Raw genomic sequence first — 288,358 nt, 5'->3', positions numbered from 1 at the left:
GCAGACACTGCTTTAAGCAGTGGTGGACAAAGTACTCAACCCCAGTACTTGAGCGAAAGTATTAATACTCATGGTCAAATCATACTCAACTACAAGTTCAACATTTTACTCAAGTTAAAATACTGAAGAACTTACTTTTAAAAATACTTAAGTATTCAAAAGTACAAAATACATTTTCTAATATCAGTACATTGCTGTATTGTTTTCTGAATGCTTTTACAGAACCATGTAACTCTCTGAAACCACTTAATGTAGACTTTTTGCACCACTCTGCTACAAAATAACAACAACAGGGCAGCTCTGAGCTAACAGTGCAATAGTACACGTTCATTCATTCGTTGGTCGTAAAGTATCGGTGAAATAAAGACAGATAATAAACAGATATAAACGGATCTCCAGTGACCTAAATATCTTCCGAAGGACGCCGACTTTCACCAAACTGTTATCGGTGAGTAGATGAACGTATTTTACGCCAGAAATAAGGTCCAGGTTTAAAGAAATGAACTTCTCCTTTAAGAAAGATACTTATTTTATTCAGTTAATTTTGGTACTTTGTAATAAAGTGAATTGCTGGATAATAATTTGTTTCACATGTGTTCATGTCACTCAAAAAATATGCATCTAATTCAATTCAGTTTCGAGTTAAATAGTTAAAAAATCGTTTCACTCAAAAAAAAGGGGCTAAAAAATTCACCAGGCCAGGAAGCATGAAGGCAAACGGGTCGGCCGGCCCTTCTAATGAAGTGTCCCTTATTTATTTTTCAGGGAGTTTCAGAGAACCACCCTACCTACAACCACTGCTTCACAGTGACCTCTTCCATTTCACCCTCTTTTGAGCATTTGAATTTGGCAAAAACATAAATAACACCTTAAAAGGTGTTGAACTTTGATAATGATTTATCAAACAAATTAGTCATCTAAAGTTCTCAAAGATAGAGAATCACAGCCTCCTCTGTCTCAATGGACCTTTTTTTTCTCATTATTACATGTCTTTTGTCGTCATTTTGGTCACTCTTACCTGTACCATTCCTGGATTTCATCCATCCATTTCATGTCACGTCTCAAACACCGCTTCACAAGGGAAACAGTCTGAGTAGTCTGAGTCTCCAGGCCTCCTTGTTTCAAGACACCTCCTTTAGGTCTTTAGGGGAAAGGCAGAGGCGTTACCAAGCCAGAGATATAATATCTCCAGCAAGTTCCAAATCTGCTCCATGGCCTCCTACCAGTAAGATATATCTTAAAAATATCCCATGGGAGGCATCCATAAGATATTCTAACAAGATGACCAAACCACCTAAACCATACCCAAATCCGAATATGTGCCTAAACTTTCACTTTAGCAACGAACATCCTAAAATTTAGTCAGCAACACAGCTGTTGGACCAAAACGAGCAAAATTGGTATTTGTTATTAAAAAACTCTTTCTGCCTTGATTGTAAAGAAAAGACTTCTTCTATCTATTGCAATGGTAAGTACAGCCATGCCTCTTCACCGAGTTATGGCAACTTTTGGAAAATGGTAGCAGGTTGTGTTTTAAATACAGATTCAGTCTGATCATTGTGTAGGACTCTGTTGGCTTTCCATCTTCTTCTTTTGGAATTGCTACCTTTTCCTCACCATTTTTACTTTCAAAGTTACTTTAATGCTCCTCTGCTGTGTATTTTTATACTCACTCAAAATTAAAAGATTAACACATAAACTTAAATAGTTTCTGAGAATATGACACAATGTGATCTTCGCCCACACAAGTCATTAATTTTTTTTTTAATCTTTTACAGATATGTTTGTAAGATTACACAAACATCCATGCATAAGCTCTGTCGTAACCAGAGCTGGGACTGAGCACTGAAAGTGAAACCCAAGCAGCGAATGGAAAAAAATCTGGAAGAAGAGAAGAGCCGGCTCCCATCGAGTGAGAGCCGGCTCTTCTGATTCACTACAAGTACATAGCTTGCATATGCTGTAAATACATTATACATATTTGTCTTTGCCAAACAAATGCAAGTATTTTCCCCCTGTAACTACAAGATTTCTTTAATCTTAGGTAAAAGTCTTTGTTATTGGATTTTCCAGTTACTGTGGTCCTTTTTTTTTAAAAGAAGAAAATTTAAAAAAAGATGCCTGGAACTGATTGAAAGGGTTATTACAACGTGTAAAATTTGCATCTTGTAAGTGAATTACAAATGCAGCAAGTATTTTCATCATGATTCAGATGGTGTATAACCTAGACGGTTGATGAACTGTGTTACTTCATGTTATGATGTAATGTTACAGTCGATATAATTTATTCATGACACAGAACAATACAAATATTTTAGCGGGGTCGCCTCACGAGTCGATTTGTTGTTGTTTTTTGCATGCCACATCTGACAGTCAGATGTTATGAAATTTTCAACACTATTGCCCCTCTTCCACCGCCAAGCTAGCCCTACTTTACTCGGTTCGATATAGCCCGACACTACACCACACGACACGGCACCAGAACCACGACCTCTTCCACCCAAACCGTAACCTGGAAGTGGGCGGAGTCGGCCCGTTCACCACTAACGTGACGTCGGTTTCAGGTGACTACAAAGTGTCACGCCGCGGTTAGTCAAAAGTAAACACAACGATGGAGTGTAATGTGTAATGCAGTTGACAATTCATATTGTTTAGTTAAACCAAGCTCTTTATTAAAAAATACAGTACAAAAGTAAACAGCAGGAGTTGTCTCAGATACAGGCGTCGACGCCAGTGTTGGTGCCGGTGGAATGCAGATAGCAGCTGTTGCCTCAGCTGCAGATTGCGATGCCAGTGTCGGTTCTGAAGCCTGCGGGATTGGAGGATCTTCGCTGACCTCAGCAACCAAACACTCATCGGTTGCACAAACCGAGTCTTGAGGGCAAAAAAAATTAAAAGTGTGAACATACGAAACGCATACACGTAACCGCATAGGTGAGACACTGTGCTAGCCTTCCAAAACAGCGTTGTTTGCTAGCTCACTCAGAACAACTTACATGAGACACCTGTGTAACTTTTTACATAAGTTAAAGACTGAACATGTATTTGTTACGATATAAAACATGCATTTGTTAAGATATAAGCGTTGCACCAAGGGGATAAGAACAACACTTACCATTTTCCATCGCCTCCAACAAAGACGTCGCCGTATCCACTTCACTCTCCCTGCCTCGGTTCGCCGGGCGGTAACCGTAAATGCCGTCCATTTGGTCGAACCACTTCCATGATTTTCTGTTTGACCCACTCCGGCTGTTGTGGTCCTTTACCTGCCGGTAATCACTCTTCAGCTTCTTCAGTTTGTCTCGGCACTGCTGAGAATGACGGCGATAACCGTGGTTAGCCATCAGCTTGGCTATATCCTGGAACACCTTCTCATTTCGTGTCGCTCCGTCCAGTTCCTTCTGTATGCGGTCCTCGGCCACCACACACAGAAAGGTCTGCACCTCGCTCATCGTCCATGGGCTGCCTTTCCTTCTCTGGTCTTCCATATTCGTAGTTCTGTTTACTCTCTGTTGCTCTCACAGTTGTGTTTTCATACATGGCGGGTGATTATTTAAAGCTCCCCGAGCTTCGTTGCGTGTATGACGTAATTTCACCTGACCAATCAGTGGACAGCACTGATCACGTGACGTTTTAGCACCGACTAGTACCGACTAGACCCACCTAAAAATTGTAACGGGTCCCACCTTCAACCCGCGGTGGAAAAGCTCCCAATCAGGGTAGAGTGGTACCGTGTAGAGCTGTACCGGTACAAAAATGTTCGGTGGAAAAGGGGCATTTGTTATGATTGGCCAGCATGGCGACCAGCATGTGGCATTCAGTGAGAATTAAGGATGGGTAAACACAGGGGGGCGGGGCAGACATTTTTTTGTTCATTGTTCCAATAAAAAAGTTTAATTGAGGACATTATTAATATTATCTTGAGTTTGGTTCTGTTCTGTGGATTTGTTTGAAGTTTATTGTTAATTTGTGCAATAAAAAAAGTTCAATTGAAATAAACAAATGTAAGAGGGATTTTGTCACAGAATAAATGCACAGAATTAGGCAATTACAAAGTACCTCATAAAAACACTGAAAGCAAAAGGGTTTTCAACACATAAACCATAATTTTTTTTTGCAAAATTAAGGTAAAATATAGGCTACAAAAGATCCTAAATAAAGAGCCGTTCGGGAGTAGAAAGAGCCGGCTCGTCTTTGGGAGCCGAGACAAAGGAGCCGTCTCTCGGAAAAGAGCCGACCTTCCCATCACTAATGTACCATACATCCATACATTTTATTTGTTGAGAATTTTTCTTCCATATTTTTGGGGATTTGTGTGCTTTAAAAAACAAAGTTATACTCTAATGATGTGATGTCAACTTCTCACACACCTATTTATGATTTAACATGGCAGGGAAATGACAGATGCTGCCATTTTGCTTTGCTGGTACAAAGATGACAACCATCAGGAAATACAGAAAATAAAGTCCTATTGGAATAAAGTCCATTATTATGACGTATTTGAAACATACCCCATAAACTAATGTATTCCACATTTACTTTATCACTTGAGGATAGTGAGCTGGCCACCCTTCTTCAGAACTAAAAAATTGCAAATTAAATGCTGCTAATGTGAAAATGTGACATGAACAGAAACACTTTCCTGGCATCCCGTAGCTATCCCATCTGTGTGTAAGTTTTGGTCCTCTACTGAATATATAGTTTTATAGCTGTGCACCCGTCTTATCAAAGCTTTACAGTTTTATATGATTTCATCTAAGACAATTTATATGTAGATTTAGTCGAGATATTCTCCAAAGCACCATTAACTATCATAACATCCACAGCTACCAATTTTTCACTGAAGCATATAGTGGTATTTGAAAGTTTGTGAACTATTCTGTATTTTTTGTGATCTAAGACATCACCAGATTTTATTCCAGTTTAAATGCATAAATAGAACCAAATCAAAGTTTCTAACTATATAATTACTAATTGTGGGAAATTATTCTATATTAAATGCAGCATGGGTATGTATGTATAAGTATTTATGCTTTGCTTTCAGTATCTGGTGTGATTCAATTGTGCAGCAATAACTGGAAACAACAATTCTGGTAACTGCTGATCAGTCCTACACATTAGCTTTTAGATATTTTAGCTCATACAGAACAATTTTAGCTTAGGGATGTTTGGTGAGTTTTCCCTCACACAAACTGCTTGCTTCATTTCTTTTGAATAAAGCTCAAGACTTTGACTTTCATTTCAAAACATTAAGTTATAATTCTTTACCCGGTTTTTGATAGAACACCTCTAGTGCTTAAGGTGATTATCTTGCTGTATGACCCACTTTCTTTTTAAGTTTAGCTCAAGAAATATGTTCACACATTTTGCTTTTAAATTCAGTGGTATAATTTAGGTTTTGCTATTCCAATTTTACCTAGAGTTTTTCTGATATATACCTATACTGATATAAGATAAGATCGTAAGATCCAAGCACCAAAGGGTTGACACCCCAAAGGGGTGCTTTTGACATTGTTTCAATTAATTTTTGTTATAATTTTTCTTTTTAAGTATCAAATAGAAAATAGCTCCAACGTCTCCGCTCCTCTGATGCCAACCTCCTCACTCCCATCACCAAGACCAAGTACCGCACCCTTGGGGACAGAGCCTTCTCCATCGCTGCCCCTACCCTTTGGAACTAAGTGCCCCCCGCCATCCGGAACTCCGATACACTCCCCTCATTCAAAAGCCAGCTCAAAACCCACCTGTTCAAAATCACCTACAACACCTGATAAAATCTTAATCTCCGCCGCCATCTCTCTCCCCCCCCTTATGTGCCTAATGTCCGTAACAGTGTATTTTGTTTTTTATTTTATTTTGTTCTGTTGTCTTTTTGTTTTAATGTCTCGTTTTTGTCTCTGCTTTCTGTTTGTTCCTTATGTAAAGCGCTATATAAAACGTATATATTATTATTATTATTATTATTAACTACAAAGTTTCAAAGGCTTAGTACAGCTACGTAGATTCACCAATAGTTAAAAAATTTGGTAGACTGATGAAACTTTCATAAAACTACAAAAAACTATGTCTGAATCAAGCACGCAGTTACAAATTACTTGCCCAAAGTACATAAAAGTAGTATATCTTCTGAACTGTGAAGGACCTTAGAAATATTAAAGTTCAGGTTTTGCCTATTTGAAAAAAAAATTGTTTTGACTGCATCCAACTGTTGTGCCAGCAGTCACAAATGTGCTTACCACCTCACTCGTCCCATGAACATACTGCCTTCAAACAGGCACGAGTAACACCACAGACAAGAAAAAGCCTTTCCTTGGACCCATTCTTGTGGAAAACTATCGGCCGGTCTTGCTCCTTGCTTGCCTTTCTAAGACTATCGAAAGGGTGGCCTGCAAAGAGGTCACAGAATTCCTCTCACGGAATGACCTCCTTGATCCATACCAGTCTGGTTTTAAAAGTGGTCACTCCAATGAAACGGCTTTGTTGTCTGTGACGGAAGCCTTAAAAGAAGCCAGAGCTGCAGGTCAATCCTCTGCTAATCCTGCTTCATCTATTGGCAGTGTTTGACATGGTCCACCACCGTATCCTTTTATCTATACTCTTAAACATGGGAATCATGGGCAAAGCACTCTCTTGGTTTGAATCCTACCTCACTGGGTAATCATTTGTCTCGGTTAGGACAAACATTGGCATGTCACAGGGATCCCTTAAGGCTCAGTGGGCACATGTCACCCCTCTGTTCATTGAGCTACACTGGCTACCTGTAGCGATTTGCATCAAATAGAAATGACTAATGCTAGCCTACAAAGTGATTTCTGGGTCTGCTCCCACATACTTAAACACTCTCATACAGACCCGTGTTACCCCTCCTTCATTCCTTCAAGGAACAATATCTGGCACTGCCACCCCCACGAGTTCGGCAGTCTACACTATTCTCATCCTTGGTCCCCTGTTGGAGGAATGACCTACCAAGTGCTACCAGAGCAGGAGCACCCCTCTCTACATTTAAGAAGATCTTGAAAATTCTGTTTTCCCGAGACTACCTCCTCTTATAACAAACTAACTACTAACTTTACTTATCATTCACTTCCTTCTCCTCACAATTAATGCATAAAATATGTGATAACACATGCAACGGGTTACATAAGCAGAACCTAACACACATAAAGAAGGAGATTAAGGAGGCGTTTAGTGAACGCTTGAAGCTACATCCGATTCCAATTTGTCAACAAGAACTAATAAATGTGCCACACGGATTGTTTGGGATGCAACTAGGCTCCCCTAATGACAGTTGCTGCCGATTAAACCTCAGCTAGCTCTGTAATTAACCGGTTGATTTTCAGGTGCTCTGTTTCTGCATCAGTCCAAAGGCTGAGGTTTTCTCTATGTGAGGGTGTAATGAAGGCCTGTGTCTACAGTCAACATGAGCAGGAAAAGTGTTTGTTCTGCACAAATTATCAGCTAGTTCTCTGGTCATTAACCACTCTTTAATAAGCATGTGTCTTGTTTATGATTGTGACTGCAATTAGCTGCAATCTAAATAGTTTGGTGTGTGAGTACTGGTGAGTCACAGAAACAGAAGCTAAAGGTTGCTAAATATGTGGCCTGGCTTTGAGTTATTAGTTGCGGCAGTAGCAATTATTTCAAATTTACATTAAGAAGATGTATAATAATTCATAATAAAGTTTTGAATTAATTTAACCAAAACATTTTAACACGTGGGATGTAAGTCATTACTTAAAGCCTCTGTTGACAGATATGAAAACTTTACATTCAACATCATAGCATGTTACAAGTGAACAAGACGCAGTGAATCATATTGTATTACACTCGTCAGTGTCAGAATTTCATGGTAGTCTGTTGAATAAATATACTCTTAGAGTCGTGTACTTGCTTCCCTAAATCACAAAGCGGCACTGTTCAGGCTGGTAAGGCTCAGTTCCATTTAGCCAAGCACTGATGCCACGTTGTCCCACTTTCATGGTTGGCCTTAATCTCTGCCCTTAGCTGAGGCAGATTAATCTCTACAGTGCTGACATTATCTCCTGTTTTACACTGTGACACTGCACATAGGAGGAACTCCCCTCATTGTCACTTTTCTAAGCTCAAACACCACGTTGGATGTTGCTGGATGTTGATATGGAAACATGGAATAACTCTAAGCATTATTCATTATTGTACATACCTAAGTTCTATTGATACAAATGTAATTGCCCAATATTATTATCTAGGCAAGAAACTATCCACTGTATGTATCATATATGATAAGATGTTTGCACATCACATACTCTTTTAAAACAACATTGCATTTGCTGATATAAACACCATAAATAGTTTAGATAAAAAGACTAAAAGGAATTTATTGTTGAGCCTTGATTTGTGGTCTTTTACTTCTTCTTATTCTGTATTCTGCAGAGTATTCTAACCACAAAGTGCATGTCAAGCTTACTAATTAAAGCTATTGGGTGGTAAATATTTACCACCTCGAGTGATTTGCTCTGGTAGTACTGTAGCTACAAACAGTGGATGTCAGGTTCATGTTGCTCTCTGACAAACATTTTCCATTAATTATCTTCAAAAGTTAAAGCCAGGAACAGTTTGAAAATCAATGACAGATTATAAAAATAATGGTAGAGCACAATGGCCCATAGCGCACAGGAAAATATTTTAATCTTGAGGATGGAAGCTTTCTTCTCTTTTTTTTTTTTCGAAAAGGAAAGTCCTATTGTGGCCAATTGTTCCCATCTCTCTGATGCAAACCAACCAACTGTGAGATAAAAAACACTTTACTACAAAGTGAAAAAAGCATTTAATTACCAAAAAGAATATATATTAAGTATGAATTAATCACCACTGCTTGCAGCTGTATACTTATACTGTTTTTTAAATTTTCCATTTATCTTCAAGTCTAACATTGATGTACAAAATTTTGCACGATATTATGTTTTCTCCTTCTATCTCAGAAAAATATGGATTAAATACTGCAGGTGAGATAATTTGATATTGAGTGACATAGTCTATACATAACATAAAATGTAAAACATATTTTCTATTCAGCCTCTAGAATTCCCAGATTACAAAAGAAATACATGGAAAATCTTTTTCTGGCAAAGAGGAAACCCAGTTGGTTCATCATGGTTAAAGGATAAGACCGGTTTTTTGACATTGGGCCCTTGATTTCACATTATAACATGATGTTCTACTCACCCCTGCTTGTTGTTGAACATTTGGAGCTGTTCCGAAGATATTCGCGAGGCGTCTGGCTGCTCTCTTGAGATATTCGGCCATGAAACGGTTTCCTATGGGCAAGCTTATACAGGCACAAACTATGCTGTTTATAATTTATTAATTACTGTACATTAGCACTGATAACGTGGAGGTGCGTCGCTTACTTAAAAAAATCCGGGTTACTGTAATTTTGATTTTTTTGTCGTAAAGTGGGTGTTACTGACGTCCTCGTCGTGCTACTGCCACAGACAGCCCACAGACCTGCTGCCTATTTATTCATTCGGCTAAAATTCAAAATTAGTAACCCGGATTTTTTTTAAGTAAGCGACGCACCTCCACGTTATCAGTGCTAGTGTACAGTAATTAATAAATTATAAACAGCATAGTTTGTGCCTGTATAAGCTTGCCCATAGGAAACCGTTTCATGGCCGAATATCTCAAGAGAGCAGCCAGACGCCTCGCGAATATCTTCGGAACAGCTCCAAATTACCAACAACAAGCAGGGGTGAGTAGAACATCATGTTATAATGTGAAATCAAGGGCCCAATGTCAAAAAAACGGTCTTATCCTTTAATTAGACATATAGATCTGTTCAGATCCATGGACTTCACAAAGGTAGGGGACTTTTTTTCCCTCAAACTGGAAGAATGAATGCCAGCTCTATGATAAGACCTCACTCTGTTACAGTGTGCTTAAGGTTATTATTTATTGTTGAAATGCTTTTTTTTTAGCTTTGCTAATAAGGTTTAGATTGTGTGGAGAATTTCAAATCTGCTCACCTTCAGCATTAAATGTGAAAAGAGTTTACTTAGTTATTCAGAAAAAATGCCACATCTTACCTTGAATATAATTTGTTGCACAACCATAAAACATCTGGCATGTAGAAAATATTGCGAAAAGTACAGCATCTCTTGTCAACACTGATTATTGGACTTATTTCTCCCTGCAGTATTTCCCATTGATGTTGCAGTTGTGCCTAAATGAGCCATAACTCTGTTTTATCCATTATAAAGATGTGGAGAAACAAAATGTTGCAAGAGTGCATGAGTTGTGTAAACTGAAGTAACTAGCACAAGCTCCCAAAGTTTTCCAAAACATTATTCACATTCAAATCATTTCAACTAAACTTGTAACGACAAACAGCAAGAAATTAGTGTCCTTCGTGCTTACAGATGTCTGTCAAAAATGTATCGTACTATTTAATAGCACTACATATACATTTCACCTCTAAATAGTACTGGTTGCTCGCAAAACCCTTGAGAATAAACCTCTCTTGAAATATTCTTAATGTGGCACCTAATGAAAGCAAATGGCAAAAAGAGAGATGGTCTGCTCTGAGCACCAGCTGCCTTTTTGTCACTCCTTTCACTTTCCTTTCGCTACACTCATAGCCTCTTCACTTTAAGAGCAGCACTGGTTGCTGAGGAAATTTGGTGATGTGAGGATTTTTATTGTACAAGGAGTTACTGCTGCTGAATACAGAAATTTGGCCTCTGTACAAAAACTGTCACTTCCCAAAGTGCTGGTCTGTACCAGTTTGCCAGCTAAGATTGTTAGGTAGTTGCACACAGTGTTTTACAGGACAGTAAAGCTGTTACTGTTCTGAGAATGTATTCCTCTGCACAACATTTAAGGAGGGATTTATTGTCTCAAAGGCCTAAACACAAATATCTATAATTAAAATTTGATTATTTGACTTAGTGCATACATTTATTAAATTTGGCTGAGTGATCTTGGATTCTAAGTTTAACAATAAACTAACTACCAACTCTTTTGGTGCTATGGTTGGGTGTATGCAGTTGTTTAATGACAAACATGAAACCTAATGATTAAGCCACAAGAAAAAGACTATCAGTTACTAACCACATGAGTTTGAACATTTCTCTAAGGATTAGATTGTATCATTGTGAGAGTTATTGTGCTGGTTATGATTTTCCTTTAATTTAGAACAGAAATAAAATCATTTCAAGGAAAATGTAATTTTTTTAGTCGTGAATACTGCAGCAGTTCTTTGACTATCAATGACCACTCATCACTGTGATCAGCAGTAGTGATGACTTTATCTCGTCCATTTATTTAGCATGGATTATGCAGATTTGGAAAACCTCCACTGTAATGAATTAAAACAAAGCAGAGGGTACTTTCGTCAATGAAATCAGAGCTATAAGTCGGAAATCCTCTTAGTCAATCTTATGCAAGATTTTTGCAAGTGAAAAAGCACAGTACAATTATAGACAGTAGGTGGGGATACATATTTTACTATCATCTTTATCATGTTTGCAGTATCCACAATTTCCTTCGGGATCCATAAAGCATTTATATATCTATCTACTACCTCACTAAAATTAGTTGAAGAAAACATTTTCAGACTTTGCACAATGTCTGAAAATGTTTTTGTGGCCTTTAGGCAGGTAAATTGGTCCAAATTAGTGGATGTTTTTTTCCCTATAATTTGCCTTCATTGACTGGTCATGACAAATTGTAATAAACCTTGCAATTCTTTGACTGCAATATAGTCCTCTTATCAAATTATATCTACAATTCAGAGCCAGTCTGGACCACTCTTGTCAAAATTATGATTTTAACAATGTACAGTTAAAGCAGCAAATGTATACTGATTTACATTATAACTGTGTTCAGGGCATTCCCTGCTCTTCCATGAGCAAACGAGGGATGCCTACGGCTGGGAAGAGCAAAAGCAAAAGACCCCCTGGAGTACAAAAGAGCGCAAAGTCAAACGTGACGATGATTATGTAAGTAATGCAGTTTAAATAGAGCAGTCTAAATGATAGTTACCAATTTAATGCATGGAAAGGAAACTGCTGATTGATCAGTTCATGGATGGATACAGTATGTGGGCAGAGCGACACTACGTAACTTGCCTGAACTAATTCTATGTGTAGCTCGAGTGAAGCAGAAATAGATATGCATTTTGAGTTTGTTGCATTACAGTAAATGTGATTCAAACCCAGTAGCATAGAAGGTGTAGAAAATACATTGTAAATTCTAAGATAATGAGCAGCACTGAATGAACCACACTAACAAAACAAACAGGCAAAATAATTTTAAACAAACCAAAATGCACATTGCTACTTTGGTCACGTTCCAGCTGTTTACCAAGTCATCATTAAATTGTGCAGTTTGCACTCCAATATTGTGCAAGATATCCTGAAGACGATGTAGCCGAGCTGTCTGCACTGCGGGAAGGTAAAATCAAGCAAGGTTCAGCTGTTGCAGTGGTGTACACAGTTGTTTAAGTTTTAAATTTGCAAGGTGAAAAATGAGGTGGCTGTTGACACAATCCAAATTCTCTATCATCATGACTCTGCACAAAATAAATTTGGCTCATGATCCACTGACTTTTTAGTCCTCTAATTATATTCTCTGAGTTAGTACATAGCCCCCTAGCCTCAGAAGTGGTAATGTTGACTCTTTACTATATTAATTCTGCATGTATAACTCCAGCAAGTATATGCACATCTAGACCCCTGAGGGCACAGTGTGAGATTGTTAACTTAGGTCTTTAATTCTTCGAGCATAAATCTATGTGCGTTCACGAATGAGGTGGTGGGTTTGATCTGCTGCTGAAACACCTCAACTCTTAGCTGATTCTGCACCTGACTTGATGTAAGTGAATACACATCAATACTGGGCTGAGGGTCCTCTCTCTGATATGTATGAACTACCAAAGAGTAACAGTGATGGATTAATGAGGATCCATTTTCACTCCAAAAAGTCACAGCCAAAATGGGAAAAGGGCCTTTGATGTCCAAAGCTCGTGTGTAGTTCCTCAAACATCCATGTTGCAGAAATTAAACTTTGCTATTCACAAAATATCTTAATATCCCTCTGCAAATTCAAATAGGAAGCCCAAACTCTGCAAATTCTGGCCATGAACTGAGAATTTATTTCTATGTTGAAGGCAGACGAGATAGCTAGTTGTCAACTCCGAGAAAGCAGGGATGGCTAGTCGAGCGAAAAGGCATCTTAGCAAGCCTATCTAGAACGTGGCCCTAACATTACAGTGTTAGGCCACCGCACTACCCAGCCCTGATTTCAAACCTGCTCTTAAAATCATGAACAGGATTTTCTGATACATGGCAATGTCAATTACGTTGTACTTACATATGCCACATTCCAATCCTTAAAAATATCCATCGGAATAAGCAAAAAGAATCACCAGAAAAAATGCCAGCGCTGACATTTATTTATTATAAAAAGGTGTTTACAGAACATATTCCTTTCTAGAGGCTGTCCAGAGTGTGTGCAATTGAATTAAAAATTTTGTGATACCATTTTGGTTAAAGCCAACGAAATAATTTGCAGCTCCTTTGTCTAATTAGAAAGTTAATTGATTGAATTAAAGTTGCAGTAAGCCTTTGGGAAGCAGACATGTGAAAAAAAATATCTCATATATTATTTTTAACATTTAAAAAGTGTCTGGTATTTTCATATTTTAAAATGTGAAGCTTTGAAAAACAGAAAAAAATGGCTGTTGTTCAGTTTAGGCAGAAATTCAACTCAGATATTTTATATCAAATGTTGTTTTTATTCAGTTATTTTGATCATTGGTCATTTAATGTCACTGCAAAGGAATAGGAAACATGTTTTTTGCAACTAAGTACAACAATACCATGTTTTTTTATTCATTTCAGAGGCATAAATTCAGTCATTGAAAGCACACTGGGCCACACATACCATTTTGCATTCACCAGCAGTCACGATGATAAATCTGTTTTTGAGACTAGGCACTATTTGACCATTTGCATTTGCATCACTATTATTGAATCACAGGATTTTGTGGATAACGGGATCACATCGACTAAAAAGCCTATTTTCATGACAGAGAATGGTCTGCAGAATCTGAATGAACTAGAATTGCTTTCACACCTTCCCACGCCGTAGCTTTTGCATCATTTTTTGGATGAGGCACATGCAAACTGTTTTTTTTTCATTTCATTGCTATTGATTATGCATGCAATCCCTGAAAAGCTCAGACACTGAATTTGATTCACAAAATATTCCAAACATTTGTACGTCTATATAAATGCAAGTTACTTTGTCATCAATGTAAAGGGCAAAATATTGAATTTATGATTTATGTCAAAGTTTCTGATTGCAGTTCAACTTTATGGAATTATTTAATTTAATAAGTAGGCAAAGAAGACATTTTTTGCCAACTTTGGTAAAGGAAATTTTCAAACTACTGCCTGATTCTGTTCTTGTCCCCTACATAATATCACTTGACAGAGGGTAATTAGAGTTCAGATCAGCTGTATATATTCTGTCACATCATATTCATTTCAAGAATTTAAGGAAATTACACATAAGGAGAGAAAATATAAATTCCTTAATCAAAATACGTAGCCTTCATACACATATTTTAAAACAACAGCTTGCTGTCATAGGTTCAAACCAGTCACCAATCACAAATTATTCTAAATAAGAATAATAAGAATAAAAATTACAAAACATTTCTGAAGTGTATTTCATAGAAAAGAAAGGAACTTATTATCAGCTTTCACTTATTTTCAGCTAAGAAACATTAAATAATGAACTCTTGATTATGATCAAAAAGCAAATAATATAATGTCCTCTTTTAATTTTAAGGATTTTGAGGATCTTCGCACAATAGCGTTTACATTGGCAGTTGGAGAACTGGCGGGTGATGTTGAGTTTGGACAAGTAGAGGATGATTTTAATAGAAACCAGACAGAACAGAATGCATTTAACAAAACAAGGAAACTGGGCTGGTGAGCTGTGCAAATTTTCGGGTGGCAGGAAAGCAGAGAAGTCCAAGCAAAGAGTTGTTTAATGCAAGGAAATTAACAAAATGAAATACTGACAAGAAAAGATGACTTGAAAAGCAGTTTCACAGATTTTATCAGATTCTGGCAACATAAAATAATACTGGCATAACAGTGTATTTGAAGGGATTGATGACTGTGATATGGTACAGCTGGAGGGGCTCTGCTCCAGCTCCAACACACCTGTGTCCGATCTTGCAATTATCCACATGCAGACAGACAGCATCGTGTGTGTGTGTTTGGGCTTCAGTGATCATTGAGCTCGGCATTCATTGTGATGTCAGCCACACATCTGTAAAGTTTCGTGACTGCATCTTGCACGATCGAGTTACTTGTTTTGCTGAAATCTATACACAGAAAAATCAAACACCCTGTCAGCATCTCTGCTACACTAGTATTGTGTTTGGACTGGCCACTGTCACTCACTCACTTATAATATTAGTAGAGTGGATAAAAGCACAATTTGAGTGGAATTGTGCAAATTATGATACAAGCATGAAATTTTGTGTACTTGTTTTCTGAAGGCTTCTGATCAAATCTACCTGATTGGACATTTGAAAATCCAAGATGGTGGCCATTTTTTCAAGATAGCTGCCAAATTAGCCTCCAAAATCTCCTTTGTTTGATCCTGGTGGCCATTCCTATGTTTTCAAGTATGGTGAGTTGGATTTTGTGACTTCAAATAGGGTAGAACACAGAAAAAATAATTTTGTAAAACATTAATATGAGTACTGGCGGCCTGTCCAGGGTGTACCCTGCCTGGAATCAGCAGGTATAGAAAATGGATGGATTAATATGAGTTTTTTTGCCCAATAAATAAGTATATTCAACTTATGATGTCCATCCAATGTTTAAATATTAAATTAGGTTAGGCTAGGGACCAGGCTTACTCTCTTGCAACCATCAAGCATGCCCTGAAGAAGATTTGTGATATAGTGGCTTTCCTGAACCCAGGGCAGACGCCTGTTGTTGCTGCTGACCAACCTTTGTATGCTCTGGCAAAGCAAATCCAGTGGACGTGGCCTGAATATGGAGAGGACAAGTGTTTGATCATGTTTGGTGGCCTTCATATAGAAATGGCTGCACTCAGATCACTAGGGACACTACTGCAGGACAGTGGTTGGACCAGTTCCATTGTGGAGGCAGGGGTGGCCTCATCTGGAACAGCAGAGTCTTTCCTGTCAGCATCAAGTGTCACTAGAACAAGACAAGCCCATCAGATCACAGCATGCAGCCTGTGCAAACTGATGAAGGAAGCACACCATGACTACTGCTCTGCTGCGTCTGGCCAGTCAGATCTTACCTTTGAAGACTGGTTTCAACAACGGAAGCAAGAGAGTCCACAGTTTCAGTTCTGGAGTCTGGTGCTGGACATGGAGCTCACCATTTTCACCCTGATCCACTCATTCAGAGAAGGAGACTTCCTCTTGTATTGTGAAGCACTGTCAGAACTGGCCCCTTACTTTTTTGCAAACAACAATGTAAATTATGCACGATGGATCCCAATTCATCTCAGAGACATGATGTGCCTTGAGCAACAACATCCAGAATTGGCCAGGGAGTTTCACAAGGGAAACTTTGTTGTTCGCAAATCAAAAAGAGAATTCTCAGGCCTGGCAATTGACCAAGCCCATGAGCAAAATAATTCAGTCATCAAAGGGGATGGAGGAGCCATTGGACTGACAGAAGACCCAGTAGCACTTCGTAGGTGGATGGTAGCTGGACCCAAAGTGAGTCGTCTAGTAGCTGGATATGAGGCTATGTCAGGTATGAAAGACGCAAACAATGACAGGAGATATCACAAGCAGACACTGAGTGCCCAGAAATCTTTCTTTGAGAAGGTGAAAGCACTCTCTGAAGTGTTGCAGGAGATGGGAAACCCATTCCAAGAAGAGTCAGCTGACCTACTAGTACTAGACACCAAGAATGTTGCAGACTCAGCTCTTGCCGAAATGGTTGGTACACATCACCAGCGGGGAAAAGATCAGTTCCAGTCATTCATGAAGGGGCTAAAGAACATAGATGAATGTTCTTTCTATCATCCAATCAAGAAGAATGCAGTTTCTTTCTTTAATCAAAGCAACCTGGGAGCAGTTCTAAGGAGAAAGTGCTGAAAGATGACTGTCAGTTGTTCTTACGACTCTTCATCTCATGCCAGATCAGGGAGTGTGACTTGGAGGAATTCTTGAAGCATGAGAACCAGCCATTTTCTGCATCTCTCAGTGACAGTGGCAAGCTTCATACATGCCAGAAGTCACAGCTGGCTGAAATTCTTCAAGCACAAATGAACATCCCAGACACTGAACCAAGGGGAGACACACTCACCATAGATGGCTCAGCACTGATCAATGCTCTACCTCCACAAACCTCTAAGACATTTGATGACTATGCTAGAGAAGACATAATCCAGAAAGTGGAATCTTATTGTACAAAAGGGTGGATGTGTACAAGACTTCAAGTCTAAAATCTGAAACAAGGTCAAAACAGGGGCAAGGAATGAGAAGAAGTGACAGGAACAAGTAAGACCCCAAATAACTGGAGAAGCTTTCTTCGAGATAAAAGCAACAAGACTGAGCTGTTTCACTTCCTTGCAGACAAGATCTGTGAAGCACAGACAACAAGCACAGTCATTGTAACAAAAGGAGAAGATGCCATTAGCAACACAAGGACGCCCCTTGATACTGTGTCTCCATGCTGTCATGAAGAAGCTGACACAAGAATATTTGTACATTGCTGGGATGCAACAACAGATGGGAGCAAGTCCCTCATTATCAAGGCTAATGACACAGACGTCCTCGTCATAGCATTATCTGTACTGCCATCCTTACAGGAACTTGGCCTTGAGAACATGTGGATTGCCTTTGGCCAAGGAGTCAATATTCGATGGATTCCAGTTCATGACGTAGTTTCTGCAATTGGGCCTGAGAAAGCTAGTGGAATACCATCCTTTCATGCATTCACTGGATATGATGTTGTATCTGCCTTCCGCGGTAGGGGGAAGAAGACAGCATGGCAGACTTGGAACATCTGTGAAGAGGTTTCTGAAACGTTCACCAATCTCAGCCAGCATCCAACATCAGTTAGTGATCTAGATCTGCAACAACTGGAGAGATTTGTTGTCCTAATGTATGATAGATCAAGTGCAGCCACTGGTGTGGATGAAGCAAGACTGGATCTCTTTGCCCGCAAGCAGAGGCCCATCCATCCATCCATCCATCCATCCATCCATTATCTTCCGCTTGTCCGGGGGTCGGGTCGCGGGGGCAGCAGCTTGAGCAGAGAAACCCAGACGTCCCTGTCCCCGGCCACTTCCTCCAGCTCTTCTGGGGGGACCCCGAGGCGTTCCCAGGCCAGCCGAAAAACATAGTCTCTCCAACGTGTCCTGGGTCTTCCCCGGGGCCTCCTCCCAGTGCGACGGGCCCGGAACACTTCACCAGGGAGGTGTAGCAGTCACAGTGCCGTGTGGATGAAGAGTTTTTCAAACTTTGACAAAACCAACATTCCTGTGGGGGATGTTTACGTATGTGGATATAAACCAGATCTTCATTTTCTTTCCACAAAGGAAAAAGAGACAGAAACTGCCTAATTTACGTTAACCTTCTACCCTTTTGAGAGTTTTTGGGGAGTCGAACTCGCAACAGACGCTCTCCATAAATTGGGATAAACTCGAATGAACAAAGAACCTTTCTGTTGGAAATGTTGGAGACTTACTATCTTATCTTCACCATGAATCGCGGTTGACCTTTTAACACCCTCTCCCACCAGAGAAAGAGACCAGATGGCTACACACAAACTGAGAAGACTTCACTAAGACTCACTTTTAGTCGAATCTTAAAACTATATTAAATGTGTTTGACAACCGTATACAATTTCTTTCATGTTTCCAGCTTGATCACAAGACGCATATAGAGACAATTTGTACGATTCTGGCTTAAATATTGACAAAGAACTGATCTCGGTTGAAAATGCCCAACCTGCCTGATGGAACCACATTGCCCCCTAGTGGTCTGCAGTGTTGATTAGTTGAACATTTAAATCCCAGAGGACTCAGTAAAATGGACAAGATATATGCAACTATTAACTTCTAACGATGTCCCTTCGGTATCTATTTGGTATTTGTTTGGTATCCCCATTGTTAACACAGAAAATTAACATTGTGTGGTTCACTATTCATATGTCACGATTTCATAGATATTCATCTGAATTTTGAAAGTCATAATCATCAATTACGTTGTGTGTTATTTTGATGTCTTTATATTGCAAGTCTATGTTATATCTTTAATCTGCATATCTTAACAAGATGTAGTGTTTTCAGAATCACCGAGACAAATGTTCTATGAGACAGAGTAATGGAGAAATAAGAGTTTCTTTGTCTCATCCAGAAATCCCCACGCAAAACAGATCATCTTACACAGTTCAGGCATATCATTGGCTGAAAGAGTAGTGTAAGCTTACATCACGCCTCGCCTCCGAGAGTCAAAACCCGGAGCCCGTGAAAAACACATCCCTCTCGTTCTCTCGCCTCTTGCTTCTAGTTTTTGTTCCAGAAGAGTTCCAACCCAGAGTTTCAGAAGGAGATTTGAGCAGAGAACAGTTGCTCAGAGAGATTTGGAGATGGTTTGAGCAGAAGAGAAGAGCTCACCAGAGTTTGGGAGTTTTCCCATAATCTCAGGAGAGAGCGGAAAGACAGAGGATGAGCGATGCAGAGGACGACCGGAGGAAGCCCTCCAGAACCCAGTGAGACCCCGGAGACGAGAAAGAAAGACCCGAACAAAGATAAGAACAGGATGAAGTTTTCCTACCAAGAAAACCAACTCCAAGCAACCTTTTATTAATCTTCTGTGAACTTAAGTTCACTTCATCAGAGAAGCAACGGACCCACTGACACTCAGAAGATTCGATCATCTAACCACAGCCCTCGGCACCATCGTTCCCGTTTCCCAGTGAAAGAAGCAACTGAGAAATCCGCTAAAGTCAGCCACCACAACCAGGAAGGCCCAGAGAGCGGAAGAGAAATCCCCTCGGACCCCGCATGGCCGCTGCCGTGTTCCGAGCTGACTAAGCAGAACTTCAGCACAGTAAGACCAACCCGTTTTCACCTTAAAGTGGGTTTGATGGATGTCTCGAGGCTTTCACAGAATGATACATTAATCCGAAATGTCAGTATTTAGCGTCAAATAGTCAGCCAACCTAAACTATTTGAATACATCCAGTATCTCCCCATTCCCCATATTTTATTTTCCATTCACTAAGTGTTTTATATAATCACCCATATTCAATGCATCTCCTGTTTGTTTTAAAGGTTCATGTTTTGGTCATATCATTTTAATAAATAGTTCATATATCTATGTATATGTTATAATCACAGATTGTGTCGTATGCTTTCTTTACGTAATGTCTGTCCAACCAAACGAGAACTTCACGAAAGTAGCGAGATATGAGACTGATTATTAATTGATTATTAATTGATTATTAATTGATTATTAACTGATTATTAATTTAACATACCAGGATCGTAATATTTCAACAGTTTTCCTACCTGACTGTCACTTAAAGTAAATTATAGGTAGGTGGTGCCCTTAATTCGAGGTTTAAGATAAATCCTTATATTTGATAACCAATAACGCTACAGAGGCGTCCAGGAGGCATCCTAACCAGATGCCCGAGCCACCTCATCTGACTCCTCTCGATGCGGAGGAGCAGCAGTTCTACCCCTCCCGGATGACCGAGCTTCTCACCCTATCTCTAAGGGAGAGCCCAGACACCCTGTGGAGGAAACTCATGTCGGCCGGTTGAGCGAACTCCCATGCACCCTCCAGGATCCTGCCCTATACCCTCGGCAGGATCCTGGAAGGTGCATGGGAGTTCGCCTAACCGGTCTACATGTGTTTTGTGGACTTGGAGAAGGCGTTCGACCGTGTCCCTCAGGGACTCTTGTGGGGGGTGCTCCGGGAGTATGGAGAGTTTGGTCCGCATTGCCTGCAGTAAGTCGGACATGTTTCCTGTGAGGGTTGGACTCCGTCAGGGCTGCCCTTTGTCACCGATTCTGTTCATAATTTTTATGGACAGAATTTCTAGGCGTTGAGGGGGTCCGTTTTGGCGACCTTATAATCGGGTCTCTGCTTTTTGCGGACGATGTGGTTCTGTTGGCGTCGTCGGGCCATGACCTTCAGCTCTCACTGGAGCGGTTCGCAGCCGAGTGTGAAGCGGCTGGGATGAGAATCAGCACCTCCAAATCTGAGACCATGGTCCTCGGCCGGAAAAAGGTGGAATGCCCTCTCCGGGTCGGGAATGAGATCCTTCCCCAAGTGGAGGAGTTCAAGTATCTCGGGGTCTTGTTCACGAGTGAGGGACGAATGGAGCAGGAGATTGACAGGCAGATCGGTGCGGCTTCCGCAGTGATGCCGGCTCTGCACCGGCCCATCGTGGTGAAGAAGGAGCTGAGCCAGAAGGCGAAGCTCTCAATTTACCGGTCAATCTATGTTTCTACCCTCAACTATGGTCATGAGCTGTGGGTAGTGACCGAAAGAATGAGATTGCGAATACAAGCGGCCAAGCAGAGGCCATACAACTCAATTCCACCAACACAGGCAGCACTCAGAGAACATGCCAAGCATGCTGCTTATCAGGCTGGGATCATCTGGGGCCAGGCTACCATCTCTAAACCAGACACCAGCAGTCCTGCTGAGTGACGATGGACCCAGAGAGGAGAGACATGGCAGATTTGTTGGTCAACAGTACCCCCCATTGCAGCCAGCTGTCAGCAACTGACAAAGTGTTTCTGTGAAAAAGGTTGCAACCGGAGATGCAAGTGCTTCAGATCAGGGCTCCCTTGCACAGCACTCTGCAGCTGCATTTGTGACCAGTAGCAGTGTGTTTTGTGTTACACAGTTATATTGGTGTTTCGTTATCCAATGTTTCGTTCCAATAAAGTTATATATTAATATTTTTTCTCGTTTTCCATTAATAATGTTATCTATGTGTATATATACAAATACAATAAAGTGCATCTTAAAGAAAAATGTACACTTATGTCATTCAAATATATCAACTACACACATTTCTATGAAAAATGGAACTTCGGGAGGCTAATTTGGCAGCCATCTTGAAAAATGGCCACCATCTTGGATTTTCACATGTCCAATCGGACAGATTTCATCAATAGGCCCAAGAGAACAACCAAAACCAATTTCATGCTTGTATCATAATCTCCACAATTTTTCTGTTATCTGCTCCACTAATATCCAATTTGTGTGTCCTGTCAAAAATCCTTGAATCACTGATTTGTGAGCAACTAAAAGACTTTTTATACACAAACAACCTTCTCTCAAGACTGCAGTCAGGTTTTAGGAAAAAGCACAGTACTATCACTGCTGCCACAAAAGTAGTCAATGACATACTTTTTGCCCTTGACAAAAAAACAGTACTGTGCAGCACTTTTCATTGACCTGTCAAAGGCATTTGACACCGTGGACCACACAGTTCTCAGGGAAAGACTTTCTAGTTTTGGTCTCTCAGATCATGTAGTTTCTTGGTTCACAAATTATTTAAGTGGTAGGACCCAGTGTATTAAGCATGATGACTTGTACTCAGAATTTGTGCGTGTCCACAAGGGGGTGCCACAAGGTTCAGTTTTAGGCCCCCTCTTATTCACTATGTACATAAATGATGTGGGACGAAATGTGTCTGACGCTAATATGCATTTTTATGCCGATGACACAATCATTTACTGCTTTGGGTCATCCCCTGCCAATGCTGTTGAATCACTGCAGAAGGCTTTCGATGTGATCCAGCACACATTTCTACAGCTAAAATTACTACTTAATGCTGATAAGACTAAGTAAATTTTGTTTTCAAAGCCAAGGAAAAGACTGTTGAATATCCCCACAATATTCACCCTTGAGGGAAATGAAATTGAGGTGGTACATTTGTATAAATATCTTGGTATCTTGCTTGATGACACGCTGACATTCAAAGCCCACATTGAAAACCTTGTAAAGAAACTTAAACTAAAACTAGGTTTTTTATTTAGAAATAAGTTCTGCTTTTCCTTTGATGTTAAGAAGAGCCTTGTCTCTGCAACTTTTGTATCCATTTTAGACTATGCAGACCTCCTGTATATGAACGCTTCAGTTCAATGCCTGAGTAAGATTGACTCTGTCTATCAGGCTCCCCTGAGGTTCATCTTTAACTGTAGGGCTCTAACCCATCACTGTGAGCTACATGCCAGAGTACAATGGCCTGCACTGGCTACCAGGAGACTCACTCACTGGTACACTTTTATATACAAGGCAATACTCGGACTACTGCCACCCTACATCTGCAGCCTAATCACAGTAAGGAACATTGGCTCTTATGGTCTGCGTTCCAATGACCATTTGCAACTCTCTGTCCCCTGTTTTTGTACAGAACAGGGAAAAAGGGCCTTTTTTTTTCTGCTCCTACCGCATGGAACAATTTACAAAAGGATTTAAAATTAACGGAACTGATTCCATTGAGCGATTTTAATTCCAAGATGAGAACACTTCTGTAATTGTTTTAATTGATTTGTTATTGTTTTACTTGATTTGTTATTTTAATGCAACGGAAATTTTAATTTTGTAACTTGTGCTGCCACTTGGCCAGGACGCCCTTGTAAAAGAGATTTTTAATCTCAACGGGTCTATTTTCCTGGTAAAATAAAGGTTAAAAAAAAAAATAAATAATAATAATAATAATAATAATATTCTATGTATAAAAAACTGTAGAGCAGTGGTTCCCAAACGGTGTGCCGTGGGAACACCGTGAGGTAAGTCCGGGTGTGCTGTGGGATACAACTGCACAAAAATAAGATTTTTTTAATTCACTGTAGCAGTACTTTGTATGCACTCATTTCATAATACAGAGGCAAACTATACCTAAAAACAATAATTTAAAAAAATATAAATAAATAAGAGCGTCTTATTTATTTATATAAATGTCCTTCAGCCTTTGACACATCAAAGGCTGAAGGACAACATTTAAACAGAGAAACACTCAAGCGGGAAAATGGAGTGCTTTCTTGTGCGGAGCAAACGACCAACCAACAGTCAGACTGCCGACAGCCCACCACCACAGGAAAAAAAAAAGAAAACTGTCAGCTGACAGTATAATGAAAGCTACCTGTCTTATGGTTTCAGTTGGACCGGGGATGTTAACCATCCTCAGGCCGAGTGCGTCCTCTGTCGGGCGAAGTTAGCTAATGCTAACATGGTTCCAAGCAAGCTGAAGAGGCACTTGTAAACCAAACATCCCTTCCATGTTGAGAGAAACTTGGCTTACTTCAAAAGAGCGCGGGATCTGTACCAGAGGCAGCAAGGCCGTTTGTTGGATTGTGTGAAAGTGTCTGAAAAGGCAATGGAGGCTAGTCAGATACTTGCGGAGCTCATTGCAAAACCTCACACAATAGCGGAGACACTCATCCTCCCCGCTTGCAAAAAAATTGCAGGTGTCATGCTGGGTCCAGATGCCGCAAATGAGCTATCCAAAGTGCCGTCGTCTGATAATACAATCAAAAGAAGGATCGACGACGACATGTCAGAAGACATTGAGCAACATTTGACAGAGAAACTACAGGCGAGCGGCAGATTTTCCCTACAAGTAGACGTATCTACTGACATAAGTGGGGTTGCCCAACTTCTGGCATTTAATCATTATTAACTATCAATTTATAATATCCTGAAGCCACTTCTGAGGAGACATTTGAGAATTTATTGTGTTCAGGCATTGTGAGGGATTAAGGAAATCACAATAACGAGTTTCAGATGTTAGGGCTGGCATTGTCCGTTGGCTTCATATTGCTACTTTGTGAAAAATTTATATAAATGTGTTTATAATAGATGAAAAGTTACAGCTGACATTTCTAAGATCAGAACAATATAGGTTACTATAGTTAATTGGTTAATTTGTGGTTAATTTAAATACAGCCATGGTGTCTTAAGGACCACATGATCCCATGATGAAACAAACACAGACTCACAGGGTGAAAACAGTACTAACCACATCATCATGGCTGGAGATAACAGGGGGTGCGAGAGATAGGGTAACAGGAGTGTGTTGATTAAACCTGAACTGGATTTTGGAAGGAAGTCATTGGAGGGAAATACCTATTCAACACTTAAAATATACAATTTGTTAAAAATAAGGCAAATTACAAATTCAGTCAGTTATGGTAAACATGTGACTTATTGTGATGGTTCTCATGGACGTTTCATTGTATTCTGTTTAAGTTTGAAAGTCTTATATTTACAATATACTGATGAAGATTCAGAGTCATCTCGGTCATGGTAATTCTAACACCTTAAATATGGGCAACTCAATCTCTTCTTGGATCTTGAAGACGTTTCATCTCTCATCTGAAAGACTTTTTCAGTTCTAAACTAGATGGAATATCAGCTGATAAGCAAAGAGGGTTGTTACAGTCACATGTGTCACTGAACCCCTTGCCCAGTGTGCATGTTGTTTGAGTCATTATCGCCTATGAATTGTCTACCTGCCTGAAGGGACACGTTTTGGTCATAAGATCCAAGGTGTGAGTGGTTGCGAAACTGCCTGGGGAGGAAACACAATACTGCTTTGTAAGTGCTCGGAAGCTAATACCTGAGACCACCTCCTCTGTTCAAAGAGTTGTTCCAGTTTAACACTGATGGCTTCCTTGACTTCTCTCTCAAACCATTTGTCTTCTCTGTCCATTAACTGCACATCACTGTCCATAAATGAGTGTCCCTTCTCCTTGAGTTGAGGTGAACTGCTGAGTCTTGACCAGAGGTGTCAAGTAACGAAGTACAAATACTTCGTTACTGTACTTAAGTACACTTTTTAGGTATCTGTACTTTACTCCATTACTTATTTTTCTGCCTACTTCTGACTTCTACTTATTACAGTTTAACACAAGTATCTGTACTTTCTATTCCTTACATTTTCAAAACAAACAGCCTCGTTACTCTTGGCTTCAGTTTAATGTTTATGTATTTCACGTCATGTGCGCCATCCAATACAGATCAGTGGCGTCATCCACACCTAGTGAGAACGAGTGTAATTGGATGAATCATATAACGCAACCACTCATTGGTTAGGCTATTCATCAAATTTGTGCTGACACACAAGGAAATCGTCATTCGTCAGAAGCAAGCAGGTGTTCTACAAACTGCGAACGCGAAGCTGCGAGAAGTGTGTGCCACGCCACAATGTGGGATTCAGAAAAAGATGGCGAAATGTCTGAAAGGTCGGACACAGGAACACACAGGACACAGCGTATCGGGAGATGGAGACGGACACCAACAAGACCTTCCTCATCCTTGGCCCCATCTCAAAGAATTTTTCGAAATAGTCGGGTGCAAAAATGACTCGTGGAAAATGCAATGCAAACTCTGCACACCCAAGACCCACGTGTAGAACTAATCAGTTTTCAAATTAAGCTTACAATTCATATAGTGGCATCTACCTTTTTGTGTGGGTTTTAAATAAAAATAAAAATATTTTTTTTATTTAAAAGGTTACTTTATACTTTTATACTTTAAGTAGGTTTTGGAGCGCATACTTTTTCACTTTTACTTGAGTAAAGAGGTCAAGTTGATACTTCAACTTTTACCAGAGTATTTTTAAACTGCAGTATCTATACTTCTACTTAAGTAACAAATGTGTGTACTTTTGACACCACTGGTCTTGACCTGAACAGCTAGCTCACCTATGTAGCACCATGTACTTGTGAAGCTATTGTTCGGTCTCTCCTAGAGGTCTGCACACTCCTGTCTGAGGGTATTCTTGGGTTTGAAGTGCACTGGAATGTCATGTTTGGAGAAGATCCTTCTAAGTTTCTCAGAGACTTCTGTCGCATATGGAATTACTACATGTTTGTGCCTGTTCTTCTTAGCTTCTGTAACACTTTTGTTTGGTCAAGATTTCTTTGCTCATTTGACAAAGGGCCAGTTGGAAAATCAACAAGTTTGAAGAGCTTTCTTGGAGTGTCTATGTTCCTTTTGTCTCCCTCAGCCTAAGTAGGTACACTCTCAGCCTGATGATGTAGTGTTATAATTAAAGCCAGTTTGTGTTCCAATGGATGATGTGTGTCAAAAAGCAGGTACTGGTTGATATGTGTGAGTTTCTTGTTAAGGTTGGAATTTACCCAGTCCATACTTGAGTGTCCATTACACTTGGGAAATTTCTGGCAATGGACTTGTCAACATTTGTTGTTACCAGATGGTTACCAACTGTACAACCCTGTGCACTAATGGCAATAACATGGAATGTGTCCTGGGTGACCTAGTCCCAAGGGGTTCAGTCTAAGTAAAGAGTGTGATTGCACTCAAAATAAACTGACTTCTAACTGCAGACACCAAATTTCGAGAGGGTTGTGCGGGTTTCTTGCATCTGGACTTCACAATACGAATTATATCCAATTACAAGTGGACATTTGGCCCCCATGTGGAAACAGTGTAGCTGCAGGCATTTCTTATGTTCAGGAATTACAATAAGGGAGAAGGACATATTCTCTTTTTCATATCTATCCATTGAGCTTTACATAAGAGACCATTTTAAACCATTTAAATCTTTAAACCATTCCTCACCAGTGGCGGGCTCAAAAAGACTAATTCCCCGAAGAGCTTCCATCTTTTTTGTTCTATGTACGAGTGAATCACAAATACAGCTGAAGGACACATCTCCATTTAGTCCCAGCCACAAGACCATTGCTGTCACTGGGATGAGAGATAACTGGCTGACTTAACCTGTCCTTAATGTGAATGTCATAGTGTTCACAGAGGAGCCATGACATACCAGCATGAGTCAATGTAGTCTGCAACAACACTCCCTCAACTGCTTCAGAATAGGAATAAGTGGTGCTTAAATGTCTTGCCTCTCTAATTATTGTATCACAGCCAGCGTACATGTATAGGAGAGGAGAACAAAAAAGAGATGTCTTGCTGTATAGGAAACAAGTTCAGCATTCTTTTCTCAATTCAATTATCATACAAACATGTTTATTCCTAGTCATACTTCCTGGAATTTTTAAGCACTTCATCTTCCGCTCCAGACGGTGCAGTAAGAGACCAACACACTCATCTTTCACAGCTCTTTGCATGTTAGGATTGGGTTGTTGATGTGGACTCAGATTGCACTTAGGGCAGTGGCATTGTATGTATCATCTTCATCTAAATTCCTCTGCAAAGCCGAGTCAGTCACCATCTACTGTAGTTAGACTTCAGTGGATGAAATGAATTGCTAAACCTCTGCAAAACCAGCTGCCAATAAATTATACGAGATAAGGTACCATATACATAAGGTTCATATCACCAAAGATAAGTCTGTCATACTTAATGAGACAGCTCAGTGGAATTGACATTTATGTGGAAAGAAAATGTAATCTCAATGCATTACCAAAGATGTAGCAATAATTTTACTCCCTTTTGTGAAAGTATCTTTACATTAGCTCCAACAGAAGACACTATGAAATTGTTTGTAATTTGACTACTAGTATAGCTGTGTTCACTCATATTCTATTTTTTTCTCAAAGGATAAAGTAACCGAAGAAATAAAAAAATATCTCATTCTACTTTCTTTGAATGTTCTAGATGAAGGCAGTTTCAGCCATGTTTCAATTCATTTTGTGAGAAAGGATTCAAGCCTAATCTTTGCCACTTTAAAAGCCACAGCTGACTAACAATCCTTCAAGTGAAGAAAATAAATAAATAAGTAAGCCACAGGCCTTACCCGATATCTGTATTCAGGCTGACAGCATGCTGTGGGGATTAATGGCAATGTAAATGGGAGCACCCACACTTCAGTGCAGCGGGTTCACATCATCGTTCAGCTTTAACTCAAGCTCCTACTCACAGTCATTTCATCAGTTTTGAAGGCATCTGTGGTTTGAATGAGCTGAAATGATTGTCAAGCAAGTGAGTGGAGGGAGACACAAAGATTATGGTATGTATTTTATTGAAAGTCATTCAGAAGAGGCAGATTTTATTCATGGAAAGTCAAACTGTAAAATCCCCTGACTTTAGCTGACCTCTATGTCTGGCACTACATAATTTAGGATGTGGTTCCTTTGGGTCATTTCTAAAGTATGTATGAATTAATATTCCATGTGACAGTGTTATAAAACACCACATTGAGTAAGTTCATTGTCAAAGAATCAAATGTAACTAAATAATTTGTGTTTAAAAGTAAATTATCTTTCTCTTTATTTGATTTCCCGTGTATCCATAAGAAAATATAAACGCACATGTAAACACAAATACCACAGTACACACCTGTCCTGTGTGTACTTAAGCATACGCAATTTACAAATACCTTACTTTTAACAGAGGATATTATTGAAGGCAGGAAACCTAGGTGGTAACACAAACCCATGGCAAAAGTCATCTTTCATTTTCAGAGCCCACCTTGAAGTAATCCCATTTAAGGGTTTAGCTACACTGTGCACGGCAATATTCACTCAAACTAATCCTACCACACCCACATACATTTGCACAGCTTGTGTGAAAATACAGACCCTCATGGATGCTGTCACACCTATCTGTAAAATCCTTTGATTATGTCAGTAACTAACACTCACGTGCAAGTTGTCTTATGTAACCACAACTCAAAAACCAACTCCCATGTATATACTGTAAAGAATGTCCATTTTTTTCATTCATTCATTTAATTTCAGTTTGAAATTTGTCAGTTTCTACAGTGAATATTTAGTAATGAGACACACACTTTTCTCACAAGGTTCTCTCCTCTGTACATAATAACAATACCAAATGTGAACAAGGATTCATTCTGTCGTCTCAGCCCAGTCTTACAGAAAAAACATGAAATACTCACATAACAGAAAACATCATTATACTGATTCCTGCTTCTTTGCAAGCCATCCAGTACAACATTCAAAGCAACGTTTTTCATTAAGGAGTCTGTTGTGTGTGTCCAGCAACAATATTTTTTTGTTGCAAAATGTTATTACAGGAGCTATTTTAATGTATGCTTTGATGTTTTTCTAACATTAAACATCTCATCTTTAAACACTTAACTTTATCCAAGTAGTTTTTTTGTAAAAACACCAATTGAAAACACAAAGAAACAGCTGTAAAAATCTTTGAAAATAACTAGAAGGCACTCAGTGTGGTCAATGTTAGACATACTTGGATGTGTGGCTCCATTCTCGACCCTCTTCCACCTCTGAATTAAATGTGAAACAACAGTCAGTATCTGACCGTTTCATAAAATGCTGTTACAAAAAATACTCCGACTCTTTTTATCGTTTTCAGTTTAATGAAAAAAAAAAGATGTCTGGACACAAATTAATAGATTAGATTTATGTGAGGCCATTACATTTTCCTGTGAGACTGGATTGGCCCTGTTTCTATTTTCCTTACATGACTATTCAGCAGATGAGAATTAGATGTGTCTTCTCCAAGTGTGAACAGGGGAAGATAGGAATCTGTACATGAAACACAAATGAATGGAAAAAGTAGCATGTCAGTCTCTGGGGTGCAATACCCCACCTTCAGCTTTAGCATGGCCTCGGGGTAAAATGGATGAGAACTGCAGACTTACGGCGTGCAAAGGAATCTAAGAGGCACTAAGTAAATCCTTAAGATTATTTTCTTCTCACTTTTTAAACATATATTTCATTTTCATATAGAGTGGGAACTGATGAAAACTTTTTTCTGATCACTATTATAGTTGTGTTTTACAACAGCATTATTAACATATACATATGGGCATAATCTGCATAAATTCAGAATAAGTATGTTTGTAATTATAGGATTAACAGTTAAAAAAATATGAAAGGAAAAATATATATACAGATGCAAAAAAGGGTTTTTCTCAGTAATGTCACAACAGGCTGTCCACAGTTGGAGGGGGGAAATCTGGAGGCAAATTATGCTTATTGTCACACTGGCAGTCATCAAAGAGAGCAGATAAATAATTTAGCAAAATTCACGACTTCACATTTATCTGCACTTTCTTCACTTTCTCTACTTTCAAATGAATTCTTGTAATGGCACATTGAATGTTACTGAAAAGGCACTAAGTGTGCAATGAAATGCCTTTAATGTCGAGATGGATCAGCCAATTAGCCATTGTATCTCACAGTGTGCTATTCAAATTCACTTGAGTGAAATCAAAATGGAGTATGTCAGAAAAGCACCTTCATTTATTGCTGCACTCAACCCCACTTTCCGCCATAGTGGTAAATCCATCTACAGTTTAGGTATGACCAGATATACTCAGACATTATGAAGGCAAATTGGAGGTTATCAATGGATGTTAGAAATTTATGAAGTTGTCAGATTTAAATGTCTTACCGTTCAGGATCATCTTTGTCTCTTAGGCTTCCTCCACACCCATGTGTGTCCATGACAACCTGCATGTGGTCACTGACAGTTTCATGACATGAAATCATTAAATTCTATCTTTAAAGCTTACAGTGGGCAAGCAACATCATAGTCACTTTTTGGATGTGCTTACCGGACCAATACTTCACAGGGCTTTCTCCACTAAGCATGAGCTTCAAATTTTAATGGTTAAAAACTAAAATGAAAAATATTCAGTGACTATGAAGTAAACCACTCAAATGATCTCGACTCTTCATAATAGACTATTAGCATCATCTGTTCATCTGCATGTTCTATTGAAACCTTCTTTGGCTATGCCCTCTCTTCTCATCAAGGAGCTTCAGGGCTTGGCATTTGAACATGGATTCTAGAAGACAGTGACTAATTAGTTCCTGAGGAAAGAGCAATCCATCTTCCTGTGGGAAGTAATGTGTCCACTGCTGTTGCTGTGGTCAGTGCTGTTTGAATTAAAATGTTTAAAATCAAGAGAGTAAAAAAAAAAGCCAAAAGACTGAAGATTTGTGTCCAAGCAGAGTGTGTGCATTAAAACTACAAGAATTTGTTGACCTAAATTTGCACCTGAAGCCATACCACATGCATAAATTGTTACATTTTGGGCAAAGTAAATATAATGAAAATGTAACCTTGCTAGGACATTGGGGTCTTTTAATCTTTTGAAGTTTGGAAGATGAAATGCTTATAAGCCCTCGTAAAAATCTTTAAGTTATCAAAGATTTCATTGATCGAGTCATAACTGTAGCTTATTCAAATTTCGTACTGATTCATTTGTTTTCATACAGTTGAATAGCCTGGCTGACGCGTCCACAATCTCGATGAGATGGTGGTCTGGGAACTAGGTGTGCATTTTCTCGTATTTGAGGTGTGGTTTACGAATGCCTAGAGCCGTTTATTAGGCGCTACGAATGTCTATCAAATGGCGTCTGGTTCTTCCCATGCTGCTTTGCGCACGATTCATAGCCAATTGTATCACTTATACCAGATGACGACAGAAATTCGACGAGGAACAAGAAGAAAGAAATAGTAAAATAAAAGTAAACTTGCGTTCTAATCTACTTTAAACACTTTCTAAGGCTGCATCGAACGGTAAAAATAAGGGCGGTGGTTTCCAGGCTGCCTTTGCAGTGAAAATGGCATTGCGCGCAAAGTAGCATGGGAATTCCCAGGCTAACAGTTGAACATAAAAAATAATAATGATTCAGATCTTGTTGGTGACGTCGACAGTTGAAATATAACGTGTTTTAAAGGGGCACTAGGTAGCATTTTCACCTAAAATTATAGCCTTCAGGAGTTTAACAAAGGTTAAACAAGTCAATGGTAAGCGAATGAAGCCTGTCTCGCTCCCAACAGGGGTCTGTATGCTGAAAATCCCATATGTAACTTCGGCAGGAGCGACCCGCTTCTGAAGTGTCGTGATGCGCGAGAAGAGTCGTTTGTGTTTACGGCACTTAGCTAGGTACTGTATGCTAGCTGTAGTTGTAGGCTATGTGTTCGCTTGCGTTGAAGAGCCAACACCAAGCGTTTCATATTCTGCCTTTCACAGACTGAATATGAAACGTTCGATGTTGGCACTTCCCATCTTTGTGAAATTTCTCCAAGCGTGATCTTGTTCATCTACCATAGTGATCTGCGTTTTAGATCGCAAAGAGACAGGTGATGATGGTGCTCTAATTCCTCCTGAGTTCGAGACGTAGCCTAGCTTCAGAAATACACGGACTGACCTGATTAGAATAAGAATAGCGTTTTGATCCGAACAAGAATTGTTATCTACAAATGAAAATTGATTAATTTGTGATTGTAATCGGAATAGTGTAGAGCTAGTCTGCGTTTATTGCGGCGTGTATGTTGGTAGTGCTTGCGCGCATCTGTCTAAGATGTAACTTTTGTAAGTGTCTGCTAATACAAAGGAATCACTCCACGAATACACCATGATGAGGGAAGAATCCCATTCAAGATCAGCAACAGTCCATCCATACATCCATTATCTGCCGCTTGTCCGGGGATCGGGTCGCGGGGGCAGCAGCCTGAGCAGAGAAACCCAGACGTCCCTGTCCCCGGCCACTTCCTCCAGCAACAGGATTATAGCATATTATCTTGAGTTCTCTCTACAGAAAATCTCTGATTATAGTATCTTACGTGGGCAGTCTACACTTGTGAATCAGATGACCTAACTGCACTGACTAAATAACACAATGGCAGCATTCGCCACGATGGTTAGTGGGTGTGTACAGGTGGGCATTTTTACGACAGTGTAGAATTTCAGTTTGACCAATAGAGATCGCTATACTGCCGCTAAACTACCTTGTATCCCTTTAATATAAATGCAAAGTTGTTGTTTTTTTAATTTTTAATCATTATTAGTTTTTTTCATCCTCCCCGTGAGCTGTCACCTTACCGTGGTGGGGGGGTTTGCGTGCCCCAATGAGTCTGGGAGCTATGTTGTCTGGGGCTTTAAGCCCCTGGTAGGGTCACCCATGGCAAACAGATCCTAGATGAGGGACCAGACAAAGAACAGCTCACAAAACCCCTATGATGAACACTATGTTTGGACACCGTGTTCCCTTGCCCGGACGCGGGTCACCGGGGCCTGTGCCCGTGGGGCTCGGTCGGGCACAGCCCGAAGAAATGACACGGATCCCCCTTCCGACAGGCTCACCACCCGTGGGAGGGGCCATGGGGGTCGGGTGCAGTGTGAGCTGGGCGGCAGCCGAAGGCGGGGACCTTGGCGGTCTGATCCTCGGCTACTGAAGCTGGCTCTTGGGACGTGGAACGTCACCTCTCTGCTAGGGAAGGAGCCTGAGCGGTTCCGGCTAGATATAGTCGGACTCACCTCGACGCATGGCTTGGGCTCCGGAACCAGCCTCCTCGAGAGGGGTTGGACTCTCTTCCACTCTGGAGTTGCCCGCGGTGAGAGGCGTAGAGCAGGTGTGGGCATACTTATTGCCCCCCGGCTGTGCGCCTGTACATTGGGGTTCACCCCGGTAGACGAGAGGGTAGCCTCCCTCCGCCTTAGGGTGGCGGGACGGGTCCTGACTGTTGTTTGTGCCTATGCACCGAACGGCAGTTCAGAGTACCCACCCTTTTTGGAGTCCCTGGAGGAGGCACTGGAGAGTGCTCCTCCGGGAGACTCCCTCGTCCTGCTGGGGGACTTCAATGCTCACGTGGGCAATGACAGTGAGACCTGGAGGGGCGTGATTGGGAGGAACGGCCCCCCCGATCTGAATCAGAGTGGTGTTTTGTTGTTGGACTTCTGTGCTCGTCACGGACTGTCCATAACGAACACCATGTTCAGGCATAAGGGTGTCCATATGTGCACTTGGCACCAGGACACCCTAGGCCGCAGCTCGATGATCGACTTTGTGGTTGTATCGTCGGACTTGCGGCCGTATGTCCTGGACACTCGGGTGAAGAGAGGGGCGGAGCTGTCAACTGATCACCACCTGGTGGTGAGTTGGCTCCGCTGGTGGGGGAGGAAGCCGGTCAGACCTGGCAGGCCCAAACGTATTGTGAGGGTCTGTTGGGAACGGCTGGCGGAATCCCCTGTAAGGAGGAGTTTCAACTCCCTCCTCCGGCAGAGCTTCAACCATGTCCCGGGGGAGGTGGGGGACATTGAGCCCGAATGGGCCATGTTCCGTGCCTCCATTGTTGAGGCGGCCGACCGGAGCTGTGGCCGTAAGGTGGTCGGTGCCTGTCGTGGCGGCAATCCCCGAACCCGCTGGTGGACACCAGCGGTGAGGGAAGCCGTCAAGCTGAAGAAGGAGTCCTATCGGGCCTTTTTGGCCAGTGGGACTCTGGAAGCAGCTGATGGGTACCGACAGGCCAAGCGGAACGCGGCCTCGGCGGTTGCTGAGGCAAAAACTCGGGCTTGGGAGGAGTTCGGGGAGGCCATGGAGAACGACTTCCGGACGGCCTCGAGGAGATTCTGGTCCACCATCCGGCGGCTCAGGGGGGGAAAGCGGTGCACCGTCAACACCGTGTATGGTGGGGGTGGGGCTCTGCTGACCTCAACTAGGGACGTCATGAGTCGGTGGGGGGAGTACTTCGAGGGCCTCCTCAATCCTACTGACACGCCTTCCGATGAGGAAGCAGAGTTGGGGAGCTCGGACGTGGGACCTCCCATCTCTGGGGCTGAGGTCGCCGAGGTGGTCAAAAAACTCCTCGGTGGCAAGGCCCCGGGGGTGGATGAGGTCCGTCCTGAGTTCCTCAAGGCTCTGGATGTTGTGGGGCTGTCTTGGTTGACACGCCTCTGCAGCATCGCGTGGACATCGGGGACAGTGCCTCTGGACTGGCAGATCGGGGTGGTGGTCCCCCTCTTTAAAAAGGGGGACCGGAGGGTGTGTTCCAACTATAGGGGGATCACAATCCTCAGACTCCCTGGTAAGGTCTTTTCGGGGGTACTGGAGAGGAGGATCCGACGGATAGTCGAATCTCGGATTCAGGAGGTGCAGTGTGGTTTTTGTCCTGGCCGTGGAACAGTGGACCAGCTCTATACCCTCCGCAGGATCCTGGAGGGAGCATGGGAGTTCGCCCAACCGGTCTACATGTGTTTTGTGGACTTGGAGAAGGCGTTCGACCGTGTCCCTCGGGGACTCTTGTGGGGGGTGCTCCGGGAGTATGGAGTGCCGGACTCCTTGATATGGGCTGTTCGGTCTCTGTATGACCGGTGTCAAAGTTTGGTCCGCATTGCCGACATGTTTCCTGTGAGGGTTGGACTCCGTCAGGGCTGCCCTCTGTCACTGATTCTGTTCATAATTTTTATGGACAGAATTTCTAGGCGCAGCCAGGGCGTTGAGGGGGTCCGGTTTGGCGACCTCAGAATCGGGTCTCTGCTTTTTGCGGACGATTTGGTTCTGTTGGCGTCCTCAGGCCGGGACCTTCAGCTCTCACTGGAGCGGTTTGCAGCCGAGTGTGAAGCGGCTGGGATGAGAATCAGCACCTCCAAATCCGAGACCATGGTCTTCGGCCGGAAAAGGGTGGAATGCTCTCTACGGGTCGGGAATGAGATCCTTCCCCAAGTGGAGGAGTTCAAGTATCTCGGGGTCTTGTTCACGAGTGAGGGACGAATGGAGCAGGAGATTGACAGACGGATCGGTGCGGCGTCTGCAGTGATGCGGGCTCTGCACCGGCCCGTCGTGGTGAAGAAGGAGCTGAGCCAGAAGGCGAAGCTCTCGATTTACCGGTCAATCTATGTTCCTATCCTCACCTATGGTAACGAGCTGTGGGTAGTGACCGAAAGAACGAGATCGTGAATACAAGCGGCCGAAATGAGTTTCCTCCGCAGGGTGTCTGGGCTCTCCCTTAGAGATAGGGTGAGAAGCTCGGTCATCCGGGAGGGGCTCGGAGTAGAACCGCTGCTCCTCCGCATCGAGAGGAGTCAGATGAGGTGGCTCGGGCATCTGGTGAGAATGCCTCCTGGACGCCTCCCCGGTGAGGTGTTCCGGGCCCGTCCCACTGGGAGGAGGCCCCGGGGAAGACCCAGGACACGTTGGAGAGACTATGTTTCTCGGCTGGCCTGGGAACGCCTCGGGGTCCCCCCAGAAGAGCTGGAGGAAGTGGCCAGGGACAGGGACGTCTGGGTCTCTTTGCTCAAGCTGCTGCCCCCGCGACCCGATCCCCGGACCAGCGGAAGATGATGGATGGATGGATGGATAGTTTTTTCATTCTGATTGGCTTGTAAAATATAAATAGACCATGACTAGACTAGTATATTATGAATGTTCTTTCTTAGTCATTAAACAGTTGGTAAAAAATTCATAATTCAACTTTTTTTTCTATTTTTACTTTTTCAGCCACGTTGAAAAAAGCTAGTGATCTCTTGACTGAAAGTTGTACAAAAATTGATGAGCAACTGGTATGACTCTTCCTACAAAAACTCAAATTAATAAAAGCTGGCCTGCTTGCAGGTTATTCTTTTACACTTTCAAAGATGTACACTGAGTTTTGAAATAATTGCCTTATGACTAATGCATGGAAAATGTATAAATTAAATTTACTTAAGGTCATGTCAATCTAAATAATCTAAATCTTCCACAACTAAAAAACACAGTTGGCGAGTACAATGAGCTTGAGATTGATCATCAATTCACATTCAGATTGATCTGATTAGCAAGCATGCTTTACTATGTTTAGTTTTTAAAACAGCAGTTTTCACCGGGTATAAGAAATTTCCAAACAGCTTTTACATCTTGGAGCTCTTGTAGAGTCCTTCAATTGCTGGACCAAAAAGAACGGTTTGCTCCTGAACACTACCAAGTTAAAGAGCTGGTGGTGGACTTCAGGAGATCTAAAACTCCATGCCAGTCAGTCTGCATTGACGGAGGGGAGATAGAAACTGTTCAGACCTGCAAATATCTGGGGGTGGTGCTGGATAATAAACTGGAGTGGTCTGCCAACATGGAAGGAGTGTACAGGAGGGCCCAAGTTTGTGCTTATTCACAGTTCTGTGACAATTATTCATTCCAGAGACAAAGGGAGTTAAAGAGAAAGCTAGTAAACTTATAGCAAAGTGAAACTGTCAGTTGTCCCATCATTATGCTCTTGCTTTTGTCTCTTGCTGTCCAGACTGTCGGGGAATATTAGTATCAAAATCTAGATGAAATCCTAATCCTGACAATATCATTCAGATTGCACAGTGACAGTGATTTAGCCTTGGTTGGATTTAGCTGTGATTGCTTTATCAAAAAGACTTATTTATAATATTTCCTTGAGTAAATGTTGCATATTATACAGTGTTTGGTCGAAGATGCATGAAGGTTTTGTGTCCCTATGTTCAACACACATTTTTTGTTATTCCACTAAACAGTAATGATCACATTAGTATGGTTGTATGTTAAGTGTATAATTGAGTTTTATTTATACTTGTATAAATAATGTATTACACCACAGCATGATCACAGTATGTATCCATTTAGTATGGAAATATGCTTTATCCTTATGATGTATGACTAGATATTGCATTATCTAATTATCAAAAGACAAAATGTCTTATTTTTCTCTTCTTTACAATAGGTGACATATTAAAGACATTGTACCTCTAAGGTTGTGTTATTTCCATACATTAATTATGATGAAATACTCTTTAGGTTGCCAAATTTTGGTCTGGGATGCTACCCTTGAGCACAGGATGAGACAAAATGGCCCATCTGCAGTGAAGATCTGAGATAGAGGCAAGCAATCAAATCTGACTAAAGGCATTACCACGTAATGAGTCTGTGGGTGGGGGATCTTCCCCCATCTAGAGTTATTGGATCCGAGCTGTTTGTGTAACTTCTAATCCTCAAAGTGGGAATTTATTGAGGAGAAAATAAGTTTACCATAGAGAAACTATAAGCTTGTATCTCAAGCATGAACTTAGATTACTTTTAAATTTAGAGAGGGGCATCTTGTTGGTGTTCACTTTGAATTCAGCAATAAGATTTACTGCAAAGTTATTTTTACTGTCTTAGATAGTATACTCAATCTAAAGGTAGAGATTTATGCATAAAGCAAATAAAGTACAATAACTGGCAGTGTGGCCTCTCAGTGTGGCTGTGTAGCTTTCCTCCAGTAATTTAAGAGATGATTGTAAGGAAAATTGGTGATTCTAAATTTAACATGGGTATTGACTGTTAGTGAGCATAATTGTCTTTCTTTGTGTGTTTGCCATGTGAAGGACTGGAAGCCTGTCCCCATCTTTCATTCAGCTGAAACAGGCTCCTGTCCCCTGTGACCCTGAAAAGAACAAAGTATGATCACAGGTCACTTCTGTGATCACAGATGCGCTCCTGGGTACTCAGCCTAATCTCAGATAAAGCATAAAATGGCCAAAAGTACTTTATACAGTATGGGATGATGATGCAATAGATTCTCTTTACCAAGTCATCAAATGCTACTGGTTGGTCAAGAACTCCTTGAATCAGTTTTCGACACACGGAGTGCTCCTTTTTTTGCTCTGGGTAACTGCTGTTAAGCTGCATTTTGCCAGTAATCCTTCTGCGGCAGTAAATGGCACACTGGCTGCACCTTTGGTAAATGGTGATAACAACATAAACATAAAAGTGGGTTATCACCAACTACCACAAGGATAGGGATAGACACAGATGACTCGTGTTCAAGTCCAACCTTGTAAATGTTCATTTTCACTTACTTTTTTTTTTCTCTTTACCTTCCCTTCTACTCCTGATTTTGTCTTCTTTTGCTTTTCACTGTACTATTTCAGTACACACTAAGATACCTTTTTCACGGTAAACTACATGCTTTAAAGCTAACACTTTAAGTGTTTGGTAAAGATTTGCTTAGAAAAGTATGGTTGAGGTAAGGAAAACAATCATGGTTAGATGTAGTAACAGGTTACATTTCACCCTCAGTTTCTGGTTTAGGGACAACGGGTTTAGGGACTGGTGTGTTACTAATTTTCGAAACCTTGAAGGTCCAAAAATGAAGCAGTCTCGGCATTGAAAATCAACACTGAAAGTTCCTGATCAAACGTCCGTATGTGACGAGTTGAGAGTGAGAACAGCATGGTTGATGACATAATTTCTTCAGAGGAAATGTTGGGCATGGACTTTATTTACCCCGCCTCTCGCACAATGACCGCTGGGATAGGCTCCAGGCCCCCGCAATCCTACAGTTGGAATAAGTGGGAACATGTCATGTCATGACATGACATGACATTTTGCTTTGTATTGACGTGGCGTGGCATGAATGGTGAAAGGATCTCACAATGAATTTGAGAAACCAGAGAGACTAAATACTGAGGGAACTGATGAATGACTGGATGCAGCTGAGAAAAATCGACAGGTGAAGTGAATGAAATAATGTCCTGAACATGGGGACTGAGGAACCAGAAACTGAGGGGAAAACAATGGCGAGACTAAAACATGGCAAAACTTAAGAACTAAACATGAACTTAAAAACTAAAACATGACATAAACTAAAACGTGATAAAACAAAAAACACGGGGAAAACCCCATGGACGTGACAGGATGGATGGACTTTATTCATTCAACTGCAAAAATAAAATGGTGCTGTCCTTTTTCTAGAAAGGTCAACCTAACCGCACAGCAGTTTGAAAGCATTGTGACAAAAGTAACAATAAAACAGTGTGTTGTTCGTTTTTAAAAGCTACAAGCATGAACATGCTTCTGTTTTGAAATTTGATTTTGAGGTACCATTTTGCACAATAGCAATTAAATCATTGTTCAGCATTTGTATTAAAAACACAGCTGTAAATGTTTAAAGCAAAAAACTGCAGTCCTCCATGGTCTAAGCAGTAACAATTTTTATCTAATGCATGTCTCTGTTGTAGCTGAAAATGTGCACCTCATGTAGGCAGACAAGAATGTGATTACACTTTCACTTTTTACAGAATTCAATATTTTTAACCTCACTGGGTATTCTTGTTCACAGTTTTGTGAAGCCAGCATCGTTTGATTTTTTTTAAATATCAACAATTTATTTTTTTTAAATAAAGAATGTGCTACTGTAAAACATTTACTAGGATACAATAGATCAAACTAGCGGCCTGTCCAGGGTGTACCCCGCCTCTCGCTGGGATAGGCTCCAGCCCCCCCGCGACCCAACCGACGGATTCAGCGGGTATAGAAAATGGATGGATGGATGGACAATGTATCAAGATAAAGAATAAAATAAAAAAAGTACTTTTCATTGGTATTTTACTGCAGTTCTTTAAGTGAGATAGAAAAATAACTGGTGCTGCTGACTGACATCCCCCAGTTCCACTAGAACTTAAAGGGACAGTTTAGGTTTTTTGAAGTGGGCTTGTGTGATGTCCTTAAGAGTTAGTACCTTACGTGCAGTAGGAAGCAGTCGGAGCACTCTGGAGAAGCAGGATGCAATTCACATGGGGATTCATGAGAGCTAAGTAACTGAGAGCAGTAACAAAAGAAGTGCAACAACTGAAACCTCATCCTTTCATAATGGTTCAGTGAACGCTACATTGTAGATTTTTTTTTTCTACAATGCATCATTATTTCATTAGACTGTTGCTTACTACTCATAAGTACACTTCAAAAAGCTGAACCACTGCTCTCCAGTTGAACTGGTCAGAGAGCACTGATGGCTTACTAACCAGCATGCACAGGCAGTGAAAGTAACATGATCATTTAATCCAGATGTATTACTATGCTGTCTTTGCTGTTACTGTGATCTGCCCTGTAGTTTGCTTTGTATCCTGTGTTGTTCACTTTGAGATAATGTTTTACTGCTAGTTAACACAACTGAATAACTGCTTCACATGTTGTGAACATGATCATTGAAATGATCATATGACATTTTGAAAGTGATCTGACGACTTGAGGCAATTCATTCAATTGTCAGATTATCAGTATAACCGTAATTAGTATTAAAACAAATGTCTAAAGAAGAAGGGATATATTTAATGTAAATACAGACATGAAAAAAATCATTGCTGATTTTTAATTTTTTTTCTTAAGCTGCCAACAAAAGAACACACATTGTTTCAGCATGATTGCTGGAAGTTTTTACTTTCAGAGACAGCTGTGCAGATGGTATTTAGGACATGTTAACCAGGCGAAACCACAGGTGCAGTTTAAACCTCAGCTGCTGAGGACAGGGCAGTGGGATTTAAATAATCGTGTGATTTTTTTTTTAATCCAAACAGCACATAAAAAGAAGCATTTCTCTGGCAAGTACAGATTATTTCTGCTGCAGTCTCCTCATTGAATCTTTTAAAGAGGAATTCATTTCTGGCAAACATGACACAAAAACAAAATAATAAAAAACAAAATACAATTGCATATCCATTAAAGAGCTGTTTTCCATAATCTTTTCATGTTCATTTAGTGATGTGCAAATGCACATGGTCTTTTCAAATATTTCATTTTTCCTTTTTTATATGTCATGAAACAAATGAAACGTCGATGCTATATGTACATAAGATGAAGAAATTAACAGTCTAACTACAGAATGTGAAATAACTTTCATTTAACAAGGAAAAACAGTAATTTCACCACAAAAGTGAAAAAAAAGAACAAGTAAAGTGACATTTATTAAGGCTCTGCTTGTTACAAACATATGCTCGCCTTTGAATATCGTAATGTGACCATGCTTTGCATTGCATAAAATTGTCACAAAAATCATATCTGCCACTTTTAGCATTCACAAAAACACCTCTAAGGAGTCCATCCACCCCAACATTTTATTAGGTTCTTTCTCTTTTCCTACTTTACACTTTCAGTTATGTAGTTTTAAGTATTCTAATACAGATATTGTGTTTTATAATGATACATTGCCAATACATGTGTAAAAAGTATATGTTCATTGATGATGTGGTAAATGAAACTGTAATATAATTATCAGGAAATTCAATTAGATACTGCTGTAAATACAATTTATATTAACTGCGAAATTACATTACATTTGCTGTGTATTGTTTGCTCAAGATTGATTTCCAACCTTCAGCTGATGATAATCTGCCCCAGTTCAGTCTTGTTCGAGTACATCTTCCAACACCTTGTATACAGTTCATGGTTTGTGTCTCTCTGCTGAGATCCTGGTGTCTGACCAGAATGGATTGACCCTTTTCAAAATGGGCTCAAGTCTTCATACCCTGCCCCCTCCGGCACATAAACACTAGCCTCTGACTACAACGACCAACTGCCACAATGTCTTATATTTCACAGATGTTGACTTGAAATGCTGTTATGAGATAATCAGGTTATCTGTGTGGAATCATAATGTTTTAGCTAAAACTGAGATTAACTGGTTGCTATAAAATGACTGAGGCTTTTAGACTTTACATCTATCAATGTTAAGATAACTATTTATGTAAAAAGAGGACACACTGAAACTAGTTTTATTGTACTGGTACAATTGCATAATTTAGGATGTCTCTAGTGCAAACGTCATGAAGTGTGTTTGTCAAACTTGGATTCCTTCCCATAGCGCAGGAAAAAACAAATGAGTAAATTTATAATGATTTTCTTTTCTTTTTTTCTTTCGTTAGATGGCACATCTCTGTGAGCAGTAGCCTATTGTAAAAACTAACTTCAGCCCGGACCACAGAAGCTCTGTTTTTCACCAGACCTCTATGAATTTCAGAAAAAAAGAAAGGAATATTTTCACGAAAATGGAAGTCTAAAACTAAACTCATCATCTGACTTTACTACAGACTTCTGTATTTATGATGTAACTGCCAATTCAAGCAGGCTTTGGATTTGGAATTCAAATTCTTCCCTCGCATTTTTTTTCAGAAAGACCCATCATAAAATATGAACTTAACTGTAAGATATTTTACCTCTACTTCGAATTGAGAGTAGATTTATTTCATACTATTGTATTTGTACGAGGAAAAAACAAAAGAAAAATGTGAAATATTATTTGAGTTTCACATACAATGTTTAATTCATGTTTTGTGTTCAGGAATAAAAATGAGAATATATACTAATTATATTGTCTGTTTAAAATGTAAACATTGAACCTATTTTGCATGACTCAACCCATTTTTTCTCGAGTGTGCACTCTGCTTTGTGTGTACTGTTTGGCATTACTGTGTTAATAGCCAGAAGTATTCTGTAAAGCCACTACAGGCTATCACTCTTTTCAGTGAGTCATGTGAGGCCAATCGCTCCAGGATATACTGGTAACTGACATAGATGTTTTATTTTTCTCTATCTACGTGAGTTGCAAATAAAGTGAAATTGTGCAGCTAAAGCACGTATATAGCTGGTTCCAACCTGGTCAACCCTGCAAGCCTACTTTTGTCCCATTTTAAGAAGTCACCCCTAATCTCTGGTGATGGTTCAGGCACACTGCAGTGTGTTCCCCACTGGCAGACTTCTGAGTCGTCCCCCATGTATAATATCCATGCAATTCTGCTTCTGACAGATATGTGTTGTAATCTCTTTGAAAATGAGCATTTGCAACATGTAAGAGCCTCAAAGCTGCGGGTCTGAGAAGTGTGTGTGGGGGGGGGGGGGTTGGATGATGACAAAACTGTAGTTTCAAAAAAAAAAATAAAAATCCCTGCCTCAAGTGTGGCCTTTAACTATCTTGGCATGCAGAGTTTGGTATTTACTTCTTTGAAAACCACTGCTATTGTATATTCATTATTCTTTCTTTTTTCTCTTAATAATCAGGGTTGTGTTAATAGTGGTCATTTAACAATCTTTGGACATAATATTTTATTATGACATGGTAGACTTCTATAAAACAGTTAGGCTGTTTTGTTAAAATTCAGAGGTAAACAAACAAACAAAATAATAAAAAAAAAATAAAAGGTTATAGGCAATGTGAAATGAAGTCCATCCATCCATCCTTTTTGTTTACCCACTTAATCCAACTCAGGGTGAGGGGGGCTGGAGCCTAGCCCAGCTGTCACTGGGTAAGAGGCAGGGTACACCCTGGACAGTTCGCCAGTTCATCACAAGGCCACACAGAGACAAAAAGCCATGCACGCTCACACTCACTTCTGGGGTCAACTTAGAGACACCAGTTAAGCTAACATCCATGTTTTTTTCGACTCTGGGGACCCACGCATACACATGTAAACTCCATACAGAAAAGCCCCAGCTGCGATTTGAACCAGTAACCCTCTTGCTGTTAGTTGACAGTTTTTACCACCACACCACCGTACATCCCCTACATTTATTTATTAAGCTTAGTGTAAAGCTAACTGGTCACTTACATTGATGATTAGTTAGCATTTGGGTCAAGGTATCATAGGCTAAGAGGGAATTATTTACCAAAATCATTTTCTGAGTAATATATAGACGACTGAACTACATGGCATCATTAAGCTGTGTGTTCTGATTTACATCTATTGGCACAGTGTCCTTAAAAGAATCGCTCCAGAGATTATTGATGTAGACATCCTATGAGGAAATATATCAAAGCTACACAAGTCTGTAGTCCTGAAATCTGTCTAATCTGTTAAGGCCTTCACACACCAATCTCAACACTCAATGGACATAAATCATGTCAAAATTAGTATCAATATTTGAGACAGCCTTTTAGGCAGGATACTTTATTATGATCTCACCATAGTTTTGAATTGCTGTGAATAGGCAAGGACGAAATGGATTCAACATAACCACAAAAGGAGACTGTTGAGCAGGAAGTCCAGAAACTCAAGCAACTCTAAACAACAAACTAAAGACTGAGAACAAGGAAGTAATGAGACAGAACACATATTGTGGTGGAAGACAATGAGAGGATGTAAGAGCTATAAATACTCTGAGGGTTGATGAGTAGAGTGACAGCAGATGAGTGTTTAACTAAAGACACTGGGGCAAGACCAAGACAACTGAGGACAACTAGCTTTAAAGACAAGACTAGGGGAACTAAACTAAACAAACGACTGAGAGTAACTAACCTAACAGAATATATATATGGAATACAAGGTCAAGAGAAACATAAACATGAATACAGACGGAGTTAAACACATGAGGACAATAAACTTGGGACTTGGGAAACAAAAGCTAGAAACAAAACCGGTCACAAACAGAAAAGAAAATCTTCTGACAAAGCAACAGTACAACAGAATCTAACACATTGGACTTAGGACTAAAACAGTAGTCAAAAAGTAAAGCTCCAAAACTCAGAACAGAGACTAACCAAGGTATGATGAATAAACTAAACCAAGGACTGAAAGTAACTAGAAACTAAACAGAAACCAAGAGACTTAAACCTGAAGAATAAACCAGACTACTAAAAAAAAAACAAAAAAAAAAAGACAAATTCTGTTCTGTTATATACAAAATGCTCTCATATGTGCAATAAGGAGTTTGCCAAGTGCTTGGTGTGTTTTCTTTTGGTCCTTATATTTCCTCCTACAATTTTGCACACATAGCCTCTTGACAGCTTAATGCTTAGAAGTGAGGTAGTCTTGTGTAGCATTAGTCTCCTCACACATTCCCACATGATTGCACCACTACTGTTTGCAGGTGTCTGACAGAGAAACAAACACTGAGGTCACATCAATGGTTTGTGTGCACAACATGCACAATTGATTCATGTCATCTTGTTAGATGGTCCCAATGACAGACCAATTCAAGCCTTGTATGCAGTTCCACACAGCAAACATTACTGCCACATGAAGAAAAAGAAGTGAATGAGACGCTCTGAATCCACACCACAGTGCACATTTTTCAAAGATGTTTAGAAAAACCAGCCTGTCTTTCACATGAAAAATAGTTTCCAACAGATGGCAAAGCACCGTGCCACATTTTGATTTTATTTTAGGTTTTCCCAATCAACTGCAAGCGGAAGGTTGTTTATGAATTAATAAAAAAAATTCATGACAATATTTTTTTAAAGCATTGTCACTTCACTGTCAGTTATGAGGTGCCACCAGGGACATAAATCAAAATTAACTTCCATATACACATATGAAATTAAACTCTTCCACATACTATACTCAAAACCTTGCTCAAACACTAGTGAAAAGCTCTCACATAAACTAGTGAAAACATTTACCTCTTATATAACCTACTCAAAAGCTCTCATACACACTACTGAAAAGCTTTCATATATACTAGTGAAAAGCTTTACCTTTCATATATACTAGTAAAAACCTCTCATACACATATGTCAAACCTCTCGTACACATATGTCAAATATTTGTGCATTTCTGTTGAAACGGAAGGCATTTCAGAAAAACAGGAAGGTGTTTTATTAAACCGGGAGTTGTAGTTTTAAACAGAAGTCATTCTGGTTAGCTTCGTGCATTTTGTGCAATCTCCTGCCGGTATTTTATGAAATAAAATAAACGACAATTGCTCAGCCACCCGCTGAATACCTCACACAAACAGCGGCATTACTCAACTTTATTTTGGCTTCAACGGAGACCCTGCAGCTGGCAAAGGCATGCTGCGCTGGCAGGACGGAAAAAGAGATGCTAAGCGGCTATCCACCGAGTCCGGAGCTGGAGTTGAAGTGATCGGTTGCTGCCTAAGCCTTGTAGCATTTGACAGGGTCCTGATCGTCTTCGTTGTAGCATTTGACAGGGTCCTGATCGTCTTCGTTGTAGCATTTGACAGGGTCCTGATCGTCTTCGTTGTAGCATTAGACAGGGTCCTGATCGTCTTCGTTGTAGCATTTGGCAGGGTCCTGATCGTCTCCGTTGAAGCTAAAATATTGTTGAGTAATGACACTGCTTGTGTGAGGTGTTCAGCGGACTGCGGTCACGCCATCTGCGCTTCGGAAAGGCACTGTCGCGCTACACTTGAAAATCGAGCGCGCGTCTACAGTATTTTAGCTTCAACGGAGACGATCAGGACCCTGTCAAATGCTACAAGGCTTGGGCAGCAACTGATCACTTCAACTCCAGCTCCGGACTCGGTGGATAGCCGCTTAGCATCTCTTTTTCCGTCCTGCCAGCGCAGCATGTCTTTGCCAGCTGCAGGGTCTCCGTTGAAGCCAAAATAAAGTTGAGTAATGCCGCTGTTTGTGTGAGGTATTCAGCGGGTGGCTGAGCAATTGTCGTTTATTTTATTTCATAAAATACCGGCAGGAGATTGCACAAAATGCACGAAGCTAACCAGAATGACTTCTGTTTAAAACTACAACTCCCGGTTTAATAAAACACCTTCCTGTTTCAACTGAAATGCCTTCCGTTTCAACAGAAACACCTTCCGTTTCAACTGAAATCCACAAATATTTGACATATGTGTATGAGAGGTTTGACATATGTATATGAGAGGTTTGAGATATGTATATGAGAGGTTTGACATGTATATGAGAGGTTTGACATATGTGTATGAGAGGTTTGACATATATATATGAGAGGTTTGACATATGTGTATGAGAGGTTTGACATGTGTGTATGAGAGGTTTGACATATGTATATGAGAGGTTAGACATGTGTATATGAGAGGTTTGAAATATGTGTATGAGGTTTGACATGTGTGTATGAGAGGTTTGACATATGTGTATGAGAGGTTTGGACCAAATGTACATGAGAGGTTTGAAATATGTGTAAGAGAGGTTGTGGTGTGGGGTTGTGTGGGGTTGACATGTGTGTATGAGAGGTTTGACATATATGTATATGAGAGGTTAGACATGTGTATGAGAGGTTTGAATATATGCGGTTAATGAGGTTTGACATATGTACATGAGAGGTTTGAAATATGTATATGAGAGGTTAGACATGTGTATATGAGAGGTTTGAAATATGTGTATGAGAGGTTTGACATGTGTGTATGAGAGGTTTGACATGTGTGTATGAGAGGTTTGACATATGTGTATGAGAGGTTTGAAATATGTATATGAGAGGTTTGACATATGTGTATGAGAGGTTTGACATATGTACATGAGAGGTTTGAAATATGTATATGAGAGGTTTGACATATGTGTATGAGAGGTTTGACATATGTACATGAGAGGTTTGAAATATGTATATGAGAGGTTTGACATATGTGTATGAGAGGTTTGACATATGTGTATGAGAGGTTAGACATGTGTATATGAGAGGTTTGACATATGTGTATGAGAGGTTAGACATGTGTATATGAGAGGTTTGACATATGTATATGAGAGGTTTGACATATGTATATGAGAGGTTTTTACTAGTATATATGAAAGGTAAAGCTTTTCACTAGTATATATGAAAGCTTTTCAGTAGTGTGTATGAGAGCTTTTGAGTAGGTTATATAAGAGGTAAATGTTTTCACTAGTTTATGTGAGAGCTTTTCACTAGTGTTTGAGCAAGGTTTTGAGTATGGTATGTGGAAGAGTTTAATTTCATATGTGCATATGGAAGTTAATTTTGATTTATGTCCCTGGTGGCACCTCATAGTCAGTGCCCGAAACTCCTGCACAACTCCTGCTAACTCCGCTGCTCTTCTATAATAAGGTAAAATATTACGGCCAAGTGTTTAAAAAAGACATAAATGACAACGTACCTTTTGACTTTCTTCTCTTTCATTGATATGGTAGATCTCCCAAAGTCGATCCCCTATCCCACAGGTCGAGACCGCCTAGTGGCTTGGCAAACTTCCATTGTGTTTTGAAGTTTGCAGCAGGTTTTTTCTTGCATGTGTTTTGATATTTGCAGCGCGTTTTTTTCTTGCATGTGTTTTGATATTTGCAACGCGTTTTTTTCTGGCATGTGTTTTGAAGTTTGCAACGCGTTTTTTTCTGGCATGTGTTTTGAAGTTTGCAGCGCGTTTTTTTCTTGCATGTGTTTTGAAGTTTGCAGCACGTTTTTTTCTGGCATGTGTTTTGAAGTTTGCAGCACGTTTTTTTCTGGCATGTGTTTTGATATTTGCAGCGCGTTTTTTTCTTGCATGTGTTTTGATATTTGCTGCGCGTTTTTTTCTTGCATGTGTTTTGATATTTGCAACGCGTTTTTTTCTGGCATGTGTTTTGAAGTTTGCAACGCGTTTTTTTCTGGCATGTGTTTTGAAGTTTGCAGCGCGTTTTTTTCTTGCATGTGTTTTGAAGTTTGCAGCGCGTTTTTTTCTTGCATGTGTTTTGAAAATTGCAGCGTTTCTCTCTTGCATGTGTTTTGAAAATTGCAGCGTTTCTCTCTTGCATGTGTTTTGGGGTTTGCAGCGTGTGTGCTCCGGTCGTTTTTGTTATTGCCGCATTTTTCTCTTGCAGCATTTTACTGTTGGATTTGTTTCGGCGTTTGCAGCAAGTTTGCATGTTTTCGGCCATGTTTTATATGAAACAACACACTGTTGCACATTGTAGATTTGCTCCTTTATAAGAACGAGGTGAGGTTGATATCATTTGTCTTTCCTTGCTATTATATTTTTCTGTAAATAGTAAATGTTTTGGGACAAGAGTTAAAAGTCTTTGGTTAAGTTAAGAATTAAAATGCATAGTTAGTGCTCAGATGCCTTAATATTCATGCTGCTATAGTAATATCACATCGGCACTTGGCCGTGGACGCGCTCCTAAACCAAACAAGTGTTTTCTTGTCAGACTTTGCTTACAATTTCACCACTCTAAAGCCCCATACACACACGTCGCTGCTATTTACTCGCTACTCGCTCACTCGCCTACTCGCCACTCGCTTGGGTGCTTTTGCTGACTTGGTGTGTAGAAGTTGGGTGGCCACTGTTTGGAGAACACTGGGGGAACGTCACCTGTCAATAATCTGTATTCTGCATTTTAATTGGCTACTCGCTTTTACTCGCTTACTCGCGTCGCTCGAAGTTGAAATATGTTCTTCTCGGAATCCGCCCACATCGCATCGCTTGTACTCGCTTGTACTCTCCTCGCCTACTCGCCTCCTCGCCTCGCGTGAACACATAGACATTCTATTGACTTCACTCGCTGAGCGAGTAAATAGCAGCGACGTGTGTGTATGGGGCTTAAAAGGCAAGTCCTGACCACTGTCCAGGGTGCTGATTCTGGGACTGACAGTGACTGCAATCAATGAAGGAAACAAGCTCAGCTGAGCTAATGATACTGCAACACACTCATGAAGAATGCAATTAGGAAAAGTGACTGTTGTTTTACATCTCCAGGTAACAAATGCAACTGTTTTTATGCAGGCACATTTTTCATCAAATGGAACTCAAGAGGAAGCCTTTTAAGCCAGACAAGGTTGAAAACTTGTTCTCTTGTATTCACACTGAGTGAATTTCTAGTGCAGTAGAAAAAAAGCTTTAAGCTGCAAAAAGCATCCAATTCTTTTATTGAGTCGCCATCTTGTCTAAAATGGAGCATCTGGCACAAAAAGCCTGTTTGAGCTCCTTCACTTGCTTGGACAGTTGGCAGTATTGCTAGGGGCAAACATAAAATTGCCAGTGTTGGCTCAGACAGAGAGTGGATTTCCCAGGCACTACATCTGGCCTGCCATGTTTTCAGTGACTTCAGCTGAGGTCAAATCTACATACCACAATGATATGCAGTGGGGGCTACCATGATTACTGACTGATCAACAGCTTTCAAAGCTGGTAGACAGATGCTCCTGTCTGATTCTCTCCGACAGAATAGATCAGGTGGTAGGTGGGAAAGCATGCATCAACTATCCTATATAACGTTCCATACTACTGTAATATCATCAATATAATATTGTCTGATATTTTCGTGTCTGCAAAAATTGACTTGGTAGAACGAAAGGCTAATATATATATATATATATATATATATATATATATATATATATATACATATATATCAAACTTATTTAACTGATGGATTGATGGAAGTAGGAATCAATGCAGAGTTAAGAACACTTGAAATGTAAAATAAATTGGTGTCGCATCTCACATGCCACAAAGCTGAATTCACTTTAATTCAAATCAGTTTCACAAAAAAAGCACCAAATCCCAACAACTATCATCTCAAGGCACTTTGAAGATACAGTCCAAATTAAGCCAATTATAATCTCATTAAATTAAATCATTTAAAATACAAACATGTCCAATTCATAAAATGCCATTTAAAAAAAAGTTGTCTTGCCAGGGAAACCAATAGATTGCATCAATCCATTCAATCCCCTTTTCTAAGCTTGCATGAGAAGACAGTGGATGGGAAAATTCCCTTTTTCAGTCATATCTTTAAGAAAGTTTGGTCATTATGAGAGGAGAAGAATTTTGAATTATTTTCTGGATTTAACAAGCAGCCAATGAAGAAGCTAAAATTCATTGTGTATGATCCATTTTGTTAGTTATCATCAACAACTCTAGCTGAAGCTTTTTGAATCAGCTGAAGGTGTTTCGGAGATTTTTTGCGGACGGTCCAAAAGTTTTTAAGCATCAATCCGAAAAAAGATAATATCTAATTTTGGTAATCTTACAAACCTAGAAACCTGTTTTATATGCGAGTCTTTAGACAGATATAACAAAAATAACTGGTTTCTAGTAGTACTGGAAGCCAAGGTAATGCCATCTAGAGTAACTTCATAGCTAGATAGTGACTCTCTGAAGCACTCAAGTTGAAAGACACCTTTGGTTTAGTCTGGATTTGGAAGCAGAAAATTCTGAACAGTCCTTTTGTGTCTTTAAGACTTAGTCGAACCAACTGATTTGTTTTATCAGACTTCATGGATAGGTATTGCTGAATATCATCTGCATAGCAATTGAAATGTGTGACCTGCTGTATCATAATATCACCTAATGGAAGCATGTACAAAGTGAAAAGCATTGGCCCGAGCACAGAGATGATGAGTAAATCTGGAATGTGAGGAAGTTTCATTTACAAGAAGTTCTTTTAATACTAATAACATCTTCAAGCCTTTGTTATAAAATTATCGCTTGCAACATTGAGATCCAACTGGACAAACAAAGTCCACCATCAGAGGCCAAGATGAGATCATTGTTAACTTTCACCAAAGCCGTTTTAGAGCTATGATTCCTCTCAATCCTGAATGAAACTCTGCAAAGAGATTATTTATGTGCAAATTATCACAAAGTTGAGCTGCAACAATTTTTTTCAAGAACTTTACATCTAAAAGAAAATGTTTTTAAAGGGGACTGGCGACCTGTCCAGGGTGTACCCCGCCTCTCGCCCGATGACCGCTGGGATAGGCTCCTGCCCCCCCGCGACCTGACCGACGGATTAAGCGGGTATAGAAAATGGATGGATGTTTTTAAAGGTCTTAGCTGAGAAATACTCAATGTAGTGCTGATTATGCCTGCAGCTGAATTCCTCAATGTAAGGTTTTTGTTTGCCTCCAGATACTCTAGTGTAGAATTTGTCAAATAATGAGTCAGTGGTGAAGTGAAGAAAGTGAATCACTGATTACGATATGTAATTTCCTTGCTGTTCTGTTTCACTTTGTTCCAATTTGAATATTCATCTAGCTGTTGGGGTTCAAACAGGCTGGTAGATTTGGATCGTTGGTCAGAAAAAAACAACTTAACCTCTGAAAGGTTATTTGGTATCTTTTAATTGTTTCTGTATTCATTTTTTGTCAACTAACTCATTAATCAAAATAGGTCATGAACTATAAGTCACCGAGGAATTAACGATAATTTATTTCAAAGAACTTTTCTGCTTTTTAAATTTCACACAAAAGGGGATATGTCATCCAATCTCTCACATCATCTTCAAATTTCCAAATTAAAATTCATAGCCCCAATATCACACTTAAAAAATGTTTTGATGAGTTTTGTTTTTCAGTTCTAGGTCCTAAAGAAACTACAACTTAGACTGCATCAAAGCATCCCTCATCATTCATTCAGCTTCAAAAGAGGTTTTTCAAAGGAAGCACAGAATAGTCTTATTTAACTCCTCGTGGGAAAAAAGAAGAAGACCATTGAGCTGAATGTTACCTGCATTTGTATGTTCTCAGCTTTGCATTTAGTGTCTCATAGGGTTGGCTGAACTTTATCTACATAGAAATGTGAAATTAGACAAGCTGCCGGTAAGCAAATTTATATGCATATGGGAAAAAATAGCCCACAAAGAATCTATAATTAGGTATACGGAGACATAACCTATACTCCTTGTCCACACTATTGCTAAACATTTTCATCTAGTCCAAATTACTTAAGGTTATCTGTTTAGAGGCCTTATTTCAACAATGTTATTAACTTAAACTCAGGCAATGTTCTTATATTTCATTGGAGAGCATTACAGTGGAATCTGCTTCTAATGTGTTTATTTTTGTAAATAGGGTTTACAAAACAGTGGAAATATCTCTCATTAGAGTGGTGTACCTCTGCAACTTTCAATTAATGGCAAGCAGTATAAAATAAATTGAACTGACAGTCAAAGTTGAACATTGAAATCTTTATTTAGGTGGGATTAATGACTGTATTTCTCAATTTCACTACATAACATGTTAAAGATATACCACATCAAATGGCCACATAATGTATTCCTTATCTGATTCCAGTAGGCATTCAGTAACACTCTACGTGTTGACAAGATTGTGAATGTGGAGATGATTCAGGTAAGGTAACTGAGAGCAACAAATCCTTAATGATAACTGGGATAGGGACTGGGATAGAAAAGGGAAGGGAGGGAATAGTGTAACCCTCACATATAGAATTGAGTCTCTCTGTATGTCAGGTTTCTTTTTCCTCTCAGTTCCTCAGGCTTTAATTAAAAATCTAAAAAAAAAACTGTTATAGGCTGATCTATTTGTATGGTGCATAGAGGAAAGTAAGTTAATGATTTGGACTTTCAAAAGACAGGCTCCTCTTTGTTAATGGGTTAGATGCCGCTTGGACAGCAACACGTTCAGCTCTGTTACCCTAATAAATTGTTGTTGACACTGCCCTCTAGAGATTTGTGATAGTGCATAAGTGATGCAGACCTTAAACAAAAAAGCAGCCTCTCTACACTGTCAGCAGTGAAGAGCATTATTCTGGGAGAATCAGTGGCACTGCATGTACATTATGTTAGAAGCTTGAGTTTATAAATGGGGAGCACCCTTTCCTATTCATGTTACGAAGAACAACTCGTTCAAGTCATTATTCGGTTTGCTGTTGTTACACCTCATTGAAAAGGGTTTAAAAAGGAGTGAATGGACTACCAAACCTTTGTCTTCAAGCAAACAGCTTCCCTGTGGTTCCTGTGAGGTCTTCCTGCTTCAGTGCTGCACAAATCAATACACGTATATGATCTTGATATATTGTGTTGGCTTTGCAGAAAATGGGAAACCAATGGGTTTATTCAATATAATTTATATTTTTGGAGAATAAATGTGGCATGCTGGTGGCTGTCTATTGCCTGGACTTTGACAGTATACTCAGAGGACCATTTCACAAAAGGTTTAAGGTTGCACAAATCCTTTTTAGAGTAAAATAGAGTAGAAAACCAACGCTGGCCTTGTTAAGGTGATGCTTATGGGGACGACATAGCCTCAAGCACCTGTCAAACTTTGACAAGTCTTAGACAGAATGAAATGTCTTTGGTCTCCTCTCTTGTATACTTTTTAAATTATTTTTGGAAATGACAGAAAAAAAGATACACAATAATATTCAAGTATTTACCATAATCAAATAAAACTAGTTTATCTTCATGAGACATAAGATATGCCAAGTGGATGTGTTTGGGGAATGTCACTGTTCTATTTAAACATAAATGTAGGGCATAAGAGTGCAACTGACATTTACAGATAAGTTCTCCTATTTGGTATTTAGCTCTATACCATGAGTGGGACTGAAACATTATCAGAATCCTAAAGTGTGGTGACCATCACAGAAAACATCAGTTTAATGACATATACTTTTACACAACTATAATTCTATCTATAGTCAGTCAGTACAGAGACCCTCTAAGGAAAGAAAAACTAAGTTTCTTTGGTCGAACAAGATTAAACTGGAAACTGCTTTTGAAATGCAGTTGTGTGTGACGCAAGTTGACAAGTGTGACAGGCAGTTAAGAAGGAAGGGAGATGCCCACATGCATGTGAGGTTCTCCATCTGTTTAGATTTTATTTTCAATATTGGAAAAAAAATATTTCATAAACAGGATGATTTTCATACTGTGGTATGCTGTGGAACTGGTTTATTGCTTAGTATGATAGATGCTTTAATGAAAGAAATGATTGCAGCAGGTTTGAACTGAAAGCCTAACCTTAAACAACATAATCTGGTCCATTAAACAGACAGCCTAAATATGAAGTTCAAATTAGTTCTAATGGCTTTAATATTGTTGGAATAAAATCATATCATAAATCTCTCTCTCTCTCTCTCTCTCTCTCTCTCTCAGTCTCTCTCTCTCTCTCTCTCTCTCTCTCTCTATATATATATATATCTATTATATAGATACATCTATATTTATATATATCTATAGATATATATAGAATAGCATATATGTATTTATATCCATAGATATATGTTATTCTTATCTGATTGCTTTGATTACGAGAACCTAAAGTGGACATTAATATGAAACAATTGACAGTGTATCAGATGTATTGATTCACAGTGAGAAGTCAAGGAATTCTGAGTTGAATCACCTTTTCATTTGCAAAATAGACCACATGTTTTTCACGGTTACCAAATCTAGGTTAGATAATCAACCTTAAAATTGATCTGAGAGTAATGATTGATCTAGTTACTGCAAAGCTGGGAACTGTTTTTTTTTTTATGGAATTTTATCCACACAAGTTATGTGTACACAAGGGATATGGTTGTCGTATGCAAACATGTAAGGATAGTTATCGTTTCTTAAAAGAAAAATAAAATCCTACGAAAATAAATCGGTTTAATGGGAGAATTAGAAGGGTCTGAATCCACGGGAGGATTAAGAAAAATTGTGTGAAATAAAAGAGCGGGTGATCAGGAATGACTGTGCGCCTGTCTGGAGGGCGGGAGGAGAGAGAGAGGAGAGAGAAAGGGAAACACGTTTTCATCCAAACCTCTCCGTTTTTCCCAGAGCCTCTCGCTTTGCGGCTCTGTGTTGCTCCCTGTTGTTTAAACTGCGAGACAAAAAGGAAAGAATCACTCTGCTTGTTCTGTAAGCGTATCCCAGTGAGTCTTTTTTTAAATTTGATAGTCGATTTTAGCTGCTCTGAATGCTGCATTCATTGTCAACTTCTCCGATTTCTCCACTTAAGACTTCAGCTGCATCATGAATAGTTTGGAGATTCCTTTCAGTCGTATACCTCTGGAATGGTGGGGATTACACAGCCAAAACCCAGGGAGCATGTAAACGCAGATGGAGTTTGGGAATTATTGCGAAATAAGGGAAAGATGACCGTCTTCTCATTGTGCTTGCTCCTGTGCGCAGATCTGCTGGATTTAGCCGTCGGTAAGTCTGATCCTGTCATGTCATTTTCACGCTGCGAGAACCTCTCGCGGTCCTCCCACCTATACCTGAAATCTAACAAAAGCCAAACTATCAATGAGTTTGGGGATTGATTCATGATAGTGAAACGGGGCTACCAACTGGCCATAAACAGGACAGCCGGGTGGAGGCGATCGGTGCCATGCTTGCTTCATGCCAACTTTCCCCCTCCGCGAAGTCGTGAAGAAGCGAAATCAGTGAATAGTGGTAGGATTCTGTTTAGATTACAAGATATCTGGTGTCGTTGAGCCTAAAAAAATGCAAGAAAGAGTCGTAGCAGCAGGCCTGGTTATGTATTAAGTCTTAATACATCCGCACCGAGTATCACGACCAGTACGCATGACAGCACCTACTTCTGAGCACCACACAACTACACCTACAGATGCTGAGGCGCACGCAGTGATGTTGTCTTTTGCACACCAGAAAGCGGTTATGCCCAATAGATATTAAAGTTGTTGACTTGAAAAACATTAGGCGTGTTGCCTCTTATGCAGATTTCTGTCGGCACGGTCTGCACGGAACAGCGGTGGCATCAGTGTGGCGTGTTTCTTTTTTATCCTCCGTGTCCTACGTGTATAGATACGGGATGAAAACACAATATTTATCTTTTTTCATCAAGCCAAATCCTCAATTTCCTCCTACACATAAGGGGTGTATTGTAAAGAATTATAAAAGCTATGTTTTTCAGCGTTGTCTGATCTAACATTGGGAGTGATTGTGACTGGATTGAGTATGCTGAAGCGCAGTTCAGAGGAAAGCATGTTAAACCTGTTCAAATGATGGCAGGAATTCACACGTTCCACATTTTTGCATTTTCGCACCAAGAGGTTTGGCAAGGACGCTTTCGTTCAGCATGATGATATTTATCATTAAGAGGCTGAATTTCAAGTCAGCCTTTACAAATACTACATTTTCTCTCAAGAAAGCCAAAGGCTCCCTCTCATTCTGCTCGAGCTCACACACAGTGAACTGTGTGTTCGCTCTGTGATGTTTGAAGGACTTCTGAGTTCACCCCTTTCCAAAACATCCGAGCAGTTTACCATGCAAACTAACCTGTTAACCTGTGCTGTAGCCAAGTATGTTTTTGTTTTTCGTGTCTTTATGACCTTCGCTGACAGGATATCATAATGTCAGCTGGGCTCAACATAATGTTAAGCATAAAATGCCTCAGGGACTTTCTACCTTAGAAGATGACCATTCTCAAGAACAAATAGCCTCTATGCTTTGGTTTTATTGCATGTAACAATAAGGTTAAAATGCCGGTGTTAATATTAATTACAATGCAAACAAGCTGTGGAATTTATTATTATATATGATTGTTTCAGCAAGATTTAAGCTGAGGATTAACCCCAAAATTTCACCTTTAATTTTTTGCTTCTACTGGCTTTATTTTGTTACTAAGTACAACACCATCACATATGTGAGCACAGTGGAATGCTGGCAGTTCATGCTTTTTAAATGTTTGAGAAGAGCTGTTGACAATTACACCACTTTCATGTCTATCTTGAACTGTCATACATTTTTCCCCCATCAACTTATGTTTGTATTGTGTCTCATTTTAGACTGAGACTTAGACTGAGTGTAAAATTCTGTAAAATTCTCCTTCTTTAAATTTTTTTTTACTGTTAGTAATTTCTTTTTCAGGAGCATTCTACATATTCACTAGCGTATGCTTTTGTTCTATGTAAGTGGGAAACTTCATCTACATCAGACTTTCTGTGAGTCCAAAAATAGGTAAACCATTCTTCTGCCTTTCAATACACCAAATATTGACTCAGAGGATGCAGCCTCTACCATTAAATTGATCCAGTATACAAGTGGAAAATGGAGAGAGCTCTTCTTGATGAGTCACTTTCATGTATCTGGAATAGGATATCATACCTGAGAAGACTTCTTGAGTTTGTAGTTTGCCGACTCAGACCGGAAACAGCTGGTGAGTCATATCATTTGTCAGGGTAGATCCGATTTAAAAAGTTATTTCCACGCCCTGTATAAAGTGATATGTAAGTGAGCAATACACCTCATGTGAGTGCATGATGTCTTTTGAATTTTAGTTTTTTCATGTTGGTGAAATTTTTTCCAACTTTTACCAATTCCATTCATGTTTTTACTCTTCACATCTTCTTATAACATATCAAACTCGGCAAATTTGTTTTCCTGTCTAATGCAAAAGCAACACAGTGTAAAAATCAAAATTGAATTTGTTATTCTGAATAATGAAACAAAATCTCCCTCAGATAAAATTGGAAAGCATGGATTTGTGACAATGTCTGCCCAGTTCATACTGTTTTTTTATTAGTCTCAAAGATTTTGCCAGTTTAAGCCATTTTTTAATGAATAACCATACCGTGTTTGATCTCATAGTGTAGGATAAGTTCTCTGAGATGACATTGTAAAAAGAAAATCATTTCTACGTCACATACACTGGTGTACTACAAAATATTTAAGTGTTTTGCTGTATACCAGACTGGAAATATGGCAGCTTGCCCTGCTCTGTATGAGGATTGCAAAATCTTGCTGAAATCTGTGGTTGCCTGGCAACTTCACAGTGAGACTAAGATTTTTTTAAATTTGGCAGCTGCTGTCAGTTAGGAATAAAAAACGGATATGCTAAGCCATTTACTAGATGTAGCAATGCAAGAAAGAAAGCAGGAAGACCATTTACATTTGGAACTTTTAACTATAAAAAAGTGAAAAAAGGTGTGGAGAGGGACAAATGTTTTCTGTAGTGTCTCACAGAACGTGCCAGAAAATCACTTGTTTTATCCTCCGTCAAAATTGATATTTTTCGTTTATTCAAGTCCTCACTATAAGATCAGTGTCCTCTGAACAAAGCTCCCAACATGAGCTTTCTTTAAACCATTCTGACATATTAGTTATATTAGCAAAGGAAGGTAATGTTGCAGGATTTGTTTAAAAAATTATGATCGGACCAGTTGTGGTCCAGGTTAATTTCGACCAACCAATCACAATTGGTCACTTCTAATATCAATATATACTTTACTTTTTCATAAGCAGCTCCTCTTTTTTAGAGATTAATTATTATAGCCAACACCGCAGAACCTGGGAAAGAAGAATCATTCATTTGAGTATCAGCTCACACAGATGGGCTGCTTTTCTTTGTGCTTCTGTTTGGCATTCTGTATATTGCATGTGTTTAAATTCAAGGGGTGTGCAGAGTATTTTAATGAATGTATTTTTTTAGATCCCACGTTACTGATCTCAATGAAATTAAATTAGATAAAATGAATTTGTTTCCTATAGGTTGGCACAAGGGAGTATTCGCGTCTGATTTGCGGCACTTGCGTTACAGAGCGTCAGCGATTTCTTTATGAGATAAAAACCTCAAATGAAAGTGTTTAGAAATTGGTATAGATAATTTCCTTTTAAAATCAGCACCTCTCATCCTAAAACACATTTATTTTACCTATTAGGCCAATAACAAAGTTTATTTCATGCTTTTTGGCAATTTCCTGTCAAATCAATTATGGTGCTTATTTTAGATGTTAATGCATGTATTTTTTTCAATGCATTCCCAGTTAGAGTTTTAGTGAATAAAAAAAAAAAAGAATTAAAGACCTGTTTTAATGCCCAGTTCTTGTATAATACAAGCTAAATGGAAATGTGATGTAAACTGCTTAAAAAGCTGCTTGTTCGTTAAAAGAGCTGTGCATGAAAGTACAATGCGCTGATATCAGAAAATGGGACAGGAAGGCTCTAGACGTTAGCTACCAGTATAATCTGGTATATTACAGGGATAAGAAGAAGAAGAATCAGCAGCCTTGTGTTCCCCAGTTGTCAGAGACATGCTAGAGATTATTATAAAATGACTGAGATGGCATTGTCCAGCACACTGTTATTGTAGTTAGAAACACAGAAATTGAGTAAAGGTAGAAACATAACAATTATATCACTGCTACAGGTGGTTGGCTGTAAAATTATGGAGCGAGAATTAAACAAAATGTGACATGAGATAGACTTCCTATCTGAGCCAAGTTAATCTGTTTTTCATTGAATGTGCAAGTTCATTTTAAATCCATCTGTTAAAGGATCAAAATAAAATGTTTTTCCTCACACCGCTGCACTGTAAGTTGGTTTGCAGATGGCATATTATAGCAGTGTTGATAGATTAAACAGGCACCAGATCTGGGTTAGATTTCCAGTACTGTGTGGCTCTCTGCTATTGATAGTTGGTCGTTGACTCACCGGATGTAAGAAGAGTTATGTGCCGGAATATGGGTTATGGTTATGCCACAGTCTAATAATAATCAGGATTTGCAACACAGTGGAGTTCTCAGCAGTTACATAAAGTGATTTTCTGCAGATTTAGAAGCAGATTTTTATTGTTTTGTATTGTGACTGATTGAATTTATACACATTTTTTATTTAAGCAAACAAAAAATACTCTTAGAAGTGTACTTTATTTTGATATAGTTGCAAGTAAAAAAACACTGTTTGATTTTATGTATTGACGTTGTTGCAAGTTACTTGTACAACAAATTCAGACTGCTTTGAAGCAGAGACCATCCCATTTGTTAATAGGCTCTATTCTTTATTCTGCAGACATCTCTGATGCAATAGTGAGTCTGCTATTTCAAACAAAATGAAGTCATTGCAGTCTGTTGAGCAATACAACATTAATTGCTTTCACTTTGCGGCTTAATCAAAAAATACAAGTGCAGGTCACTGCTTTGAATCTCAGGTTGACCTATTTCACTTGCTGAGTGTACTGTGACTGAAGTCAGAGGAATCCTACAATTAAAAGTGGGCTGTAATGTATTGAAAAGCTCCATTGAAAGAAAACAATAATCTGTAATGCAGATCCCATTTACACACTGTAAATAAAATGTGTGTGAGACTACCAATTGTCTCCTTCAGTGATCATCCGCAATTATAACCAAATTTTTTTAGACGCTCCCCTTTAAGTCTGGATCTTTTTTTTCTTTTACCTTGAAATCCCATTTGCTGTAATAAAAGAGCCTTATTAAAACTTGAATGAAGTTGGTGACCTAGAAATGACCGCTTTTGTTGAAGTGCCTCTGCCAGCTTTGTGCATGCGGACTCTGGTACTTAAAATCAAATAGCTTTCACTGAAAAATCCAACTAACCTGAGATTGTCCTTTTGGTTTAATTTGGTCACTGCAAGGCTACATATTTAAAGTTTATTTTCTGATTATTATTACAAGTTTCTCGGGATCTCGCAAAACTTTCTCTGGATTTAAAAAAAAACAAAATTTTTCCTCGTGTCCCCTAGGGGTCTCCGTACTGTACACGATGTATGCAGGTGTAAAATAATAAAATCTTCTGTATTTTGATGTTTGAGAGACTAAAAAAAGGGGGGGGCAGATGAATAATCTAGGATGACTGGACTGCTAAGAAGGTGGCATGGCAAAAAGAGTGCATCGCAAAACAAACCTGTGGACGACTTCAAGCCTCAACCTGACCATACCTGCCTTTTTGTTAGATCAGAAGGAAAGCAGCCGAGATACTGATTATTTGATAAATCAAAGTGGACACTTCAGAGAATGTAAATGCTGCTTTCACTTTAGTGCTGTTAGACCTTAAGGGGTTAGTTTCAAATCCCAAAATTAACCAGTTTATCTAGCATGATGTATAGCTTTGGGTTTTCTAGAGAGGTTCCAAAATCTGCATCTTTAGCCCAGTCTCACCGGAAATTTTGTATTACGCCCATTTGTCCACATGTTGTAGTAACACAATTTGAAGAATGTAACATATCCAGAAGCTGTTGCTATGTAGGGCAGCGTTCATGTGACATGATGGTATTCGTGATGCATAAATAAAGAATGTGAAAGCTGTAATAATACAATATTTTCATAATTGTTTAAAGGAGAACTACGGTATTTTCAACATTAAGCCTCATTTATGAGTCGTCTGCAATGTTTTAGAACCCCCCTCACCGCTTTTGATGTTTACTGCTGTCTCCGGTATTTGCCTAATTTTCATTCTTCTCAACCTGCTTCATAATGGCAAGCATGGTGCGTGTCCAAAAAGGTCCGTAAAAGCACCATAAACGTCCGTTTTCAAAATCATCAACTCACCGGAGTGGTTACTGGTGTGCACTGGTAATCCATATCAAATTTCGTTGCGAAAAGTTGCTTCTGTCGTGTTTTATTTGGCAGCTCGTTCATGCTCGCACTATTTTCTTAGCTGTGGCGGAGTAATATCAACGAACATCCAGTACAAAATGTCAAATAAAACACGACAGAAGCAACTTTTCGCAACGAAATTTGATATGGATTACCAGTGCACACCTGTAACCACAACGGTGAGTTGATTATTTTGAAAACGGACGTTTATGGTGCTTTTACGGACCTTTTTGGACATGCACCATGCTTGCCTTTCTGAAGCAGGTTGAGAAGAAGCAAAATTAGGCAAATACCGGAGACAGCAGTAAACATCAAAAAAGCGGTGAGAGGGGTTCTAAAACATTGCAGACGACTCATAAATAATGAGGCTTAATGTTGAAAATACCGCAGTTCTCCTTTAACTATGTATTTCTTAACGTGTAAAACCAACAATGTACTTTAATTCTAATCCCTGGGCATACTTTAACACCATACCCAAGTGAAGTGAGAGTGTGGTAGAAAAGTAAGGAATCGTTAGTGAGAGGGAAGTAGAAAAGTTCTGTTTAAGACTGTTTAAAACATTGTGCAGGATGAGTCTCTTGCACAAAGACCCATAATTATCACTTTCTCCCATCCCCTCCGACCATCTTAAGTGTTTGTGGGGAACTAAATGCTTGCAAGACATGGAAAGTGGACAGCACCACGGACGGACAGCAGAGAAGGGAAACATAGTCATTGTCCAATTTTAGATCCGCGATCTGTCTTGAGATTGCATCGGCAGCACTGAGGTTTCTGTCAATATATTGTGGTAACTTTTAGGGTTTAGGGCCACTTTGATCAAGGAAGTGTATCCTTTCAGCAAGGATATTGATATTTCTGCATCTCACAGAAATATATTCAGCATGAATACACACACACACGCACATACATGCAGAGTTTGGGTTGTCCTCAGATGAACTGTAGACGGGCAGAACAAGGGCCGCTCTGACTTTTTAAGTTCCAGTAAACAGGTGATCTCTAGTCTTCTCTCGTCTTCATCTCTTCTGTTGTTGTCTGGACAGAAATTGACCTTGTGAGACCCAAATCTTTTAGACTTATTCTGTATCAGCGCCCTTTTTTTTAAAACAGAAAACCATGACAATATAAGTATAGTAAATGCGAATAAACGATTATAGAGAAGGTAGAGAAAACTTGAAATTATGTTCTTATATAGAGGTATTATTATTATTATTTTTACCAGCACATTGTCTGATTTTGGTGGTCTTTGAGAGCATTATTTTTCTTTAGAACTGTTTTTTTTTTAAAGTCACATTATGCTGTTTCACAGGTTTGTATAAACCCATAACACTGTAATCCAACAAAAGCCTTTATGCTTCAAGTTTTTCTGCTGCCTGACTGACATGACTTTTCACTTCCCAGTTATACATGCATTTTGTTGTCATGCTGAGGTTCGGGTGTTGTTGAAAGAAATGCTGGCCTTTAGTTTCTTCAAAGGCAGCTGTCCCAAAAGCGTGGTGCGTGGAAATGTCTTAGAGAGTGATAAGCCACATGTGAGAGAATAGCACATTTCAAAAATCAACATACATGCCAGCTATCTGCTCTTTGTGTAAAAACAAATCATCTTTTTGACATTTTGGATGAGCTTAAGTCTTGTTTTTGCTGTGAACCGTACACAGAAAAAAAAGCCACTTACATCACAATTAGTATCCTCAACTATGCAGTTTGAGTCCAGCATGACTTGTTGCCTTGTAGCCTGAGGGGTTGACCACAGGGTGGATGTCTACCACATTACAAATAATACAAGTGAACTGGTAACCATCATGACAAATCTGTCCTCCCTCAGTGTCACCTCAACACCCTCCGGCATCAAAAATGGTTATGGGCACAATCAAGGAAAATGGGCTGGAAAAATGAACCTTTCTTTGCCTGTGCGGTTCAAATACATTCACATTCTCAAGCATTGGTATTCTAAATGATAAAGCCTGTGATGAAAGAGGCAACTGAATGCTTGAGGCAAGTGAGTTGAATCAGCACAGTAAATTTCCTAACCACCTTTGTGGACCTTCATACTGGGATGTAGCTTGGGTTGTGAGGCTTGCGTGGGAGTTTGAAGCAACTAACGCTGGTTCCCTCAACAGCTTGTGGTTCTCAGAGATAGAAAATAAGAGTAGAGAAGCTACGCTTGGTTCTTGAGACATCTTCATAAAGAATGTATACCTTCATTTGTTGTGCTCAACTGTGAGAAAAATATATTGTCAATTCATGTAAATGTTCCCTTACCAAAAGAAAATTACCAAACTTTTTGTCAAATCTTGTTTTAATACTCAAAATTATTTCTTAAATTAGCAGCCAGCATAACAAGCACAACTTGAAAAGCTTTATGAGAAGTTTTGTCATATTTCCACAATTTCTTTCATGCTCATAAGGATTATGTGATTTTGCTTTTCCTGTTCTAATATGGCTGCTGAGTAATAACAATTGCTACTGTGTCAAAACATAAGTCTAGTAATGAAAAAAAGTTTGAACTGCCTTGTACCTAACATTTACCTCTGCAGTAATAGTTAAATACGAGAGAGATGAAACCTCTAAGATAAAACACTGCTGTGTACAGAGGATTTTTCACATTGTTACATTTTCATTCCTGGAAGTTTTTCTTTTGGCTATAGAAATGAGTATTTTTGGAGGAGCACAAAGATGTGAAATTACTCAAAGTCACTCTGACCTCGTCTTGAATAGAATCCGGGCAAATGGAAATAATCTTGGCAAAGTGTGTGTGTGTAATTTATATATAAATTATATATTATTTTCCTTAATATATATATATATATGTATATATATATATATATATATATATATATATACATATACACATATATATTATTTTTCTTTATATCTGACTAAGGCCCATAATTGAATTTCATATATGTAAGCTTTCACCTTCAACAAATATATAAATGTTTTTTTTTACAGGAAAACTTGTATTCACAAAAAAGATTTTCACAAAAAGATGGTAAAGGAAGGGGGAAAGGCTCTAATCTGTACATTGATGTCACTCTGGATGGGCTGATGCTATGCAGATGGGAGTAAGGATGGATTCTGTGGGCTATGTGTTTTATGACAACAGATTATTTTCTTTTATGCATCTGGCATCCTTTACATGAGCCTCAGAAAGACTCTTTTTCTATCTCCCTGAGGAAACCATGCCTAGATTTTATATAAAAAGACTAGTAAAGTCATTAATCTGCAGTCACAGGAGCAGATATTAGTGAAGTTTCACAAAGTCCGTTTGTGATAGGACAAGTGTCACTGTTCATCCGATAACATCTGTCGTTCATGATATCATTTGTCCACAAACGTTTGATCCGCTGCATAACGTCTCATGCGAGTTCAGAGAATTAATCTCCTGAACATGACATGAATTGCACAATAAAAGTAACTGTGGTTGCATATGCATCATAGTCAGGCTTTAAGGGTAATTACTCAAATGTTTTGGTTTCTTGCTCCATCATTCTGAATTTTAATTCAAAGGAAAAATTATCTAATTTATTCTTGCTTTATAAAACTGTCAATTTTAATTTAGCTTTAGTTGAAAGTGTGGCGTATGCCGGCTACCTGGTAACTCTTACTCTCAGGAAGGTGGAATAAAATACTCTGTGGGAGCAGCTGTAATGACTTGCCACTTTTGGTTTCTTGTGCTGCTGTTATACTTGATAGAATTAACATATATAAAATTACTTAATATAAAGTGTAGCTTTTTCTGCTTGCTATCAGTTGAGGGATGTCAGCATGAAACCCTAAGCTGTTTGCATTTCTAAGCACTGGTGCTTTTCCTTCACCCCGTTATCTTTGCAGAGTCATTGATTGTTTCAGGTTTTCTTTTACTTTCTTATGGCCATTACTCAGTAAGTTACTTGAAACCCAAGTTCCCACTATATTTATTCTTACAAAGCTTTCCTCTGATGAAAAAAGATAATTTTCAACTGAAGTGTGACTGCTAGTAAGTGGAGGGCTCCTTTTGTGTTGCAAAAAGTGCAAGGCACTATTTTTTTCTTTGTAAAACATAAAAAACGAAAACATTAGATTCTGCTGTGCTTGCAGTGTTATGGGGCATAGATAGGGAGAATATCTAGTTGTGCAACTTTTACCTTGAACAGGGATTTCAGAGCAGTATCAGAGCTCACAAATTGTAACCACAAATGCATTATAGCCCATAATGTTGTTTTATACTGCAAAAGGAGGGAGTGTGTATAAGAAGATTTACTATTATGCAAAAAAGAAAGTTCACCCTCTTTCAGTTATAAGGTTTTAGGTATTAAGACATGAAAAAAAATAAAGAAATCTCGGAATGAGATGTATTCATCCTCAGATTAACAGCAGATAATATATTACAAACTGTCATTACTTATTTACAAAAATTGGGTCAAAATGCAGAAACAGCATGTAGAAAACTAAGTACACCCTTACTGCTTTCATGGGAATTAAGAGGGAAAGAAGCAGCCAGGTGCTGCTAATCAAATGTACTTGATTGACTGATCATCTGCAAATGTGAGCGCCTCAAGTGAAACAGAAGTTTTGTCAGTTTATTGGACTGGAGCATCCAGGTGTATGTTAACACAATGTTATGGGGGGGAGACATAAGCAATTGTTGTGCCCTTCAATGTAGGAAGGGTCATATGGTCATTACCAAACAATTTTGAGTCTATCAAACTACGGTGAGAAAGATTATTCAAAAGTGGAAAACATTTAAGACATTTGCCAGTCTTCCCAGGAGTTTATATCGCAGCAAGTTCACTCCAAGGTCAGAACATATAAAAGCAAAAGCAAAGCAAAAAACAGGTATGGCTTGTTTGGAGGGGTTGCCAGGAAAAAGCCCAAAGGTTTGTAAAATTGCACAAAACTTTTAGATAGTTTTCCTCAGAGCAGACAAGAACAAAGTGTTTGGCCATAACACACAGCTTGGTGTGTATTTGGTGTAAAGCAAACACACACTGACAGTTGTAGTGGAGGGCTGATGGTCTGTAGCCTACACTTTGTTGTCATTGAGTTCACCATGAACTCCTCTGTATACCAAAGTATTCTAGAGTCAAATGTGGAAACATCTGTCAAACAGATAAGGCTTTGCTGAAACTGGGTCATCAACAGGACAATGATCCCGAGCACGGCATCAAATCTACAACATAAAGGCTGAAAAAGAAATTAATCAAAGTGTTGCAATGCTCCAGTCAAAGTTCAGCCCTCAACCTGATTGAAATGCTGTGCTGAGACCTTAAGGTGTATAAATAAATGTTTTCAAACATCAAGGAAACAAGAACATGAAGAAGAGAGAAGCAAAGTTTCTCTGCAGCAGGGCCGGGGTGGGCCATTTTCTCAGTCCAGGAATTTAATTCAAATTCAGGCCACTCTGATATGGAGGAGGAATTTGAGTCCATGAAAAAAGATAAAACAAACAAAAAACATTCGTGTTCAGTCCGAAATGGATAGAAATCAACAAGAAAACAGATTCTTCCTTTCACATCAAAGCGTCGTGCCCGCGCGGTGTCCGGATAAGTGCTCATTGCAACTTGAAAATAGAACAGTCTATTCCCTGCACGGGCTAGAGCGGGCTCAGCTCACATTATAATAAATGGGAGGGGAAGGCTTGAACATGAAACATGATGCTGATTCCCGCGGATAGAACGCGCGTGCAGACTCTCCAGTAATTAAAAAAGGCAACTAAACACCCCAACGTGTTCGCGCTGCCCCTTTCCTGCCATACTGCCCCTGTCCCTGCGCACGCGAACCATGTACAATATTTGCATACAGCCCTTCTAAATAATTATATTTATTTTAATTGCATGTTTGAGATGCATTTAATAACAAATATCAAACAACAAATGTGATCGCCCCTATTTAATATTGCGTTAGTAACCACATGTGCGCGCCTGTGGGAATGCAGGCTACAGTTGATGAGGAGATAAAGCGTGATAAAGCGTTAATTGTTCATTAGAACTGGAATGTAAAGAAAGTGTTCGGATCTTCTTTGAATATAGGAATACACTTCTAAATCATATAAATTGTGAGATTTTACATATTTAACAACAAAAGCTGTCAGATGACAGTTGAGTTGACATTGCAAAACGTTTGCCACGTTATAGCCTATTTGATCAAATTCACAACCAGGCCTATTATCCATATCTCTCAGTAACCTACCAGCTTGTCTTGAGAAGATATCTGTCAATTTGGCTGCCACCTCCTGTCTTTTTTTGAGCTTAGCCCTCTCTGTTCCACCTGGCCTCTTTTTACCCTCCATCACTGACGCGCTCTGTGTCGCGCCATTGTTATTTAAAAGACGAGCCATGGGCCAAACCATCTGAAACATTTGGGAGGAGAGAATTCCCTTACATGGTAAAACCTATTTAATCTGCTGTGATGCAGCAGGCGGCTGCGCTGCAATGGTGAATTTATGCAGACTACAGTTGAATTGATATTAATGCAAGAATAAGATAAGAGACAAAAATTAGTTACAACTATTTTCCCCATGGGCCAAGCAGCCTAGGTCGATGGTTTGGGCCGGGATAGGTCCCGGATAATACCAATGCCAAACCGGCATTGCTCTGCAGTGATGTGAGAGACTGTCAAAGTCACACAAAAGGGAACTGTTTCAGGTTGTTGTTGCACAATGCTTCTCAATTTTGACTTTTTTTTGGTTAGAAAAATAATGACAGTGTAGTATGAGACGAGTTAAGGATGCTGCAGGGATATCAGGAAGGCATAATTATTATTTTCACCAAGACATGGCTGCAGAAACAACTCTTAACACCTCTCTACCCAGCTTTAGGACTACATGAGCAGACAAACACTGCAGACACAGAGGTAGCAGGGAAGGAGGATTGCGCTGCTTGTCAACAACAGATGGTGTAATCCTGAACATGTCAAGGAGCGTGTCTGCACCCAGGTTGTTGAGCTGTGGGCTATGAGTTCCTGTCCATATTGTGTACTGAGGGAGTTCCCTTTGTTACCTGCTGATGCCGTGTGCACTCCTCGGCTAAGTTGCTGCCAAGCTACAAAATCAACACCCCACTTTATTCATGGAGATCTCCGGAGATTTCAACCACACATCCCTCTGCTGTACTTCAACTTTTTAATTATGTGTCTGCTGATTTTTATGTTATTTGACGTTATTATTTTTTAAAATCTATATATAACACGGGTATATTTTATAATTACACAGCATACATATAATTTCCATTTTTCCCTATGGGCATTAATTAAGCATGATTGAATTGAACTGAACTAAATGTGTGTATATGTATATATATATATATATATATATATATATATATATATATATATATATATATATCCCTAAGGTTTTGTTCTTTACAAACATCACTGTGTGGAGAAACATCTGTCTCTAATAACTGAGATTCCCATTACATGCAGCCATGGCTTGGAGACATTGAGGTAACATGTATCCCTGTTTTCTAGAAAAATGTAAAATGCAAAAGTATTGCTCTTGTGACTTTCATCCGTTACATCAATGCCTTTCCCAAAACAGCCGAGGTTTACAGCTAAAATGGCATGATTACCTTAACTTCTCGTCTTGATGCCACTGAATTTACAGACATTCGGTACAATTCAGACTGCAATTTGGTAAAAGTGTAAATTTGATCAAATTTAGATCAATTATATATACTAGTGGGTTGATGTACTCCATTATTCCAGTTATTGAGTAGTTAATAAATTGATAGCATTCTAGCAGTCACATCTGTGTGATCTTGTGTCATTTAAACATTTTGTTTATTACTATTTTATCATTAATGTTAATATTTTACTGAGGCTTACTACCTTGGCAGTCATCTACTGCATTAGTGTGATTTAAAAAAAAAAGGAAATATGCCGCTTTGGAGGCATCTTTCATAAAAAAGTTGTCCAATACCATTGATTTTTGTCTTGGATAAAAGTTGTGATTCAAATAATTTAGTTTCCCTTGTGCTGACTGTCCTTAAGCTATGGGTAGAAAAGCTCAACAGGCTTGGGAAGTAATTTGTTTTATTAGGTCTGAACTTCTGTGCATTACGTGTAATGGAATTTTGGAATATTAGATGGAAATAGATGGAAAGGAAAAATTTTGGCTTTGATGCTGCACAGTAAAGTCAGCCCTCGGCCATGGATCAAGTTTGTGCTAAAATGCCCCCACTGGACTGTGTTTCATTAAACTTGGAGAGGAGCTTGGGGAAGTGATAGTAAAAGGAAAATTAGTTTTTTTTTCTTGGCATTCATGCAGTTAACTTGTCAAGTTTGTATGATAGTTTTACATTATGCATTAAATGTTAGTTAAACACCTATTTGTCAAAAACATCAGCAAAGTCGAATTGCTTTCCTGTCATTCCAGCAGTTTGATTTACGGACCCACTCAGCTGCTCGTTTTCCTTATATGGCTGCCTCTTCCAAGGGGAGTCGAATATAAGAGAAAGCTCACATTAGCTCTCGTCACAGCCGACTGAACATTATGCTACATTCTGCAGGATAGTGAGACCTCTATCATGTCATAGTAACACTCTGGGATAGAAAATGCCAGTGTCAGGATGCTCTGAGATTGTAGATTCAATAGTCTATTATCAGTTTTGTTTGCCATTTTTTCCAATCCGAAATCCAATAAATATTTATGAATGGCCACAAGAAGTCAAAGTGTGTAAAATTCCCCACCAAACTGAATATCACAAAAACGTCTTGATGATCAGATGTTGGACACCTGATGCCACAAAACAAAACAGATGTTATGTAATTAAAAGTAACCCTCTGTTTCATCATTTTTATTATCTAAAAACAATGTAGTAAGTGCAGGGTGTAGCTGGCACGTAATGATACAGTATGTTGAACAGCAGAACAGAAATCACTTCCAGATTATCCTATTAGACTGACAACCTCCCCTGCTGTCAGTGTAAGAGAACACTTTACACTGCTTTATATTCCTGTTTCAACAGCCAGCACAATTTACATTAGTGTGAAAATAAGTAGCAGAAAATAAAAATCATCTCCCTCTGACATTCTACATTCTGTGAGATTGGGAGATTTCCTCCTCTATCTGGAATTAAACGGTATTGTTAGATCAACATCTGTCACCACAGACGTCAAGCAATGTATGTTTCATCCCTTTCCAACCATTCTTGCTGTTGGGACCACCATGACACTATCTGTGTTTAGGATATTAATCCCAGAGTTGCAGACTCTGACAGACAGACAAATTATATCAGTGGTGGGTTTGGGCTATTCATAACATATTCTTTAATCATTCCATCCAAGGCCCCAAAGGGGTTAATGTTAATCCTGTTGTTTAAACTACTCCACCCATGAGAGAAGGTACCAGCTGACAAAAAGAAAGAAAATCAAGGGTTTTTAAGGCCAGAATACATTCCTTTTGCAACATCACCTTCATGGACACCATTTTCCTGATTGCAATGAAGCATTGTCACTTTCTGGTTGAGTTTAGGTAATAAAATCACTTGATTAGGGTTAAGAAATAATCATAGGGCTAAAATGTTCTAACACCATTTTTACAGTCCACATGCAGTTACAGTCAAGACCACTTAAGGCTGCATATTCATTGTACATATTGAACACAATAATCTTTTATTCAATCATATCTGTAAGGGTAAAATCTCCACGTGTGACAGAAAAGTATGCATATCTATATATACATAAATCACGGGTATTCTGTTATAATATTTTAGTTCATGAAGTAAACATTAGTGCCAGTGTATACTGATTTTGTTCAATTAATTCTTAAAGGGAGTTTTTGATACATATTTTGTTTTCATTAGCTGTCAAAATGGCTCTCATTAACTGTCTGTTATTTTCTTTTAAAATCAAAATACTGCTTATGTTTTCTATGCTTGATATTGTGTCGAAAGTGACATTCCAATTAAAATCAGCAATACATGATTTTACAGCAGAAGGTATTGTCATGGAAGTATAGCAAAGAGAAGCAATGATAAGAGATGGACAGGGACAGGATTACAACATGTGACCGAAACGTATATTCACAGCTCACTAAAGATGGATAAATCCTCCAGCAGATTAAAAACTGAGAGGTTGTCAAGGACATAAGTGATGAAATAAAAATAGATAAGTGGCTGTAATTTTGAAAGGAATAGTGAAGGCTCTAACCTCATCTCCACTCTTCTGTTTTAATGAATCAGAGGTAGCTTTGTGAGTCTGAGACTCTGATTATTGCTCCAGAGCAAAAAATTCCCCTGGTCCTGAATCACCTCGGTTCTCTGGGCTCGTCCGTTCAGTCGAGCATCAGGAATCTTGGTGTTTGGTTTGGTCAGTCTTTGTCTCTTGACTGCCATTCGAGACACTTAGTAAAAAACTGCTTTTATCATTTAAGAAATATTGCAAAGTTAAGGCCAATCCTGTCCAACTCTGACCTAGAAATTGTGATTCACGCTTTTATCTCTTCACGTTTGGATTATTGCAATTCTCTTTTTATTTGTTTTAAGAAATCTGTTTTAAATCGTCTTCAAATGGTCCAAAATGCAGCAGCTCGACTTTTAACAGGATCAAGCAGACAGACTCATATTACGCCAATTTTATCTTCCTTGCATTGGCTGCCGATCAAATTTCGTATAGATTTTAAAATTTTAGTGTTGACTTTTAGAGCCCTTCACGGGCAGACCCCCACCTATGTCTATGATCTGCTGTGTCCCTACAGCTCCGGCCGCTCCCTTCGGTCCTCAGGCCAGAACCTCCTCATGGTCCCAAGGACTTCCTTTAAAACTAGAGGAGACGTGTCTTTCCAGGCTTTTGCTCCAAAAGTATGGAACAAGCTGCCTGTGTCCCTTCGTGAGCTGGAGTCTGTGGATTATTTTAAAAAGCAGCTGAAGACATTCTTTTTTAGACAGGCTTTTAGTTGATTGGCTTGATGTCACTTTTATTGTGTATCCATATCTTGGTGGTTTTCTTTTACTGTGTAAAGGACTTTGTGATTTTTATCTGTGAAGGGTGCTATATAAATAAAAGTTCTTCTTCTTCTTCTTTGTGAGTCTTTGAGACTCAACTACACTGCCAGTTTGTCCAAAGCATGGTGATTTGGCACTGAAGTCAATGTGTCGTCGTATTGTACCTACTGTATAACTAAATACAAAAAAGGCTTGTTGGACGTTATATTTGGATCAAAATAAGAAGCCAAATGATTAAACATTTAGCAGTTATTTCTGTTTAATCAAATTATATGAATGTGAATAATAATTTCTTATTATATTGTCAGTTTTAGTCTGCATTTATAGAATTGTAATGTTTTTTCAGTTCAGTCAGAACATAAAGAAATTAGACATTTAATCAGAGGTGTGGACAGGGTCATAATTTTAATGACTTCTGACTTGACTTGATAGAATGATAAAGGACTTTGAACTTGACTCTGACTTTAACATCAATGACTTGTGACTTCACTGAGTCTTTTGACTTGAAAATACTTGATATTTCACAGCAAACAAAAAGCTTTATGTGTGTGTGGTTTTTTTTTAAGTTTGTAATACCTTATTCAAATCATCCATCCATCCATTTTCTACGGTGGCCGACACGTGCAAACGCGCTGCAAACGGCGAAACAAATCCAACAGTAAAACGCTGCAAGAGAAAAATGCGGCAATCACAAAAACGACTGGAGCACAAGCGCTGCAAACCCCAAAACACATGCAAGAGAGAAACGCTGCAAACTTCAAAACACATGCAAGAGAGAAACGCTGCAAACTTCAAAACACACGCAAGAGAGAAACGCTGCAAACTTCAAAACACATGCAAGAGAGAAACGCTGCAAACTTCAAAACACAATGGAAGTTTGCCAGGCCACTAGGGGGTCTCGACCTGTCGGATAGGGGATCGACTTTGGGAGATCTACCATATTAATGAAAGAGAAGAAAGTCAAAAGGTACGTTGTCATTTATGTCTTTTTTAAACACTTGGCCGTAATATTTTACCTTATTATACAAGAGCAGCGGAGTTATGTTGCTATAATAAGGTAAAATATTACGGCCAAGTGTTTAAAAAAGACATAAATGACAACGTACCTTTTGACTTTCTTCTCTTTCATTAATATGGTAGGTCGAGACCCCCTAGTGGCCTGGCGAACTTCCGTTGTGTTTTGAAGTTTGCAGTAGAGGCCTGCACGGGACTGCCTGCCCGCTCCCGCATTGTGCACTCCCGCTCCCGCAAAAAGATAGGATTTTTAGTCCCGCTCCCGCCCGCACTTGTCATATTTTGTCCCGCTCCCGCCCGCAATTCCCGCATGATCCAAACGTTCGCGTTACTTCTCACGGAAGTTCTTGTCATTGGCTTGAGGAAAGAAACATGATCTTAGCTGCGCACACCACTGTCCGATCCAGTGTTGTTTTTGACAACCATCTTATATTTAGTCTTAGTCTTAGTCTTTTGGACTAAAATGCTTATTAGTTTTAGTCACATTTTAGTCACTTCTATATGTGATAGTTTTAGTCCAGTTTTAGTCGACGAAAACTCAAAAGGGTTTTAGTCTAGTTTTAGTCGACGAAAAGTCAAAAAGGTTTTAGTCTAGTTTTAGTCAAAAAAAAAAAAGAAAAAATAAGTATAGTCTACCGTGTTAAGAAAATAGTATGGTCTTAACTATCAAACAAGCAGAACAAAAATACATAGCTTATTAACTGACCCTGTACTAAAGCTTTCTGATTTTTCATTCTGTACTGTGCGTGTGTCCCAACTTTACTGTAAGCGCACTAAACGCACAGGTCCTGGTTAGGGCTGCACAACGTCACTTGTGGCTTTTAGGCTAAAGCTAGCAGACTCTACGTATAACAGTAACTCGACCTGTTTAACATATCAAGTTACGTGCTGACAGAATGTACACACAAAGAGATAACCACACCGTCACTGAATGTAAACATGGCTAAACATGCTGCTAAAGTAACACACACATAATGAATTGACGTTAGCGTAACAAAAGCTAACTTTAGCCTGAAGTTAGCAGCCCATTTGCGCCAGGAGTATGTGGAAAACGTACTAATGTATTAGCTTACTATGAAATTTATCGATTATGTTAACAGCATTTGTAACTTACCTTCGAAAAAATATCCCTGTGGCGAGCCTTAAGGTGCCGCATCAGATACTTTTTAGGTTTTAATTGACACACACAATAAGCAGAAATGTCATGCATTTTAAACGTCTGACAGATCACCCACTAACATTTTCGTCCATTCTCGTCTCGTCAACGAAAACTCACACACGTCTCGTCAACGAAAACTCACACACGTCTCATCATGTTTTCGTCATCAGAGAGCTATGTTTATCTCGTCACCGTCTCGTTATCGTCATGAAAAAAAGTGGCGTCAACGAAATGATTTCGTTATCGTCATCGTTGACGAAAACAACACGGGTCCGATCCTTCACGTGGGGCACATAGTGCAGGAGCGCATTAGATGGCACAAGCAGCTGAGGCTTTACAGCAATAAGCCTACCCAACATACCTACCAAAATCTACCGCAAATATTAAGAATAATACATTGTACATAATGTTATATGCCACTCCTCACATTTCCATTCTTGGAAGTAAAAGTATATATTTTTAGTTAATATGATTTTAAACACAGCGTGATGGAGCCCCGCTCCCTACTTTGAGTGGATTTGAGCATAAATATCTAAGCCTACAGCTCACGTTACATTGATTTAAATGCAAACAAGTGGAATGAAAACAATATGTGTTATTAATTACCCTACCTTTTCTAAACCCAGAATGTTGAAAATGTAACATGTAATCCAATTATTATTTAAGTAGGTTAACCATGCCCTGTCCCTCGTCGTTGTGCAATGCGCATAATCCTGAATAAAAGGAGAGATGGATCGCGCTTTTTAACTCATTTTAGTTAGGCTTTAATTCTTCTCAGTTGTTTTCAGCAGCAGGAGATCATTATAGCTTTTATATTAAACACGTTTTTAGTTAGCGGGACTGCAGCTTATCACCGCTCCCGTCCGCTCCCGCACTGGGCACTCCCCCTCCCGCCCGCGCCCGCAATGAGCTTTCAAAATATGTCCAGCGCTGCACTGCTTTGCATTGGGTCCCGCGGGAGTGCAGGGCTCTGGTTTGCAGCGCATTTTTCTCTTGCATGTGTTTTGATGTTTGCAGCGCGTTTCTCTCTTGCATGTGTTTTGATGTTTGCAGCGCGTTTCTCTCTTGCATGTGTTTTGATGTTTGCAGCGCGTTTCTCTCTTGCATGTGTTTGATGTTTGCAGCGCGTTTCTCTCTTGCATGTGTTTTGATGTTTGCAGCGCATTTTTCTCTTGCATGTGTTTTGGGGTTTGCAGCGCGTGTGCTTCGGTCGTTTTTGTGATTGCCGCATTTTTCTCTTGCAGCATTTTATTGTTGGATTTGTTTCGCCGTTTGCAGCGAGTTTGCACGTGTCGGCCACCGTAATTTTCTATACCTGCTGAATCCGTCAGTCGGGTCACGGGGGGGCTGGAGCCTATCCCAGCAGTCATCAGGCGAGAGGCGGGGTACACCCTGAACAGGCCACCAGTCCATCACAGGGCCACACAGAGACAAACAACCACACACACGCTCACACTCACTCCTAAGGACAATTTTAGAGACACCAATTAACCGGAGAGAACCCACACATACACAGGGAGAACATGCAAACATGCAAACTCCACACAGAAAGGCCCCAGCCGGGAGTTGAACCTGGAACCCTCTTGCTGTGAGGTGATGGTGCTAACCACCACTTCACCGTGCAGCCCCTTATTCAAATCAACCAACTCAAAATTCAAATCAATTAACTTCATTAATTAATTAATTAGTTAATACAACATGCAGTGAAGTCACAGAAAAGCTGTATGAAGATATACCGTGATGTTACTGGGTTACAGGAAGCGAACTGCAGTCTACAAAATGTGCGAGTTGAAAATTTTGGATGGGAACATCGTTTGAAGCTACATAAAGAACGGTGAGTCAAGTCAAAGCACAGAAACAAATATTTTTTGTAGTCCTTGGTTATTATTTGTAACTACACCTTTTAAGAAGCAGTTATTATTTCTAGAAATCATTTATTATTCTGCATTTAAATATTTGATCAGATGACCCGATAAGGACTCGAAAATTCAAAGTTTAAGACTTGGACCTGACCATGGACTTCCACGGCTGGACTTTGGACTCAACTTGGAACTCACATGTCTTTACTTGGGACTTGACGCGACACTTGATTGGAAAGACTTGAGACTTACTTGTGACTTGTTCCCACCTTGACGAACAAAAGATGTATCCTCAGACTATCCCCCAGAGTATATTTAGATGTTGGGAATGTACAACCTTTGTTAAATGTTACAGTCAGGTGGATTTTGGTTTCCTGTTATAATGTGTGCACGTCATCAATGGTCAGAAACCAATATATCTCTACAATGCAATTTCTCTGCTCTGTCAATTTCTTTTGTTATTAATTATTTATTGATTATGCCACATAAGATATTTTATGTATAAACAGCCTATAAACAGGACAGAAATGACATATGCTGGAGCTGGATCCATGAAGTTAGAGAAGCTTCGGCAAACATGTTTTGGATTTTATTAGCAGGTAGATTGTTGAATGAGATGGCCCAGTCACAGACACAGAAGAACTGAATAGAATGGAGAAACATTGAAGGAGTGTAATTTTACAAATCAAGAATAAAATCAATAATAGTGCTACACTTTAATGTATTAACTGCAACACATGAAGACAGCCTACAAGTGTAGGTGTGCAGGTCTGGATTCAGAGGAGAGGGCCATTCTGGTAGACTGACAAGTACACAGTTGTCTGAGGTTCAGCTTGGCTTGTAGTTAGTGAACTGTGCATCCCTCCGTCTTTATACATGCCAGAAGGTGTGATGAACTTGGCCGATTATGCACACACTTTGCATGGAACATTTTTAATCTGTCAGATCTCAAGAGAGGGTGTATCAAATTAACACTGGGATGTATTTAATGTTATTGTAGTAAAATAAACTTTACTGAATTTTTCATTAATATTAAGCTCATGAACAAGGTGTAAATTAGATTAAAACAAACAACAGGTCTTTCCAATAAAAGCTAACAAATTATTGCAATTTTTGTTAATTCCCTGCCAACAAAGAGGGAATTTAAACTACTTGCTTGCTTTCTGTTGTTTTTTTTTAAAGACAAAAAAATAATAACCATTAAGTTCACTTTTGGTATGGTTTCTGTCTTTTTTAAAACAAAAACAAATTACATTTTGTTTTTATTATTTTCTCCTTGATCATTTTTTAAGTCATTCCATTAGATTCTTTTTGATATGCATGTTACCTCTTGAATCAGTCAATGCGAGTGGCACACAGCTGGACTTTGCTCTAGCCCTTTGGTCATGTTAAGTTATTCCTAACAATTAAGCAGAAATAATCTGTCAAAACCCACTCCTGTTTCATCTTAGCCTCTTTTAAAGATACACAGTTCAAGCAGCATGATGCAAACAACATACTGGTTTATTGACTGTAAATCGTACATGCTCGGCTGACAGAAGGAATGCTGACAAATGGTCCTATCAGGAAAATATAGGATATGATCTAATTATATAAATGTTTTTGTTGTGTTTATTTCACACAACTTTCAACAGAAAAAAACGTGTCATGCTAATGTAATTATTTGCCCTTAAAATTAGGATCAACAGCTTAATGGTCCTGTGTACGATGTAAATATAAGCAGAATTAAATCATTAATGACTTATATAAAACCAATATTTAGTTGAACATAACACAAGGACAAAATATCAAATGATGAAACAAACTTTTTTTGTTTTTTCAGAAACATTGGGACGTGAGCATGTTTACCACTGTGTTGCATCACCATTTCTTTTAACAACTGTCTGGGAGAGTTCAGGATCTTAGGACATTAATTGTTGTAGTTTTCAAAGTGGATTCTTGATATGGAATTTCAGGTGCTCAATATGTCAGCGCCTTCTTTGTTACTTCTTTGTTTCATGGTGATCAAGTGTTTTCAGGGTAATATGAAGGCAGACCAGTTTAGCACCCAGTGGAGCCATGCTGTTGTGTTACATGAATGGTGTAGTTTAGAATATCTTTGCTGAAATAAATAAAAAATACTTTTCCTGAAATAGAAGTCATTTGGATGGCAGCATATGTTGCTCCAAAACCTGGATATGTTGTTCAGCATTAATAGTTCCTTTGCATATGCCTAAGTTACCCTTGCCATGAGCACTAATGAAGCCCCATACCATCACAGATGAGGGCTTTCAGCTCTGTGCTGATAACAATAGTCCATGTCCCTTTTAGCCCTTAGAGCATTGCATCAGTAATTTAAAAAAAAAAAAAAAAAGATTTAGAATTGTAAAACTATACCATCTTTAATTGGATTGGACCAAGACAATATTTCTGAATCTCTTTTTTCTTTGACTTTCTTTCATGGATGCAGCATGAAACTGTGTACAATGACAAAGGCTTTCAGAATTGTTCCTTGGATAGTGATTTCCACTACAGAGTCTGTTTATATTGCAGTGCTGCCTGAGAACCCAAAGATACCAATTGTTTCTCATAAAACACCTTTTCCGTTTCAAAATTTGACATGTTGTTATTGCACTTTTTTATAGGTAAATATACGGTCAAAACATTATGTGTTTGTTTGCACATCATGTTTGTTAAGTAAAGTGAAATTAAAAAAAGAGTGGATTTTTGCTGTCAGTTGCATCTGAATGTAGGAAAATAGTTTCCCCAACAGTGCAGTGTAGTGACAATACAGTCAGAGATTGTAAAACTGTAATCTCATAGAACACTGTGATGTATGAAGTTGCTGGCAGAGAAAAGTGCATGTGATGAAGCCATAGCCTATTTGATATTCAGAGGGCTGGTGTTCTTCAGACTGACCTGAGTGAGTAGGAAACGCCCTTGCAGTTCAGTCACCAAGGGACCAGTATAAGATGAAAAACTACTTAGAGTTACGTCTGAATTATCTGATGATTTATTCACTGAGAACTAATAGTTACCTCTTCACCACCTTGATGTGTATTAGATTCTGTCAATTTAAAATATTCAAAAATATATGAGAGTGATTTTACAGCTTTAAATTGCAGATTTCCATTTGCTTATTTTAACCGGATTGTAACTAACCTTGTTTGGATCTTTTATCGTAGTACATATTATGTTTCATCATTGAATACTAACTAAAGTTGTGGTTCAATCAGAGAAAAAGAGAGAAATTCCTGTTTTTAATCTGAAAAGCAGATTTACCTCTTTGAAAATTATACATGTTCTCACTGTTGCATGTTCTTAAGGGAACAGGAAAGGCCCGCTAGGAATGATGTGCTCTGAGCACAGAAAACTCTACACTCTTGTGCCAAAACACGCCTGTTAGGCTTTGTAGTCTGTCCTCACCGCAAAAGGCCATCTTGGAACTCCCCCAAAACTCTCCTCCATCATAAGATGTATTTCTGCTTTGAACAGTGCCCAGACAAAATCTACCTCTTGCCAAGTGCTCTGCTGTCAAGAGTCAGCAATGGGTAATCAATAGAGATTTACAGCAGAACTTTTCCCAGCTATCAGTGCGTGACATCTTTACTGTCACTTGACTGTACAAATATTGAACTTCAGCTACAGGACAACAATTAACTGTTTCTCTTGAGGTCATACAGCTTAACTGAGCAACACAGTGAGACATCACTCTAGCTTCATATCAGGTTTGTTAGCAAAACTATATTAACTCATTGGCTGCCAGCCAATTTCAGTTCAGAGCCACCCATACTGCCAAGTGTTTTTCAGTATTTTGACTGATTTTCCAAGACCCACAGAAAAGTGTGTCTTATGACTATGTACACACCGAAATTACCAAAAGAAAGAGTAGACTCTCTTCTTTGATCAGGAAAAAAAAGTTTGTTTCTACCATTTTCAGTCTTTTAGTAATAGACAGTAGAACATAGGTTGGTTTCACCAAAATCAGCTGTTTGACCCAAAAAACGGAGAAAACACGCTTTTTCTTTTTTTGTGCATAGTGGCACTGCTGCCACCTTGCGGGTAATTTTGCCAGTATATTCTCTGTTTAGTGTTTACAAGCCTAAGATTTAGTGACGAACTCCGCTAGATTGTCCCCCAGCCCGCTCCGTTAAAAAACGCAATTGACGTCTATAGACGTCTTTGGCAGTGAACGTTTTTTTTTAAATTGACGTCTATAGACGTCAATGGCACCGAAAGAGTTAAAGATTAATGTACTGTAATTGCTTTTTTTAGAACAAATAATTTTTTTTTTGTTTCTTTCATGCTTATGTTTTGTTCTCACAAAATACTTTAATAAAATGTTTGTGTTTCATCATCATTATGGTGTGTTGCTAAAGGGAAATGCAAGATGAATTATACTGCTACTTAAAGCACCTTTTATGTGAATTAATGTTGAAATGTTTTACCAATGTTTTTGCTTAGGAGATTCACAGGACTAGAACATTAGGCTGATAGAAAAGAGATTTCTACGAGGTCTATGTTGTGAATCCAGTAAATGTTTCTTTAAAGTCGAAGCAGAGGAGAGTGGCAGCATAATTAGAAAGCATGAAAAAGTAATCTTATGTCATGTTATGTTATATATCATTTTATTATCATTCACCCCTTAACCGCACATATGTATATTAAACATATATAAAATATGTAGTATATTACCACCCCAACATGCAGGATAGACATGGATTTAAGCAAATATGTGCATCAAAGAGAAAAGGGAAATGTATTTTAGAAAATAATATGGCCTATATACATCTGTGAAGCCATTTGAGGTATGTTTTGTCCATCAATGCCCAAGAAAATGTGGCCTTTGATCTGGTGTATAGTCCTACAGGCTTAAAATCAACTGATGGTCTCTCACATTCTGCTATGTTACAAAGATACCACCTTTTGAGGGTCAACTTTTTCACTGTCAGGAGCACATCATGTGGATAGTCAGTACATATACAGCATCAGTACATTTTAATGTACTGATTATTTTACATGGCTTTTGTTTACCTAATGATTATTGATTATTTGTTACTGCATAGCTTGGCTATCTTGTGATGTGAAGTTTTAAACTTTGACTGTCATGAACACTTTCACAAAAATTATGTTGACTAAAGGCATCCATACAGGCACAGAATTAAAAGTGAAGATTAAACTGAAGAATTTCCTGAAAATTGGTGTTTAATTTGTCCTGACCTCAGACAGCCACTTCTGCTGTGCATCACGGTGCAGATGTGCACTTTCAGTATTCCCATCTGAGGCAGGGCAAACCTGCCAACAACAAAATGCGACACTCAGAGTTTTTATTTTGCTCTTTACACGATGACACAAGTGCTCTGAACCAAGTTGTTAATGCTGTACACGTCAGGTTGTGTCTAAAAGGCATATAGAAAATAATAAAGGGTGTTTAAAATACATTTTATTACACAAGTACAACATAGAAAAATATGCAAATAAACGTCATGTTCCCAATATTTTTAGTATATTTTGTATATTTTCATTGTGAAATTTGAGAAACTGATAACATGCATTTCAGTTAAAGTCCACTAAGATGATGAAACTGTGAGATCTCTGGGGAAAAGATGTGATGTTTCTCACCACAACTTTACAGCATGATCATTGCTGAGAAAGCAGTATGGCTTTTCATCAACTGCAAAATACATCATAGAGTGGATCCTGTCTTGCAATAAAACATGAAATGTGACAAAAACCTTCCTAATTCATACAGTGACGATTTCCCCTGAATTCATTTTGAAAAAACACTTTGAAAAGCAGTGAATTGCAATGGAGGTTTGATTTCCAATCTCCCCATTTTCACAGTTGCTGGCTTGTTCCTGTCAGTTCTAGATGTTATTTTTTACATTTTGCTCAGAGCAACCTGCTGTAATCAGAGCCATCTAGCTTCACTCTCATGGAGACTCTTTGCAGAATCATTAGCTCTCATTATGCTATCTTAAGCAATTCTATGGAAGGAAGTGAAATTTGATGAGCTGTGCTTCCCCTTGTGCAGCTAAACCAGTGAGAAATTATTTACCAAATTGATATGCTACCCAAGTTTTGAGTCGTCAAATGCTGTTATTACATAAATAAAGAGATTGCAGATTCTATTCCTTTGCTTATATTTTATTTCGTATTAATGCTTCATTGTTCAATCAAGGCAGCTTTATCATTTAAAATCACAAATCAACCCCAAAAAGTATGGATTGTATCGAAATTGCAAAAAACAATGTTATTCATTCACTATGGACTTCTGTTTATCTCATCAGCTTAATTCAATCTGTTATCATACTCTCTATTTTGAATGTTATGCCTGAAACATTCCAAAAATTGTTCAGGTGGCCAAGCTTTTCCCACTTTGTAATGTTGCAATACTTCTCACAACACTTTGAAGGCATTGTAGCATTGATGATACCAGGTGATGAAGTGTTTTAGGCGTTATTCCTGCAAACACTTATAAAGCACAACAGTTTGTGCCAGTCCAGCACCTGTACCCTGTTTTGCAGTTATGCCTTTGTAGTGTGTGCTTAGATCAGAAAAGACTCCCCAATCGTCTACTTTCATTAAAAAAAATGTTTTTTTTAAAAACTAAATCAAATCAAATTTATTTTTATAGTACATTTCATGTACAAACAATTCAAAGTGCTTCACATAAAATAAAAGCATTGCAGCAGGGAGTGGAAGAAGCATTAAAATACGTAAAATAATATAAAGAGAAACAAATAAAATAATTTAAATGAATTTAAAAACAAGCAACAGTCCAGATAAGTTAAAAGATACCGTGCAGATTTCATGCATAGACACATGAGAACAGAAATGTCTTTAACCTGGATTTAAAAATGTCTACATTTGGTGAAAGTTTAATCTCCACTGGCAGTTTGTTCCACTTGTTTGCAGCATAACAGCTAAATGCTGCTTCTCCATGTTTAGTCTGGACTCTGGACTGGACCAGCTGACCTGAGTCCTTGGATCTAAGAGCTCTGCTGGGTTTATATTCTCTGAACATATCACAGATGTATTTTGGCCCTAAACCGTTCTGGGATTTGTAAACCATCAGCAGCTTTTAAAATCTATTCTGTGACTGACTGGAAGCCAGTGTAAAGATTTTAAAACTGGTGTGATGTGTTCAGATCTCTTAGTCCGGGTTAAAACTCTAGCACAGGGGTGGCCAACCGGTCAGAGACTAAGAGCCGCATTTTTTACTGTGTTACCACAAAGAGCCACATTATTTTTGAAAAATGACCAAATTCTCTCCGTTCCATCCGTCTGTTCTTGACTCGCTCTCGTCTCGGTCACGTGACGCATCAACGCTGATATTAAACCCACGAACCGAGCAAAATGAGTCAAAAACAGGCGTGTTTGGAAAGCTTCTTTCCAGCGAGGAGACAGAAGAAGAGGCTGTGACCACTAAGAAAAAGAAAGCTGCATTTTGAAGGCATGTTTAAGCGTTACCATAGTGACCAGAAATCGTTAGGAGGCAGAGCGGATGTTACGTCAGGAGGACGCTGCTAATAAAGTTACATACAAGTACACAGTGGATTCAAGTTTATTATTATATTTACTAAATACCACAGAGTCTGTGTTAGTTGTATTATTTTATTTTGTAGTATTTATCCGCCACACCTGAAAGGCCAGTTGTCTGACATTAAACCGGTCCATGGAGCAAAAAAGGTTGGAGACTGCTGCCGTACTGAACTCAAACGAAGCGGAAAAAAAAAATAATAATTTTGATATGAACGTAAGAGCCGCATGAAACCAGACAAAGAGCCGCATGCGGCTCGGGAGCCGCAGGTTGGCCACCCCTGCTCTAGCAGCAGCGTTCTGGATGAGCTGCAGATGTTTAATGCTCTTTTTGGGAAGTCCAGTTAAAAGAGCATTACAGTAATCGAGTCTACTGGAGATGAATGCATGGATGAGTTTCTCCTGGTCTTTTTCTACCTTCTTCAATGTAATAGTACTTTACTTATTAGTTTACCTACATTAAAATTTGTTATTGTCTTCTATGGTTAATGATCTGAAATTATGCGAGTAAGTAAGATTCATTAAATTCTAACATGTTGTCAAATAACAGCCAATGAGAAGGAACACCATTTGGACTTTTCTCCCAGCCCGCTATCACTGCAGCCTTCTTGCCAACCTTGGGATATCGTAAACCAGTATTAGTCCAGAAAATGAAAACCTGTGAAGATAAACCAGCACATGTGTCACGGGTTCCGAGTTATTTTGGAATGTGATATTACCATGCACTCAGATAACGCAGTAGGAAATGTGGACGATGACTTCCCCGTTACCCAAGTTTTGTAGAGACAATTGAAACATACAAACATACGATGAAGAGCTGCAAAAATTTGGCACAGAAGGTATTGCTGATTCTTTTTAGTCAGAGATTCCACTTCATCTTGTATTTCCTGCAGCCAGTTGTTCATAAAGGGGCTTGGCAGTGAATTAAACATTAAAAAGTTTGAATTTTCACAAATAAAAAAATTAATTAACAAAAGATTTAATCATAAAGTAACAAGAGCTAGAGACAGTTCTTTCATCGCGCATGATGAGTTGACACAGTACAAGAATATGGTCCCTGTAGAAGATGATTCAATTAACATTGAAGCTGAGTATGAATCCTTACCTCCTGATTAACCTTTTAAAACTTGGTTTTCATTTGTTTAATCTTTGTCCGTCTTCCTTGGTGGATAGGTTTAGAATTCTATCTGATCCCATACGTTGGTGTAAAATAAGAGATAATAAGAACAATCTCAGAATATCTTTGGGCCAAGATAGAGATGGATTTCTCTGAAACACAATGTTTAATGACTCATTATTGCAGTCAGCCACTGAAAATAGATGAGATAGACATTTTATCCTGATTAACGCTCCTAATGGGTTTGCCCATAAAACCAAACTGTTCCTTCAGTGATGCATGCTGAGGCTGTCTCTCTCTGTCATATTTTCAGGTCGATAATGCATACACTAATCCATCAAGATTGACAGTGATCATTAAAATAATAAGGAGAGCACATTTTTGATATGAACTGTCTTGCTGGCTGTTGCCGTTAAAAAAAAAAATGTCTGAGACAAACTGGCAACCTTGACAGGAGAAGCCAATAGCTTGGTGAAATTCATCGTTCATATCCTAAAAGTTAATCCCCAAAATAAACTTTTCCATTTGGAAATATAGATTTTTTTCTCCCTGTGAATCTGGCAAAGAGGCAGACACTGTCTGTGGTCCCGACCCTTGTGCCTCAGTAAACGGATAGACACAGCTGAGACTCTAAAACGCACTACCCACGAACAATCCTTATTTACAGAAGTGTTATCAACCCAGTGCTGAAGGCATAAACATAATTTGTAATGCAAGCTGCTGCAAGGGTAAGGTGTGTGTGACTGAGTTTGTGTAAATGTTGCTTATTTATGGGAATTTAAGTTTTCAGGTGAGAGGATTTGTAAACAAATATGCGTGTGGCTCAGAATTATGTGCTGAACAGAGCTAACGAATGTTTATCTCTAAGCAAGATTTAATCTTTTACCTTATGAGGTATTTGCTTGTTGTGTTATGAATGTTAACCTGAAAACCTCAGGTAATTGTGTGATTAAGTATTTTAAAAAGAATCCAAGCAAACATATTGGTTGAGAAGACGTATTCAGTTCAGTACATGGTATAATTTAAAATAATTCAGTACCCATAGTGAAATAGAGCACCCGTCTTCATCATGTGGAAGTTCAGCACTTGATGCATTTGTAGTAAAATGGAAGTAATGAAACCAGAAGCCACCCATCTCTCAAGTACTGCTCCTTGTATGAGCAAATGAAGCTTATCATGATCCTCATACATTAATGAGCTACTTGAGCTCAGAGGAATACTTTTCAGACGGGTTGTTGAGAATGAAGAGGTAAAGACTCACTAAGAAGTAAGGCATTCATATATTTCAAACAAACGATATAACTGTCTCTAATGACCATGTTAAAATCTGCACTCTCACTATCCCAACTGTAATGTATCAGTTACACTGTAAAGCACACATATCAGACCTGTACAGCTGAAATCACCGTAACTGTTAACAAATGTTACTATATCAACCTACATGCACTGAGTGCATGTTTAGAAATGTCTGCAATTATATTTGTAATAATTATGATAACCTCAGGGTTCATCAATCTTAGTCTTCAAAATACTCTGAAGTTTATTCTACATCCATGGTTCAAATGCTCTAAAAGATGTCAAACCACAAAGTTATTTCTCTATCCTGAGGAAACTCATGAAATCACAAACACCTTCATAGCTTTGACGTTTAAAATTTCAAGAATAATGTAGACAACATCACTGCTGTACATGAACAAAACATTTTTTTTTCACTAAGGGATACATTTATGAATATTCTTTCTGTTAAGTTGATAAAGTGCATTAGAACTTCTTTCTGATGGCGCTTGATGTCAATATGTTGTTTTATAAATGATGCTTTAAATGAGTGTAATGTCATGTTAAAGAGGTCATTAAGTACCAGGCCACACAGTGATATTGCATTTTTGAGGGTATAATCTAAATGCAAAAATGAATTAGCACAATACTCAATTTTCATGTTACAATAAAATTCTAAGATTCTTTCAAAATACCCTCATAGTATTTCATGTAGCATAAAGATATACATGTTTCACTCATTTACAATTATTTCTTTCTGCTGACATTGATACAACATTGCAACTAGTAGCATCTTCAGATGGAGGAGATTAATAGTTGAAAAACAAAATAAGCAAAAAACAAAACAATGTTGTTTGAAAAGCGCAGTTTTAATATGATTCTTACCAATCACTTGGATTGGTATAGTAAATAGTAATATAAAATTAATAAAGGGTGTTCTCAGAAACATCCTTGAAAAAGAAGGATTCATTCCTCAATCTGTGCAATGAATCTGTGCAATCTGTGCATGTTCTGTGCAAATACACCAAAAGTAAGCAATTCATATATTCATAGTATTTGTCTGGTGGCTGAAGACCTTTTCTATGTTGGTAGGCTACAGGACAGGAATATATGGAAATTGAAAAACACTTCAGAGGTACATCTGCAGCTTTGGAAATATTTTGCTTTGAATTATTACTTCTCTTTATTTACAAGTTACAAATTGGCCATTCTGTGTTCTGTCAGTTCAGTATTTGACAATTTTGTTGAAGAAAGCGACCAGAAACAATACTTTTTTTCAAACAACAATGAGAAGAACCAGACTGTTATCCAGCTGGAAAAAAAAGAGGGAAGAAGCTGTCAGGGAATATATGGTTGTCAGTGTCTGCTTACAGTGTCCCAGTGATTGAAGTTACAATTCAGTGAAGCAAAAATGGGAAGGGATAGCTGAAACTGTTAATTCTGTTACGTGATCTTTATTCAGCGTTAATCGGTTGAAGAAAATGTGTCGGTGGACCGTTTTTCTTTATTTTGTAATGTGAATTCTGGTATAAAAAATCATTTAATATAATAGTTTTCATTAACAAAGTTAATACTGCTCCAAAACCTCATTGAGGGGAACTGACTTGGAAATGTCAGCACTCAAAAAATGCCAGAAAAGGCCATGCATTCCACTGTTGTCACTTTTTGCAGAATGTGTCAGATGCTGGTGTTGAGGCTCCTCATTATAGCAAATAAGTAGAGTGGCTGTCACGGCTGACATAGGTAGGAAGTGCACATGAGGGCAGAATTTGTGTTTGTGCTGGCACCCTGTCTTCGCTTTGACTGCCACCCAATCTGGATTGTCATTGCTTGTGGTTGTAAGGCGTATAAGCACGGTACTGACCCTTAGGAATTATCACATCTTCTCTGTGGCCTGTCTGCCACATCGAGACACGTCAACGTCTGTATAGTATGAAACATGCCCATGTAGGACATAGAGCCTGCAAGAGGATGCAGTCTGATTGATTGGCTGCTGTTTATGTGTGGTCCCACACCACTAACTCCCACTAACCACAGCCTATTAACTTTAGTTAAGAGTGATTTCCTTAGAGACTGGGTGACAAAGCAGTTTTTGGCAAGTGAGCAGACATGTCAAATGACTCACTTAATCAATTTCAGTGCCAAATTGACAGCATTTAAAGTATATTGTTTTATCTTACCTTTCCTGCTGTTTCTAATTACATTTACTTACACACATTGAAATGCATCTTGAATCCCAATTATAGGGAGAAGTGTGCATACACTAAGGGTCCTAGCAGTAGTCCAGAGTGCTAGCTGTATTTTCTGTGCCATACAATACAGGTTATCACAATAGACCTCTGGATGCGTGTTGAAAAAGCCATTGGTTTTGCAATGAATTCTGACTGGTTTCGTAATTGTTTCCAATTGACCGATCAGCAAACATGGAATCTGCATATGCTGTTTTGGATAGTGGCTGTTAGTGAGCTGAGCTTCAATGATCTGTTATTCTTTTATTACATTCATTTGTCTGTTTAATGTAAACTTTGTGCACACCAGTGCAGGCATGATAGCATTTTAAACTAAGCAAAAAGGGAAATTGTATCAGTTTTAACTGTTCCAAATGGTCCCTCTATGAACCCATTCTGACATTGTGAGCAGGACACTACTTGATCAGCATATATTACTTTGATATTTGCAGGGTATAAATTGAAAATACTCACTTCCAAAATATATGTGATAAAGTAGATTACGAAATATTTCTTGACCATTTTCTTTGTGGGTACATCACTACAACGTATAATATGTTGGATAAATTATTTTGCCAAAGTGACTTGCTATATTAGTAATTTTTCAGTATGCAATAGTAACACACTCTGGACTGTTGGCTTAATGATGAATACTCCATGTGAATCATGAGTAGCATCAGACAGCTTAATCCATCACTGAGCTCAAGCAACCACTCGCTTCTTCTAGTTTCTGCTGGTCTTAAATCTATGGCATCTCTTCAACATAATTGTAAATGCATATATATGTCTATGTATGTGCGTGTATATGTATATATTACTCTTTACATAATATTTTTTAATCAACTACACAAATAAAATATTTGTCAATCTTCAGTTTGAAAGTCTCAAACGAGTACTCATCCTTATTTAGAAAGGCACATGCTATAAGTAAGCTTATAAGCATGCTCTATCCACTCTATATACCATCCACTTTTTGGTAGGGAAAAAAAAAAAAGTTAATTTCAAATTTTGGAATGACACACTGCCCCGTTTTTTGATTTTTAGATTAAACTTTTATCACTGTTATTGGTTAGCAGTCTAACTAACAGTGTGTCCAAACTGTAAAACAGTCCAGTCACCATTTAAGTTGACGAAAAAAATCTAAAGTGCTTATGCAAATGAGTGGAAAAATGGGAATTGCCCCTGTTCTATCTCTGAACAAAGTAAGTGTTTTTACAGAGGAGGAAAGTATGGAAAGAAAGAAGGGAGATCAACATCAGACCAAGTGAAATGTGGAACCACGTTTTGAGGAAAACTGCTACAATTCAAAAAGTCTCAGATGGCACTCCCTGACTAATTATGTAAAATTAGCAATATTATGACATACCTTTTGCATAATATTACAAACTAACTAAATATTTTAGCTGCGAGAGGTGTGTCACTCATGTATACTCTTGAATTGAATACTCTAAAATATCTTATGAACGGAAGTGCTTGTAACATTATATTTTAGCTACAGAGTCATCTCCTTGTATATGTAACCTGTTTGTGTTTTATTGGCCAAACAGCTATTCAGGAGCTTTTATTCCAACACGATCATTTGTTCATACCTCTTAATACGGCTTATAATGGCGTTCAATTGAGTATTGCTCTTACAAGCGGTATAACGGAAATATGACTCATAAGCCTTTCCACATCACTGCAGATGCCACTCTGAAGTCTTTCATATTAGAAGCCACAAAGTTCTCACAAGAAGGAAAAGGATTTAGTGCTGCACTTTAAACAATGCACTATTGCGTAAAGTGAGATCAATGCCAACATCCTACGTAAGTATTGTATCGATATTTCATATCAATAATTTACTAAGAGACTTTTGTCACCTCCTAGTTGGGTTTAGGCAATAACATTACTTGGTTAGGGTTTGAAAAAACTCTTCTTTTCTTTTTTACAATGTAAAAAAGCTTTTCTTTTTTACATTGCGACATTTTTACCTTTAAAATGTGGTTTTTGTCATGACCACTTGAAAGCCCATATTCTTAATAATTTTATTCTTATAATGTAATTATTTGGTCATATCTGACTGCATGAACAAACTCCATATGAGCATATTTTGTGTCAAAGAAAACTCTTATTCAAGGTCAGACATAATCCTCTACCTTTGTTATCTCTTTCTTTATTGAGGCTTTCACCCAAACAAAATATATATCAATGACAACAGCTTTGTGATTATTACTTGAATCATGTAATTAGGACCTATTATGGTCTGTTTGGTCCTGAAGGACTCACCAGGATGCCCTCTTTTTTTGAGCATAGGGACAGAGACACTATGTCTGCATCAAGTAGAGGGGTGTTAAGTAGCCTCTTGCATCTATTCATCTTACCCACCACTCAGAGGCTTTTTCCTGCTCATTAGAGCTTCACTTACCCTCTAATGAGGAAACAGGAGGGGTGTTGGCCATAGGGTGGAGACATACAGCGGTCATTTTATTTTTGTTTGAAGGTGACCACAGCATTTAATGGAGGTGCACCACTTACTACATGTGACCTTTCTCCTATGAGTTGTTAAACTCTTCATCACTTTGTCTCTTTAAATTAATTGTTTTTATGTCTCTGGTCTTTGACTCTGTCTGGGCCTCCTTTTTTCTATGTCTTTCATCCTCTCATTGTCATTCCTTTACTGGTGCTCTTTTTAGCTCCTTTGTCTCCTCCACCCAAGTGGAGGCGCATGTTGGAGCTCTTCCTGTCATGAATAACTCGCATCAACTGCAGAGGTCAAATGGAATGGGTTTTGCGAGATAATGACTGGAGTGATGGTACCTGGGTGCCACCAGATTGTGGCATGTCTGAGCCTGTCATAAAACGACAGGGGAGAATGCTGGATGCTCACTGTGTCCTTTAAGCATTATGAATGTCAGAAAAAGCTAAAATGGTCCTGTTTGCAAACAACCGCTCTCCACCTCCATGCACTTCTCTATCCAACACTAACAATTCATGTATTATTTTCTTCTTCATCCAAGCGGAAAAAGCCATCAGTTCATTCATAGATCACACCCTCATGAACAACATTTACAAACTAAATCTGCAACTGAGTGACAGCCGTATCGGACAGCTCTGTCTCATCATCTGCACAGAGCTAATATTTATTGCAACTGTCTTTTTGTCATTGAATGACTTTGATGCCTCTCTCCTGCCTAGCAAAGACGAGTTTGCTAGCTCTTGATGTTGATCCCCTTGCTGTCCTCTAGAGATTTACAACTGCTTTGAGTGTTTTCCTTTTTCACCTCTGACCGCTCAATTTCAAACCTAAGGAAACATCACACGTTAACACAATTGAGGGCATCACTGTGCTGTTTTCCTCCACATTGCTGTTCTAAAGAAGGAATATCCGTTTAAATTGTATTCCATTAAAAGTCAATGAGCCGTTGTCACATTATAACAAGCCCTTGACCTGACAGCTCACAAACTAATCTGTTCAAGCTCACAAGTTACTGGGATGTGTTTGTACCTTTTAAGCAACAATAAGGTTGATATTTTGGAGAAGGGATACCACCTGTCATTGGGAAAGTGAGCCATCAATGAAAGATAATCACAGGAAAAATCAAAGGAATGAGAAAAATGATGTGACTTGAACATGTTGAACCATTTCTTTTATTCAGACAGATCTGTGTGAACAACAACAGACAGAAGAACAAGGGAAAGAAACATTTTCAGAAGAAAATTGTCCTCTCATCATAGCAACAGTCTTGCCAATCTTTACTTGGTTGCATAGTTTTTAAACCTTATTTACATTTCTGCAATGATGTTTCCATCCTGGTTAAAATACGAGGAGGAATTGAAGCTAGAGAATTGTTGAAATAAAATGATTGAAATGCCATCTTGGTTATCATCTGCAAACTTTTCTGCTTAAATCATTGATCTTACTATTGAATGTAGACATAGTTGTTCAGCACTTTTACTTGCTGAACATGTGACCAAACTTACTTGGGAAAAATGCATTTTTAAAAGTTTCACTCATGGCATGGAGCGACTAGCAGATTAAAGAGCATGTTAAACACAGGTCTATTAAATACAGCTGCACACACCACTTTTGCATGGGTAGAGGTTGCTATGGTCTTCATTTTTCAGTCCCATTCACAGCACAGCAGCCAATAATGACCTGTTGCTACAATACACATTGAAAATGAAAATGAAAGAGAAAGCAAACAAACACCAGCACTCTGGCAGCCCACCATTTGCTGCCAATAACACAAACTCTGACATGTCAAGGGAACATTTCTACTATTTAGCTAGTTCTTAAAACTTGTTTATCCTCCGAATAGTAATGATGAAAAATGGAATGTATAGGATTAAAAAAAAAAGGATACATTATGATTACAGTTGCACTTTCACTTTCAATTGCAATCGTACGTGAGAATACATATTGCTAGTGTATGGATTTATTTTTCAGTAAAAGTCCGTATTTTAAAATATTTCTACAAATCAGTTTATCAGCCTATACCCGTGGACTCAGCCTGTTTTACACAACAGGACCATTTTCAAAATGGTACAGTGTGAAAACAGAACCTTTATTTGTTGTGATTAATGCATGTTTTTGTGACTTGCCGGTGTAAATATTGCCCTTTACGCTGGGGAAAATATTATACTTTCACTTGAACTGACAAAATTATCATAGAATTGTGTGCCCTAGCATTGTCAAGCATTGCTCTTGCTTTTGAGGCCTTATCTCCAGTGTCTTTGAAGTAGAGATTTTCTATTGTATAGATGCACCTGATCGCGCCAGACCCCGATGGTAACCCTAGGCCTGGATGATCTTGTGAGCAGGTTCATGGTTTTGTCAAGGATGTTCCTGATGTTCCTTATTTAGACTGCTTCACTAAAGTGGGAAGCTGAGACAGATGAGCACCCTGAGTGAAGATGTTGCAGGGACACTGGGTGACAGCAGGGATTTCCATCATTTAGCTTTATGCCTTCACTACTCTGCCTCCCCAACACCCATGCTTCCCACCCCTGCTGGCTTGTGATTAAACAGTCACACTTACTGTGAATCTAAGATTTACTGTGAAAATGCCTCTGCAGTAAATATACACATACAGCATAGACACACAGTATAATACAGACATTAACTGATCTTCCAGCATTGTATAGCGCAACATGACAGTAAGAATTAAGACACAAGCCATAAAATAGTTGTGCCATCCATGAACATGCAATTGTGGCGCAAGGTAATATTTAAAATATCCCCTGTTTAGAGTATACTGAACTTTCTCAGTCATGTCCACAGTAGTGTGTTGAAAGTTTAAGTTATATGAATAATAAGTTGAAGATATTGTGCATTGTTGCACCTCCTGGTGATCACAAGCATAATATCTGACTGTCACAAGGGTTAATGACAGACACGTATGGCTCTGGTGCCATCTGACCTACCTTGCCGAGAGTATGGCCGCTTGTGCACTTGTCAGTGGTTATTGCTTCTTATTCTCAAGCTGTTATACTTATACAGTTTGAAATAAATTCAATTATTTTCTAGGCATGAGAAAAAAAATCTACATCTTCAATCTTCTGCGTGCACGAACAAAAAACAAATAAAATAGTGAGAGTATAAACAAAACAAGTATCCAAGCGTTCAGCAGTTTCTGTCTAGGTGACACGTGTACCTGTCTTCTGCGGCTGAAATTCTCTCATCGCACTCGCTACACACAATTATTGCCTTCTCAGAAGCGTGAAAGGGGCTGTCACAAATAATATTGTCTTTTGAAGTCGTTGTTAAGAAAACTTTTAAGCCATTTTGTATTGACCAGTTTATAGCTATTTTGCCCAACTATGGGACAGTTGCATCTGAGCTGTCCAGACTGTGACAGTTTTCATTTTTATCACACCATCACACAATTATTGAATCCAAATTGCACTGTCTGAGTTCTGAAAGCCACTAGGCAATTGTCCATATTTTGTGTTTTGAAATTACTGAATGAATAGTCATTTTGAACAACCAGGCCCAGTTATCCTTGTATGTATGTATTGGGACAATGGTACAATGTCATGATACATTGGTAATGAAAGTTTTTGTTGTTGTTGTTTATTTTTTTTTTTACGTCATTACTGTTTAATTCCCAATGGATGCTCCATTTTGTTGAGGACAAACATGGCACAAACAAGGCTTAACCTTTATAGAACAGACTCTTTATTTGTTAGAATTATTAAGCCACTTTCTTTAAACAGAGCAGTCCAATTACTAAATTGAAAATATGAAATTTAAATTGGACTGTAGCACGTAAAAGTTAATTGACAAATACTGTTCAACATAGCAGTGAGTGTGAATTTGTAAGACTGATTGGTTACCACTTTTGTCATAAAAGTATAGAAAAATATAACTTTGCTTTGTGCCAACATAATCTCAGTGTGAATGTGTGTGTGTGCACAGTGAGAGGAAGCACATCACAAATAATAACATCATAATGTTACAGTTGTGTCTAATGTTTTTGTGGCTCCAGAAGAGTTGGAATTTGGCCTATATGTGACTTATTTTATTGAAGGACTCTATCTTGACATTTCTGAGGATCACTTTGCATGTCTTCCACAATAGAAAAAAGAAATCTCTAACAATGAACGTTTAGATCGGTGCACACAGCCCAACTCAAGTCCCAAACGAGACTCCACTCATTGTGTCAAATATTACATGTTTATGTAAATAGATATACGGTAATCAGAGCTGCAAATAGGGTACCACCATTTTTGAACATGTTTAAGACCCATTAAGTTTTGTGAATATATGTTGCAACAGTACCTCCTTGAAAAGTACCTCCTGGCCAAAATACACAAAATTGCCTTTGTGGTAGGTCTGCTACAGTTCGTCACCTGGAGCCATTTTACCATGATGATACACACATCCAGACAGGGACTCACAAGATGAAAAGAAAAAAAAAGGAAATAAGATACACAACATTTTAAATTCATTGTGGCTGTTAAAACTAACTCATGTGTTTATCTCCACTGAGAGCTGGGATTTATTAACCTGACTCACGTCATCTGGCTGCGTTCACCAACTACACGCGGGGGCGTTCCCTTTCCTCACACAACCATCTGAGGAGCCTGGGAGTCATATGTGTTTCGTCCGATTAGAAAATAATCAGAGCCAATCATTAATCGCTGGGTGGGACTTTTGGATGAATGGGCGGCGTTATGGCCGCCCATTCATGCTCCAGAGGGCGGGAGTCAGGTAAGGTCTGAGCTACGTCACGGGTTGAGTCATTGGGAGTGGCTGAAGTGGCGTGTCAGTCAAGATGACGGACAGATTCTTCATCCAATCACATGCACGAGTTTTAGAAAAAATAGCCCCATTTGAAATCATGTCGGTTGTGGGCTCGTCCCAGATGGTATGCGAATACCAGAGGGCGGGAGTCAGGTAAGGGATTTATTGCATCTTCAGAACAAGTGATTATCTTCATTTTCAACACCTTTTGACAACCAGAATGAACGCTGTCAAACCACTTGTCAATGTGCAGCAACACCAGACATAAACTTAAACTCTATGTTCACCATTTGCACCAGATTGGGGCTGCCTTTCAAACCACTCCCACATTACTGGTATCCATGTACTTGGAGGGCATGCCGTGTAGAGGACTAGTCAGAACACAACATTGGATCATCACTCACACAGTAAGACTGTTAATCTAACAGTACTTATTCATGCACAACTAATACAGTGAGGATGTCAATCCCTACAATATAAACCCAAACACACTTCTCATCAAAATCCTCTTTCTTGATGCAGAACTAGGTAGCTCTTCTCACAGAGATTTCTGTCTTAAGATTCCTCAATTATTTGAGACTGTGTGCTTTGTTTGAGTTTAATCTCATGTTCAGCGTGCAGTATAATCACTTTAATTCTTAAGTTGAATTCTTTATTTGTTTGTCATTAAAAGAAAGACAAACGAAAATAAGTGATCTAATAGACAAACATCTTTCATGTCAGGAGAGAGACGTAGCTTGAGCCTAAAATAAAAATAAAAATAAAAAAACAGCACAATATTTCCAGTTCTACTTAAAAAAACTCAATTATTGTAAACGATCCAAGTTTGACATAGATAATAACATTTACAATCTTCACTTTTTGTTTGATTAAGTTTGCCCATATCCATAGCTCTGACTGAGTAGAGCACTTTACCGAGTTTAGCTTATGTACACAGGAAATAAAGTGGCACAGATAGACGCACTCTACATCTTTGATCGCATAAACCTGACAGATGTGATCCATCTATCCCTGTTTACAGCCATGCATTAATTTCCCCTCCACTCCCTAACACAGTTAGGCACAATTAACACAGTAGCTCTTTTACAAACAGGGTGAGGGGGAGATGTGCATGTGTTGGAGCTGCAGTTGCTGCAGCCAAGAAACAAACGAGACCCAAAATGGAGGGACAGCTGTGAATACCAATGCTTCGTACTTCCACTCAGTCAAGACAAGTGATAGTGATCTCTATCTGTGTTCCTCTTACTTTGCTTTCTACAGTCTGCAGTGTTTCTTTTCCCTTTAACTCCACCATTGAAATGCATCAGCTGAAAGGAGATGAGAGAAAACAACCCATTACTGCATCCAGGAGAGCACAATTAGTTAAATAATTGAGACGCCTAAATGGAAGATGGAGGAAGTTAGATTAGATGAAGTGGTGTAACTCTGAAAAATAACTTTTTCCTTTCAGCCTTGTGCTCTTTCAGAGAAAGTTCAGTCATTTCAGTTTATGGCTGTGTTTTCACAGCATAAGCCACACGGTTAGGCAAAAGTTCTTCTAACTACTTGACGTGAGAGCAACAGCAACAGGAAATATTAATAATCAGAGTTGTGTGTCGATGGGCTTAGATATAGCCTTGTTTGTCATCAGAATGAATGGATGGAATCACACTGATTTTGTGTTACTTTTAACATTTCACTTAGTTCCATAAGAATCAGCAATGTGTCTATGATCGGTATTCATCTCACAGCTAGTGCTCTCCTGACTTTATGACTCGCTTTTTCCCTGAAAGATCTGAATATGACTGAGGGGTAATAGCCGCAGGTTTGACCAAGGGGGTTCTGTGGCTGTCCTATACCTGCTACTAGCCACCAGTGGGACAGAACACATGGTGGGTAAAATGACAAGAAAAATGATACTGGTACCATAGCTAATAAAGAGTTATTAATGCTTGGTGTAACTGTAGCCACAGGGAAACAGTGCTGAAAGATGATCAAACCAGTGTCAGTCTAATCAGTAAAAATGCCCTTGGTTTGTGGATTGACACAAACACACACGCACACAAAAAAAAACACTGATGAAAAGGTAAAGTACAGGATTAGCACTGCGGAACAGTTCTAAAATCATTACATGGGCTTCACAAAGCCCTGTTCAGTGTATCTGTTATGTGTAGTGCCTTTGAGGTTGATGCTTGCATGATAGAATGCTTTAAGAGCAACTACTCTAATAACCATACTAATAGAGTAGCTCTGTGAAGTACCCAAACGCACTTCTGCAGGCTCTTTGTTGGGGCTTCGAAAACGCATGTCTATGTGTTATAGTGTTTTGCTGCTTCTTGCGGCCGGTATAGAAAAATATGTGAAACAACCTAAACTGTGAGCTGGCTAGGTTGGTGTTGTTATTGGTGCTTTAGCTGTGCTTTGATATGGAAAAGATGGAAGTCAAAGTGGATGAAGATCCGCTTCGTGATATGAATGTTAGATAATGAAGATTGTCCGGTGCAGTTGTTGTCTGTGCTTTTCAAATGTCTTTTTTTGCTATTAATTGTTTTTGCTGCTTTGTCGTCCTTGTTATGAAATAGTTTTTTTTTAGCTTCTCCTGACTTGAGCTAACTTTAAGCCTATCAGCTTTCAATCAGTGCATTGCGTAATCGCTGTAGACTGTAGACATTTTTTATATTTATGTATATTCTCTAGTTTGAAAATAAATAAATTCAGAACATCAGAAACATGTTAGTGTTAGCACAATGTAACTTTTGCCACCATAAATATTTACAGTTAGTTTAGTAATTTTTGATATGCTATGAATTCCTAACGAGTACCGACAATACAAACTATTTAGGAGACTTAGTCATAAAGCAAAGCACTTAAAGCAATACTATGTAACATTTCTACCTTAAAATAACAGCTCGAAAAAAATTGTGCGGCTAGAATGAGTTTTAATATTACGATTGGCCTGTCTCCTATGCCCTTCGGGGGTCTGAGTTGGAAAAACTGCGCTATGTAACTTTGCTGGACCGGCCCGGGAGCTGAGCGGAAGTACTTCGGCTTGCTTTCTGGCACACCTACCGCAAAAACAAATAGACCCCTCTCACGCTCCCAGGTACATTTGATTACTCTTACCTTCTCGGTCGACATAGCTTGCACCTTCTGACTCCTCGCCGGTTCGTCAACAAACGTGAAACGTGAAAGCGGAAGGGTGTTGTATTTACGACAGTGTAACCGTACATTACCTCCAAGCCTGTAGGGGGAGCTCCATAATGGGCTTTTTGAGAAGTTACATTGTATTGCTTTAATTTATGACTTAATTTTGATTTGAAACTAGGCTATGAATGTCTGTCATGTTGAATGACAATACCTTCTAACAACTGGCTGAAACCATCATTCAACCTGATATTTACACAACATGGCATGTATTTATTGTTTGAAAACCAAACTAATGGTCAAGAAAAATAAGTATGGCATGAAGATGGTCGACTATCAAATAAGATGTGTGTGTGTTCTAAAAGTACATATTTCACCAGATATGGGTATCATCAGACTCAAATATTACTAAACTCACCACCTAAATATAAGAGTCTTGGTTTAATTTCAAATCAAGTGTGCAGGAATTAAAAAAACAAGACAGCCAAATTTAGAAATATTTCTGAAAGTTTTTACACTTTCAGACATTTATTCGGCTGGTCATATAATCCTAATATGGTGACATTTTTGCTGGATTTATAACTATTACCTTAATGTTTGCTGTGGTGCACCTGTATACAGGACAGGAACTCAATGTGAAGGTTATCCTTTTGGCCAGCAGGACATTATATTCCCCCAAACAGAAAGGAGACGAGCTGCAGTAGCAGCCTCTAATCCTCTTTAATTTGTTTTCAGATGAGGCTTTGGAATACCAGCCTGCTTCCTAAGCAGAGATCACATAAGAACGTGGGATGGGACAGCTGTCTCCTCTTCTGGCAGTTTTTAATACAGGTCTGGCCCCCACTCCACCCTCCCCGCAGTGAATAATTCTAATGTTTAGCCGAGTGGTTACTTTACGAAAATTTTCATACAAAAGTTGTATGGCATTCCATTGTACAAAAGCACAGTTGTGACAAATAGTTTTTGAAAATTAGAAAGGTACAAAATGAAGGGAAATGAGAGTGGGTGGGGATGGAGATGAAGGTTTTTTAAATTTTTTTATTTCTTTATCAGCAGTCATGTGACCTACGCCTCCTCAGCCCTCTACACAAGACAAAGGTTGTACTATAATTGGGTTTGGGTGTGTCCCGTGTCTCCTTTGTGTGACAGGAAAGGGTGAATTGCAAAAGAAGACTTAGAACTGTATGGAGGAGTGTAGTATCAATGAATTTTCTGTCCATTTTTAGAATTATGTTGGTCAGATAAAGGCACGATTCTCTTAAAGTGATGAAGTACATCTTGAGAGACAGAGGGGGTTTAAAAGCTGCTGAGACAAACCATGCCGGCAGTAGGCTGGTTGTGCAGGCAGGGACTGGCAGTCCTTTAATCCTCACTACAGTACTGATAAACCAGCATGTGAGCTTCATTTTTATCCCCCTAACCAGTTTGCTTGGCTCTTCAGTGATGAACAAACCCCAGCTCGCCTTTGAGGCCTTTTGATGTAATATCCAACTATGGATTACGCCCTCTGCACCGGCCAGATTGGTGCTTAGTCAGTGGGCTAACAGGTGAGCGGTTTCAGAGTATGGCTAAATTTCCAGCAAACAGACATAGTAGTGAGATTACTGATAAGAGGACAGAGTATAGTAAGAAAGCTTTAATGATGCTATGTATTTAACTAATTCTATACTAACAAATGTACTACAGCCAATGAAAAATTGGCAGTACTTGAACTTAAGCCTGATAAATCAAAGAATATTAAATGTGCCAATAAACCCCAACTACTCAGATTTTTGTACGCTGCACGTTTAGTCACAATTACATATTTTTCTATGGGAATTTTATTCCTTAAACAGCATAGAACTTTTGATCATCTCTGTCAGTGTTGCAATATCCTTGTATTATGACACAATGAAGATGATGTGACCCAATTTTCTTATTGCACCATGTGCACTCTGAATCCTTTGACCTTGAATAAAGCTTACTGGATGACAAGAACTGTTTTTTATCTGCATTACATGTCATTGTGGGATTGGAAGAGGAAAAATGTATTTAACCATAAATAGAAAATAGGAGGATACAATAACAGGAGAACACATTGTGAGGGCCACTAGAGTTAATAGAAATGTATAATGCAAAACCAGAAATCAGCCATGGCCCAAGTAGACCCCTGCGGGATGTGTTTGTCAGGCAAACGTAAAACACTCAATCATAGATATCCTCATTGAGGTCACTTTGAAGTCTGTCTTCATGCTTTTTATTTCCTTTCGGACATCAAGACCACTGCCTGTGGAAGACTGTGTTTGAGAAGTGGTTGAGTGAGGCTTCAGTGTGGAGAAAACAAGAACAAAATCTAATAGAGATGTCAAGAATAGTCGCTTAAACAACATGAAGTGGTCCTCTTTCAACAGCTTAAATTCTCCTATGATAAACTGAGTCTGCTGTTTATGTTCCCTGGTTTCTGGACGTGTGCCTTAGATCTACCCGTTTCACATTCAGAACAGTCATTTCTGCACATTGCCCCCATCCCAACCCTCATTTCCTGCTATTGCTCATGACCTGTGGAGATGCAGGGGTCTGCGGTTTGAATGTACAAACAGCGACGGGTGCCGTTCCTGGGTTACCAGGACAACTTGCTTCCTTGGTAACAACATCAAGACTTCCTTTAGGCCTTTATTAATATGGCAACCAAGTCCTGTTTGCCTGATTAAAAACAGATTTTAATGTCTATTTGTGAGGTCCTGTGACATTCCTTTTCTCTTATCTCTGGAATTGTTTGTTGTATTTACAGCAAAATATGGGGAAAAAATACAAATAGATAGATAGATAGATAGATAGATAGATAGATAGATAGATAGATAGATAGATGTCCAGAAGCTCACAAATATACATATTCACAAATATACATATTCAACCCCAATACAATAAACACATAAGGTATTAGATAAAAAAAATAGGTATTGCACACCGTCCGAATTGTTTGTGTTAAGGCACTACAAATTGGGTACACATTTTCTGTTTCTTTTTGGTTTCTGCTACTGGTGTCCACCTCATTTTTCACATAATACAAACACTTGAAAGCCTAAAAAAAGACACTTTAGCTATGTACTGCTGCATCTATTTTATAAACAATAGGTCCACCAAGTACAGCAACAGGACAATAAAATACCCCAAGTTTGCAGATCCACACCTCAATGTGTTACCCTCAGTTAGAATTCCCTGTTTACTCGTACTTTTTCATACACCATCAAGAAACTTTTGATTTAAAAGTGCAAGAAAGGCTATTGTTCTCAAGATGAATTCTTCATGTTTACCATGACAGTTTAGTAAAGGATTAAGATGCAGCTATGGTATAATGTTTTGGGACATGCAGAGCATGTGGCTGACAATATAATCTTGCCTCATGAGTGTATTACTTGTTTTCACCAAAAAAAAAACTCTTCCCCTCAGGGCAAAGAGTGGCTAAGAAATTGAGTGGGAAAACTTTTTCTAAAAGCTTCTTATCGTGTCCTCACACATTTTTACCACCTCACTGAATAACATCTTTCACATTATGGTAGATGCATGAGCATTTGAGTGCATCTATTAAAAAAAAGAAAAGAAAAAACTGTGTTACAGCTTTCCCCAAACAGAAATTAGTTGGTTTACCCATAAATTATTGAGATTGGCAGCAACAGAATAATGATAACGAATAATCTTTGCAGCTGCAATAATGACGCTCGAAGGCAGATGGATCTATATTTAGCTATTTGCAGAGATGCACATTCATATTATCCTCTTGGAGATTAAAATTCATTTTATTCTATTTAAGTGTCAGAAGGCTGACTCCATCTCTATCAAATTTACCATTATATATGCCATTATTGTCATTATAATGAATCACTTTAGTCAGATGAATATTACTTGAAGCATAGCACCATTTACAGCATTAGTAGGCCTATGTGCATTGATCCCAAGTATGAAAGCATGTAGGTGTAATTGTGAAGGCTCTTAAAATATATGAAAATATCAAGTTAACAATAACTGCAGTTTATGTGTTTTTTATAAAGTTTTTTGGGCTATTTTTAGGTCATTTTATCTGCATATTTTTTACCATTTTTTCATGTGCTGCTCTTCAGACTTGCAAATACACAAGGTCATGGCAAATTCCTCAGCCTTTTTAAATCTACAGCAAAAACAAACAAGCTAATGGCACATTTGTCCCTGCACATATATGTTCCCATCTGGATAATATATGCTATTTTTTCTGATCTAATGGCCATCGGTCATCTGGTACTCCAACTATTCCAGAGTGGCCATTTGCATACTTCAGCAGTGGTCATCCCCTGTGTTTATCATGCAAGCCTTCTGTGACTGCTGTTCAGCAAACACCTAGTACGTTCCAGGAAAATGCTTCTAAGCCTCATTAAAGCCACTTGGCCAGTAAAGCATCAGATGAAATAGAAAAAGTAAAAAGTAGAGGCTTGTTTTGATGTTGTCCATTACATAGCTAATGTACAACACAAGTAACGAGATAGGAAAGAAAAAGGGAGATATTAAGGGGTCACTTCTAACTACCCAGCTAAAATTGATACAACTACTGCATCTGACGAAGCCATGTGGGAGGATTGGCTGCATTTCCTTTCTGGCTCCAATTCTTCTCACCAATGACATGATAATTCCACATGCCTAAGGCCCTTCAAAATGAGAACCCACTGATAGGGTTCCTTGTGATTGCTATCCACTATAGCAGTATGCGCTTGTGAGTGGGTGCTGGATTACAAAGGACGGCTGCTGACACTCTTGAAGCTGAAGCATGTCATTAAACAGTAAATCACTCTGATTGAAAAACACATCAGCTCCCAGATTTCTGTTTACAAAGGAGGACCTTCTCCACAGGCACAGATTGTGCTCTTGGCCAGAATAAATCAACAACCAGTCATCCAGATTCTCCTGCCACGTAATGCTTCAGGAGCTCAGTTTACAGTTACAAATCACTACCTGAGGTGTGTTGACTGTGGTGTAAAGTCTTTACTTCACTGCAGTTTGTATTATCAGTTGTGGTTGCAAACACTGCTGGTACTTGAAAGGTCTAGAATTACAACTCTTGTTTATTTTAGCACGGTTACTGAAATTAGAGGCTGATTTATTTCAGCACTATTAATCGGGTGAGAAATTATGGGAAAAACTAACAGTGTCTTTGTAGGGGGATTGGCCATCATGTGTCACCAGAGCAGCCTGATGCACCAGGACATTGTTTGTGCAAGCCTTGTGAACTCTACTTAAAGGGATAGTTCGGGATATTTGACATGGATCTGTATGGCATCACCATAACCAGTGTCGTGCATTCAAACTGACTTACCCCCGACAGTGTCCTGTGAGCCGAGTTTTTGTCCAGTGTTGGTCAAGGCGAAAGTAGTCCGGCTTGTTTGCTGGGGTCAAGAAATTAGCGCGTTTTTCTTCCCAAAACAGTACGTGTGCTAAAGAGTGATTTATTTCATCACAAAAACCGAAGCCGGCAAAAGTCACTCCTCGTTATCACTTGGGCCCTATACTGTCTCTCATTGTGTATCAGTGCGCACGTCATTCTGACCGCGAGCTGTGCGCACGAGTTCACTTTGTTTACTGCTGGGGAAGATGTCTGACAACGAGAGCGACGAGGAACATATTGACTTCCGTTCAGAGCCAAGGGGGTATCTTTATGAACCCGTTTATACTGAGGAGGAAGTTTGCCAAATGGACTTAGATCGGGCAGAAAGAGAGAGGGTGGACAGAGAAGTGATGGAAACAGAAGCTGGAGCCACTGCTGGAGCTGCGATACCCAGGGTGGCCGACAAATCCTGGTGCACTTGTTTGAAGTGCGAAGTAATGCAGACAGAGGTGGAATGTTACTGCTGCCACGAGTGGGATTTAGTTATGCCCCAGATACAAAACCTTTCCATAGATGAGGATGTCGGCGGCCGCGGGACAGCTGCTGCCTGCATCACAAATAACGGTGACTTCCCTGCACTCCTGAATGCAGGCGTCTTGAGAACTTTTTTCCATGTTCCCAAGATCAACTGGAAGAGGCGTCCCAGACCAGCTGGACCCGATGGCCAGTTGTCTGCAGAGTAAGTGTTGAGCACTGCCAAAGAACAGAAAGACTCGTGCGCACAATGACGTGCGCACTGATACACAATGAGACAGTATAGGGCCCAAGTGATAACGAGGAGTGACTTTTGCCGGCTTCGGTTTTTGTGATGAAATAAATCACTCTTTAGCACACGTACTGTTTTGGGAAGAAAAACGCGCTAATTTCTTGACCCCAGCAAACAAGCCGGACTACTTTCGCCTTGACCAACACTGGACAAGAACTCGGCTCACAGGACACTGTCGGGGGTAAGTCAGTTTGAATGCACGACACTGGTTATGGTGATGCCATACAGATTCATGTCAAATATCCCGAACTATCCCTTTAAGAGATGGAAAACCATTCTTCCAAAAAATATTCCTATGGAGACATTGATCCAACCCAATAATTCAATATCCCTGACATGTAGTATTTGAGATCTTACTATGCAAAGTTGTGCAAATGATTCACTTTCATCCATTTTCATATTCATTAAATCATTTGGTGACATCCGGTGCCCTGTAGATAAGGGTACGGTCATCCTGGTAAACACATCAGAACAGAAATCATTGATTTACAGTGACCTATAGGGACCCTTGGGTCTAATCAATGCCCAGAAAATACCCCCTTATAGCCTAGAATAGGAAATGGATTCCCTGGATATTCCTCCACAACTACTGTATATGTTCTTCATTTTACTTGTCTCTGGTCTCAATAAACACTTATTCTGAAAAGATTGAATAATGCACAGCACTTTGAGATTGTGTTGTATTCACTGAATTGTAGACATCAGTGATTGTTGTTCTCTGGTTAAAAATGTAAAAAGATTGAAAAAAAAATTAACACAATGAAAAATTACAAATTGTTATTTTGGATTAAATTGCCCTTACACAGTATTTCTTTTTTTTTATTACACATAATGTGAATGTAGTATTTTATATGCTCTATTCCTATCATCTATGGCCCTATTTGCCTTAGGCTTTGGACATTTTTCACAAGGGACCTACAGGGCATTGACTTAATGGACATCTTATAAATGGCGAGGTTATCACTGCCAAAGCAATTTAAAGCATTAACATGTCGGCCATGTCTTTCTCAAAGAGCCTCCCATCTTAACAGCATGCCACTGCTCACATGCCTTAAGACACAGACGTCTACCACATACAGTTTTGAAAGAGCTTTTAGTAAATATCATTGTTTATTCTCTTGAAGGGCAAATTGAATTGTTTGATTTTAGTAGCAAACAATTTATAAGATGACACGAGAAAATAAACCAACACAACAGTGGCCCAAGTAAAACCATTTCAATATAAGGTTAAAGACTTATCCTTTTGCTCAGTTTTTGACACAAAAAGTTCGAAAAACCCTTCTCTTTGTTGAAAGTGATAATGCTTAAATGTGTTTTATACTCTTCAAGTCAGCTCTGTTTGTTTACACCGCTTCAAGGCACAGATGAGGAGGAGAACTGAGAAACTCTCCATTCATTTTTCTCAAACATTTAGTTGCACTGACATCTAAGCAAAGGTAGGCCATTGCCATAAATCACAGAGCACAATAACAGGCACATTTTGAGCCGGTCCATCATTGGCTGTGTTTGTTTGCTCATTGCATCTTGGCAAATTGCTGTTATTAATGGGAGAAAGCATAGTTTGCAGCCCTCATTAGATGTTGTTCCAACAGCGCCTCTGATGGATTAAGACAAGCTGGAGGCCTTGTCTGCCTCTACATCCGGCTAATATGAGCCAATTAAATGCCATACACTCTCCGACCACTCCGCAGTTGCTTATATGCTCTTTCAGTCATGTCCAGTAATTCAGCTATATGGCCAAATAGACTTTAAAATAGATTTATCTTAAGGATTTTCTAAACAGTTACCTATGACAACTTACTTCTCTTTAAAGCTGGTAGTTATTCTAGTTATCCTCTATATCCTTTGATTAAGTATGTTTAAATCTCCATCCATATTTCTTCAATGTTTTTTAATATAGTTTGAGCCTTCTAGTTTTCAAGGTAATACATCTACCAAGAGGAATGTTTGATTCATGCAGGTTAAGCTTATCCATGGATGTCTGTTACTGCTATTACTTGTTTATGTGGGACTTCCATTGGAACTGGGCTAAATGATACAAGAATGATAAATAATCTGCAACACTTAAACAAAACTGAATCCAACTGTCTTTGTCTTTTGACTCAATGCTTAGTTAAAATAATATATAAACCACACTGCACACACTTTAGGAAACTGGAGTTTTTTTTAAGTGAACTATATATTCTGCTGTATGAATGATCTATTTTCCATCTATTATCGAGAACAATCCTTAACTATCATTCCCCTTATGTGTTTAAATAGTTTTGATACTAGCTTTTGTATATTGTAAAAGTTCCAATGTAATAACAAAGTGATACCCAGCAGAGGAACTGTGCTGTGTGTTTGACATATGACATATATAAGAGAATATCTCTGTTAAGTAAATAGCAATCTACCAAATCTCTTGAGAGGCTTCCTGCTAGATTAAATGTTTGTTGAATGTTTCTTTGTTTTTCATGAAACTTGTGTACCCATTCATTTTTGACAAGGCTCTAGGACAGTTTTCTCAACCGTCTCAACAGTTAAACCATCTTATGTAAACACTTTCACAGTGTTGATATTTATGCTAAGTGAATTAACACTGGATACATTGTTGTGTGAAAATTGCCCATACCAACCCATGATTTAACAAGAGCATCAAGCATAACACGACATATTGCTCTGCTTTTATTGGCAAATAAAATGTGTCTAATTTCTGAAGTCATTTGGATGGCATTCGATTGATACTGGATTGCGTGGGAATTATGCCCTCATGCTTTGGTATGAGCAGACTGAAACTGCTCCAGTTTATCATGCGGACTCTTTGAAATGTGAACTTCCCTGGCATGAGTTCATAACCCATGTAATGTGCTCTTTTGAAAAATTCCTCATCCCTCCCCACAAGCTCTGGAGCATTTTTCTGTCTTTGGCTATGCTACATTTTACGCTGTGCCACTTCACTTAATTGTTCACAATTAATCCCTGCAACCATAGAGGAAGACCACCATCTTGAATGTCTAGTAAATGTTTTACCACTTTTCACTTCATACTCATCCCCTCCTGACTAAGTAACTGTACTCCGCAGAGACGGATGACTTTTTTTTATAACATGTATTTCCATCACCTCTGTGGACAACTCACAGAGAGACATTTACAAGGAAAGATTGTGCCTCTTGTGGGCTCATAGTAAGTAGTGAGGATTTTCTAAAAGAGCATCAGCTCTGTGTTAATGACATGAGGTCTCCAGGTTTATCCATTCAATTTAACTCTGGAGAGACGATCTCTTCAGCCTGCTGATTAAATTAAGATTTTCTAATAAGCATATCTTGGTGCACTGACATGAGAGACTGATCTGGGTTTAGTTTTCCAATGCAGGCACCCAAGACCTGCTTTGAAGGGAAGTAATTTCTTCAGCGACTCTGTCTCAGCTTATGTATTTTGAATTATTCAAAATGAATAGTTTTACCCCAAACTATCTCATTAAGTGCTGTATTTTAGATCCTTTCTGTGGGACAGAACAGTTTATGTTAAGTTTATGTTTTTGTTCCAGAGATTAGCACATGAACTATGACTTTTTCTTCATGAGACTTAAATATCTTGTTTTTTTTAATAATTTAGGATTATATCCATTACTTAGTTAGAACATTGCTCTTGATGTTATACTTCAAGGTGAATCACCGACAGTTGATAGTAACAGAACTATTTATTGTAAAGTTTACATGTACACTCTTTCAACCTCTTTTGTGGTCTTCTAAATGTGATTTATGGTAATTAATCTCATATTGAAACCTTTTATTATTAAACAGTAAAAGCTGACACATTTTGTTTTCTTTTGAATACATATGAAGTACATGTGGGTGCTGTGAGGATAAATTATATAGCGTTAACGTCATATCAAACATACAATAGAGATTGTTAAGCAGAAGGAAGAATTACAATTTTCACGCCTATAACTATTTTGTCTGTGTGTGGTACTTCTTTTTCATGAAAAAGGTCATTTAAGAAAAAAAACGGAGCTCAAACTGTTATTTCTAACTCCTTAAAATAGATATACAGTAAAAAATAAATCACCTATTTATAGTTTTGCCTTGGAAACTTTCGATGTAATTTAAGATACCATGCACCTCCTGAACAATACATTACATTATTTTTGAGAGAGATACTATTTCTTTAAATTTTACAAGTAAAATAAAGCCACTCAGGGATAATAACACCCTACTAATCCTGTGTGCATGCCATGTTGTCCATAAGAAAAAAGAAAGAGCGAGCTAGAGAGAGAATAGATGACTAATTTAACTTATTTTAAAAGAAAACCTGGTGAAGTAAACAAACTCCATCCATCCATCCATCCATTATCTATACCGCTGAATCCGTCGGTCGGGTCGCGGGGGGCTGGAGCCTATCCCAGCGTAAACAGACTCAACAGTAAAAAAAAAGGAATTATTTGGGTGAAAACATGTCTTACTTTGGATTTAAGCATTTAAGCTCAATGCTACGGTTTCTTTTTTTCAGTTCCTCATTACACAACACTGATGCTAGGTTACATGACTGCACATTATGTGATTGTTTTTCTTGTGATCTAATCTATTCTGACATTTGAATCTTACAACTCATATTTCTACTCTTTGTCAGCTTTTCAGTTTTTTAGATCATTTTGATCTAATTATATCTATACAGTTTAGTCATTATTAACAAATAAATGCAAGAAAAAAATGTCTTCCTAGCTTTGTAATAGCTATTGAACTCTTGTTCTGTGGGGGGCATTTTGCTAGTTTGGTTTGGGCTACTTGTTTTATTACAAACAGTTATTTCCTGATGGAAGTGGAAATAACTGTTTGTTATTTGGAAGTTTCCTTTCTATATGACAGTGCCTCCACCCATAGGATATAAGAATATTGTTTGACTATATTCTTTACATGTGAGCGAAAATGGTGTGAATCATATCTATTAACTGTTCATCAAATCTCTACCCAATTGAATTTTTATGAGAGAACTTCGTACAGATATTATAGACAGCCATCCCCCACCAACATCACCAACACACCATAGCAAAGAATATCCTTTGGAGAAATGGTGTTATAGCCCTCCAATAGAGTTAAAGATACGTAAAATCAGTGCTAAGGCACATAGCTCTTCTGGTGACTATTCTGGCGGACCACTTTATAATCACTTTATAAGGACACTTTATGCTATTTTTGAATCTTTTACTTTTGTCCCCTTCTTTTAATTAGTCATCTGTCTCTATAGAGCACAGATATAGGCCATGAGTTTCCATTTTATCCTACCATATTTTTTCTACAATCCATCTGTTTCACAAGATATAAAGTTCTCAGATACTGAATATGTTTGAAAGGACGAAACACTTGCTCATTTTGGTAAATCAATACATCAACTAGATTTTCAAATAGATGAATGGATACATTTTTTGTTCCACACTGGACTCCCTGATTTTAGGTTATGAATATACTTTGCTTGAATTTATCCTTCCTTCAGTCTTCAGGGTTCAGATGGCCCACTCAAGGTTTTGAACATATTTCTTTTTATTCTCCAAGGTTCTTCCTATTATTACAAACCAATTGCCTTTTTACTCCCCTGCTTTAATTTTGGACATATAATCTTATAGCTTTTGTAATATGCTGAGTGTATGGAATAGTGAAAATACATCTTAAATTCAGTGTGAAGCATTGTGTAAAAGGTTGCAAAGGGGTGATGATCTGACAATAAAGCATCCATCACAGAAGCGTTTGCCTCTGTATCTTCTTATGGGGTGCACTGTGGTGCGGTGATTAGCAAGGTCGCAAGAGGTTCCAGTCTCAGCTGCGACCTTTCTATTTGCAGTTTGCATGTTCTCCCCTGCATACGTAGGCACTCCCGCTTCCCCACCCAGTCTAATAATGTGCATTTTAGGTTCTCTTTTAATTGAATATTCAAAATTGACTAAAGGAGTGAGTGTGAGTGTACATGGTTGTTTGCCTCTGTGTTCACCATGTGATGGACTGACTGTTTGTCCAGGTGTAATCCTGCCTCTTGCCAAATGGAAATGACATAAAGTGTGTATAGAAAAGGGATGGATGGTTTTCACAAATTAGTGCACATAAATTAAGTTTCTTTATGTGTGTTGGACTTGTTTGTTTATGGCTAATATCTAACTTTTATTACCTCATTTAAGTTTCAGGATGTATACTGCATAGCACTTTTTCTTTTATTTTGTGAGAAAAAACTGTTAATACAGACTGTGACTAAATAGCTGCCATAAGCTGCAGATAAAAGATCCTTATAGCTAATGTGCTATTACTGACTGGTTGGTGAACTATGCCATTATCCGAAGTGACTTACACATGTGCCAACTATCTCAAATGTCAATAAATCGCATCACAGCTGGCTGTAGAAGGATACCTAGGTGTTAAACTCAAGATTAGACTTAACTGAAATCATCACTGTAAATTTCTAGCTTGTTGTGTACTTAAATGCATGGGTTTTTACAGCACTGTGCAATTTCTGATAAGAAGCTTTATTTTAGTGTGTGAAGGTAATTTTTGGGTCATTCAGCTGCTCTCCACTTCTGCTTGTACTCAAATCAACAGTGGGCGTGGGCCATTCATAGCATATATCCCTAGGTAGAAAGAGTTGGTGTTTCTGCCTCTACAGTAAATGATCCAGTCATCTACAAATAGTGGACTTTGCGTGCCAACACATTGTCACTCCCAGTCGAGAGTGAAAAGCTTAGTAAATATGGAACATTTTAAGATCCTCTTTTGACTTGCTTCTTTGTATTAATTTACTGTAGTTTTAGAGGTACGTTTCAAAGTTTGTACTCTATATCCAAACTGAAATATGAAATTGTGGAAATTCACTGAAAACGTAGTTTTGTTTTCCCTCTCAAGTAAATATCACTTAAGTGTTGTTCAACAAGCAATTTGAAACCCATGTGTGAGAGTGCCTGTGGAGTGCTTGTTGAGCATTGGTATTTTCACAATGGAAATTAAGTCTCAGTAAATCTAATAATTCACGTAATTCATGGTAATTCATGGTAATTCATTTACTGTTTCATGGCTGCTATTTTCATAGTCTAATATTCACTATTCTTTGAGATAAGTGATTCAAAAAGTAGGCTTGTTTAAGAAACATGTTTTAATTGTCTGTTTTGCTGATAAACTTTTTTCTATCATTTTTTTTTTTCAAGGATATTTGACAGTTACCATAGAGCCCCTGCCTCCTGTCGTTGTGGGTGAGACTGTCACTCTCAAGTGTAACTTCAAAACTGATGGAAGACTGCGAGAAATTGTTTGGTACAGGGTAAGTACATTTTTTAAAAAAGCCGTTAAGCTTTAAATGCTTTTGAGACCATCCATATCGGTTATTTCTAGCCATTCTAGCCAGTCAATAGCCATATCACTTGTTTATGGTTGTATTAGAAGAACAGCCATGCACTGTCAAACTGCAGTTGTTAGAAGACAAGCTGTTATTCACAGCAGCTGTGGGAGGCATTGCTGGCTGTTGCTTGGGAATTTGATTTTTCAATCTGCTGGTCATCACCATCATTTCTTAATAGTTCACAGCTGGTGACTCAACAGTCATTAAAATCCCAAGTGCTAAGTGCTGCTAATAATTAAATTGGTGTTGAAGGGGAATAGAAAACTTCACATGGCTAAGATGCAGTTTGGATAATAACATATACATTTTTTTTAAGGTTTAAATGGATGTAAGGATTCTGGAAGAGATCTGCAAAATATTACTATTTGCAGAGAAAAATGTTGTTTTACTTTAAGAGAGTCACTGTTAAGCACCTGAATTGGAAAGCAGCGCCAGACCCTGCTGCCACATCGTTGCCGAAACTATTTCTTTTTGCCAAAAACTCTCCTGTCATTCTTGAGACATTGTTTTGTCTGCCTTTACTTGTTAGAGTTACTAGATAGTGGTGGATAATTCTAGGTAGATACAGACAAATTGTAGACCTTGAAATGTTATCATATGACCTTCGTGTTTTCCAGAAAATTCACGCTTGTTGTGTATTACATCATTTATGTAGCTAAGATGTATTCTACTGAGTGATTGGCTTCCAAAACAAGCACTGGGAACATGACTTTGCTGATGATGGCATTCTTGTTTGTCATCCATTTTGGATGAAGTATTTGTAGTTCTAACTTCCACCTCATTGGATTTTGCTGTTTAGAGCATTTTATTGGCTTTACTCAAGAGGTTCAGTCAACTCTGACACAAAGGTTTCTTTTTGGCAATGATTAATCATTTTCCACTTTACAGCCCATGAAAACAATTGCACAGAACATGGACTTGAGTTGCATTTCTTTCTTCCCTATTCATCCCCAACATACGCACGGAGTTGTGTGCTGGAAATGAGTAAATTACTAAAATGTGCTACACTGTATTCAGTCAACTGAACAAACCTATTAGGCCCGCGAGTTTCAAAGGAATGACAAAACTATAAAATGGCAATTCATAAATTAGGCTTTGTGGATCTGCAACACTCATTATTTTCATGTTCGTCCCCTCATCTGAGCAGTCAGTTGCCCTACATACATTTTGCAAGTGTGGAATCCTTACTGATAAACTGTGCATTTCACTTTGTAATTTTTAAAACACCATTTGATAATTACAAATGTACAGTTCAACACTATGGTGACGATTGCATTGGTTTCACCTTGCAACCTTAATTGAACACTATAAATTAATGAGCAGCATTTTATTGCTTAGACAGGAACTCTGTCATTACACTTGCCTCTGCTTTCTCACTTTTATTGTTGTGAAATAAAACATCGTCTCTGGACTCATCTTTGCAAATGCTGACCTTTCAAGGTAGGACATAAAGAGATTTATGGCACTTTGCACATTAGCCTTAGCATCATAGATCACTTTCATTCCTGTGACAATTTCATTTAATCAAGCTGGGTTTATATTTTAGGGCACTGTTTCCTTATCTTCTGTCAGATTTCTGTATTGCCCAATGATATTAGTAGTTTTTTTTAAAAAGCACTAATAACAAAGCTGCCTTTATTAAGTATTCTCATAAGAAAAGTCAAGAGGCTGTAACAGAAATCTGCCCTATGTCTCAGGTGGCCTGAGCACAGCTGCTGATGAATTATAAATCAATTACCTGCATTTAGCTACCAAAGTTTCTTTAATCTCTGCCTTTTATTTGACTAAATACTGTTGACTCCTCATTTCATCTTCTGTTCTAATGAAAATGCGGTTGATACCCACCTAGGGAATCCTTGTATCTGATAGAAGCTCGGCCAATCACGTGAAGAGTTGAATAAACTGAATATTTGAACAAGTGCTCATTTGTGGTGTGAGATGTTGATATATTCTGTTTGAGACTGGTCAGAATTAACATGTCTTAAAATCTAGTTAAGATAAAGCTGATTCACTTAGATTGCCTTTCAAACCACAAATTCTCTTCAGTGTGTTGAAAACCAGAGAGGAAAAAAAATATTTGATACAAGTTTCCACATAGTTTGTATGATATTCAAGTATTTTGTTTTTTTTCCCTTTACTCATGAGTAAGTTATTTTATAGGGATATGACTAAGCTCATGTTTGAGAGTAGGTCCTAATTAGAAGACATACTGTCCACTTAGATCCTCACATTTAGAAAAATATTAAAACAATAATCCTAATCTTTGCCACCAACTGATTTTACACATTTAATTAGAAAAAGGTTAAACATGTCTAAAACATTATTATTATGTAAAATAGGGGAATATATGATACATTTCAAATGAGATAATTCCACTTCAAAGCTTTGAAAACAATGTAGTTTGTCACACCCAGAGAAATGCAGGACACAGGAGCAGGTGATGTTAATCCGAAGCTTTATTAGGAGGAACAGGGTTGTCCAAAAACTCTCCAAGAGAGAACAGAAAGGACTATATAAGTTATCAATAATAATAATAATCACTCCACTTGAGGAGGAAAAAACAAAAAACCTCTCCTGTAAAAATAGGAGGGACTAGAGTATGAAACCTTATTTGAAACAAAAGATCACTCCACTCGGAGGAAAAAGCAAAAATGCTATCAAACTTAAACTATTCTTTCTCAAGACCATCTTTACAAAAGTTATCCAAAAACAAAACTCTCTTAGCGAGGAAATGGTCAAAACTATGGCTTGGCACATGGACTATGGTTTTACGAAGGCGAGAGTGAAGCACGTTGGGGACAGATACGACACACTGGCACAAGACAAGGGGAGACGTCAACTCTTATACACACAGGGTTAACGGGGAACAGATGGAATCATTCATGCGACAATCAGACTGGAACACAAGAGTAAGGGCAAGTGACCTGAAACGAGAAGGGAGTTAATCTTTCAAAATAAAACAGGAAGTGACGAGACATGACATGGAGACGAGACAAAAAACCCACTCACCGCGGTGTGACAGAGCCCCCCCTTCTAGGACCGACTCCTGACGGTCCAGGTAGCTCAGGGTGGTCTCTGTAGAAGTCTGTGATGAGGGAGGGGTCGGCTATGTAGCTCCTTGGAACCCACTGTCTTTCTTCGGGGCCATAACCCTCCCAGTCCACTAAAAATTGCTTGCCCCTGCCTCTGTTGCGTACTGCTAGTAATTTCTTGACTTTATAAAAAAGTCCCCCGTCGGCCGACTCCAGCGGCGGCGGGGGCTTGGTGGTCGGGACCATGTGGTTTTCCTTGGCAGGTTTTATTTGGCTGACATGGAACGTGGGATGAACTCTGAGGGAGCGGGGCAAGCGTAGACGGACGGCGGCTGGGTTGATGACCTTGGATCTGGAGAAGGGTCCCACAAACCGCGGTGCCAGTTTTTTTACTGGGGACCTTGAGGTGGAGGTCACGGGCCGAGAGCCAAACCCTCTGTCCGGGTTGGTATGGTGGTGCAGGACGGCGTTTGCGGTCGGTGGCCTTCTTGACCCGGTCCCCCTGGCAGACAAGAACTTGCCGTGCAGCAGCCCAGATGCGTTGACAACGGCGAACCAGAGCGTGGGCGGAGGGAACTGTGACCTCACGTTCCGCATCCGGAAACACGGGAGGCTGGTACCCATAGACGCACTTGAAGGGGGAGAAACCTGTGGCGGAGGTGGGCAGAGAATTTTGTGCAAATTCCACCCAGACCAGGTGGCTGCTCCACGATGTCGGGTTCTGTGACACCAAGCACCGGAGGCCGGTTTCCAGCTGCTGGTTCAGGCGCTCTGTCTGGCCGTTGGCCTTCGGGTGGTATCCTGAGGTCAGGTTGACAGAAGCACCAATGAGCTGGCAGAACTCCCTCCAGACCCGGGAGATGAACTGGGGCCCCCGGTCAGAAACGATATCTTTGGGGAAACCATGGATTCTAAAAACATGCTGCATCATAATGCTAGCCGTTTCTTTGGCGGAGGGTAATTTAGACAGAGCAATGAAGTGAGTCATTTTCGAAAACCGATCTGAGTTACCTTCTGAGACCGGGATCACCGTGACGAAATCCATCGAGATATTAGACCACCGTCTGGAGGGAATCGGTAGCGGGTGCAGCAGTCCCCTGCGTGACCCGGAGGATGTCTTGTTACGGGCGCAGACTGAGCAAGCCTCAATGTACTCCCGGACCTCCGGCTCCATGGATGGCCATCTGAACCGCTGGGAGATGGTGAACATGGTTCTCCGAACTCCCGGATGGCAGGTGAGCAGCGAGGTGTGGGCCCAATGGATCACCTGTTGGCGCAGATTAACCGGGACAAATAGACAATTATCTGGGCAACCACTAGGTGGAGGGGTCTCACCGTTCGCTTGCTTCACCTCCTTTTCTATTTTCCAGGTAACCGCTCCAACCACACAGTTCATTGGGAGGATGGGTTCAGGTTCCTTGGCAGCAGGCGCAGGGTCGTAGATGCGAGATAGGGCGTCAGGCTTAACTTTCCGGGACCCTGGCCTGTAAGACAACGTGAAGCAGAAACGGTTAAATAATAAAGTCCACCTGGCCTGGCGTGAATTTCTTATGCATGTTTTTGTGGTCGGTCCAGACAATAAACGGGTGAAGTGACCCCTCCAGCCAGTGTCTCCACTCCTCCAAGGCGACCTTGACCGCCAGCAACTCCCGGTTACCTACATCATAGTTCCTCTCCGCCGGGCTCAGCCGTCGTGAAAGGAAGGCGCACGGGTGCATTTTGCCGTCTGTCTCGGATCGCTGGGAGAGAACACCCCCGATGCCCTCACTGGATGCGTCGACTTCCACGACGAATTGGCGCTGGGGTCCGGCAAGGAGAGGATGGGTGCAGAAGTAAAGAGTTGTTTGAGGCACTGGAACGCCTCTTCTTCCTTCGGCCCCCAGTGAAACCGAACCTGTGGTGAGGTGAGGGTGTGAAGAGGGGGAGCAATGGCGCTGAAGCCTCTGATGAAGCTTCTATAAAAGTTCGCAAAAGCCCAGAAATTGTTGGACCTTCTTACGGCTGTCTGGTGTTGGCCACTCGGCCACAGCGCTGGTCTTAGCTGGGTCCATCTGGACTTTGCCAGGAGCTATGATGAACCCTAGGAAGGAAGTGGTGTTAACATGAAACTCGCTTTTTTCCGCTTTAACATACAGGTGATTTTCTAATAGACGTTGGAGTACTTGGTTTACATGGTGTTTATGAGTTTTTAAAATCAGGCGAGTAAATTAAAATATCATCAAGATACACAAAGAGATCAAGAAAATCCCTGAGAACATCGTTTATCATGGCTTTGAACACAGCAGGAGCATTAGTAAGTCCGAAGGGCATGACGAGATACTCGTAATGGCCGCTAGGGGTGTTAGAGCCGATCTTCCATTCATCCCCCTCTCTAATGCGAACGAGGTGGTATGCATTACGTAAGTCCAACTTGGTGAATATGGCGGCCTGTTGAAGCTGGAAGCGGGTAGCGATTCTTCACTGTGATGTCATTCAGAGGACTATAGTCTATACAGGGTCTTAGTGATCCATCTTTTTTGTCCACAAAAAAGAACCCTGCTCCGGCAGGTGATAAGGAAGGAAGGATGAGACCCGCCTTTAATGATGTCTGCATGTAGTCCTTCATGGCTAGTTGTTCGGGTCTTGATAGAGAATACAAGCGCCCCTTGGGAATGGTGGATCCAGGAATGAGCTCGATGGCGCAGTCGTAGGGGCGGTGCGGGGGGAGAGACATGGCCTTGTCTTTGTTAAAAACGTCCTTGAGGTGGTGATAACAGGTGGGAACCGACGTCAGGTCTGGAGACTGGACCTGTGACAGGAGTAGAAACAGTGTTTAACGTCGCTAGAACCGACCTGCCAGCCTTGGTTCGCAGGCACCTGTCCTCAGTCTCTTCCCCACCCCAGAATCTTGCCCGAAGGCCAGTCAATGTGAGGATTGTGTTTAGTGAGCCATGGATGTCCCAAAACCAGGGTGTGAGTGGGTGAATGGAACAGAAAAAATTAAATTTTTTCGATATGTCGCTCTGTGACCAGGGTTACGGGTTTTGTTACAGGGGTGATGGAAAAAAGGGAGCTGCCATTCAAGGCGCTGGCTTTAATCGGCTGTGATAGAGTCTCGGTTTTTAGCCCCAGTTTTTTGGCTATTCCCCAGTCCATGAGACTTTCGTCCGCACCCGAGTCAATAAGAGCCTCCAGGTCTAGGGTGGTGTTTTTGTGTTTTACCTGGGCATAGAATCGTTTGTGTGGCGTGGAACTTGAAGTGATGTGATCTGTTTTCACCTGAGAGGGCCTCACCGGGCATGAAGAGACGCGATGTCCGATTTCCCCACAATAGAAACATCGTCCCTCCCTGAAGCGGCGTCGTCTCTCCGCCTGCGTGAGTTGGGCTCTGCCCAGTTGCATGGGTTCCTCTCCTCCAGCAGGAGGGGAAGCGTGAGAACGAGGGGGCGACAGAGGTCTGCGTGTGGCTGTCCACGGAGATGGATAAGGCGGTGGAGGATATTCCGATGACAGTTGGTGCCCTCCCTGCTGCGTCTTGAACTCCCGGAGTTGGTTGTCCGTCCGGACAGCGAGTGCGATGAGAGAGTCCAGGTCAGCAGGAAGGTCCAGAGGGAGCAACAGCTCCTGAATGGAGGCGGCCAGCCCTTTCAGGAAAACGTCATAAAGGGCTCTGTCATTCCAACCACTAACCACGGCAAGGGTCCGGAAGCGAATGGTGAAATCGCACACTGATTCCCGGCCCTGTTTAAGTCCGCTCAGCTCTCTCGCCTTCTGTCGCTCCGAAGAAACTGGTTCGAAGACTCTGCGCAGCCCCTCTTTAAAACCCTGGAGGGAGCTGCAAAGCGATGAGCCTCTTTCCCACTCGGCCCTGGCCCACGCTCTCGCCCTTCCAGACAGATGGGTAATCATGTAGGCGATCTTGGCCTGATCTGTGACAAACTGGTAGGGGTTTAATTCAAAGTGCATTTCACAATCAATGATAAAAGATCTGCTCTGACCAACCTCTCCTGAAAAGCGCTCCGGAGAGGCTAGTCGGGTTCCGACGACAATATGGGGGAGAGCGGGTCGAGGCGTGGGATCCAGAGGGGCAGATGCAGTGACGCCCTGATCAAGGCGCCCCAGAAGTCGCTGCATCTGGTCCGTGAGTTTGCCCATGTGATCCGAGACGCTGTCCTGGAAATTCCTCTGGCTCTGGCGAGGTTTTCGACCCCTTGGCCGAGGGTAGCCATCTGCTCCTCCTGTTGGGAGAGTCGATCTCCCTGGGAAGCGAGAGCTGCGCTCAAAAGCTCTGAGCCTGCTGCGTCCATTCTGACCAGTGTGTACTGTCACACCAAGAGAAATGCAGGACACAGGAGCAGGTGATGTTAATCCGAAGCTTCTTTAGGAGGAACAGGGTTTTCCAAAATCTCTCCAAGAGAGAACAGAAAGGACTATATAAGTTATCAATAATAATAATATACTTCTCCCAAAATGAGAGAAGTATATCTATGAAAATTGATCAAAATAATAATCACTCCACTTGAGGAGGAAAAAACAAAGACTTTGAAACTTTTAACTTTAAAATAATAATCATTCATGTGACAATCAGACTGGAACACAAGAGGAAGGGCAAGTGACCTGAAACGAGAGGGGAGTTAATCTTTCAAAATAAAACAGGAAGTGACGAGACATGACATGGAGACGAGACAAAAAACCCACTTGACCTCACCGCGGTGTGACAGTAGTTACTATTTTGAGCTGTTGCAAAGGCCCTGAGGACTCCAAACAAAACAGAGTTACAGGTCCACTGTGTATGATGTAGTGATAATGGTGATGTACTAATGGCATAATTGTAGATAACATACAAATGCTCCAAGCCAAAGGAAACAGTTTTTTCATCCACCTACTAATCCCCTATAGGTTAAATAATGAAACATCCATGAATTGCAAAAAACAACTAGGAAACTTGAGAAGCAACGTGACTCTCCTATATGTAAAAGCATCATTAAAGTTTGTCTGTACCAGAAAAATAAAAGTTGAAAATGAATGCAGATGCAAATGCAGCTTCAACCAACAGAAAAGCTAAATAAAGCATTTGCAGGTCGTTATCTTTTTGTGCCACCTACCAGTCCTCAGATAATAATTGTACATGGATAGAAGCTTTTATAATGCTCTCTTTTTATTTCGCTCAAGTTGACAGACGTAAACAGGAAGTGAAAGAGAGAGAATGAGAGTAGTCAACAGTAATGGATGTTGTATAGCCCTGCAGCTAATGCTTCAAGAGCAAATAAATGAGGGCCTCTCAAGTGTGTATGATATTGCACTACAGACCACATGACTGTTTTTAGTGAGTGGTGAGTACTGGCAGGCTGTGGATTAGGCACTGCGGATATGTAATACCATCAAGCTGTCTTCTATGCTTTAACAGCATGCCAAATAGTAATGATGGATCATTTGATATGGTGGTACTAATGTGCTGCATCCGTGGGTATGAGTTTTAGTATGGCTGTGCAACATGTTGCTCAGACATAGCTCCTTATAGACATGTCAGCTCATCTCATGGTCGCTTTAATCGGTGATTCTAATGAATATGTACATATAAGACTTCTCCCAGTGGGCTCCCAGGTATGTCATGCTAATGGTGGTGGAGCAAGTTGTGTTTGTTAACTTGCCTGTTGAGTGCCGCTCTGCACTGTGTTTAATGTTAATCACAGCCCCATCGTCTCTGCTCTCCTGTCCATACACCCCACCCACTCTGCCCATTACAGAATTCCTCTATTCTCCCCTGCATTACTCCTCTGGGATCTTCTCCCTCTCCAACACACGTATCTTTCCTGAGACACTTTCTTGTTTTACCATTGTCTTGTCTGCTCATGTTTCATTATTTATCCGTGTCTATCTATGTCCATTACATTAAAATAATTCAGACACACCTGTATTTATAATCCTGCTCTCTGCTGAATTGGATCGCTCTCAGTGTTTCATCTGCTGCACACATTTATGTCCTAACAAGGTTATATTTAATATTACAAACTCAATAAAAATATGAATAACGTCCCAGTGAGGTTTTGTTTGATTCATGTTAAAGAAAATTGCACGCTAATCTGAATGGGTTATAATGAGATATACAAAAGATCACCATCCAGTCTGAACATTTTCAACTTTCACAAGATACAATTTTATCAAGATTTTTTTTTCTTAAAGTAGAAATGTAGTCAAGAGTAAAATGTACATTGAGTGTATTTCATTGTGGAATTTCTCATTCATATCTCAAGAGAAGTGTAACTGTTATAAAAGTGGTGGATGGCTTAAAATGTTCCAGTTATGTCAGTTCTTTTCAGCTTCTCTCTAAATGATATATTTATACATTCTCTACTTATTTGTATCAAATTGTGAACTTGTACATATTGTACCATATGAAACATTCCTATTCTTTGGGTTAGGGTTATGAGTTATGAATTTAAGCATCCAAAGGTGAATGTTAAATGTGTTTTCCTACAGTGAACTGGTAATAGTCTGATTGGCCATAAACATTTTAAATTGCCACATAAATATCAAATATTTGTTTCAAGTATTATGCGAGACATTACGAACAATTATTCCACGCCTGCTACTGGGTGCTTCACAAACTATTTCATGACAATAGTTGTTGCTCTTTACATTGTGGGGGTTGAGGTAGAACAAGTTTTGATTGTTATCTTGCCATTACTATGAAAGTGGGTAAAGTGGGATTTAATTGCTTGACGTATGAGAAGTTTGGAGTTTATGCTGGAGCTGTAATAAATCAATAGTTTCAAATGTGTAGTACGGATGATAACCAAAGACACTCCAAGACACGCTCATCACTTGTCAAGTTTTAATGAAGCCACCTGCCTCCAGAGATTTTTTTTAGAACATCACATGTCAGCCTAAGCTAGTATTTTACATCACTGGGATATAAAATCCAACTATATGAAACAAAAATAAATTTGAAAACAAACACTTTTTTAGTTCACCAGTTCTTCTTAAAGTTTGAATTTTGAAAATGTTCTTAAGCACCTACTGATGTAACATCGTTTTAATTGTGTACGTTGTATCTCATAATTTCAGGGATGAGGACCTCTGCTACTTACTTTGTTGCTTTGGCAATTTGTTAGGTTGAACTATTTTTCCTATCACCACAGTGCCAATGCCTCAAAACAGTTTCTGTAGTACCCCCACACAGTGACCCTACTCCCAACTGTCAAACTTTCCAAAGTACCTCATTGACATCAGGAACAATTTTATGTTGTTATTTTAGAATAAGTATAAATTCCATAAGATGTGGAGCACTACAAGAACTAAAGTGAAATGCTCTTGACCTAGTCTTCCATTTTTGCACAAAGTTATGGCTCAGTTCTTTTCCAGAAATGGTAAGGTATCATTTATTTATGTTATTTGTTTGCTTGGCTAACCTTTGTTTTGGTGAAACAGCTTAAGGTAGTATAAATTGTCCATGACTGAGTACCAAACGAGTAGGGAATGGGATTTTATTAAAGCAAAGTTCACATTAAGTTGTAATGCGATGACCAAAATTTAGAGACTGACGGTTTGAACCCCAAATCATTGCAATAGTTTAAGTCATAATCTTTACATTTTTACATTATCTCAAGCTAAAGGCTTTTTCTTCATCCGTTTTTTCTTTTTTTCTTTATATAAACGAATCCAAATTTTGAAGCCGCTGACACTGAAACTATTTTGTTATCTAAGCGATTTGTTGATACAAGACTCCATGGAAACATGGATAGTTTCTTTTCCCTTCTTACATTCTTACAGAAGTTCCAAAATCATGGGACTTGGTATTCTGACACCTCCTAAATATATTCTAAAAGCTTTTTCTGGATCAAGATAATAAAGGATCCGTTGCCCTTATTCAAGATTGTAGGATCATTAGGATTATCATGACGTCAATGACTGAGAATCTACATTGACATATTCCTTGTACATAGATATACACGGGAACACACACATACACACACACACACATATCTATATACACACTACCTATATTTGACCTCAGTTAGAGTTTTTATGTTCAAATATTCCATGCACAGTTCTTTCTTGTTGACAATAAACATTTTCTTGGCAGCACAGAAGTGGTGTACACTTAAACATGAGCCAACTGTGTTTGGACACAGGCCAACTGCCTCAGCTTAATATCTTCAAGGAGACGATGATGTTTATATTTGGAAGTATGAAAATAGTTCCATATTTGAAACTGACTATGGCTGCTCACCCCAAATCACAGCAAGAAATGACTTGCCAGGAACACTTATTGCACCCTTTCTTATTCTTGTACCCCTAATTCTCATAAAGGTGCTGTGTTTTCAGATTTACTTGTGGCCCATATTTGGTGCTGACAGTATCATAGCACTATATAATAGCTATGTAAATTACTTATCTCTCGTCATAGTCTGCCAAGAAATATAGAAGTAAATTACCTGAGGGTAATGTGTCAATGGATTTAATGCTGGCTTTTCCTGTCACATGTCACTTCCAAATTCAATGGCAAAGATATGTTATTGGATCCTCGCCTGAAAAGTGGAGTGTTTTTCTAGCCAGTAATCCCGTTGCTTGACTGCAGAGAGACACGGGAGGCGTCGTATGTTAAATCCGAGTTCAAAATCTTCAAGACAGTGTTGCCAGGGCAACGGGAATTTGTGAGTTCAGAGGAGAGCTTACTGAGTGACTACGCACAGAACCCTCCTTTGGGGTTTTTGGTTGTCTAACTTACTGTTTAATTCCCAGGTGTAATTGTCTAGATTTAAAAAATTCCCCATCCCACAAATTTTCCACTATGGTGTATAGTCATACATGAACAATTTATCTTTTTATATCACTGTCTATATGTCTTTCAAGTTCAAAGTATATTACTATTAAGACATGTACAGATCAGCATAATTGACTGTTGTGCTGCTTGGTCTCTGTCCATGGTGCTGATCAGACTCTGACTCCCAGTGCAAGTAACATTACTTTTATCATCTGACTAAATTTCCATAGGAAATAATCTCATATAGGGCCCTCTGATAGGCTAACAACCCATCCTGGTTGTAAACTGCCTTTCGCAAAATGGCAGCAGGGATAGGCTCTGCACCCCTCTGTCCTTGAATTTGATAACTGAATGGATGGTTGTGTTGATAATTAAACATAGGCAGAAGACATCTTCTTGTTAAATGACATCATCCTTTGATACACTACCTATTTCCCTGATACTTGAAGTTGTCAGAAATTAGCTTGCTGTATCTTATGAACAGCAAAATTTATCTCCAAGTCTACCTGCTTAATTTGTGCACATTTATTTAAGAACGTTTAACAGAACAGTTTAGTTTTTCTTTTGTCTGTTAAAAGGGATAAATTAGTTATCTAATGAGTGTGTCCTGTTTAGCAGTTGATGTTTTTGCTTTTCTCTTTTAACTGCTTGTTTGACTGTATAATATCATTAAAATGAGCGAGTGAGCATTACTCTACCTTCATCTTGCCCCTATGGTTGGGCTCAAGCTGTGATCAGAAGTCTATCAGAAGGAGCAACTTTACATTTATGTTTATTCACACAGATATGATGTTTTATTCATATTGGTAGCAGAACAAACTGTGTTTTGAATAGGCCCACCAAAGCCATATGCAGTGTAATGATAAAATATTTTCCAATCAGTAGTGCAAGTAATTACTTGACACCCAATTTGGATACATTAAAGCATTTTCCACAATGCTATTTAGGGTTATTAGGTTCCTAATGTAGTCTTTGACTTATCTAGTTTTGTGGCCTCAACCAAATCTAATTTGCTGAGAGCAGACATGAGCACTTTACTTGTTATATTAATAGTATTAATAGAATTTCAAGGGTTACATTCAGATGTGATGAAGCTGTAAGACTTATTTATTTCTACATGTGAAACACTTTAAGAGTCTGACTGACATTCCTGTGTTCAAGGAAAACAACTAATGAACCATCTGAAAAAACATGAAAAAAAATCACATTTCGCTTGTAGGTTAAAATGAAAAAATAGATAACAAAAAAGGTGATATGCCCCCTTATTCTGTGGTACAAACCTCTGCCATCTTTATTAGCCTGCTGCTCTGTGCTGAATACTGTACCCCCAGGGGAATGAGAGATAAGGTGATATGGATCACTGCACCGCAACCTTCCCCTTTGAGGTTGTCACTGAGGCAAATAAGCAGCCTGTTATACATGGAATGATAATTACACACTTCATGTCAGCAAACTACAGGATGAGTCCCTTTTGTTATTCACAAATACTAATAGCAACAAAGGGACTGATCATTGCTATGCCTGTCTGGGAGCTTTTCCTTCTAGCAACAGTGATGACAATGGGATATTTAGTTTCAGTGCTGCTAACAGAGTATAATACCTTCTTTTTGTCAGCATCTCCCAGAGCTCCTTAGCAATCTATCAAAAGCATAGTCTGTATCCAATTAATTAGGTAACTCAACAAATGATTGTATGAAAAAACTCGCCAAGAGGTCATTTATTTTCTTTTGCTGACTAATTTTTTCTCTGCATGACAATATAATTAATTACATTCTACGGTTCAATAGTAAAATCACACATATCATCTGGAGCACATGGTAAATGTATGGATCAAAGTAATGCATTTCATAGACAGATTACAGAATAAACAAAAAAGAAGCTTTCTTAATTGTAAATCAAACCAAAAACAGGGTGTAATATCAATGCTTACAATGGAACCAATGAAGAAACAACATCATAGTTGATGAAAGACTATTTAGGTAACAGTGAATGACTGAATTTTAATTTAGACTGTGAAAACCTGGCCTCTGCTTCTGCCTTTGTCAAGCTTCCTATTGTTCTTCAAATTTTCAACATGTCTAGAACATTCATAATCCTTCAACCAGATTGTTTAAATCCATTCTTACCATCACAGAATGATCAAACAAGAAAATGATTACTTAGCGATTAGGAGTGGATCAGAGACTCTTTGTGGCATTTGCATTGGAGGGGGAAGTCATTTTCATGCCAGAGGAGTCTTAGCTGTGGCCTCTACTTTGCCTCAACAACACACTGTGAGGTCCTTTGGGGTCAGGAGTGAAGCGAAACAATTACTCATTTTGTTTATTTACTCCATTACTTCCTTGCTTGTTTATTTGTATACATTTTTTCAGATGTACTTTCAAATGGGGGAAAACACCCACACGCAAACAAATCAATATCACTGAGGAGACTATTTTGGTTTTCCCTGCATGATACTCAGCATCTGGTTTTCCCATTCTTCCTCGATATGGGTTATCTACTGCTCATTTATATTCTGTGATAGCTTTTGTCGTGAATGTTGTTTCATAATAAATCAAATATGCCCTGTGATGGACTAGCCACCTGTCCAGGGTGTATACTGTCTCTCAACCAATGGCAGCTGGGATAGGCTGTAGCATACAATAATGAACTAATTCATTAAATGCAAAAATAAGAAATACTTTAATTATCCCAAAGGGAAAGTATATAAATGTAAATAACCTTCTCTGTTTGTGAAACACCTTCTAGAAATTAAATTAGAATTAATAGTGCTTTGTTTGCTGTTTTATTGCAACACAACATCTTACAATTATGACGTAAATTGCAGAAGGCTCCTTTCTTAGATATATTCGATTAATGTTATTTGTTGATCCCTTCAAACAATATCAGAAAACCATGGTAATAATCTTATTTAAAGTGCCGATGTTTGTGTAAATGTCTGCTGCAGATCATTTCAATTTGTGGTAGATGTTACTTATGGCAGATGTGCGCTGATTGTGTTGTCTGCAAAGTTAACGCTGCAGTGCCAACATTGGGGATCAACCCACTTTCCTCCTCCTGCTATAGATCACTTTTCAGCAGGGATATTTTGTAGAAGGACTTTGAGACACAGCAGTAAAATAAATTCTCTGTCATTTGTCTCTGTGATATAATTTCTGGTACTGTTGTGGGTTTACAGCTGGTGAGTTAGACCCATGGGTTTGTATTTTGGCTTTGTAAAGCAGCAATCAAGTGATTTCAACTCACACCCAGAAAGGATCCCCCCATATCTATCTGTCTGTTTTCAATCAGTTTATAAATTTTCAACTAAGGAGCTTTAGGTTCTTTACCTTTCATCATGTTTGCCAGAGGTGTACCCATACTTCACAAAAAGCTCAACAGTCAATTTGGAGGTCACCAAATTCACACACCCAAAGAAACAGAATCTGCCCAGTCATGATAACTTCTCGTGCCATCTAAAACTGGAATAAAGACTAAAATCATGAGTGGCCATCCTAACACAAAGGCCATTGTATTAATGAATCTCTTACATTCTCTGTTTGGGTTGAATTGTATCGATTCGTAATTAAGTCATTTAACTAGATGAAAAGGTTGCTTTTCAAAAGTTTGTGAAATTAGGTAATTATTTTTCACATTCCTGTTACATAGCAAATATGCTATGGGTTGTTCCAATTATCAGCAACATTTGTTCCTTAGATTGCAGTAGGTAGATGATGGCTGCATGTGCTCTAATGTGTTGGTAAAAGTGAAATGGTTTCAGTAATACACAGTTCATTTTCAGAGTCAAAAGCAGACTGTACCCATTATGTAAAAAGGACACGGATAATGTGTATATGATGGATGGAAACGACCCAGTCACTCATTAGAGAAATAATATAGACTTGGTCCGGTCCGAGGCCAGTCTAACCATACCAACTCAACAGCTAAGGAAAAACAATTAGAGAAAAGCTTCTTTTCCCCGGTAGGTCAAATACAGTGGAGGGAGATAGGTTTTGTAATAGATTTTTGTCCGTGTAAAATGAGATGCTGACCTCTAAGTTCAAGACTCTCAAAGACATCAGAAAAGTGTTACAGCACACTCCCACTGGGGATAAAAGATATTCATGCAGGACATCATTCTTGTGCTTCATGTGAGTCACACTACCAGCCGTGACATCTGCTTCGCGAGATGGTTATCGCCAGAGAGTCTCTGAGGGTTTTAAAATAGGAGATTGCGTCTTTGTAATCAAGTTCTTTTTAAAATACCATAACTACACAGCATATCACACAGTTTTTTCTCCTTTTTTAGGAGTTGAGTTGGCATTAAACATGTTATCTTTGTGGGTGATTGAAAAGGGAGGTTTTTTAAGATGGTGGTTGTTTTGAAAAACAAAACATTTTTCTTTGTTTTTTGTGTGATTACATAGTAGTTTTACCTCTTCCAACCATCTATCTATCTGTCAAGAATATATTATGTTATAGATTATAACTTAGCCAAAACTACTTTGAAACAGCCAAATGTGAGACTTCCATTTCATCTTCAGCAGTGTCCCCAATATGATCATTTCAATTTCCTGTCCTCACATTAACTCTGATCTCCTTGTTCTCCTTAGGCAGTTAATGACATGGTGTATTCTAATGAACCATTATATTTCTCCTTAGTGTCAGAATTACATTATGCAATACCTAACTGTAAGAACAACTCTGGGTTTCTATTCTTGCTATTAAAGCTTAGCTTTTTGTCTTCAGAGCTTTCAGAATTTTCATTTTTATGAACTTCACAAATAGATTTTTAGATTTTATACTAAAATTTGGAATTGAATCTTGTTATTGTTCATTATCTTTAGTTACTGATTTAATCAGGCCACTCATTTTAGACAAAACATTGAATTAAGATAAGCTTTAATACAGTGCAAGTTATTTTAAACTTTCTGGGTTATCTGCAGTAATGTGATTACTGGCATAGTAAACAAGACATTATGTAAATATTGTGCCTTGTTTACAGAGTTTAGAGAACAAACAATTTTCTCATTTACATCTTGCACATTTATACATTCCCACTGACATTAATCAAGTGCAGCTCATTTACTGCAGCCGCCCACACGCACATTATGATTTATTTCAGTATTTAAACCAAGCATCTTTCCTCAAACCCTCTGCTCCTCAAAAATCAAATTCTTATTTAGAATATCTTACTTACTGGTCAGACATGTGTGCTCATATGCCTAACTTTAGCCCCTTTCATACATGAATTGCTCTCCTTTAATCTTTTGCCATCTGAATGTGTTGGTGTCATTATTATTATACCCTCTTGATGCTTTTCGGTAAAATGTTTGAGGCAGAAATCTGACTAGGTCAGACCTAGTAACAAATATACAGTATGTCACTTTCAACACTGCACAAGTGTGAGCTGCTGCAGTCACATTAACAGACATGCACAGCAGTGGTAAGTTAGGTTGACATGATCAGCTCTTCAGAAGAATCTGAGTTGTGATATTTAATAAATAAATGAGAGTTCTAATTTTCCTCCACCATGGTTTCATCTACAGTAATTAGTTGCAAAAAAAATGTTTGAACTCTCTTTAGCTGAACCTTCGGCTCTCTGACCGACTATATAGCATCCTTTTGACTGTTGCCATACACTGCTGCTTTGTTTAACACAATGCTCTATGTTTGTTAGCTCGATATGAACTTCTATGAAAAAGAAACGAAAAAACAAATAGTTACATAGCTTTGGGTACAGTTTCTCCTCCTAAAAGTATCAGTGATAGTGGACATGATGTTCCCAGGTATACATCATCTTAACCATGAGCTTATAACTATGCAGTTGCTGTAGTGCAATTAAACCAACACAGGAAAAAACTGTCTGTTCATCAATATTAAACATCTAAAAAGATAATGTTGTCTGCTGCTTCCATCAACCGCAGCTATGTTTTACACAACTTCTGCACAGTAGGCTTCCTAATATGAATTGTTACGGTGATCGGGCCTGTTGTGAGAAAAATGTGACTCTGGTTATATTATGCTGCACTTTATGCACTATCCAGTCATGTGCAAATTGTGAACATTGTTCAAGCACTGTGGACCTTTTTATCATTTTTACAGGCATGTCTGAATGCTTTATTTGCATTAAAAGGATACAGCAGTTTGTGTAGGATGTCATGGAGGCTGCTGCACAACCCTTTCATTTTTATCTTGAAACAGTTAATCTTCATTTAACTTAGTGTAAAAAGAGCACAGTTTTTATTCTGAAATTCTACTGGCTGTATCATGCATTAAACTGCTGCTCGGGGGTAGTAATGTAAAATATGATATATCAGCATATTTGAGTCTTTATATGACACATAGCGCATTTTAGGGTTTTATCAGCCAAGGCACACTCAAGCAACTTTGAGCCTGGCTGGATCATCCCACCCTTTTTACACCCTTTTTGCTCCAGCACTTCCTAATTTACAAATTGCACACCTTATTTAATCCTTCTTTATCCTGATGTGAGCCAACCATTTAGAAACTAAATCCTACAGAGATATATTTGTAATTTAGGCTTTCATGGTCTGTGTTTCCCCTGCTGATTCAGCACATTATGTGTTGTACCCTGATCGATCAGCCACAGAGACAAATGTTATGTCAGTGGTCCCAAAATGAAGTATTGACTGAGGCATTCACATATTTTCCATATAAAGACCTGCATTAATGCATGGATGTTTTGTATAAACTTTGAGTTTTAGGCTCATTGGACAGATGGGTAAAGGGATAAATATAGTTGAAAACAATTTTTAACCTCCTTTGCAAAGTTTTCAGATCAAACAGGCCTTATTTGAAGGGAGAAAAGCGTGATGCTGAACAATACAAAATAGAGCAGTTTTCAGTAATTAAAAAAAAAATCTAACCTTGTCTTATCATCTATCAGAACGCTCAAATATCCATGCTTCTCAACTGTTCTATGTGTCAACAGATATTGAACAGCTGAGTGATTATCATCTAGTTCAAAGCAATATAAAACTCTCAATGTAGATATAAAGTATATGTATTTTTCCTGTACTCTTGAGTCAAAGCTTTGTTGATATAAGACAACATTTTTGCAGTTAGTTTTAAGTGAGACCACTAGCTGCACCTCACACATAAAGCAAACATGTTCACAAGCTTGATGTAATATATCACAGTTAAATTCACATTTCATGCAACACCATAAACTTAGTATAACACATCTCTTGAGTTTTCATGGCATGAAAAAATGAAAGTGCTTGGGCTTTTTTTGTTTGTTTGTTTTTTAGTTTTTTCTAAGTTTACAAATTTATCTGCAGCAAACAACTGTAAAATACAGTCCTGGTAAATGCCAGGACTGTAACCTAATCCTCTTTAGCGTTGCATACTTTTTTAAAAATTTTTTTTAGAACATTGCCAACTGATGCATTTTATCAAGTTAATGAACTTGTCTGGGTCTGAATAATGCACGCAGGATAAAAATGTCTCACATGACAGCCAGTCATATGCCAAATGTAGATTTTCTAAAACACTCAAATATCAAGCATACTTACAGAAACAGTATTAAGGTGGCCTACATATTGAATCTATAAGGTGAATAATTATTTTATTTATAGTGTTTGAGATTAACTTTTTGTGAAGGCATAAAAGCTCCTGCTTTCTTTTTGATGATTTTCGTTTTGGGCATTGTGCCACATTCACAGTTTATCCTAACAGCAGCCAACCAAAGGCTTTCACATCCTATTCTCTTTTGAATTCAAAAGGTATTGCCTTTGAAAAGGGAGTTCTTGCTAAAAGACCAAGAACTCCTTTTCATCTACAGTTTTCCTCATAATTGTTGAGAAAGCTGTGATACAGGACTGTACTTGGAGGCCTTCATCTCAGCTGGGATTTTGAATGGTCAGGGTAAACCCTTTTCCTCACCAAGCTGATGACTGAGGCATTCTGAGACAGGCAGCATCATGCAAAATTAAATCCATCATTTGTCCCTTTTTCTACCCTAAAATAATCTCTGTGTGCCAAACATGTTTACACTTTATTTGCATATTGTTTTAGCCAAGTCCTAATTTGTTAACAAAAAAGATTACTGAAGCTCATCATTGTTGACCAAGTCACAGCAGAGTGAGCACTGCCATGGAAGAGCAAAAAGCAGAGAAATCACAGGCAAATATTTTTACTGACCAGATGTCTCCATATTAACAATCTATATACATTGTGCACTAAATTCTTAGAATACCTCTCAAATCCTTTCAAGTCAACTAGAAACCTTTCAAAATCCAACTTAAGCATTTTGGTATAAAACAAGATGTGCAGATAGTTCGACACGTCGAATCAGCTGCCTGTTTCACTGTAACGGATATTTCTTTATCTCACTGAAATAATCAGTGGAGACACATTGAAGTTTATGCAAGGTTTATGAGGGGAAAATTGCGAGGCGTGTAAAAGAATGGCATCACAGAAATACTCTCAATTAAAAGCTACATGTTCTAATCTTGTTTGATGCTGTCCTGACGTAGCCGTCCTGACATGTACACTCGAGCGGTAAATCGGTAACAGACTTTCATAACTCTATGGGACAGGCTTCAGTTTACTGTCAGTGCTACAAGGCAACATTATTCCAAAAATTGAAAAATAAAATAAATAATTAATAGATAAATAAATACCAATTACACTGATGGAAACACTTATCTTATGTATGTAAAGTTTACTTTGGGGCAAAAAAAAACGTTACACTTAAGTTGATGATGGTGATGAGGGGGCGCAGTTCACAATGCTCTAAGCTGCTATTTTATTACAGCAAATTTGAGGTAATTCATTTTATACAAGTTTGTACTTCTTGGTTCAGCATCTACCTTCAAGTTTTACTGAAGGCTTTTCTTGATTGAAATATTGTTTTCGTTCTTCACCTGACTGGCTTTGCTTTGATGTAGGAACAGATACATGGATGGAGGAAACTGATGGTAAATCCTATAATCTGCTGGGAATAGTTTTGAAAGTGCTTTCTACTGACGACTTCCTAAATAACTGTAAAAGTAAAAAACAATCTAAACAGGTTATTCAATATGTAGTCTCAACCTTTTTTAAGAAAAAAGAATCATTACAAAGCCTTGCAACAAACCAAATTTCTTGATGTTTCTTGCTGATAAGTGTTAATGCATAAATTGCTAAATGCACGTTACGTCACCTCCAATGATCTCTACCTCCATTTCTACCCTGAAATGTGCTGCAGTGGCCTGACTTCTGGAGTGTCAGCGTGGTGCCTATCATGTATGAGGAAAGCAACTCTCAGCAAAATAGACAAGAAAAGAAACACATCATGCCGTTTCATATTGGTCTTACCACACCTTTTACCAAAGTAGTGTGTCAGCAACATGTCTGACATTAAAAATACAGCTTACCTGTTATGATTGATGATGATAATAATCAAAGATTATTCTGTTCATTTCAGCAACTGTATGTGATTTTTCTCAGGTTTATACTAGACATCGCTCATGCCTTCCATTTTTTAGTTATATCAACTACAGATTACACAAAGCTGTGCATTTGTGGCCATTACCAGAAGCATTCCTTTAAAGAGGATTGTGCAGGCTGTTGCTGTACCACAAGAGAGAGGTCAGTGGAGTGAATACCCACATCCAGCACAGCAGTTCAGTTCCTGGTGTGGAGCTAGTGTAAGTGCAATGTGAGTTCATCAATTTAAGTTAGGTCTATTTACCATCTTGTGTATTGAAAATGAAAATAAGTTTTCATGAGGCATTTCTTATAATTCCATAGACTTGATTGCCTCAACCCTCCTGTACAACCTTATGTAATTCCAACTCATATGTTATTCTGTTATTATCTAAGTATTGTTAAGTTTACTGTAATCACTCAGTCAAGTTAAAAAAAATTTACGAGGCAGTAAGTTTGGATGTTTGGATATTAAGTAAGCCCTACTTGTTAGATTTTACAGTGAGTGCAAATCAACCCATACTGTATTTAATATTACCTAGTGACAATTTGAATCACTGGCAAGTCTCTTGCCAGCACAGATCAGGTATTTAAAATGTCTTGTTGTTTACTGATTCAATTACACCGTTCAAATGAGCACATAAAAGACATACATTAAAAAAACAGAATTAACAGCATTAGATAAATCTGCCCGATGGTTTCTTTATGTATCTTTTGAAAGCAGTTAAGCTATCATTGAAGCAAGCCATTTTCCTCCCACTATCTGAAACAGGAACTGAATGTACAGCTCAAACAAAGTCGCTGATGAATTCAGTCGAGAACAGCGATGCAGAGATAAACTGGATTGTAAAGCAGCTGTGATGCCTTGATAGAGTGCTTTGACGCCAGCGGTCTTTTGCAAACATCTCCACTGGGACACTTTTTAAAGGAGAAAACCAGCTGATTAGTCCATCAATTGGACTTAACTGCAAACTCAATCTCCATCTCTTCTTTTCCAGTAGATATTTGTGTGTTTTGAAAATGTGTTGCCATGTCAGTTTCAGTCCTGTAGTTCATATTATGTATATGTCGAGTACTGTGCCGGATGAACAAACCTCCCCTGCTCAGCAAAATTAACTGACTGTGGGAGCACTTCCACACACGTATCCCCTGCAACCCTGTCTTTGTTTCAGATTTGCTCATCAACTCATAACATCTGAGTTGCTGGCAAAGAAATGCATTACCTCCATTACCTCACAACACCGTGGGTTCTGAATAGATATATGGGAATATAATCATAAAATGATCCATCTTGCCAGGCTTTAAGCAATGCATGTGTGGTCCAGGTGTAGTAGTTGGGTTGAAAGCATCAATTATATCTACAATAAATAGTATTTCTTTACTGTAAATATAACAAAGAATGCAACGCAACTGTCAATGTTAGAGGCTGCCATTTCATATTTCATATTTCATATTTCGTAAGGTCATTGTTTGTCAGCTAAAAGAGACTGGTGCCCTTCCCTCCTTATCTTATGACATATTTGGGTGACGGAATTAGTTGTTAAAGCAGTTGCCCACTAGGTGAATGGTGGGTGAGGGATCCCAGCTTCCTTAATCTACATATCAAAGTGTCCTTGCAAGATACTAAATCCTTGCATTACCTGTGGGGCATTATGTTAGGGATTTGTGCTCAATGTATGAATCAAAGAAGCATAGTCTGAGTGAATGTGGCTTGTACATGAACGCACCTAGAGTGGATAACAAAACTAAACGAAAAGAAATGCATAGAATTTTATTTAATAGGAACTTGCATTGTATTTTTTTTAATAACCCTATACACTTGTGAAAAAGAGCACAAAAAAACACTCTGGAGTCAAACCTTACAAACAAAGATCTTCTGACTTATTTCTCCAAATGCTGGCTTGTTTGCTCTTAGATAAGACAGGCACTTGTGCATGTTGCCAGGATGTTTTTTGAGAAAACTGAGGTTATACATATCCATGTTTTTTTTAAGCATAAAATGGAAACATTTGGCTTAGGTCACTGGGTTTTTCTCGAATGAAATTATGTTTTTGTTCTTCACCCGGCTGGCTTTGCTTTGATGTAGGAACGGATACATGGATGGTGAAAAAAAGATGGCAGATCCAATAATCTTCTGTGGATAGTTTTCAACGTGCTTGCCCTTTTCTAAAACTTTCCAGCGATGACTTCCTAAATGACTCTAAAAGTAACAAACAATCTCATCGTGTTATCCATTATGTACTCTCATATTTTATAAGAAAAAAAAAATATAATATGAGATACCTTAAAAAACAGACCTTTATTCTCCGCTTTTTTTCCATCACATCGTAGATTGCAAAGGAGTGTTCTGTGTTTGCTTTCTTATACTTAATTCACGAGTGTAAGCCGTGTACTCACAGATATCTTGACAGGCTCACAGTAACTGCATAAAAAGTTTAAAGACCTATGAAAGCTTTTCATGACATTTTTTTCATGGCCCAACTATGACAGACACTACAGAATGCTTTTAGCCACATTTCAAGTGGCTTGTATTTCAGTATGATCAACAAACTGCAAAATGTTCCTGACATGCTATGGGATCCATTATGTCCTATAAAATCCTTTTCTCTGCATAAAAGGGTCCCCCATACAATTAATGCTGATCTACACAAAAGAAGCATACATCATTTGGACTTTAGCTCCCAGCCCCTATAGAGATAACTGACAAATCCTTCTTAGATTAGTTTTTCCCTGTTGCCACGCATAGGTTTTTACAGCAGCAGTTTGTGATCTCACTGTACAGTAAATTATTTTCTCAAGGCCTCTCGGTAAGGAAACAATAGCTTTTTTTATGCATGCATTTGACAACCCTTGCTTGGAGCAGACTTGAAGCGATGTGTGGAACACAAGGAAACAAACTAATGAGAGGAGATTTGTGGAAGCGGGAGAGGGAAAGGAAGAAGAGACAGATTCTTCTCTGCTGCACCCGGGCCCCTTTTTGTCTTGTTGTTGTTGTCTGCTGCTTCATTAGCCAGTGTCGCTTCATCACGCCACTGTAAAATCCTGAGGCCTTACCAGATGACCAAAACCTCCATAAAACATGCTTTGTACTGCTTCACTCCCCAGATGATAACAAGGTCTCAATGGCATCTTTCCTCCTTTTGTGTAGTTTTGCTGTGGTTTCTTATTCCATTGCTACAAGTAAGAAAACATTCATGCCTTGACATGCTCACTTATTTTTCTTTTTTCCCCTTAGTGTTTGTGCTCTAATTGGAAACCATTGTCTTTGGTCACCCTAAAGACCAGTTCCCCTTTTGATGAACTGTGCTTACAAATGCACTGGCTTGGAGCACAGATTTTAGTAGGGCAACCAGTCCAAACACTTGATGGGAGTGATCTTGTGAGGGATGCTCTACCTTACAAAGGGCTTTGTGCAGTGCTGCTGGGCTGAGATGTATCTTGTCCTTGTCATTAGCGCAGCTGCTGGTTCATCGCAAGAAGAATGTGCCCAGGAGGAAAAGGACAGAGATCAAATGAACGGCTAGTCTCTCAAGTCATGTCTGATTAGTCGCTCTGTCCAGACACCTCTCACTGTGGGGCGCACTGGGTCGGACTTCTGTGTCCATTTCACCAGTAGGCCTATCAGCAGTAACAATGATGCTAGGTAAAGACATGCATTATGACATGTATTTTTCAAATCTTCTGATTTAGTTTGGGTCATATTGGTTTACTTGTTTATTTATTTATTTTTTTTGCGTGGTTAGCATCTCTATGTTCTGTATGCTTGTTCTATTTTAAAGAGAAGTTGATATTGCTTTTTGCCACTCTCACTCACCTGAGCCTTGTTCATTAATTACCACTTGTGCATTGTGTTAGTCATCATCCTCTGGCAGTATATAAAAACAACAGGGTTTCTTTTGTTCCTTTGCCAGAGCCTCGTCTTTCTTGGTTGGTTTGTTTCTCATATCAAGTCAATTGATAGGCTCAGCTCCATTCCTTTGGACGGATTCATAGAAAGAAATTAAACACAAAATTATCTTTATGTTACTCTAAAACCTTTCTGTTGAGATAAAAAGGGGAATGAGACCACTTTTTAGTTTATATGCTCATAATAAGAGATGAGCTATTTTTTTACAGTTTGTGATGATGGGACATTCTAAAATGTTGCTTTGTTTCATATTTATATTGTATTTATATTGTTCACTCCAGAATTAACCTTTTTAAATGTTCCTGCGTTAGATAGTCTCCCTCAGACTATCGTACTGAATCATCCACGAGCCAGGCAAGAGGCTTGTTTTATTTCTTCCCTTTTTTCAAGAAGGTCAGATTTCTCACCCTTGAAGCATTTGTGCTGTTTGACACCTCACCAGGGAAATGCGGAACCAATGTACTGCACCGGAAAATGAACTTTCCCTTTCGAAACCCTTTCATGTCAACAGTGCTGGTGTCAATTTTCCCACTGGGCCATGATTTTATATTATAATTATTACTGTTAATATTATTCTTATGAGCAATAATTCAAATGTCTTGAGGGAGATTCATCTCAGACTATTGTGTGTGTTGCTAGTTTGTATGTATTGGTGGTTATATATTGACGTAGCACAGATTCATTTATACTACTTAAGCAAATAATTGGCTTCTGCTGTGAATGCATGATGTCCCTGCTAATAGACATATTATGTATAATTTCCTGTTTTACTCTTCCATTTGACCTTCTGTTTACATTGAGGTGACGCTGCGATTGGATTTCCTCTCCTCCACTAAATGTTTTGTTTTTGCATGGAAAGACACTTTTACCACTTCTTAAAAAGCATCTTTAACATAGCTGTATCATATTAAACCTTGAGAAATAAACATGTATTAGTGGCATGGGGTGAAAAGATTTATTTTGATGACATTACTACTTCACTATAACTTCTTCAGCCAAAAAAAAATAGAATAATGTTTTCCTGTGTGTAGGCAGGCCTACAGTATTTTGAATTGAGCACTATCAAGTCAGATAGTCCCTCTTCTCTTTAGTCTGAAGAATGTAGCTTCCATCATATTCATGCTGAATATGGCTTATATTTCAATGATCATAATGAGCTTTAACCTGCATTTGTGAGTGGGACAGTGAACTGTGTCCACAGACAATGATTTACAGAAGTGTTCCTGAGCCCATGCAGTTAATCCACGATATAATTGTACTGTTTTTTAGTGCTGTGCCACCCTTAAATATCACAAGCACTCAATACAGATTTTTGACCGAGTCTATTATTCACAGAGATCTCTCTACATTCTATATATTTTGAAGATATCATATAGTCAGTTATCAATTTTAATTTGAGAAATTGCTCCATAATTTTGTCATAGTTTTTTGCAGATTGCTGAATTTCTGCCCGTCTTTGCTTCTGAAAGACTCTGCCTCTCGAAGGTGCTCTTTTTATCTGCATTCATGTTATTGACCTGCCAATTCTTCAGAGCAAAAGAGGTAGAAATCGAATTAACTATATGGAAAGAGGCCAAAAAACCATGACAGTTCATCCAGGACAGCATCAGGGTTTAAAGTATGAGGACCGGCAACAGATGAACACATAGCCTGTGTGTTGGGTCATACAGCCATTTGTGGAAAAGATCAGTAGAGAGACTCAACTGTACAGATGGCACATGGTATGTTGGCTGATTTATGAAAAAGCGCTTGAAAGCCTAAAGTGGTACATTAGGCAACTATCAGATTGTGCCAGTATATCAAAACAATCTCTAGACATCTCTTCTCATCTAAAAGTCGCATTAACAAATTCTTCCAACAGCATCAGAGCAGTCATTCTTATTCATGGCTGTTACTACAGTGCTGCAGTTAGATATAGCACTCACAATTGAAGTATTTTTATTAAGAAGGAAAAAAACAACGATGAACAAAATCAGAAAAACATCCCCTATCATACTGCCCTTTATCTCCCCACTTTCTCTTCACCATATGAGGCCTAAATTGCTCTTAAACATGTGTGGTCTGAGGAATCTGTTAGGTTTGCATATCCTCACCGCTTTGATGCTTCCTTTAAGAATACCAGTTTGTGTGTAGGAAGGGTGTACACATTATTGTTGTGTGTATGCTTTGTTTATTAATATGGCCCTAGTATCTTGCTAGTTTTGAGTTTCTGTGCTTTTGATCTCTTCTCTAATTAGAGGGATTGAATTTTGAGAATATACAAGATTAAACAGACAAAGTTAGTAGATGTTTTAATTTTATGCAACAATATTAGCCGTGCTTTTAGTGCCTAATCTTTGTGGTACAATCATATTTAAGTAAGGATAGTTATTAAGAGTCTCAGTATCTCACTATAGTCAAATCCTGTCTGTGCTTTAGACACATCAATGCAAGAAGATAAAGGAGTGGAACATGAGATTAGTAGTGAAGAGAAAATAAGGAAATAGGGCGTTTAATTCTGAATTAAATGTTTTGTTCTTTTCTACTTTATTCAGTTAAAAGAGGAGACAAAGTCACCCTGGAAAGAAGCATTCAGAGTAAATAATATGAGCCAGTGTCTGCCTCATGAATTTAACTCAAGCATGTCCTATTAAAAATGGAAAAAGGGCCCATGCCACATTGAGGATTAGAAATTTTTATTAAAGCATGAAATGAGCCCAATGCTGTACAATGTATGGGTGAATTAATGTTTTATCCCAACTCAAATAAATACACTGTGGACATGCATGAAACATAGCATCGAACCGTTTCATATAACATACTGTAATCCCCCATAACATGTTTAGCACTTCATCATCTAAATGCATAAATAAATAAAGAGTGCTTAAACTCACTGACTATGGTACTGACATTAACTATGTGAAATTCACAGTTTTTGTAATTGAAATAGATAATTTTGTGGGATCTTGCTTTAACCTTTTAAATATGTGCTACACATGTGAATTTCTGCTTTCAAGCAATTTCTGTCAAAGGACTGTTCTAGTGATAAATTCGCTCACAGTATCAAGGCAAAAAATGCTTTATCATAAAAAAAACGTTCATGAAATTTTCTCACAAAAACAAAAACCTTTTGTCTATTTTAGCGTTCTTCCAAATTCAGCATTCAGTTGTGTGCTCACAACCTGCTTTATGATTTATGTGTTGAACAACTCTCCATATATCGATCAACCAGCAAATGCAGATGATGGCTACAGTAATCTGTATGATAAAATACAAATTAGATAAATAAATGATAGGAAAGGCAGGAAGAAAACTGTGAAGTTGGAAACATATGTGGACTAGATTATTATTATTATTATTATTAATTAATTATTAATTAATTGAATTCCAATTGGCTTGAATTGGACTTACTATCTAAGTGCCTTGAGATGACATTTGTTGTATTTGGCGCTATATAAATAAAAATGAATTGAAATGAATTGAATTGAATAGATATGTCCAAAGTGGCCTTGATGCCTTCCGTGACGAACTGTCTTCCAACTTGACAAAAAATGTCAAAAATAGATTGTTATATTAAAGTTCAAATTAATAAGGATAAACATTTTTCTTAAAAAAACTATTAGGAGTCACAGCTACAGTGTACTGACTTGGGATTTTAGCATGGCCAAATAGCATGGCAGCATCTTTTAATGAGCTTGTTACCCAGTTACTGACCACAGAAAAAAAACTGTGGGAGTGTGGTCAGAAAAGTTACACACTCACAGTCCTCAGCTGCACACGACTGTCGAACTAACTGATGAGCCATGAGAAGTTCCACTCAGCAATTATTATGTGATGCACAGCTGCACGTCAGTGTAAATGAGTAAGTTTTGCTTTGTGCGTTCCTCTTTTTTAAACTACCTCCCCTAGCCACACACATACAAACTTCCATAACTCGCATATGGAACAACTGAATTACATGCTTCATGCATTCAGCATTTCAAGATTAAAAGATGGACTTTGACACGATACATTATCAGTGTAGTCATCCTCTCTTCTTGCAATAATGTAATTTACAGATCAAGCAACGTGCACATGCTGTAACAGGGACGAAGTGGCTCCTGGTGATATATATATATGCAGAGGTCTGAAGATCAGATGGGGCCTAGAGCGCTTGTTTTCATATCATTGGATCATTAGCTATGGGGGTGGGGTAAAGAAAGGGAAACGTAATGAATTTTTACTGAATAATACAAAAGAAAAAAGAAGAGAAGTATTTTTTATTATACAAACAGTGGCAAACAGTGAATATGACTATTAAAAATTACCATAAAAGTCTTAAGAACTCTTATTGATATCACTCACTATAAGTCTTTAAGCAAACATGTAAAAAGTATATTTTACTATGCATGAATTAGGAGATTTTCAGCCAAAATCTTTGGCATGTTGCTGATTATGTCAGACTCCAAATTCCACTGTTTGAGCCATAAAATTACTCAGTCAGGAGTACAAAACGACCACTGCTAGGACTAAAAACATTATTTTTTACAACACAACCATAACTCCTGCTTCCTGGTTAGGTTTAAGAAATAAATACATTTCTTATGGTCACAAAAAGGTAATGGTTAAAGCAAAAATACATTCTTTTTGCAATGTGACTATCACCCATGACCTTCATTCTCAAAATGCAATTTTCCCACAATCATGGCCCAACTATGACAGAGAGGTTCTTTGAGTACCGTTCTTGGTTGTTTTAGCATGCATGAGCAAACGACCGATTAGGTAGTTTTCTGGTGGAGCACAGTCTGACGAGACAATTACCATGTAGGCAATGATGGGAGCGACATTGTTGTTCTTCAGTTGAGAAAATAATGGCAAAGAAAATAAGTCAACACAAAAGTGCTGCAAAGTGATCTGATAATCGCTATAACATTTGATTGAATTGATGTAAAAATTTGGAGGTTTGGGTTGTTTTAGCTGGAGAAAGTTTGTTCTTCTGTGGCCCCTTTTTCTCCAAACTGAGAACCCCGTGACAGCTACTTGTAAGAAAACCCTGACAACTTATTGGTGTTTCACTTCAAATCAATCTGAAAATCCCCTTAAGTTGCCATTTTACTCCTTTATTTTCACATTTGAATTTGTGATTACGGCAACTTAAAAGACAGAACAGATAAATGCTAGTTGTCTTTACATAAACATCACATGAACTCATCTGCAGATTTAGCATTAGTATGAAGCAGAAGCACAGTCTGCATTGGGAGATTTAAGTGTGATTGAGACATGACAGGATACAGGACACAATCTTCTCATTGATGAGACCGGGGTATAAAAAATTATTAGGATTAGGTTTCAGAAAATATCTCTATTTTTGCTAAAATAAACCATTTATGGAAAAAATGCCTCCTCTTCCATTTTCTTGGTTACAAGATAAACTATTCCCATCAACAAAGACAACTGCATTCAGGCCGCTGATATTTCGCATGCACTTACTCACATGACTACAGCATGCTGCCTTTAATAAACATTGGTCATTTTAACCCCTGTAGCCAATTTTTCAAACCTTTTCCTCCAACTTGGCCTCAAAGAACTACTTGGCCTCTTTAACTTCATATTACGTGGGGAGACATAATGTTCTGAAATTACATGCTGGCACCACAGAAATATTGCCAATAGAAAGTTAATTAGCAGATTTGTCATGGTGGACACACAAATACTCTCAGGCCCTGGTGGGCACACAACTTGTTATGCTGCACACACAGTTTCCCTCGCTCAATTAAGGAAAGTAGAATCAGAATATCCATTTGTGGGGAAGTGAGGTCATGGAGGAAGTATGGAGGAAATGTAAAACTTTCTTCAAGGCCTTGACTCTTTTCACATGTCAGTTTTATAATCATTTGAACCTTCAATCTTGTGATCCAAATATTTCACATGCTGGTCAGTCAGGTAAACCACTTGCAGATGAAAGAGACGTGGGTGAGTGATGCTCATGTGACCTCAGCAACTATCAAAGTGTGAATAGCTTTTAAGCCTTAACTTCCCACCAGTCAGAACTGAAGATGAGAGTTTAAATGCCGTCAAAAAAGAAATCCTCTAGCTTTCTATTCAAGAATTTAGGATTACTTAAACACAGGAGACCCTGAGTAAATTCTTCAGGGGTAACATTTGTTTATTTTTTCTATTCTTTAGTGTTTTTAGGCTTAATTTTACTGGTTACTGATCCATTTAGATTTAGGTAAAAATCTTCTTAAGTTTAGGAACCATAATCTGTGTTTAATTATGTACAGTTGGTCAGATCAGATCAATATATGGAAACGATACCAAGGGTTGAACAGCCCAATGACTGAGCACACTGATGTGACAGACAGGCACATAATGAGCAAGATTTCCTGCCATGCTAGTAAGTGGGGTGGAATCTTGTCATTTTCTGTGTATCTGTGAACTATCACAGATACTTCAACCCACTCTCAAGACACAATGTGACATACAGTAGTTACGTAAATTCAATATCCAAATTTGTGTCCATAGACCCAAGTTTCTTTTTTTTTTATCTTTTCATTCCATGTTTGCACATCATAATGTTATGTTCATTTGGATTAATGTAATGACTGTCACATTACATTTTATAAGCAAAGAAGTCCGTAATTTTTTTACGGTATATAAAGACTTGCACACAGAAGTGAAAGTTTTTATGTTCTGCAGTATCTTTCTTATCCATACAAGTTTACCTTCACCTCTTCTTTTGTGCCATATGGTTATTCCTCAGTCTCTTAAAACTCGTCAGGTGACTCATAAAGACATTGTCAGAATGTCAAACATTTAGTACTTAATGAATATTGATCCAACAGATTAAGGACAAGTGTCCACAATGAGTCCATAATGATAGGTTTTCCTCAAGTGTTATTACCTGTTGTCCTTGGTGACATTATGTGATACATGATATTACATAATATTCCACTGATTGCTGAAGTTATGCAATCCCCCATTTTATTTCTACCGGCAAAGCTTGCAGTCTATAGATACTTTATTCAGTTATAGGTTTTATATCATATTTCTGGTATGTGGTAAGGAGAAATTATAGCCTATCATGCATTTTTCAACATGCAAATGTGTTTATGAATTTAGGGGTGATTGCAAACAAGTTTTTTTTTTAAGAAAATTGGCTTTTTTCAACTATTTTCTATGTTTAAGGCATATAGCTTGATATTTAATAGCTAGAATGACCACACTTCTCTATTGTTCTCTCATCAGTTTCACTGAGCAATTTTGTTGAAAGTATTTTGCCTATTGCCATCTCAGTGGTAACTGCTGAGTTACAAGATATGCTTTTTCAAACTCTAGAACCACTACAGTTTCATTCGTTGTCAATCTTTCCACCATTTTACAAACTCAATCTTTTCAAATGTATTTATTTGTATATATATATAAATATACATAGTGTACTGAAATAGCTCATGGAATGTTGCTCTGCTTTATACATTAGCTATGTGATAACCGATATGCTGCAGATCAGCAGGCCCCAAGAAGTCTGACCTAGTTTGATCTCATCACCTCCTCTGTCAGCCCACGGGAAGCCTGTCGTCCACCAAATGACAGCTATAATCACCATCTCTGTATAGCATTGTTTCAGATGGTTTTAGATGACATGCTTGCATCACGTTTGTCCGCCTGAATTTTACCCTGGCCTTGGCTGACCCTCAACCTGCTACCTCCAGGGTGCAGTCGAGTGCAGCTGATCTATTCCTGTTGGTGCCACAGTTTTCATGAGGTTCAGCTCTAATCCGTGTATGTAATCTGGCAGTTCCTGCAGCAGCCAATCACAACCTGCACTCCGTAATGTTGGAATCAAAATGCTTGACAGCAGAGTAACATTGATAACAGTCCAGAGAAACTACTATAATCGTGCAGCCTTTCTTTGCTGCGTGTGTGCACTCTGGCAATGGTAAAAACTACTCTGAAAACCTCCTGATTTATAAGGATTGTTTTAGAAGATACTGACAAATACTCTGAATATATCAAGTTATATTTTTGCTTATACTATTATAAAGGAGCCTCTCGAAGATCCATTTGCCATAATAAATGTTAGAATTGAAGAAGAAAGGAAGAGGGAACAAAATAAGTTATGATGGCACTGCCATTACTGCTGACAAGTATCTCTCTCAGTCTTCAAAAAAATACACTGAACATGCTAAAGCCTCTAGAATTCTTGTCACAACTTTTGAACTATTTTTTTCTTATCCAAGATTCGCTAAACTCTCTTTTACAGCAAAATCAGCAACTGTTTAAATTTGCGTGGCACTGGATGATGAGACCCTCTGAGCATCAAAGGTAGTGTATACGTGTGTATCATCAGTTATCGCCTGGCCTGAATTAGTTGTGCTTCCCCACAGAGAGACGTGACAGACAGAGGGGGGAGAGGAAGCTGTCATTTGAAGCATGAAATCTCTTTAACCACATCCTCTGTCACTAAGCAGCCAGTAGGGCAGCACAGAAAGCAGATCTGTAAACTCACAGGTTAAGGACCAGGATCACTGCTGCTGCTAGCCGAATCTGCTTACAGGATAAGGATAGAAGAACTATATAAATGCCTACAAATGTAGCCATCACTTACGGACCACCTCAGTCAGCACGCTTACCATATCAACACCTCAGCGTTCCCCTTACTTACTTTTGGCAGATCTAAGTGCCGCAGACTAATAAAGTTAATACATGATGCTCTTTTATCCCATTGCATAGTAAATTGGTTGGTTTATTACACTTTCTTTAGGCTCACCACTTTCTTGTGTACTGCCACAGTACATCATGCTTTGTACTTAATAAAAACAATAACACTGAATTGCATCTGTTACCTCACAGGGGGATGGTGCATTATTGTTGTACCTTAATACACACACTACATACTTCTCAGTGTGCAGCGCTATTGTCCTCCTTTTTGTGACAGTACCTCAAAGGTACAGTGAAAACACAAAATAGAAAGGCCCTGTGCTTTCCACCAAATTTCTCACGTCTTTGAGTTCATGTTTCTAATATTTTCTTTGCTTTTCGTTTGATTCCACGTGTGCAGATAAAGCATAGATTGTATTCTCTACACACCCCTGCATCTGGGTTTGGACAAACTTCTCAGCAGTTTCGATAAATTCAAGTGAAAAATATTTGATGCAAAAGTAAATCGTTTTCTTAGATGATAAAATGCAAGGACTTACTCTGGGAAAGAAGGTTTGAATTTGTTTTGGGTTTTTTTCTTGCATACAACCATGAAACATATTTTACATGTGTCCCCCAGTATCCCCCAATGCTCAGATCCATGTTTCAAAAAGACTCTTTGGGAGATAATAACATTAAGAAAATTAGCATGGATCTGAAGGAACGTGCCGAGCTGGCTCTTGACAATGCTCTGATCATCTTTTGTTGCTGGCTGGCTAAGTCTTTAAATGAGGGACTTGAATGGGAATAAATCTTATTAAGACATTATTTTGGAGTCATGCTGCTGTCCAATTGGATTGGAAGACTTTGTTCACAAAGAGATGCTTGACAAATTTAAATAATAAGCATTATTATCTACTTACGTGACGCCATGAGAAGGGCATACAGTTATTACTTTTAATTACTTGTTTTTTTGTATGGTGTCAAATGTATACAGAAATCTCCACACACAGAGACTAAATTACACACAGACCATTTTAGTCTCTCCTATTAACCAGTTAAATGATGCTATAAAAAACTTGGTTTTGTGCTTCTCCTGCTGTTGCCTGAAATCATTGAACAGGATTCAGGTTGAATCTCTCATAGTTGGCCTGCACTGTGCAAGCTGAATTTCCTCCAGCAGCTGCTGATGCAGCTGTAACCTATAAATAGGTCCAGCCCAGACAGGCAGAGGGAAGAGGGCTCTGGTTAACCCCTGAGACCCAGTCCTAATCTGACCCCAATAATAGGAGGCATCATTAGAAGGCCAGTTCAGCTGGATTGCCAGGCAGGAGACAGGATACACTTTTACAGAGATCCTTGCACTATCACATCTCAAGAGAAACGTGGTACCCTGTTTTGACCCCGTTGTCAACTACCTGTCATGGTCTCTACTTTCACCTGCTGGCTATCCCCTCGGTTAATATCCACTATCTGCCACATTGTTGACAAGATAGGAGTAGCTTACTCTCTACCATCCATGCTTGTCTTTTCATATCTCCAGATGGCAGAGTGTTGGGGAGGTTTGGTGCCTATGTGCCTCATATGTGTTACATGGCCTGGATTCGACAAAGCAGTTGTAGCAAAGCTTTGCTTCCCAACGGTGCTTTCTGCAATCAAAGAGTATTCATCTCCCTCTTGTAAAGCCATTTTGGCACAGTTTGGGTCTCTTTTTTCTCCCCACCCACTCTCTCCCTTTTCACTGTTCTATTCCTTTCAAAGTCAGTTCTTTATACTCAAACCAGGTCCCCTTGTGGAGATATCCACTGATGTTCAGATTCTGTCAGATTTATTACACAAGGATTTTCAGGGCACTCTTCATTAAGAGGTGGAATCATTAAATAGAGCTAGATAAAGAGAGTTTCTAATGGAGCAGATTTTTCGGAGGCCAAAATATTCTTTCTGGTCTTTGGGGATTCAAGACAGCCAGAAACCTGACACCTGCATCATCCACCAGGTTTTTCAGGGGTATGACAGATGCAATTGTGATGCTTGTTGGATTAGACTGACTGTGAAAATGGAAAGAAATAGAAAATGTGTCCAACTCTGCTCAGTGCTTCAGGGAAGATCATATTTGCAGATCATATTTGCATCAATTTGTGTGCAGTGTAGTTCACATGCATGTTTTATTTGAAAAGTGAGCTGTTTTCAAAAACATTTCTTTAAGTAGCTACATCTCTGTAGATGGGCATAGGGATATGTTTCCCTTGTTGCCAAAGGCCAAAAGTTAAATAGATTACATGAATGTCACATGCAGCCTTGAATAATAACTAAACTACTAAAATCTTTTAAGAATAATTTTAAGTATATTAATACCTTTAGAAAAGTAACAATACATCAGCAGTATACCATTTTAATAGATTTGTCACAAGTTTGTCTATCATTTCCAGTGTGGTAATGAGATTTTAGTTTTTAGCAATGTCTTTTCCATCGTCGTCCAAGTTTGTTTTACTCAAGCCTACATAAAGTACATGTACATTCAAGAGGTTGGTCTAATAAAGGACTGTATTACCTCCTTTTTCGACCACCAATAGATTTTCAACTACCGTCTGGCTGTCATAATAATGTCAACTTAGAGATACAGATCAAACAGAAGTCATGCAGTTGAAGTGCAGTTCTCAGAGGAATTGGCTTTTCGTTGCGACTGCAAACTGTGAGATATGCAAACTTGGGATTTCAAGAGGTGGCAAGGACATCGCTAATATCATTGATGAGAACAGGAATAGGCTGAAACCTGACAAGGTAGAGATGTTGGTTTTTATCAAGAAAAACGTACATTTCCTTCTGTGAAGCCAGAGGAGGAGAGTAAGAATTAGGAGTGCAGTTCTGAAAAGCACATTACTGGTGTTACTGTATGACACTGTGGCGCTTTTATTTGCTTATTTTTTTACATGCCTGCCAGGTATTTCAAGTTGAGCTGCTGCTCGTTTTTATTTTAGTCATTGTTGCATTAAACTACAATGTGAAGTATTTGTTTATTACTTGATTACTTTTTTTGTTCAAGCTACCTCACAGAAGTGCTCTGTTTATTAGTGTTAAATGATAAAATAAGGTGAATAAAAAAAAAAAATCAGGGACATCCTGGATCTGTTCTTCATTTTTTTCATTTACTGTAGAAGTATTCGATCGGGACTCTGTATTGGCAGATATTCAAAATCAAATGACTCTGACTCGGGACATTCCTAATATCAACCATGACGATTATATACAACAAAGTGAGCAGGCTAAATACTACTCTGGGTTTCAAATGTGCGACCCAGCATTTTGCCAGAAGACTGAACACTTAGGTGCTTTAGATACCTGTACAATTAGTAAGAACATTTACATAACACCTGAATAATAATAATTATTATAGTTATTTTGGCCAAATTAAAACTGTACTTTTTAAAATGCATCCAAATGTGTTAGTTCGACCCAAATTGTAGAAAAAGTTATCTCCCAAAACCTGACCAACACACCCAAATAATGTGATTAAGGTCTGAATCACTCCTGCATTACTCAACAAGACTCAAATGAATCTAAGCACTCCTCACATGCCCCAAAGTTCTATCTCTTTATCACCACTAAAGTTGCCATCATTTACATATTTTGTCATTCACTATGTCCTTTGTCAGCTGGCTAAACATGTATTGCTGTAAATACAGAACTGGGAAGGGTTTGGGTGGCTGGGAAGAACATTTTTCAAACACGGCTTTGCTTTTTTATGCTGATTTTTACTCGTTGTTTCTCCTCATCTGTTGCTAAAAAAGAGAAGCCACAACATGGTTAGTGGTTTACACCCAGTATACAGATCCAACAATAACAAGCGGTTACACTCAGCTGTCTCAGGGTGTCGTATCTTTTCTTAACCAAATGGTGTAGCAACAACAAAACTAATCACACGAGTGCAATACTTCAAACCACTACAGATTAGCTAAACATATCTCAAATCTTTAAAATGAATAAAAATCCTCCAACTATAGATTACAAAGTTGACATTAAATCAGTAGGAGCTTATGTGTTACAAGTGTCAAATGCAATTAAATTTTAAACACTTGCTGCTGGTTGTTTTAGCATTGTCAACTTCCTGTGTAGTACTACTTAGCAAACTAAGCCTAAGGCAAGAGGTTATGAGTTACCCTATATTGTCATGGAACAATCACTTGCTCACATAAATGTAATTTAGCTTTTGTCTCTTCATGTGGTAATGTGCACATTATAGCCTGCATTCTATGGACTAATCCTGATATAGTTTGACATTGTTTACCTGCTGAAGGGATTGGATTGGATCAAAACGACAACATCACTGGCAAATGAAGGAAGGATCCCCCAACAATTTTCATCTTCAAAGCAGCATTAGTGGCTCCATTAAAATCCTGTCACCCATTTCCCTTTATAGATGTTGGTGGCTTCTGAAGAGAAGAGAAATCACAGTCATTCAAATGCTAAGTGACTGATACTCCTGTGAATATTAGAATGGAAAGAACTACTCAATCATATACCATGCCGTGAAGAAGAAAAAAAAATTGATGAGACCAGTGTTTTGAATATCCTATCCCATTACCTTTGTAGTATCGCGTCACATGCCATTACATCTGCAAAAAGCGGTCTGCTCGGCACATAAAGAACACTGCACTGTGTCAGTCCTCATTAAGATTTAACCATGTGCCTGAACACAGACCCAAAGGCACCTGAGAGACTGTCTCTGCAATGTTATCATGTCAGCAAGTTTTAAATCCTGTGCTTTAGTCTTTATTGGGAATGAGTTTATCATGAATCAATAAGGTAATTGAAGGTAGGAGTGCAATTTACACTCCAGGCTATGGGGCAGTAAATGGTAGGTGTAGCTCAAGGGGCAGAAAGGTGGGGCCTGTCCGGTCCATCATGAGAGGAATTGCCTTACTAATGCCTCCCTTTTTCTTTTCAGGTCACGGATGGAGGTACCATCAAACAGAAAATCTTCACCTATGATGCAATGTTTAATACAAATTACTCTCATATGGAGGACTACCGCAGACGTGAAGACCTTGTGTACCAATCAACTGTCCGGTAAGCCTCAAATCAATATTCAAACAAGACTACTTCTCATTTAACTCCTCTCACACTACCTGTTAAACTAACTGTTTATTCAAGCATCATCCCGATGATGTGATTGTAAATACACCAAGGTAAACTCCACAGTGTTAAAACAGAGCTTCATTCTCGTCCATCTGCTGTTCATCACACAAGGTCATACTGAAGTGACAGGGCTAGGGGCTCAGTGCATTACTCAATCAGGACAGGGAGCAGTAGAAAACTCTAATCAGCAACTCATCTCAGGATAAAGAATTCAGTGTTTTAGATTAAATTCAAGATTCAGCTAACAGCTGGCCAGGCTGCTCCTTATTTCAGAGTGGTGTACATAACCCAGATAGTGCTGCCCATCTCTGCCACATTATCATGGAGAGAAACATGTGCCAAACTCATCTCTGAAGCCTCCATAATTCACTTCATGCATAGCATTAATGGGTTGTGGAGAGAGCAAAAGAGGGAGAGATGGGGAGAAGCAGTATTAGTAGTGGTAGGTGGAGTCATTGGGCACTTGTTGGCTTGATTACATGTTCAGTGCACCCTGGGGAGAGCCCTCTTTTACCCAAGGGCTCACCAATATGGCTGGCAACCTATAGTCGTCATTTCTCTCACATTCTGTTTTGGCTTCTCTCCTACTGCAGATGTCGTGATCTGAATGCTCAGCAATACAAATGATGTGCACCTACAGTATATCAAAACTAGAATCTTTCACACTTTTCATTTTCTCTAATAATCCAACTTTCATTATTCCTTTTAATCTCATCTTCATTTAGTTTCTTTTTTTTTAATTGATGAATTCAGCTCATGTGCTTGCTGTGTGTATTTTTTCCTTTCCATCTCCCTATTTTCGTGTGGTGTGGTTGCCCAGCTGAAGATGATTTATCAGGACAATCCTACTATCCCTTTGGGAGAGTGGGAAACATTATTATGGAAAAGTGTCCTCACTTAGATACACACAAACATGGAAACGTGAATGCACACATGAACATAACCCCCCACACATTGACACACATACAGTGAAGTGAGAAAAAAACATGCAGATCAGTTGGATGATGGCCACGTCTGTATCAGAATACTTGGACTGAGTTAAGCAACCAGAGAGAAATGTGGGTTCACCGCTACAATCACAGCATTGTTCTCAACAAGAAATACTTGTACAGAATCACTTTCATGGTGTATCACAGATGATCACAACTACTAAGATATCCATAAAGCTGATTTTCTTCTCACTATAATGTCCCATTGTCACATAGAAATAATGAATCTTCTGCGCAAAGCATTAGCAGTCTGACAGATCCTGTTTTACAAAGAAAAAGCAATGTCTCAATATAATGTTTTGACATTTTATTTACAAGAATGTTGCATATTTTCCTTTTCCACATGTGCTGCCTTTCAATTTTTAAATGTTTTGAGATGTTACATTGATTTCGACGTCAACAGAGATTGCCTTGTCTTATTCGTCCTTGTAAGATAAAAAAAAAAGGATGTTGGAGTTTGAAGGACCTGAGGTGACTTGAGCTCAAATTGATGTTTTATTTTATTTTTTTTTAAAAGATGCTTAAAATGTTCAGAATGTAAAAGATGAATGCGCCATATCAAGGACATGTGTGGGTTTAGTTTAACCTACGATGAAGGCGTTTTTAAAAGATGTAACCATTGTCTGCGTTGTGTTGCGTTTTTATAAGAAGGACCGACACTCTTTCAGCTTCAGGACTGGACTTTTATTGCCTGAATAACGATATGGAAACTGACTGGTCAGCTGACGGTCAAGCACAGCACTCAGTCGACACAGCTTCATGAGTGAAAGTTAGCAAGTTTAGCTTAGCCTTCGAGCCAAGATCGCTAACAAACATTATATTAACATTACAAAATAAAACCTTTCCAACACATTCAGTCAAATGCAATGCTGTCGCCATCTTACTGAGCATAATATATAATAATAATCCTGCTAACTGTATTATTACATTACATACACTTTCAGTATAACGCTGTGCTTTGTGTAACAAACCTAACATAGACTCTAACCTCGTGTACTGGCGCTGCGCCAACATCACAGCCCATATTTATGTGCTGGAGAGCCCTGCCAACCAGTGAGCGTCACAGATACACGAATAAAGGTAAATATGATTGGCAGTCACTGTGGAAGTGGAATCAACAGCCAACCCGTTACATATAGTTAAGTACGTGTGGGTGGAGTGGCATAGTCTTACTGATTTGGATGGTGAAACTGTGTTTCTCATCCTGTCTCTTAACAATATAATAACAATATTCCTGAACCACCACGATTTACTTTTTCCAACTACATACAGTAGAAGTTATATGCTTAAGTAACTTTTTTATTGATTAACCAATAATTTTTCTGTTTGTTTGTTTTCTCCTAATCCTTTTGTTGATTGTCGAATCTTAATTCAATTCAGTTTATTTATATAGCGCCAAATCACAACAAATGTAATCTCAAGGCACTTCAGTGATACACCTGGAAAAAATCTAAAACTTACCAAGTGTATTTGTCTCATTTCTCATCAAAATATCTCATTACACTTAATATAAGACACAACTGCCTAACAAGTACTATTTCAGCAAGATATAGGGACTTGTTTGAAGACAATACATCTTGAATATCTTGTTAAATGAAAAAGTCTTGAAAACAAATTGTTTTGAGTCACATATCATATGAAACCGGAAAAGGGTGGAATGCCCTCTCCGGGTCGGGAATGAGATCTTTCCCCAAGTGGAGGAGTTCAAGTATCTCGGGGTCTTGTTCACGAGTGAGGGACGAATGGAGCAGGAGATTGACAGACGGATCGGTGCGGTGTCTGCAGTGATGTGGGCTCTGCACCGGCCCGTCGTGGTGAAGAAGGAGCTGAGCCAGAAGGCGAAGCTCTCGATTTACCGGTCAATCTATGTTCCTACCCTCACCTATGGTCACGAGCTGTGGGTAGTGACCGAAAGAACGAGATCGCGAATACAAGCGGCCGAAATGAGTTTCCTCCGCAGGGTGTCTGGGCTCTCCCTTAGAGATAGGGTGAGAAGCTCGGTCATCAAGGAGGGGCTCGGAGTAGAACCGCTGCTCCTCCGCATCGAGAGGAGTCAGATGAGGTGAATCGGGCATCTGGTTAGGATGCCTCCTGGACGCCTCCCTGGTGAGGTGTTCCGGGCCCGTCCCACTGGGAGGAGGCCCCGGGGAAGACCCGGACACGTTGGAGAGACTATGTTTCTCGGCTGGCCTGGGAATGCCTCGGGGTCCCCCCAGAAGAGCTGGAGGAAGTGGCCAGGGACAGGGACGTCTGGGTTTCTCTGCTCAAGCTGCTGCCCCAGCGACCCGACCCCCGGACAAGCGGAAGATGATGGACGGATGGATCATATAAAACAAGCTTTTTTTGACATTTGAAGAGGTTTTTAAGCTAATTTCAAGATCACTTTTATCTCAAAAGTCCTAAATATCACATATTAATTCAAGAAATCTTGACAAGCCGATTTTCACTAGTTCCATTGGAAGATTTATTTTGCTTATTTGATGCAAAAACGTCTTGTGTTTGTTTACTTATTTTTGGAGGGGCATTTTTCCCAGTGTACAGTCCAATTCAAGCCAATTAGAGTCCAATTCATTGTAATCAAATTCCAATCAAATCCAATTAATTGAATTAAAAGTTAGTCCAATTTCTACGTAAAAAGCCAATTCAAAAACAATTTTCTATCTAAGGAAACCAACTGAGCATGCATGAGGCGACTGTGGAGAGGAACGACTCCCTTTTAACAGGAAGAAACCACTGGCAAAACCACACTCAGGAAGGGTGGCCATCCGCCTTGACCAGCTGGGGTTTCTTAAATATCTGCATAAAACCCTTTTATTATCAATGGAACATACTCCTCCTTAACCAACTGTTTAGGCAAAGTGAAAATAGTTCAAGTTATTTGAATGCACTTAAATCAACATCTTAGAAGCAAAATGGGATTTCACAGTTTAACTATACTGTTTTGTAGACTGGTTACATTGAAATTTTAAATAAGAACTAATTAATTCCTGAACAAAGACACCAGTCCTACACACTTAAAAGAAACAGTCTGGAAGTTGCATTGGTAAAGGAGCAGTGTGTAGCATGTAGTGACATCTAGTGGCAAAGTTGCAGATTGCACCTAAATAAGATGTTATCAGAGAGAACAAGGAAGAGTTATGTGGAGAGAAAATTTGAGGCAACACCCATTTAAAGAAAATAGTTATCATTGCTTTGGAGGTGTGATAGTCAATACCAATGCCAAATCAATCAAAATGAAATACAAAGTTTGGCACAGCTGCATCACTGTAGTGTAGGATTTCCCTCCGAATAAATAGTGGCAGCATTCTTGGAATTCCATACATTTTCTTTTTATTCAATTGACATGATAAGGTGTCACAGGACCTTTATATGCCAAATATGCTTTAAAGACTTCTTTAAAGGTCATAAGCCTCATCTCATCCATCATATATCCTCCAAGTGCATTTTGGAAATTGAGATATCCTTTAGGATGTTTTGTTGAGATTGATTTCAAGGTCAGAGGCTGTAGAACAGATAATCACATCTTGGGCTTGTGACCTCTTATGACATTACCAGACTCATAAGATTTCAATTGCTAATGCATTAAGTTTAAAAATGCATAATTGTGTTTTGGAGAAAGTTTTTGAGATTTGCTGCAAGAACTGTGAATTTTGTTCTGAAGATGAGTCTACTGGAAGAACACGTAAAACTGGAAACAAGGCTAAGGGAGTGGTCCAAGTGGGTAGAGAGGCAGAGAGGCAGAGAGGCAGGCTGAGTGATCCATGGAGATGGAAAACAGCTTGGTAGCGAGTAGGGGACTCTTTAAATAATCAAACACACCAGAAACAATGTCAGCAAGATTAAAAAAAAAAAAAACACACAAACTAGCAAGTGCATGTTAGACTGATAACTTTTCTACATTTTCCACTTGATCTGGAAAAGGCTAGGAGGAAAATTCATAAGTTCCCATGGTATTGTACTGAAAATCTTGCTTATGGTACAAAAATTTCAAACATTAATGCATTTTCAGGATTCAAACACAGGTGCAATATGGATTTTAGACACACACATTACTCTGTCAAAAAAAAAGGAGCATGCAGTGGGAAAATATTGTAGCAAACAGTTTCACAATAAACTAAAATGAATCCAAACCAGGTTTAAAGCCATTTAATGATTATCTTACCAGTGTTATTTTTTTGAGAAAAGGAAAAGTATTTGAACAAGTCTTGTAAGAAATATCCATGGGATGTGATAGATCAAGTCTTCAAGCTTTAAACTGGAAATAAATAATGAGTAATTCATAATCCATTTAATGTGCAATGCATAGGACTTTTAAGGTACTATAACCAGCAGAAAGCCTTCTTTTATGTGTGGTTTCTTTGTTGGTCCTTATTATTCTTTCTTGAATACCTCCATCCTTTTTTCTTTTTCACCACTGCTGTTCTGCATTTGTGCGCATTGGAATTCATGAACGTAGTTATAGCAAACAACAGAATTGCAGCTTTGTTGATAAGAACAGAGAGATGAGCTACATCAGCACATACCATAATGCAAGCTGTGTGCACAAAGCCAATCACATTTCCGTTGGCACTCACAGAATGACAGCATTATCCTTGTCATTTTGTTTCATGCTCATTTCGTAAGGAAACATGGGTGATTACACACATCACTTCTATCTGATTCACAAGGCAATTTGTCTCTGCTTTTCATCGAGTGCAGAGTGACTTGCAACCGCCAGTCCTAACCCATTCACCCAAAATGCTCCAAGCCAGAGAGAGTATCTGACAATGTGCTAGTTAATTTGATGCAGAGTTTGACTGGATGAGCTATCAGAAGCTCCTCTGTCAAGACTGCGCTTTTTCACTCTCCATTTAGGCAGTGGCATTTGTTGCATTTGCAGGCAGGAGGAGTTTTGAAGGAAGGCCTACATAACAGGAAAGAGCTTTCAGATGCATCTCCGAGGGGACAATCGATCTCTCTTTGCGGTATGCTGTTTTTGCTGTACCTCCGTGGGGGCCCATTAGTATTGATCCCAACTCTGTATGGCTGTTTTTGGTGTACATATAAGGGTTTTGTAGTGGGTCTAATCTTGTTTGATGGGAATTGTTCATTTTCTTTATATAGTGTATCATATCTAAGGTGCGCTGATATCAACTTTTTGTTTACAAGATTGTGGGGGTAAAAAAAAGGTTGTGAGTCATTGCTAATGTGCTTTATTTTTTGCAAGTTATTGTAATCTATCATTTTACCACAAAATAAAGGACAGACTGATTTAGAAATTGCCTGAAAACAATAGGATATGTAAAATGTTACAATATTAAAAGAGGCCACAATGACACAGTGAGAGGAAAGGATCAGAATGAAGAGTAGAGGATGGATTGGTCTATTTTTATAGTAAATCATGAACAGGAAATGTGGTAAAATGTTTTCTTAAATGCTCCTTAAACTCTCATTTACTGGAGTAATTTTGCATGCTTATAACTGCGTGGTACAGTTGATGCTACTGCTGATTTACCGAGGAAATCGTAGCAAGTATAATGAGCAAAATCGTGGACACAATTTCAAATTAAACGTTGAATCTATTCTAATAAAGATTTCAAACACCAGCATTAGTAGTGAAAAAGTATGAGTCAAACGTTCCATTTCTCTGAAAAAAATGGGCTGGCACCTCTGAAAGGCTTGACATCAAAGATTAGAGACAGAAGTCTCAGTGTTAGGCGTACCACCTTTCCTCTCTCCCCCCTCACAGTTGTGATAAATGAGTCTTGGTGTCAAACTAAGAAATGTTGTGAATTGGGATTTCTTATTGGAACCGTCCCCCATTTTCCGGATGTACTTTTAAGCCTCAAATGATCTTTCTTCTTTTTTAATGTTGTTGCACTTGGTTTGCTCTTTTCTGTGCCTTGATTTGAATCCATGAATGCTGCAGTCAGGATTGTGGATAAGTGAGCCACGTCTTTGTTTGTAAAAACAAAGCAATGGGCTACATCAGCATTAACCAAGACAAAAGCAATTACCTCATCCCCACCCACTAGCACAGAGTCAGATTCGCTGTGCTATTCTCATCATTTTCACTCTGTGGTGAGGGAAAAAAAAGATCTGTTTGTTTAATGCTTATCCCTGAAGGAAGCACTGCTGGTTGAAAACCCCTCTGTATATCTCGAGGTGCTAACCCTTCTTTATATATGCTTAGCTTTTTTAAACATTTGCTTGTGACTGGAATTTTCTGAAAAACTCAGTTTTATTAGGTTTTTATTAGGTTTTACAAATTCTTTTATTTATTATTAATTTTTCAAAAGACTGTTAAGGAAAAATGGCAACTAAGATTATTTGTACATTTAAAAAAAGGTTCAGCAGTGCAAAAATCTTTAATGTGATATTTTGTATGCACCTATTCCATTGTTTATCCTAACATGGTTAAAGATCCTATGGCATGAAAATAAATGGAGGCTTTTATATATTTTTAGAGGCTTTAGTGGTCCCCTTATACTGTATTATACTGTATATAGGCAACATTCTGCCTTGGTGCAGAATTACAGCCAGTCCCAAAATGAGTTTTTCTTAGGATCATCAGAATGAGCCGTTTAGGGCCTGCAGCTTTAAATGCAAATTAGGAGGAGAAAGACGGGGCAAAGCGGAGGGTGGGGGTGTGGCCTTACTTCCGCCCTTGGTACCATGTGCAAATGCGTTGTGAATCGCTATGGCACGTAGAACAGCAGTCGTTCAAGCTTTTCAATTTGATGGCGTTGCGCAGACTTTCAACTGATTTTACAATGAGCTGGCCAAAGAGCTGTGGGCGGGGAAAGGCAGTTTATTGGCTCTGGGTGGAAACAACCTCCACGTCATAAGCGGGCATACGTCATAAGCGGCTTTCTCGATCAGGCCTTCTGCATGGTCACATTTCCAAAGGCAGAGAATAATTTCCAGTGCATGGTTTAGGTCTATCGTCATTTTTAGACACTGGGGGACCGCAGGCAGGCTAGAGGAACTCATATTAATGTTAAACAACCTTAAAAAGTGAAAATTTCATGCCATGGGACCTTTAAGAACCTCATTATTATTAAATATCCAATGGGAAAGGTAATGTTAGAAGTGCCAATCAGGAGTTTTGAGTGCATTCTCCAAGGATATAGAGATAAAAAGCATTTAAAAAAAAGAGAAATTAGACAGTATAAAGATCTGAGGAGGGATTTAAAAGTTATTGTTTAGAAACAAAAGGTGTTGAAACTAGCATATATTTCTACAGGACAAAGGTGCAACAAACTGAATACTCAAGGTAAATTAAGATGTAAAAATGACTCTAGATAATTACCTTGGAACATCATGTTGTCAGTGTGTTGCCATGCAAAGTCACAGAATTATCTTTAATCAGTCTTTGAGCAGGGGATAATACAGTCCCTTACTGAGACTGATCATGACCCTAAAATTAGTAATTAGGATAGAACAAGTTGCAAGTATAAACAATTTATGTCAATATAAATGATTATACTTTAGTAGAGAGCACATACAAAGAAGACACACAGATGGATTCTACATTAACTTTGTGTGTTTCAGAGGCTTCTGATATTCACACCGTACCGTAAATTCAAAGAAAAAAAAATCAGTTAAGGACATATTTGGCAGATTGGTAAATTACAATTTAAAATAGCACATGTTGATAAGGTGAATTTGGAACCCAGAAAGTGCGGTAATTGCACAATTTTTAAAGATTTATTAGTGAAACTGCCACATTTGGAGTTGTGAACCAACTTTATTGTTATATATTCTGGAATGAGAGTGCATTGACATATTATATGTATGGTGGGGGTTCAGATTTTACTGTGCTCCAGAGGAGTGAGTTCCACTCTTTCAGACAAACTCACACACACACACACACACACACACACACACACACACATGCGCGCGCACCGCTGAACCCATTAAAGCATGACTGCTGTGAGCACCCTCGCTCTGTTCCAACAGAGGTCCCCGTCTGAAATAGCCAGGCTACAAGGACAATCCTTCCTATTTTGTGGGAATAAATCACAGGAGCTCAAAGTGACTGGTGGTGTCTCACTTTGATTATCGCTGTTGACATAGGAGTCGGGCATGGAATTCAGTGTCCTCTCAAAGTGTTGCTTTTAAAGAATGACTCTTTGGTGTCTCTGACTGAATAATTCTTCGCTGTTGTGTCTTTGCATAAAAAGTATATTTAAAAATCCTTCTTTAGTTTCACACGTTACACCTTTTTCAGAAATACAAATGTTGCTAATACAATATAGCATCTTCACACGCAGAGCTGAAGCAATAAAACAAAAAGTTTTGTATGCATTTCTGTAAAACACAAGGAGGTGAGGACAGAGAACTGTGCAAAAGTCCTCTTTAGTAGTACAGTGTCTGCCGCCAAAGGCTATTCGTGCAACTTAAACAGCTGTACTTTAGGACAAAAGTATATACTCCTTATAAAGAACATTAAATGTTGGCTTTGACTTCTCTCAGTGGCGTCTACAGGATGTTACTGTGTAAAAAGGCATTGAGAGATGATAACAATGAAAATGCCTTAGAAAAGCAACATGTTAACGTTGCATTATTTGACAGTTAAGGTTCTCTTTTGGAAGATATATAGTTTATTTTGTAAATTTTGTAGCTTTTGGTATGTTTTTGACTTGTTTGTGGCCAGCGCAGTTTATCCTACATGTTTGGAAAGAGAGGGTGAGGTGGAGGGATAATTTCTTCATAAATGTGACTTCCTCAAAGAAGGAATTTCAGGAGAAATAGATTCGACTGCACTGAGTGTGAAGATGAATGACCTAAATTTGGTTTCTTTTCACGGGGCATTTTTCCATTATAATGCAGACAAGATTTTACTTCCTTTCTGAGAATATTTCATCTGCATAAGCAAGCTCATAAGTATAATGTTTTCTTTCTCCACTTATTTTTGCATGAGTGCAATAATTGGTACCATCTCACCAAATAATCTTTGTACTTTACAGGCTCCCGGAGGTACGGATCTCAGACAACGGGCCTTATGAATGCCATGTGGGCATTTATGACCGGGCAACGAGGGAGAAGGTTGTCCTGGCTTCAGGGAATGTTTTTCTCACGGTTATGTGTGAGTACCATCAATTCACCTAAGCCAACAAAACATATTTCTTGTGGCCGCTTGCTTGGAACAGTGAATGTATACATACACACGCACACACACACATATATATATATAAAAAATGTATATATATATATATGTATATATATATATATATATACATATATATATATACATATGTCTGGGTGGGACATGGGTGCATGGAGGGGTATTGTTCAAAGTCAGCAGGTTTGAAAGTGTGACCAAGATTGAAAACCTGTTTGCAGTGAAGACCTGCAGGCAGGAGAAAAACCTCTTGATCACTCAAAATGTGTGAGGTTTCAAGTTTTATGTGAGGTGCCGGAAGGTGGAGAAACTGTCACTGCTGGGCAGAAATGCTGTTCTTCAGGAAGAAAGCAAGAATTTTAACAGAAAAAAACAAAAACATGTCTGCATATAATAACACAATCACTGCATAGTCTCACCTGAAAACACGTAGAAAATGTATTTGCCCTCTTACCTAGAGTAATTATGAATTGTTAGATGATGATAACATATCCCTGTTTTTTGTGTAAAAGTGTACAAAGCCATAACCAGCAGTCTTTTGCACATAGATTTGTCAAATGTTCATAGATTAATGCCTTCCACCATCCTACTGTCATTGCATGAAAGTGGACGTTATAAAGGGAAACGTTTGGAGAAGGTGCAGATAAATCTACCTGAAAGAAAATCAAAACTTAAGCTGCATCTCTGAAGGAACAGAATAAGGAAAGCAACTAACTTTGTTGTGAAACTGCAACATTTTGTGTTGTTGACTGTTTAATGTTGTAAATAACTTCATTGTCTGTAGCTATATTAACTGACCAAAACATAAGAACTAGGCATCATCTACAGCTGGTGGTACTATGTGTTACACTCTTAACCAAGCAAGTGGTCTGACTGAAAGATGTAAAATGAGCACAACCTTTGAACAGTGTAATCAGAGGAGAAGCCTTCCACTTCCCATGATACCAGTAAATCAATTTCAAATATCATGTGCAGTGGGGTGTTCAGTCATGCTCACTTAACATTTTTTCTGTGTAAACAGCCTGTTTTATCAATAGTTGGCCTTTAAGACATTCAAGGACCTACACACAAGTATCATGACATCAAGAAATCCAAGCAATATACAATGATAAGTTTATATAAAACTGCTATTTTCCTTTCTGCTGTTGTGACTGTATGACACCAAGAATTAATGAATATTGTATTGAGAGGTCCTTGGGCTTAAGAAAAATAGCCGGAATTTGAGCGGTGATCTTGATCTATAATGTCTAACAGTCAGATGGTGACTGCTTCCTTTTGCTATAAACCTAACAGAAATGGACTGCATGACAAATTCAGAGGGTGGATTATTCTGAGTCAAAAAGTCGATCCAACTGAATCTAAATTGATAGGAATAATATCTACCGTAGAAACAAGAGCTCAGCACTGGTTGAGGTTTGTGCTGTCTCAGCACTCCAGGATCCACATATTTAAACAAACCTTTTGTATATCTATAGATCCTGCTGCTTTAATATTGACATACCTTTGCTTTATTCCATATATTCCACATATTTTGCATTTGTCTCATAATTAGATTTGCCATTATTTAGTTTGCATTATTCAGTTAGAAGAGGGGATTGTGTGCCCCTTGTCTAATTTTCTGCTGTGGCTGTAATATACTTATGGTTCCCTAACATTCCTGATGTGGCCTGTGGCTTATTAGCAAACAGGACATTTTTCAGTGGATCATTTGAGAGAAACAGAAGAAACAACACACAAAATCACCTCCACATCATATTCGTGACCTTGAAAATTGTCTATTGGTTTGTTTTTTTTGACCAATCCCATGCCTTTGTTTTAGCACGTCCCCATGATCAGTGAGTAGGGATTTACTCAGTTAACTGTTTCTTGTTTTAGTGCTGGTTGAGCAGAAGAGAATTTTATGATCCTGAGATAGTTAGAGCCCCTTTACTCAGCTGGGTCTTAAATCCCCACTCGACTAGAGAGAAAAACGGATGGCCTCTGGCATTGTGGCTAATTGCCATCTAAACTGAAACAGAATTATTCATAACCTATTAGTGTGTCAAGTTCAGTGGGAAGTAAAGAAAAAAGTAGAGAGGAGAAAGAAAGAAAATAAGAGGAAAAAAGTTAATTAACAGGAAGCAGTACATGGTGAGTATCTTAATTTTTTAAAGGGCTTCATAAATAAGAATTATAATTTGAATGAATTCCCTGCCAAGAAATTCAATCATTTAAAAGGCTAAACATTACCTCTTACCTCAGCTACTGTCCTTCACTGTCTGGAAAGTTTTGCCTTACATTTATTATCGCACAATATGAACATATGTTGGCTGTATCAAGCCTGATGTAATAAAGGCTCACTCACTCAAATGCCTTCTTTAGCTCCAGAATGCACAGTGATGTTTTCAATTAATTGAATGAATCATTGTTAATCACCGATTACTGGCGTTTGAGTAAGAGTTCAGTCTTTTTAACATTTAACAAAAACACGCAGTTACTGTCAATTCTGGCTTACTATAAATCTGAACAACTGCACCAAAAAGCTTTTATTGCAGTAAGGAAACTTTAAAGCGATGCAATACCATGATATACACAGCTTGGCATTTAATCATCTATAGTGTTAGCTCAGTCTAACCTGAAAAACCCGTTATGTTGCTGTGTGCCTGTAAATGTAACTTCTGATGCACTGTTGTATGACGATTTATGATGAAGCTGGCCTTTGATTTCTAAGTTCAAAATGAAGATTTGAACTGAAAGGTGAGGGATGAGAAGCTCAATGTAAGAAAATGCTTAAACAAATTGATGGACAGAATTTTTATTAGACTATTGAATTTACTGTCAAATAGCTCTCAGTTCCAGTCTGCAGAGGTTACATTCAACAAGATGGAAACATTGGGTAGAGAAATTACAAAGCGTGGCAGTTTGGCTCTTTGAACTCCTGCATTTTTGCAGTTGTTGTTTGGAAGATTCAGCTGAATTCAGACAAAACATTCAGTTTAAACCTGAAACTTTAGTGAGATAAAAAGAAAGAAGAAAAACTTGAGTCTTTCTTTATTTTGAAAACATCATTCCTTATGTGTGATGTTATTCATGTGCTCTTGGTTGTATGTCACCAAAGTAGCACATAAGGCTAGAACTTTTATCCTGGTTAAGAATAATACAGATGCATAGTAGAAGTTATTGTGTATAAATTTCCACCAGCTTTGACCGTATAAAGCTCGAACACTGATCAAAAAACCTCAGTAAAAAAAACTGATATGTAGCTTTTGTTATCAGTGGAAACGATTGCGATTGGCATTCTTTGCACTGCAGGAATGATGGGTATTTATCTGCTCCAGATGAAACATGACACCAGGGTTGACCTGCTAATCATTCATTCATTTTTCAATACTTTTCAATAAGTTGTTGTGGCAGCAAAGTTAGTTTCTTCTGTCTGCATCTTTGACAGCCCATCTTTGCCACAAATTTTAGCCAAGTCTAGTCAGCACTGATGTTGAAGAAACTGACGCAAACAATATTTGTAAAAGTAAAGCCACACACATGTATGTGCTTATGTTGGTGTAAAAACGATGAAACTGGGTTGCATGGGATTTTTGGATTATCCACATCACAAAACTTACAATGTTCTCTTCTTTCTTCACCTTAGCAGGAGAGTTCGAAAAGATCTGTTAAGTTATGCAAGTAATCCAGAAATTCTCTTTCAAAAAATTTACATCTTTGCTAAAAAGAACTGTGTAACTGCCTCACACATTAGCTGCAGAGGTTTGATTGAACTATGTTTATGCATTTAGCAGACGCTTTTATCCAAAGCGACTTACAATTGAAAAAATATATAACATAACAGCTAACATCAAAGTTATAATAAGCTACATAGAAGGAAACCACAAGTCAGACTCTGTCAGAGGTGACACGGGGGACAGTGTGGAGATAGAGTGCAGGCATACAGGGAGGTACAGAAAGATAAAGTGCAGTAGAAGGGGTAGGGAAGTACAGGGTCATAGGAGATGCTCTCTGAAGAGCTACTATGTGTCAATAAGCCCTTGATAATTAGTCAAAGATTTTCATTGTCTGCAATCTTAAATTGATTGTAGATTGTTGTAGAAGACGATAATGATAATAATCACTGTTAGCCAGCAGTTAAACCTATGGGACACTTATTTATCCCTCAAGTTATTAGCAAAGAAATACACTTGAAATTACTTTCGAATTTTTGAGAAATACATTGATATATAGCCCCTCGACCTTTGACCGCTGGGATAGGCTCCAGCCCCCCCGCGAATTGACCGATGGATTAAGCGGGTTTATAAAATGGATGGATGGCATTTATATGTACATGAGTTGAAAAAGGCAGTATTTAGAGATGTTTCAATTCACTGTTTTTTTGTCCTTAACACTTCAAAGAATTGAATTTAGACCTTTAAACAGTTGCAAAAAAAGAAAAATATATTTCATTCTGTAAACGGTGACATATCTGTCCCCATAAAGCTAAGGTCATTACTTCAGTGTTTGTTGGGTGGAAAGAAATCGATACCTCTTTTCCAATGGTCAAAGATATGGTCATTATTTGTTATTATCCAAAGTGATTCCTATACGACATTCCAAAGATAAAGAGGACAGGTTATTTGTCCCCTCAGAACAGAGCCTGACCTTGAGAAGCCAGTGCTGGGTTGATGTGCGTACTGTCTGGGGCACCTAAGCCTGCTGTGTTGTTGTCTGCATTATGACAGTTTGGTTGTGAATTCTCAGCTTGATGAAGAGCACCTTAATAGCCCTGTGCTTAAACATCTTGTCACGTAGTTCTAGAAATCCTTTCATCTAACCTTTTGTGAAGCATGAGGATGTAATTTAAAGGATACCCTTCATGAGGTGGCAGGGTTGTTATTTATAACCTTAAGAATCAGAGATGAGCACTAAGGTGTAGAGAGACTTAATTACTTTCTCATCCCATATAACTTGGATTTGCCTCAGTAATGGACACACAACTTTAATTAAGCACTCTGTACATTTAGATGCCCATTTAGAAATGGCTGGTACTAGTGGCATACAAGCAAAGCACCTTAGACAACAACGTCTGAAAACGCAGCAGTTTTATGTGATTTTAGCAGGAGTTTAGGAACTGTGTACCAATCTATTCTTTGCCAGTGTATGTGTTCATATGCAGATGGGTTTGTTTGGGTGGTAGTTTGAAGGATTGTAAGTGAAAATTGTTTACTCTGGACTCTTTGTGGAAGTAAAGAAAGCATCTTGGTCAAAACTGGCTCAAATACAAAGGCTGAAGTCTTATCTTCCAGAAAGGATGCCAGTTTTGTCCAACTCATCAGCTGTGATCAGAAGTGCTTGCTGTATATTGTCAGTTACTGAGCCTCACCACAGGGGATTTTTCAAGGTCCTTTTTATGATGTTACATTTATCTCTTAATTTACCCTTTTTGTCACCTTACAGCTTATTTCATCTTGCGTCACAACAGAAAATACTTGATAGATTTAGTACAAAAATATCACATACAGATGACAAAAAACATGTTTTTTACAGAATAATGCATCAACTGGCTTTTTGTATTTTGTTTGTTATAAAGCCGAGTCTCCTCTGAGAAATAACATCAGAGAGTCTTAGTATTCTCTACAAAAATTTAACTTTACTGACTGGAAGCAGTTTAAAGCGCCAATAAGTTATTTTATCTCAGGCTAACTGGAGGGGAAAAAAAAGAATTTTATCAATTCAAAGAACAGATTAATTATTAAATATCTGTGTTTGAGTTAAATCCTTGGCTGATAATTGAGGCAAAAACAAATAACCCATGGGCTTCCTCAAGGATATCCAACATTGACCTGGTAGAAAAATGGTTTTGATTTCGTTTTTGGATGGGATTTTTTTGTGCTGTTACCATTTTGTCAGAAAAAAATCTGTTTTTTTTTTTTCCTTTTTACTCAATGCTCCTTTTTCTGAAGCATGACATCTTTCATTAATGTAGCAGAACTTTAAACCTTCATCTGTCAAACTGTTTAGTCTACTCTTGCCATCTTACCTCTAATTAGCTTTAACTGGGTTGTGTCATAAACTTGAAATCACATTCAGAATCGTACTGTATCTCATTTGGGGTCGTATTAACAACAAGCCATTTCTACCCTCTGGCTCATTTAGTGCATCATTCAGCTGACATTCACCAGGCGCTCATCAGCAGGGTAGCAGACACATGCCAAGGCTGTAAGCGTCATGAGTAACGCTGTTTTCATACCCCGAAATTTTACACAGCAAGCAAATGAAAAAGTAGTAAATATATACCGCATCTGATGATTGCATCATCATATGCTCAAATTATGTCCACTGGAAGTATTTAGGAAGAAATGTATTGGGTCGAACACACTGTTTTTCACATGTACTTTTAGTTCACATGTACAAAGTCTAATTCAGTTTTTTATTTAGATGCATTTCAGCCTTAATGTTTGGTTAATATATTTGCATCTGTTACACTAGTAGAACACCTTTGCTAAGCCTACATCTATTTTTCATCTGCCCTGTACACATAACGGCATGAGATTCTTTTAGCACATTAAAAAGTTGGCTCCTCATTTTAGATATAGGAATTTCCTAAATAAGCCCTGCTTCTATTACAATGCAGCCAGCATTGTTAAAAACACATTTTATGATTGGGCTAAGTATATTAGACTGTTCCAATGAAATAAATACCATGTTATTCTGTATGACATCAAGGGACGTTGATTAAATCTCGTAAGGCCTGCCTGTCACGCATTTATCATCTCTGAATGCCCTTCCCCTGATGCATAATCCCAGTGAGGGCAGAGCAGTGTTGGAGGACATCATGCCAGCATTATATCCTGTTCACTACAACACATACTGCTTCTCTTTGAAGTCAATGAGCTGTATCAAATAATCGTCAGGTCAAGGTTGCAGAAGCTCAAAATTGTCAAGCTGTCAGTTAAACTGAGATGGTTTTTTGACAAGAATAAACTTTCGGCATATAAGCGTCATTTTTTTTCAAAGCAAGGCACTAAAACATAGAGGTATACATCTTCAAATGGTTCCGAGAGTCTTTAAACCATCGCTTTAAAATAATTCTTTGATGTCTTTCACGATGCAGCCCTTTCTTGTTTTCTTGAGTAGCATTCCTGCATCAATGTGTATGTCTGATACTGAACACAGTTTTCCCCCGTAGTCTCCTTGTGGTTGTCTGAAAGCTGTGAAGTGTGAGCTTCATTCCCTTCGCTCCCCCTCACTAAAAATGTCTTCATCACTTGCTGTGCTCTGCTCCCCACCAAGGTCCCTCCTTTTGAGTATGGATGACAGAGGAGGCGCAGAGGAGAAACAGCTTTGTATCCCGAGAGAGAGAGAGACACTTGTACTAAAGAATGAGAAAGTCTCTTTATCTTTTTTTACCTTAAGATCACCTTCCTTGAAAACTCTCCTTTCCGAGACTTTTAGAACAGTTTCTGGTTACACAAGATTTGTATTAACAAGTTTGACTAAGGTTATCAGTCTTTTCCCTTTCTCAATTTAAAAAAAAGTGTGAAATGAAGGTTATGAAAGGTGAAACAGGTCATTTTTTCTAGAAATGAAAAGAACATGTGAAAATGTGAGATCGCCTGTGGGTTTGATGTCCTTTCATCACATCTAGTTAGCACTGAAGTTCCTTACAGTATTGTAAGGTCTTAGTCTTTATATCCACTGTTCTGTCTTCATATTTCTATTTGACTATATGATGCATTCAGCCCCAGAAGTTATCGCTTCATTTTCTATAGACACAATAGCATAATTAAGACAATGCTGACACTTGCTTTTCAAAGATTGCATCTATGCTATATGGAAGTTAAATTCAATACACATTGCAGCTTAAAACCATCGTACAAAATACTTGTCTTCTTAAAAATGGAGTGAGTAGTTAATTTGCCATTGGAAATGTGTAAATCTTAGAATGCTCCCCTATTTCTTTGTAATCCCTCACATTACAATAATGCATGTGATGCCTCGAAATTTTTTTTTCTTTTCTGAAATTAATTTTTGTACCAATGAAAAATCTTGCTATTTCATTTTAACAGAGTGAAACTTTGTAACATTCGGAAAAGCCACTTTCTAGTTGAGATTTGTCAATCTCATGTATTCAAGTTGATCTTTCCATGGTGCTGATGCCTTCACCGCAGTCTTAGCTATTTAAGAGTTGACATTCATCTGTTCCACGGCACAAAAGACTGTGAGACAGGCGATAAATTTATTGGGGAAAAATGAAATACAGGCTTAGGAGCCCCTCAAAGCAGCCCCTGGGTATGGATCAAATGGATTTCTTCTCAGTGTACCCATTTTCTAAAAACTTGAATGGGAATCAGAGCAGGGGGAACTGAAGTGAAAATTGAAAGTGGAAACTCATATTATACTGGGCCTCCTAGTATGACTCCTAGAAATTTATCTCATCAGGGGTAGAGTGGCCTATATTATTTGTGCAAATGCTATTTCATCTAAAATTGTCCTTGTCAGAGTGAGGTTTGTTGTAACATATCCTTAGGAATACAAGTTAATTTCAGATGTTTACTAGATGCCACAGTTGGCATTAACCTGTAACATAGAATTCATACGGAAAACAAATAAATGATGATTCAAATTATTCCTTACATAATTCCTAAACACTATCGCTCATTGCACTGGACGTTCACGTTTCACAGCAGAAAACTTTAATCACATGTTGTTTTTGCACTGCAGGTTGAAAATTTGTCACAGTCCTTCAGCTGAGTGTGAATCAGTGAGAGCTGCGGTATCTGATGAGGTGATAAAAGTTTTTGCAAATGAAATCTTCAAATAGGTGCAAGTTTGTCCCAAATGGACCATTTCATTCTTGAGGTCATATGAGCTTAATTCCTAATTTGCAAAAGCAATATAAAAATATTAAAATGAAGAAATTTGCATATTCAAAAAAACAAACAAACAGGCAAAAACAAACATTTGTCTGATAGGTAAAAATAGAGATGAAAGCGATTGCATATGAAATATGAAAGTTTTAGAAGCACCTGCTTGATGATTTTTTGAAGGAATTAACCACTAATTGGCACACTAATTAACTCCACTTTCTGTCTCTCTGTCTTCTTATTATTTCACTAGGAGAACTTGTACCATTGGGAGCTGTTTTACAAACATTAGGCCTCATCTGTTGAAAACTATATACCAAAGGATCTCGCAAAACCTTCCTGTGTGGGATATGTTTGCTTCAACTTAAACGATTGAAGTTACATTAGCAAATCAAGCTCAAATGAGTTAAATAGGTTCACATCATGTTGCTGTATAATGCTACTTTGACCTTGACAACAGAATAACAACCCAAAATCTGAAAGAGTTTTGATGATATGAAAAATCCACAAATATTCCTACGTTAAGTTTGACTGTAATTTCATGTCAGAGCATATGATTCTAATATATGCCTTGTTTTATCCTCATTTGAACTTTTTTAGCCTTTTTGTATTTGTTAGCATTAATCCTATTTTGCCAGTTCAGCTGCACATACCAAAAAAGTTGGATCAAGAGCAATTTAGGGTAGTAATGAGGTAAAAACAGATTTTTCAAAGAAGTGACATCAAAAGATAATTATGATCATGATTTGGTATTAAAAGTAGAATCCATTTAAGACTAAGGCTTTGTGAGGATCTCCAGTTTGTAAACAAACATATTAGAAATTAGTAGTCTCTCCACCCTGCATAATATCATTAAAAGATTCAAGAGAAATAGTGGAATTAATGTTCCTAATGGGTTTGGATGCAATCCTAAACTAGACACCCACAATCTCTGATCACTGAGGCAGCACTGAACTGTCATTTATCAATAGGTGATATAACCATATAAGCAATGGTTTGTTTTTGGAAACCTTTGTCAGGCATTACAATATGAAGTTACATTCCCAAATGCTACTTTATTGCATATGTGAAGTAACACTTAACTGGTTTCACTCGAGGATTAATTAAAAAACAAATAAAACAAATATTATTTGGGAAAACAAATTCACATCATGTGCTCTTGAGCAGAGACAAAATGTGTGTATCAGCTTTCTCTTTGAGTGGAAGTGAAATTAGGTCTGTAACCTTTTTGATACTTTTGCACCAAGAAACTGCCAGTGCTATTACAACTGATGCAAAGTTGTGACTTTTACCAGTGCAACAAATATATAAAAATCCTAAATCAAATCAAATGACAGCCCTTTACCTTAAAGACAACATCTATTTGATAAGTAGCCACAATTGCACAGTTTTCAGGGTACTTCAGGGCACATTTCACTCAGAAGTCAGTTGCTTCTGTCTCTTTATGCAATCTCAGAATGACTTGATGACATTCAAGGCTCTTCGGATCCCATACCATCTGCTGCTGGACTCTTTTGTCTCCCATTGTTGTCACTAAAGATAATTCCTTGTGACTATGGAACCATTTTGTTGTAGCGTATTGCAAAGAGATCTTGGGACTTATCAAACTTGCTCTTGATAGATGTGCATGATACATTTTTCAGCACTAGGACAGTGCTGTGTGCTCTTTACATTTGCTTTTAAATACAGGAAAAATTAATTATGGCTTAAATTCTGAAGCTTTGCTTGAAAGAGGACTTCATGGTCACACAGCCCAGAATACATTATAATTTCCTCTCATATTTATAATGCCGATATGGTGGGTATGGCCACAAGCAAGATATACTCTGTGAAAACCAAACATAATTGACTTTCTCAACCTCAAAATGCAATACAACACACCAGGGAGTATTTTAATTGGGGGGAAATCAAAAGCTAATTTGAAAAATGAACTTCTATATACACTTTTTGTGTATATGCACAAATATACGCAGATAACTCAAAAGAGTCTTCTCCATGGAGAAGCTTTGTGTTCATAGAGAACCAAGATTACAAAAGCTCAGGTGCCAAAGTTTCCAGTGGAGCTGACACAACACCTGCCAATTTTTAGCCCATATTTGGCAGCTTGGTCAATGTTCATTTCGAGCCCTGCTGGCACAACATTTGCTCTGGCATGGGCGGCAGTGGACAGGTGCTGACTGCGTGGGAACATAAAGATCTCAACTGTTGTTCTGAAATGAGATTTCTGGCCTAAGAACAGAAATAATAATAATAATTTAAGATGACGGACTACGTAAGGGGAAAAATATTGCCTCTAAAAAAGATCGAAATGGAAAGAAATGTAGTGGGACGTAAATCAAAACTGATTTGATATGTAGATTCTGTTGTTGATTCTGTTAAGAAATTAATGTAATGGGATCTACAAAAAGTATTAAAAACGTTTAATGATGTGTACTGGCACCAGATCTGAAAAAGTGTTTTTTTTTTTTTTTTTATTCTGTCATAAGATCAATGAAAAGGTCAAAGCAAGTCCATGTATTGGACTGATGGAAAGGATACAAGGATGTTCCAAATCTATCTGAAGACCCACTGGAAAGAAGTCTTAACAACAGAGACAGTGTGGGTGCTGTTTTTGTTGTTCTAATTTAAATTTCTGCTTGCGTTTAGGGAAATGTTGAGCCTTAAGAAGTGCATTACTTGGAATGGCCGGTGTTTGACAGGTTTGAGAAATACAGTCACAACACACCCCCCACAGCCAGCCGTAGACCATTCATTAAGAAATTAATAAGAGCTTTTTACATATTTCCATGAGGCACACAACTTTGGCAGACATACAGTCCATTATTGTGACTTGAAATTTACTGAATGTGCATTTCCCTGCATTCTTCTGTCCAGAGTTCCAGCATTAGCAGTTTTTTCCACAGCATGTATAAGAAATACAAGGTAGCGAGACTCTAATTCGTTAATTGAATTAATGAAGCAAAATCAAACAACAATAACACGTTTCCACCACACACACACACACACATTTGTTTGGTTTGTCTCTATGTTGGCCCTACGATGGACTGCCAACCTGTCTCGCTCGGGTGGCACCTGGGATGAGCAAACGGAAGGAATTAGCAGTGGTTTAAAGACTGAGGTAGCTTAAGTCTATATTCTGATCTTGAATAATTCAATCTTTTACAAAATAATTTTTAGTGCCCATCAGCCAAAAGCAGAGTTAAGTTGAAAGCTGATATAAAATATTTATGTGGACATGTGAATAGGGGAAAACTGCCATGTAAAATCCAACAAACTAGACAGCAGATTTTTCCGTGCAGCCGCCTTTTGCTTCAACTGTTCTAAAGTCATTTCAGAGAATTTCTTGAATAATGTATGGGGGAGAGTAACAAACTGTAGCATGATCTCATTGTCTGAGCAATGATGATGCCAGAATCAAAAAGCATAGTCCATAACACTCTTTGAAGACTTGGCATTTTAATGATTAGTTTGTTGTGAACATAGTAAGCATCCTACATTTAATGAGCAGCCCCAAAGGAAACGTTTCTGCAAAGCTGAGTCTCGACCTAAATCAAATTATGCACTGATGGGAAGTAGGTGCAGAGATATCAGCAACCTTATGTGTGCCAAAGTCACTGTGTTTGTCAGATTGCCCCTGAACAGAGTAACAAAGCTCCATAAACGATTCCTTGTTCAACATAATGAAGACTTTTTAAGCTGCGTTTTGCTGCTGGCTTTGACTTTGCCTGTAAGGCTGTTCTTTCTTATTGTGACTGAGTGGCTGCAGAATAGAAAACGGCTCACAACCTGACTTACAATTATAGTTTGGCTATTTCTGTCAAGCCACAAGAGGTTGTCTCTGCCCCCAGGTTTCTGCTCTGCTGATATGAAAATACCCAATGCCAGATTAGTTAACTTTGTTAAAATAATGTTTTTCCTCGCAAGTTGTTATACTGGAGTCATAATAGGAGCTTAGTACCCACAGTTAGCACCTTACTGTAGGTTAAGACTAGAAGATTATAGAATATATGCACAGATATCACTTTTGTATAGATTGAGAGAAAGGCAAAAGATAGAGAAAAATCATCTTGTGGCTGTTTTATTGCAAACAGTTTATTAATTTTTTTGCACAGACTCTCACTGAGAATAGTGATGTTTGTTTAAATGGAATGTTTGTTCAAAGAACAAATCTCAGCAATCTCATGAAAGATTATGTAATACCTATGATGGCCCACTGCACCAATTTTTACACTCCCACTTCTACAAGATAACATTAATGCTCATGGCATAATTATATCGACACCGTTGACTAGAACAACAATACCTAATACGGGGGCAGGGGGGACTAGTCAGATGGTGAAAAACCCATATTCAAAAATGTACTTTATTTATCTCAAAGGGAAATTATATTGTGGCAGTACTTTTTTTTTCTTAAAGCTGCCGTCGGCAACTTTTTTTTAGTCATATTAGCTTGAACTGTCATGAGATTCTGGACGAAGAATATTAAATTGGCTGTTTAGGAAAAATCCCGAATTCTGTAGCTCCCTCTAAAGCCTGTAATCGTGCCTGCAAAAATCGAGCGCTCCCGGCTGTTTTTAACCAATCACGTTAGGTTTATTATTTATCTATTATCTGAGCAGAACAGTCACCAACCATGCTGAGCGTGAGTCTGGCCCCAGCTTGTGTGCGCGCACACTGGTGTGAACTCACGTGCACAACCTCGTCCACAGAGGGGGAGGGGTTTGGGGGGCGGTTTGGAGCTTGGTAGAGGTTGGGAGAGGGACCTGAAAGTTGTATCAGTTCGAATTTTCCGACTTTAGACTCGGAATTTTGAAAACTTGCCGACGGCAGCTTTAAAGTTTACAACCTTTCATTATAAACAGCTGTTGCTCCTGGCAGGATGAACTCTACTGTATCGTTATATTTTGCAGAGCAGCTGAAGAAGCCCTAAAGTGATTACACTCTGTTTCAACATAATTTTATGAAGAGGATGGTCATTGTCGTTCTTTATGCTAACCAACTTGTGCAGCATTTTTCTTTGAATAATCAGCTCCAGTGGCTCCAGAGCAGTCCTCAACACAGAGCCAGCCTTCTTAATCAGTCTGTTTAGTTTTTTTGCTCTGATGTTGGTGCCCCAACAGATGGTTACAAAGCAGACTGCACTTTGCACAACAGACTTATAGAACATATATGCAACATGTTGGTGCAAACACTGATGGACCTTAGCTTCCTCAAAAAGTACAGCCTGTTATGTCCTTTCTTGTAGACAGCTTCAGTCTAGAGTGCTATCCAGGTAAACCTCCAGGTTATATGTATTCCTCAACCACCTCCACCTCTTCACCTAGGATGGAGACAGTGTTTGGCTTACTCCTTACTCCTAAAATTGTTCTCACACCATGCTACAAAGTGATTGACCAGTTACCTGTCCTCAGCCTCTGGTCCATCACTGATGCACCCAAGTACTGCAGTCTTCTGAGTATTTTTGTAGATGACAGGTTCAAGTTGTACTGGAAATCTGAGGTGTATAGTGAAGAAAAACATTGAGAGTAGAGTCCCCTGTGGTGCTTACCATCTTCTCAGGCACAACCCTTTAGTCTCACAAACTGCTGTCTGTTTGTCAGGTAGTCAGTAATCCAGGTTTTGGAGGCATCAACCTTTATTTTCTAGAGCTTCTTATATAACAGTACAGGCTGAATTTTGTTAAAAGCACTGGAGAAATCAAATAACATGATCCTCACCATGCTGCCTGCTTTGTCCAGATGAGAATGGGCTTGCTGAAACAGGTAAATGACAGCATCTTTAACACCAACCCCAGGACAATAGCCAAACTGTATGGGACCTGAAAGGTTTTCACCTGCTTATTTAGGAGAGCCAATATCAGTCTCTTCAGAACTTTCATGATATGGGATGTTAGGGCGACTGGTCACTGAGGACAGATGCATGAGATTTGGTTAGGTACAGGAACAAGGCAGGATGTCTTCCACAATACTGGAACTTTCTCCTGAGTTAGGCTAAAGTTGAAGAGGTGTTGTAGAATTCCACATAGCTGTTCTGCACAGGTCTGAAGCCCAATTTATGGTCGGTGACGCAAGACGCAACGCAAGACGCAACGCAAGCCCTTGCGCGGCTGCGTGTGTCACCTCAATTTTCTAAACTTCACGCAAGACGCAAGTCACGAGCGCAAGCCACTATCTACATCACATCCGGCGACGAGTTCATCTTGCGGTTTCATCCCCGAATAAAAGACTGTTTTCAAACGCCAAGGTAGAAAGCGAAGAAGAAGAAGAAGCATGAATCCACTCGAAGAGAGATTTACCTTCTTCACCTGACTGCTAAGGACACATAGGCTAAAGGGAGAGGCAGATGATGTTTCAGTTTCTTTATTTTGGGGAGATGTTGATGAGGCTGTGTTAAGAGCCATGACTGAGGTGAATGGTGAGAACATAGAGTACAGGTAGGGTATGAGGTCTCTATTGCTGGAGGCAGGGGAGGAGCATGCTGAGTGTTGATCTGAGCTGAACCTATTCAACTGTACATTCAGCTCATTGGCTCTGTCCAGGCTTCCACCAGTCTGATCCTCTTTTACCTTAAAGCTTGTGATCTTTTTCATCACTGACCACGCAGCTCTCTTTATTTTGCTAGAGCTTTCTTTCCAGTTTTTTTTCTGTACACCTCCTAGCACTCTGTTGTCTTCTTTTTCAATAGTTTTTTAACAGTCCTCAAAAACTGCTTAGTTGTTGAACTACATTGTTTACTATGTTACCACCTGCAAATGGTTAGCTTTAAAGTACATGGATGAGATTATAATATTTCTAGTAAGACTGAGCTGTCACTATTTTTAAAAGGGATTTGGGGAAAAAATCAGATTCTCATATTTTCAGCCAAGGTTAAGTTGAACCTTTTTTCCTTTTTATTACAGCTGAGGTATCCATCTGTCCATAAATAATGAGACAGTATGATTCTGAATGATAAATTAAAACACAGCTGGTTGTATTTTCTGAGGATTTTCTTGTAACTCAGTGTTAAATCACCTACTACCTGTGAAGTCAAAAGCTAACTCTGAAGCAATTAATTTACATTCCATTTCTTCTTGAACACCAAAAAGTAATTGGTATGTAAGCCTGAAGAGATTTATGCCAAGGCAACTTTGCAAAACTGAAAATGTGTCTTTTATAAAAATCTACTTGCTCATTTGTGAAAAGATTCTGAATCTTAGAGAGTAAAAATTGTAATACTTATGGGAATCTATCAATAAAGAAATTAGACAGCAATTTGGATGAGACTTCTATGAGTATACATTCCATGAATCCAATACTGTTTTGACTGTGTTCTATGGGGGTGTCTATTCATGCAATATTAGGGTAAAAATGTGAAATGCATAATTACACAGCACTTTGTAATGCCTATTATACTGAAAAAGCCACCATTGATGGTTTGATGAGTGAGTCTGTCATCGTTCAGTTTAATACTGTAGCCTTTCAAATGTACTTTGAATTTCAGACATTGTTAAAGTGTATTGTGGCTCTCACGAAAAAGAGGAATAGATGCTTGTTTATCAGTTTTGCAGTTCGCTGCAATGTGTTGTGCCTTCTCAGAACTGGCCGGAATTGCAAATAAATCATATTCATATTAGCAAAGCACTCAGTTTTTAATGGCCAAAGATATTATAGAAATGTGTGTGCTTTGCATATACACATTTGTTTAGAAAGTGGTGAGGCTTGAGTTTTTTCTGGGAGGTATTGCAGTGGCATCAGAACAGGCGTTTTTATGCACTGATTAGCACATGTCACTGCTGTTGAAATTCAGTTTGTCTTGAACAAAAATCACCACAATCCCCTAAAGATGACCGGGACTCACATGAGGACGGTTTTCACATGTAAAATCACCCATTTAAAAAGAAAAATGTGGATTATTTTGCCAGTAGCAAACATACCTCCTCATCTGAGCTTTATTTAAGAATCATAGACCACAGACAAGAGAGTATTCATTATTCCTCTATACAAGAAAATGCTGCTACTTTCACTTGCTCTCTGTCAAAGCAGGAGCTGAGGCAGAGGTATGTCATTATTGCTGTTTGTGATTGTTTGACTGTCTGTGTGTTTGTCAGCAGGATTGCACAAGAACAACTAAACAAATATTCTTTTAGGAGAGTTGAAGTATGGGCTTTGGAAGGGTGCCCTCCTAAAAAAATGATGGAATATTGAGAATGTACTGTGTATGAAATGTACCATTTTAATAGATTTTACTTCTCATGAAATTCACTGATGATGGAGCTACTGGCATTCATTTATTGAAGCATCTTTGTTATGCGATGCTGACCTTCTTTAGAAACCCTACAGAGTATGAAAATAGTCTTCACAAAGTTTAATTTATTGTCCTCTGTATTTTTTACAGCTATTTCTTACAGAATAATACAGAGAATAAAAAATACAACAAAAAGCTCAGTTAAGGACGTTTTATAGATTCACAATAATGACAAGAAGATTCACAATAATTGTTCACAATTATTGTGCGATTGCTTATACGACCATTGTCAGAGCTATATCTTGGCAAAACATACAAATAAGGTTCTACAGTTAGTCTACAAAAATGTTGAACAGAAAATATAATGATATCTAAATTCACATTTGTATCAACATAAAAAATCTTATTGTTATTGTTATTGTCTGTTGATTAAAGATAAAGATTCCTTTATTGTCGCTATATGTAGGCATCGTACAGTGAAAGTGGAGCAGAGCTTTCGTTTCAGCGGACTAGCGTACATGCAAGCTGTTTCTTAGCCTGGTTGTCCTGCTTTTTAAACACCTGTACCTCACCTCCTGCCAGAGGAAATGAGGCTGAACAGGTGCTGTCCTGGGTGAGATGGGTCGGAAGCAATTTTCTTTGATCTCTTGAGCCACTGTGTACTGGCGATGTTCTCCAGAGAGGGTATGGGACAGCTGATGATCTTTTGTGCTGTCTTATTTACCTTCTACAGGTTTTTCCTGTCTGCCACTGAGCAGTTGGCATACCTGGCCATAATGCAGTAGGTGTGGACGCTCTCTATGGTGCTGTGGTAGAAAGCCACCAACAGTTTCTTCTCCAGATGCTTCCGCCTCAGCATCCTAAGGAAGTGGATTTTTTGTTGGACTTTTTTATCCACCATGTTGGTGTTGGTGGTCAATGAGAGGGCCTCAGCTATGAGTCCCCAGGAACTTGAAGGACTTGAACAAGGTCCCTATTGACGTGAAGAGGAGCGAGTTCCCCTCTGCGCCTGCTGAAGTCGAGCATCATCTCCTTAGTTTTAATGATGTTGAGCAGAAGGTTGTGTTCAGTGCACCATCCTGACAGTTTTTTAACCTCCCTGTACGCGGTCTCGTCCCCTTCGCTGATGAGACCAATGACTATAGTGTCATCAGCAAATTTAATGATGGTGTTGGAGGGGTAGGTGGGTGTACAGCAGCCTTGAAAGTAAGCCGGTGCGAGGCGGTGCTGCGTTCCTGTAAAAGATTTCGGGGCGGTGCGGCGCACCGGTAAGATTTGATAAGGGTTTATTATGCTGAATTTAAAAAAAAACAAAAAAAAAACACAAAAAATGCAGTAACGCTCGCCTTTTAACAAGAAAACATATCTAGGCTACCCACAATATGTCATTTTTGACCAGCTCCAATGAAGATAACAGCTTGGCTTGCTTAAAATAGTCAAAGGATCTCCGGCGTGCACAAGCTTCCAAATGCATCGACTGACGCTTTCAAATCCACCCCTATTCAGACCCCAACAAAAAATATTTCGAAATAATGGTACTAAATTTTACTAATGGGAAAGCCATCCCGTAGCCTATGGTAATCAGTTTTCAAAACGTCTGCAAATATCCCATATATTTTGGTCTTTCTGTTGATGCCTTTCTGGAGCTTGCGTTCCGTTTGTTTCCATCTCCTGCCCGCGCTTGCTCCGCAGTTAGTTCTAGTGAATGAAGTCGTCTCGACTCTCGTCTTTAAAACTGTGTCAGCGAAATGTTAAATCGGCTTTTCAAAAACTGTATGTTTTTGTGATTGGGTGGCATACTGAGACATGTCTTCTACTCGGACAAATAATAAATTACTCTTCTTCAAATAGGCTGTTCACGCTGTTTGTAACGGGGGCACAGCTGAGCATAGAGCGTAGGCCTATGTCCGCTTTAGTCGGCTACAGGACCGTAATGGCCCTGTCACACTGTTGCGTATGAGAGAAGCGTATGAGTTGCGTATGAAAATTAATAATATAATTTTCATACGCACGAAAAGTCCTTGAAAATAAAGAATTGTGCGTATACTTACCGTATTGAACCTATGAGTAGCGTATGAGTAGCTTATGGTCAGCGTATTGACAGCGTATGTCAGCGTATGGCCAGCGTATGTCAGCGTATGAACAACGTATAACCAGCGTACTCTGCGTATGACTAGCGTATGAGTAGCATATGAACTGCGCATGCCCAGCGTACGTTTCAACGCGCCTATATCAGCAGCCTTTCCACATTGCTTCATTATTGCTGTAGACGACACACTATCAACATCTCTCTAGACATTCATCTCGATCATGCCTCCCAAGAAGCAATCGTCGTTTGCCCGGCCCCGGGCCGAGGCCGAGGTCGAGGAAAAGGCAAAAACACAAGAATCATTCTCACCCAAACCTGCTGAAATGCCTGATGCACCTGCGGCTGATGAGTTACATGCTTCTGAGCGATCAAGATCCCCAACTCCTCCTCCTGACCGCTCCCGTGAATCGTCGGTTGCCTTAGATATGTCAGTTGCCGCCTCCATCTCCGCCCGTCTGGCAGAGATGGAGGCGGCAGACGGGCGGAGGCTATAAATATGCTAGCTGTACGGTACACCTTCATGCCAATGTATGGCAACTTATGTCCAGCGTTCTCGACCTATCAGTAACGTACCTATATCGTACCTCTAGCGTATTCAGCGTATGCCAAGCGTATGCTTAGCGTATTAACCATACACACAAATGTTTTGAGCATGTTCAAAAATTTATTTCTGCCTCAGCGTATGCCAACGTATGCCAGCGTGCTTGAAACGTATACAACCTATGCCTAACGTTCCCCTAGCGTATGTCAGCGTATACCAGCGTATGAGTGATAATTTTCATACGCTAGTGCCATACGCAACAGTGTGACAGGGCCATAAGCTTGTGATTTAAATGTGAGTATGCTTTGTAAAGTAAGCACGCGTTTTCCTGACACCCTAAAAAGTATTCATTCACTCCCTGTAATATTTACATCATCACGTGTTTTCATGTGGCATGGCTCACCAGCACCCTGAAGAAGACAATTAGGCCTACTTTGATTTTTTAAAATATATTTTTTGTTTTTTTCCATCATTTTGCATTTTTCAGTCTAGTTCCAAATGCACTGAAAATAAAGTACTCACAGTAAAATATTTACAAACTGAAATATTTTGTAATGTCATTTTTTCACATAGAACACTTAGGTAGGACCACAAGAATGTGAAGTAGTTAAGAATATTAAAAAGTCATGAAATTGGTGTGAATCGCCTCTGAACAACCCCCCCCCCCCCCCCCCCCCCCCGGGTAAAACGGAGTTAAAAAATAATACAGTGAGTGACACACCGGACATTGTAGCACCGGTAAGAAATGAAAACTACTTTCACCCCTGGTGTACAGTCATAAGTCCACAGGGTGTACAGGAGAGGGCTCAGTACACCGCCTTAGGGGGAGCCCGTGCTGAGGGTCAGGGTGGAGGAGCAGGCGGTGCCCATTTTAACCACCTGTGTGCGGTTGGACAGAAAATCCCTGATCCAAGCACTGCTGGAGGGGGGTAGACTGATGCTAAGCAGCATGTCGGCAGGGATTCCAGGAATGATGGCGTTGAACGCTGAACTGTAATCTATGAAAAGCATTCTGATGTAGTTTCCTGGCTGGTAGTCGTGTCTTTGCCCTGTAGGCAAACTGATGAGAGTCCAGGTTCTGTGGGAGGCCGACCTTTATGTGCTGCAGGATGAGCCTCTTGAAGCATTTCATGACTACAGACATTAGTCAAATGGGTCTGTGGTTGTTAAGACAATTTGGGGCGGATGACTTTGGCTCAGGAATGATGGCTGTTGTCTTCAGGCATAGGGGGACGGTGGCTTGTGACAGTGAGAGGTTGAACATCCTGATCAAGACTCCTACTCGCTGTCAGCACAGGCTCAAAGTACTTTACCAAGTGCTCCGTCCGGGCCGCAGCTTTCCTGTTGTTCACAGGTTTCAGCACCTGCCTCACCTGGTGTTCCTGGAGGATGAGAGAGGTGTGGCTGGTGGACTGAGGAGACAGCTCAGTTGTGTCAGGCTGTTTGCTCCAAAGCAAGAGAAGCAGTTATTTAATTCTTCTGCCAGCGAGCTATCAGCAGATGTGGTGAAGGCTATGGACCCTCTGTAGTTGGGGATGCTCTGTAGTCCGTGCCACACCAGCCACGGGTTTGTTTTGGTGAGGTTCCTTTTGTGAGCCTCTTTTGCAGCCTTGATAGCTCTACACAGCTCTGCCCTTGCCTCACTGTATTGAGCTTTGTCCCCTGAATTTAGGGCTGAGTTCTGTTTCTTCATGAGAGTCCGTACATCTGAGGTGATCCAAGGTTTTTCATTTGGATAGATGTCTAAGCTATAATTTTACTCAGTCTTTGAGATCAAGTGGTAAGTTAAAATGAATCACAGTCTCCAAAATCTCCTTAATCAAAACCATATGAATGCTGTTTATTCCATAAAATAAGGAACAATTTCAGATCCTGAGATCACTGAATAGCACGATTGTTTGGATGAGACCCACAGCACTTATTTTCCCTTCATTTAGAGCAATCTGGTCATCCTAATTATGGCATGCTGTATGGGTAACTGGTGTGGCATTTGAAGAAAACTGTAATCAAGACCTCAGGCAGCAGGGTGCAATGATGAAGTGGCTATCTGCATCTGCACAAAATATTAAGGCATGAAATTACAAATTCATCCCTCGAATGCAGCATGCACCAGCCATGGGGTCAGCCCTAGTCTTTATCTGTCGTCATGCCCTCTCATACTTGCCCATAGGCATATCAAGAACTGGATCATCATTTAATGAATCTGATGTGGCAGGTACAGTACAGCATGGCACAGTTGCTTTAACAAAGGTCACAACAAACAGCAGACCATGGCTTCGTAGTGTATCTTACTTTGGTGCTTTGAATTGAAATAATATATGGCTGAATAGAATATTTTTTAGAATTGTGCTAATGCAGAGACAATGCTGACATACAAAAGACATACACTGACTCTTAAAAAATCTTATTTTATCATCGTTATACCATTATTATACCATCTCATCTTTCAGTACTGTAGTGCAAGTCAACTAACTGTCAACTGTTTTTTCAAACTTGTTTTGCAGTTAAAGGTACCCTTGAAACCAGGCCAGGCCTTGCTTGTAAAGAGGACTTTGTTCTTAATGAGTTGCCTGGGTAAATAAAGGTTACATAAAATAGAATGAGAAGAACGGACAAAAATCCTTTTGTCTTTAAGCAAATACTTTAGATTTAATAGAGAATGTTTGCCGTTCGCTGAGTGCAAAGTAACTCAAGTAGAAAATGGAATTTTTGGCTGCAGTTTTTTGACAGCTGTCATTATGACAGATTCACTGAACTGCCATAATCAAAGATTCAATTGTCAAAGTACAAAATATGAGAAATAAGGGTAGGGAATTCATCAGTATCATGAAAGATGTTGAAAGATATGGTGTAAATAACCGGCACTGGCCATTGAATGAGCATATAGAAGTGTTAAAGTACACACTGAATTAAAGATCAAAAGACTTGAAGTAGGAAGTTGTAAACAAGGTTTCTTTATGGCTTAGGAGGAGGTCAGTATCACCAGGATATTAGTCATCACATCTAGTTTTAAAAGGGCTGCCTCATCATAAGAGTATGATTTATTTTGAAAATGAAAGTTATTTCCAGTGCTCCCATAGTTAAAGTATTTTCCACAGCCAAAATCAAAACCATTGAATTCATGAATATTTTGACTCTAGTTATGAAATATGCTACCATGAGGAAATCACATGTCATTTTATTGCTTATAATAATGAATTTACACTTGCATCACATGTAAAAAATACTAGATCTCAGGAAGTTGAGCATTCAATAATTCAGATCATGCCAACTTGGTCTTCTTTTGATTATATATTTGATTCTCTTTGTGATAGATTTTAGACGTGAAAAAATATGCATATAGTTCTTGTTCTTACTTAAAAAAAATAACTTTTAGCTATGAAGGAAAAATGGTTATATCTTGGACTGTTTTTAAAATCTCTTCTGGAGCATAACACATTTCAAATAGTGTATATTTATCTTGTGTCTCTGATTTGAATCATCATAGCACTTTATGTAATTGTCTCCGAAGCAGACAAACAAACCAAGAGAAAAGATAAGCAAAACCATCGTAAAAGAAGTCAAAGCAGAAGAAAGTGCTTGGATCAACAGGATCTGCTCAGTCCTTTGAGAAATGATGTCAAATATGGCTTTTAGATATTAGATTTTTGTGAGAAAGACTGAATGCCACTTTTTTTTATAGTTTGACACTGTAAATATTGATAAATGTTCTACAATACTGCAAAAAAGAAAACGGGTACATAAAGTACACGGTAGGCCTCTTTCAGTGGCCATAAAACAGCCCCATTCCATCTTTTCATTCTATACCCAGCTGTAAATATTTCTAAATTGCCTTAACACTGAATAAATGTATCTTAATTTTTTATTTCTTTGTGATTATGTACTTTCTGATAAAATGGTTTGAGAGCAACTTGCTGTTATGTCAGCAGAAATGCAAAGAAAAAAGTGAGAACTGTTCTAACTTTGCTTTCAGGTTTTTATGGCAAACATTGTCAATACAGATGCATATCTGATACACATATCAGGTTGCTAGCTTCTACCTGCTTGGGTAGTCTCCAATCCTATTCATAAGGATTTTTTTTTAGTAAACATAAGTTATTAATTGCTAATTATTGTTGAGTGGAACTGGCCACACTCTCAAAGTGTTGCAATGTCTTGATTGTCTTGATTATAATCAAGAATTTACCCTGTAATTTGGCTGCAATCTGAATCATCACAAAGCTTCCAAAATTCTTTCTACTGCAGGGAGCAACATGTATTGAGAGTTCTACATTATGCCCTCAATTTAGCATTTGTTACCACAATGCAAGAAAAGTCAGCTTTATTAATAGCTTTACTATGCTGCAAATCTTAATGGACATTGTTCTAGAATGCCCAGGGTTATACAATATGTTTCCATTGTTCTCAGAGTGAATTACTTACCAGGAAGAATACATCAGTCAAATGCAACACAAAGGACATTATTCACGCTTGATGAACCTTTTAATCCATCCAATGTGTGAAGGTAGACATTTTAAACTTTTCTTTCTGCCCCTGCCCCTGAGCAATGAACTGGCACGGTTAGGCTACAAACTGCATGGTAATATGGTTTTCTTCTTCATCTTAATAATTCCAGAAGGGTACATACTTTTGACTAATTACTGGCATAGGTTCCGTACCATTTACTTGTAAATGAAGCCAACTTTACTCTGTCTTTACTTGTTGTCAGCACAGAGAATATATCCACTTTATTACATAATGTAAGAGTGACCAAGCAAGGCATCTTGGGTTCAAACTAACTGGCATGAATGAAAATAACAGGTCTCAAAGGTGTTAATCAAACTGAAAATGGGATATTTACTGTATAATAGGATGCTCTATCATGTATACACAGGGGTAGAAGTCAATACCCTCTTTTTTCGCTTGTCAATTGAAATAAAGTTTCATGTGTATTGGTGCTTGTCAGAGCTGGTGATCAATAACAACATTTACCTTGCATTATATACTACTGGTTATCTGGCAATATAGTAATTTCTGTTAATCATATTTTCCGTTATTGTTACATTTCTAACATTGTATATGTACGCAAAATACTGTTTCGGCACCTTAGTTCATTTTACCAGAATCAATAATGAACATTTCTGTATTGGCAGTTTGTCTCTGGTTTTCTATTGAGTTATTTCTGACTTTCTGAAAAACAAGAGTGGCATTAAACATTATCGTATTTGTTTGGGTTAAATATATATGGCATGTCCATTACACTATCTAATTACTGAGAATTACTTAGTGCTTTTCCAATGAAAGTTTTCATCCAGTTTCCAAAGTTTTAGCATGTCAAGGTAATGAAAGCCATTCTGTTGTGTTTTTTTTTTCCCATTTCACAAAAAGAAACTGTTATCCACGGCCACCCATTTATCTTGGTCATAACTGCCCCATCAACAACGCTTATATGTCAACTTGAAATATGAATTGTCCTCCCTGTCCCTGAATGTTGTGTGTATTTCGATATTTGTGGAGCTTGTGGCCATTCAGCCTTGGGCATTTGATGTAGATTTTCTGAAAGAGTTCTTTGGGGATTGTTCCTGTGGTTTGGGGATTAGAACTGAGTGATGGATATTTCTCAACCTTAAAATCTCTATTTTGTCGTCATATAGTTTCACAGTTTTATTTTTTACCCCTTGGGCCATAAATTAGGTGACATTTAGAATATATAGAGTATATCCCAACTATACCTCACTGACACACTTGTCAAGAAATCTGTCTGGCACTGGAGATCTTAAAGGTGAATCCATGTCAGTGCCTTGTGAATTACCAGGCTGCCATGGGTGAGGCTGGAGAGGGCCACTGGTAAAGAGACCAAATTGAAACAGATTGCCAACGTAAACCTCTGCCCTTAAGCTAAAAACAAAAAGATGGACTTTAGGGATGAGGATGCCAGTCACTGCATAATTGATGCTGGGTTGGGAACAGTGTAAGTCCCATCTGCCACTGTCTACTTTGTGGGAGACAAAAAAAAAAAAGCTTTCCCTTTTGCCGTCTCAACCAAGTCTTCAAACTATGCTGGAAAAATCCTCTCTCCTGTCCCCCTTGTCCTCATTATAAGCACAAAGCTGTAAGTCCAAGCCTGGTTTGCCCTCAGAGAATGCCAGCCTGGGAAGAGACGAGGAGAGCCATATACAGCAATGACATATCATATTTTCTATCATATGGGAACAAAGCAAGAGGGAAAAACTATCACTGTACCCGTGCTCCCAAGTCATTTTTTTTCTTTGTGGTGGATATATTTTGTACATGATTTTCCACACATTTTCAGTAGCAACTCTGTGAACCCTTGAGATGTTTTTTTATTCTTTTTTTTTTTTTTTTTTTTACATAGATGGCTCTGATTGTTACTGTATACATGTTGCACATATCTCAAAGACATACCAAAACTGCATGTCCACTTGAGAGAATGCTACCTAAAAGACACCTGCCATCACTAATTGCATTAATTAAACCATATTTCTGCAGAGAAAAACGCTGAATTAGATTTTGCCTTCTCCAAAACACACAGACCACTCCAAGCATATTGCTGCTTTTTGAACATCAGTATGATTAATGGGTTTCGAAACTGGGGAACTTGTTCAATGTGACACAAGCTTTTGTCTCTGTCTGTCATCCTTCCTCTTCCTGACAGCCACCAGAGCCTCCCTCTCTTTGCAGCCAGCTACAATGCCAGCAGGTTGGCTGAGCGGGAGGATCCGATGTGAGCTGACAGCCAGTAATAACCCATGCAAATTAACAGGGGTGGGGTATAAATGCAAATGCTTAAAAGCACAAAGGAGAATGTAATTAAATAGCGCCGTAGTGTCTCTCTTACCTTCCCTTGCTGCTCATGCTGGAGAACGGAGGTTTAAAAGAAGCAAACTCAGGTATAGGGAAATCTTGCCAGGCATTTCAGTTTTTTAGCTTGTCCTTTCTTTTTCCTCCTCTTGAGAGTAGTAAAGTGTGATTATTTTTCAGGCTGCCCTTTATCTCCCCGACTGCCACAATCATAGCCAATCCAACTGTGTGACTTCTCAAAATAAGGAATATGAGCAATTTTCAGTGTTTTAAGTTTCACTCAATTTTACTGAGTTTAAATTGCATGTGCCTCTTCCCCTTGCAGTCACATACACATGCATTTGAAAAGTGGCGTTTCCCTTTCATGTGTATGTGAGCATGTCTACACAAGTATGAATTTGCATACGTATCTCTGCTCGGAGCAATCTTAGAGCAATAATATAGCAGCAGGGTGCCATGCTGTACTGTATGACTGTGCACTGTTAGGAGCTGGCAATATAAAACGTGTTTTCACATTTTTTTTAAATATGCTAAAACCAAGCTTTTAAGTATTGTTCTCTTTTACAAATGTAGAATAAATTAGAATGTTCCAAGACTGATTTATATCCTCATCTTTAGCTACTAATGGATACATGCTCTCTCTTAAATGATCATTTGCGCATAAAAATGTGGTATGGGCCACAAGTTAAATGGCAATGGCAGCATGATCACTTTGATCAGATTTTGACATCAGAAACAGAGGTAAAGTTACTGAATGAAAGTTTCTGAGCCAATACAAACGTTATGGGTTCAGTGGAAGCAACCTTCTTAGTGGTAAAATCAAAATGGCTGCACTAAACCACAAATGCAAGGTCTTCCAATACAAGAGTAATATGGGATTTTGGAGCTCTTGAGTGGAAGTAGAAAATCACAATCAACCTTTAAACATAATTTAATACAGGACGAGTAACGGTCATACACAGGGAGGCAATCCGCGGGGCAAAAGTACAGGCAGGGGTGGGCAAAGGCAGAGTCAAAAAACAGTCCAAGTCAAAAAACCACTGGCAAAGGTATCAAACTGGGCAAGACAAGAGCAGGGTAAAAAAAAACACAGGAAAAAGGTCAAACACGAGTATACATACACTTTGAGACCGCTAGAGAGCTTGGAACCTAGACAATCTGGCAAGGTAGGTCTGCAATGCTCGGAGTATAAATAGTACTGAGTCAATGATTAGTGATGGCCACCAGGTGTGGCTGAGACTGGTGGGAACCTTAACAGGAAGTGAAATAAGGATGACACAGAGGTTATCAAAATAAAACAGGAAATGAATCGAGTCCAGAAAATGTCTATAATCTGTGAGCATGACAGTTTCTTTCTCATCTCCTTCCTTTTTTTATCTTTGGATTTCTTTACAGATCTGAGTACCCAGTGTGATAATGTCACTGTGGTTTTAAGAGGGTAGAAGTACTTTCTAGATGTTCTTTGGGGCCCACTTGTGTCTCTTTTAGCATCTGCTATTATTTCTCAGCTCGACTCTTAATACTCTCAGACAAGATCCTTTATAAAGATTTATATAAATGCTGATTGTAATTCATGTTTGAGAACTTTACTGAAAGTAGTTTCCTGCAATGGTGCTTTTCAAACCAATGCTCTTTTGGACCTGAACGATATACATTCACAGATTCATGCATCAAAGCTCATATGCAAAGAACATGTTAAAGTTATGTTGAGCTATCTGAGCTTGATAGAAATATTTGAACTATATAAAGTTTAAAGATATGTTTTTTAGATTGAACTAATTATAATTCTGTCTTTAGATTTATTTAAATTGAATGTTCTACAGCTGAGTAGGTATTATGTTCATATCTTCCACTTGCAGAGACAACAGATTTTTTAAGCATTTTAAAGCTATAGCTGAAACTGCAGTATGCTTGCATTGTCCAAAAACCATGTAGTAGCAGCTAATTGTTCAGAACTCATCCTCAGTTGATTATCATACACAGTGAAGCAAAATTGCTTGCTCTGTTTTTGTGCTTTATAAAACTATTCAAAATTCACATTCATTTCTTTAGAATATTTGGGCTCACAATACATGTTTAATCAAATATTTATCACTTAATTATTGTCAGTGTAAAACTGACGGTGCCATAGATGACCCTTGCACCTATCCTGTTATCAGTACTCCAAACACATACCACCTTTCTCAACTATAAACAAACCTGCAGAGATGTTGACTCGAGGCAGATTGCTGAGTACAAAAAGATGTTGGGAGTGTTTTTTTTGTAAGTCCACTTGTCCCTAGAGCTCTAAATCCCTTAAATCATTAGGCCAGGGAAAGCATTAAACATGCTCCTGTTTTACTCACTCACCAATCCATTTACAGTTTCTTTGCTTCTTTGCCATAGCAGAGTAATGGTGCTTGAGGATATGGAACAAAGAGGAGGTAGTAAACGAGAGATGGAAGGAGAGATCATTATTGGTGTGACTAGCTTAGTGGTGCTACCAAGGACAAAAGGAATATACAGTAATACTGCTTTCAGTACCATGAATGCTACGGTGTGCAATTGTGTTTTTTGAAAAAGAATTTATACTCTGTGGTACTGTAGACATCACATTTCATAGCTTTGGTAAATGTATTTATATTGTGGAGCGTTGTCAATAATTTATGCAGCATTTTTTGTAGACTAAGCAAAGATACTTAATGTGTGTTTTTTCTTTTGTCAGGTGAAAACTGTAGGTTTCAGAAAGTTTCTGCTTCAAATAACCTTAGAAAGACTTTCGAGCCCATACACTGGAGAAAATACACTCCCTCAAGGAGAAAGTGTCATTCATATTATTTCAACATTTTAAAAACTGGACACTGCACAACAAGCATTATATATCTTATACTTCCAGTTGATTCTCATGGAAAATTGTGAAATAGGCATGAGAAAAAAATCAATATGATCGCACTGATGGAAACAAACTGTGTACTTTTTTTAGTTTCAATCAGTGTGTCTTTAAAGTAACATGTATCAGTGAGAGGTTTTTTTTTATGCCAGCACAGTGCTTTGTGTCTTTTTGCAGATGGGGCTGAACTCCTCACCCCAGTAAGTTAAGAAATAAAGATTTCAAATGTGTGATGAATGATGTCAGCGAATATTTTAGATTTATGGTTTATTTATATTCATTTTAAATGGTTAAGCCTAACCAATTAGCAAGTAAAAGCAAAGGTAAACAGCAAGTGAAAAGAAATTAAGTGTAAAAAGAAATACAATTTTAAAACTAGGGATCAGCTTGGGTCTCCTAGACACCAGTTCTGGGTTTCAGTTCCCAAATCTGACATTTTAGTTCCACAAAACCATCTGAGAAGTCCTGTGTGTAAACCATTTAGAAAGCATGGACACTTTGAAAAAAACATAGCAGGTAGTGGGATGAAGCATTGGTTTATCAAAATCACTGGAGAATGTCAACCAATCAGAAAAGTTGATGGGCCAATCATTTTGTCAAAGCTGCCATCGCTGATTGTCATATCTAAAACTTGACCGTATCTATCAGTATGCGATGCTGATTGGTCCAAACCTTGTGTTTCAGCCACTAATGAAAGCTTGGAGCCGAATGGATGTTGTGAATCACTCAAGAATCCAACAATATTGGATGCAATGCAATCATTCCCCTGCACTTCTACCTCCAGAAAATCTTTTTTTTGCATCTCAAAAGCTAAAATTTCCCACAGGAATAGTTGTTGTCCATAGAGGCAAAATAAAATTAAATAGATATATTCATCCTGTGCACATGCAAAGAAATAGTGTCCAAGTATACCAATTAATCTATTTCATATAGTGATAGTTTTAGAAATTGCTTTGAAATATGATGGTTTAATTTAAAAAAGTCTTGATCCAAAAGTTAGACTTCCAGGTGTGCAAAACAGAATGATTATGCCCTCAATCTTTGTGAAGTGTTTTTTTTAAATTCATGGAAAGGGGGAGTTTGTGCTGAAACACTTTTCATTTGAAACTCTTGGGTCCTTACAGCACTTTGGTCAACTGAGGTTGTTGTAAAGTGCTTTATAAATAAAATTGGATTGGATTGGATTGGATGTTCAGAAGTATATCAAAGACGATTATCCTTTTTTCTTTTTTCCTGTTTGTTTTGCTTTGTGAGGCCTATCCTGGCATCAGTCATTGTGTAAGATTCTACCCGAGTCAAGAAAAAGTTTAATTATTTATCTGTTATTTTTGATATGCACATCTCAGTAAAAAGCAAGAACTCAATTACAAATGAAGAAAAGATTTAGCTGAACCTTTTAATAAGCAGGGAAGTGGGATCTGCAATTTAATGAAGTATGAAAGGTTTGGACTTCATCATCGCAGAAAACCATCTTAATCCTGTTGTGTTTGCAAATACTTGCTGAGCACAGTAGGTCTTCGTATTAATCGTGTCAAATATTTCACGAAGGCTCATTGCTGTCTCAAGCTTACACTCCTATTAGGTGACCTGCCACCCACAGGGGAGAAAACAACAAAGCAATGTGACCAATGTGCACGTCGTTATCTAACTTAACCAGAGTGCTTAATTATTCATCTCACATGTACTAGGTGATTTTATTCTAACTTATTAAACCATCTCACTACTACTGCCTGGAAAATCTCTTGTCAAGAGATTATCAGTCTTTATCAGTCAAGTGGAAACAAGCAATTTAATCTGCTACTCTGCAGATTAGACATTACTAAATCTTTTTTTTTTAATGTGTTAAACCTCTATAGAAACCTGCAAACTCTCTTGATCTTTTACATGCCTGGCTGTTGATATTGTGAAAATTAATCAGAATTTCCACCTTCATACTCTGGCATCGCTGAAAGCCCTTTGCCAACAAAAAAATGAATAAATAGAAAAAGTGTGAAGTCTCAATCTGCAGGACTCCATAAAATAGAAAACAACTGTCTTTTTATGGAGTAAAGTCATTTATATCAAATCTATAAAGTTAATTGTATCTTTTTATTGTCATATTTTATGTTCAGTTTATTGGTGTGGCTTCACCATACCAGATGCACTTCACATGCAGTGCAACCGCATTGAATGCTTTCACATGATTGGTCAGAAGCAGACACCTCTGACAGCTAATCTTATACCAGGTTGAGACAGGCTTGTCAGTAAACTAATGAAGTGTTCTAAGGTTAATTTACAACCATATGAATTCCATCAATAAGCAATTAAGAGGTGTGGAAACAGTGAGGCACTTAGGCCAGCAGCTAAATCCCCACACAAACCCCTACCTACCTTCAATCAATTAATTGCTCAGGCATGTCTGTTTAAAAGCATTTGATAGATTTGCTCATAAAACTGCCACGTAAAAAAGGCTCTGCTCCCAGTGTGACCCTTTTTTGTTGCCTTATGTGCCTCCTCAATTCAAAATTTGGAACTTCAGAAGAGATTTTTCTCTCACCTCATGACTTCCTGAAAAGATTGCTCAAATTCTTATTCTGATGAGAGCTTTTGCCTTGCGAAGTATTCATAAAACCTCCCGCTGTCAAATCCGGGGGGGAAATAATATGCTAGGCAACTGTTAAATGCCTATGCAGGGTAGAAGATGAAAGCCTCATGAAGAAAAGTCTTGTAGAAATTCAGAACAAAAAAACTCGGCATCTTCAGCTAATGTTTTGAAAAGTGCCTTTGACACTCAGCAGTCCTCATCAAAATTCAAAAAGGTCCTTGTGCAGCTGCCCATCATTGACTGCAGTGTCATCGGGTGAAACTTGCTTAGTGATATTTCCTTTAAACTGCTACAATACGAAGTATTCACATCTATACCAAAGCTAGCATACAAGGACCAAAGCACAGCATGCTGAACTTCGGATTTTCTGGCGGATGTTGAAGATTTCCATTCATTACATCCTTCTCCTCCCAGTGCTGCTCTGTGATGCTGTGAAGTCTTGCTCACGTGTTTTCCCTTTTCACTACCGTGACATACTTGCTGGGATCCCTGGAGAGATTCAGATAGTGGGTTTATGATATGATATGTATGCAATCTTATAACTTATCAGCCCCATCCAACTCACATGAGCCCTGGGGAGTTCTGAACACATTGTTCCAGTCATTCGCTTACCATTTTAGAAGGAGATTCTCTCAGCAGGTTTTTGCTTTCTTTTGAAAAGTGATGCAGAAGGCAGATAAAGCAGGTCCATAACACAGAATTGTTTTAGTCTTCCTCCGCTCCATCTTTTTTACTCTTACTCTGCTGTCAGTATCGCATGCACAGTCTCCACCTACATGTATAACCTTAAGTTGATGTTCCATTATAAAATAAGTGCTTAGATGCTCTGAGAGAGTAAAAACTGATGTTTTCCAACTGCTAAGGGATGTCTTAGGTTGCATTTTGTGTCTATCCAATGTATTAAGCTGTTCATAAAGCTTCCCTCTCGTCCTTCACAGCCCCTCCAAACAACATATCAGTGGTGGCAGAGAACACTCCAGCCCCCTTCAGTCGATACCAAGCCCAGAATTTCACTCTGGTCTGCACTGCAAAGGGAGGGAAACCAGCTCCATCGGTGAGTTCGAGATGTGACATGTTGCTCCTGGGAACCTACTCTTACAGCTGTTGTGTACAGAAGAAAAAGGAAATGTTTCATGTTGCAAACAGTTTTCTAAAACTTTTATTTAGATTTTCAGTGCCCGTCTGGTGTATAAGTGTTTAATCTTCTTCTAAAAACAGTCTTCAAATTAGATTTGCATTTTGATCTCACAGCTTGTCTCAAGTATCCAACAGTACTCGATGAATACATTCTGATGTCATTACAGGTGATTACAGATAACAGACTGGCCTGTGACTGATTACTGAATAAGTCTTCCATGTATGGTTGTCATGAAAAAAAAAGGTCAATCAGATTTAGGAAACAGACACATTAGTGTAATTAATCTAATTAAAACGACATGAACATCCTCTCCCATGCACATTTGGAGACACTCCAATGTACACATGCATGTAGTCAGTGGCATATAAGTGCACACTTTGTTTTTTCCTCAACCTTTTGTCTTACTTTTGAAGATCAAGACAAGGTCTTGTAAATAGGCTCAGATGTTTGGTGGCATATATGAGCTTATGGATGCTGCTTGAGAGGGTCCACTCACTGTTAGTTCACAATGGGCCATTAATCATCATCCATGGGTGTATTGTAATGGACAGCAGACCCTGAGCACACATATCTGCTGCAATTATGAGCTCAGTGAGAGGTGAAAACAAGGTGAATAGGATTTCCGTACTTCCTGCTTGATGGTATGATAAGTGAGGTTCTCCCCTGTTGTGATTTCACATGGAGCCTTAAGCCATTAAAGCTCAGATCTTTTTTCTGAGGCATAATCTAGAAAAAGAGATATGGCTGGGTCCCGCTGGTCAGCAAGCAAGTTTCTGTGGATGAGTCACTTTGCTTATAATTTGCTTTGTCAGTCACACAGCAAGCAAATTGTGACTAAAATTAAAAATATCATGGGTTTTCTTGGTGAATCCACCATTTTAATAGCAGATTGCAGAAAAAACATCGTCAATGTACGATACAGTCAGATATTTTCTATAACGTTGTTGAATGCATAAAAGGTTTTACTGCAATAGCAGCTTACAGATCAAAAGTTTACAGATATTAAGCCAGCAGTTAAAGTGGAAATTATTCATCTTGTAGTGCTGACTAAACCATGAATCCCATTTGAAAGTATGTTAGGTTTATTGATTTGTATCAATGATGGGTGTAGCCACCTAGTTTGAAATGTGAAGCCAATGTGGTAGTTCCTTAACATGCCATACCACTGACAGCCACTAGTAGCTGGCTCATTTTCACACCCTCCTATGACTCCTATTACGTGTTTTGTTAAACTTTTCACATGAAAATATGAATAATTATTTTCTATGATTTACTATCATTTCAAATCAGCATTTTTTTAAGCAAACTCTTCTCTAGCTCCTCCCTTTTATCCAAAACCAAAGATGACAAAAGGACAAATGTTAGATGTCTTATTGAAGGCTTTAGAATGGATTTAATTATAAATATATAGTGATGTAGGTTGTCATTGTATTGAACATAAAGGAACTGATCTTGTGAACTTTTGTCACAGATATCAGGCTGCCTCTAAGATTATTCATAACTATTTCAAGGAAAAAAATAATTACTACGGCTAAGCAGCGATCATAGAGAAACTACAGAACCCAGAATATTTCTAAAATTTCCCACCCACACAGGTCAGGTTCTGAGTCATTCAGTCGTTCAGCTGGGTAAATCAGCAATCTGCTGGAGGATTACAGTAGTAACTAAACTCAATTATCATTATTTCATAATATGACGGTAAAATTTGAATTGAAAACAAATGGATAAAACAAACCTAACAAGATAGTCTGGTGTTAATCAAGCAGTTTTTGCTCCCCCCCTCTGCCTTGAGAATATGTTTAATTATCCAGTACAAGGGAAAACACCTGCATCAAAAACCATGAGTGTGAGGGCTCTTAAAGATTCCTAGTTCTCTCTGAGCATGGAATTAGTTTGGATAAGATGAAATATGTGTGTCACTGTGTGTCCCACTAAGCCCCTGGAGAGAATTTACTGCTACATCTAGCAAAGAATGTCTTAACGAAATCTTACTTCACTTTCAATCATTAGCTGTAAATCAAACGGTCAAACAGATGCAGTGTATACACCGGAGTAATACGAGATGTAAAGTCAAGTCTGCCAATCCAGAACATGTGAAAGAAATCATTTAATCTTGTGAATTTACACTGGTTCTGATTGTGGCTCGTCCAAGTGACCTTGTAAACAACTGCGGACAGGTATCGAGAAAAGGTTTTCAAAGGAGAGTCGCCTCAAGGTCATTTGAAGTCTTAACCATGGTCCTTAAACAAAACAAAAATGTTTACTTGCAGCATAAGGTTGCATCAGTAAATGGCACACAAAGTAGAAGATGTCTTGAAGCAATCAAAACTAAACATACAGTAGCTGCTAGTTTATGCCAGATTGCAACAAGAACGCTGACAATGCAAAAGGTAATAATTGTGGCATCATTCATATTTTATATATTGCTTGTATAGTATTACAGATAAGACATAAGCATAAATATTACATTTAAACTGTCTCTATTTGTTCTATTTATGCTATTGTCTTCAGTCATGCTGCATATAAAAGCTCATTATTAGGTTTGTAAGTATTTGCTTGAGTGTTGCTGCTTTGGCCCTGTTATGTAACTTCAACTTCAAACGGCTCCCTTTGCTTTTTGATGAAACTCATTTAGTCTCTGTTCATGAAGCTGCCTGAGGGCTTGTTGAAAAATGAGCTGTATCATTGCAAGCATGTCTCAATCACAACTTGCAAAGAAAGTGGACCAAGTGATCGAGGCTGCATCTAGTAGCAAATGTTCCGCGTGGCCTTTCTCTGATATTTCTTAGTCTTACTTCATCTCTGCACAATACTGTCATGGGCTGCAGGGTTTTGTGGTGGCATTTCTGTTCTGAGTTTGCATATTCTCCCCGTGCATGCGTGAGTTCTCTCTGGGTACTCCGATCTCCTCCAACCGTCCAAAAAAGTGCACGTTAGATGCAGAGAATGGATGGATGGATGGGTTTTTTTTCAGTGTAAAGTAAACAAGGTTACTAAACTCAGGGATTTTTGATGATATGATTTTAAATTCTTTGAGCCTGAAAATGTTGCTATTATGGTTTTTTTATTTAAACATATATTATTTTTTTTTATCCTGTGTAGAAATATGATACAAGGAATGTATTTCTACTATAGTCATAAAAAGCCTAAAAAAGTATTGTTATTTATTTTGTGTCATTAATGACAGAGCCACCTTTTTTTTTTTACCATCATAACTGTTGCTCTTTTGTTTAACAAATCAATCAGTTAGATGTCTTCAGTTTTTCTCTCGTCTTGTCAATCACCTCCTATTTGTTCCAAATGAACTCACCTGTTTCCAATTACCTAACCACCCTGAGCAGTATTTAAAACAGTTTTGCTTCTGCTTCTTGTTTGATTATCTTTTATCTACTCAGTCCTACTTCATGCTGCTGACAACTGGTTTACTTTTAGTTTTGGAGTCATTTATAACCTTCTGGAGGCACCCGTTCCCCGCACTGTGCAGCCTTGATGTGATGTTACATTTGGGTAATGTTGTGAACAGCACCTTAGAGTACGCATATTCATGCCGCAGTTTACTTCTTCATATAAATCGAATGTTTTCAATGTAATTTTTTCTTTCTTATGCTGTGGCTTCTCTCCACTTTTAGGAGACTCCCACAAAGCCAACTTCCTGAAGTAAAGCTTTGAAAGGGCTTAAAATGAAGGGCTGCGTTTGTGGAAAGTATCTGCCATTATGTTTCAAGATCTGTCAGCATCTGATGTCACTGAGCAAGCTGGTGACATATCAATAATAGCTTCCCAGTGCCACTATTAGAACGTCCTCAGAGCACAAGCAAGTACTGATTGAAAAGAGGAAAGATAATGACAGTTAATAATAAGCGGGGAAACTGATTAACTCATGGCCATGATCTCTCTTACTGCCTCGCTCTTCTGTCTATCCTCTTTTCTTTTGCCTCTGCTCTCTCATTGAATGATCCTGTCACTATGAAAATTACCGCCTTGTCCTTTTGACACCACCGCGATTAATTGCAGCAACATAAAGGTGAATATGAACCAATGTATGATTGTTACATTTTAAAAAGGTTTGGGATTTTAAATGTTTGTGAGGTGGTAGCAGCTTGGCAGTGTGCAAAGTGCAGGTGTTTTCATCATCATCTATTCACAGAGAAATGCAAAACCCTTTTCAAACTATCCCAGCGCACTGTCTTGGCATTGTGTATGGGCTCCTGCTTAGAAATACATCTTTTTCTCTCTCGCTCTGCCGGTGCTAATTCATTTCAGAATGAAGAGGTTTGTGTACGCTTTCATTGTCTGCGCATATTGGACTATGAAGTATTTGGGGATTTATAACAGAGCTGTGATTGATAATCGCTTTATTCCGTGCAGTAACACAGTATGAAGACAATACAACTGCAATGCCAAAAACAATCAAAATTTTTCTTACATGGAAATGAGCATTACTTTTCAAGTCCCTGGACAGCCACGTGTTTGACCAAACAAGCTAGTGTGTTTAGATTAGATACTAACCTCTTTGTTCTATGATTGACAATCAAAGAATTTACCATTTCATAATTTACTTTGAATAATGTATTTTTAATTTTCATCAGCAGCAGTATTTCTAGTCATCTAAAAGGACAGATTGAGCAGACTGAAACTGCTGCTCAGTTACTTTTAAACACACACACACACCCTCAGATATATACATTATGTGTATGTATATATGTATGTATTAAATCATTTATTTAGTTTCAACATACAGTGTCTTAGTAGCTAACTTTTACTATACAAGGCCATTTTAAAGAGGTTTCTGTAGCCTTTTTATTCCTTTAAATGTTTTGAAGTCAATCAGATTTTGGCCTTGCCGAGCTAAATTCCACTCCGATTGCTTTAAATTCTAACTCATATTAATTAACTGGGGTCTTAACTTAAATTGCCTTTTTTAAACTTGACACAAATAATGGTGCAGTAAAAGTTCTTACATTGGCTTTATTGAAAGCCAAAACACTGTGTTAATATGGTTTCCACTTAACATAATTCCTTTGAATATTTCAGCAGTTTTGATGCATGAATGTGTGAAATACTGATAATTATGGTGCATCGAGACCAGGAGCAAAGCTAGTCTGAAGTCATGATCATGGCATCATGTTTGAAATTCTTTAGATGGAATTTAGATTTAATTTAAATTCTCGATCCACTTTCTACATATGTATACTTTAGATTTATATCTACAATACTGTATTTTCATTTCCACATCGTAGCTGTGATCTTCTGGTGATGGTAGAACTGAGAGGAGCAGGATTATGACACAGAAATAACACTTCTCACTCCCTGCAGCGACATGTCTGTCATTTATTTCATTCATGTATCTGAAGCATTCATTCAATCCTTTTTTCTTAAACTCCAAGCAGACAGGTGGCAAATGTAGATATGTCATGGTAGAAGAATCATTATGGTTGACTACAGTGGTGTAGTCTACCTTTTTGAGGTGGCTATACTGTATAGTTGGCCAGTCATTGGCCCGTGGTACCAAACTAGGGGTTGGGACTCGGGACCCCTCGGAACCAATAGTAGCCCCTTAATGCACGCCATACCTCCAGTGGCGCGCTGTAATAGTCATTGAAAAGTAATAAGTACCATAGTACTACAATACTATGACATAACACAGTTCAGATGAAAAGCCCTCTAAAAGCTATGACAAAAAATAGGCCAATGTAAAGTTTAATTTTTTAGCATTTTCATCTATGACAATCGAAAATGTTACTATCAAGTAGGCCTACAGCAAGTCAAGCCCAAACAAAATGAAATTAACTGATTTTTAAATGTAGGCCTTTAGAAATATAGCCTGTTTTGTAAACTCATCACATGCACTAAAGGTTTTTGCATCTGACATTATATCGCAGTAACAGTGTAGTAGATAATGTAATTACCATTGTTTAAGTACAGATACATCTCCCCATCCATGCATACCATGGAGATAGCATGGTTCTGGCTAGTAAATAAAGTTTAGTTTATGATAGATAAATTACTTAATCCAGACAGCCACTGTACATATCATCATGTAGACCATATACAGACAGGTATGGCGATTAGGAGTTATTCCCAAAGAAGAATCCCAGATAAACAAACGTCTAGAATTTTAAACTAAGTAAGCAAACGTGGATCAGAGTAGCTAGCTTGCTAGTATTGAGAGAAGAACGAAAGCTAGACTACAGCATGACTAGCCTGTGTTATTGCCGTGTTATGTCCACAAATTAAACAACCTAGAAGGGTAACTTGGTAGCAATACTAGTCTCATAAAAAGCGTGAATTATGTTTTTGACTCAACTTACTTTCGGAAACGTCAGGTCGGGCAACCTTATTAAAAAAGTTCCTAAGGTCTTGCTGTCCCTTGCGCCTGGCCATGATCCTCGTCGTCCCCAACTAAAAACCTGGAACGCTGCTGCTTTGTTTAACCTGGCAGCTCGCGGTCGGCTACCTAGCGAAATTCACTGGCATGTTTTCATCACGCATTGAGGCTTTTCAAATAATAATGATCATCATCATAATAATAATATATTGTAACGACCCAGAATAAGGGTAAAAGCACACGGACTGGCTTGTTTCCTCCTCTCCCTGTCAATCACTGGACCGCAGGTCATGTCACTCAGGTGTGGGCTGGTGATTGGGGGAGAGGAGTGGGCGTGGGCCAGTCTGTGTGCAGGTCTGGTGTTCTCCTGGGGCTGGTTGCGGAGCAGGACTGAGAGTCACCCGTGTTCTGCGATTGTACTGCTTGTAATAACTTAATAAAGAGCCGTTCGGCAACCGCCGGTCTCAGAGCCTCCGTGAAGTCACTATAATATGTTCACGAAAGTTAGACAACGTGTTAATAAATCACTACCATACCTGTCAACAGCCATGGAAAAGTGTGCCCTGGAAATGCAAACTCTCGGGTTGAGAGGATGAGATGATAATTCCATAATCTGATCAGAATGGTGAGAACATGGAGAACATATCGTATCAGCCCATTCCAGATGTACAATGACTTTTCGTAGAAGCCTCGACTTTACAAAGTCCTTTCCTTAGCCACTAAGCACCTACGTACGCACCCCATGATAGATTTTTGTTTTGGCTGACAGCGAGACATAAAAAACGCGTCTGATTGGTTGGAGATTGACTGACTGCCGCAATTTCCGAATGAATGCAATTCTGAAGTGTTGTCGTTGTATTGTTAAATTATAACAAGGCTTCCATGAAAAGTGGTAGTTGATGAAACGTGGCTGTACTATTCTAAATATTGAAAAACGAATTTTAGGTGGGTATACTGAGCATTTTAGGTGGGTATACGGAAATCCCCCCAAAAAAGAGGTGGGTATACGCCGTATACCTGCGTTCAACGTAGACTACACCACTGGTTGACTAAACCGATGCTTGATATTTTGCTGGAGGTAACACATCCTCTGTTGAATTATGTTTGCGTGTACTGTGTCTTAATCAATCTACATATGTGTATATGTGTGTGTATATATGTATTATGCCTATTAATTAGCTTGTCAATGTCTATGAAACTGGACCTCAAGGCTAATTGAGGTATTTTTACATCATACCAGTATATATCCAAACACAGGTGTAATGTGTATCCACACCATTTTTGTCCAACAAAAGCTACAGAACAGGTGCTTGGAACCATCTAATCCACACTGCTCTCCCTCCACCTGCTGTGATAATTAATGAGGTGGTTCAGTGCACAGTGAAGAGTCAGAATTGCTAGCAGATGCAGTGAGGTCACTGCGGAAAAGGTTCATGTTTATTCGTCCCTTTGTGCTATTGGACTTTTAAGTTGTGGTTAAGCACATGAGATAAACACAGATGGAGATGATGAATATTTGGAAAAAAAAAATGAAGATGGGTGCTGGTTGTTAATACTTAAATCATAAAATAAATTAGCATTACACTCTGGGCCTATAAATAGATTTGATATATTAGGAACAGTTTACTACCAAGTGGACTTTAAGTAAGTAGAAATGAATGCAACATATAAAAAAAAGTAAGAGTAAGATGCAAGGATTTGGCTTTAGTTCATCGAGTCACAAGGTGGATTTCCAGACAAGTCAAAGCATAAGAAAAAAAAAACAAAAGCTGACACTCATAGTGGCAATTATTGTCAAACGTGTAAGTGCTGCAGGTGTCGTGAAACACCTGCTGGGAAATTCTTAAAAAGATCTTGTATGTGTACTGTGTAAGTGCATAACAAAAAAAAACAGAAACTGTAGATCCGAGAGTTAAAGATAAAGGACTGCTGTATATCAATTCATACAGTCGGAATCTAAAATAGCAAACTTAGAAAAACGCTGCTGAAGTTTAAATGGAAATGCTGTTTAAACGTCACCCTGTGCTTTAAGCATTATGCAGGTAGATGGGGCTGCAGACCAAATGAAACACAATAGGTTAGACCAACACGTTGGTTAGAAGAAGAGATGGTTGGAGATATTATTATTGGTGGCTCTGATAACCAGCTTTGCTGAATGGCTTTGAGCAAGGATACATACCCTTATTTGAATGTCCCTGCCTGCTCTGACAGACTGTTAGAGTTTTTAGTTTGCTATAAATACTAAGATCCAACCCAGTAGCACAACTGAGCCTCTCATGTTGTGAGTCCTGGAAAACATAACCTCAGCAACAAAAGGGCAAACAGAGGCAGCCCCCATTTGAAGTTGCTAAAATAAAGGTTAAAGCAAATGAGACTCCGCAGGGTATGTCTATTTAAAAGTAAACATGTTCATTTGGAGCATGTCTGTGTCAATGTCAGTGTCCTTCTGTTCTGAATTCTGAAGAATTTGCAAAGTCTGTCTTTACAGTTTATTTGTATGAGCTTGTCATCAAGTGTTGTGGAAAAAACATGGAGAGAGCCATGTATTTTTAAGCTCTTCTTTGGTTCAGGGTATTTATTGCAAATCTAGCCTGGGGACATCAGACCATGAGATGGCATTTTAGAGCTATGTTTGAACAATCTCCTCTCAAAAATCCTATATACTTTACAGTGAAATGCAATGCTTCTAACAATTCTTTAAACTTCAGAAAATTGAATTCGGATGACCAACTGTCCCAAAAGAGCTCTGGATGACTTGTCCTGCCTTCAACAACACAAAAAGGCACATTGTTTCCGAAATAGCGTTACCACAGGCAATGACTATACAACCTTATTCCAATGTTAATAAATACAGGCTATGTCCCAAAATGGGAGCAATAGTTCCCTGGCAGGAGATTAGGCAGCTAGACATGTTAAACTCATGAAATACTGATGGAAATCACCAATATTACTGTTTCTACTGTTAAAACCAGTTCCTGGCAGAGCATTCAGCATTTTTAGGGGGTTTTTTTTGTTAGTTTTTGTTTGTGGGGGGGTGAAGTACTGTAACTTTCAGCACAAGAAAGCTATTCCCAATTAACAAGACCGAATATCCTTTATGAACCTTCTGTAAACACTATAAGTATTGTCTTATGTAGAATAAGATCTATCAGAATATTGTCAGTTTAAACATTGCCATTGTTGGAATTTTTACGAAGGCCTGAAATATTGCATTTACATAAGTATTCGAACCCTTCACTTAGAGCTTAGTTATAGCACCTTTTGGCAGCCACAAGTCATCTCGATAGTGGATAAACTTGCCACTCCTCCATGTTTTACCCATTCCTCTTAGTAGTAACTTTCAATTGCATCTTGGAATTTCTTATGTTTGCTTTTTAATATCTTTCCAGAGATGAGTTTAGACTCTAGCTCGCTCATTCCATTCATTGTGAGTTTTTCCGAAGCCGCACATGTTTTCTTTGTGGTTTGCTTAGAGTAGTTGTTTTGTTAAAATGTAGATTTTTCACAGAACTGCTCTTTGCATTTTTTTTGTTAGTCTTTACCTTCCCAGCCCATTTCATGGAAAAACATGAAACAAAGCTAAATAATACTTCCACCTCCATGTTTAACGATGAAATGGTACCAATGAAGGGATGTCAGGGTATCAGTGCCTGGTCTCCTGCATAAATGCTGTTGGGAATGTGGCAAGAGTTCAAAATACTTTTAATGAAGGTATGTTTAATCAAATTAGAAAATATCACCTCATGGTCTGAATCATTCAGACTTACAATAAGCATAGTGATGAATGCCTGACCACTCTGACTCTACCTGGTTGGTGGAGTACTGCACTACTAGTTTATCTTTTTCCACCATTGGCTTGTTGGTTTCCTGTCTGATCAAAGCCTTTTCCCTCTAAGGTACTCAGTACTCAGTTTAGCTGGGCGGCTATATCCTCCTTCAGATCTGTGCCTTGACACAATTATGTCTCGTAGACCTATAGACGGTTGACCCGTAGACAGACCTTCTTATGTGGTGCAGGGCTGGAAACCTAAGTCGTGAACTGCGCTAACTCAGCCCATGGGCGCTCAAGTGTGGTCCTATCATTAAAGGCATAAAAAGCCAAAAAAATAAATAAATAAAAATAAATAAATAAAATAAAAAATCGATACTTGGCGTCAAGAATCGATGCAGTAGATCGCGAAAATTAGAATCGCGATGCATCGTCATGACGATTATTTTGCACACCCCTAGTTTGAAGGTACAATAAATATATCCAGTGTTGCTTTAGCTTGTCAAAATTACAATTTACTAAAGTTAATTTTTAAGTTGTTTATTTTGTTCTTATAAAGAACTAAATTACTAACATTTGTATTCCTTTTTTGTCTCCTCCATCTTCTCCTTTTCAATACTACTAAGGTGTACTTTAAGCGTGATGGCGAGCTAATAGAGGTAATTTCCTACACTCAACCCTCTGCTAACGAGCAAGGAGGAGGCTCAGCCGGGGTAAAAGGAGCCAGGCCACTTATAAGCAGGGACCTTGATGAAACTAAACTGCAGCGGTCCCTCTCCCTTCTCGATCCGGAAGGGCGGTCGGCTCGCCTGTACACAGAGAGCCCTAAGCGTGTCCACACTCAGGGCCAGCAGGCCTACGAGCCAAGCCCTGCAACGGAGGTCATCCCAGAGACAGTGGTGAGCCGCGAGTTCCCCCGCTGGGTGCACAGTACTGACCCTCTGTACTACTTCAGCCACACGCACATCCCCCAGAGTGACGGCTCTGTTGTGGTGCAGGCCAGACTCACCTGGACCCTCAACCCGCAGCTGGATAATGACGCCCTATTCAGCTGTGAAGTCAAGCACCCAGCGCTGTCAATGCCCATGCAGACAGAGGTCACTCTTGGTGAGTAGGATGCCGTCTGTCTTGCATGTTGTTCTTATTTGTCTCCCACATTGTGCTCATCTGTGCTTTATTTTTCCTCCCAACACACCCACGCACACCCACACACACCTTTTTTCTTATTTGTTTTCTTGTTTTATCTAAATCTCCTGCTGCCTCCGTGTTGCACTTGGAAACCAACTGAGCCCCATTACATCTCCCTTGCAAATGTACACAGAACGACACTGATTTTTATTTGACGCTGCTTAATTGTGTTACAGCTGAGCAGATTGCGAGTTTAGCGGCAAATGCACAACTCCAAATGACTGACAGGGCAATTCATCGAGCTGTCTGTTGCTAGATTGAGTTAACTTAGGACTGTTATTGAAAAAGTCAGCCTGAATTAGAGAAGTCAAATGAGAATGTGGACACACTGACCAATGTTATATAATTGGAAAAAACTATCTCAGAAATACTGTCCTTGATCAAACTTCAATGAACATTATGCCTCTAAGTTTTTATTTTTTATTTTAAAGAGGTGAAAAATCTGTCACCGTAATGATTTGACCCTCTGCAAACTTACAGGTGAAGAAATTGTGATGCAGCTAGTGATTTCAGAGAATAGGAGTCATATCTTATGGGAAAAGTTACCAAGAGGTATGTGTGTGTGTCTGTATCGCATGATCAAGACAACAAATACTGACTATATATATTTTTTTAGATAAGTTTTCTTAAAAAACAAAGATGGCTCACAGCTCATCCAATTAACACTTCAAAGGCAATATGTTGGCATAGTACTCCTGGAGAACAGCCATGCTATCCTTACATGATAAACAGAGACAATATCACAAGATGCAAGCAATGGTTGAAGGCGGCAAGACTGAGACTGTGGTCGTTCCATGTTTGCTTTATGCATTGTCTCACTGGCAGTATTTTATCTCACATCACCAGCTTCAATCTAATTAAAAAATAATTTTATGCTGTTTATGAGCTGTAGACAATCTGCATGAATCTCTATAAATCTCTCTGCCATAATCATTTAAAAGTGGAAAGTCCTTAATTCCTTTACAAGGTAAAATAGGCATTAGAAATCTCTCGAGGCACACTGCAACCTCTTCTTTGTTTTGTTGTCCATGGATATCTGGGGAGATTTGATGATTTGACAAACCTTCTGAGGGTATCCTGGAGTGTCTTCTACCTAGCAGATTATTGTGTTGTAACAAAGTAAGCCTTGTTACTCACTTTACCTGTCAGTGATTTTGCCATTGCTGTGTATTGCTGTTGCCATTTTGTGTACTGTTGTGTTGTACTTTCATCCTACAGCAAGAAGAGGCTCTTACCCATTTGCCATTTTGGCCTTTGTACAGTGTGGGGTTCTGTATTTTCCCTGTTTGCTGTTTTTATTTTACAATGTTCAAGTTTTCCTCTGACAATCCAAAGACATATTTATTGGATTCATTGGTAAATTTAAATTGTCTTTAGGACTAATGTATAGAGTTTTGTATGTCTGTTTGAGATTGGAATATCCACTTATTCACTGTAGTCCACGTTTGTATTGAATCAACCATTTTGTGGCACTGTTCTAATTCTCAATTGAAAATTTTGTACATGAAAGTGTGCTTCAAAATATTGCAAATTGACTAATTGAGGGCAGAATCTACAGTAAACTACATGGAATGTCATTGACCATCATATATTGTGGCCTATCTCTACACATTTTCTAAAACGACACCATACGCATAGATGTTAGGCATACGCTAATGTGGTTTTCTTTTTCACTGAGAGCACCTGGTGAATGTAAAAAAAACTCCAGACTGCTATGGCATGTCTCACCATCTGCCTGAGCTGCAGGATTTTAAGCAGGATGATAAGAATTGCTTCTGGAACCATATTTGAGACTTTTATCCTCAATCAAACCTGTAAATACAAGAGCAATACATTGAGTACTTTGCTTATAGTATGGATGTGTAGTGTAATCAATGTGATTACAGTTTCAGTCCCAATCTTGTTTGTGTAGGTGAATACACTACAACCAAAGTCTGTTTTTAATGAATAATTTGAATGTGCACAGATTTATTTAAATGTTTTTGGGAAGATGCCGAATGCAATGAATAGGCTGCAACTGATCCAAAAGTAGAAATACCACACAAACTCAGCGTGGAAGAAGTGGTGCTCAATCTCTGGGACACCTATTACCAGTCCTGTTTGGGATTTGTTGAATGAAACTCACCAGTTTGAACAGAAGTTGGGACTTCACCAGACATGGAAGACTTAAAACATCCCTTCACTTTAAATTGGCCTTTGTTTCTCTGAGATGATTAGAATGTTACCCTATTCATCAGACTTTCCCTCCCTGCCATAAACCTTCACTTGAAGAACATTAACACCCTGCTGCTAAGCAGACCAACAGACTTTAAAATTAGAACGTATCAGCTGAAACATACAAAAGACAATGAAATGTAGAGGAGGACGTCTGAGCCAAACACTGACCAGATGCTCTCTCCCATGTAAAAAAAAAAAAATTGCATAATGCAGATCCCCATACCAAGACCTCTACCTCCTGCCAGCGTAAAACACTAGTTGCTAGCCTTGTTCTACATATTACTAATGTACTTTTCAGACCTCGCTAAACAAACATGTTTTTAGACAAGAGAATTTAGAAATGGAGGGCATTTTAATCACAAATCTTGACACTAGAATTAAACTTTTAACCAGATCTGTATGCCCCAGACAAAGGCCAAAAATGTGCCAGTCATCTCATTGGCTGAAATATAAGCCTAAGACCAGCTAACACTCAGCTTCACACCCCGCCTGCATGAATCCAAACCCTTGTGCTGAAAAGAAAAAAAAAAAAGAATTTCTGAAGGAGAAATGGAATTATAACAAAGATTTTGGATGTGTTTTTCATTTTTGTTTGTCTGGCGCCCATCTTTTTGTTTTTGTCTTTTTGTTTACATGTTCTTTGTTTTCGTTGCACGTTCTAAAGTCCACTGCTGTATTGGATGTTACATAGTAACCTTGGTGATTTTTGCTCCATACAAAGTATTTTTCCTGCAAAGAGCCAGTGCAATTTTTGTTAAAATTTTTCCATTTTGATCTTTGTATGAATTGAATTTAAGTCACAAGAGTTGGTCTATTTTACCCACCAAATCTACTCCAAACTCAAAAGACACAGGTGAACGCAGCTATAGTTTTTCTTTTTGACGCAACATCTTGCGACATCAGTTGAAGCGCAGAGAGATAGGTAGGTTGTTGGTCCTCTCTGACACACTGAAGTTCCCGCAGAAGCTGACTAGCAGATGGACCACCGCCTAATCAAGGAGTCGGACAGCTGAGGCAGAGGATGAAGCTCCTTGTACCTGCTTCATCAGCAGCCAGTGGTACCCAGACAAGCTATTCAGCAAGGGCACATGTGCAGGACAACAACAATGGCCACCAAAAGTAGGACCCATCCTCTCCCCTCTTTGTTATGGTTGGTGCCTTGAGCTGCAGTGTTAGAACCGTTAATTACTTCAAAGTTGCGAGTCGTTGACTTGAATTAGGACCCACCCAATATAACTCAGCTCTGGGATCTTTTCCCATTCTCTTGCTCTTTTGAAGCATTTCTGTAACTCAATATCAACATGGTTAAATATTGTGACTCACTATACATAGTAGGGGTGGGCGATATGTATCGTTTGCGAAATTATCGTGAATGTTGTTTTGACGATGAGTAATTTTGCAATATCGAGATATAGGCAAAAAATTTTTTTATTTATTTATTTTTTTTTCCCATCGCCAAAAAGTGCGGCGCCAGTGGTCCTCTGCCCTTACCACAGCGCCACGCCACGCCCTGCTTTGAACGCTCTATTTTTTTCAAAGTAAACGCTTCGGACCCCGCGGGACACTCAGCTAAGAGCATCGAGGGGGCGCCGAGAGGCCGGGGCTGGGACAGCGAGAGGCAGGGGCTGGGACAGACGGTAGCTCGCCTCGCGGCGGACCGTCAGCTCGATCCCGAGATCCAACTACGAGCTTTTTAACTGCAGCAACTTTAAGATGCGCTATTGGAGCTGGAATTACCGCGGCTGCTGGCACCAGACTTGCCCTTCAATTGATCCTCGTTAAAGAATTGAAAGAGTCCTGTATTGTTATTTTTCGTCACTACCTCCCCGAGTCGGGAGTGGGTAATTTGCGCGCCTGCTGCCTTCCTTGGATGTGGTAGCCGTTTCTCAGGCTCCCTCTCCGGAGGGAGAAGTAGCCTGAGAAACGGCTCGAGGTTATCAGTCACCAAAGCGGCCGGGGCACCTCGAGAGGCACCCCGCATGGGTTTTGGGTCTAATAAATGCACGCATCCCCGAAGGTCAGCGCTCGTTTTGCATGTATTAGCTCTAGAATTTCCACAGTTATCCAAGTAACGGTAGAGCGATCAAAGGAATCATAACTGATTTAATGAGCCATTCGCAGTTTCACTGTACCGGCCGTGTGTGCTTAGACTTGCATGCTTGTGTTCATTTTATTGTGATCTTAACCCAAGTTTTAATTTTTTTTTTTTAAATATCGTCAAAATATCTTTTTCGTGAAAATCCTAAAAAATATCGAGATATTTTTTTTTGCCCATATCGCCCACCCCTAATACATAGTCACAAGTTGTTTCCTACCTTACAATACAAATCCCATGTGCAATTAGGTTCTCATAACACATAAACTTCTCCTGCTTGTAATTAAAGGTTAATGTTTTGGTTTAAGATTTCAATTAGTATTTACCATTTATTTGAATGAGTCGTTGTTGGGCTTTTCCTTGGGTAAAACTTTGGTCAATTCAAGCTACAACTACTGTGTGGCCCTGTGAGACTAATTAAGATTAATCATGTTCCTTCTGTTGAAGGTGGTGTCCCTTCTTCTTGAGGTATTTCTTTGATTTTCTTAACTTGATAGTGAGAATGCTACGGCATATATGTAGCAGAGCTGCATCCAAATATTGTCCAAAGTGTAGTTGTTGACATTTATCTATTATTCTTCTGTCAGCACTGTGTCTGCATATTCCTGACATCATCATGTCATGTTTTTTCTTAATTCATAATAAATCTTTTTTGTATTTTTTGATGATTTGTTTCTAATTGTGTTATCTGAAAAGAGGGGAAAAAAGCTATATTTCACATAAGTTTAAGATGTATGGGACTTCTACTAAATTCACATGCAACATTATTGCTCCAAGTCTGAAGAGGCAGTGTAAAGCCCCAATATAGTTTTATTCTTCAACTCAGACCAGCGCATAACCAATGCCACAGCTTCCTCACAGTCTGACATACATTCCCCAGAAGTGTAACTGCATGTTGCAACAACTGTAAGGGGGGTGCTTGGCATCTATTTACACAGCCTCTGCTTTGCTAAAATATAATGCCCCTATGACACACTCTAACTAGATCAGGTATCAACATCATGAATCACAATAACCAATTCTGCTTTATATTTTTCTAATTCTAAAATGAACACTCAGAGAGGAATTTACAACCAGTAACTAATGTTCCATCAGCGATAAACCATCCTGTAAACTAGGGATGCGAATTCTTTCTGTAAACTGATGCAAACATACAATCTGTAGGCTCCAAATCCAAACTAAATTTGAAGCAAGCTTAAATTGACTATTGGGATACAGCCCATGAGAACCCGTCCCGGTATATTCTGTCTTTCACCCATTGTTGGGCAGGTAAGACTCCAGCATATTGACACCATCTATAGGATTAAATGTGTATGATTGATGAAATGCCAGATGTAACACTGACTTTAAAATAATGGGTTTTCAAAAGAATCACTATCCTTTTGAACATTTTAGTTGTGCCTTATTGGCTACAAAAAAAAAAAAATTGTTAACCCTCTGCCTCTTCTTTGGTGCTTAACATACCAAACAGAGGCATCTGAACCCAGCTTCATTGTATGCTTATACATATAAAGCGCCACTGGTTAGAGTGGTGGGTTCTGCACTGGTTCCACAATGCCAGCTGGCCTTTACACACATAGCTTTTTTTTCCATTACTACTTTATTAGCTTAGAGGCATATCAACAGCAGACTTCAGCCCCCTAACATCTCTCACCCCCTTTGTAGTTTGACACTTGACTTTGATGGGATGGTAGGATGATGAACAAAAAGAAGTCCAAAAACACATCGCTTTTCTTTTTTTTAAAGAAAGTAAAAGAAATTGTTGGAAAAACAAAACAAACAAACAAAAAAGAATAGGTGTCTCTGCTCTAGACAAATTTCAATGATATGTTCTTGTATGCTTTTGAACTTGTCATTAATAAGCAGAATGATGTATGTAGGATGGATTCAAAATAATTACAGTGATAATGAAAGCTGATTTCACTAGGATAATAAAGAAAGTCTGATATACAAAGAAAAAGTCATACTAGGCTCTGCCACAATGTTTGTGGGGATGATTAGTTTAATGTGTGGGGGTTGGGATTTCTACATCATTTCTGGAAATCCAATGTTGAAAAAAAGCACTTCAGGCCTTATGTAAAACCAATTGTTGTAATTGCTAATGTCACTTTATCAAATTGGAATATTTCATACCAGAATATTGTTTTAAAAATGTCATAACTGTCATCTTCATGTACCAATGGAATATAAATATTGTACAGACCATATAACAGGGGGAGACAGCAGCATCATTTGAAGGTATAATGGCTTAAACTGTCATCTCAAGACAGTGTTGCAGTAAAACCTCCTTTTTTGCTCCCATGATGTTGATTAAACACAAAGTGCACAAAGGGAAGTTGGTCCTGTCAAGCTCTTGCTAAATGTCAAAGTTGGTAATATGATAAATGATAATATTTCCTGTGATCTCATTAATTTATTAATACCTTTGTTCCTTTAAAGAGATGGTAGATTCACGAGGCACGTTGTTTTTTTTCACTAAAAGAAGAACAGAAAAAGTACATTTTGTTCATTGTAATTTTGTAGATTTGTTGATTCTAGAGCACACGTGAAATTCAAAGGATTTACTGACCTGCTTTGGGCTTGCTCCTTGTTGGATGGAGTAGTATTTTTTTTCCATTTATTTCTTAAATCTATAATGGTTTTGATTCAGTACTGAGGGTACATTGTGTTGCCTTACTGACAAAATATCTCAATCTTTATTTCAGCAAGTGTAACTCTGACTATACATATTGAATGGCCCACCTAAGGATTCCCATAATTTCCATGTCCTATTCATTCATATCATGCAGCTGTAACTGTATTATTGCACTTATACACACACCCTCTTGGTTCTCTCAGGTGTGTGTGTCTGTGGTCAGGAAATGAATGGGGGATCTTTTCAGAGCTCATAAGTCATAAATCTTTCAGAGATGTAATATTGCCACAGGAGACAGTGCGACAGTCTGACAATTGACCAATGTTGTAGCACACTTCATGCATATTCATGACAGGCTCTGTGCTCACCATACAAATGTTACTGAGGCTGGTGGTGGGTGTCAGGAATCTAAAAATTCATGAAAATCACATCATTCACGAACAGTGCATTTTAATTACTATATTAAAAAAAAAACGTTCTTTGTTCCAGTCAGGTTCACATATCAGTTTTTGCTTTGCCAGAAAGTCAAAGAGAGATGTTTAGTTTGAGGAAATGTGTGTGTGTGTGTGTGTGTGAATATATTTCTAACTAAATGTCTCTATTGATGACTGTTTGACAGGGTGCATATAGCCTTGTGACATATGTTGCAAATTCACCGGTAGCTTAGTAAATCACAGGCATCAGTCTTCCTTATCTCTTTGCTTTGGGTCACTAAGAATAACATGTTTGTTCAGTGGATGACAGGCGTTACACTGGGCTTGATTCATGACAATAGAATAATCCACCAGTCAGGCCTTTTTTTGAATTTGGCTGCTTTCCTGTGTAGTTTCCCTTTTTCAAGAGAACCATTCACCCAGCTAATGTGACAGTTTTCCTTAAGTCTGTGAAACAGCTGCACAAACCTGTTGATGTCTTGGCTTGGTTTTGAAGCACACCTGATATAGGATGAGCTGCTGTTTATTCTCTGAACTCTCCTTATGTGAAAACAGGTCTTTCTTTCAGAGTGAAGAAGTTGAGGAGGTGGTCTCATTGGACCGTGGCCTATTTCCCCTGTGACACCCTCTCGCCAGACAGGCTGTGTCATGTCCATCACACTGCGTGCTGCCGCAATCAAAGGTGGTGACGTAGTATGCCAACTGTCACTGCTGGAGCAAATCCCAGAAATCGGCCATCGTCTCCCAGCCATATGCCTTGCACACTCCATGACATGAGAATTTAAAAATACTTTCTGTTTGTGTGACAGAAGAGGAAAGAGGAGTGCTTCACATTGCTGCTATGCCAGCCTTTGCCTGTGAAATGCCATCCATCTTGGGCAGGAGATGGAACACTTAGCTAAGTCTTTGTCTGCATGAGGTCTTTGGTTTGGGTGCCATGTGAATATTTTCCATGAATTTTTATTCTCTGGGACATTGCTCCAATTTGTACTGCTTTGTCTAAGATTCCATGGACAAATTCATTAGTTTAAAAAGAATTGCAGAAACACTAGTGTTGCTGAAGTCTTTCAGCGAGTATGAATATCTCCTGTTTCCTCCTCATGTATCATCTGGATTCCCTTTATAATCAAATCAAATCAAATTTATTTGTATAGCACATTTCATGTACAAACAGTTCAAAGTGCTTTACATAAAATAAAAGCATTGCAGCAGGGAGTGCAAGAAGCATTAAAAATACATAAAATAATATAAAGAGAAACAAATAAAATCATTTAAATTAATTTAAATGATTTTATTAAGAGAGTAGAAAAGTTTCTGGAGAGGAGTCATGACTTTGGGCACTAGAGTGGTACTTTGTTCAGCTGAGGGAGGGGGAAGAAAAGGATAAAAACATTGGGCATGAGGAGGGTATTCTGGAAATTTGGGCAAATCTTGCGTCTGTTCAACTGCTGCAGAGAAGAGATGAGAAGGCAATGGGTTCAAGAGATTGGCATCAGGCAGGGGGTAAACAGGTGGCATAACCGGAAGAACTTGAGGCTCCGGTGGGGGCAGGTGAACCTGAGGGGTCTGGGGTGGGACGTGAGCTGTCACCTTACCGTGGTGGGGGGGGTTGCGTGCCCCAATGAGTCTGGGAGCTATGTTGTCTGGGGCTTTAAGCCCCTGGTAGGGTCACCCATGGCAAACAGATCCTAGATGAGTGACCAGACAAAGAACAGCTCACAAAACCCCTATGATGAGTAATATTTTTGGATACCGTGTTCCTTCGCCCGGACGCGGGTCACCGGGGCCCCCCCCTGGAGCCAGGCCCAGGGGTGGGGCCCGCCGGCGAGCGCCTGGTGGCCGGGTATGTGCCCGTGGGGCTCGGTCGGGCACAGCCCGAAGAAACGGCACGGGTCCCCCTTCCTACGGGCTCACCACCCGTGGGAGGGGCCATGGGGGTCGGGTGCAGTGTGAGCTGGGCGGCAGGCGAAGGCGGGGACCTTGGCGGTCTGATCCTCGGCTACTGAAGCTGGCTCTTGGGACGTGGAACGTCACCTCTCTGCTGGGGAAGGAGCCTGAGCTGGTGCGCGAGGCTGAGCGGTTCCGGCTAGATATAGTCGGACTCACCTCGACACATGGCTTGGGCTCCGGAACCAGCCTCCTCGAGAGGGGGTGGACTCTCTTCCACTCTGGAGTTGCCCGCGGTGAGAGGCGTAGAGCAGGTGTGGGCATACTTATTGCCCCCCGGCTGTGCGCCTGTACATTGGGGTTCACCCCGGTAGACGAGAGGGTAGCCTCCCTCCGCCTTAGGGTGGGGGGACGGGTCCTGACTGTTGTTTGTGCTTATGCACCGAACGGCAGTTCAGAATACCCACCCTTTTTGGAGTCCCTGGAGGAGGCACTGGAGAGTGCTCCTCCGGGAGACTCCCTCGTCCTGCTGGGAGACTTCAATGCTCACGTGGGCAATGACAGTGAGACCTGGAGGGGCGTGATTGGGAGGAACGGCCCCCCCGATCTGAATCAGAGTGGTGTTTTGTTGTTGGACTTCTGTGCTCGTCACGGACTGTCCATAACGAACACCATGTTCAGGCATAAGGGTGTCCATATGTGCACTTGGCACCAGGACACCCTAGGCCGCAGCTCGATGATCGACTTTGTGGTTGTATCGTCGGACTTGCGGCCGTATGTCCTGGACACTCGGGTGAAGAGAGGGGCGGAGCTGTCAACTGATCACCACCTGGTGGTGAGTTGGCTCCGCTGGTGGGGGAGGAAGCCGGTCAGACCTGGCAGGCCCAAACGTATTGTGAGGGTCTGTTGGGAACGGCTGGCGGAATCCCCTGTAAGGAGAAGTTTCAACTCCCACCTCCGGCAGAGCTTCAACCATGTCCCGAGGGAGGTGGGGGACATTGAGCCCGAATGGGCCATGTTCCGTGCCTCCATTGTTGAGGCGGCCGACCGGAGCTGTGGCCGTAAGGTGGTCGGTGCCTGTCGTGGCGGCAATCCCCGAACCCGCTGGTGGACACCAGCGGTGAGGGAAGCCGTCAAGCTGAAGAAGGAGTCCTATCGGGCCTTTTTGGCCAGTGGGACTCTGGAAGCAGCTGATGGGTACCGACAGGCCAAGCGGAACGCAGCCTCGGCGGTTGCTGAGGCAAAAACTCGGGCTTGGGAGGAGTTCGGGGAGGCCATGGAGAACGACTTCCGGACGGCCTCGAGGAGATTCTGGTCCGCCATCCGGCGGCTCAGGGGGGGGAAGCGGTGCACCGTCAACACCGTGTATGGTGAGGGCGGGGCTCTGCTGACTTCTACTAGGGACGTCGTGAGTCGGTGGGGGGAATACTTCGAGGGCCTCCTCAATCCTACCGACACGCCTTCCGATGAGGAAGCAGAGTTGGGGAGCTCGGACGTGGGACCTCCCATCTCTGGGGCTGAGGTCGCCGAGGTGGTCAAAAAACTCCTCGGTGGCGAGGCCCCGGGGGTGGATGAGGTCCGTCCTGAGTTCCTCAAGGCTCTGGATGTTGTGGGGCAGTGCCTCTGGACTGGCAGATTGGGGTGGTGGTCCCCCTCTTTAAAAAGGGGGACCGGAGGGTGTGTTCCAACTATAGGGGGATCACACTCCTCAGCCTCCCTGGTAAGGTCTATTCGGGGGTACTGGAGAGGAGGATCCAACGGATAGTCGAATCTCGGATTCAGGAGGTGCAGTGTGGTTTTCGTCCTGGCCGTGGAACAGTGGACCAGCTCTATACCATCCGCAGGATCCTGGAGGGTGCATGGGAGTTCGCCCAACCGGTCTACATGTGTTTTGTGGACTTGGAGAAGGCGTTCGACCGTGTCCCTCGGGGACTCTTGTGGGGGGTGCTCCGGGAGTATGGAGTGCCGGACTCTTTGATACAGGCTGTTCGGTCCCTGTATGACCGGTGTCAGAGTTTGGTCCGCATTGCCGGCAGTAAGTCGGACATGTTTCCTGTGAGGGTTGGACTCCGTCAGGGCTGCCCTTTGTCACCGATTCTGTTCATAATTTTTATGGACAGAATTTCTAGGCGCAGCCAGGGCGTTGAGGGGGTCCGGTTTGGCGACCTCAGAATCGGGTCTCTGCTTTTTGCGGACGATTTGGTTCTGTTGGCGTCCTCAGGCCGGGACCTTCAGCTCTCACTGGAGCGGTTCGCAGCCGAGTGTGAAGCGGCTGGGATGAGAATCAGCACCTCCAAATCCGAGACCATGGTCCTCGGCCGGAAAAGGGTGGAATGCCCTCTCCGGGTCGGGAATGAGATCCTTCCCCAAGTGGAGGAGTTCAAGTATCTCGGGGTCTTGTTCACGAGTGAGGGACGAATGGAGCAGGAGATTGACAGACGGATCGGTGCGGCGTCTGCAGTGATGCGGGCTCTGCACCGGCCCGTCTTGGTGAAGAAGGAGCTGAGCCAGAAGGCGAAGCTCTCGTTTTACCGGTCAATCTATGTTCCTATCCTCACCTATGGTCACGAGCTGTGGGTAGTGACCGAAAGAACGAGATCGCGAATACAAGCGGCCGAAATGAGTTTCCTCCGCAGGGTGTCTGGGCTCTCCCTTAGAGATAGGGTGAGAAGCTCGGTCATCCGGGAGGGGCTCGGAGTAGAACCGCTGCTCCTCCGCATCGAGAGGAGTCAGATGAGGTGGCTCTGGCATCTAGTGAGAATGCCTCCTGGACGCCTCCCCGGTGAGGTGTTCCGGGCCCGTCCCACTGGGAGGAGGCCCCGGGGAAGACCCAGGACACGTTGGAGAGACTATGTCTCTCGGCTGGCCTGGGAACGCCTCGGGGTCCCCCCAGAAGAGCTGGAGGAAGTGGCCGGGGACAGGGACGTCTGGGTCTCTTTGCTCAAGCTGCTGCCCCTGCGACCCGATCCCCGGACCAGCGGAAGATGATGGATGGATGGATGGATTAATTTAAAATCAGGCAACAGTCTAGATAAGTTAAAAGATATTTCATGCATAGACACATGAGAAAAGAAATGTTTTTAACCTGGATTTAAAAATGTCTACATTTGGTGAAAGTTTAATCTCCAGTGGCAGTTTGTTCCACTTATTTGCAGCATAACAGCTAAATGCTGCTTCTCCATGTTTAGTTTGGACTCTGGACTGGACCAGCTGACCTGAGTCCTTGGATCTAAGAGCTCTGCTGGCTTTATATTCTCTGAACATATCACAGATGTATTTTGGGCCTAAACCATTCTGGGATTTGTAAACCATCAGCAGGCTTTTAAAATCTATTCTGTGACTGACTGGAAGCCAGTGTAAAGATTTTAAAACTGGTGTGATGTGTTCAGATCTCTTAGTCCGGGTTAAAACTCTAGCAGCAGCGTTCTGGATGAGCTGCAGATGTTTAATGCTCTTTTTGGGAAGTCCAGTTAAAAGAGCATTACAGTAATCGAGTCTACTGGAGATGAATGCATGGATGAGTTTCTCCTGGTCTTTTTGGGAGAGGAAACCTTTAATTCTGTTGATATTTCTGAGGTGGTAAAAAGCTGCCTTGGTGACAGCTTTGATGTGGCTGCTGAAAGTCAGATCTGAGTCTATCAACACTCCGAGGTTACGAACTTGGTCAGTGATTGTAAGGGTCATTCAGTCTCAAGATATTTACCAACGCTGACCCTCTTCTCTTTGCTACCAAACAGAATGATCTCAGTTTTGTCTTCATTTAATTGTAGAAAATTCTCTCTCATCCAGGTGTTTACTTCCTCCAGACACTGACACAGAACGTCAGCTGGGCTGCAGTCGTCCGGTGACAGAGACACATAAAGTTGTGTATCGTCTGCATAACTGTGATAATTGATGTTAAAATTCTGCAATATCTGACCCAAAGGGAGCATATACAAGTTAAACAGAAGAGGTCCAAGAATTGACCCCTGGGGGACTCCACAAGTCATGGCCACTCGCTCAGATTCATAGCTGCCAATAGTAACAAAATAACTCCGGCCTTCTAAGTAGGACCTGAACCAGTTAAGGACCGCTCCAGAAATTCCAACCCAGTTTTCCAGCCTGTGCAACAGGATTCTGTGATCTACAGTATCAAACGCAGCGCTGAGGTCCAACAGGACCAGGACTGAAACATTACCAGAATCAGTATTCAACCTAATGTCGTTTAACACTTTGACCAGAGCTGTTTCAGTGCTGTGATGACGTCTGAAGTCGTTGAGCTGGTTAAATACAACTTTCTCAATAATCTTGGATATAAAAGAGAGGTTAGAGACAGGTCTGTAGTTGTTCATCATAGAGGCATCTAGAGTTCTCTTCTTTAGGAGTGGCTTAATGGCAGCTGTCTTCAGTGACTTGGGAAAAATGCCTGATGCCAGTGAGCTGTTAACTATTCGTAGGAGATCACTTTCTACTGAGGTAAAAACAGTTTTTAAAAAGTCAGATGGTATTATGTCCAGAGAACAAGTTGTTGATTTCAGCTGCCGAACTGTTTCCTCTAGGATTTTTAAATTAACAATATTAAATTGTGACATAACGTCAGAGTTATTTCTAGGTTTTAGACACAGATTAGTTTTCTTGTTTTTCTGTGTTGCGTTAATATTTTGTCTAATTGTTTTGATTTTTTTGGCTAAAAAAGTTGGCAAATTCGTTGCATTTCTCAGTGGAGAGGAGGTCTGGGTTTGACTGTGTAGGAGGATTTGTGAGTTTTTCAACCATAGCAAACAGAGTTCGAGAATTGTTGACATTCTTATTAATCATTTCAGATAAATGCAGCTGTCTGGCCTTGCACAGCACATTGTTATAACTACGCAGGCTTTCTTTGTATAGCTCATAGTGAATCTGAAGCTTTGTTTTCCTCCATTTACGTTCAGCTTTCCTGCATTCTCTTTTCAGATTTTTGACCGTAGTGGTGTTTCTCCATGGGGTTTTCTGTTTGATCAAGGTGCTCTTGATTCTTATCGGTGCAACAGCTTCCATTACATTAAAAATGTTCAAGTTAAAATGATCCAGCATTCCTTCAACCGACTCTGCGCTCATTGTTGGTAACATAACTATGGCCTCCCTAAACTGAGCACTTGTTTTCTCATTGATATACCTCTTCTTAACTGAGAAGCTGGTTGTTTGAACATTCTGAGTAATATGTAAATCAAATAAAATACAAAAATGGTCAGACAAGGCCAAATCAGTAACAACAACAGAAGAAATATCAACACCTTTAGAAATGACCAGGTCCAGAATGTGACCTCGAAGTTGGGTAGGTTCTGTTACATGCTGCCACAAACCAAACATGTCCAGCACATAAGAAAATTCTTTGGCAGTACCATCCGTCATATTATCCATGTGAATGTTAAAATCCCCGGTCAAGATAAAATGGTTAAAATCAGTCGAAATAACAGACAATAATTCAGAAAAATCATCAATAAAACTTGCACAGTATCCTGGAGATCTGTAAATGATTAAGAACAGGATTTTAGGAACACCCTTTAAAATAAAACTCAGATATTCAAAAGAAGTGAAATCACCAAATGATATCTCTTTACACTGGAATGTATCTTTAAATAAGGCAGCCTCCCCCCCACCTTTCCTCCCATTTCGGCATTTATCCATAAAACTAAAGTTTGGGGGAGCTGCTTCATTAAGAACAGTAGCACTTGTGCTCTCTGTTAACCATGTTTCTGTCAGAAAAAGAAAATCTAAATTGTGTGAAATTATGAAGTCATTAACTAACAGTGACTTATTGGACAGAGATCTAATATTAAGTAAGGCTAGCTTTGTGGAGTTTACAGTGGTCTCTGTTGTATTCTGAGTTGTACGTGGTACCGATAACAGATTAGATAAATTCACCCAGCAGGTTGACTGTTTTCGATTCCTTCTTTTACTAACTAATACACTAATAAACTGTTTCATGCAGTTTAAATGCTATTGTTTCTAGTTTTATATCAGCATAAGCAGATAGGATATTGTTTCTGGGCAGTGCCACATGCTCCATCCTGCTCAGATTTGATAGTGTGAGTTTTAAACATTAGTCTTATATGAGCTTGTATTAGACATTTAGTCACTGACTGTGAAAATTTTGTCACCAGACAAATGGCTAAAGACTCAGACCATTTGTCTGTCTTCTGTTTATCCTTTACTTTTACTCATCGATAAGAACAACCAGACAGTGTGATTCATATTAAGACTTCAAAATAAATTAACAGCAGAACTGGATTTGCAGACATTACTGATTGGATGCCCTTTGCTTGATTCTCATTGCATGTGTTGTTCAGTCCATTGGTTTAACATATGGAACTACGCTCCGTATGAAGCAGTTATTTTTAGAATTGTTAATCATCACAAATTGTGCGGAACCTGCTTATAATGGCCTAATGTCATGTTCTTTGCAATTTAGTGGTAATGAAATTACTTACCTTTTTATAGCATATTGCAAATCACTCATTTTATCTCAACAGCTCATACACAAGACAGTCACTGGTCCCACACAATTTCATAATATTGGAATCTGCCTGTTTCCTCTCCCACTGTGCCCTATTGTTTTAGGTGCTGGAAATGAAAGCCATCTGGGGGCTGCTGTCCACACCAAGACAGGGGAATTAGCTCTCTGAGTGTCCCTTATCTGACAACATCCACACACCACCCGTTGCACTCCCATTCTTCTCCAGTAATGAGTATAGCTACCCAATTTAGTTCCTTTACTCTCCAAAGGGAAATAAATCCAGGACAGTCCTTTGAATGAAAGAACCTGCAGGTCCCTCGCCTCTCGCCCTGTGACCTTAATTGACAGGAAATTGTATTTGTCTTTCTCCGAAACAGGTGTCCAGCAGGATTTGCTCTCCATGCTCAGTATAATGACCTTTTGCCCTTTGTCTTTTTTTTCTCTCATTTCAGCTGCTCCTAAGGGTCCTAAACTCTTTATGACCCCTAGTAGGGCAATAGTAGGGGACACAGTACGCATCACTGTGCAAGGATTCCAGGTAGGATCGCCTGGGGTAAGTGCATGGGGTTTAAAAAAATGAGATGTAAAGTGTGTAAAATTTAATTTTGCACATGAAAGCATGAACTGTTTAGTTTTCCTCTGTTACTTTTCTACTCTGTTGAGCAGATATTTATTTTTATCCATTTATTGATGCATATGACATACTTAGTTTAACTAAATTACTATACAAATTTTACTTTTTTTGTCATTTTGCTGAAGCCAAAGTAACAGTCTATTTGAAGTTTCATTATTTCTGCTGGCCAGCAGGTCTTGGTCAGATGGCTAATAGTCTAAGAGACTACTTGATTTACAGCATGATGATCGTATCGTCTAATTTAGTGTAAAATACAGCAGTGTATGTGTAGTGTAGAACTACTTTTTGAATAAAATGATGGTGTCCTCTGAGTTTGCGTTGGTTTCGTTTTGTCAGTCAGATCCACACCTTGTTTGTCACATGCAACTTAAGAAAAAGAACACAACGATGACAGTAGGGATGGGAATTGTTAAGAATTTTGCAATTCCAGTTCCATTATCAATATCGCTTATCGATTCAGTTCCTTATCAATTCTCTTATCGGTTCTCTTATCGGTTCTCGTCCAGTTATGTTGTACAAATATAGTACAAATGGCTTTGGTTGCAGTAACACCTTAATTTCAAGTATGCACCAACATTTGATCTATTTTCACCTCTGTCATTTCACTTTTCCCTGCCTCGATGAACCTGCCTCACTCTTGCAGTCCTCCTCAACTAAATGTTAATATCAGATGGAAATTATGCATACAGTATGTCGCTAACATTATTACAATCAACAGGACCTGGAAGTTTTATGTTACAGGGCTCTCAAGTTTTGAATGCAGGCAAGAGTATTGTCCTTTTTGGTGAAATATAACCAAACTTTGGAGTGCTTCTGCCTCGCCGGAACCCAGAGCTATAGAGTAATACATGTATTAAACTCTATAGCTTTGGCAGAACCTATAAGTGGGATCATTAGGCAGGTGGATTAACGATTCCACGGAATCAAACTATTGGGAGCCGGTTCTCGATTCCCATCCCTAGATGACAGCCAAAACTGCTAAACTCAAGGCTTCAAATAAGTTTAACCAGTTTGTGGTTTTCACATTGGTCGTGTTAAACTTAATTTTTTACTCAATAAAACTTTAGGTAATAAGACTCGAAACTGAATAAACCAAAATACTTTTTTTTGACTTTCAGTAGTCTGTCCAGTGTCCTAACCATTAACACGACATTTTGCCAACTTGACACGATTTTTGCTGCTTTTTGCTCTACACTTGTCTTTATATCACTATCATTACCTGCTAAAAAAATCTATGTCTGTGGTGTGAATGACCCGCAGACCGTGATGGTCTGTTTGATAGTAATGACACATCGAAACCAGGCAGCTTGAGTCAGTCAGGTGAAGAGAATAGGACTAATCCTGATATAGAACACACTAATAGCCCACAGCACAAATCTCCTTTGTGACTTTACAGACGCTGCTCAGGAATCCAGGCAAGATTTCATGTTTGATTTTATTTCATTTTATGAGAACAAATTAATATTTTGTATTGTTGTTGGTTTAGGGCACTGAGCTATTGACTGCACATGTGTTTGTGTTTGCGCAGCAACCTTGGGATTCTCTTAAATCTTCTCTTTGAGCAGGGTTAAGATTGGTTATTACAAGCAGGCTTCACTGTGGCATACAGGCAGTCGGGCCCTTCAGCAGCTTGGGCATCAGTGCGTGCAGACTGATCAAAAAGCAAATTTCCCTTATCCTTCACTGGACCTGGGCTTTAGGGTTTCACAAGTAGATAAGATTGTGTGCCAAGACTGAAAATTCTCGCTTCCGCTTTTCTGATTCAACAATATTCGCCTCCAGATGTTACAACTTTTTTTTCCCCTCCATGTATTTCCTTTTTTTAAATTCTTAAAAAAAAATGCAAACTCTCTTGAATTAAATTTCAACATTATTTAAGGATAGGCAACTTCCATCTTGTATGAACACAAAACATTTGTGTAGTAGGATGTCTGTCATGATATCAAAGTTTCACCACACAATAATCATGGCCAAAAGCATCCGTAATATTATTGTGATATCATTGGAAAACTTTAGGGAAACAAATATTGCTTTCAACTTATTCATCTTTTTCTTTTACGTCTTTTGTCTCTAATTCTTTTTGTAATTAAGGTATTAAGGTTAAGCATGATGGTATTATCGGGACCTCCCTGATGTGCAGTGCTTTGTTTGAACTATGAAGTGGCTTCTGGTCATGTGAGAATTAGAATTTTCGGTGCAGGTCATCGAAAAGCAAGAACACAAACACCACCAACTCTGCTTGCTTTAACGATTTCAGAGTGCACTGACATCGTATTGCGTGCTCTGCTTTGAAATAAAAAGTCTTTAGAATTTGCCAAAGAGCCAAGCTCTTTGAGTTCACACCCTCACTGAAATGAGCTAAACTGACTTCTAACTTTTTTAATACAGTTAGTCATAGGACATAGGCTTGGGAAAACTGTTATAAAGTGAATTGTTGATTATTAATGTATGTTTTTAACTTTGCATCTCATTAGGGGGGGAATTGGAGCTTGTTTTATTCATGCATGCTTTTCTCTTAATCTCTTGGCTGAGACTTGGACTTTCTCTGAGCCGCCTTTACACCCCCTTCTCTTTTTCCCCTTTCTTTATGTCTCTCTCCATTCCATCCTGGTGTTGATAGAATGAGGTTTTCCCTGAGCCGCTCTTCACCTGGACGCGGGTGGGGGGCCGCCTGTTGGATGGCAGCACTGAGCGAGAGGGGAGAGAGCTGATTCTTGAGAGAGTGCCAGCAGAGCTTAACGGCTCCATGTATCGCTGCACAGCCCAGAATCCTTTGGGTTCCACAGATACGCACACTCGCCTCATAGTCTTTGGTATGTATGCTTACCTCTTCAACATGCTTTTGCATTTCAGACCAGTGGCCTGAAGTTGTTACTACACCAAAGGTAAACTGTAATCATAATTCATTTTGATTGATATTTATTATCTTCTAAATGATTAAACTTGTTTTAGTGTCATTACACAACTTTTCTCTACATTAGTTTTTTGGAATACTCTTACAATTACTGAGTTAAATGTCACAGAAAACTGCATGTTTCTAAAGAAAATAATTGCATACATTTACAGTGTATGAAAAAGAAATATTCTTAATGTGATCACTCATTGATGCAACTAAGTGTGTGATTAATAAGAGATTGTACCCTCAATTGGTTCGAGAATACTCACTTATTTAAGGCACCACATAGAAATAGTCTCTCTTCTCTAATGGATTAAGTGACTATGTCATTAATAGCATATATAATGTTGCTCTATGGTATGAGCCAAAAACCAACCATGGCATCAAAGGCCAGTAATTAAATCAAAGGATCTTTATTGTCAACTGTGTTGGAAAAGCACTTTACTCAGACTAGGCTAAGGTACATGTTAATTATAATTTGGATGTGTTTGATGTACCGATACTGATATGGGACCTGGATCACTTACAGGCTCTATTAAATCTATGTGTCCTGCTCATCTGGCTGCGTTTAAACTGGATAGACTCATTGAAAAACTAGTACCTGCAGTTTGAGCTTCTTCATAAAGAGAGTTTCAATTTAACACGTTCTATTAAAAACAGATTTCAAATAAAATAAATGTGACATGTCTTAGACCTATTGAACCTATATTGTTCTAACTTACTCTTTCTTAAAAGTTACAATGACAATCACATCCAGTCTGAATCCAGTTTGATTTAAATTACTTCACAATCAGATAGAAATGCTAAACCTTAGTGTTAAGGAGAGCTCTTTCAGTCAGAGTCATTGTGAATGTAAAAGAGGCTCATGTCACCACAAAATACTTTGTGTAGCCTGTTGGAGAACTGTAAACATTTGTATTGTATTCCATCAACGTCCCCTAACATTACTATAGTAAGGCAAGGGAAGGCAAGGCAACTTTATTTGTATAGCAGAATTCAACAACAACGTGATTCAAAGTGCTTTACAGATACATTAAAACAGTAGAAATAAAAAGCACAATTTAAATTTTAAACAAAAAAGAAAGAAATAAGAACAATAGATAAAATCAGTAGTTAAAATGTGATTAAGTTTTGAAACTCAAGCTTCAGATTTGGAGCTTTATTCAAATGCAGCTGAAAATAGGTGTGTCTTCAACCTGGACTTAAATACACTGAGTGTTTCAGCTGATCTGAGGCTTTCTGGGAGTTTGTTCCAGACATGTGGAGTGGAGCATAGAAGCTGAATGCAGCTTCTCCATGTCTGGTTCTGACTCTGGGAACTGATAGAAGACCGGATCCAGATGACCTGAGGGGTCTGGAAGGTTCATACTGGGTCAGGAGGTCACTGATGTATTTTGGTCCTAGACCATTCAGAGCTTTATAGACCAGCATCAGAACTTTAAAGTCTATCCTCTGATGGACAGGCAGCCAGTGTAAAGACCTCAGAGCTGGGCTGATGTGGTCCACTTTTTTGGTCTTAGTGAGGACTCGAGCAGCAGAGTTCTGAATAAGCTGCAGTTGTCTAACTGACTTTTTAGGTAGACCTGTAAAGATGCTGTTACAGTAATCAAGCCTACTAAAGATGAATGCATGGACTAGTTTTTCCAGGTCCTGCTGAGACATCAGATCTTTTAACCTTGATATATTTTTAAGGTGATAGTAGGCTGACTTTGTTATTGCCTTATTGTGTTTTTCCAAATTTAGGTCTGAGTCCATCACTACACCCAGATTTCTGGCCTGGTTGGTAGTTTTTAGGTGCATATATTGAAGCTCTGTGGTGACCTGTAATCGTTTCTCTTCTGCTCCAAAGACAATTACCTCAGTTTTGTTTTTTGTTTAGCTGGAGAAAGTTGTGGCACATCCAGTCATTAATCTCCTCAATGCATTTACCAAGAGCCTGTATAGGGCCTCGGTCTCCTGGTGACATTGTAATGTATATCTGCGTGTCATCTGCATAGCGATGGTAGTTTATTTTGTTGTTTTTTATAATCTGTGCCAGTGGGAACATGTAGATGTTAAACAGAAGAGGTCCCAGGATGGAACCTTGGGGAACTCCACATGTGACTCTTGTGTGCTCAGATGTAAAATTACCTATTGACACAAAGTACTTCCTGTTCTCTAAGTATGTTTTGAACCAGTTTAGTACAGTTCCGGAAAGACCCGCCCAGTTCTCCAGTTGTTTGAGTAATATATTGTGGTCAACTGTATCAAATGCACCACTGAGATCCAGTAAAACTAAGACTGACATTTTTCCACCGTCTATATTCAGACATATGTCATTAAAAACTTTGGTCAGAGCAGTCTCAGTGCTGTGGTGCTGTCTAAAACCTGACTGGAAGGTGTCATAGCAGTTATTTTGTTTTAAAAAGTGATTAAGCTGTTGAAAAACCGCTTTTTCAATGATCTTACTTAAAAATGGGAGATTTGAGATAGGCCTGTAGTTGTTCATTTGTGTCTTGTCAAGATTGTCCTTTTTCAGCAGAGGTTTGATTACAGCTGTTTTTAGTGGCTCTGGAAACACACCCGACATTAAAGACAAGTTCACGATCAGTAACAGGTCTGACTCCAAAATCTTTGAGACTCTTTTGAAAAAAGCTGTTGGCAGGATGTCTAAACAGCAAGAGGAGGAGTTCAGCTGACGTAAGATGTCCTCCAGGTCTTTGCTGTTAATGGGTTGAAACTGTGTCATGGTGTTTAAACGGGTTTTCGGTGGACACGGTACATATGTTGAACCTGCTGCTGATGTACCAACTGCTTGTCTAATTTTTTGGATTTTGTCTGTGAAGAATTTGGCAAAGTCATTGCAGGCCATGGTGGAATGAAGTTCAGTTGCCACTAACACAGGAGGGTTTGTTAACCTATCAACTGTAGCAAATAAGGCCCGAGCATTATGACTGTTTTTGGTGATGATGTCAGAGAAGTAGGACTTTCTTGCATTCCTCAGTTGTAAATTATAAAGTTATGAAGTTTCTCTTCGTAGATGTTATAATGAACCTGGAGATTTGTTTTTCTCCATCTGCGCTCAGCTTTCCGACACTCTCTTTTCCCATTTTTCACCACTGTGGAATTTCGCCATGGAGACTTCTTCCTTCCAGAGATAACTTTCACCTTAATGGGAGCAATAGCATCCATAACATTTAACATTTTAGCATTGAAGCTACTGACAAGCTCAATGACTGAACCCCCGGACAGGGCAGGTGTTAAAGAGAAGACCTGGTTAAAGATCTCACTACTGTTTTCAGTTATACACCGTTTTGAGATCACTGCTGTTGAGACATTTGTGTGCAGTGAAATCGTACTCTCAAAGAAAACACAGGAATGATCAGACAGGCCCACATCAGAAACGGTACCATCGCTTATGCATTCCAGATGCAAAATACCATGCAAGCATTGCAGCACATTCAGTAACAACACTGTCGCTTTCACATAGAATCCTTCTAAAACACTCGCATGACAGGACTGTTCAGATGACTTTAGAGATAAAGCCATCAGTGATAGATATCCTTTGTTTTTGAGTGGGGTTTTCATAACTGAGATGTCAACAAAGAAACGGGTATTTTTGGAAAGTGAGGAAATGTGTGGTGTGCACACAAATGTGTTGTAGGTCAGGTTTTTCACATCAATCAGGTTGACACCCTTTTTTTATTCGAGCAACTGGGAAAAAAGAATGTGTCCATCTTTTTTTTATCCTCCTGCTGGAAACATCCTTGTGCACAGAGTGTAAAGTATGTAGCAAATGCACAAATTGCTGGGCAGGTCCAACAAGAACCCACTTTAAGGGGATAGAGCCACTTTAGGGAGGTGTTACCTTGGGAGGTGCTTTGCTAGGAAGAGCACTAATGTCTATTTAACACCCTGATGCATCCTCAGGTGTCATCGGCTACGTGCCTAGTATGGCCCATCTGTCTGTCTGCTCCTTGTAGATTGCTTCCACTCATGCTTAGAGGAAGTAAATGGTGATTAAGTGACCTTGGCACGTTCCCCCATGGCCTCGAGATAAGACACTTTTTCTTTCTCCCGGGACTGAAGAGGTTCTGTTCACTTCGCCAAGTGTTCGATACACACCGTCAGGAATAATGGATTATAATGACAACCTGGTTTAAAGACTCTTCAGCTACAAGCAGCATTTACATCTTGATGATGTCAGTGTTATCTGTAGTCATCCTCAGTGATAATAACCTCTGAGATAACTGCGAGGTGAGTCAGCACAAGAGAGGAGTCGGGCAAACACACAGACCAAACTGCAGTCGCATGCAAAGACACACGGATATGTATACTTATGCAAATTTGCTGGGGCAGGCAAATACAAGGGTCCATATGGCGAGTGCACACATTAATTTCTGAGTCTCTCTGTGGAGCTGAAGTGTTAAAGTAGTTGCAGTGAGACCAGGGAAGTTTCACACTGTGCTGCAGCTTCCACCTGCTCATATACACTTTAACATACAAATTTAGCTCACAAAGTGCAATTTAAGACTGTTGCTAATACCCTCTTGCTTCGTCATTTGCAATTACTTAATCCCTACGAGAACATTACATTTACATTGTGCAGAATAGACATTGGTGAAGCCTTTTAAAATTAGTGTCCAAATGTCTTGTCTGGCTATCAGACCTTGGCTGTAGTTACCAGCTCTCACTGCTGCTAAAAGTGCCCTGGTTGTTCCTTTGCAGTGCTTTGTGTTCCCAGGTCCATTAACAAGCCCTAGCGTGTTCTTCAGGAACCTTGGAATTCAGCTTCATTAGAGAGCAACAACCTCCGTCAGAGAAAACACTTTTCTTCTGTTTTTTTTTTTTTCCTTCTTAGGCTCTTTATTCTAATTATTTCCCTTCTCCTTTCACTGAATCACTCACTGTCTCTATAGAAACAGAAGTTTTTGATTGCCTCAATGTTTTTTTTTTTCCTTTTCTACAGAAAATCCAAGTATGATGAAGAACACACAGAATCAAAACAGTAAGTATTTCAGCCCCTGACTTGATGAGCGTGTTTTTGCATGTAGGATAAATTATAAAAGCAAATTGTCAGCAGTTGCTTAGTATACAGAAACCTGTCTCAGATTAGAGAAGCTAATTCTTTGGGACTCATTGGCTTCAACATAGTATTGACAGATGAAGGAAGTTTTTGGTTCTGTCCTAAATGGTTTGCCCCAGATAAGCCGTGTGAGAGTGATTCAGTTAGGATTAATCTTTGACGATGTTCTGTCGCAGCAAGCTTCAAGTCTCTCCCTGCGACTAACCGTGCCTGTCACTTATGGTTGAGTGTGATATTATTGGTGTTTCATATGTGCAGTGGTGGCTCATTTGTGGCTTCTGAGATTATCATATGTAAAGAAGAGGGATTGTCAAGATAAACTGCAGAGCCGTGGCAACATCCTTTCCATCTCTCCCTTTTCTGTCTCTGTTTCACTTTGTACAACAATTTTCCTGTCAGTCTTTCCCTCTCTCAGACTTTTCTGCTCCCTTTTTGTCCCCCAGTGCCAGACCTCGGCTTCATCCAATATCTGGTTGCTTTTTGTCTTTTTTGTCACTACTTTATGTCTCTCTTATTCGTTTTTTCCCCTTTCATCGCATTATTTTTTTCCACTCTTTCGCAAAAGCTTAGCTCACAATCTCTGATTTGATGCAGATTTTCACTCACCCAGACCTTATGAGCAGTATAGATTATGCTGCAGTGTGAAAAACATTCAGCTCTGGCTAAATAACCAGAGTTTAGAGCTTTGACAGATGGGCCTCTGAAGCATGAAGTGGTTCACAACTTACCAAGACTGAAATGAGAGTGTGACCCCACAGAGATACAGTGGTATGAAAAACTGAGTGAACTTTAAGAGAAGACTCTTTAATAGCTCATCTAGATTTAGTAAAGCCTCTTTCTCTCTCAAGCCTCTTGAGAGAGAGAAGAAAAAACTTCATATCTAGGTTTTCAGTCAGAAAGGACATAATCTGCATTTGTTTGATGGTCAAATGACTCCACATTAGTCACACACTCTGTACTCAGACTCAGTCTCCAATCACCTAGGATGGAAGCGGAATGGAAAGGGGAAACCCCGGTGGACACGTAAATTTTTAAATATTTCTAGCTTATTTTCTACCAACTTTACTAGAGTGCTATGAAGTACTGTAACAGATTCCTACTCTGATGGTGTTGCATCACGAATCACATCACAGTAAGAGTAAGACTTCAGTGTCATTTGTCATTAAACTTAATTGCAATAAAACTGTTTTTTCACATCATTATCCGAGACGCTGGATAAACACTGTGAAGGTCTATATTTTAAACCAAACCACTATCCTTTCCAAAACCTAACCAAATGTATTTATTGAGTTAAGTTATGGAAATTGTAACCTAAATCTAACCAGTGAGCAGCTGTACATAACACTTGAAATCAGTCCTTCAGTAGGAGAAAAACTGCTCTAGAACTGGGGTCGCTTGTCTGAAAGTCTCCAGCATAGCACTTATCTCCCTCTTACTTCTTTGAGGACCTGTCTGTCTGTTCATACGTAAATTCTTTAAAGTGTTTAGTATCTCTAATTTTAGCATGACCATTTCATCCGAACACCTGGTGTATCTCTGGTAGATATCAATGGATTCTGACAAAACATCAGTTTCACACCCTGGGAAGGAAATGGGATGCCTTTATGAATCGGCAGCAGAATGCAGTTATTATTTATGTTCAATACATTCCTTTTTTATTACAAAATATATTAGTAATATGCACTCAACAGAAATTGTCATTTATGTTACAGTTTGGAGGGAAAAAAGAATCAATAAAGCATCTGTATTGTAATTATTTTTACAGCTGTTGACAATGAAAAATGGAAAATATATTTAAATTACATAAATAACTACCTGCAGCATTACACTCTTTAATGCATGAGTGTAATGCCCATGTTTGTCCCAACATACAGTGGGAAGACCTTCCCAAACAAATGGGATGCAGGGCTGTCTTTAAACTGAGCTACACCAGTTAAACAGAGTTGTCTTCTGAATTTTGATTTACATTCTCCATATTTCCTTCTCCAAAAACATTACCTAACATGCTTATTGTGCTCTCCCACACTTCAGTTTTTCAGTTACTCTTCATTTTTCAATTAGTTTTACCCCTTTCCCTTCTTTGCAACTCATATTTTACGGATGCAAATCTGGGAATGCAAATGTTATGGTAAGCACTGGAGTAGGAGTGTCACAGCAAGGACAGAAGTAGGTCAGAGTGGATACACAGACATGCCTTGCATACAAGTCAAATTGGTGTACAACATGGCCCCAAGAGGTTACCACACACGCACCTGAGCCTAATGGATGAATTCCCAACTGCTTGCCTGAGTGGGATGAACCAATGTTGTCAGTCATGGCCGTAGTAGACGAAAACCTGCACCTTCTATTAGGAGTTAGATTTGTTCATCTTTGTCAGTATACAGTCTCTGACACAGCTTGTTCAACTTTACTATGTGAAAATAGACTAAGTTTAACAGATGAATGAAATTTCAAGGGGGGAAAAGTGACATTTTCTGCCACAGAATAACATAATACTATACCTGTCAGCCGAGGCATGTGGTATTGTGTGGTATTGTCAACAGTTTGACAATAGCAGTTTGAGTGTGCCTCTCTTGGCTGTTGCTTATATGTACATAAAAAAGAACTTGTTAAGTTTCAGCTGATGAAATTAGATTTTATTGAGCCAAAAAATGGCTAGTCAATAAGATCCAGCAGCTGTAATTAATTAAACTGCATTTTCATAATGCCATGCAAAATTCCAATTCAAATCCTCCAGGAACATAAACAGTTCCCCGCCACTAATGGAAATGATAAACATTCTCCTCCATCAGTGGTCATGTGCAATAAAGAAAGGACTACTTTTTACAAACATTTTATATTCATCACACAGTCATCCCTCATCTTAAAAGAAGGTATCACTCCGAGTTGTCAAAGAAAAATTAGTTTGGCAGAAATGCATTGAGGCCTGATCCAAACAGATGGCTCGGTGACTTGCATCTTTGACTGCAGATTGAAAGGGGACTTCAGATGATGATCTTATGCTCGACTGGGCACATTACCAACCAAGATGAAGTATATATTGAAAAGATCCAGTTGTTTTAGTCTCATACTTTATGACTTAAATAAAGACTGGCCCATGATGCCAGATTCCATGTTTGTACTTACAATTAACATTTGTTAGAGTCATTTAAAAACCTTGAATATTTTAATCCATCCTGTCAAACATGATCCAGTTGTTTTGTGATTCAATTCATTTAACATTTGCCAGCAGGCAGATTGTTCAGACTTAAATAGAGCTGCATTTACCTGAGATGTCTAAGATCTGTCAGATTATATTATGAAGTCTAGCTACATTCCAACGCGGTCAGCCCCTCTTTGTAATTGCAACTGTGCTTTAGCCACTATCTTGGCAGAATCTGGATAAACTGTTACCAAAGACACACCCTCAGCCAAGAATGACTTTCCTCTCCATATTTACACCAAGATATCTTCAAGGGAGCTTTAAAAAAGTGACAACAAAGAAAAGCTGGTGTTTTCTGATCTCTTCAGTCTATTATGCTTCTGCCAACCTTTTGAATTTTTTTTTTCTGTAAACACTGACAGAGTTCTACAACTTTGATTTGTATCATTCTTTGCATCTTCAAAATTCACTGAATTCATTTTACCCTTAAAAGGTTTTATTGCCATCAATCACATTCAGTTCTCCTATTCTGCGTATTCTCCTACTTTTCATACTAGTGCACAATAATAAATGAAAACGTAACAACCAAAGCTTAGTAAACAGACAATTTGATAATGGATGAATGGTTTGGGGAGCATGATGTCGACCTTTACTATAATCTCCATTCATACAAATACTCAACTAGTTGTTTATTGGCTCAGAATTAAAGATCCCAATTCAAAATCTCCTTTCCAAGAATCAGCCTGTGAGGTACATTTACCATACCAGAGATATTGCAGAAAGAGTAGGTCTAAAAGGGGTCCTTCAGATCCTAGGTCTTGTGTAAAGGAGGTTTGACCGGTTGTTTTGACCAAATATAAGCATAGTGGTAAATAGATAGGTGGATAATGTATTTCATTTCTAAAAATATCTAAACTCTTCAAGCACTATTTTAATTCAAAATAGTTTTACAAATAACTAATAGACAATATCACATTATTTTTATACTGAGTCACATTCATTGCATTATAATAAGGTTAAAGATTAAATGATAACCAAATAGCTTTGTTTGACTGATCTGATCTACTTCCCCATTTTTGCAGATGAAGCCTCCCGCATGGACGTCTTCGGACTGACATGGATTGCACTTGTCTTCACAGTGACAGTGGAAATGACGTGAAACCTCTCACCCAAGACACAAATACATACATATTTTCCCATACAGTACACAACATCCACATATGTATACAGATACACATCTAAACACTTTTCAGAGTCCTGCAAGCCTTTTCCAGTATTCAACAGACCCTCTGTATGTCAATAAGGAAACTGTACCACCACACGATAGGGCTTCTTTTTTTTTTTGATTTTCCTTTTGCTTTTTTTTTTTTTTTTTTTTTTTTTTTTTTTTTTTTTTTATAAAATTATAATCAAGATGATATTAAAGAAAAATAACATGAACATGACAGTAGCCACCTCCTATATAGCACCACCCTTACCTTTTTTGTTTCTTGTCCCACAATTGCCTGTTGATAAATAAAATTGGTTGATTTGAAAAAGAAGGAAAGAAAGCTTTTGGATTTTTTTTTGAGTCAATGTTATTGGCATTGAGTGAAATATGGAAAAATGGAACTGGCTTTGACGCTCCAAGGGGACCTTCTACATATATATACTTTTTTTTTCTGATGGCTTGGAATGTACGAGAAGATTTAAATGCATTGAGAAACAGTAACAAATCTCATTTGAGTGTATTTTGTATACATCAGTGTAAATATGAAAAATAATTAAAAAGCATATATGGGTTATGGTGAGGAATGGTTGGAAATTGTTGGAGTTGATGCTTCTTTACCTTTGTTTGTCCTTCATTCAACTTTCCAAAAAAAATCTGGCTGAGAGGATGGAAGCATTTATCAGCCTTTCTGTTTCTCACTTAGGTTTTTTTATATCTATATGGCAGGTCTCCAAGGACAGAGTAAAAAAAAAACAAAAAACTAACATGTCTGCTGTTTTGGGGTTGTGGTGCATGTGACGTTTAAAGATTCTTTCTCCTTTTGATGTGTTCCATCTGACAGCACTGCAACTCTTTGTCACTAGCCTGTAATCCAACTATTTACTTGTGACCTACATTGTGTACAATGCGTAACTCTTCTCCAGACATTGACAGTACTTGTAGGATCATTTAGCCGCCATTCCAGGAAGGAGCTCACCTGAGGCAGCTTGTGTAAACAGGGTTGTTGCATTTGTTTCATTCCACCTGTATTAAAATTGAAAGATGATAAAACTTACAAGCCTTGACTTTACTTACAGTGTTGAGCATTGTTTGACATGTTCATCAGTCTTGATTCTTTAATACTGGGTGCCAACCAATGATCCCAAAAAAGTTGGGATGGTGTGTGAAATGTGAAACAAAAAAGACATTAAATGATTTGACAGTCTCATAAACAATGTTCTATTCAATAGAACACCAAATACATATGTTAAAAGTAAGACTTTTAACAATTCTATGAAAAATATTTGTTCATCTTGAATTTGATGGCAGAACACATCTGAAAAAGGCCGTTACACGTCCATGTTTCCCACTGTGTAGCATCCCATCTTCTTTTAACCGTCAGTAAACATCTGGGAACTGAGGAGACCATTTAGTTGCTGGACTTTGAGTTAACAGATATTGTGATATGATTTTAGCTGCCCAACAGTCCTTTGTTGCCTTTGTTGTATTTTGCATTTTATGATATGGCAAAACTGCTGATTGCAAACTGCTGATTGCAGGCATGCCAGTGCAGTACTTTGACTCTTCTATTACAAAGACATGCTGTTGTAATGGATGCAGTATGTGGTTGAGCATTGTCTTGCTGAAATATGCAAGGCCTTCTCTAAGAAATGCATCATCGAGATGCATGGTTTTGAACTGTGCACTGATATATGGGGAACAAGATGGATAGCTCTTCTCCTTTTTAGTGTGGAGGACACGGCATCTATAATTTCCAAATAGAAAAATTTAAAGTTTTTACTTTCCTTTGCCCATAGATTCCCACTTTGCCATAGTTGCCAATTAGCATTGGCCCAGAGAAGATGGAAGTGTTTCTGGATCATTTTGCATATGGCTTCTTCTTTGCATAGTAGAGCTTTAACCTGCATTTGTGGACGGCATGATAAACTATGTTCACGGACAATAATTTCTAAAGGTGTTCTGAGACCATGCAGCAATTTCTATGACAGAATCATGTCTGTTTTTAATGTAGTGCCACCTAAAGGCCTAAAGATCACTTGCTTTAAGATTCACATTTCATCCCTGTCCCATGTGCACATAGATGTCTCCAGAAATTAATCTTTTGATGATTTTATGTACTGTTGATGGAGTCTTCAATTCCTTCAAAATTTTACATGCACAAAAATTATTCAGAAAGTGCTCGACAATTTGTACTCGTAGTTTTTTGCAGATTGATGGACCTCTGCCCATTTTTTTTTCTAAGACTCTGCCCCTGCCTCCCAATGGTGCTCTTTTTTATAGCTTATCATGTTAAGGACCTGTTGCCATTTAACCTAATGAGGTGTAACATGTTCCTCCTGTGATTATTTTTAGTACCAATTACTTTTCCAGCCTTTTGTTGCCTCTGTCCCAATGAGAGAGAGAGATTTGAAAATCAATGTAATCTGTTTTTCCTTCCATTTTACACAGTGCAGCTACAAGCTAATATGAATAATAATAGTTTTCCTATAACAGGAAAACTGTAAAGTCTTTCTGTTACTTGTTATATGTGCTTACCCAGAAAAAATTACAAAAATTACTTCGCAATTTTCCACATAGTTCAGATATTGATCCCAATAGTCGTTTTGATGAAGAATGTCTCATCATTAACTCTTTGGAGTTTATATGCTATCAGCAACGAGTACCTTAAAGCTGAGTATTTCTGCATCTTTTGGACTACACAAGAATTGCAATTTAAGCAATTCTAAGGACACAATATGTTTTATGGCATTAAGGTTTAAACCAGGTGGGAGGCAAGAGGAGAGATTTTTAAAGCTTTGTTGAATGGAAAGGATAAATCTATCCGTTTTGGATATCATCTCACCTTGTTAAAGTACAATCCATATTCCTGCACTCTGGGAATGAGAGTTGCATACCACAAATATTATCAACAGGCAGTTATGAGTTGTTGAATTTTTACTTTTTTATTTTTCTTTCCATCCACTGTATGACATAACTCAGTTATTAATTGTTATTTTTTTTTCAAGATACAATTTTGTGTTCTATTTTTTGTATTATTATTATTATTTCTCAAATGATTCAATTGTGCACATTGTATTTACATGACCTGATAATCATGCCAGAAGAAGTCCATCTTATGTCTGTGTGTGTGCACGTGTGCTCGTGTGGATATGGGTGCTGTTTTACTATGTACACATATTGACACTATGTATGAACACTCTGTGTAACTCAAATTCATAAAGTTAGATCCAGCAGGCAATAAATATGACCCCCTTGAACATATGGCTTTATTACATTTTTTTCAACATGACAGAGGAACTTCCTATTTAATATTTATCCTCAATTTGTCTCTTCAGGTAGGCTTATTTTTGAGAGGGGTGGATTGCCCTTATACTGCTGTTCTGTGTCATTCTTTTGTTTCCTTTACAAACTGCTTTCTCATTGCAGTGATGGCAACACAACATTAAGCTTTATTTGTACATAACTGGCCACACCCTGCTTCTGCCCAGTCTGCCACACGTAGCTGTGTGGTAATTATAAGAAAAGGTAGGACACACCCATTAGTATTTTTTTTGTACCTTCTAATTCAATTACATATTACTCACTCATCATGGGTGCCACAAGCAAGAAAAGGTAAAAGTGTCTCCACACAAAGTGCATCATGGTCAGCAATCCTTTTTTTTCTGTACTGGGCAATTATTAAGACAAGAAGCTACCTTCACGGCCTATTGCTAAATTATTCAGGTGCTTGCAGAATCCGGTTTCCTTTATGTTGTCAGCTGACCTGGCTATCAGATGACCAAACAGCACCCACATCAAACAGGACACCTGACACACCCTCTGTACAAGTGTGCATGTTCTGTATATTCACAAGGCTTCACAGAGTGCTGTTAAAATAAATACTGTTTTGTTGCTGATTGTAGTCTTGTTCTAGTATGTTATCAGCAACAAAAATGACAGGCTGACAGCGGCAACCAAGTGACATGGTTCCAGTCTGACAGAAATACATGTTTGCATCACATGGAAATGTCAGCTCTCTATGTAAACACTCTTTCTGTTGTTTGTCCATTTTAATGGTCATCTCAATGTTCTGTATTTGTATGCCATGCAATTTCCATTTCCATTTCTGACAGCAACCTTTTTAGGATCTTCTTTAAGCATCTTTTTAGAAACCATAATTTTAGCATCTCTCATGGCACTGGAAAGGACCTTTGATCTGCAAACAGATACATCCTGGTTATAAAGTATTTGATGAATGCCACCTGTCATCATTCCCCACCACTTATTTAAACCATGCTTACCTTCTGGTACCTCTAGAGCAAGTTAATGGGTATTTTCTATCATAATTTTAGCTATGTTTTTTAACTTTCATATAAAAGTATAACCTTAATGACTCCCTTTTGGTGCAAACACTTGGCAAAAGGTGTCACAATAACAAAATAACTCAAAAGAAGGTAATTAGTTTCTGTTCAAGAAATGACACAAGGATATTTGTGAGAAAAACCTGGTTGAGTCAGCAACTTGCATAACCAAATATTGATCCATGGGTATTTACATACTGTGTATGGTTACTAAAACTGCATACAAATCGCCACAGGTGCTGCATGAAAAAGTGCCCCGCCTCTGCAGAGCAAGGGATGCAAATAGAAACTCTAGGGCTATCATTTTACACTTGATCCTTTAGAGGCATAGTCATCAGATCACAGCAGCTCCTTTACAATGAAAACCAGGCAGCTCCTGTCAGCTGGGGTGCATGGACAATAACTTTCAAAAGGATCAGTCAGCCAGCTATTGCTGTCATACTTTTTTTTTTTCCCAGCAATGCCTATTGCAGAGTTGTTAGGAGTCCAGTTCGACATGCAGCTGCTGTTGAAACTTAGTGTCTCTTTAGCTGCAGTGCTACTGGTTTCTTGGGCCTACAGATTTTACAACTCCAGGAATGTGAGGACAATTCAGCACTGTGGCAAAAACAAAAGGCAACAAAATGCCACCTGCCAAAACTGCAAGACAACGCTACAGCATCAAACCCAACCAGAATATGGCAAGAATGATGGAAACAAGCAACCAAGGCTCCTGTGTTCAGACTCAGCCACTGATGGCCAGTCATCTGACAGCACCAAGGAAATACCAACAGAAGCTCCTCCACACCTAGCTGAAAAGCATGAGGGGGGATTTAGCATGTCAATTAGTGATCAAGATAAATGCTTGAAAGGGGAGGTATTCACTCATCAGAATCAACCGGTTGCCACAAGTAATATTTCATTGGAAAATGCTTTGAGCCTTCAAGATCCAACAGAGTATGGGATGGTTAAAACGACGGGGCGCCGCTCCCCTTGCATTTTGAAGAAGCTGGAGGGATGTGTGGGTGTGGGCAGGGAGTTAAGGCAGGACTTGGAGTGTCAGGGGGTCTACTCCAGCTTCCTCTCCAAGGCACAGATCAAAGTGGAGGATGCTAACGTAGTGCTGGAAGGATCAGGAGACCAGATTGTGCATGGAAAGATATATGATTACTATCTTGAGTCTTCCTCTCACTCAATAACTGATTCTAGCACTATCTTGGGTCAGTATGATGAGAACACTAAGGCAAAGCAGGAGTGTGGAATCCATGGACGCAGTCTCACAGAGTCTTCTTCCTCTGTAAGCCCTATCATTATGCGCAATCTGGTTCTTCAACAGAGGGCTTTTGAGAATGCCTCCTCACAAGGAAGCCTCAAGCTGAGACACCCAGCACGACCTGCACTTTTGCGTAATGAGAGCTATCGGTCTGCAGCAGAGGACTCTGAGCTTTTTATCCCTTTTCAAATTTCAAGAGCCCCAACTCCGATGACTCAGTCTTTGGCATCAACAGGCAATGAGACCACCTCTCTTCAGACTTCTACAGATAGTAAAAGTTGTAAAGTGAGGAAGGTTGATCTAAAGACTTCAGCAGGGGTTCAGTTTGTACACCCTCCAAAAGAACTTTTCCATGACACAGATCTGGAAAGCATACAGAGTAAACTTGATCTAGGCAACTGTTTAGAGACACTTTATCTTGGTAAGAAAACTGGACAGATGTCTGTTCAGCAAGAAGCCCTTAGAGTCATGTCAGACAATTACCTACAAGTGCTCAGGGATCCCAATATTTATGGATGGCTAATGGCTGGTGAGAGGGAGCAAATTCGGAAGCAGAGAATGAGGGGAAGACGGTTTGTCATTGTTGCAGACATGGATCCTCAAGATTGGTTGAGGAACACACAGGGGCAGAGAGCAACAACAGAACAGAGGAGGATGTCGAGTGCAGTGTATTATTATGATGACCACAAAGACGCCTGGCATACGCTCTGCTTGATCCCACAGGAGGTCATCTCTAAAGCCTGTGCCATGTGCACAATGGATAACTACTTATTTGTGGCAGTGGGCTGCCAAGACACAGACAGAGAAATGACACCCTCAAAGCGGGTGTTTTGCTACAATCCTTTGACATCCATTTGGAAAGAGATCTGTCCTATGAATAAAGCCAGGCCCCGCTGCAAACTGGCAGCCCTTGAGGGCTACATCTATGCCATCGGCGGGGAGTGCCTATCATCAGTCGAGCGCTATGACCCACGACTGGACAGATGGACATTTGTGGCTCCATTGCCTAATGACACGTTTGCTGTGGCACATCATGTCACGGTGTGCAGTGGAGAGCTCTTTGTTTCTGGGGGTACTCTTAGACATGTGCTACTGCGCTATAACCCCAAAATCAACACCTGGAGGCCAAGTCTCATAGTAGGCAGCAATGACAGAACTGCAGATATGGTAGCTGTAGGGAGATTTCTCTATCGATTTGATGTTAACTCACTTCTTGGTCTAAGTGTGTACCGCTACCATTCAGTGGCACAACTATGGTATGAGTGCAGCTCCAAACGACTTCTACACTGCCCTGCCTTCCAGTGTGTCACAATGGATGGTGCAATCTACTGTATCAGCCGGCAGTTCACCATGAGGTTCGACGCTGATGAGATCTCTCCGGCTTTCTCAGATGAGGATTTGAGTGTCCTCTCTGGCGCCAAGGGCATACTTTTCCCCTTTGTCCTCTCACTACCTGATAAGAAGCCTCTGCAGACAAGTGTGTAAAAAAGGATTCAGTTTTTCCATTGATGATAAGATTAGGTGGTGATTGAGTATCCCTACAAGAGCATGCTTTACATCAGGTTTATTGTTTACTGTGTGAATTTTGCTTTACTCAACCCAGCCTAACCCTAAATGTTACTGCAAAATTGTAACCATTGTACTGTTGTTTATTTGAGGTGTAAACCACAAAGCAGTAACAAATTGGTCTGATAAATAGCTTTATATTTCTCGGATTGGGTGTTGTACAGAGACTTGTTTGTTTATTATATCTCATTTCTGGAAGCAGGTGCAAAGTATTAGACTGTTTATGGCCATCAAACTACTGTTTACTTAGATTTACACAGGGTGTGCTGCCATGTTAATTGTTTGCTTCTTTGATTTGCCACTCCTTCTTGCCATTCTGCTAGTTTTATGTCAGCCCAGATGCTTAACCTCTTCCCTGTAAAAGATAATTCATAAAAAATCTCAGAGTAAATGGGTTCATTTAACTCTAACACACAAAATTGGGCAATATAGTGATCATCTATCAGCTGCTCAGTGTAGGGCACAAATATAACTTACACAGCAGTCTGGATACAATGTCATTATCTAAAGCTGCTCTTTAAACATGGCAGGGTGTAAATGGGTGTGCCATACAATATGAATAGGCAAGCTTCTAGAATTTGTCACAAAGTTTGAATCTTATCCAACACTTTGATTCTTTTTTTTGTAGTCATCCTCCTATGGTGAAAACATAGGGTATTTCTTTAAATCTTGACTGATTAGATTATTACTCTTTTGTTTTGATAAACACAAAATAAAAAGTCAAATGTATCATTCATTGCCTACTAACCCACCATTAGTGTTTAACTCTATGATGGTAAATTTCTATTTCAATATTTCTTTGACTTTCTAACAATAAAATAAGTATCATCTAAACTCTAGATTTTAATTTTTTTATTTGCATTAACAATTCAACATGCATACAATGATACAAATGTTAAATCCCCTTATTGTTTGCTCATTTACTATTATTTTTCACTGTGTACACTAAAGCTGAGAACCTTTGCGAGATTAAGAGAGTGACATGCTGCTATAGCACCATCATGTGGTTGAGAAGGCCAGCACAGCAGTGGCTTGGGCAAAAGGTGCTGAATGATCACGGTGACCCAAAAATCTCAAGTAAGGCATTGGTAGTGGAGTGACTTTACAAGCTAGCAGTGGGTGAAGCAGATCTGCACTGGAAAGCGGCAGGCAAGTGGGAAAAGGGGAGGCAGACACAGATAGTTGACCATCAAACATAGGCATCTTTGATTCTTCCTAATTAAACACTGATTCCCTGCATTTAAACACGGAATGAGATTCTCCTAAGACATTGCCTTGGATGACTCATGGCTTCTGCTTTGTCTCAATACCTAGTTTGAGTCTATCATTAACATTAATAACAATGTTAACTTGCTTTTTCTACATATCCAGTGTAATTTTTCCTACTCTGTGTTTCTTGTTTAATGTGACATAATTCATTGCCTCCATCTTGCAGAGACGTACTCATTTATGTTTGAACATTATTGATACTCGCCACACTGAAAAGTTTATCTACTAATGTCCTCACTCTGACTTAAAGAGAACCATGCTCAATATTTTTATCCATTTTTAAGGATACAACGAATAAAACATGTTAACCCACAAAAAGATTAAATTAAATAAAACAGCACCTTTGAACTAATGTTTTAAATTACAAGTTGGATGTAAAGCAATTTAATTGCCACAGTTCTGTCTCTAAACTCATCTGAAACAATGATCAGGGACTTGGAGGAGCAAGCCCTGTCTCAGATGAAGGTCCTTGTTGTTATGATTGGCTCCATAGAGGTGGCTGGAGAGCATACGTGATGCCCTGGCAAAGCGGCTCTGGCAGAAGGCACCAAGTGGATGCTGTTGGTATGCTGACCTGTACACAGTAAGTGATGGAAGGTGTGACTGCTGCTTTTTGGAATGGTGTTTTGTGGAATGCAATGGACCAGAGCAGGTTGAAAGGGCTGTAGAAGAAAACAAAGTTAAATGTCAGGTTTCTGTAGTCATTAATTACACTGCTGACTGAATTGGAGCAATAAAAGATTTTAATTGTTTATGAGCTGATGTGTTGTTTTTTTCTTATAACAATGTTTATTGCACTCATGCATGTTTGCATTTAACCAACCACCCTTGAAAGTAGATGCTCGTTGGAATGATTTCCCATTTCTAATCTATACATTCTGGCTGCAGGAGCATAGCATTTTGAATAGTGGACTTACCTGAAACTGGCCAGTCAGACTTCTCGGGTTCCAGTGTAGAGCTGCCAAGTTGCCAAGGTTGCAGAGCTGGCAAAGAATTGTTGTGCTTATGCACATAGCTTTCTTGAAACTGTGTGACCAAAGAATCTGATGATGGTGCTCTGTGGTGGGCAATCAGCATCTTGTATGGATATCCCTAGATAAAAATACACAGAAGACTTCAGAAGGCTGAATGCAGTGGGCTTTACTAGATTAAGATATACAGGTCAGGACCTGTTCTTTTTCAATAATCGTCAAGAGGCTCACCATGTGACACAGGCAAATTGCTCTAACTAGCTTTTAAGTGCGTTTAAGGACTGATGATTTTACACATTTTTCATGACTGCTGAGTCTGAACAGAAACTTGCTTTCATAAGGAGTTTTATCACAGGCCTTTATCTTGGCCATCAATATTATACAGAAGTGTCCACAATCTAAAAAAGAAAGCCCTGACTTGCAGGGTTGTGACAGGCATTCAATTGGCGTTAATGCCCTGAACGAGCAGTTAAGGGCTGACCTCAGCTCTCAGCAGGGCAGATCTTCTCACAGAGAGGTCTGGCTCAAAGTCCCAGTGGGGCTGGTAGTCTAAATGACTGGTGCTGTTGGCTATCTTTGGCTCCCGAGTGAACTGTGTGGAATAAATAGACATCGCAAAGAGGAATGAGGAATGGGCATGAGCAATGAGCCCAGCGCAAGGATCAGCAAAGCTCACACTTCAGTATCGATCGACACTGCTGGATAATATTTCTTAAGTAATTTCTTCTCTCAAATCCTGAACAGCAGCTCACGGACAAACTTCATGTCAATGTAATTAGTCACAAGCTCTAGCCTTTTCCACCAGAAAGCTGCACTGATGTTAGCTGAATCCAGCCTGCCTAATTATTTTAATTTGAAACTTGATAACTCAGTGAGGTCCTGCAAAACACCTCACATAATCTCACTGGTATAATTCTATGTTTTGAACTAAACATGAATAAATAGATTGTCCAATCTCTATTTTCAAATTCAAGGGAAGTTTAGGTTTGAATCAGAATTATACATTACTGCAATGCATAACAGTACAATCAACAACAAACAGACATAAGCCTACCTGAAGTCTGTTTTCAGCCCAGTTGCCTAATAGCACTTTGTTTCTATACTTCTGTTCTATTCGCCATCCAGTTTGGGCCCATTTATCTTTTTCCATGACTTGGTGTTGGTTTATATGTTACCTGGTGTCAAACGCACACAGCCAGGGGAATCTGAAGCCTTTTCTGAGCAATAGCTTGTCTAACAGATAGCATGTAGATGTATTCACCTGAACCCATAGTGGAGGGAAACTAGAGCTCTGTTGCCATGGATACAGCAAACACTGAAGGGAAGGCAAGCTGAGTATCCTGGAAGCAAATCAGAGATGTCTTGCATCTTTCTAAAAAGAAAGATGCCTTCAGGCTAGGGCATGGCATTTACGTTTTTAGAAGTTCTTCCAGTACTTGCTTTAATTGTGCCAGAAATTGTTTCCAGGCTTTGTGTCTTTAGGCTACTTTTCATTTTTGGAATACAACAGGTTTTGGGTATTGATTTTTTTTTTTGTCCCAGGATTTTTCTTCAATGAATCGTACAATGTTAATGATGAATATTGGAGGCAAGCTTGTATAAGAAAATATAAAACAAGATAAAAAGTAGAGTAAAGTTTACATGATACAATTTATGATCTCCAAAGTGTTTTTTACATTGTCGGCACTATCTACAACCTGAGCTGCAGAAGGACAGCTGATCCAGCCCTGGTTTAAAAAAAGTTAATTGTGACATGAAAATCATCAATTATATAATGCCAGATCTTTTTTTTGTTATGTTTTTGGGGACGAAGGTCTGTGGGGTTTTCAAACGTATAGCATCTACTGTCAGTAAAGGTGAGACCTCACGTTACAAACCAGCCTTGATACACCTCCCCCTCATATTCTGAGGTTCGGTGCTGACAGAAACCTTATGTGAGGCACTTAGGGGTAAGGGGAGGGGCAACTTTTCATAGCATGGCCCGGGCTCAGTGGGGTCACAGTTCTTTTCAGGCAATTCATGGCAAGCATACAACTCTCCATTGAGCTACAGCAGGAAATAGAAAGCTATCCGGCCACAAAACAATGTGGGCGCAGCATGATTTTGCTGGTATGAGGGCAGGTTGAAATCTGCCATCTGCATAGTTAAGTAGATGAGGACCTGAGCACAGGGAAACGGCAGATGTCTGCTCTTTCTCCTCCCAAGCCTTTGGCACACTGCTGCTGCCAGTATAGCCCCTTTGCTGTTTCCTCAGACTGCCACTCTGTGAGAGTCTACGCTTAAACTCAGTCTGAGCCGCAGACAGGAAGTGACACGTTGCAGTCTCGCAGTCAACCAGATGGGCAGTATACCTGTGATCAGGTGCACCAAAGAGGTGTGAAATAAAAGACAGAAGTACAACATATTAAACTGTAGCCATTTTGAAGAGGCATTACAGCAGAATTGGGATTTTTTTCTTTTCTTTTCTTTTTTTTTACATAAAAATATTTTCAAGAAATCCTAAATTTTCCTTAACGAAAATCTGAATATTGAATAGATATATGAGTGAAAAGTATCTATAGAGAAGATTCTTTTTTAAATCCATTTTCATCACTTAATTTATTATATATGAATATAATATCAACAGCCATGGAAAACAATTCCTTTTTTGTACATGTAAAAAGGCAAAATATTTTTAAAAAATTGGCAATGAATGAGAGATTAACAATTATGTGAATGCTAAGGAAGTGGAGAATTCTTCCTCACAGCAAGGAAAAACACAACACATTTTGAGAAAACAGCTTAAAGATATGGATTACAAAATATGTTTCTTATTTACTTGTGAAATACTTGATGTAACAAATATTTCCTGGAGACTTTTGTAGTTGACTCTTACATTAAGACAATTATTGTGAAGCTTCTGGTGTAAGTTCAATAACAAAGATTTGTTTCACCTTACCTGCTTTTTTTTTTTAAGGGTGCTTTTGCCTTTTTTCCAGCAACACTCTCTTTGTCATTTCGGTTTCCCACTCTGTCAAACTCACCTCTGCCCACTTTTGTTTTAGAAAATCAGCCTGATCCTGGTTCTTTTAATCTTGTTTTTTTCTGTCATTCTCCTTCAGATTATTTAAATGCAATTATCCTCCTTCTACCTATTCATGATACGTAAAGGGTTCACTTTCTTTGTTCGTATCACCAAAATGTTTAAAATTCACCCTCTGTTCATAAAGAAACTTTTTATTTCTCCATACTGAAATGATATGAAAGCCACTGTTTTGAAAGTTGACCAAAATTGTATGTTTAAAAAGGCAAAAAAGGTAATTTCCCATAAAAAAAATCCGCTGATTTGTAAAAGTAACTGTGTAAAAGACAAAATGTAAATACATTAACCCCCAAATGTGTCTTTTGACATCTTCTTCCTACTGAGCTAATGGAGAAAATGTTAGCAAAACTTAAGTTAGGAAAATTGAGAAAAGAAATAAAAACAATTTCTCGCTAGGAGCAGCATGATGGTATGGCATTTAGCTCTGTTGACTTACAACAATTGTCTGAATCTTGTTCGAATATTAGCTGAGGCCTTTCTGTGTGGAGTGTGTATGTTCTCCCTCTTGCAGCATGGGTTCTCTCCAGCTATTCTAGCTTCCTCCCATAGTCCAAAAACATGCATGGTAGTTTAATTGACTATGGGTGTGTGTGTGTGTGTGTGCGTGTGTGTGTAAATGTTTTTGGTCACTTTTGTCTCTGTTTCCCTGTGATGGACTGACAACCAATCCAGGATGTACCCTGACTCTTCTGATGGTAGCTGGGATAGGCTCCAGCACCCTTGTGACCCACAGTGGGATGAAGCAGGTATGGAAACTGCATGAATACATGTCTACTTTGGTCTAATCTCTTGTATTCAATGGGCAAATAGATGTTGGATATTTATGGAAAAGGCTTAGATACTCTACAGAAGTCAGTGGTGTCAGATTCCTTGGCAATGTGCCAATAGACTTCATTAACAGGACCAGTTCAAATTAGTATGTCACAAGGTAAATTCTGTCATAATTTTGGCCCTTCTGTATAATAATCTCATGCTATATATATATACACACAGTATAGTCAGAGGTAAAAAGCAGTATGTTTACAATAACTTAGCTGTCATTTCTGTATTTTCTATCTGTCTACAGAGGAAGTATTACAGGATTTATCTATTCATTTATTACGGTGCTATTATGCAGATTAATTTGAATATTTTGAGTATTTTCCACTCAAATGATTTCATATCATCAGTTAGTAAAGATCAGACTACAGAAACATGCATGAAAATTTTGGCGCAACAAATCTATTGATCATTTATGTGAATATACCTTCCTTATATGGTCACAAAACGTATGATCATGACTCACAGAGGACTTTTCAATAAATAGACCATCTTTATTTAATTTGACTTAGGTAAATAAAAAGAACATTACTGGTACTGCCCAGTATCCAAACTCATGGAAATACAAAAGACAACCACACACAGACCCTCATTCTGTTGCACACAGTTGTAGGTTCACAGTCTAGCACTGACATCAGAAAATGTATGTCCTTCGGTGGCAGACCTGTGAGAACTTGTCTGAAGCGAGTCCGAAAACAAGCCACAAACCATCAAATAAAACTAAACTGATGGCATATGCACTGCACCTTGCCTCTCGCCCAATTGCAGCTGGGATAGGCTCCACCCCCCCATGACCCTGAATTGGATTAAGAGGGTATGGGATGGATGGATGGATAGACAGATGATGGCACATGCCCAGACGATGTGGGATTTGACCCTGGCAGTAGAGAAAGCATAGATTTTCAGGACAGGGGAGGCACAATGTGAACAAACTAGAAAAATAATGCTCTTGATAGATAAAGTCAAAGTGAAGGTAATTATTTCTAAGAGGCCATACTTGCTATGACAACATCAAAGAAGGGGAACACGTGACTGTGTTTCTGAGAACTTTTGGTAGACATGATTTCTTATCAAATATTTCTTTTATCTGGGCTTTATCAGGTGTTGAAGGACAAAGAAAGGACAGTAACACAGTTTAAGATTTGAGTTCATTTTTTAATCTTCTACAGAAAGTATTTCCTCTGTTCTAAAAACTATTCAGAAGAAAAAAAAGTTTATTGTAAAAGACACAATAACATGATAAAAACATCATACAATCAACACCAACACTTTCATTGATACTCGACACAACTGCCGTGCCAACAAACAAGACACGAACCATGAGCAGTTTTCCACTATTTTGCTACCCCATGAGGAATGTCTGAATTCATCAGCCTAGAGTACACAAGTCCAATTACCAGAAGGAGAAAGGAAGCAACAAGAGCAGCAAAGCCAATTATTAAAATTGCAGGGCCCATGTCCATGGTGCTGCTGGTCTGCTCTGCTGAAGGTAAGTCATTAGGGGAACATGTTTTATCTACCTGCTCTCAGCCTGTTTTCACCCTCCCACATCCGCATGGAACACATTCTGACCTTGGTTTTCACATAATGACATCCTTAGCTCCCAGTTGCCCAGCAAAAAATAATTATATTCTTCAATGTATTCTATGGCTGTGTAGTCAAACTAAGTGCATGTTTCCCAAAGAAATCACATTGTTCCACAAAGAAATGGTGTGCAAAATAATTTTATGTTCATATACATTTCTTTAATTGATTATACATCAGTGGTGCTGCCTTTCATTTATGACGCTGCAATGAAAGTTGCAACATTTTACTTTTCAACTGTATTTTGCTCTGTTGTTGTCAAAGGTTTAAAACACTCCTGTCTGAATTTTCATTGCTGATCTGTAGATGGCAGTGATAGCATGAGTATGAATAAACAGCACCTCCTGAGATAGACTATATTTACATTTTTGCTTTTCCTTTATCCTATTTACTTTAATAAATACAGTATTGTGATGTTTTTGAAAATCCACTAACTGGTACTTAGCTTCACTTTAACTGAGAATGCTTTAAAAACTGCATAAATGTCTGATCTTTCTTGACTTTAGGTTTACAATTTTTGCAAATTTCAGAAACATCCAAAAAGGACAAAGCATCTGGACCTGTGTTATCCTGGAGTTTTTTGCAGCCCCTGAGAGCCCCTCTGCATTTCCTAAGTAGCTAAGCTCAGCACAAAGCAACCATTGTGGAGCTGCTTTTAAACCCTTCCCAGTTGCTGAAAAAGCCCAGCATTCAGCAACTCCCAGTAAAAATCAGTGTCAGGGCCAAACATCACAGACTGGAATCTTGTCTGAGGCATGTTAATTCATATAGGATTTGTTCAGGAGGTATGCTTGTGGTTTTCTGTTTGTCACCCTGCCAGGCTTCTAAGACTGGGCTGACCTATTTACCAAATTGCACTGTCACAAACAGATAGATGTAGCCTGCTTCAAAAATACTGTTACCACAACAGACTGGGTTCAAACAACTAGGATATAGACATTAAACACCTACAGCTGGAAACCATCAGAGTATGGATGGATTTCTGTAAAAATCCAATAAACAGGCTAATTGTTGTTATATAACCCCTTAAGTAAAGACAATGTTTTTCTTAATTTAGCACAAACGTTTGATCTAGGGAAACACCAATGTAGATTTTATGATTTTACATCTAGTCTGAGTATATAAATGGGTTTGCAAGAGAGTGGCTCAAGGGTATATCAGATGATTTAGCTACATGTCACTTTGTCATTTTAAATCTTTGTCAAAGGTTCGAAGATGCAGCTGTCAGGTTAAGCCTAACCAGCTGTGTGCTTCAGTGCTTGGCTTATTTCTTGTTTCATTATTTGTTTTACTTAATTAATTTAGGTGGCTGAGAGTGGAATTGAGGAGCCATTCACATGAATGCCTTATCTATACCCTATCAGGCACCTTTATCCATGCGTTTCTCTGTGTTTATTTTGATTTGACTTACAGCTGTCTGTCAAACCTGTGATTACAAAAACCATTGTTATTCCATGCCTTATGTAATGAGGTTAAGTTCAGGTCAACTGGATTATGAAGTTAAACTGTGCCAAACGAGATTGGGCACCCACCTGGGACACAGTGGGGCGACCACTGGAGGGGGAGGCTGGACCGCAGATTGAGAACCGCTACTAGACACGTGGAGGGGGTGGGGAAGAGGCAAAGCACGCAACCAGTCAGGGCAGACGGGCACTGGAGCAAAATATTCATCCCCACTTAACATGTCAATCAGGATTAATGCCCTTCCAAACCTCCCCTTTAGGTTCATCCAGGTCCTTTCACCAGTGGAAGTACGGAAGCCAGGGAATAGGCGGTAATATATAAGGCAGGACAGGACAGGAACACAACACTAAGCCCAGCGGTCTCAGTAGAGCACAACACGGAACGTCGCCTGGACTTGTTTCACGTCTCTGCGTTTCGACCAGTGGTTGGCAGACGTAATGACTGATTGCGCACATATTTCAAGAGTCTGATACTTGTCGACTAAGATGTCAGAGCTCTCAAAAGTTAAACAGCGCTGCTTTGTAGATCTTTTTTTCGCCCGTGGATTACCCATGAAAAACTTTCCTATGCTGTAAATGACAGTGAGTGCATGCGGATAAAGTCAGAAGTCTCTGTCTGCGCCCCGCTCACTGTTGGAGGACATTTGTAAAGCACCTATACTTGCAGCGTAAACACTATATTTGTTTGCTGTTCGTGAGCACTTTCCGAGATGGAGCTGAAGAGCGCGTGTCGTATGTTTCTCTTCCCGATTCAAATGCTCTTTCATATAGTCAAGGCAAGTTTGTTTTCGCTGTTGCCCACCAGAAAGAAGGACTTGACCAAGGAGGTGGTATTGATCACTGGCGGAGGTCGAGGCATCGGTCGACACCTGGCCAAGGAGTTTGCAAAGCAGGGCGCTAGAAAGGTACGGTCATATCAAAACTTGTTGCTCTCTCGCTCACCTTCCGGATAAATACGTGGGCTAATTATAAATATATATTTCCAGTGCATGCTTGCTGCTTTAGCCTAGTTGCATGTAGGTTTACTTTGCAGCAGAACCAGAAGTGGCAATGGAGCAGATTAAAGCCAACCACACACCCCCTCCTTCTCTTTAAGGTAGTCTGGACACTCTGGTCTCCTCTGTGTCCCAAGTGTGTTGTTTTTCCACTGTTCAATGAGCTGAGATCATGACCTCTGTGTTGCTTAGCTGCTCCGGTTGGACTGGATACAGCGCCCTCAATTTTGGCTCAAGTATTGCACAACAGCTTGGGTCAACCGGGGGGCAGACCTCTGGACAGCATCTATGGCTGATTGATATGATTATGATTAACACCGAGCTGACGCCAGCCTTCTATGATCTAGGTTGATTTAGGTCTGACTAACATATCCAAAAATATAGGCTATGATGAAGGCTGACTTATGTGGGTGTGTGTATTTTTGAGTGTAGGGGGCTGGGGGAGGGTTTGTGCACAAAGCCTCAGTGAAACTCCTTCAAAGCTTACATTTACAAGAATTCTGTCCATACCACATTATTGCTTTTTTTTTTCCTTCTCGATCTTTGTTCTGTTGTAAAATCTGCCAACGTACCCAACACACAAAAAGCCTCTGTGATGTGTTTAATAAAAGCCAGATTAGGTGTATGCAAAGTAGAGTGTATGCAAAACAAAATGAAGCCAACACAACAGGTTAGGAGGAACGGATTGTATTATTGGGTCCAATTCTTATCCTATACCACAATGTTGTGTAATTGGACTTAAAATGGATTATTTCAAGATAAAAGCTGTTGCTCCAATGTGTCATGTCATATGATGTCAAGAAAAAAAATAATATTAATCATCATTATTTCACACAGCTGGACATGAAGGTACTTTTTAGTTGATGTAATCCATCTTTTGATTGTTTTTTATATCAAATCTGTCGTCAGAAGTCACGATATATAGATTTTTAAGTTAAGGTAATTCAATTCTGTTAACGTCAATTAAATGCTTACATGAATCTGATGGATCTCAGGTTTTGAGTGTTCATGTTTACCCTTTAATTGTACTTTTTTTTTCTCTGTTGAAAATCTATATTTTTTTGTTAAAAACTGCCCCATCCCCCTGATCTCTCAACCACTCACAATCTAAACAATTTCAGCTCCCACTTGGGCCTGGAAATCTCTGCTGACTGCACAAGTTAGGCTAAACTCTGTCCAAACAATTTCCCAAATTGGGATGAATAAAGTATCTATCTATCTATCTATCTATCTATCTATCTATCCACCTTGGGTTTATCTACCAATCCAGTGGTTAAATGTTACACAGCTGAGTGCCTGATGAGTCGATGGTGTCTTCTTAACAGTAACCATACTGGTTCTATTTTTAATCATTTCACATGAGAGCATTCATTACACATGGAATAGAATCGCGGTAATTTCAACCGATATAGGGCAGCCCAGCAGAAAACCAAGAGTTGTAATCATCCGTACATGTGTGAGTCGCTTTGGATAAAAGCGTCTGCTAAATGCAGAAACATAACATTACATAACATAACATGACACAGGCACTGCTTCTCAGATGCTGCAATTTCAACAGCTTGAAAACATTGCTGAAAGTTCAACGAAACACTAACTGCCTCCCCCTGTCTTTCGGTGCCATGTCCTTGGGGAATGAGCAAGAAGAAACCAGGAGATTTAAAAGCATTGGTTTGCAGCTGCACAACAAAAGATGTCAGCATGCGTTTCAGCACCCCATTGTTGGGTATTATCAAGGTGTGAAGGCTTTGAAAACAACACCTGTGGTAATATGTATGACAATTGGTCCCTGCCTAAAGAGATGCTAAAAGGAAATAGGACGGTAATCATGAATAGGGCTAACCTGTATGAACTTGCGTTCACCCCAGTTTGAGCCCCTTTGTGACTGGCAGTAGTCAGTATTCCCTCTTTCCTCTGCAAGGACTTTGGTGTGAGGAAGACTAACTTTAGTGTTGATTAAATAATTCACCAAAATTAAGTGTGGGAGACGCAGATGGGGAGCCAGGTCTTTGTGTTTGGGGGCGAGCCATAACAGACTCAAACTCTGAAACAATAAATCATAACAAAATGTTTTCAAATAGGCATGTAATAACAGTATGAGAGAGGTTTTGGAACACACCAAGTAAATAATTGATAGCTTCAAAGAATTTATATATGTAAAGCTCCTTTGAAAGACATTTTTCAACACACTAACTAACAAGACAATTTCTTGTTTCTTGGGGGGGGGGTGTTCTACTTCTTCATTATGTGGTTGTCAATGTCACAGAAATAGATCTCTGCAAGGGAGATAAACCAAACCATGCCACTGACAACAGGTTTGTGTGGGTGTGCTTGTGTTTTGCTTGAGGCGGGAAGCACACCACTCCCAGCTGGGTATTGCCCTGCAACTGACCTTGCTGTCTCCGCAATAATTAGACAGCGGCAGGCGACTGCCTCCTGAACTCCTGCTGCCCCCTCTGTGTGCCGCCTCTCTGCTGGCCCATACAATGGGTGTGAAAAGCAGGGTTCATACCCACCCATACATTCAGACCTCGGAGATAGAGTATCACTGTAATTCAACTGGAGCCACTGGGGACACAGGGACATATACCTCAGTCTATATAGAGTGGCATCTGTACTATCTGTCATGCTTTTCTTTCAAGCTATACAACATTTATTTGTTAATTGGAGAGCTTTTACTTGGGGCATATGTTGACATTAAGTCTTGTTAGGCATGCCTTGTTAGAACAATCACAGGTTTATCACCAGTGGAAAAAACGGCATGAGCAGGGTCAATTAGAAACTGTTTTCCATCCAGATAGCAATTTGGCCAATGCTTGTTTGCTCTGAGGTTCCTCTGTGTTGTGATGGGTGATAAACCTAATGAATTAAATAACATTTTAACAGGGAACACAGTTTAAGTGCTGAGTTTTAATGAGAACTGTCAGCTTTATTTGTCTGTCTCAAATCCTATTAGAAGCTTTCAGTTATTTATCAAGACCTGTCCTCTTTCACTGATTACTCAAATGGCCTTGCAAATGAAGCAAACAAAAAACCCAATCAAAAGTAACTCAAACTCGGGCTGTTCACAGAAGTAGGCAAACACTGATTGCTCTTGGTCTGGTGAAAAAGTAAAGAGCATGTTGCAGACTGTAATCTTTGATGTCCCCGGAGCTTTAAAGGTTTAATATTTCTGGGATTAGTCTTCTACCACCAAATTACCAAAATGCAATTACTATTAAGCAGTTATTAAAACAGGAAGGTTGTATGAAAAGGAAGAGCTAAATAAAAAATTTGAGATGAGAATGATACCACATTGTCATTGTGCTATGTTTGGCTCTGGACAGATGCTGAATTCATTTTAAAAGGTTGGCACTGTCCAAAAATTTCCTGTGATTGTAAGAGAATGGGTTGATTTTGTGCCAAAGATACAGAACTCTACATACCTTTCTATGTTTTTGCAGTCTTTCATGTTATATTTGATCTTCATAAGTCAATATAAAGCCATCCTGCTGACTGACTACATGGATGTTTACACATAAATATTGGTGAAACAATGGGAATGGCAGGCGGAATTATGGGCCAACAGACAGACGTGCTGTCATTTGTGTCTGCATGCATACACACACCCACACACACACACACAGTCTTTAACTCTGAGATACACAAGATCACTTTCCAAAGAAGTTTTTGCTCAAATATTAACCTTGGTCACGGGCGACCAGCCAGATCCGACACTGGCATTCTCAGCACTTCACACACGCACTGTTTTCAGACTCCCTGACCAGAAATGACAGGGCTCATCTGCCCAACAGGCCGTGTAATCTCTTTGAGAATTTGTTTGAGAGATGAGGAGGGCTCACCCCCTGATTTCATTACCTTTCCCTGACCCCAAAGACTGACAGATCTAATTGCCCAATCACTGTCCCCCCCGGCCCCCACCCAACCCTGAGTCCCCTGCTCAAATGACCAGCCTTCATTTAGTCTCTGGGTGGATGAAGAGACAATTCGTTCTCACAATAACCCTCAAGCCTTTAATCTCACTCTAACTATTTGTTGGAGTGAAAATGGCCTCTCTGTTCTCCAAATGAAAAGCTCCTCTAGCATATCTTTTAGCCAGAAAAGTTGCATAAAAGATGTTTTTTATGACTAACTGTTATAAAAACTGAACTTTCTGTCCGTGTAAAAACCTGCAGTTCAACTGATTTGTTTCTGATATGTTCAGATTCATTGCAGAATGCTTCTTCTTTTTTTGTTTCTTACCTCTAAAAATCTTGTTTACTAGGTGATCTTGTGGGGCAGAACAGAAAAGTGCCTCAAAGAGACAGCTGAAGAAATATCCCAGTCTGGAACAGAGTGTCATTACTTTGTGTGTGATGTAGCCAATCGGGAGGAAGTTTACAAGCAAGCGAAGGTGGTGAGAGAAAAGGTACAGCCTCTTGATGTTCATAAAACTTCTACTTTCACATGGAAGAAAAATTTAATTTGCTCACAGCAAAATACAGAATATTTCCCTAGGATGCCTCTGCCTCATCTGAAAGTAAATTTGTTGTGATGTACGGTCTCTTGTCTTCTGGTGTCCAGCTGGCATCTCAAATATCTAATTATGAGTTGGAAAGATTGCTGACAATTCCTTATTTGACTGTGGCCTTTTTTTCTTTTTGTTTGTTTTTGCTGCACTCTTTAATCTCAGGTGGGAGATGTTACAATATTAGTGAACAATGCAGCTGTAGTTCACGGTAGAAGTCTAATGGACAGCGATGACGACGCTCTTCTGAAATCCCAACATATCAACACCTTGGGACAGTTCTGGGTAAGCCTTACACACGTTAAAATTGGGAAAATGCCTCTGCAGATTATCTTTATCGGTTTCATATCTTGATTATAAGATGGCAGTTTATGTAGTAGGATCCCCAGACTTGTTAATCATGACTGATATACTGGCAGGTTAAGTGGGGTATTTCCAAATTGCCTCTCAGCTCCTGAAACATCAGAGGGGTTTTGAAACTCATAGCATTTTTATTTTGAACGGAGATCAAAAGACTTTGCCATATGCAGACAGAAAAGCAATTATCAACTAAATGGAAATGGAAATATAATCTGCAGTGACACTGTGGGCTTGTTTCTCTTGTCTATTCTTTCTTTTACTCCACTGAATACATTTCCCCTTCCATTTCCACACATCCTTCCATCTTGTTTCTATTCTCATTTTCTCCCTTTTTTTATGTTCTTGTCTTAGACAACAAAAGCCTTCCTGCCTCGAATGCTGGAGCTGCAGCACGGCCATGTAGTATGCATTAACTCCATCCTGTCCCAGTCTCCAATCCCGGGGGCCATAGACTACTGCACCTCCAAGGCCTCATCATTGGCCTTCATGGAAAGCCTGACATTAGGCCTACTGGACTGTCCAGGTGTCAGCTGCACTACCGTGCTTCCTTTCCACACCAATACAGAAATGTTCCAGGGCATGAGAGTCAGGTGAGAGAACGGCTCGAGGTGGGAAGGTGTAACATTTAAAGAGATAGGAGGATTTAAAGAGACAGTGGTCATATTTCCATTCACACTTTCTGATTTGTGCTTTGAAGTTGCACACAGGAAAATGTTGATGAAAATGGTCAAATTTGAAAGACTTTCCTTAAAGGGGAACTCCGGGGCATTTGAAGCGCGTTTCCATTGCTAGAGGTTTTCAAATACTGATAATAGGACACAGAGAGGTGCAAATCTGCGCTCCCTGTGTGGAGATCGCGCTGTTCGCACAGCGTGTCAATCGAGGCTAATACGTGGTGGCTAAGGGGCAACTGCTAACCCTTCCACGTAAAACAACAACTTGCACACTGCAGAAACGTCACACCACTTTATAAACCATCCGACAATAAAGTCACAAGCCTTACCATCAAAACCAAATGCATGGTTCTCACATTACTGGCATGGGGACGTTACAAAACAACTTTATAAACAGCATGTAACTCACCGGCTGGTTGTAGGCTCGCGCATGTGAAAGCCCAAAAGAGTCGATGGACGATAATCCCATAGACAAAACAATTATCTTCTCTAGAAAAACTGCGTTCAAGTATTTAAAACATTACAGCAATATTACTGGGCATGTATTGTTGTAATGTTTTAAATACTTGAACGCAGTTTTTCTAGAGAAAATAATTGTTTTGTATATGGGATTATCGTCCATCGACTCTTTTGGGCTTTCACATGCGCGAGCCTACAACCAGCCGGTGAGTTACATGCTGTTTATAAAGTTGTTTTGTAACGTCCCCATGCCAGTAATGTGAGAACCATGCATTTGGTTTTGATGGTAAGTCTTGTGACTTTATTGTCGGATGGTTTATAAAGTGGTGTGACGTTTCTGCAGTGTGCAAGTTGTTGTTTTACGTGGAAGGGTTAGCAGTTGCCCCTTAGCCACCACGTATTAGCCTCGCATGACACGCTGTGCGAACAGCGCGATCTCCACACAGGGAGCGCAGATTTGCACCTCTCTGTGTCCTACTATCAGTATTTGACAACCTCTAGCAATGGAAACGCGCTTCAAATGCCCCGGAGTTCCCCTTTAAAGGAATTTTTACACTCTCTCAAGGTTATTTTTTGCCTTTTCAAAAGAAAACCTACGTGTTGATTTCTGCTGTACTATTCACAAGACTGATCAAGTTAAGGATCAGCTGTTTCTGCTTATAGAGAACAAAATATGGCCAGTACTCACGGATGTGAAAACAAAAAATCCCAGTATTACTACGTAAAAACAAACTCCCGAAGAGTTTTCCATTTGTTTCTTCCTCAAAGCTTTGGTTGTGGTAGCAACCACGGCTCCGTTTTACTGCCATGCATTATGTAGGCTGAAACCACCAGCACCTGACACCACGGAAACTAGTTTATTCCCTCAAAGTTTATTTGACAGCTAGGTGGAAACATGCATGTTTTTAGTTCTTTGCTATGCAAACAGTCTGCTTCTAGCAGCGTTAATGTTCGTCCTTTGGTCAGTCAACAGCATTTGTTAGACTTTAATATCCCAGCAACTATTGAATAAATTGCCAGTTTTTCGCATGCTTTCCTACAGACTTTCTCTCCAGCAGTGCAATGAGGTTGACATTTGTGGCAAACACAGAATTTTTTGACAGCTATGAGATGGAGTACTGTGAAATGTGATACAAAATATTCAAGGACCAGAGAGGAAGAAATTTTAAGAACTTTGGTCATCCCCTGATGTTTCATTACACGCTGCCAATATGTCAAAGTTTTCACTGAAGCAGCCCAATTATGTGATATGTACTTGAGGGATCGGCACATAATTTTCACATGGGTGCCAGAAAAATGTTCCTTTTGGGTTGACATCCACTGATTTGTGCTCTGTAAAAGTTACACTGAGGTAGATCATAAGAAAATAATCTTGGTATCTCAAAGTTTAAGTCCTCTATTCTTAGCAGTATTTGCACCAGATAAATGTTTGTGACCGACATTATTCATGGTCAGCTGGCTGGTTCTTTTAATCAATCATTAGCTGTGTATCCATCCAGCTTACTTACTTGATGGTTGTAAGCACATTTCCATCGTTTCAAAAAGAGCAACTAAACTAAGTTTAGAGAACATAAAAGATAAAACATTGAAAAGAACATGGAAGGAAGGCAAACAAAACTAGTCACCTTATCAACATCCAAAAGAATATGAAAACAAATGGAGAGGTCCTCAAGAATTTGTGTCACTTGGGTACTTTAGGATTTTTCTTTCATATCAGCTAGTATTATCCATTTTATAACGGCTCAAACTCCCACACACTGTCAAACTTGGAAAAATATTTATGTGCCATAATGTGGCAAGTTAATGTTTTTTTAGTTACACAGTGTAGGGGATCTTGTTCCTCTACACCCCTCTTCCACTGTGTGAAGTACCTTTTTTACCTTTTTTGTTCTCTAGAAGACGGAACACCTGAATGTTCAGTCCGTGAGTTAAATGCTTACTACATTAGAAATGGAAAGGCATTTCCATCCCTGCTTATTTGAACCCCCTAATTAAGAAAAGGCAAAAACCACCTCTAGCTGCCATGGAAACTAGCACATCTTCAGTTTGACATGAAAAGCGTGATGTGAACACTATTTACACCTCTTGTGGCTGACTTGAGGTAGATATCTTGACAGCATAAATAAATGTTGTTGCTAAGTTCTTGAGAGTGATCCCTGTACCTTAAAACCATGATTATTTTTTTCTTCCTTAGGTTTCCTCAGCTCTTTCCACCACTTAAACCTGAAGTAGTCGCCCAGAGAACTGTCGATGCAGTCAGAACTGACAAGGCCTTCCTCTACATGCCGTGGACAATGCATGCACTTGTCATTCTTAAAAGGTAAGAAGTTTAGTTTTGACATGTTAATTGCTTTCACCACCTCATTTATGATTTACCATTAATAACCATTTATACTTTGTGCTAAATATTCTACCTCTGGTCTATTTGCTCTATCTAGCTTCATGCCACAAGTTGCACTTGAAGAAATCCACAAGTTCTCTGGGAGTTACACCTGCATGAACACATTTAAAGGAAGGACATGAACCTGGACTATATGAGAGACCTCAACAACTCTGAGGTGTAATGAAGGGAAATGGACTTTTAGGCATCTGAAAGTGGAGGAGTTCCCATAATATTGTGAAGACAAACACTTAGGGGACATGCAACGGTGTCGCTTCTGCAAGTGGATTGTGATAAACTGCACAATACACCCTGACACTCTGTGAAGATGCAAATATGAGTACGCGTATAGCATAGATGACTGAATGCAATTCTCACTTTGAACAGAAGCCATGCTTAGGTCTGTACCAGTAGTTATTCTGGGAGGGGATATTTTTTTGTGACACTTGTTTACTATTTTTACAATTCTTTTTTTATTCTCCTTTTAATGTGTCTTAAAAAAAGGTAATAAAATGGAATTTTAGAGTTGGATAGTTTTGTGTCTGGGTTTTGACTCACAACAGTGTGATAACCCCTTTTGATTTATTCCAAGGAGGGACTGTCTCAAAGATGTTGTCAAATCATAAAATATGCTCTTTGGAGGCATGTGGAGCATACTCTTGTTTGTTTTAAGCTTTCAGAAGACAGGACAAAAAAAAAGCAAATGTTGTTCTCAACAAACATGAACTCAAACAGATCGTTCTGGCCATCTGCATGTGGGCAGAATAGTTTTACCAGACTCAATTAATGTGGACATGCAGAGAGATCGCTGTATTCATTGCCCCCTGCATTCAACATAATGCTTTCATTATTCATCTAAAAGTATTTTTTATTGTCTGTTTGCAAGATGATATATCGAATTCGATTTTCCCAGTTTGGCTCATACTCAGACAATCATAAGATGTCAAATGTAAATGCAACACATTTGTGATGGTAGATCAAGGAAAATCCCAGAGGAATAACTGAATAAAGGAAACAATCTGAGGCCTCTTTTGCTTTATTGCCTATGAATCTGAGCAAGTTTCAATACTTTTGATCAAAGTAGGAGAAGATCAGTGGAACATTTCAATGGATGATATTTATTGGTGCCAGGGATTCACAATTACTTTTTTATTGAGGATTTTCAAGAAGAAAATCATAAAAGTTATAACAGTTAAGGTTGTTAGATGAATCCAGAAACTTCCTCCAAACTAATTTTGGAAGTGAAGTTAAGCAAAAGCCTATGTTCCCTGGAAATATGACCTTTTAATGAAGCACTGCCTTGGCTGATAAGCATCTTTAACCAAAAAAGAGAAAATGGTCTACAATCTTCTGTTAATCAATGACAAGTTAACTGTACCATTCTCATAGGCGTAACATAAATGTAGAGATACAGCCAGCAGCCAATTAGCTAACTGTGGCTTTAAGGGGTTGAGAGAGGCGCTAACCTGGCTTTAACCAATGTTAAAAAAATCTGCTAACCTTTAGAGGTACTGAAAGTAGTATCGATTATTTCATCTAACTCTTGGCAAGATACGCTGAAATAAGCATACCGTACTCCTTTTCTTAACTGAAACAGCATTAAGACACAACAGCACTTTAAACACTTCAGTGTCCTGAAGAACAAGAATACATGTCCCATTTATTTGCTGACAACTCTGTCCACTCTTTCAACAAGTTACATGTGAAATATATCGTTTGAAACTGTTAAAGGGAATCTGAATTTTGAAAGGTTTGGCATAATCACAGTATGATACAATATGATCAGACTTGGATAAATTGGGATCAGTTGACCGGTCATCTTTCCCCTGTAGGGGGAAAAGAAAAAAACAATTCAGAATGCCGCTTCACAAAAATGATAGGACTCTATTTTTACAATCTTTTACATGCTGCAGTAAGATAAATGATAAGGTTATAAGCTTTGTATTTCTCTTTGTATCACAGTTGATAGACAGTATATCTGACCTTTTTAATATTTCATGATGAAGGGCTAAGGTTTAACCTCTCTGAGATTTATCATAATAAAGGTAGAGGATGTGGTAAGAATATGAATACAGCTAAATTTCACTTTTCTGAAGCTCATGTGTAGGCATTATTGACTTTCTTTTAAAAACCAAACCCCTTTCAATTTTTATCTCTAAACATTCCTGATTAAATCTGGACTATGCTTGACATACAACTGAAAACACACATTTTGATGAAGGGGAGCATGAGCTTAGTTTATGTGTATTACTGTCTAGTGTTACCTTGCACCTGTTAAGATGATCTTTTGTTACCACATGTACACCAACAATTGAAATCAGTGTCATATGATGAAAAATGGTTTTCCTTCTGTACATTGAATACTGTTTGACAGGTCATTGGTTTATCTAAAGATCTGAAATACTATTCAAACTATTTTTCTCTGCTCAAGACTGTGACTAATATGTTTGCAAAGGGCAATGTTTAGAGAAAATACAACACAACACGAGTTTATGCTCATTCATCTGAAATGCTTGCTCCTCACTGTGAGCTTTATCAAGAAGCCATTTCTCCTGATATAATGTATTTACAAGACGGCGATGTGGATTCATCATCTGACACAGAGGTTGAATGTATTCATGTATTTTCTGGGCTTTGTGAAACAAACATAGAACATCCTTACAGAGATTTTCAGAGCAAGACTTTGACTCCACAAAATAAAGAAATGAAGGGATGTTGGGAACCACAGAGAGACGCCCCATATCTGAGTTCAAGTCTGAGAGTAACTGTAAAAGCTGCGATAGTGCCTGGCCTTTGGCAGCCAGACAAGGCCCATAAACATTCATTTGAATCCCAGCGAACCATAACTGCCCTCCTGCACAGTCTCGATAGGGCCGCACAGTGTGATCAGTAGGTGACCTGTATTGAGTTGGAAGAGCAGTGGGGAGGGCAGACATTGCGAAGAGTGAACCCGAGCCTCCTTCAAGGGCCTGTTTCTCATTCTCTTAGTGGGCTGTTGCGAAAGCAGAGGGAGAAGCAGCATGTTGGGATGAAACTAGGTCGAGGAGGCATGTTGTGCACGTATGCTGTAAAAGGAGGGCTAAAATGGTTGGAAATCTCTTGGGGCAGGTTCAGTGCAGGGTTAGCCAAACACAGAATAAATCAAAGGGGGGCTTGGAAAGTGTTTTCCCTGCAGAAGACACTCAGCTCCAGGGTGACTGACCAAGCGCAGGTGGAAGCAGAGGACTTTAGGTTTGATCACATCGGAAGAAATCTGAGACTATAGCTGTCTCAGCTGTGACCACATTCCCCGGTGCCTCAGGACGTTTGAAATGTATTAAGACTTGCAATGTAGGTCTAAAATGTGTGATTAGAACTTTATTTTTGTTCTCTAACTCAGTTTTCAAAACTGTGGCACAAACTGAAACCTTTGATTTTTAAATACTTTTCACTTGTCATTGCACTTCTGATATTGAATACCCTAGAATTCCCCTTTTCTATACTTTAAAAGAGAGCAACAAGTATTTTCCTTTATGCAGTCCAAGCATGTGTAATCCCAACACAGGGGCTTGGAGAGTCAGTCTGCTACGATCCATTTAATATATCATAGGCGCCCAGATCTGGAGTCCATTTGGCTTGTTGTGCAGCGATGCTGAACGCATGTAAAACCTCAGCCAGTGCCGGATTCTGTCATTATTCACTTCCCATATGCTTACGAATTCAGTGACTCTGGTTTTCCTGGCAAATGGTTCACTGTAACTTTGAAGCTTAATATGTCTCTGTCACATATGAAAAATGTGTTTCCAAACCGCTTCATATCATATAATTTTTTTGGATATCCAATTTATTGGATATCTCTAAAATATAAAAAATGTTTGAGTACTACTGTCTTTTAAAAATTCCAGACATGCTGCCAGTTTTGTTGAACCAGTCATAATACAGAATGTGTCACATTTGCAGCTCTTAAGAGAAATCCTCTTGCTTTACACTACCACTTTCAGGCAAAGTGCTATCATATAGGCGAGCAGAGGACTATTATCAGCAATGAACCCCGTAAGTCTGTGTGCTTGTGGGCACAGTCCAAAGTGAATAGCTAAATGAGACTAAAGCCAAGGGCAACAAGAAGGTAGCAGAGTTCAGCAAGATGTTATTTGTTACAAGACCTTATCCACTTTCTCCGAACAATGCTGTTAGCCCTCTCTCCAGTTTACTGCTGGGTTCATCCATCACAGGGTAGGTACTATGATAAAAAGGCTCAGCCCTAACCCACAGCAAGGGGCCGAGCGTGACGCCTCAGTTGACCTGTCAAACTGTAAGAGTTATTATACACATTGGTGTTAAAGGTTAAAGGGAGCAGCAAGCTCGAAGGATGTCAGTCCTCAAAAACACAAAGAGACAAACAAATTTCCATCTTTATGTACAAAATCAGCTGCAATCCATGCTGGGATGAGAAAATTATGTTTGACATTACACTTAGACAGACATGTTCAGTTTTAGTTCTGACAAGACTATATGTGTTTATTTGATCTTATTCATCATTGGCTCCCCGTCATAACAACACAGCCAATACTGCCCAATAAGTGGATGAAATGTTGTGAATTTCTGCCGTCTCCTGTGGTTAATAATGGTTTGCTTCTGGAACATGTGGAATGCTGACAGATTAGATCTAGTGTTGTCTTAACCCTTTAATGTCCAGACTTAGAAAAAAGCAATGCCTTTGCATTTTTTCATGTCCTTGGGGCACTGTTAATAAAAATTTTATTTTAAACAAATGGTTGAGTTGTCACATAACGGTAAAAGTAGTGGTATAACAAATACTTACTTGTAGCATACCTAATCTTAGGAGTAGAAATGGGTTATGCAGGCTTACTTCAATACATTTTTAATAAAACAGTGTTGTCAATAAAAATGTGCTCTATCAAATGGGAAAGCATAAAAGAAAAAAAAAACTTTGCACTCTTTAGAGTTATATATAGAGAAATATTTCTCTACACACTAATACACTATTTGATACATTATTTTGTGTGATATAAATTAGAATTTTTTTCTCACAAGCTCTAAAAGTGGATAAAGACAACCAAATGAAAGAAATTAGGCAAACATGTAAAATCTTAGAACATTTAGATATATGTAACAGCAAAAAGTGTCAAAAGTATATTGTATTGATCGATTCTTTGGGCGATGGGCTTAAAGTTGTTGTCTTGCTGAATGGCCGACTTTCCTTCTGTTTATATCTTGAAATTCTGTCTTGACATTTTTCTTCTGAGTTCATTGGTATTTCAGAGCTCATCTCTTTGGTAAAGACCTCTTAAGCACAGGACCAAAGCATTATTCTACTACCACGATGTTTCACAGATGGGATACAATTTCAAAGTTAGAAAACAGATCACCTCTCTCTAAACACAACACTTTTTGAGTGAGTTGAAAATGTCTATTTTTGCCAAAAAAACCCTTTCTTTACATCTTTCATGCTTGGCTTTTTCCAAACATTGCTCATGAACATCATCATTAAGCATTTAAAGGGAGGCTTTTAATTGCCCATAAGTTTATTATGAGTTCCTTTGTGACTTACCCAGCTCTGGTTGGATTAACCAACCACTGTTAGGGAAGCAAACTATGAATCATTATTATCACTATTTTTACCTTTTTCAGTCTGATGAGCATCAACAACTGTTTTTCTGACATTTTCCTCAGTGTTAAATTAAACAGAACACAAACACTACAGTCAGTTGGAGTCAGGTGTTTGTAATCAACAGGATGATTCTACACCTAACTCTAATTTCTCCTTTCCATTTACCACTAATTGCAGAGGTTCATGTACTTTCACCATGCACCAATGTAAAATATTTTATATTTCCCTTCAGCCAATATATTACCAGATCTTATATTTTTGTATATCATTATCAACTATCACTATCAACTATTATCAATTATAAAAAAATATGATGAATAAGATCCCAGTTATTCTGGAATATAACAATTAATCTTAAAGTGTTATTAAAAAAACTTCTGAGCACCACTGTGAAATGTGAAATGAGAGCAGCATAGCTAATGGTAGTTCAGGAACATATCACATTATTTAGAAAAATAGGTGTCTGCTTTATTTTTTTTGGTGGCCATTTGCAATTTTCTAATAAAAAGTTTCTTACACACATAGTAACAGATACTCTGCCTACCACAGATTTCAAAAGTAGACAAATGGCAATCAAAGTACATATCTTCCTGGGTGCCCACAAAACACAAAGAAATCCTTCTGGGACATTCACTTACACTGAGATACCAAGAGCGCTCTGTTTCACATGTGGTTTTCAGTGTTAGGCTTTTGAACGCTGACAGTTAACAGGGAGAAAGTGGGAGGTAAGAAATGAGGGACAAACAAAGCAAAGTAAGGCCTCCTTTTCACTGCGAGCAGAAGGCAAGCACTCAAAGGGGAAGGGTGTGTAAGGGTGAAACACAGTTCACATTGCGCGGATGGCCTCAGGATATTTATAAAGCCCACCAGGCATCACGTCAGGAGAGCTCTGCTGAAAAATGTTGTTCCCAGATGGACCTCTTCAGCTAGATTTATTTATTACAGAGCAGCTTCCTCGTAGATTATGCAACATCGTCACAGCATGCGTGAACTTCGTGGCTTGGTATTCGTTGCCAGCAGCCTGCCTTGCTCAAGGTGAATCAGAAGTGGGTCAGATAGAGGGCACCATTCTATCAGCACCCTCATCTGAACATCAGAGCAGATTTAAAAAGCTTGCTCAACCTTTTTAACATTGCTTTACTCTTGTCAAGACAAAGTAAGGCATGAGGGCCACAGACCCTAACCATACATTGATGTACCTGATGTGAATAAAATCTGATGAATTATCAAGCTCCATTTCTTGATTTTTGGGGAAAAAAATGGTTAAGATGCTCTTTTTGAATTCTTCTGGCACAGAAGCTCCCAATTCATCACAGGGCTATATTACACAAACAAAGGCCTCCCAAGCCTTCAGCCACACAGGCAAGTCATGTGATCAGAGCTGGCGGCCGCTGTGAACTACACCTGAACTTAGCTAAATGGAAACAGACCAAACACAGAGTGTGCGTCAGGATGAAAGCATCCCTTTGGAGAGCTGTAACTGTGGGTTTTGAGAAGAGGATGTGGGTATCGAGCAGCAGAGGAGAGCTGGAGAGCTCTTTTCTAAATGATTGAGTCAGCATGACGCTTTGTTTTAAGTCTGACCAAGAATCAAACCAAAAACACCTCACATTACAGGACAAACAATCTGAAGCCTGCAAATTAACTGCAGACCTTTATTACACAGATTTTTAAAAGTTTTTTTCCCTTATGCGCATTTTTCAAATGTGCTTCTCTCGGTGACTTCAAGCAGGGGTCAAAGGCTTAAAATAGAGTGGAAAGAAAAATAAAGTAGCCACAAAAAATATATTAGCACTCCTAGAACAATAAACAAGAACATGCAGGAATTTTTTATGTAAAACAGAGCTTTGAAGATGTGTGAGGCAAAGCCACAGAAGCCATACTCCTACACATGGCATGTCACTGAACCTAAAGATGGGTTTCTGTGTTTTTATTGCACTTGTATGTTGTCCAAGTACAATGAACACTCAAGAGAGTCAGGAAAAGAGAGAGAAATGAGCAATAAGGAGGTAGGGGAACATCCAGTTTGTGTTTGTGCCTGTCACACAGAAGCTAAGAAGAGTAATTGCCTGCTCAACACTTCATAGGTGAAAGGTCAGCTGGGAATGCGGGGGGGGGGGGGGGGGGGGGGAGGCGGTCGCAAAGCTTGCTGTAATTAGCTTGCAATTTGACAAATAAGTCTTCCACCAGATTACTGTGAGCATGTCAGATATGGACCACTGATGACCTTAAACGATATTATATGGACTTCTAAGAAAATTACACAACAAGCTTCTTTTAAAAAATATTTTAGGAAAAGAAGGGCTACGTTTGCCTTGGATTGTTTTGCTTGAGAAGTTGTCTAATTCACACAGACAACTTCAGGTGGCAAAGCACTTTTAACAAGTTGAAAGTTCTCTCAATTCATTCCATAAATTATTACTAATTTAGATGGAGACATCTGGGGGTAATTTGGATAAAATGAGGATTTTTACAAAGAGTAATGTTCAACACAGCTTCCCCCCTGAGATATGACTTCATATTAAAGCATTTAATCAAATTAATAAAAACTGCAACCTGTTTTCAATTGCCAAAGCCCAAAGCCATCATTTTTTTAGTTATTTATTTATCATAGCTGTACCATATATGGTGAAGGGACAGGCAGAAATGTGTGTCTAGCTTGGTGAGAACAGGTTTCATATAACAGAATAATCAGAACTACACACCCCTTTTTTCTGCCACTGCTCTGCTGCTGGGCTTGGATGAGCCAGACTGGACTGAGATTGAACTGAGCTGAGGAATTCTCAACATCTGGCTTGTATCTACAGCTTACGGTCATTTGGATGCAGTTGATAGTTTCCAGTAGATCCACAAAGACTGAATTGTTCTGGGTTTGGGCCTTGTCTGCCTTGCACTCGGAGGGCGTGGTGCTCTGGCGCCTGACTGCCACAGCTGGGCCTGTCTGTCAAAACTTCATGTGACACAAGACTGAGTTATCCCCGGCGTGAGAATTGCAAGAGGGATTGGAGTGGTCACCACATTACTAGAGGGTTTTGGATGAAATGTGAGAGCTTGCATTTTAGGTGAAAATCACCACACTAACCGAATGAAAAACAGACTTTGATGAAAAATTCCATTTTTCACAGCTTTTGTGCACATTAATTGAGGCAAAGGAAATCATTACAGAGATGACAAACACTTGCCACAGTCAGCTAAACCACACTCTGGTGCCTCTCCTCCCCCACCAAGGTCCCACACTACACTGCAAGTTTGACAATTGAGTTCAACACCAGGTCAAGCTCTGGGTTTGACAATGGGCCAACCAGTCTTCAATAGGAGTAAAGCAGACAGCTTTTCCACAAAGAGCTCGGTCACACAGAGGGGATTCTGGCTTCGTGGCCTCTCCTATTTAAACCACACTATCTGGAATTAAAGAAAAGCTTTCTAAGTGTGTTGCAACATTAGTGCTGTTGCTGGCTAAGGACAATACTTGTTACCATCTAAGTTAGTCACTAAAATTGTTTACCTCAAAACACAAGCCTGCTCCCCCATCCCTTTGCGTAACGTTTTGTATTTGTCACTCTCGAAATTTGTCTTGTTTGCACTATGCGTGTACAAACGGTGTGAGACTTGATGTATTCTACGTGAGCAAATGATTTGTTCCAGGCTTTAAAGGCTGATTGCTTTTTAAGCATGGAGACTTGTGTTTTGCATGTCTGTCTGTTTATCTATTGCTTTTTTTTTTAATCTCAGCCCTGTACATGCATGATCGTAATGATACACATCAATTATTCTGTGTTTCTGTATATGCTGCTGTATGGCAGGCGAATGCTGACTGAGGGACATGGATCTTGCTCACTGAGTGTGTGAACTCTGGCTGAACCCCTGGGTGTACTGTTTCAGGCACGCTCTGACAACCTCGCCCCAATGACCCGGCTCGCGACTGCACAGTTCACAGGGAGGTCCTCTACTCACGCACAGCAACCCCCTCCTCCCACTACCACCTCTCTCCCTCCCGTTTTCCCCTCATCCCCTATCTGCTCCCCCTGCACCCTCCTTCACCTCTCCACTCTACCCTCCCTCTTCTCTCAACTTCTCTCAATCTCTTCCTTCATGCTGTGTTTTTTCACAACCCCTCCTGCGTTCCCTTCTCTCGATTTCTATCACGTTGCTGTCAACAAGACAGAAACTGTCTGCTGGCATCTTGGAGAGACAGAACCTGCAGACCTGCCGGAGAAGGCTAAATCTCTTTAAATACACTAACACCCTAACATCCTTATCAAGCTCGGGGAACAAGTTCCTTTTGTAGATAGTAAAGTCTTTGACACACAAATGGTTGTTAGTTTCCCAGACAAAAACAGTAATGCTGACTTAATCTTGAGGTAGAAAACACAGGTTTGTGGGAAATAAAAAGCTGCAGAACTGCTTGTAAATCTGGCCAAGTGTCTGCAGTGGTAGAAAATAACGATGTGCATTTACTGAAGTCCTTTTTGAGGTAACTGTAACTGTCTGAGTTTCTATCTTTCAGCACTGATGATATTTTATCAGACGCGATTTCCGTCAGGGATGCAGGCTTTTGAAGGGAGCCCTTATGACGGACTAGAATATTCCTCTTCAATTATATATGGAAGATGGGGCTTCCATGATGTCAAAAAAGAATTTCAAATTTTGATTTGCGAGACCACAGAACAGCTTTCCACTTTGTCTCAGTTCATTTGAAATTAGCTTTGGCCCAGAGAAGATGGTGGCGTTTCTGGATCATGTTCACATATGGCTTCTTTTTTTCATGATAGAGCTATCATAACTTTACCTGCATTTGTGGATGACATGGCAAACTATGTTCACAAGCAATAACTTTTAGAGGTCTTCTTGAGTCCGTGCAGTGATTTTCATGACATAATCGTGCCTGTTTTCAATGCAGCGCCACATGAGGGCCTGAAGATTCACACATCGAATACTGATTTTTGTCCATAGTCCTTGCACACATGGCTCCAGATTCTTTTAATGGTATCATGTACTGTATATTATGGAATATGCAAATTCTTCTCAGTCTCATAGTCTGCTCCATAATTAGTTTAAAAATCTTTTTAAATCTTTACTTCTGAGAGACTCTACCTTTCTAAGGTCCTATTTTTATGGCCAATCATGTTACTGACCTGATGCCATTCAACGTATTTAAATGCAACATGTTCCTCCAGTTGTTTGTTTATAGTACCACAAACCTTTCCAGCCTTTTGTTGCCTGCATTCCAACGTTTTGAGATAAAATGTTGCCATCGCATTCATAAGCTATTTTTTTTTTCAACATTTGTTGTTTTTTCTATGTCTATCATTAATTAAATTTTGGTTTATGAGACATAATTGTGTCCTGTTTTTATCTTCATTTTCCTGTGTCAACTCTTTTTTGGACTTTGGGGTTGTACATCTTTTTTTGCCACCTGATGTGAAGGTCAATAAACAAACACTTCATAAATCTAGAAAGCATTCCGTCTTTATCAATCTATGTCTTGTACAGTGTCATAGGTCTTCAAACCTCTCATTGCTGATCACCCCACCAGTCATCTCATTAACTCCCTGCCAACCTCTCCCTAACCCCTGGTACAAGCTTTACTCTTGACATTAAGGGAGGGACCACTTATCCACTCAAAGGGCCCATGCTGTGCTGCCTGTGCAAACTGCCTGATTAGTTGGCCACCCCTGACTTGCTGTTTGGTCTGTGATAGATTGTCCCTCATTTGTCTTTTTCAAAAACCTCTGTATGCTTCTACTCCATCTCGACAGACAGCACAACCACCTGGTTTTTGTGTTATTTGAGGTTCACTCAAGAATTACTTAGTAAGGAGTAAAGATTTTACATTCTATATTTATGGAAATAAAACACTGGTCTCAGTTAATATCATCTGACTTGATTTCACTGTAATCATGGAGTATTTTCTCTGTGACAGCACACTTTGTTTTTCATATTGCAGGGATGTATCTGTGTCCAGTGAGAATAGTAACCCAAGCCTTTACAAAGACACTTAAAGCTTTAAAAACAAACCTTCATCTGACTGTCAGAAGAATATTTATGAAGGAAGGTGGCTCTCCTCACCCTCCCATCCTCAGAATGACCTCCGTTTACCCAGGGCATGCCCCTGTTACCTACACACCCACAGAACTCCTGCTGGAAATGGGTTTGTGTTACAGGGCCCCTGGGGGGCTCGCAGCAGGGGCTGGAGGCCGTCAAGAGCAGGCCCCTTCAGCCATGGACAGCTCCTACGCTCTCGCAGAGTCAGCAAGGGAAAGACCTGAACTTGGAATGACCCCATCAAGCAAAGTCCCCGATGGGTTCATCTACAGGCCACAGCTCCGGATCCCCTCACCCCTAAATTTTCCTGCTCTTCTATTTTTTTGGGACCTGTTTTTCCAACTCGACCAATACATTTTCCAGAGAAGGACCCCACCGCTCCACCACCCCCTCCACCACCTACCCTTTCCTGCTTCCTGTCCTGTCCTCCCTTCCTCCCTCACCAACACCGTCATCCCTTCAGCTTTCTCCTTTCCAGAGTCACCTAGTTAACTCTTTTCACTCCTCTCATCTGAATTTGATGTTGTGTTATAGGTTAAACTATTAAGGATTACACTAGATTATGAGTGTTAACCTCAATTTGCTCCAGCAAAAGCTGCCATATATCTGCACCAGAGGTAGTGGTTAACACGTTCTTTATGACAATAACTTTTACTGATGGTAACTATATTATGGTGAAGAGTTTGAAAATAGTTACCTACTTACACATTCTGTAGACAAAACGCAAGATAATCATATTTCTGGCCCCATGATGAATGTAAGTCTACCCTCACTCCTCTTTTAGTTCTGTTTGGATTTCAACTCACTGCTGTAGGAAAATATTAAGCTGTTAAAGGTGCCACTAAATATGTATGTGCTCAAATACTGAGAATGAAGTTGTAGAATAGTGACGCACAGACTGGTGATGTTATCAGTACATTGTTGCTGACACTTTTGTAGTAGTTTATTAAAATTCACATTAGATTCAATATAGGTATGACTTTATCTTTTTATGGTTCATTGTACCTCATTACTGTCTGCAGTTATGCTTGTATGAGACCACAGTTACTTCCTTCAGAAACACAATTTACATCCAGTTTCCTCCGAAAGGCGGACTTATTTTCAATTTGGTAAATGTCAAGAGCAGTGATATGTGAGAAGTTATGTCTCCATTATGCAGTTTAGACCATGGGAAACTTAATGGATGAGATACCAAGTCTAGTCAATGTCACTAAGAACTATGCTCTTTTGACACTTATTCTAAACTCTTTAGTGCTGTTTAGGCTCTACCATCAGTGGACTTTTGCATTCAGCCTGCACCTCTGTCAGCTCAGAGCTGAGCAGCTGGCAGAGAACCAGACATCAGCATGGTACAATTAAGGCTTAAAGACAGACACGGCTCTGGAGAGTCTGGCAAGCCTTCCCACATGAATTTTGCATAATAAAAGTCTATTACACTCCTCACCTTAGTTGTCTACCGTTTATGATACCTAAGAGGGGGCCCAGTGGATTTACGGTTATTAAAATGTCCCTCTGAAAATTGCATTTATATTAAATCCTATGGGAAGGAATTTTAACAAGGAAAGCAAATTTGTTGGGAAGGTATTTTCTGTTTCCACTTGAAAGAGAAACAGAAAGCATGTCTGCAGCTGAAATTCTGCATTTTACAAGTTTACATTTTTCTTCGATCAGGATAGAACTATCAAAATAATAATGAAATGAAGTAAACAAAATGATCTGCGAAAAGCAGATCATTTCTCTTTGTGAAGGCACACTGAGCACGGCTTCACTAAAAATAAATTAAGCGTTTGCACCCCCATGTGGCTTAAGTATATAATTACACGTTTGTTACATGGACACATACTGTATGATGTGTTTTGCATTTAACTCACTTGTTTGATGATGTAATCATTTTACTTTACTGTAGTTATTTTGTGGAGCCTTTTGGCAATATTTAATCTCATGTGATTTCACTCTCTCCAGATTGTAATAGTGTTATGGCAGAACAACATTAGCGTCATAACTGATGTGAAACACAGTTCATTTGTAAAAGTAGAGACTTTTCAAAGACAAAACAACAGAGAGATGGAGGCCTGTGATTAAGCTGTCACCAACATGTAATATACCGTCTGTCCAGTACAAGTCTCTTCATGGTCAAGCCGCGCCAAAGTACATCTCTGACATGTTAGAGCCATATGAACCAACTCGGGCTCTGAGAACCTCAGGGAGGGGTCTCCTGCTGCTGCCCAGAGTCAGGACTAAACAAGGTGAGGCTGCGTTTCAGTTTTATGCTCCTGAAATCTGGAACAGTCTTCCAGAAGATGTGAGACAGGCCTCAACTCTGACCACGTTTAAATCCAGGCTGAAAACAGTTCTATTTAGCTGTGCATGTGACACCTGAAAGTATTTTATCTGCACTCTTCACTTTTAAATGAATTAATTAATGATTATTGTTAATGTTTTTTTTTTATTTTTATTTCTTGTTAATGATTTTATTGCCTTCTTGTGATTTTATGTAGCTGTAAAGCACTTTGAATTACCTTGTGTACGAATTGTGCTCTATAAATAAAATTGCCTTGCCTTGCCTTGCCTTGCCATTGGGAGACAGTTTTTGACGGTATATTTAAGCTTTAATACTAAAATTAATACCATTTCATAGTTGCTTGCACCAGTGATCAGGAAAATGTACCTTACAAGCCTTCTTAAAAGAAACAAACTAACTAAAAAAACGTTATTATAGTCTTAGAATTCTATGTGCTATCATTTTCTTCCCAGCTTACTGTGAATGGAAGAAGTCAGTCTTACTCCTCTGGTTTCTTCATTTAAGGTAATTCCTTCTTCATTATACTGGAAATATTTTAGAAATTTCATGCTTTATAGAAACTGTTACTTTTAAATTGATGGTCATTTCCTTTACTGTACATTTTCACTATTTAAAAAATGTTAAAATAGTAGATATTTTATTCAATAGATTATTCTATATGTGTATATTTTCTATTAAAACTAATATTTGACATTGAAAGCACCAAAGATGTTGCCAATACTCAGAAGGAAAAGTTAAAAGAATGGCTTCATACATAATTATTGGAAAATAGGCATGAATTAACGTCTTGTGGTTTGTGGTCACTAATACATGTAAAGAGTAAAAAGTCATTTGTTGCAAAAAAAAAGGAACAACCTTTCCAAACTTGCTGATCCCAGGTTTTCCCCAGCATGAGGACAAGTAAATTAGAGATCTAAAGTGAGTTGATGGAAAGGATAATGCTTTAATCTCAGCTGGATCTCAGAAAAGTTAAAGGGCATACTGAAGTAAGAAAAGGATTAGGATCAACTGTGGCAGCTGACTACAGGATTTTCTAAATGTTCTGATGGGAGAAAGATGCAAGAAAGAGAGAGAGAAAATAAATGTCAAATGAAATTATGTAAGCAACAGTCATGTGAAAAAGAAAGTACACCCTCTTTAGGTTTTATGTATCAGGCAATAATAAAAAGACATCTGCTCCATATCTTATGATTAGGCAAATAAGACCTTTGATGAACAGCAACTCATGGCATTTTACATTGTGTCATTGTTTTTAACAAATAATAAGCCAAAAGCAGTCAGCACAGCTTATTATTCAATAGGTTGTGGAGCCACCTTCAGCAGCAATAACTTGAAGTTATAATTTTCTGTAAGACATCATCAGTTTCATACATCAGGGAGGAGGAATTTTGGCCCACTCTACTTTACAAATTTTTATTGTTGAGGTCTGGGGGCATTTGTTTACACAGCTCTTTAAAGGTCCCACCACAGCATTTTAGTCATTTTGAGGTATGGACGTTGCAACACCTTATTTTCTTTTTCTTTTCAAGGCATTCTTGATTTACTGCTTTGTTTAGGTACACTGCCGAGCATTTCTGAGCCAGTCTTTAGCTGTCACACAGATGGCCTCAAATTTCTCTCCAGAATACTTTAGTATACAAAGGAGATCATGATTGATTCAGTGACAGCAAGATACCCAGGTCATGTGGCTGCAAAACAACCCCAAATCATCATCCCTCTACCGCTGTGCTTAACATTTGTTATGATCTGTTTGTGCTGATATGCTATGTTTGGTTTTTGCCATAAGTTGTGCTTTGCATTATGGCTAAACATCTCAGCTTTACAAACCTAAACTGTACTGCTATGTTGTTTTTTCTTTTGTCAGAGACAAGAATCTTTCTCTTGGCAACTCTTCCACACAAGCTGTCATTTTGGTGTCTTTTTGTGATTGTACTGTAATGAGCTTTAACATTTAACATGCTAACTGAAGCCTGTAGTGACTGTAGTTCCTGAATTTGTTGCAATTTCTCTAAGAACTGCACTATCTGACCATTGGCTGGACTCCAAACTGTCTTTTCCTCCTTGGCATTGTGTTCACACACACCTGACCAGCAAACTGCCAAAACAACTGCTTTTATAGCGGTGCTCACACTCGTTGATGATCAAATGCATTTGATTAGCAGAATATTGGTTCTATTTACCCTCACAGTCCTTATGTTTTCTAAAAAACAAATGTGCTTATACTGATTACACTGATAAGTTACAACAAAATGCGTATTCAAGGACCGTTGAAGAGTATCATAGATTATTGTGTTGAATATTTAGAGTTGTGGCATTCATGTAGCTATTTCTTTGCATGTGCCACCCATTTAAACACAGTTGAATAACCTAGCAGACCCTTTAAAGATAAAAATAACAACTCCCCCACCAGGACAATGTGGGTCACCAGAAAAAGCTTATCCAGCCTCCACATCATAATATTATGTGTGTCCCACTTTGTTATTTTGATGTTCCATCCATCTATCCATTTTATATACCCACTTAATCCAATTCAGGGTTGCAGAGGGTCGGGAGCTTATCCCAGCTGTCAGCGAGAGGCAAGGTACAACCTGGACAGGTCATCAGTTCGTCACAGGGCATTATTTTAATGTTGTCCCTGATAAATATCTTTTACTGGCAAGGTGCAATGACAGTGTATTATCACTAGATGGCAACACCTGACTGACTCCATTAATCATTGTAAGGTATTATACAAGCACAAACAAGAAAATGTTTGAATCGTAAGGAAAAACACAGTAATTCTAACATTTACTTTGATTTCAATTTAATTGCTGACAGTATCAACTGTAGAGATATACTGAATTTACATCCATTTTTACATTCAAAGCCTGCAACACACTCCAAATAAGTTTTAAATAAATATACCTTTTTACCACATTCCTTTTCAAATCACTTAAAAGATGTTCAGGCATTGAGTACACCAAGTGATGAAGCATTTCAAGTGTAATTTTGTCCCAATCTTCCTACAAATTCTCCACACAGTCTCTATTCTGGACAGATCAGGACTGCAGGCAGGCCAGTCTACCACATGAACCTTCTTTGTACGCAGTCATGGCTTTGTAACAAGTGCAGAATGTAGTTTTGTATTGTTTTGCTCAAACATGCATAAACATATATTGAGGAGATCTTGAGGGCAACATAAGTTGCTCTAAAATCTCAGTAGCTCTAAACTCTGCATTAATCCTGCCATTGCAGAAATGTAAATCACCTTTGCCAAGGGCACTGATACAACCCAATACCATCACAGAGCCTTGTTGCTGATTACAATGTGGGCCTTCTGTTTCAACTTTGGTCAGGAGGCATCTGATCTTATGATATATTATTTATGTAGTTACAGGGAGAGAAAACACAGTGTAGCAGTCACAGTGCCGTGTGGATTAAGAGTTTTTCAAACTTTGACAAAACCAACATTCCTGTGGGGGATGTTTACGTATGTGGATATAAACCAGATCTTCATTTTCTTTCCACAAAGGAAAAAGAGACAGAAACTGCCTAATTTACAACACCCTTAAGAGCTTTTGGGGAGTCGGACTCCAACAGACACTTGCCATTAAAATTGGAAAACTCGAATGAACAAAGAACTCACTCTTGGAAAAGTGGGACACTTACTATCTTATCCAGACCATAACTCGAAAGTTGACACTTTAACACCCCTCTTCACCATCAGACCGACCAGATGGCTATACATACGAACTGAGAAGACTCACTTTTAGTAAATCTTAAAACTATATTAAATGTGTTTGATAACCGTGTACAATTTCTTTCAGGTTTCCCGCTTGATCACAAGACGCATATAGAGACAATTTGTACGATTCTGGCTTAAATATTGACAAAGAACTGATTTTGGTGGAAAATGCCCAACCTGCCTGATGGAACCACATTGCCCCCTAGTGGTCTGCAGTGTTGATTAGTTGAACATATAAATCCCCAAAGGACTCAGTAAAATGGATATGTAAAATGGACAATATAGGCAGCTAGTGACTTCTAACGATGTCCCTTCGGTATCTATTTGGTATTTGTTTAGTGTCCCCATTGTTAACACAGAAATTAGCATTGTGTAATTCAATATTCATATGTCACGATTTCATAGATATTCATCTGAATTTTGAAAGTCATAATTGTCTTTATCATGTGTGTTATTTTGATGTCTTTATATTACAAGTCTATGTTATATCTTTAATCTGCATATCTTAACAAGATGTGGTGTTTTCAGAATCACCGAGACAAATGTTCTATGAGATGGGAGTAATGGAGAAACACACAGTTCTTTTGTCTCATCCAGAAAGCCCCCTATAGCACAGATCACCTTACAGAGACATGCACACAGTTCAAGCATGTCATTGGCTGAAAAAGTAGTGTAAGCCCCGCCTCCGAGAGTCAAAACCCGGAACAGCGGAAAACACAGCCTCTTTGCTCTTTGCTCTCTTGCCTTCTTCCCCGCTGGCGCTCGTGCTTGCTGGCTCGCTTCAGGCGTCTGCGCTTGCCCTCTGGTGCCCTGGATCTTGTTCCAGAAGGGTTCCAACCCAGAGTTTCAGAAGAAGATTTGAGCAGAAAACAGCTGCTCATAGACTTTTAGAAATGGTTTAAGCAGAAGAGAAGAGCTCACCGGAGTTTGGGAGTTTTCCCATAATCTCAGGAGAGAGCGGAAGGACGTGTGGATAACGATGCAGCGGACGACCGGAGGAGACCCTCCAGAACCCAGTGAGACCCCGGAGACGAGAAAGAAAGACCCGAACAAAGATAAGAACAGAATGAAGTTTTCCTACCCAGAAAGCCAACTCCAAGCAACCTTTTATTAATCTTCTGTGAACTTAAGTTCACTTCATCAGAGAAAGCAGCAACGGACCAACTCTGACACAACGATGGATTTGATCATCCCACAGTAAAGTCCTCGGCACCATCGTCCCCGTTTCCCGGTGAAAGAAGCAACTGAGAAGTCCGCTAAAGTCAGCCACCACAGCCAGGAAGGCCCAGAGAGCGGAAGAGAAATCCCCTCGGACCCGCGTGGCCGCTACCATTGGTCCGAAACGACTGAACAGAACTTCAGCACAGTAAGACCGACCCGTTTTCACCTTAAAGTGGGTTTGATGGATGTCTCGAGGCTTTCACAGAATGATAAATTAATCCGAAATGTCAGTATTTAGCTTCAAATAGTCAGCCAACCCAAACTATTTGAATACATCCAGTATTTTCCCATTCCCCATATTTTATTTTATATTCACTAAGTGTTTTATATAATCACCCATATTCAATGCATCTCCTGTTTGTTTAAAGGTTCATGTCTAAGATCATATCATTGTAATAAACAGCTCATATATCTATATATATGTTATAATCACAGATTGTGTCGTATGCTTTCTTTACGTAATGTCTGTCCAACCAAACGAGAACTTCACGAAAGTAGCGAGATATGAGACTGAATATTAATTGAATATTAATTTAACACCAGGATCGTAAGATTTCGAACAGTTTTCCGACCTGACTGTGACTTAAAATTAAGTCAAAACCTAGGTTGGTGGTGCCCCTAAATTCGAGGTAAGGTTTATTTGAGACTGTAAGAACATCTCATAAATCCTTATATTTAATAGGTATATAAATACCCGGTAACGCTACATATTTTTGGTGCCCCGTGTGAGGCGTTTTACGGTAGACTGACTTACGTGAAGGAAAGCATAAACATGATATTGGCTGGTTCATTATCTGTGTGTGAGCAATGCAAGCAGTGGCTGTGTCTGTCTTTATAAACTTAGAATGACTAAAAGCACTTTATCAGAGTAATCGTGGACGCATGATAACTCTCCAAATCCGTGGGTGCGCAATATTAATTGCACACCGCAGAAGAGCAGCCAGCCGTCGCTGTTTCCCCCAGAATAAAGATTGCATGCACAGCGTAAGAACGCTGAATTTAAAGGCCTGGCCGTAGTTGCGAGTTTCCAACACGGTTGATTTTATTTTTATGAGTATCACAAATTCAGCCGCGAGTCCCGGCGAATTTAGTCAACTCAGAGCCTCCTCAAACACAGGAGTTTTGATCCGCTGTAATCTTGCAGCCGGACATAAAAAAAAAAAAAGCATCAAGGTGCTATATTGAAACCCCATGAAGTGGGGGAGCGAGTTTAAACGTTGTTCAACGGAGCGTTGTGACGCCTAAAATAAAGTAATACAGATTACTTATTGAAAGTTAAAGCTGCTGAGCTTAACTGAATGAGTCAGAGCCGTCGCTCCTGATAAAATAAATGAATAAAATACACACGGTCACAAAACGTGATCGCATGAATGACTTAAACAGTCAATTGTTTTTGTATTATTAAATAAACGACCGGAACGCCGTGTCTGTTGAACCCAGTTGAAAGAAAAAACTGAGGGTGTGTTTATTTTTAAAATGCTTACAAGCCCTAACTAAAATAATATACGGCAGTAGTGGACAGACCAATTTTGCTGCAGAAAAATTGAGTTGGTGACTCTATTCGTTGTTATTATCAAAGTTGGTGACTTTTAGAAGCATTCTGAACTGAGGCCGCCGTGTCAAGCATTGTGAATGTTGCAAAGCTGTGTTTAAAAGTTTGTGAGCAAACTACAACATCGCTTGTGCACTGTCTGTGAGAGACGTTAACCCTTTCATTCCCCAGTTGAAATGAGGCGAATTCACTGAGTGCTTGAAGGACTATTGGTGGGCGGTGCTAGAAATCGTCACCAGTGACGTCAACTCCTCACTCCCTTCTCTCAAACCCGCCCACTTGAAGCTTTTTGGACATGTGAACGCTCAGGATCACATTAAATAGGATCACAAAGAAAGCTGATCATTTTGCTTGGTACTAACGAATACCAGCTTTATTTGAATATTCTTTAATGCATTTGAATTAATTGTTTGACACAAACAATACCAACTTTGTTATTTGGAAACATTAATTGAAGCTAATTTATCTCAAATGTGTGTCTTTCACCAAATCAGATTACCTTAACAGGAACTGATTATAAGACACTAAGGCTTAAAGAAAACAACAGCCAAGAGCTTGTATGTTCCCTTTTGTGTTAGCATTAATGTTTTCCCTCTTTTTACCATAACGGTTAATGATAAGCTTCTAAATTAAACGCATTTCTTCCAGTTTTGAGTAAAATAACACAGTCGTGTTTATTTTAACATCCTTCCTTATTTGTTTCTCAAGTAAACAAATTCAAAAGGAAGAAATTAATTTCAGGAGAACAATCCTTATTCCCAACTACCTTCACATTAACCCAACTATTTTCCCTTGTTCCAAACTCAAACTTATTTTCAAGAAAGAACCCTTTCTGAGACAAGTGAAGACAAGATGATGGACTTAACAAAACAGTTGATACTGGGTTATGCCTTAAAGAAAAGATGCATTAAAACACCTGAAACAGAGCAAATCAGTGTAAAGCCATCGGCTGAGACAAAAGCTAAAAAGCCCAAAGAAGAATCTCTGACCAAAATGTTAAGTAGTCTAGCTGTGGTGTTCGTTAAACATGCACACCAAGTGATGGAACAAGCCGCTGACAAACTTAAAACTCGGTCACAGAAAAAGCCACAGTTTCAGGAGGAAACCAAATTCCTCCAACACCAACTTAAAGCCACTGAGAGGGCATCCAGCCAAGCTAATGCCCAAGTAACAGAGTTAACAACACAGGTTGAGAACTCAAACCAACAAATTATTCAACTCAATGAAAACAACAAAAAGCTTGAACAGCTACTTCAAAACTGCCAACAAGAGTTGATTTCAACCCAAGTCCAACTGAAGAAGGTGGACCAAGCACAAAAACAGTCCCAGCAATCTCTACATGTGGTTCTGCAGAAAGTGCAGGATTTAACAGTCAAAGTGCCAACTGATGACAAGCATCTTAATGTTGAGCAGGAACAAATGCAGCTGTTGACAGAACAGCCAAGCAAAGCTAAGGATGAGCAAAACGCCGCTCATCCACAGCAGGAACACCTATCAGATAAACCAGAAGGTGTTGAGATAGACCTACGTCAGTCTTTGGAGACTGGACATGAACAGGAAACACATGGCTTCCCCCAGGAAGACACAGGGAACCCTTTTCCTGAAGTGAAAACAGCCTACAAGAGCTCAATTATTTCACCCCCGTCTTCAACGACAACAAATTCTTTCAGATCTGAAAAGATCGTTTATGATCCAGGTAAACCGGATCAATCATTTCCTACTCTAGGACCCCACGTTCCACAAGCTCCTTCTGACGAAGAGCTTGACAAAATTGCTCGCCATGTGCCCAGATTCGAACCGACTCTTGGGACGCCACATGACACCCGAGCATATTTGGACGACATTGATTTCTTCATGCGAAGGTTTCCAAACGCATCAGTTAACAACAAATTCTACTTGATTAAGGTTACATCTAGCCGCGAAGTCAGTAGATTCATTGAACGTCAACCCGATTACATCCGGAACGACTATACACTCCTCTGCCAAGCACTCGAACGCGAGTTTTCAGACGAGCTGACCCCATCTGGCTTAACCGCTGCCATGATGGTTAAACAGGGACGGAATGAGCTGCCTCAGCAGTATTATTACCGCCTCCTAAAAGCTTATTTTGGTTTCAGCAACAAGGTAGGAATGGAAGAAGACATGAGTTTCAAAACTCTTTTCCTTCAAAACCTCCATCCAACTACCAGCTATCACTTAGGAGTTATAGCTAACCCTCACACTGCTACCATTCAGCAGCTACGTGAATGGGCCAGTCTAGGTTTCCAAAAACATAGACAAGCTAAACAGCCAGAACCCATCACCACACAGACCCAGAACCCTGGTTCTTGGTCCCCAGAGTTAGAAGTGGGACAAAGTGGCAGACCTCCAGCAGAGGTCCCCCACTGGCCACATTCTCAACGGCCTAAGAAAGGCTCCAAACACAACTATTCCAAATCCTCATGGCCCAGCCATGAACCAACTCACTGCCACAGTGAAAACCACAGTGTTCATTCAAACCCGCAAAAAGACATGTCTTTTCAAAATCGACATGACCAGCAATCCGCTCGAAACCGCAACCGCAATTATAGACTTCGGTCTCGCTATAAACCATCACACACTGCATGGTCACAACCATCACCAGATCAGAAAACAACTGAGATGAGCAGGGTCATCGACAAAGACCACATCAAATCTCAGCAATGGTCTAGTGAAATAAGTGCCATCAGTCAAGATGATATTGATAGCCTGAAAAGTGTGCTACTAAAAGAAAAGAAAAAGTTCAGAACCCTGTAATGGCCAACCGTGCTAACAGAGACTTAGAAATGCTAGCCTGTTCCTGGAGGTAGGACCATACACTCCAACAAACATTCTAGTAACCCCGAATACCAAACCTTTAACCATAGCTAACTCTTAAAGGAAGCAAAGAAGCTTACCCTCAAAATATCACTTACCCAATCACGATAAAACTACTCCGTAGTATCATGATGCCTCAAGATTGAATCCAGGACACCTCAGTGTTCAAAACTTCAATTTTCAAGTCTACCATCATCTGGTGACACACTCAACTTACCTTATTTCACCCATGTGACATCTACAAATGGGGGAAACTGGTCTATAACTGAATTAAAAGCAAAATTAGCAGTGAAATGCTGACAACAGCTTTCACCATGGATCCTCTAGTTAGAATATCACTCGTTGCTACTGTACAGTGAAGCCCTGTCCAGGACCGCCGCCGCGACAAATATGTTACACATTACTGTTCGTATAAAGTCCTGCGAATATTGCTCACACTCAGGTAGTAAACGTGCTCATTTCCTAACTATTAAGAAATACCACATCCTAGATCATGACTCTAACATGAGTAAAATTCTCCCCTAACATTGATCTTTTTCCAAAAGAAATCTGCATGCTTTTACTAGGATTTTCCATTTGAAATTATATAGGCTTAGAAACCTTTACTTATGAACATTATCTTTAGCTATTAGACATTTACTACGTAGGTTAAGTAAGCTTAACAAAATTACGTTTATAGCCATTGTACGTTTATAGCCATTGTTGTGTCAGAATTGTATTAGGCTGTCTCGAGACACCCACCATAACCCTCTTGAGAGTCCTAGCAACCACCAGACTCGGACACACTGGACTTCTTCACCTGCGATTCGGATCAGCCACGAGTTCAGATCCGATTCGAATGGGGGAATGTAGCAGTCACAGTGCCGTGTGGATTAAGAGTTTTTCAAACTTTGACAAAACCAACATTCCTGTGGGGGATGTTTACGTATGTGGATATAAACCAGATCTTCATTTTCTTTCCACAAAGGAAAAAGAGACAGAAACTGCCTAATTTACAACACCCTTAAGAGCTTTTGGGGAGTCGGACTCCAACAGACACTTGCCATTAAAATTGGAAAACTCGAATGAACAAAGAACTCACTCTTGGAAAAGTGGGACACTTACTATCTTATCCAGACCATAACTCGAAAGTTGACACTTTAACACCCCTCTTCACCATCAGACCGACCAGATGGCTATACATACGAACTGAGAAGACTCACTTTTAGTAAATCTTAAAACTATATTAAATGTGTTTGATAACCGTGTACAATTTCTTTCAGGTTTCCCGCTTGATCACAAGACGCATATAGAGACAATTTGTACGATTCTGGCTTAAATATTGACAAAGAACTGATTTTGGTGGAAAATGCCCAACCTGCCTGATGGAACCACATTGCCCCCTAGTGGTCTGCAGTGTTGATTAGTTGAACATATAAATCCCCAAAGGACTCAGTAAAATGGATATGTAAAATGGACAATATAGGCAGCTAGTGACTTCTAACGATGTCCCTTCGGTATCTATTTGGTATTTGTTTAGTGTCCCCATTGTTAACACAGAAATTAGCATTGTGTAATTCAATATTCATATGTCACGATTTCATAGATATTCATCTGAATTTTGAAAGTCATAATTGTCTTTATCATGTGTGTTATTTTGATGTCTTTATATTACAAGTCTATGTTATATCTTTAATCTGCATATCTTAACAAGATGTGGTGTTTTCAGAATCACCGAGACAAATGTTCTATGAGATGGGAGTAATGGAGAAACACACAGTTCTTTTGTCTCATCCAGAAAGCCCCCTATAGCACAGATCACCTTACAGAGACATGCACACAGTTCAAGCATGTCATTGGCTGAAAAAGTAGTGTAAGCCCCGCCTCCGAGAGTCAAAACCCGGAACAGCGGAAAACACAGCCTCTTTGCTCTTTGCTCTCTTGCCTTCTTCCCCGCTGGCGCTCGTGCTTGCTGGCTCGCTTCAGGCGTCTGCGCTTGCCCTCTGGTGCCCTGGATCTTGTTCCAGAAGGGTTCCAACCCAGAGTTTCAGAAGAAGATTTGAGCAGAAAACAGCTGCTCATAGACTTTTAGAAATGGTTTAAGCAGAAGAGAAGAGCTCGCCGGAGTTTGGGAGTTTTCCCATAATCTCAGGAGAGAGCGGAAGGACGTGTGGATAACGATGCAGCGGACGACCGGAGGAGACCCTCCAGAACCCAGTGAGACCCCGGAGACGAGAAAGAAAGACCCGAACAAAGATAAGAACAGAATGAAGTTTTCCTACCCAGAAAGCCAACTCCAAGCAACCTTTTATTAATCTTCTGTGAACTTAAGTTCACTTCATCAGAGAAAGCAGCAACGGACCAACTCTGACACAACGATGGATTTGATCATCCCACAGTAAAGTCCTCGGCACCATCGTCCCCGTTTCCCGGTGAAAGAAGCAACTGAGAAGTCCGCTAAAGTCAGCCACCACAGCCAGGAAGGCCCAGAGAGCGGAAGAGAAATCCCCTCGGACCCGCGTGGCCGCTACCATTGGTCCGAAACGACTGAACAGAACTTCAGCACAGTAAGACCGACCCGTTTTCACCTTAAAGTGGGTTTGATGGATGTCTCGAGGCTTTCACAGAATGATAAATTAATCCGAAATGTCAGTATTTAGCTTCAAATAGTCAGCCAACCCAAACTATTTGAATACATCCAGTATTTTCCCATTCCCCATATTTTATTTTATATTCACTAAGTGTTTTATATAATCACCCATATTCAATGCATCTCCTGTTTGTTTAAAGGTTCATGTCTAAGATCATATCATTGTAATAAACAGCTCATATATCTATATATATGTTATAATCACAGATTGTGTCGTATGCTTTCTTTACGTAATGTCTGTCCAACCAAACGAGAACTTCACGAAAGTAGCGAGATATGAGACTGAATATTAATTGAATATTAATTTAACACCAGGATCGTAAGATTTCGAACAGTTTTCCGACCTGACTGTGACTTAAAATTAAGTCAAAACCTAGGTTGGTGGTGCCCCTAAATTCGAGGTAAGGTTTATTTGAGACTGTAAGAACATCTCATAAATCCTTATATTTAATAGGTATATAAATACCCGGTAACGCTACAACAGTTATAAATTCCAACACAGCTCATGCAAACTTTTTCTATAAAACATGTTGTGCAGTTATGACACATAAAAGTGTAATATGGTGGATGGTATTCCAGTTATATTTTCACTGTTATGAACATGCTTTGGCAACTAGTCAAAATGCATTATCGGG

The 288,358-nt window shown here is 39.2% G+C and overlaps 5 protein-coding genes across 7 annotated transcripts; 3 read left to right on the top strand and 2 right to left on the bottom strand.

Moving 5' to 3' along the window:
* The first annotated feature begins 56,638 nt into the window (after positions 1-56,638).
* On the top strand, positions 56,639-239,936 carry igsf21a (immunoglobin superfamily, member 21a). Of its 3 annotated transcripts, XM_075461708.1 has the most exons (11): positions 56,639-56,733; positions 56,820-57,013; positions 113,917-114,029; positions 152,750-152,871; positions 162,881-162,999; positions 195,912-196,027; positions 206,835-207,315; positions 223,592-223,692; positions 226,394-226,586; positions 231,618-231,656; positions 235,959-239,936. In XM_075461708.1, exons 2-11 carry the CDS (start codon positions 56,875-56,877, stop codon positions 236,033-236,035), a joined length of 1,500 nt encoding a protein of 499 aa, XP_075317823.1. In that variant the 5' UTR covers positions 56,639-56,733; positions 56,820-56,874; the 3' UTR covers positions 236,036-239,936. The 3 variants fall into 3 exon arrangements, with proteins under 3 accessions (XP_075317823.1, XP_075317824.1, XP_075317822.1); XM_075461709.1 differs by having other exon boundaries at positions 56,639-57,013; positions 223,592-223,677; XM_075461707.1 differs by having other exon boundaries at positions 56,639-57,013.
* An 855-nt stretch (positions 239,937-240,791) lies between these two features.
* On the top strand, positions 240,792-245,216 carry klhdc7a (kelch domain containing 7A). Its single transcript, XM_075462257.1, has one exon. The coding sequence runs from the start codon at positions 240,887-240,889 to the stop codon at positions 243,161-243,163; it is 2,277 nt and encodes a 758-aa protein (XP_075318372.1). The 5' UTR covers positions 240,792-240,886; the 3' UTR covers positions 243,164-245,216.
* cfap107 (cilia and flagella associated protein 107) lies at positions 244,925-246,634 on the bottom strand. Its single transcript, XM_075460697.1, has 4 exons — positions 246,539-246,634; positions 245,966-246,076; positions 245,431-245,605; positions 244,925-245,175 (listed from the first exon to the last, which is right to left on the bottom strand). The coding sequence occupies exons 1-4, from the start codon at positions 246,632-246,634 to the stop codon at positions 244,925-244,927; spliced, it is 633 nt and encodes a 210-aa protein (XP_075316812.1).
* Positions 246,635-247,121: 487 nt separating this feature from the next.
* aadacl4 (arylacetamide deacetylase-like 4) lies at positions 247,122-250,848 on the bottom strand. Its single transcript, XM_075460696.1, is given in 7 exon segments — positions 247,122-247,217; positions 247,220-247,290; positions 247,293-247,369; positions 247,371-247,452; positions 247,455-247,764; positions 247,766-247,855; positions 250,783-250,848. Coding segments are annotated over 7 exon segments (792 nt in total).
* Positions 250,849-252,649: 1,801 nt separating this feature from the next.
* On the top strand, positions 252,650-262,828 carry dhrs3b (dehydrogenase/reductase (SDR family) member 3b). The gene is made up of 6 exons (XM_075461706.1): positions 252,650-253,337; positions 257,689-257,832; positions 258,097-258,216; positions 258,643-258,881; positions 261,619-261,744; positions 261,863-262,828. Exons 1-6 carry the CDS (start codon positions 253,143-253,145, stop codon positions 261,945-261,947), a joined length of 909 nt encoding a protein of 302 aa, XP_075317821.1. The 5' UTR covers positions 252,650-253,142; the 3' UTR covers positions 261,948-262,828.
* Positions 262,829-288,358: the final 25,530 nt, after the last annotated feature.

The sequence above is a fragment of the Odontesthes bonariensis genome, chromosome 3 (genome assembly GCF_027942865.1).
Source record: "Odontesthes bonariensis isolate fOdoBon6 chromosome 3, fOdoBon6.hap1, whole genome shotgun sequence".
NCBI classification, from domain to species: Eukaryota; Metazoa; Chordata; class Actinopteri; order Atheriniformes; family Atherinopsidae; genus Odontesthes; species Odontesthes bonariensis.
The sequence above is the reverse complement of the archived record's forward strand: the minus strand, read 5'-3'. Positions and strand labels throughout refer to the sequence as shown.

Coding starts and splice junctions, on each gene's coding strand:
- cfap107 (XM_075460697.1), bottom strand. CDS start 246,634: ATGGAAAAAGATAAATGGGCCCAAACTGGATGGCGAATAGAACAGAAG. Junction 246,077..246,538: donor GGGCTGAAAACAGACTTCAG/GTAGGCTTATGT, acceptor TATTCCACACAG/TTCACTCGGGAGCCAAAGAT. Junction 245,606..245,965: donor CTGCCCTGCTGAGAGCTGAG/GTCAGCCCTTAA, acceptor ATTTTTATCTAG/GGATATCCATACAAGATGCT.
- klhdc7a (XM_075462257.1), top strand. CDS start 240,887: ATGCCTATTGCAGAGTTGTTAGGAGTCCAGTTCGACATGCAGCTGCTG.
- dhrs3b (XM_075461706.1), top strand. CDS start 253,143: ATGGAGCTGAAGAGCGCGTGTCGTATGTTTCTCTTCCCGATTCAAATG. Junction 253,338..257,688: donor CAAAGCAGGGCGCTAGAAAG/GTACGGTCATAT, acceptor CTTGTTTACTAG/GTGATCTTGTGGGGCAGAAC. Junction 258,882..261,618: donor TTCCAGGGCATGAGAGTCAG/GTGAGAGAACGG, acceptor TTTCTTCCTTAG/GTTTCCTCAGCTCTTTCCAC.
- igsf21a (XM_075461708.1), top strand. CDS start 56,875: ATGGTGGGGATTACACAGCCAAAACCCAGGGAGCATGTAAACGCAGAT. Junction 196,028..206,834: donor GAGGGAAACCAGCTCCATCG/GTGAGTTCGAGA, acceptor AATACTACTAAG/GTGTACTTTAAGCGTGATGG. Junction 223,693..226,393: donor TCCAGGTAGGATCGCCTGGG/GTAAGTGCATGG, acceptor TGGTGTTGATAG/AATGAGGTTTTCCCTGAGCC.